Source organism: Notamacropus eugenii, chromosome 6 (assembly GCF_028372415.1).
Source record: "Notamacropus eugenii isolate mMacEug1 chromosome 6, mMacEug1.pri_v2, whole genome shotgun sequence".
Taxonomy (NCBI): Eukaryota; Metazoa; Chordata; class Mammalia; order Diprotodontia; family Macropodidae; genus Notamacropus; species Notamacropus eugenii.
In genome coordinates, this window is record NC_092877.1 from 325,079,399 (window position 1) to 325,367,756 (window position 288,358).

At 36.7% G+C, this 288,358-nt stretch overlaps 1 pseudogene; it reads left to right on the plus strand.

Moving 5' to 3' along the window:
- Window positions 1-45,421: 45,421 nt before the first annotated feature.
- On the plus strand, window positions 45,422-228,895 carry LOC140512394 (heterogeneous nuclear ribonucleoprotein A3 pseudogene; annotated as a pseudogene).
- Window positions 228,896-288,358: the final 59,463 nt, after the last annotated feature.

A 288,358-nucleotide genomic window follows, 5' to 3' on the forward strand; every position in this document is an offset into this window, starting at 1 on the left:
AAAGCAAAGCATTCCTATTTCAAGCACCTGTGACAACTATGATTCATGTGGGGGATCTGGGTCACAATCTGCAGCTGGGGAAGCCCCAGGAAAAGCTCATTCTTATTGTAAAAACATGTACTTAATTACAGCTCAGAGCTAGAAGAGTGGGTGAATGGCACAGCTGGAAGAAGAAGGGCAAATTAATTTGTTGATTTTTTGTTGTTGTTGTTTAAGATCTCTTACAGAGAAATATGCCCCCTCCTGTTTTAGCACTGGGTCAAAATGGGAGCCCTACTGAGCATTCTCAAGGATGGAATCAATGTGGAGCAAAGTGACTTACATTCAGCATTTCTTTGGGCCTGTGAACTGATGAAACTACTTTGGTTTAAAGTTTCTTGTCAGAAAGGAAGCAAAGCATCGCCAATCTTCAGGATGATTTCCTCCAATTTATCTCATCCTGTAATGTCACCCTTAAGGCTTTTGTGGTTCTTTGGTTGTGGATGGCCTGGTCTTGAGATTTAATTAGGATCCACTGGGCCTATACATTTTAGCCTCTTGAAATCATTTCTATTTCATCAGAGTCCTAGCAGAGTGTCCCAATCCCATCCACTCCAACAAGCACTAAAATTTACTGTACGCAAGGCACTGTGATATTCACTAGAGACAAAAAGGTAAAACTAACAGCAGTGGAGGACTAACTTTTGATTTTGTAGACTTTTGAAAAACGTGGGAAGACTTACATGAAATTGATACAGAGTGGATATTGTATGATTATAATGATTAATCCTGGCCCTGGGTGGAGGGTGATGAGAAAAGGCACCATTCTACTTTAAGTAGAGAGTGCATACTCTAGTAGACCCAATACCAATCTTAGCTGACTAGTTTAAGCAATTTTCTTTGCTCCAAAGAAAATTTCAATGTGGGTGAGAAGGGAGGGAGGTTTATTAAAAGATTACTATGCTATAAAAGGATAAACAGAATGTTTTAAATAAAATAAAGACAATGGCATTCATTCTGGTGGCAGAATGAATTACTGCAACTTTGTCAAGCTGAACAGCAAGCTAAAGTTTTGACATTCCCTATAACAAAAGGTGAGATAAGTTGCTAAGTTGCAGTGGAAGGTGACGTTCTGGGGGACAAGTATTTGGGGGCAGCAGAAGAGGGAAGTAGTTCTACTTTCAGTCTCACCCAGGATTTCAGAGGTGAAGATGGAATTCTATCACCAACGAATGGAAAAGGCTCAGCTTGGAGAAGAGGGACATTGTATATGCAGAGGTTTGAGTTGGGTTACTTCTAGGAGGACTGAGACATCTATAGTTTTGTCAGACTCAGTCCATTGGCTATGGTCTGAGGATGAGGTAGAGGAGAAAGAGGGAAAGAACTGAGGAACACTAGTTTTGACTAAAGAGGTCACTATAAAGTTTGATAACTTTCCTATTCAATTGTTATGGTGACTCCCTTACCAAAAACAGTGATTCCTAGTTCGTTACCATCTAGATCCACTTCAAGTTAATTTCTACTGTTCTTAAATTAAATGAGAAAATCCATATAAGAATCTGAATTCATAGCATCATGTATTGAACTCAGGCAATGCCCCAGAATCTCAAAGGAATTAATCAATTGTCAGGCCTGTTTTGGGGTATGAACCTCATTAAGAGTTGAACTCTTCTGCCCACTTGTTTGGGCAGTGATCTGAAGCCAGCTGTCCAGGAAAAACTAAAAATATACCCATTGGGGATCTCAGTGGTCCTTCAAGGAGTATATTTTTTTAACTGAAAAGTGAAAATAGCTGTAAAGCACCCATCCCTAAATTGTGTCATTCATTGGATCCAGAATTCTTATTTGGCTTGTAGAATGTGCTAGGGTGTATGATTAAATGCTTGAGATTTTCCCTAATGGTGACATAGTTTATATGCCCAAAGAAATCAATTATGCATCTTCTTTTTCTTATCTAAAAGGGAAAATATACTTGGAAAGGTTGGGACAGTTTTAGTTCCTTTTGGCAGAGCACAGTTGAGTGGATCCAAGGGTAGAGCTATGATTTTCAAGTCAGGAAGAGTTAAGTTCATGATCCTAACTGGCACATCTTTAACATCTTATATACATAAGCTTTTAATAAGCACCCCCTATATGCAGGCCATTGTGCTAAGTGTTGTGGATAAAACTGCAAACAAAAAGAAAGTCTCTTCCCTCAAGGGATTTATATTCTATTTGGGGAAGATAATACAGAAAAGTGTGCTGAGAAGTACAGCTAGGGTTCTGGAAGGGAAGGTATCCACATAGGGGTGTGGTGCAAAGTCCAGAGTAAGAAGTTAAGCCAGTAGAGGTAGGGAGAAGGGGTGACCTAGACACTTCCTGTTTCAGAAAAATCTCAGCAATAGGAGAAAGAGGTCTTAGGCTAGAGTGAAATTCTAGGAAGATGGGGTATGGTGGTCAAGTCTCAAGAGTTAGAAATAGATCTTCAGTTTCCTCATCTATAAAGGGGATGGGAATAATAACCCACAGGGTTATTAGATGACAAATAAAGTCCTTTGAAAGCCTTAAAGCATCATATAAATGCTAGGTATTATTATTATTATTATTATTATTATTGTTATATCTGGCTAGAAAGAGAGACTAAAAAAGAAATAATCAAAAAAAAACCAAGATAATACTATAACTAACATATGTCTAGAATAAAGCAGAATACATGTGCGCTTTATAGATTTACACCAGAACAGGAAATAGAAACCAAGATAAGACTAGAGAGAGAAGGCAAAAACAAGTATACAATTGTACATATATGGGCATATGTTAGGGTGAATAGAGCACTGGACTTGGAATCAGAAAGACTCACCTTCATGAGTTCAAATTTGTCCTCCGACACTTACTAGCTTTGTAACCCTGGGAAAATCACTTAACCATGTTAGCCTCAGTTTCCTCATCTGAAACAAAGGAGGTAAAGAAGGAAATGGCAAACCACTCCAGTATCCTTGCCAAGAAAATGCCAGGTGGGTTCATGAAGGGTCAGACATGACTGAAACTACTGAACAAGTATGTATGTATGTATGTAATGTATAGATGTATGCATAAGTACTTCTCTTCCCTAACCCACATTCCACTCCATCACTCTTTGTCTTTGGCTAAACCTAGAAGCAGAGAAAAGGAAAAAAAATCTGGAGGGACAAAGGCTAGGTATTTTGGATCTCCTCCAGAGCACTGTAAGTATCAAAAAATATGATGTGTGTGGCTACAGAAAGTACTATCTCCACTGACCATCCATTTCCATAAGCATTAGAGAATTCTGCTGGATTTTTTTTAAGTGAAAGGAACTGTTTCATTCATTGTAGACCCACTGCCTCTATCTGCCCCTCCCAATCCCCACAACACAATGCTACATAAAGATGTTGTAGGATTGTCTTTGTTTTTGTAAAATGCCAACCGATGCTCTTTGTTCTATCATGCTTTCACTGAAGCCCCAGTGCCATGATCTGGCAAAATATTTGCATGATTTGCTTTTTTCAGAGCTCTGTGGTTAAAGAAACATGTGTTATCACCATGTGGAGGTAATTCTAGTTTCTGAATGCCTGTGGCAGTGGTATTCAACCCCAGGCCAGAACTACCAAGCTGAAAAGACTTCAGATATGTTCCTTGTGACAGTCTGTTGTCTGACATCTAGCCTAAATAAATGCGAAAATACCAATCACTACAAATTTGGTCATTAGGACATGAATTATCTGACCACAGCAATTTACCAAGATGGGGACCACTATGTTCATCAGTGGAGAGGGTGCCCACGTTGATTCAAACACACAACCTTGCAGTGTCCAGATATTCAATGAAATGTGTGATGAACTTGGATGTCAAGTATAGAAGTGCTACTGTATCCTCACTTGCATCAATGTATTCTTAGGTGACAGACACGTTTGGCCTCAAATTTGACTTAATACTCAAAGAACAATTATTACATGCACACTATGTGCCAGGCACTGTACAAAGGAACAGATAAAAACAAAATCCTTGCCTTCAAGCAACTTACATTCTAATGAGAAGCAGGGAGATGGCATATAAATATCTAGGTACATGTGAGGCATACACAAAATTGAATGTAATTTCATAGAGAAAGGCACTAGAAACAGGTGAGGGAACTGGAGAAAGCATTCATCGTGAGTCATTACTATTCAGGGTGTCAAAGGAAAAAGGTTCAAGATTAATACTTTTGGAATAGAGAACTCACACTCCAATGCCTTTCAACCCCTTTGTATAATTTCTTTCCCAGAGTCACTTTGTTCTTCTTGCTGGCCTTTTAAAAAATGACAGAGTGAACCCTTTGAAAGGACTTTGAGTGTTTGGCCAGTTGCCACTTCTGCCACTAAATTATGCCCTGAAAAAGCTGGTGAACCATGCATTCAATTAGAAAATGTATTTAATCATCCCATCTTCCAAAAGATTACAGAGTAAACAACCAATTCCCAAAGAATAAGAAACTGTGCCAATTTTCCCTGTGAGAATACTCTGCCTTTCTCATTCTACACTCATATGTAGTAATGGGAGATGTAAAGAATAGTGATATTGTCATGGGTTTGTTATCCAGCATGCACAACCATGTTCAAGGAAGCAGAGAAACTCTTTTGTTTTATTGGAATGCTATCGCATTGACTATTACTTAAAACAAATTGACCACTTACTAGGGCTTAAAGGTGTTTATTTTTTTTATTCATTGATTTTTATGAAATAGTTTTTCAGGGTTGAGGATATATAGCTTCCACAACAACATCTACTACTAATAACCACTTTTATTTATATAGCAGCTTAGAGTTAAAGAGCGCATTCACAAATGTTTTTTCATTGAAAAAGTGCTGTCACCATTTCAGGTTGGTCTTTTACACATTCCTCTGCATTCTGTTGGGAGAAATCTACAGAATAAAAATTGTTAAACTAGTATGAAATCCTTTGGAATTGTCCATATGTTAAAACAAATTATAATGATTCATAACCATAATTCTTCTAAATCTATTTTATTTTAATAGGCTTAAAATAATTTCACTGTATAATTTCCGACACAATTGTTCTGCATGACAATGGTCATTTCCCATAATTGCACATTACTAAATTAGGAAAAAATGGAGGAATAAGAACAAGTGTGTGTGAAACTAGCAGATATTGATTACTAAAAATAGTTGAAGAACATACTGCTGAATGATTATATCTAACAAATATAGAATTATATTTTACAGAATTAGGAAGAAGATACCCTGACTGTCCTATATCTTCTGAGCAGCGTGTTAATTAGAAAATTACATCAGCAAATTAAAATAATATCTTTTCCAAGACAATGTTTTAATTGTCAAACCAAAAGTAAGTCATTCACAGATTTGGGTGTTTTCAGCAAATTTTTCTCAACCCTTCAAAGGAAAACTGAGAAGCGACGTGCTAGAATCAAAGGGCATTGGGTCAGCAGTAAAACATAATGGCTTTGATTTCTGTCTCTTTTATTTAGTGGCTGTCTAGCCTTAGGCTAACAACTTATCACTCTCAACCTTATTTGCTTTATCAATAAATATGTTTTGCTACCTGTATAACCTTAAAGAAGTTACTTGACCTCTCCAGGCCCCATGTTGTTTATCTATAAATTGAGGGGGTAAATTTGATGATATCTAAGATCCCTTCCAAATCTAAATTCATTAATATGAAAGGGAAAAAGAAATATTGCTTTAGACTTAATCAAGAAGGGAGAGCTTACCGTGAGCTCTAGATGGTACATTAAACTTGCCATATTTACTGTTTATTTGGCATTACTATTTCTTATTTGCTCTAATAGTTGACCTTAAGTGTGAACATTCCTAGTGAATATCTTTTCACCTCTTCAGGAATGCTAAAAATGACATTCTATGATACTTCTAATACCCTTGTCTCAAATAACCAACTGACATTGGAGGTAAAGACCTACATACAGAAGCTGCTGCATTTAACATTGACCTTCAGTATAAAATAAAAAGATCATTGAACAAATTAATCAAGGGACCATATCTGAGCTTTTTGAAATTGAAAGGATGTTTACAACCAGCAAGTACATGTTTATTAAGAACAAAGCATCCCCACCAAAACTTCACTTTTCAAAGTGTTCTTAGATTGTTAAATCAAGTGAATGCTGTGGATATAAAATAATAGAGAACCTGTACAAGATGTTCCAAAAGTATTAGTTCAATTTAAATCTTTAATAGCTTAAAATTGCACTAAGGCTTTTGGGAAACCCTGTATTTGAGTAAGACATTTGTTCTAAGGTTTTATGAATGCTTTCCATACATCATTTTATCTGATCCTCTCAATAACCATAGGGTATAAGTGTTGAAGGTATTTATCCCCATTTTACAGATAAAGAGACCAAGGCCAAGAGAAATTAAATAAATTAAGTAAAGATAATGTAACTAATAAGTATCTGTGATAACATCTAAACCTAAGGTTTCCTGACTTCAAACTGTACATGCTCTCAACTATTGCTCACTGGTTTTCTATATATCCACAGAGTATGTGGAAGGTTATCAGGGGGGAAACATCTTCTGAGGTGAGACAATAGTAGAAAGTAGCATCTGATTAGGGTCTTCAAGAAGCTGGGGAAATTAAGAGAAGAATGTGAGAGGAGAGAGAATTACAGGCATGAGAGATAGGTAATGCAAAGACATGGAGGCAGAAGATGGATTATTGCTTTCAAGAAACAGCAAAAGAGGAAAGTATGGCTGGATTACCACATGTATAGAGGGAAGCAAAGTGTAATAGTTCTGGAAAGGTAGAAGAGACCAAGCACTGAGGAGCTTTAAATGATAAACAGGTCTGTTTAGATTGAATCCCAGAGGAAATAGAATGAGTAAAAATTATAATAAGAGCAGACCTACACTTTAGGAAAATCACTCTGGCACTTGTATGATAGATGGACTGAAGTGAGGTGACATATGAGAGGGAGACAAAGTAGAAGACTGTAATAACGGTCTAGGTTCTGAACTAGGGAGGTGGCCACATGAGTGGAAGAAGGAGTATAGATAAGAGATGCTGGAAAGGGGGAAATAAATGCATATGGAAAGGGATTGGCTATTTGGAGGCACTTAGGTTGAAGAATCTAAGATGACACCAAGGGTGATTTTGTTGGTGCTGCTTATAAAAAAAAAATCTATAAAAAGATTATCCTTTTTCTTGATGTAGTTATACAATGACTCCAGCCTAGAATCAATTTTAATTCTATTTCTTTTGAAAAATTTGCTTCCTTGGGCTTAGATGGGAAGGACATCACATTTAGACCATGACTGATAAAGATTTCCCTTTCTCTCTCTTCTTTTCTCTTCCTTTCCTTTATCTTTTCCTCTCAACACCAATATTGTGAATTAGGGAACCAGGAAAAATGAGTGGTATCTTTGATAGTAAGAGGGAAAGATCCGAGGGAATGATAATGAGTTCTGTTGTAGACTTGTTAGGGTTGAGATGACAGTGAAGCATCCATTTCTAGATATTAAAAAGCATTTGGGGATGTAGGGCTGGAGCTGAAGAAAGAGGCTAGATGAAAAAGCAGAAATTCAGAAGAAAAATTGGAATATAAGGCCAGAGCTAGGCTACATTATCTTCATGCTAAACAAGTAGGAAGATGAGAGTATGGAGTAAGACCAGGCCATTGAGAAAGCATATCTACCAACATAGTACACTGATATCTTCAAGAATTAAATTTTCAGAGAGTGAGATTCATCAAACAGAAAAAATGAAACAACAAAATAACAGAAACACGTGTAAAGTAATAAAAAGAAAAACCTAGATGATTTGAACTAACAGATTCATAGGAAAGAGGGAAAATTTTAGACTCCCACAAGAATATCCACTATGAATGATCTAAAAAGAGGAAATATACATTAAATACAAAAGGGAAACTGGATTTAAGGACAGGGTAGAAAGAAAAAAGAAATAATGATTGCAGAGTAAATTAATATTTCTTGGACAAGAGTACCATGAATTAATGTTACTCAAATTAAGAGGATGGAAGGGATGAAGAAGCCAGGAATTTAGAAAGATTTTGAACTATATTCTTACCTTAAGTGGGAAAGGGTGGATAGGAAATAACAAAGAAAAATAACTAAAATTTCAAAGACTAAGGAAATAACATTAAGAACAGAGGAGAGGAGACTATGATAAATCTAGTGTTCCCAAATTTAAGTGTGTGAACCAAGTACTAATTTTAAAGGAAGAGACAAAGACAACTTTTAAAAAATCAAGAAAAAAAATCAAAACTGATATAGACTTTAAATTTAAGTTGATTCAACTATTTATGAAAAGCAAAAGAAAATTTCAAAATGGATAAGGCAAAAAAGGCAATAGTTTGGTGCACACAAAAATAATTTAAGAAACAAAAGCAGAAGAAAAGAGAAAATGAGAAGCTGGAGTACAATATACTATTTCAAACAACTCCAAAGGATTAAGAGAATAAATAATGATCTCGAACAAGGCAATGGGAATTGGCAAAAGTCAGTCAATTCAACTAAAACCAGTAGTGAAACTGTCAGTCAATGAGTCAGTCACCAAGCACCTATCACATGCCAAACGCCGTCTTAGTTGTTGAGGTGACAAATACAAGAAATGAAACAATCTCTACAAATACTCTACTATAAATCTACAAATTTACCACAAAACTACAAATCTCTACTATACAAAATAGTATATGGTGGGAAAACAAATCTTTGTAGTAAAAACAACTAAAAACAACCAAAATGAATGCAATGCTTTAAAGTTTTTTCTCATTTGAACCTGACTGTACCAATGAGGAAATTGAGTTTCTAGAAGTGACTTATCTAGGTTTTTACAATTAGTGTCTGAAGTTAGATTTAAACATTGGTCTATTTAATAGGAGCCCAGCACTTTTTCTACTATGTCACACCCATATATACATACACACACATTTATGTATGAATATATATGTTTGCTACAAGTTTATATAACTGATGAGCATTTCCCAATAGATAAGTGGCCAAAGTATATGAACAAGGATTGTGTCCAATAAAGCAAATTTGAGGATTTGCCTCATCCATGAAATGAACAAAACTGATAAAGGATTCAAATCGATCTGTGTTTTCATCAGTTTGGGAATTCCTTCCAATGATGCCTAAGCAACTTTTGTAACTCTCATCCATTTCTCCTTCAACGTTCGCCACAGGAATTCCACATCACACAGGTACCAGTGGAGAACTTGGCCTGCCCAGCTGATATTTCTTTGTTCTTGGCATGTAACCAGCCTGTCTTCTCTTCCTATCATACTCTTCCTTACTGACATTTTCCTCCTGTTTTTCTTTAGAGTTTCTTACTGGACTTATCCTATATCCTGTAAATGGTCACTACATGTATCTCCAGACTAAGTAGAATTCTAGATACTCTAAATTTCCTGGTTGACTAATTTGCTTTCAGTTTCTGCATGAAATAACAATAATCAGTGCTGATGTCATTTCTGTTGTCCATTTACCCTTTTGAAAAAATTTTCAGTTGCTTGTTTTAACAATTCAGGATTAAGACACATTGGTTTCATGCCATATAGTTTGTAAATGCTATTTTTTTCTTTTTTAAAAAAAATTATCCTAATATTAGGTCTAATGTTCACAGTCAGCTCAGGGATAATGTCCCAATAAATAACAAATCTTTCCCTGACTCCAAAAATATAACCTATTTCATTTTTATGGTGTTATTTGGTGCTTGCCATATGCATCTATCAATTCTTTTTTTTGAAAGAAAAATGACTATTATACACAACACTGTGTAGAGATGTGAGGCTTCTGTGTAACCTGCAAGCCTCGAACTTCTCCCATTTCTTCTTCTTGAACTGTGGCTCTTCGTGTATTTTCTCCCTTTTTCTCGCCCTTGCACTATCACTATATATTACAGTATATGTTGATTTTTTTGATGAGTCCTATTAAGCTCTTCATAAAATCTCTCTATTCCCTTGTCCTCAACAGCAACTGTTGGTACATAAATCACAATTATTTTCATAGTGGTATTTTTGCAAATGTAAATCTTTAGTGTTGTAATGAGGGCCAGTACGGTATGGTGGATAGAGAACTGGCCTTGAACCTAAGAAGACCTAGATTTAAGTGTGACACCTGATACACACTGGCTATGTGACCTTGGTCAAGTCAATTAAACTCAATTCTCTTGCCAACTTTCCAAGATTTATAATTGTAGTTCAGGTGAAACATATTGTTAGAGGGAATTCCTCAGCTAGGAATTCCTTGTTTCATTGACATCACTGGCCCAGTACCCATCCTTATCCCTAATGCTGCAATACTCAATAACAATGTCCCATGAAATATTGAGGGGGTGGCGTTATGTCTGGGTGGACAGTCAAGTTGATTCTTTCAACTTTTTTTTTGTCCTTCTAATAAGTTCTAGTGAGCCATCCTTCTACTAAGGAGCAAGTAACTACTTTCCTTTTCTTCCTTTTTTTCTTTCTCTTTCTTTCCTTCCTCCTCTTCTTTTTTCTTCTCTCTCCTCCTCCTCCTTCTCCTCACTAACTACTCTGACCCTCACTGCCTAAAATCCAAGTAGGTTGCATCTCACCCTTCCCTCAAAGTTCTCTAGTACTCTTAATAGAGGAAAAAATAAAACTTTAAATAGAGTTTATAAGTTAAAAATAAAACTCACATGCTGTTAACTTATTATTATTGGTTATTGTATCTATTATCTACCATTACCTTTGTATATTGCCATATGTGTGTTTGTCCTTCATTCTTGAAGAAGACCATGACATCAAGATGATGACATGACTTGCAGTTGACTTTGATTTGAGGAAGGGAGGTCTGATTGCCCTGTAGTACTTGGTGAATAGAGAGCTAGACTTGGAATTAGGAAGACCTGAGTTAAAACCCTGCATCAATTACTCACTAGCTGGGTAATGCTAAGCAAGTCATTTAATCTCTCTTAGCTTTGATTTTTCCTCATCTGTAAAATGGGAATAATAATCGTGCTTATCTCACAGGGTTGTTGTAATGATCATATAATAATATGTTTAAAGCTCTCTGAAAACCTTGAATCACTATATAAATGAATCTTTTTCTTCTTCCTCCTTCCCTTCTTCTCTTTCATCTTTTTCTCCTCCTCTTGCTTATTATTATTTTCTTTCAAATACCCAAGTGGTTAGTGTACTGTTCTGGGGAGTAGGGAATGGTTGGAGGTGAAAGGGAGATATAGAGAAAAATTGGGGGAAAAGGAATCACCTTTGCACCTTTGCACCAAAGGGACACCACTGAACTTGTTGGCTGAAATATCTATAGAAATAGAGAGATAGAGACAAATGAGAAGAGATGGAAATAGATATACATGTCAATATAAATTATTTATATATACATGTATGTACATATACATGTATATATGTATTGCATGTGTAAAAAAGAAAGAGAAAGGGGAGGAAGGGAAAGGGGGAAAAGAGAGGGATGGAGAGGGAGTGAGAGAGACAGAGCGACAGAGAAGATATTGTGATTCTGTGAACACAGAGATAAGTCATAAAGCCTTTGCTGGAATTCTGTGACTGTGTTCATCCTTCGTTTTCAAAGAAGACCATGACAACAGAGAAATAATGACATGACTTGCACTTGACTTTGTTTTGAGTGAGGGAGGGCTGTGCAAGGTCACCAGCCTCACTTTCTTGTCCTGAACCATCTGGATCCAGTGACCAGATATTCATCAGGATCACTGGAGAAGGCCCAGGAGTCAACAGGAGACCTTGGCCTGTTCAAGTAATCGCTCAGAGTGAGGTAACACCCATTCAGTGAATAGGCCTCTTTAAGAAGTAAAACCTTTATATGAGTTCACATTTAAACTGTGAGCTAAGTGGGAAAAATTTGCAATTTGGCTAGTAGGATAGAACTCTGGGCCTGGAGTTAGCTAGACTTGAGTTCAAATTTGACCTCAGACATGTACTAATTAAATGATCCTGGGCAAGTCACTTAATTTCTGTTTGCCTCAGTTTCCTCATCTGTAAAAGAAGAATATTGATAGCACTTATCTCATAGAGTTGTTGTGAGGATCAAATGAGATAATAATTTTAAAGCATTTAGCACAGTGCCCAGCACATAAGAAGTGCTATATAAAGGTTAATTATAATGACTTTTATTACTCAGCTATGATCAACAACTCAGTGAAATAGAATAGGCCCAGCTGTCATTTGCTTCTCTCTGTGTCCTCTTGGAATGTTTACAAGCCTTCACTGACTTTTGAATTTTAACATTTCACAGTAGGAGGTACTAAGAATTCAACTGCTTTTCAAAGTTATTTCAGGTCACTATTTCCAGCAGTAGATGGCAGTAGTAATTTCTCTTCATTTGGTAAAATTGGATGTATTTTTGTTCACTTTCACATCAACAAAAATTCTGCATTTATCCTCCTGTGAGTGACTGTTCACAGAATCAGAGATTTAAAGGGACCTCAGGGGATCATCTCTTCTATCCTCCTCTCCCTTATCTTGTGTTCTATTTATTTGCATTTATTTTATTTTTTTCCCTCTTCCTTAGCAAGGTGGTGTCCTGAGGACTTTGGCCTCAGTTCTTACCCTGTTTCTGAATATCACCCAGCCAACCTTACTATGTTTATAGATTACAGCAAGAAACAACAAAAGGACACAAGCCATTTCTAGCTTCTTAAACTAAACACACGTAGAAAGGCATGCCAGGGGGCACAGGATCAAGAAAGCCAAGGAGTACAGGAAATAACAACAGCATTTACTAACATGCTCAGCCAAGAACATAATTGTTAAAATAACCTTGAAAGGGGGTTAAATTACTGTATGCGGCAGTGGTGATTACCCTGATTTCAATTACTCTGGTTTAAAGAGAATGAAATAGAGGTCTAAATCTGTTAATTAACCAGTCTATCCACAGGTGATCTCAAAATGCCCCATGTGTAACTTCTGTTAAAGCAGAAACCCTGTACACCTAGAAATGGCAAGTCTGCGTATTAAACCCAATTATGCAGTTTACAAGACTATTAGAGTTCTTTTATTTTTCTACCAAGAAAATTATAGTGAAGGGAGAAAGGGAGGAGAGAAGGAGCAGAGGGAATACCATATATATTCATGAATAATGATCTAGAGACTCTGCCTTCCTTGAATTAGTTCATTTTGAGGAGAACAAAGGGGTTATCCTGCTGGGTAGATTTTCAGCAGGGATGCCTGGCTGCCTTATTTCTGATCTGCATTACTACATGGTTTCAATTAGCGGTGGCACTTACAAAACCAGGAACACCGACATTTTGGCAGGAAATATGATTCTGAAGAGGCGAAGGGTTCTTCAGATAGTCTCAGGAAAAGATGGAGAAATATGTGATATTTTAATTCTTGCTATGCCTTTATTCTCATGACATACCTTAGAGGAGATGTGTTTTTGTTTTCCATGAGGTTATGGATTTTTCTATTAGCAGGATGGCACACTAGAGTGATGGGCTTGGAGTCATAAACACCTGGTTTGTCACCTGACCTTGGATGTTCAATACCTGTGTGACTCTGGTCAATTCACTTAAACACTCTGACCCCCAGTTTCTTGATCACTAAAACTGGTGTTATAAAAGCTACTGCCTCGCAGGGTTTGTGTGAGTATTAGATGATATAATAAGTGGAAAAAAGTTTTGTAAATCCAAAACTCATATAAATACTGTAGCAATTATTATCACTTTTTTTTTTACCTTGTCTTCAATGGAGGTCAGGTAGAAGAAATAAATGATCCTGATACAAGTTATATCTTAAGTGTTCTTTTATATTTAATGTATGGGGTACTATAGCATAACTAGATAAAATGATTGCTTTTTATAATTGAACAAAAGTTCTAGAATGGAACTTCACTTTGTGAAAAAGCATCCTCAGTGCAACTACAGTAATAAACTGGTCTGTTTGTATTACAGTCTGTTCCCACATAATTTTGATTTCTTTTCCTAGGTCTCTATATTTTGAGAGTTTTTATTCTGCATAGCTCGGAAATTATGAGTGTTTATAACATCTAATTAAACTTAGTTCATACATTTCCATTTTAAATGTTTGAAAAAGTGGCCATTAGATTCTGACCTCTCTATGTGTTATTATCCATCTGATCTTTCCTTCCTTCCTTCCTTCCTTCCTTCCTTCCTTCCTTCCTTCCTTCCTTCCTTCCTTCCTTCCTTCTCTCTCTCTCTGTCTCTCTGTCTCTGTCTCTGTCTCTGTCTCTCTCTCTCTCTCTCTCTGCCTCTCTCTCTCTCTCTCTTTTTCTCTCTCTCTCCTTAATATATTTGGAAATTGGGGAATTTTCCCACATGATAGACACATGCACAAGTTCACCAAAGACTATGATTGTATTTTCAATATTTTTTTAAAGTAAATACAGTTCAACTTTTATACAACACTTAAAACTACTAAAGCTTAAACTGCACTAAGATTTTTGGGACACCCTGCACTTTTAAATGTGAAGAAAGATCACAGATTGAAGAGAAGTGAACATCCTTGATTGGAGGTCCCAAACAGGATGAATATTTGGTTTAGAGGGATTGATCTGGTATGATCAGGATGAAGAATGTCAGAATTTTTAATTAGGGAAATGGAGCCCTCATAAGTAATGGTGAGGTACACTATGCAGCTAGTCCTATGTGTGACTGAGGTAGAATGAAGGAATAGGTTTCTTGAAGAAAAGAACTCAAGGAGAATGAAGAATTGACAGCTAGAGAAATTTGCAAGAGCATCAAGAGAGCTGTTACAGTCTCTTAATATACGAGTAGGAGACAGAGAAGAGAAGAAGATGGGTGCCAGGTACTGAACTCCACCACGAAGGAGAAACAATGGCCTGGGAGCAGGTATGCAACAACTACCATGATTTGGATTGAAGAGAAAATGTTGATAATGTGAACTTCAGATGAAGAGTGTCTGCTGAGTGGTGGAGGTAAAGGAAAGTGCTGGAATAGTCATAGGAGGCTCTGAGAACCACTGTGTCGGATAATGGGCATCAACAAGAGAAACTGGAATATAATGGTGTTGTATGGAGTCAGGTCTCAGAGCTCAAGAATATGAACAATTAATTATAATATTAAATAAAACATATAAAATAATGAGGAAAGCAGGGCCTGTGTGAGGGTCTTTGAAGAGTCAGGACAGTTGAACACTAAAAGCCATAGGAGGTATGTTCCTATTTCAGGTCTTAATTCTTCCGGTTTCCTTCAAAGGAACTCTAACTACTTCTTTACAATTTTTCTAAGGAAAGAGTCACACATATTAATGTAAATGCAGAAGGTACCCATTGAATCAATTAATAAATGTGTAAACTAGGTAAAAATAAATCCTTCATCAGTTTTAGAGGCCTGACGTGATTTTATCATTGAATTAAATCAGATAGCAACACATAGGAAATATTTTGTGATTGGTGGAAGAGAATCAGTCATGCTCTGACTGGCTGAATCTAACAAGGCAAGTCAAATTAGAAGCTCACATTCAAGTTCTAGAAGCTTCCAGGCTCAGGAGTACCTTGAGGAGTCAGACCCTTCAGCCTGGCCTCAAGAGGTATTATTGGGGAGAGTCACTACTCACCCTCCTCAATGAATCATGTCATCAGAACTGGGCCAGTGAGAAAATAATTCAGCCAACCAGCATCAGAAAAACACTGAGGATATATTGAAGATAAAAAGTTGTAGAAATAAATCTCCTTAAGGAAGGGTCAATTTCAAGGAGCATGGCTCCCTTGCACCAGAAGAGTACCAAATATATTCTCAAGAAAAGTTCCAATACCCGGGCAGTGTGAGTCCTACACACATACCTCACAATATGAACCGTACTCTTGACTTCTGTCTGTCTATCCTTCCCATGGACCTATGACCTACGTGCCCTGGGCCATTGGGGAGGGCTTTTCCATTATTTCTTCTTGCTATATTGTGAGCACCTACAATAGGGTACCTCCATTCAGGATTCCTTTTCCAACTCCAACTATCAATGGCAGGTTGATTCTCTGGAGAACAGTTATTTCTCTCCTCATGTACCTAGGGGTAACACAGGTGTTAGGCATTCCAGTACTGTCTTTCATGAGCCTTCTTCTAATTCATCACCTCTGAAATCTAGCTCCCAGATGGGGTGAAGAATTTCTTTTTGGTTACAGCAACTCATGAAACCATCCTCTGGAATGTAAAGAGCCGATGATCTGACTCAGAGGAAGAACTACTGATATCACTGACACAGTACATCTTTTGAGGAAGTGAAAAGTTTCCCAGATTAAGAAAAAACTCCTTTATGAAAATATCATTAAACAGAGAGACATTTAGGAGGGGTTGTTCATTTGCTTATTTATTTTGCAGAATGAACTTCAATGACCTACCAGGTTTTTTGCCCCTCCCTCCCTCCAGAGATTATGCCTATGACTATTTAAACCCTACTTTCAGACCTGCTCACATCCCTAGCACTAGCTTAGGTGTGCCCTTTGGATTATAGGATCCTACCTGGAAGGGACCTTAGGACTTCATGTCAATAGCCTAGAACTATTAAGTTCACTATTAAATCTACCATACTATGGATTCCCACTCTATACTTGTACCCTTCAACTAAGCATCTTTTTTTTCTCCTTAAATCCCCATGCCTACATTTCTTCTAGACTGAGTTATTTAATAAAGACTAGCAACCATGTGGAAGTTTCAGAACATTTCTATGTTAGTTTGAAAAAAATAAAAAGAATCCATTAAAATATTCTTCCAAATTAATTATAAAATGCATGAGTATTCCTCTCCAAAAAAAATAGAGAATTACAAAGCACTATTTGCCCCAGGCTTAGGGTAGAGATGAGATTTCCCATGCAGCCAGCGTAAGAGAGTCAAAATCTACTGATATCCACCAGAAAATAGGCACAGAAACAAAAAGACAAACTGTTCTCTGTTAATCTGATGGTCCAGAAAAAGAGAGAGTTCTTAAGGCAGAGCCCTCAGAAAACTAACATCGTTAAGCCCTACCTAGGACTTCCAGTATAGGAAGTTCTCTATGCCTACTTGGACCTCTTGGCTGTAGGTAACATCAGATCTTCTGAATTTCAAGTTGTAGTTCAAATGAATGAGCTAGTAGGGCTTTTCCTTTACCTCTTTCAAAGGATTTGACACAGAAAACCACCCCCTTCATGCAGATTTTTGAGGGCTTTTAGGTGTCCTCTTTCCTAAGAATTTAAAAGGATTCTCATGAAGGAGGAAGAAATTGGTATACCTCCTCATTTCAAACAGTTAGAAAGTAACTTGGTGTTAGTTTCTAATAAGTGCCCGACTTGGAGTCAGGAAGACTCATTTTCCTGAGTTCAAATCTGACCTCAGATACTTACAAGCTGTGTGACCCTAGACAATTCACATGACCATGTTCATCTCAGTTTCTCATTTGTAAAAATGAGATGAAGAGGAAAATTAAAAAAAAAAACACTTTAGTATCTTTTCCAAGAAAACCCCAAATGGGGTCACAAAGAATCAGATACAACTGAAATCACTGGGCAACACATAATTATAGTATTGCCGAAGATATCCAAACAGGCTCGTGACACAATTTGAAGGTCAACAATTTCAATGAACATTTATTAATCACTTAATGCTTGCAGACCATAGTTTTTAGGCACCAGGTCATATACAAAAATAGAACTCATAAAGTAATAGAATGTTCATTCTACCATTGGATTCTTGCCTTACCTATAGTAATAAAAGTTGAGAAGTTAGAATACATCCAGTAAAGGTTCAACTGGATGGTGAATATAATGTGAATCACATCATTGAAGGATCATTGAAGAAATTTGGGTTATTTATCTTGGAGAAGACTTATGGCAGAAAAGAGAATATCTTCTAGTGTTTGAAGGGCTGTCATCTGGAGTAGAGGCTATATTTCTTCTGTTTGGCCGCAGAAGGTAGAATAACATATAGTTTTAGAATATGTTTCAGCTTAAAGTTAAGAAACCTTTCTAATAATTTAACCCATCTCCAAGTGGAATAGTCTAATTTGGCTGATGATACAACTCCAACCCATGGTGGTTTTCAAACAGCCAGGATAACAATGTATTAGAGACAATGTAGAGATGATTTCTGCTTACAAGATATGTAGAACACTCCTGAAGTGCCTTTTACCTCTGAGTTTCTATGGTTCTGTGTTCTGGGTCTTAAACATCAAGTAACCATGTTAGATTCCAGTTTTAATAACTTAACACCAGTCTTGTCCCCATCCCTACTCCCATACATGCCCATTCTTCAACCCTCAGCTTCCCTAAGATGAGTATTTTAGATTATCTTGTTCGCCTAGTCTTACAATGACCTTTAAGGACCTGCCCCTGATGCCCAGTTTTCATGACTAGATCTTCATTTTCCATGCTGTCTGTAATGAGTTTCCATTATCTTCATCCTCCTTCAGTCAGCTGGGCTACTGCCCACCCAAAGAATCACCCCGTTGCTTGCCTGTGCTCCAGACTTGGACTTTGATCTTGAATCTGCTTATTTTCCTGGTAATGACTTATTGTTTCTGGCTTGGCCCCTGTTTTTGTCCCAGCTTCTTTGATCCTAGTTTGTTTCCATGAGATTTAGCCCCATACCATTACTGCACCTGGCATATGACCTACAACTAAGTCTATATATTCAAACTTGCTGTGCCCCCACCCCCTGCACCTTGGGATATTGTTTGTCTACTTCCTGACATTCTGGCCCACAGCATCTCCTCTTCTCCTGGGGGATATCCACCTGGCTCTGAGAGTCCCTTGGGCCATATTCCTGAGATGGGCCAGATGGGACAGGACACTCACTATGTGCTGTCAGATTCCCTGTGATGTTGACTGCCTTCATGCTTGACTTGCCCCATCTTTTGCCTATTGCCAAACTCCCAAGAACTGTGCTGACTGCTTTCTAAAACATCTGCCTGCCACCTATGGTTGGATTGCCATGATGTCCATATGTGTAGATTTCTTTGTCTTTTCTGCTGGTGGTTCCTGCTCCAAGTGAGTAAACTCACCTATTCTCCAGTTGTGGGACATTCCTACCTGTCCTATCCTATTAGTGCTAAGACTGATATTGGTTCTGACAAGAGGCATACTGTTCTTTTAAATGGCAAATTCTCCTAATGCATTTTAAATCATTTGACTGATATGCAACTTTTCAGTTGTAACCGTAGCATATCCACTCTGTATAAGAGTTGGTGGTATTTGCGATCCCTTTACAGACTGGGAATTGAGAAGGTAATTGCTGTGCCATACCTTTGTTTCTCTGGGGCAGCTGGGTGGTACAGAGGAGAGAGTACCAGGCCTGAAGTCAGAAAGATTCATCTTTCTGATTTCAAATCAAGGCTCAGACACTTACTCACTCTGTGACCCTGGGCAAATCACTTCACTGTTTATTTCAATTCTCTCATCTGTAAAATGAGGAGAAGGAAATGGCAGACCACTCCAGTATTTGTGCCAAGAAAACCCCAAATGGAATCATGAAGAACTGGACACAACAAGTTTTGTTGCTATTAAGGTAAACCTGCTCTATGTCCGTAATTAAGGTAAGCTGCCATCAGGAAGAGTGTTACCTCGGTTATGTTTCTGAACAGGTATCCTCCAAATAGGATGGATAACAAACACAGAACTTAGTATTTTTTTTTCTTTTTTCTCAAGCAATTATGATTTTTTCTATAAACACACACAAACACACACACACGAAAGAACATTCTTTTCCTCAGCCAGTTGTGACTTTTCTATATGCATACATATGTATAAAATATGTTTTTCCAGAAATTATGACACACATATATACACAAATAAATGCGTGTGTACATATATACATATCTTATATACATATATCATCATTGGAAGGAAAGCATACCATTAAAGATCAAAATTCTACCAAAAATTTTGGGATACCTTGTATGTGTATATATGTATGTATATGTGAATATGTATAGGTATATATACATGCACACATGTGTATATATATGTATGTATATGTGCATATGTATAGGTATATATACATGCACACATGTGTATATATGCATATATACATACAACTATATATGTATGTAATCTATCTTAACTCATTGACGCCTAAATATACAGTGTAACATTTTTGCATGGTACAATTTAGATCAAGATTTAAAGAAATAGAAGCACTGAATATAGGGAAGTACCTCCTAGCTTATCTTAAACCATCAGAGGTAAACGGCAAAGTGAATTTGGACCTGGAGTCAGAAAGCCATGAGTTCAAATCTAACCCAGATGCTTCCTGTTTTTGACTATAGTCAGATCATTTAAGTTCGGTTTGCCTCAGTTTCCTCATCTGTAAAATTCGACTAATAATAGCACTTACCTCCAAAGTTCGTTTTGATGATAAAGTGATATAATTGTAAAGTGCTCTGCAAATCTTAATGTGCTGCATAAAAGCTAACTCTTCAGTCTGTTCCTTAATGCTTCTCCCAATCTTAAATAAAATAAACATTCCCCTTCAGTCCAGGGGAGCTGTCCACATCTCCAAGACCTCCAAGAAGCTCTCAGACTTGCCAGATGTGAAGGAGTCTGAGAGCACTAGTTCTGTTATGGGCTTTAATGATGACATGCTCAGATGCACAATTACTTCTAACTAATCTGCTCAGTCCCTCTTTTTGCATGAGACAAAATTGTCATTCTTTTTTAACAACCTGGTTTTAACAACCTTTAGATTGGCTAAAGCCCCTTGTCATTGTATTATGGGAATATAACATCAACATTTGCAAATGTAATAAAGTATATATAGTCCCAGACGGGTCAATAGACAAAGAATGTCTCTGATTATATCAGTGGTAAATTTGAAGAAGGAGATAAAACTGAGAACTACACTATCAGACATGGTTTTTTTGGTGGGGGGAGGTGATACTTAGGTGAGTCTGGAAAGAAGGTAAAGATTCTCAAAGGAAAAAAAAGTGTAGAAGAGTGCAATTATCCCTTCTACATTGGAACTTTCCCCATCATTGTATCAATATATTGTGGGTGGGCATAAGAAATTAAAAAGGAGTTTGAGGGAGTTTATCAGAAGCCATAAATGACACCTAAAGGCCAGCAGACACAGAAAAAGTTTAGAAACTCAGAAATGCATAAAATACCTGGATAGTATTGTATAATATCAACCTCAGTTTTAAAATTATATACTGTAAATACAAGATAAAATTTTTAAAAAAGAAAAAAAATCAGACTTCTTCACCAGCAAAAAGGGAGGGCCAAAAAGTTTACCCAGATTCTCCAGATCTGTGATATAGACCAGACTTAGTGATTTCTGTATGTGCAGAAGGAGAGATGTCATATTCTGGGAACCGTCTATAGTACAAGTTTTTGAAATATAGACTATACAAAAAGAGCACTGTGAAATAAGACTGGACGTGATGGAAGGATCATATTGTGCAGAGATGTAAACGATAAGAAGAGTTAGCATTTTATCACCAGGTGGTAGGAGACATTGAAGGTTTTAGACCAGGAGAGGGATATGATCATTTCCTACCCAGCTGCTCACCTTAATTTCATCATGATCTCTGTATACTCTGCTTCCTGAAAAATGGCAGCAAGCCTGAAATTTATCCCTCCTCCTTATTCCTACCCCTTGAGGCCCCTTGCTTGCTCTGATTAGAGAGAACAGACAGTGGATGTTGGAGACCTCTTCCAAGATTCTTTATTTAAAGGAGGTCAGATACTTCAAAATTTCCTGCCTGGCTACAAGACTTCTTCATGCTCCCACAACAAACTCTCCCTCCCTTCCTCTGCTCCCCCTCAAACTTCTCAGTTTCCTTTTTGTATTGTCAATCCTATTAGACTGTGAGATCCTTGATAACAGGAGAATGTCTTTTGCCTTTATTTTCTGAGCATTTAGCACAGTGCCTAGCACAGAGTAGACACTTGGTAAACGTTTATTGACTGACTGATCTGAGTCTCAGGATAATTGTTTTGTCAACTACATGAGGCATAAATAGAACAGCAGAGACCATGAAAGATTTTATTATAACAGTCCAGGTGAGACGTGATGAGGGCCCAAACAATGATATTAACCAGAAAGGTAAAAAGAAGGAGATGGATGAAGACATATTGAAGAGACAATGACAGGATTCAGATAAAGATGGGGGAGAGGGAAGAAGGAAAAGTCAAAGATGTGTGTGTAGGGAGAGAAGAAAAAAAGGGAAAAAAGAAATTTACATGAGAATTTTATTATATATTTTAAAAGAATAGCAATTTGTACATTATAGATTTGCAGTTCCATGTACAGTCATCTTTTTAGTCTACTATGTTATAGAAATGCTTGTTTTATTCCATAAATTAAAAATGAAAGAAAATGGGAAAAATTTCTCTGATCTTCCAAATTTAGGTGACTCTAAAGATAGAAATTCCTTTAAGAGAAATAAGGAATCTTAAAGGAGGAGTGCTTTCAGGTGGGAAATGTCGAGGTTAGTTGTAGTTGTATTGAGTTTGAAGGACTTTATGATAAAAAAAAAAAACAGAGCTTATGAGTCAGGGGTTCACAAGAGAGATTAGAGCTGAATATATAGGTTTAGAAGTCATCCTATAAAGGATAATGAAATTCATGGGAATCATTAGAATTATATAATTTAACATGGAATCTGTGGGTAGTATCTTATTCTAGATTTATTTGTGTAAAATATGGGCTATGGTGTAATTTTAAATATTTTATCATTTTATTAAGAAGTTGATATTATTATACCTTCTCCATATCCACCCACACCAATGTTACTATTTTTATTTGAAAATGAGTGTCTCTCATGAGAAAAAAAAAATCTGAAAATAAAGTAACAGTATAAATAAGTCCTTAAATTGAATAATGCTCTTGGGGAAACTCAGCAGAGAGTAAAACAAATCCATCATTTTACTTTGGGGAGCTGACATTTCATGTTTTCCTTAATGTGGGTACTTCTTCCATGTATAATACAGATTGCAATCCCTCTATGACTTGGTATACAGTCTTTGAGAATTGCTGTGGCCAAAATATTCATGACCATATGGTCAATTTGATAATTAGCCTCTCAAAACTTGGAACTTGGTTTTCTGATGGCAGACATAAAATCTGTCACTGGGTAAGCTTTTAGAGCTTGGCAGGACCTCCTAGAGGTTGGATTCTTTATGGTATTGCCTTAAAAATCCCAGGGTAACATCCATGCTGCAATGTGATGTCTGAGAAACAACTTATAGAGGAACCCAACCCAAGGTCCTCAATGATTTCTTAGAGCTCCGTTATATTGAAGCAAGTATAATAATAAGGTGTTCATTTAATGACGCTGCATCAATGAGAACAAGTTAAATTATGTTTCTCATATATGCATAAATTTTGTTACATATAAATTTGTTATATAAATTATTGTTATAAAATATGTTATATGTTATATATGTATGTGTGTGTGTGTGTGTATATATATATATATATATATATATATATATCTCCTACTTTGTGTAGATAATGGGAAGTAGGGTATAGTCTAAGAAAATATTTTGCCCAAATGGTTAAACTGAAAATATTTTCAATTCAGAAAATTTTTTTTTGCATTTTTATTATGAGTAAGGCACCATCCTGGGTGTCAGGATGCAAGAACTAATAATGAGGAAACAACAACAGAAAAGGAAGAAGAAACTCTGCCCTCATGGAGATCACTCTCTACTGGGGGATACCACAGTATCAATAAAAAAAGTGAAGATAATTTGAGAAGGAAAAGAACACTAGAAAAGAGAAAGCTTCACAGAGGAGGAAGTATGTCAGTAAGACTTGAAGGAAACTAGGGATTCTAAGAAATATGTGAAAAGAGAAAATATATTCCAGGCAAGGAGAGGAGCTGGTAGCTGGTACGAGGTCTTGGAGGGGGGAACATGCAATGGCATATTCAAAGAGTAGCAGGTAGGAACATTTAGAAGAAACGTTAGACTGGCTGGAACCATATCAACAAGACTTTAAATGTTAAGAAGGTGAAGTGTTTGTAAGCTATAAGTCTATCATAAAAGTAAAAGGGAGGAAATTATTTTTTTTTCAGTAGGCTCATGACAGGGTCAGACCTATGCTTTAAGATGGTTATTTGGAAAGGAAAAGTAGAAGAATTGGGGAGACAAATGAAGAGGCCCTTGAAACAGGCCATTTAAAAAGAAATGAAAGGCAGCACTGGGGTGCTTAAAGGGTTAAACCTTAGCATTCTGGAAACTTATTTTTATTCAGAACACTTGAACCCCACAGTGGCTAACTAGGGACTCACTGGCATTAAAAAATGTGAAAGCTGGTATATACTATTAGGAAATAAGTATTTAATATGCATCTAAATGTAATTATCTATCTATATTGGAGAATGGATCAAGGGGAGAAACGACAGAAAAGAGCTGGATTGAGATCTGATTTTAATGCAATCAGAGTACATTGGCTATAGGACTCAAGTTGATATGCACCTCAAAATCAATGGAAATTCTCTACAAATGCTTCTTTCTCTGCCGTGGAAAATATACACCCGAGACAAGGGTTCTTTGGTTATTATTTTTGCATCCCCAGTGCTTAGCACAATTTGTTATAGAAAATGGCCTTTGATCAATGATAGGGACTACATTTATGATTTCTTTAGTAAATGGAACTCTGGGGTAAGAGAACTCCCTCTACTAAGGTAGGCCAGCATTTTCTATAATTTATAATCTTAGAGAGTTGCCTAGAGAACCAATAGGTTAAATGATTTTCAGAGAACCATTACCTACTAGACAAGATTTGAATATCAATCTTCTTGGTTTTGAGACCAGCTTGCTGTCCACTCTTCCAGCCTGATGTATGTTAAATTAATCAAATTGATTTGAGTAAAAATCTGAGTATGATGGCCACAAATGAGTTTCTCTTGGATGCTTCCCTCGGAAATAGTCTTTCCTATAATATGAATTGGAAACAAATATGTTTGTATACTAATAAGATCAAGTTGCCTCTCTACATGTCATGAAGAGCAACCTGTAGGAAATATAATAAAAAAAATCTTTATGGCCATGGAAAGACTAGGATCTCATCGCCTCATCCAATTTCCCATTCTGAGCACATATAAGCTCCAGACTTCTAGAACTCCCTGACCACTTCCTGATCCACTATCTAGACAAAATCTTCTAATGATGAAAGTCTTACTTCCTCATAATGTAACCCATGTGATTTGTAGATATGCCTAATTGTTAGAAAATTGTGTTACTTAAAATATCAGCCTCCCTGTGACTTCCACAGGTTAATCCCAGTTTTATTTTTCAAGCTACATGGAAAGTCTATATAAACTCTTCAACACAACAGTCCTTCACATCAAGCATAATCCTAGAATATCTTTTCTTTTCCATCCCTGGTTCCTTCAGCTATGGCTTATATGACATTGTTCGCTGGCACTTTGCTACAATCTTGTTACCATTTCTTCAGTTCTATATTTACCAAACAACCTCATTTTATGTTGGTTTCTTAAGTAAGCATCTCTGCTGGAAAGAGAATACAGTGATCTGCCAACAAAAATACACTGTCTACTTGGAAGCTAAATTTCTTACTGTAAATTAATACCTTGGCATTCAAGTTTTAAAGAAATATATTAAGGAAACTCTGATGAAGATCTTTCTGTGCCTTACTTCAATGTAATATAGAAAGTCTTAGGGATACTGTGAAAAGTAACACTTGAAATTCAGGTCTTCATTTCTGGATAGGCAAGATGGCAGTTGGAGTTTGGGAGGAGTAAAAGAAAGAGTAGCTTAAAAAGAATTCTAGGACAGATTGAAATGATGAGAAATAATGAAAAGATCTGTCATTTTAACTTAAAAGTGACCCAGTTGGATTTTATAGTATTTGTTTTGTGCTGTTACACAAAATAGAAGCAACTGATATTGGAATAATGATGATATTAGACCAGGGTTCAGGACACCTAAGTGGTAGCCTTTGCTGTAAAGCATCTACATGGGAATGTAAAAAGACAACATAAGGCCAACATTCAAGGAATCTTAGGTTGCCCATTGATATAAGGAATGAGGCATCTTAACTTCTCATTCTGTTCCTTCATCTAAATGAATTTATTTTTAAAGGGTTACTCACCAAAAGATTATCTTATGTGAAATCTAGTTTAGTAAATGGAGGTTTTATTTCATACTGAAAACCATAAGTTTCTCCAGTTGTTCTGAAGACACTGGGGAAAATATTAAGATTCGCTCTAATTTTGTATGTCTCCGAAGGCTTATGAAAATGTTTGCTTAAATATAGGATAAATTGTGATGAATGAGAATAAGATTAGGATGTGATTTCTCAATTTTAGGGAAAGAACTGATACACCAACAAAGGTTACAAAGGTTTCTGACTCACTAGATAAGTCCTAGTGAGTTACTAGAAGCAAACTGGAGTTTGAGTGACTTGCCCAGGGTCATGTGATCTAATAAGGGTCATAGATAAGATTCAACCCCATTTCTTTCTGACTATAATATTGCTACTTCTAGGAAATATAGTATTGTGAAGAGGGAGAATGAAGGCATCACTTCTGTCTCTACCTGATTTAGCATGTTTTATAAACTCACATAGGTAGGTAGACAGATATAGACAGATGCAGACTGAAAGATAGATAAACAGATAAACATTTGTTAAGTATTTACTATTTGTCAGACATGCTAAGCTCAGGAATATGAACACTACAAATAGGAAGTTTCCATCCTTGAGAAGCTAACACTGTAATGGAGGAAAATAACACTGAGAAGAGAGTTGGAAAGCAGAGGGAGTTAGGAAAGGTTAGTTTTGGGGGCAAGATGGTAGGCTAGCATATGTTAATGTCCAGGGAGTGAGTCAATCTGGAAGTAAAGTTAGCATGGTCAGAGTACCTCCTGAAATGGTGGTGGGGGCTAGAGACACCAATGGAGAGAGCATCAAGAACATGCTCTTTCCATGCTGGGAAAGTGACAGGTCAGGAAGTGGGAAAATCCAGAGAGTGAGTTGAAGTGAAAGCCTCTAACATTTACCCAGTATTGAACACTACTGTTGCCTTTACCATTTTTGATGGTCCTCTATAGTCTTGCTAAAAGAGAATTGCTAAAGTTGTGGTTCCATTTTTGAGGCTCTCTCCCTATGCCTCATTTGTAAAATGGAAAACATTCTAGTCTCCAGTTGCAAAAAGAAAAAAAAAATCACAAAAGCAGAAGAACAAGAGAAATTAGGTATTTAGAAAGCAATGGGGTAGATATGAGACTAGAATTAAAGTCACTGAGTTATACAGCACCTAGCGAGACCGGAAAGATCCTTAAGTCACATGGTGTGATGTTTCCATTAATGACCATTTAATGACAAATGTTATGTCTCTGTTTGAACAATAGTCCAAACGTGGAAGTTGGACCCAGAATATGAAGGGAAATTGCCAGGCCTAGAGGCCTGAGGGCTACCCGAGTCTTCTTACCTCACCTCCCGAGGTCTTCGGTTGGCCAAACCGGATGCTCGTATGAGAGAAAGGACGTTCCAGAGTCGAACAAGGGTTGAGCTTTATTTCAGGGTCTAGTTACAAGTGCAGGGGAATTCTTCCTTAGGAGGGAGCGAAGAATCTCCCAAGGAGGCAAAGATCTTACAATAAGAGATTGGAAGTAGAAGTATAAGTGGGGAGAGAGGGGGAGAGGAGAGAGGAGAGAGGAAAAGCGGAGCCTAGTGTCCTGTCCGCTCCGCGCCCCTCCGCCCAAGAGAGCTTTCAGGCTTTCCTGATCCTACTTAAACTCTCCAGCAGCATAGTTTGCATCTGAATACCGTGCTGTTAGACAACAATAGTGTGCCCAGATCCGGGACAATCTCGAGGGCGGGGAGAGCTCTCTCCCATCATGTTTCTCACGGGAAGAGGCGGAAATACACGAGATAGCTCGGTTCACCTCGATTCCCAGACGTTTCCTGGGGGGTCTCGTGAGAACTCTAAGATTTAGAAGTTCCCACCTTTACCCACCCGAGACTGTCCACATAGAATTGAGCTTCCAACCCTAGCAGGAAATAAAATTAATCCTAGAAGGGTGAGACCCTCCATTTCATGTGGACTGTTGCCATCGGGATCAAAGATATGCTTCTGTGAGAAACCAGCAAGGCTTGGGGAGCTATATCAGTGTTTCTTCAGTTGCCTTGATCACTAATGTTCCATTATGTCTGAATAAACAGCATGTATAGAACACTTTAAAGTTTGCACACAAACCACATAACCATATGACTATGCAATTATCCTGATCTCCAACAGCATCAATTCTGGCTGATCAGATTTGCTTAATGCCTAAGCACCAGAGCACTAAAAGAATCATCGCAAAATAGTTCACCAACTTTTCACCTTTTCTTTCATGGCACCCTGTACTATCAAAGGAAAAAGAATTGTAGAAGTTACAGCTTTGTCACCAACATAAGGTCTTTCACCATTCTTGACCATAGTCAAATTATACTTAATACTGCTATCTTGTCTTGTCTTACCATTACATCAATGAGAGTGTGGAATTGGATTCTAATAGAAGATGATGAGTAGAGAACGGTGTTTTTAAACTTACTATGGCTATGTTGAAATCTAGGTCTAGCTATAGAACTTGGGCAACACCACTCACTGGTCCTTCAGAGATTAACTATCTTTAAAGGTCTGTTACATAGCAGGCTTGGTATCTATCTTGACAATCTACACACCTACTCCCTGGCCTCTATCTATATGTTGGGCAAGAGTGTTTTAGGGAAAGTGGGCTGTATTGGAAAAAAAGTCTCTAAAAATGAGTCAGAATTATGATCATTTGTCCCACAGTCATTTTTCTATTCCCACTGCCACTAATGTAATCTATGTTATCATAACCTCACACCTACATTACTGGATAAATGCCCTACATATTTACCAGATGCACCCAATGTATCTCATTGTATCTTCACGAATATAGGACTATAGAATCTCAAACACAGCAGGGAACTCAGAAGCCACCCAATTCGATCTATATCTGGATTCAAATCTCCTTTGTAATGACCCTACTAACTAGTCATTTGTTTTAGGGTTTTTTGTTTTTTTAGTATTATAGAATTTTATTTTTTTCCTTTAAACAATATTTTTTCCAATTCCATGTAAAAATAATTTTAATATTTAATATTGATTTTTTTTTTTTACAAAATTTTGAGTTCCATATTTTCTCCCTCCCTCCTTTTCTTCTTCCCTCCCTTCTTTCCTCCTTCTGAAGGTAAGCAATTTTATATAGGTTTTATATATATATATATATATATATATATATATACAGTCCTGTGAAACATTTCCATATTAGTAATGTTGTGAAAGAGGAAACAATAAAAGGAAAAAACTACAAAAATAATGTGAAAATCATATTTTTTTAATCTGCATTCAGACTCCATTGGTTCTTTTTCTGTATATAGATAGCATTTTTCCAACATGAGTCTTTTGGAATTGTCTTGGATCATTGTATTACTGAAAAAAGCTAAATCAATCATAGCTGATCATCACACAATGTTGCTGTGACTGTGTACAACGTTCTCCTGGTTCTGCTCACTTCAGTTTGCGTTAGTTTATATCAAGAATTTCCAAGGTTTTCGGAAATCTGCCTGCCTGCATTTCTTATAGCACAATATTCCATTACATTCATATAATCACAACTTATCCAGTCATTCCCCAATTGATAGGGATCCCTTCAATTTCCAATTCTTTTCCAAAATGGCTTTTATTTAAAGACTTCTAATAAAGGGAAATCTACTTTCTTTTGCAGTAGTCCTTTCTTAGTCTGAATAAGCCTAGGGCTATTTTTTTTCAATAACTACACACCAATGTTTAGAGTTCTGCTGCTTATTGCCAAGTAGAACAAGTTGAATCTTGCTTCTACACAAAAGTCCTTACAACAAAAGACAGCTGTTGTGCCCCAGCTAAGGCTTCTCTTCTCTGGTTTAAACAGTCCTGTTTCCTACAATCGATCTTCATCTGACATGCTCTCAAGGACCTTTGATATCCTCGCTACCCTCCTCTGAATGTCCACCATGTGATCAACATTCTTAATAAAATGTGGTTCCCAGAACTGAACATAATACCCCAACATGGTCTGACTAAAGATGGGTATCACAGGGATATCACATCTCTCACTCTAGACACAAAATACTTCAGTCTAATATAATCTCTGTCTTTTTTTTCTGGATATCATAATATCATTGACTCACAGGGAGGTTGCAGGCCAATAAAACCTTCTGATATTTTTCAGATAAATTCCTATATATCATGATCCACCCAACCCCATCTTACACTTATAGCTGATTTTTCAGATTCTAATGTAATATTTTTATTTAACCCCATATAATTTCATCATATTAAATATGAACTAATTGTTTTGAGCTCATTTTGTATACAGGCTCTTTTCTTTAACATATCAGCTATCTCTCTTTGCATTGTCTGAAAAGTTGGTATACATAGTTTCTCTTTATCCACTAACCAACAGAAATATTAAACAACATATAGACCCAGGACAGATTACTGAATGATTCTTTCCAAGCTGACATCTACTACTGTTTGGATTCTGCCATGTAACTTGTTCCAATTGTAACCCATTCTAACAGCACTATTTTGACTCTACATTTCATGGGAGCAGCATGGGAGAATTTATCAAATATTTTGCTCACATATAGGAAAACCATAACTATAGAATCACTCTGGTATACTAAGTATATATCCTTGTTTAATAAAAAAGAAGAAATGGGTTTAATCTGGCATGGATCATTTTGGTAAAGTTAGTCTTTGAAATAATCAGTTCATTTTTTAGATGTCACTGATCATCCCTTTAATAATAAATTCTAGAATATTTCTAGGTGTTGAAGAACAGTTTCCTGGCTTATAGTTTGCAGACAGCTCTTTTCCTTTTTCTTTTGAAAACTGAGACAATTAGTCTTTTTTTCAATCCTATGGTACCTCTCTCATTCTCCTTTATCTTTCAAAAAATCATTGGATATAAGACAGCAATGATGTCTTACAGTTCTTTCTGTCATATAGAAGGCAAGTTGTCTAGTCTGATTCTAAATCATCAAAGGCAGCCAGTTATTCTCTTCCTATCTTCCTAGTACTCTTGTGGTTCAGGTCCCTATTAGCCATTTTTTCTTCCATCCTTTTTAGTGCAAACCATTATTCTCCATGGCAGAGAAAACAGAAAAAAAAAAAAACAAAACAAAACAAAAAAAGATTGCAAAGCTCTTCATTGTTCTTATATTGCCTGATCCTCTAAGAGTAATAGGCCTATCTCTTCTTTGATCCTCCACTTTTCCCCAACAAAGCTAAATTACCTCCATTTTATATGCATTCATCACTAGCACTCAGATCTTTCTGAGCTTTAATATTTTTGTCATTATTTTTTAATTTATCCTCTGTTATCTATCATTATGTCAACTTTCTGTACAAACTTTTAAAAATTTAAGTTGATTGATGAGTTCATTGGTATGCATACTGGTATTTTTAGTCAATACCCTCTTATCTTCTTCTTTGGGCTTGTTTCACACCATCAGAATCTCCTTTTTCAGAGCTTACCATCTTTCCTGCTAGGCCAGGAGTCAGATTTGCCCAAATCTGGCTTAGCATGTAGATTTGCCCAAATCTGGCTTAGCATGTAGATTTGCCCCTTCAGCTGTACTTTGCTCACCCCTGTAGAATTCCACCTATCTTTCACTGGAATACTTTTAAATCTCCCTTCTATAACACTTTTTCTTTTCTTCTTTTGATCAAACTAAATTGTCCTACTACCTTCCACATCTCCATGATTTCTACATTAGCAACTCCTTTTTCTTTATTTTATATAAATATAACATTTTCTTCTTTGGTTCCTCCACCTACTGAAAGATGAAAACATCATTAAAGAGAGAAAATTATTTTCCACATGTAGACTTCTATTGGCTTAAATTCTAAAAGGTAAATTGACCCAAGGGCAATGAAAAGGTGTCAAGAATGAAATTGCAATGTCACAAATAAAAATGAATCTTACCAGGAATAAAACAGCAAATCAGTTAAGGAGACTAATGTGGATCCAAAAGCAAATGTTTAAAGGATTTAGAGTAGGTGGGCTGATGGTGGAGAAAAAGAGATTGTTAATAAATGATAAGTTCATGTGCTCTAATGGTATGCATACAGTATCAAGAGATCTAGAGGAAGATCTCCAACTTGGTTGGAACACCTATGGAAGATTTCCTAGAGGACATGGACAAGAGTCTAAAAGGATGAACAGAAGAAGATAGGTCATCTTCACCATGGCAAAGAGTGCCCACCTTAATGAAATCATGCCTCCATCACAAGTCAAAGAAGGGTTCAGAATAAGTGTACTGATCACTTCTGTAGTCTGCCATGTTCAGAACACAATGGTCATAAGATATTCATTTTTGGTGCCACACTTTAAAAATGATATTAACAAACTCTGGCCTATCTATAGCAAGTTAATGAAGGCTCTCTACCATGTTGTTCAAGGATCTCCATGTAACTAAAGATATTCAGGCTGGAAAAGAGAAGGGTTGGAGGAGGGAATGGTGGCAAGACATAAAATTTTTCATCAAGTATTTGAATATCTATCACATGGAAGAGGATTTCAACTAATTTTTTTCTTTGCCTGGGAACAATAACTCAAAGCAAAAGGGAAGGAGATTTTGGGTTGACTTAGGTAGAGATAACTTCCTGATAATGCCATCCAAAATAGAATGGCATAACCTATAAAATAATAGTTTTTCTATCAACAGGAATTGTCAATTGTCATCAGTTGACTGATGACTTACTTAGAATGTTTAAATAATATTCTTATTTAATTGAATAAGATAACAGTTAGACAAGATGACTACCAAACTTCCTTCTAAACGTGAAATTCTGAAATTCATGATTCTCAATGCACAGGTCACCCATTTTACCTTTTGATCTATGTAGTCTCTTTTCAAATACTGAACAATTATTGATGAATTTCGAGATTAGCAGTAGGAGAGGAGAGAATGATGGAGTATTAGCATATATGTTCACTTTTCCAACAGGATTAGAATACCCTTCACATTATGCAGAGATATCTACATGTATTTGAATGGGTCTAAAATTAACATCAGTATCATCCAAAGATGTATTCTAGCTTTTGATACCTGATTAAACTTGCAAGTAATATTCATATTATATCTGTCCATTCATTGAGTCCAGATTTATTTCGACAAGATAAAGGGCAAATGGAAGTTGACCCTAATGTAGAAAAAATCTATTACTTCTACCAGAAATGACATTTTATAGGAAGCAACACATGACCCACTGACCTACAGATAAGTGATATATAAGCACATAGATGGATGGATCTATCAACACGGCTGCTACGAAATAAGGACACTAACCCTGACTTAACCCTCATGAATGTAGTGTCGAAATTGACATTTAACTAAAATATACATTGCAGAAAGCATTATAGCATAAAAACAAGGCACTTTAGAATAATATAACTTTTTGCTGTTTTTAATGGTGAGATAATAGTGTATACTCAGATACCATATGGACAAAAATAAATTTGCATCCAGCAGGCCATTTTTAGTCTATGTAAGTGTTGAATGTAGTCAGCAAGGACGCAAGCATTTATTAAGCATCTACTTTATACGAGGCACTAGGCTAAACACTGGGAATACAAAGAATAGTCTCTGCTCTCAAGACACTCACAATCTAATGAGGGAGACAACTTGCAAATAGCTATATACAAATATGAGAATGACAAAATAAATCATAAATAATCTTATGGGGAAGGCACTAATACTAGAGGGATAGGGTAAGGCTAGGATTTTAGGTGAGACTTAAAAGAAGTCAGAGGATCCATGAGGCATGGATGAAGAAAGAGAGAGAACTGCTGGTTAGTGAAGACAGAGCCCGAGGATATGAATCATGCCACAAATATCGGGGAAGGGTGTCACTGGATCTGAGAATATATGGAAGGCAGGGAAGTGTTAAGATGACTGGAAAGGCAGGAAGGGGGAAATGTGATGAAGCAATTTAAAACACCATTCTTAGTGGCATACATACATATATACATGTTGATAGAAAGATACAAAGACATATTTTTATCTATCTGTATATCTATCTACATACCTGTATACACACATATATGTTGTTGTTCATTGATTTTCATGACCCAATTTGAGGTTTTCTTGGCAAAGACACTGGAGTGGTTTGCAATTTCCTTCTCCAGATCATTTTACAGATAAGGAAACTGAGGCAGCTAGGGTGAAGTTACTTGCCCAGGGTCACACAGCTAGTAAGTGTCTAAGGTCAGATTTGAACACAGGAAGATGAGTCTTTCTGACTCCATCAACTGTGCCACCTATCTGTATGTGTATATGGATACACATATACACACATGTGTAAATATATATAAAGTCTCTATATACATATATGATATTTTGCAAAAATGCACAAATATATAATATAATAGACAATACATAATATAATATGGGATACAAATGTATCCAATGCCACAGCATAGGATTAACAAAATTAATATGATTTTATACAGATACATGTGCTCTTATATACTTTTCCACTGTAAATACAAATATACATATACATGTATGTATGTGTGTACATATGTATAAATACATATACACATATGCATACATAAGCCTGGGTACTTCTTCCTTTGTTAACCAGGAAAATCAATAATTAATGAGGGCTGCTGCAAATTCCCTGGAACTGTTACTAAAAACAATATAGACAGTGATGTATTATATAAAACAGTTTTTTATATTTCATTTTGGACATATATTTATTTTTCTTACTGTCTAAATTTATTCTGAGTACACTATGCCTTTAAATTGCACATTCAGCTAGCTCACCTAACCAGGACCTGAAACCATCTTCCCTGACCTATCTTGCAGGGTTGTTATGAAGATCAAATGAGCTAAGTTAGAAGTGTTTTAGAACCAGTAAAGCACTCTATCAATGTCAGCTCTTGTTATTGATCTGACCTTGAGTTGGGCAGGGGTGTGTCTTCTTTGGTACTGAAAGCAAGCAGAAGGTTCTTAGAAGTGGTTGGTGTTCAGTGGTTTTTGAATATGGAGGAAACTAAAGCAAAACATTTTCACTCCCTTGAGAAATGACCAGAGAAGGCATAAAAAGAGATGCATGTGGCCACTAGTCAGACACAATGGAGTCTAGAGTCAGTGGTCCTAAAGTCCTGCCTCTGACGTTTATTGTCTGTGTGACCTTGGGCAATTTCTTTAACCTTTCTAGACCTCTGATGTTTCAGCTGGAAAATGAGGGAGCTGACTATATGGCCTCTGAGGTGCCAATTTTATATCTATGATCCCATACCGATTTCTTGCCTGGCTGATTCAGAGTTGTATATGACATTCTAAATTAAATTTCTAATCAATCGTTGATAAGTAAATCCATTTTTGTAACAATACCCCCCTTCAAAAAATTAATATTTTTGAGTTAGCTATTCTCAGCAATACAATGATCCAAGAAAACTCTGAAGGACTTCTAATGAAAAATACTATCCATCTTGACAGAAAGAACTGATTGTATCGCATACTTTTTTTTTTTACTTTCTTTATCTTCAAGTTTTTTTTGGTTTTTTTTTTGGTTTGTTTTCTTTCACAACATGAATATTATGGAAATATGTTGCATGACTACACATGTATAGCCTATATCAAATTGCTTTCTTTCTCAATGAAGCTGGCTGGGGAGGGAGGAAGGGAGAGAATTTGTAACTAAGAATTTTATAAATGAATGTTAAAAATTGTTTTTTACATGTAAATGGAGGAAATAAAATACTAAATAAAAGAAAAAAATGACATTTTACCCAAATAAGTGTTCTAGAATATATTTTTTCACAAAATATAATAATCAAAAGACAAAAATATAAATTCCTCAAAAGCAGTTTGTTATTTCTTTTTTAACTTTAACTCCAATGACTTATACATGTAGACTGTGGTCATTTGATAAATGTCTAATGAATGAAATCAAATGTGATTATAAAATAATCTCCTCCCTTTGCTCTGCTTAATTCTTCATAACACTTCAATTTTTCATATTTATGTTAAGTAGTGCTTCAAACTGCTAACAATTTTCAGACCTTAAAAACCGACCTGTAGTCAACTGTTGATAAAGTGGTCAACATATGTGACAGGCCCTCTACCAAGCAACAGGGATACAAAGAAAGGCAAAAGTATTCTCTACCCTCAAAGAGCTTACAATTTAATAGCAGTTTTGTTTAAACCATTCTTAATAATCGCGTAGGTCCAAATCCTGTCTGGATTAACTGTATAACAGAGGTCTGAAAACACAAGTTCAAATGAGAGAGCTATTAAGGTGACTTAGACTTGTTTTGCTCAGCTGTATAAACTTGGCCTCATGGAGTTCTACTGGAATAAGCCTCATTTGAAATGCCTCTATACCTCCAAAGAACACTCAGAAAGGATTTCTTTATGACCTTCATCTAATAGACAGTTTTATCATCTTTTCACATAACAAGATATTTTCTTGAAAACGTTTTCCATTGTGGAAGTCTTAGGGAAGAACACACTATACTTAGAGACGTTAAAAGGAAATAGAATTTAAAAATCCTATCATTAAACCATGTAATATTTTTAAGTGACTGGGTTTTTTGGGTTTTTTTTTTACTATAGATAAGTCTTACAGGTAATAAAAACTCATAGTTCAAGTTTTTAATCTGTCAGGTAGAATATGAACTATAGGTATTTTCTTTTTCTTACTTAGTGCTAACCTAAAACTATGTAGGAGTTTCCATAGTAAATAGAAATTATAAAATAAATGTGCTATCAGAGAGAGACAGAGACAGAGACAGAGACAGAGAGACAGAGAGTGAGAGCTGGATTTGGAATCAGAAGACTTGCGAAAAGGTCATAACAAAGGTAAGGAACCCAATATTTACTCCAGGTAGCACAGAAATGGCACAGACTACGATCCGCTATTGGCCTGTAGTGTGCGTATTTTCACTCCCTCATTGGCCCTCAAGTGCTTACTCCCAATTTCTATGCCATGGTGACCTTTTTATTTTTTTATTTTTTGGTGCTTACCTTCTCACTAATACCACAGACCGCCTACCCTAGGGGTTATGTGTGGGCTTGAAAACAGCAGGCCCTGCCATGGTGACAAGATCCTCTGCAAGATGACTCCAGACTCTTCTCCAGTTGCAATTATATTAGAAAAATAATGGGCTTTGTTCTTTTCTCCCATCAAATACACACATACACATACACACACACATGCATACACATGCACACATATACACACATATACACACACATACACACATACATAGATACGCATACACACAATATAACGTTTACTCTAGTCAACTTTTAGTTCTGGTATTTGCTAGTTGAGTAGGACAAGTCACTTAAAATCTCTTCTCATATAAAACAGAGTAGACCATTAAGAGAGCCATTAAGCTCTAAAACAGCAACTAAGGTGGGAGAGCTGGGACTTTGTCCAGGTGCCCAAATTTAGAGGAAGTTCCATTCCTTCAGCAGCATAGCAGTAACTTGGCTCCTGGCTAGCAAGGATTATTATGTGAAACAGGAAGAAACCCAATGGGGCCCTTTTCATCTCCCACCACTTCCCCCACCCACACCCCTCCAACCACCCAACCACAAAAGGCTACACTCTAGGGAAGTTCTTCCTTAGCCCAGGCTCCCTTCATCATCTTCTTGCCAGGCAGCAGGCTTCAGGCTGCCTCAGAGTCTCTGGGTCTCCCCTCACTGGGCAGTGTCCCACAGGCTTTCTCTTCTCCATTCCCCTCCTCCAACTTGATTTATTCTAAAATGTTACTTCAGTGAGGTGTTTTCAAGAAGCATGTCCAGGTTGTAAAAATTACTATTTACTAAGATCTCTTTCAACTCTAATTTTCCGTGATTTTGTGAAAAGTGTTACGAAGCACAAAAATATAATGTCTCTATCTTACCACAGTGTATCGGTAGGGAAAAACATTTCCTTCCTCCTCCCTATTCTCCAAAAAAAAAAAAAAAAGTATTTGCTTAAGTGACCCACTTCTCTCCTTTACATAAAGAAAAAAAAAAAATAAAACCTTCAAAGTCTTAATAGTCCTGAAAGTAACCTGATAAGGGTTGATACTGTTTATGCCGTTTGAGGGTGGGAAGTTTCATTGTACATTCATTTGAATTTGAGAGTTTGAAAAGCAGTTCTCTGAATTCAGACATCAAGATGTTAGTTCCTAGAAGTTTTCAGACTGATGTAATCTTATTTAGGCAAAACTCCCTCTCATCCAAAATGAAGATATCATCATACACACAGGCTTTCTCAAGTTCAGTCAAGCTGTCCGACAGCTTTGTCTTAACCCTAGGTATTAAGATCGCGTTTCACCAACTTAAGAGCATATACTTTATGTGCTGGCCTGATTGCTACAGTCCTGATGGGTGTATTGTGAGATCAATACCTGTATTAATGCTAATAAAACACTTAATGCCTTTTCCCCAATGTAGATGTGGCCCCTTAATCCTTCTTTATGCTTTTGGGGGTAATCATTTTTACAACATAAGATCACTTACACCAGTGAAGTGCATTTTAACACCTTTCCCTCTTATCCATATGAACAGATGAGCCTAATAGAATCCCAGCAGTGCAGTTAAACTTCTTTCCTAGGTTAATCTGGCTGAAAGAGAGTTTCCCAACTAAGCTTCCCAAAGGGAGGCATCTCCACTTTTAAAATATATAAATAACATTTTATAGAGTGATTGTTCATCTTCAAAATTGCAGTGACTGAGGAAAGAAAGTACCCATACAAGGAAAAGAAAAGGTTAGGATTTGTGGAGCTTTAAAAAAATTAAAAATAGGCATGCCTCTTTTCTCCCTTTCTTTTTCCTTCTTCTGCGTGTGTGTGTGTGGGGGGGGGCGAGGAGAGTGGGATAGGAGAAGAATGCGGTGGTCATGTAGTGGACAGCATCCTTAAAAATATATCCTTCTCAACAAAGAAGTTAGGCAGGTCTCTTTCTATTTGATCTTTAATCCCTTCTCTCCCCTCTAGAATGGCAAAGGAGCACTCCTCTCTTTCTAATAAATAGCCAGCAAAGCAAGGCATTCAAGGCTGGGTCCCTTTGATCAGGACAAAACTGTCAGCCCCTGCAGTTTTTTTTCTTTCCTCCCAGCCCTTGTTCCTGGCTAAAAGTGGAAGTAATACCCCCTGAAAGAAATACCCTAGGTGTCCTGCAAATCATCAATCTTTCCCTCCCCCCCCCCTTTTTTTTTTCCAGAGGCCCACCCTCCCAGCCTGAACAAATCCCCCTTTTCCTCCCTCCTCCCCATTCTCCAAAATCCCAGTTCCATTTGATACACAATTCAATGTGCCAGTCTGACCTACTGGGACCTTGCTGTCTGAGACTCTACCACTCAGTGCAGACAGGGGAGACCTCTGTTCTAACACTCAACAACAGGGCTCACTTTTTCCCTGAGTTTTGAAGAGGAAATTCTATAAATACATGTGTTTCCATGGGCAGCAGTTTGCTTTCGAGAGGTTCAGCATTGTTTTCCTTTGAATGTACCCTTTATCTGACCCCTCAAATTCCTCTCCCCCTTCTCCCCCCTCAGCCCCCAAATGGTTTGAGAGGTCCTTACGGAATCTCTGGGTTTTCATTTTGGTCTCAGACTGCTGGGTTTGGGAGACCCAGCAGCCTTTTCCCTGTAAACATTTGCAAATGCTGCTGTTTCCAGACAGGTCACTTAGCACATTTTAAAGCTGATGTTCTCCATCCCTTGTTTACTGCTGCGATTAGAAGCAATCTGGGTCCCTCTTATCTCGGTGTCAGGCGGTGATATATAGTTTGTAAATATTATGCAAAGGAAATCCTTCACAGAGGCAAACACTTACAGGAAGCTATATGCAGCAGGCTTCGGTGTTTGGAGTCACCATGCAGGGGACGGGGCGGGCGGTTTGACGGGGCTTTCGGGGGTGGGGAAAGCGATCGGAGGGCTCCGGATTTTGGACAGCGACATACCAACTAATTGAACCAAACGTCGCTGAAAGGCCTTGGCTATTTTTCCAGAAATTGTTCGAATGTTTATTAAAAAAAAAAAGAAAAGAAAGAACGAAGCAGAGGGGAGGGGCTGGGGGACCATCGCGAGTGAATGCAGCTCCTTGTGCTGGCTGCAAATGTCAAACTGCATCGGAAAGAAATACAGCATTGCAGTGCTGGGGTGCGGGGGCCCCTCGGAGAAGCGGCGGCCGCTAGGAAGTGGAAAATTCCTGCACAGGACGGGCTTCCATCTCTAATGGGAAGAAAGAGGGGGTTGTGTGAGGCTCGCAGTTCGGTGGAAAATACAGAAAACCCGGGGAGGATGAGAAAATGACCTCACTGAACTGCGAGAAGCGAAGCAAACCAAGAGATTGGCCAAGCAGACACATTCCTGTAGTACTGGTGCTCAAACAGCCCGAGCCGATCCTCGGTGTTATAGAGTGTAGGCAGCAGCCCCGTTTTCCAGGCAGTTTTGGGGGGAAGAGTGTAGGGAGGGGGAGCCCCTAGTGAGCATGGATCCCGCATCTTACAGGTGGCATGTTGACCAAAGGCTGGAGAAGGTCAGGTTTTCACACACACACACACACACACACACACACACACACACACACACACACACACACACACACACACACACACACACAAGCAAACAGAGGGGCACACCTTGTAGATTACTCTGCCCAGCACGCCCAACACGCACCAGTGTTTTCCTTTGCTCCAGGGAAGTCACTAGGTGGGCAGGTGGGTAAGGGAGGTGCCGGGTTCTGTAAAGACTTGATGGGGTTCCTTCCCAAGAGAGCTTGGACTGCATTGTATGGCGCTGCTGAAGGGGGCACCAGCGGGGCACATTTTGACATTTCGCCTGTGGCTTCCCTGAAGAGGCCTCCAATACGGCAGCTCCGAATGCCAGAATTACCATTTTATATCACCTAAACAAACTGGGGCCAATCAAAAGCCTCCATTTTGTTGTTCCTTCAGGCTCTGTTTGGAAAAAAGGGAGGAAAAACCCAATGGCAGCTAGGGAATATGCTCAAGGTCTTTATTTGTTAGGAGTTTTTTTTTTTTCTTTCACTAATATAATATAACATTACACCTATAACAATAGAAAAAAAATATTCGAGTATGTGTTAGGGGTGGAGTCGGACTTTTATTTACTGTTTACATCCAATGCAATTCATTTTACTAAAGTGTGGAATTGAATGTCTATTGAGCTATGTCCACAATTCTTTAGACGACTCGTAAGTTATTTTGCAGGGATCCTTGTGTTTACAATTGATTGTCCTCTCCCTCGCCCCAGACGTGTTTGGACAAATCCAAACATTAATCTGAATACCATAGGCATTGGAGTCCCAACCTCAAATCCAACTTAGCCGGAGATCTCAGAGTGGAAGGCTTAAGCAAGGTCTGCAGACTTTAAATAGCAACCAAACAAACTAGCTTAGAGTGGAAAAATAAATGAGCTACAAGTGACATTGAGATAGAGATGAATAGCTGTTTGAGACAAATGATAAAGTGAAGAGGCTGAATTTAGATTCAAAATATTAATTGTGTCAAGGTCCCTTCCAGCTTTCAGTTTCTGATCCTGTGATCTATGGCTTAAAGAAACACAGTTTTGTAAGTTCTGTGGAAGAGACAAAAGGAAAGAGGAAGGGAAGGAAGGAGGGAGGGAGGGAGGAAGGAAGGAAGGAGAGAGGGAAGGAAGGAAGGAAGGAAGGAGTGCCCTGCCCAACATACTGTGCTGCAACCCTTTTATCCTCAGATGAAGCCCAGAGGGGGAAATAAATGTAAATGATGGAATCATAGATTTAAAACTAGAAAGAAAAAGAAACTTTAGAGGCCATCTGTTTCAATCCACCCATCTTAAAGATGAGGAAACTGAGGCCCACAGTGTTGAAGTGACAAGGTCACCCTGGTAGCAAATTGTAGATCCAGAAAAGCAGACTGCATTCATGAAAGGGGAAGGGTGATGTATTAAATATGAGGACAAATTAAAAAGATTTATGGAAGAAGATAAAATACTTCAGCCACATATCCCTGTCCGTTTCATTTCTTCTTTTTCAAACATTGTTTGCTCAGGTGCCAGAGGAGGAGCATTTAAGGTGCTCAGATTCTTCTCCTGGCCCAACATGTGTCCCACTAACCTTGGTTCGTCCAATCTGGCATGCTGTATTCCTACGCTGCCAATTTCAGGGGTCATGTCGTATCAGATGATAAACATGAGTCTGGGATGTCATTAAAAAAGCAAGATGTTACTGGGTACATAAATAGTTCCTGTAGGACCTGTGAGGTCATGTTTCACTTTTCTTTCAGCTTTGTTGGGACCAAAGTAAAACACTATACTGAGTCCTGGAGAGCATTCAAAAAGCAAGAAGAATGGATTGAGAAACAAGACCTGTCAGAATTTTGATTAATTAGTTTGGAGAATGGAGAGATGGAGGGTGGATAGATTAACGATTTTCAAAGACACCAAAAGAGAATGATGACCAGAAGGAACAGAGAAATTGTCTAAGGGATTTAAAGTCTTTTCCAGACCTGATTCACAAAGTTTCACTGTAGCCATATGAAAATTTAGGAGCACAGAAATCTTTTGTTCCCTGAGGCCCTGAAAAGAATGAATCCTACCTGAGACTAACACAAAGTCGAAACATGGAACTTTGGGACAAACTCAGCCCTTCTCCCTTTCCTCTAAATGGCTGGGATCTGTACTGATTCAGGAATCTCTCTTTATTCTGCACCATCACACTGCACCTCTTCACCAATCCTGTCTCCTTTCCCCCTCTACCTTCCCAAATAGCTCACGTCATCACCATTTAGTTCCATTTTAGAATGGAAAGAATACTTGATTTGGAGTTGAGTGTATATATCTTTGTTCAAAAGATCAAGAACTAACTACCTTTATGAACTTTATTAAGTCATTTCCTTTCAGGGTCTAAGTCTTCCTCCTGAGAAAGTGGAACTAGATGACCAGAAAGTCTCTTCTGTTTCTAAATCTGTGACCCTGTGAACCTTCTGTTCCAAATTTTCCCATCATTCATCTACTGAGTTATCTGTTTTCTATAGTCTGAAATCACTACTCAAGAAGAACTTTTCATTCATTCTTTTATCAACAGACGTTTAAGTGCCTCCTGTGTGTCAGGAAGAGCTTATGGATTGGGTTGCAAAGACAAAAGAAAAATAGCCCCACCTTTGAAGACCTTACATTATATTGGAGCTAAACAAAATATACACAGATAATGCAAGATAAGTACAGAGAAATGAAACTAGTAATTTTATTGTTACAAGGTGCGTAAATTCCCTCTGCCAACACAGATTGGTTTCTTCTCTGTATCTTATAGTTTTATTGTTATTCAGTCAGTTCAGTCTTGTCTGACTCTTCTTGACTGCATTTGAGGTTTTCTTGGCAAAGACACTGGAATGGTTTGCCATTTCCTTCTCCAGCTCATTTTACAGATGAAGTGACTGAGGCAAACAAGGTTAAGTGACTTATTCAGGGTCACACAGCTTGTAAGTGTCTGAGACCACATTTGAATGTAGATATTCCTGACTCCACGCCCAGTGCTTCATTCACTGACCCATCTAACAGCTCTGTAGTGTAAAAGGGTTGCCTAGGACACTGAAAGGCTATATATAACTTGCCAAGGGTCTCACAGATGATATATGTCAGAGAAAATACTTTAATCCAGATCTTGCTAGCTTTGAGACAAGGTATCTACTGAACATACTATACTTCTTCCCACGCAAAAATAAATTTAAAAAGCTATTTGATGCATAATGGGGACCTGGCCAATGTGGCTCCATTTTGACTAGAGTATACATAGTATACTCCAGGCACCAGGAAAAGACTGGGGAACCCGATTTCTGAAGTAACTCTGCACTCTGATTCAGAACATGCTCTGGTCCTATTTCTGGTCCTCTTTTCATGTGGTGAAGAAATGGACTTTTTGATGGATACTGAGCCAAAACCAAGAATCATTCAAATGGTACTAAGTAGCCAATGTGTTTTCTCTCTCCTGCCTGGCTGTATTCTAGAAAGGAAGCATGAACCTCTATAGGCCCTTGAAGGGGAGAGAGACCTTAGGCCATTTTGTCCCCACCTTAGCAGCCACCATATAGTCTCTGACTTCATGACCATGTTGTTGTGTCTGTCTTTATGGGGTCTACTCTTCCTGTTCAGATAAAGGAGTATTGGAGATGACTATGCCCTTGGCATCTTCAAAACATAAGAATTAAAAGTTCCAGAAATTTAGAAGCTGGAGTCCATGCCAGGATTTTCAGGAGATCAAACACAGATGATATAGCTGCAGAGGGCCCTGAACATTAATTGACTTGATCCAGTCTAGGAAAAGCACATATATGGCCTCATCCTTCAATCCATTGGCTAAGCCAGATTTGGAAGTCAGTCAAACAAGTAGCATTTTATTAAGAACCTACTCTGTAGCAGCCAATGTGCTAAGTGCTGAGGATACAAAAAAAAAAAGACCATATTCTCAAGAAGCTCACAATCTAATGGGGGAAACTAGGTAAATACTCATGTTCAATAACCTACACATTGAATGAATTAGGAATAATCAGAGAGAAGGAACAAAAATTAAGGAGGATTGGGAAAATATTGGGTTTTTTGGACAAGATGGAATTTCAATTGAAATTTGAAGGTAGTAAAGGAATCTAGAAGACAGAGAAAAAAGGGAGAGAATTACAGTTGTGGGGGACAACCAATGAAAACATACAGAGTTAGGCAATAGTGTCTTGTTCAAGGCAGAGAAGGGAGGCAGGCCAATGTCACTGGATGAAAGTATATTAAAGTGAGTAAGATCACTGGAAAAGCAGGAAAGGGGTAGGTTGTATGGGGATTTGAAGGTCAAACAAAGGATTTTCTATTCGATTTTGGAGATGATAGGGAGTCGCTTATGTTTAATGAATGATGGGAAGGCCTTACATCATCAACCCTGTTCTTTAGGAAGATACATTTGATCACTGAGTTGAGGATGGATTGGAATGGGGAGACACTTGGGGCAGGGATATCAGTCAAAAGACCAAGTGGTTCAAAAAACCAAAAACAGAACAAAAGAAAAAGAAGAGAAAGAGTTCAGGAGTGAGAATTTGTGACCCTGCACCAAGCAGTGGTACTGCCAGAGAAGAGGGCAAGGGATTTTACAAGAGATGCTATGAAGGTAAAATCAAAAGGACTTGGCAAAAGATTGGATATGGGAGTGATGAGAGTTAGGGATAGAAGACAACATCTAGATTGTGAGTCTCAATGACTAGAAGGATGGTGGTATCCTAGACAGTAATAAGGAAGCTCAGAAGAGGAGAAGAATTAGAAGAAAAAACAATGAGTTCAGTTTGGGATAAGTTGAGCTTCAGATATTACCCAAATCCAGTTCAAGATTAACATGCAAAACTAGAAGTAAGAAGAAAGGTTAGTGTTGGATAAGTGGATCTGGTCATTATCAGCATAGAGATGATAACTGAACCCATGGGAGCTGACGAGATAACTAAGAAAAGAATCTAGGACCAAGCCTTGGGAGAATCCACAATGAGTGTGTCTGATGTGGATGTAGATCCAGCAAAAGAGAATGAGAAGGAGTCAGACTGGTAGGAAGAGAACCAGGAGAGAAAAGTATTTCGATAACCTAGAGCAAAGAAAAAATCAAGGAGAATAGGGTAGATAACATTGACAAATGCTGCAGAGAAGAGAATTAAGAAAAGACCAATAGATTTGTTGATCCAGAGGTTATTGGTACCTTTGTAGTTTGCATTTTGCCCCAGATACAAGAAGATATAAATGGGGTTTCTTGAGCAGGAATCACATGGTCACATGTATGCTTTAGCAATATTGATTTGGCCCTTTTATGAATGATGGTTGCGGTGGGTTACTTTTATTTGTCCTTCATTCTGGATGAGGATCACAACATCAGGGAGGTGATGCCATGGCATGTAAGTGAATTGGATTTAAGTGAGGGAGGTCTGTGCAAAGTCACCAGCCTTTCTCCTTCAGAACCATGTGGACTGAAAAGGGGAAGAACTGGACTCTGGGAGGCCAATTCAGAGGCTATTATTGTATTCCAATACTGTCTTCATTTACCCTTCTCCCAGTCCTCTATTCTAACTCACTCTCTACTTCCTTGTACATTGAAATACTTCCACCCAGTCCTAAAATATATTGGGTTCAGTGTGCATGTGTGTGTGTGTGTGTATACACACATGTATACGTACATATATAGGCATCAATGTATGCATGTATGTGTATGAATATATATGTATGTGTGTGCACATGCTGAGGGACAATCACTAGCCAGAGTGAATTATCTACCATTACCTAAAGAAAACCCCTCCTCATTATTTCTCTACCCCCCTTTTTAATCTGGAAAGACTCCCTATTGTGCTATTTGCATAACACTAAAGTCCTGTACAAGAAGAACAACTATATATGAACAATATTTACTTATATTTCTGGAGATTATTATATTGTGTGGTAGAAAGAGTATCAGGCTAGGAGTCAGAGAAACAGGATCCAGGCTCCACTCTTTATTACCTGCATGACACTGAGTAAGCCTATTAACCTCTCTGGGCCTTCACTTCTTTATCTATAAAATAAGGGATTTGAACTAAATAACCTCTAACGTTCTTTCCGGCTCTAAATCCTATCACACTTCAGAAAAAAAAATGTGACTATCCCTTATGAATACTATAACAGTAGGCTTCCTTTTGAAGAGGTTTGAAGACAATATAGTCATTTTGTAGTTCAATCAAGCTCATTAAAATCATTTTCTACTCCTATGCAGAAGAATTAATGAAGTAAAAATATTCAATATTTTAATGAATTAATATGTAATATCCTACATTATCATATTCCTGATTTCAGGTTTTTTCTTAGTTTTTATCCTTTCTATATTTTTATGCCTCTGAAAAATTTTCCCCAAGCCATTTCAAAGTTGTGAGTGACATGTTCCTACAAAAGATTCTTATAACAAGCTGGCTATATAAGAATATTTTTATGAAATTTGGCATCACTTGAGAATATAATGTTCATTACCTACAGAGGCAGAGAGAGGGAGACAGAGAGACAGGTAAAAAGAGAGACAGGTGAAAAGAGACAAAAAGAAGTGAAAGAGAGAGAGAGAACCAGAAAGAAGAAAGGGAAGGGGGAAAAAGAGAAGAGACAAATTTCTTTTAGGGAACCAGAGGAAGATGAATCCATCCACTAGTAATCACGCTGGAGTTATTGTCCTTGGAGTTATTGATATTGCCATGATGCAATAGAATGACTATGTACAAGAGGTTCAAAAAGTCCTACCAATTCTTTACTTCAATCTGACCCTCAGTAAACTTGCTATTCTAAATCCAGTCCCCCTCATAACAACTTTGTGTTTGACCCAAATTTAGTATTACTTTTGATAATGGGTACAAATGAGGACCAAGACAAACTCATTTTGGCAACCATTCCTACCTGCAAACCAAAGATGGTTTCTATACACAGAAAAGGACTAATTGGCCTTACGCAAAAAGCTACCAGGTCGTTTCTCCAGAAATGGAATGGAAGGTTGGTTTGGGTGTCCACAGGGCAGTTTTGTAAAAAGCCTTTGATGGAAGATTGGTATGGATATTTACATAGGACAGTTTGTCAAAGCCTTTGACTATTCTGTGATCTGTGATGAGCCTACAGAAGTTCCAAGAACCTCGGGGTATTTCATTGTGCTTTTCAAAATCTTGTGGCTTGGTGTTTTGGCTATTGCATCAAATAACATCTTGGCCCCAAGAAATGTCTTTAAGGGTAAGGCAGACATTGCCACCACAATGTGGCTTCTGTAAAATAAAATCAAGGGATCTGGGGACATTGTGGACATGGCCCCTTTTTATTGCTGAAAATGAGGCAGCTAGCTATCCACAGAAAGTGAATATATTTTCTTTTTGTAAAAACCCTATATTTAAGATGTTTCCCAGAATGTTTAGTTTGAATATCTCATGCAAACAAATTTTCTTTGGAGATTTATTCTCCTCTTTACTTCTGGTTGGAAGCACGATGACTGCCTAGTATAAAATATGTCTGCAGAAACTAGAAAGATATACCCTAAAAGCATTGTTCTCAGCTGACCCCGAATTAAGTACATACTGCCTCTCCAAAAATAAATATAATATACCCCATAGCCCTTCACTATTCCTCTGTTTCTTAAGGAAGCAAAATAGTTCTGATTTCATCTTGGCTACCCATTTATAGTGCTTTTCCACTAGAAATTAGAAGTTAGGAAAGTGTACACATGTACATTACATTGCCGAAAAATACACAATTACATGAAACCATGTTCAATTCATTAAGAATTCCAGAAATGCTGGTGCTTATTTATTTATATTAGGCAGGGAGGTACCCAAAAAGTCAATAAATACTATATTATTTTATGGTTGTTGTTTTTTTTTTTTACAAATATCATAATAAAATAAGCCCCTCCTTCAGTTACAAGTAACTTACAAGATGTGGGACCATCTTGCTTTGAGCATCTCCTGACATTATGTAAGATAGTTTATATTACAAATTTTATGACCTTCAAGTATTTGGGGTAATAGAAGCTTGTGATTCTTAGCCTCTGATGCTATAACAGCATATCATGTGTCCTTTCTACATTTGTGTGGTGATTATTCCAGTAATTTTCTCTCTCCTTTTACAATTTTTTTTTACCACTAATCAGGATGGCAGGAATTATTATAGAACCACAAATTTAGAGCTGACTGGTATTTTATTTAGATAACTATTAGTGTCTAAAGTGTGCTTAGGACCATTACTATACTACTGACTGCAGCAGCTACAGCAGGTTGCTCCACAACCAGCTGTCAGCATTGGCCAACTCCAATGACTTGATAAGACCAGTTGAAGAGCTGAAAATAGTGGTTGAGTAATCTCCCATTTTAGTCAACAAAGTTCAATTAAATATATTTTATACCTCCTTAACCAATGTCACCAAGGCTTCACAGGTTGAGGACAATAATTCCTAATAATCTGTGGTCTACCAGGTAGTAATTAAGCAGGTGGAAGAAGACTCTTAGGAGTACTGCCTTAAAATTGACAAAAGCAAAAATATGTCGAATTTTGTCTTTTTAATGTATTTTATGCAGACATGCTATAGAGGAGTGTGTGTGTGTGTGTGTGTGTGTGTGTGTGTGCGCGCGTGTGTGAGAGAGAGAGAGAAAAGAAGAAGAAGAAGGAGAAGAAGAAGAAGAAGAAGAAGAAAGAAGAAGGAGAAGAAGAAGAAGAAGAAGAAGAAGAAGAAGTTTATTTAGTATACAGTAGAGTGGGGTGGTCTTGGAGTTAGAAAGACTTGGGCTTTCCAACATGCCAGAGGGGTGTCAACCATGGGTAAGGCATTTAAACTTCAGCTTACCTAAAGCACAGAAGTTACAAAAAGCTGTTGATCCACGTCAGTGGAGGGAGCTGCCATTCCTTGGAGTACCCTATGAAGAGAATAATCAGATGACTGAAAAGAATACATAAGTCAAACATTTAGTAAGCACTTATTATTTTCCAAGCACTGTGCTAGTTCCTAACTCTTCAAGGAGGTTGTGTTGTATACAAGAAACAACATATCTGCCTACAGGCATTATATATGTATAATATATAAATGTATGTATGTATATATGCATACAATATGTAAATGCGTACAGACATCTGTGTACAAATGTACACATTCATATGTGTATATAAATGTATGTATGAAAAAAATCCGAAAAGTTTATGTGTACTTTCAAAATTTAATAGGTTATTTGTGCGTACATATATGCATAAGTATTTGCATACATGTGCATACATATATAAATGTACATGCACACAAATACATATGCATAGACACTCAGGTGTTGCATACATGGACACACGTACAGGCATGTATACGATGAAACAATACACTGTGCACCTGTGCATATGCACTTGCATGTACAAAATAAATTATATGAAAAGTGCACATATGGATACATCTACAATACACAAAGCATATAAGTGCATATACACTTACATGTAGAAACAAACATATGCATGTATACATATAAATGTACATGTTGGTGTTTTCCACTAGAAAACAAATCTTGATAAGTTCTCAATACATACATATATGTATACACATAAGCATATATGCATACACATGAATATAGGGGTCTTTATACACTCATTTACATGCATGCCATCTGGGATCTAGTCAATTTTTATACCCCTATTTATATATCAGAACATGGATATGGTGATATATGATAGAGAAATTGATTATATATACAAATACATTTTGAGGAGACTTGAATCTCCCAGTATCTATTTTTCTTTCAAGTCAATTATTCAAGCTCTTCACATTATATTAAGAATTCAGAAATAATTTTCAAAGTATCTTGATGCATTTGATAATGTCAAATTGTTGATACAGGTTATAAATTCAGACATGTGATGTCTTTTGCAAGTTTATCCCTAAGAATCATTCACTTTGATCATCTTCCTTCAGTCATGTACAAGCTGAAATATTCCCACCACTAGAACCACCCCCCCCTTCACACAGTGCCTGTTGAGTGTGTTGGATTCTACATTTTTCCTTAACAGAAAGCCTCTGTTAATCTAAATTTGATGAGACATTCAAACAGACCATTCACTTCCATGTTGGGGGGGACTCTTAAGAGAAGATTTTTAAATGTACCTCCTATTATAATTCATGATTGTCCAGTGCTTAATGTAATGTGTGTAATGCAGAAACTAAAGCTCACCAATGTGGTGGGACTGTTTCTGGGAGCTACTGGCAGGCATCTTATCTCTCCAGCTCTCCTCTCTCTCTCTCCCCTTTCCATATCCCCCACCCCCCATAAGCCCTACCACATAGCAGCTAATTGCAAGGATTAGGGCACACTAAGACACTCAAGCTACACTCCTGTGGGTTTGGGGAGAAACAACACGTTTGAACATTCCAGTGATGGTTTCCTTGGCAACTTCCATAACAACAGCTCAGTAAAACTATGAGTTTCTGTTTTCTTAACCCTTCAGGACATTAAGTGAATGAATACTTCCTTGAGAAAATATTTCAGTCAGCCAGATATGGTCAAACACACTTAAACTCAGCAGTGTAGGGCTTCTGTCCTGGTCTCTGCATGCACCATCCCTTCTTCCTGTTTAAAAAAAGAATCAAGTTAGAATTTGATCACTGAAGCCATCCACTTTAATAATAGTTAAGAGTCAACTTCACAAAAGAAGTGGATAGTATTTAGCATAGTTTAGGAGAAATTTAACCTGAAAAATAAAAAATTAAAAGTTCAAACCAGGAAAAAGATTGTTATTTCTATTTATAATCCCTTGGCAATTATACTTAGGGAAACTGAAAATCTAGATCTCAATGGGTCTAGATTAAAAAAAAAAAAACCTTGACATTTTAAAGGGAAAGACATAAATAAATCTTTAATCGTATATGTAAAAATAAAAGTAGGGTTTATAAAAGTTCACTGTGGCTACTCTGATGTATGTTTCAAAACTAGATGGATAGAGACAATCAAATACAATCTTTGCTATTTAGCTACTGAATGAAGAGAAAATGTGTATATAGGATACAGTCTGATACAACACCATTATTTAGATCTTACTTTACAATCCAACCTAAAAATAGCAATAATTCCATCAGATAAAACTTAGTAGGTACTATGATGAGGTTCCAATTATTGGCTATGTACTGAAAAATAATGACAAAAATAATTAAACTTTCATTTCCTAGTTTAGGGCATTAAAATAATTGATTAGTAAAAACTTCTAAAAATGCCTCAATTCAAAATCTTAACTGAAAAGATGATTTATGCATAAATTAATGTGATTTGTATTTAGATAATTCATGTTTATTTTAGCATAGCTGAGTATTTTCAATATATTCAGAATGTACATTTCTATATTGTAGAATCATTAAAAAATGAATTTGATTTCATATGGTCCAGTCCTTTATTTCTTCTAGGTCATAGCTCACATTCTTAATCCATAATTATTTAATCAGAACAATTCTATGCACATAAAACACATCAAGGTGCTTGTAAAATGCAGTGCTTGCTTTAAGGGAGTTTGAAAGTACCTAGCATCAAATAACAGGAGCTGAAAATGCTCAATTAATATACAATTGTTAGGGGAAGCCTGAAGATGGTGTTGGTAATTACAAGGTCATTCATATTTTCTTTAATGTAATAATGGCAATAGTCGATGTTGGCTTCCCACTGAGGAAAAAAATATTCAAAGAGATTTTTTTTAAAGGCAGATGCTGGGAAACCATGGTTGGAGGCAGTGTTTTGAAAGGCCTGAAGGCTACATGAACTAGCTCATCAGAGACTATAAAGCTCCTTAAACCTTTAACTGTGGATAGCCAAGCAGGCTCTGTTTCCATTTTATGTAGACTTCACCCCTGGACTTCATGTTTTAACACTTCAGTCCTGAGACTGTGACAGTGAGAATGTGTCCTTTGTTCAGACATGAAAGGACAGCAGGGAGGCCCTCACATAGTCCAATGGGACAGGCAGAACTCAGTGATTCATTCAGTACCAGCAAATCAAAAATATTTTCATTGGGGACCTAAACAGGCCTAAAGCCTATTCATAATGGTATCCAGAGGAAAAGGAAAACTGGTAAGGGGAGTAGATAGCTACAGTCTTCCATTTTACTTTTAAGTTACTGGTGAAATCAGGCAGTTAGTTTTACTTATGGTGCCCCAAGCAGGGGTTCTTAACACTTTGGAGTGGCATGTACCCCTTTAGCAGTCTGATAAAGCCTTTGATCCCTTTCTCAGAAGAATGTTTTTAAATGCACCAAATAAAACACATAATAAAAGGAAACCAATTATATTGAGACTCAGTTATTAAAATACTTTTAAAAAGAAATTCATAGGCTGCATGCTAAGAACCTCAGACCTAAAGAAACTTCATGGGTAATGCCCTTCTGACATCCTGATTCTTCAAAGGATATTTTCTCTACAAGTATAGAACTCTACCTTTTTATGCCTTTCTTCTCAGTGTGGTTATTATCTAAGCACATCTGTAAACCTTCCATAGATATCTACCCAATGTATTGTAGGTCTTTCTCTGAGTCTTTCAGTGTTAATGCAGCTTGCCCATCTGTTAACACTTGCTCTTGCTCCCTATTTGACCCATCCCCTTTTCTACTCCTATATCATACAGTGTAAAATAAATTTCTGAGTTGGAAGGGATCTCAATTGTCATATTCTACCTGACCCATAACTTAAAAAAAGTGATAACAGCTGGAATCCTACAATCTAATGTTCTACAGGAGAAGTCTTCTGAGATGGGATAAGGAGTTCTCAATAATGACATTCAGAAACCATAAAAAATAATTTTCATGAGTAGTAAAAGGAGGAATCTTCTAAAGAAGAAAGGGACAAATATGTATTATACATTAACTATGTACTAGAGAGTAGGCTAAGCATTTTATATTTTCTCAACTGATCCTGATATCAATTTTGGGAAACAGGTGCTATGGTCCTCATTTTACAGTTGAAGAAACTGAGGCAGATGGTGGTTAAGTGACTTGCCCAGGGTCTCATAGCTAGGAAGTGTCTCAGACCAGATTTAATTTCAAGTCATCCTAACTCTAGGCTTGACACTCTGTTCCACATGGCTGCCCCTATGAATATGTAGATAACTTATCCATGAACTTACATTGTCAAATGACACATTCAGAAGATGGAATAGGGGATAAAGAACAAACTACGAATAAGAAAGATGGTATGTCTTATGAGAGTATTATGAAAATTGTAAAGAAAAAAACACTTATGGAGGTGGACCCAAGATGGAGGAGAAAGGTAGTGACCCTCCTGAGCTCTCCTCAGACCCCCCTGAACACTTTTAAATAATTCTATAAAACAATTTCTGGAGTGGCAGAACCCTCAAAAGGACAGAGTGAAATAATTTGCCAGCCAATGGAAACTAAGAAGGTCAGCAAGTAAGGTCTGTCACTCCTGGGTGAGAGAGGAGCACAGTCCAGTGCAAGACATGCCAACACAGACTGGGCTCCAGGGTCAAGCAAATCAGGAGCAGACCTTGGGAGCTACTGAATCTGAAGCAGCTGCTGCCTCTGGAACTCTCAACCCACAGACTGTACTTAGGTCTGGGCCACAGTTCTGAGTGGCAGTCCCAGAGCAAGGAGGAGGACTAGCATATCAGAGCTTGTAGGCAACAGTAGAGTAGGGACCCTCTTTATGGTTCCAGGGCAGAAAAGAGTGCTTGTGGTCAGTCACAGACAAGAGCACAGGTCAAGAGAGTAGTAAATACCTCTCCTTAGATCATACCACCTTGGAAGAAGTAAAAACTTAAAGGTCCCTAGAAGTATCTCTGAGAACAGCTGTGCAAAACCCCTGAACCTTGGGATAGTATCCCCGCCACCCTGGAAACACAACACTACTTTAATAAATAGTTAAAAGTCACAAAATAGACTAGAAAGATGAACAAATAATAGCAAAAAAAAATGCTCTGACCATAGAAAATTACTGTGGTGACTAGGAAGATCAAAACATACACCCAAGAAATTAACAAAGTTAAGGCTATTACATCCAAAGCCTCCAAGAAAAATTTCAATTGGTCTCGGTCCATGGAAGAGTTCAAAAAGGATTTTGAAAATCAAGTAAAAGAGGTAGAAGAAAATTGGGAAGTGAAATGAGAGAGATGCAAGAAAATCATGAAAAAAGAGTCAACGGTCTGGTAAAGGATCCAGAGATACAGAAGAAAACAATATCTTAAAAAACAGACAAGGCCAAATGGTAAAAGAGGTACAAAAATCAATAAGGAGAAGAATGCCTTAAAAAGCAGATCTGGTCAAATGGAAAAGAGCATGATAATTCGCTGAAGAAAAAAAAAAACTCCTTAAAAGTGGAATTGGCCAAATGGAAAAGGAGATACAAAAGCTCAATAAAGAAAATAACTCTTTAAAAATTAGAATTGAGTGAGTGAAAGGTAATGAAAAATCAAGAAATAATAAAAAAAAAACCAAAAAAATAAAAAAATAGAAGACAATGTGAAATATCTCACTGGAAAAATAACTGACCTGGAAAAGAGATCCAAGAGAGATAATTTTAAAATTATTGAACTACATGAAAGCCACAATCAAAGAAAGAGGGAGGCAGAGAAAGAGGTGGAGGAGGAGGAGGAAAAAGAGGAGGAGGAGAGAGAGAGCATCTAGACATCATCTTTCAAGAAATTGTCAAGGAAAACTGCCCTGATTTTCTAGAACCAGAGGGAAAAGTAAAAATTGACAGAATCCACTGATCATTTCCTGAAAGAGATCTGAAAAGGAAAATTCCTAGTAATACTGTAGCAAATTCCAAAGTTTGCAGGTTAAGGAGAAAATATTGCAAGCATTCAGAAAGAAAAAAATTCAATATTATGGAAACACAATCAGGTTAACACAAGCTTTAGCAGCTTCTACATTAAGAGACCAGAGGACTTGGAATATGATATTTTAGAAGGCAAAGGAGCTTGGATTACAAGCAAGAATTACCCACCCAACAAAAGTGACTATAATCCTTCAGGAGAAAAATGGCTATTCAATGAAATGGAGGACTTTTGAGTATTCTTGAAAAAGATCAGAACTGAATGGAAAATTTGACTTTCAAATGCAAGACAAAAAAAAAGCATAGAAAGGTAAGCAGGAAAGAAATCATAAAGCTACTTCATAAGCTTAAACTGTTTTACATTACTATGATAACTGTAACTCATAAGAACTTATTATTAGGGGTGCTAGCAGGAGTATATATAGACAGAGGCCAAAGGTATGATTATGTATGAAGATATGATATCTTAAAAATAAATAAAATTAATAAGTGAGAGAAGAATGCACTTGGATAAAGGGAAAGAGAATGGTAGAATGGGGCAAATTATCTCACATAAAAGATGCAAGAAAAAATTTTTGCACTGATAAGAAAGTTGGGGGAAGTGAGAGGGGGAGTGACTTAACCTTATTCTCATCAGAATGGCTCAAAGAGGGGAAAACATACAGACTCTTTTGGGTATAGTCATCTATCTTATCCTACAGGAAAGTAGGAGGAGAAGAGAATAACAGAAGGGTGGGTGATAGAAGGGAGGGCAGATTGGGGGAGGTGGTAGAAGCAAAAACTTTTGAGTAGGAACAAGGTGAAAGGAGAGAGACAATAGAATAAACAGAGGACAAAATAAGATAGAGGAAAATACAGTTATCAGTCATAATTGTGAAAAAGTTATAGCAAGTTTCTCTGATAAAGGTTTTGTTTCTCAAACATAGAAAGCTGAGTCAAACTTATAAAAGTAAGACCCATTCCCCAATTGATAAATGATCAAAAGATATGAACAGTTTTCATATAAAGTAACCAAAGATATCAATAGTCATACAAAAATGCTTTAAATCACAATTGCTTGGAGAAATGGAAATTAAAACAATTCTGAGGTACTACTTCATACCTATTAGATTGGCTAATAAGACAGAAAAGACAAATGACAATTGTTGCAGTGTATGCAGGGAAAAATGAGACATTGATGCACTGTTGGGGAGTTGTGCCCTAATTCAGCAATTCTTTAGCACAATTTGGAACTTTGCCCAGAGAACTATAAAACCATGCATACCCTTTGATCTACAATACCATTAGTTAGTCTGTATCAAAAAAGAGATAAAAATAAAAAAGAAAAGAACCTAGATGTATAAAAATATTTACAGCAGCTCTTTTCTAGTGTCAAAGAATTAGAAATTAAGGGAATGCTCATTAATTGGGGAATGGCTGGACAAATTGCAAGATATGATTGTGATGGGATATTATGCTATAAGAAATAATGCTCTCAGAAAACATCAAATAACTTACAGAGGTTGATGCAAAGTGACATCTACCATGTACCTAGTATACGTGTGTGTGTGTGTGTGTGTGTGTTCTTCCTTCGATGCTGAAGAAGACCATGCCATCAGAGAAATGATGACATGACTTGCACATGATTTTGTTTTGAGTAAGGGAGGGCTGTGCAGGTTACCAGCCTCACTTATCCTCCAGAATCATCTGAATGCAGTGACCAGCTATTCATGAGGATGACCAGAGATGACTCAGGATGAGGCAATTGGGTTTAACTGAATTGCCCAAGGTCACACAGGTAGTGAGTGTCAAAGGTGAGATTTGAACTCAGGTCCTCTTGACTCCTGCACTGGTGCTTTATCCACTGCACCAACTAGCTGTTCAATGTACCTAGTAACAGCAATATTGTAAGATGATCAACTGTGAATGACTAAGCTATTCTCAGCAACATAAGAGAACTTTGAGGGACTTAATATGAAAAACGTTATCCATCCCCAGAGAAAGAACTGATGGTTTCTGAATACAGATTGAAGCATACTTTTGTAAACTTTATTTTTCTTGAGGTTTTTGTCTATGTTTTCTTTCACAACATGACTAATACGGAAATATGTTTTGCATGACTACTCATGTATATCCTATATCAAATTGCTTGCCTTCTCAGTGAGGGGGGTGAAGAGGGAGGAAAGGAGAAAATTTGGAACTCAAAATTCTATAAACAAATGTTAAAATTGTTTTACATGTACATAGGGAAAAATAAAATACTAAAAAAACTTATTACAGAGAAAGAAACATATAAAATTATAATGTTAATTATTAAGAACTTTGGTAAGGTCAATTTGAACTTTCATAAATATAGATTTGAGGGTAAAATTTTGGCCACATACAAGTAATAAATAAAAATAAAAGTTGGCATATTTAAAAAAACATAATAGTTATCTGAGGCTGGCAAGGAAAGCAAAAGAAAATAAGAAGGAATATTTTTCCCTTTAGGGAAAAAGGAAAATCAAGAAGGAATAGACAATCTTCCATAGTGGACAAGACAATAATAACTAAAACAGGGGGAAAGCACAAATGTTCCAACTTATTTTGCTTCTATGTTTTCTACCAAGAAGAATGCAGTTTGGACTAAAAAAAAAATATTGTCCAAAAGTGGTTAATAAGAATTGAAGACTGACCTAAGCAGGGAATGAATAGGAGAGCATCAGTCTGCCCTTGATGCATTTGGGTCAGTAGTGTGAGATAAATCACTTTCTTGCGTACTGAAAGAAATATTGGACAAAACTGACTAGCAACTGTTATCCTGGAGAACAGGAAAGGCATTGGAAAGTTGGAGACAATTTTCAGATAAGTAAAGAGAGTGGAGTCTACAAATTAGAGAGCAGCAAGCTTAGTTTCGATTGCTACCAAAATATTAGAATATGTTATTCAAAGGATGCTCACTGAACATTTGGAAAAGGAAGCAGTGATCACCAAGAATCAGAATAACTTCATCAAGAACAGATCATGACACACAAATGTCATTTCATGCTTTGAAAGAGTTCCTAGAGAATACTGTGGATATTATTTACCTAGATCTTAGCAAAAACATTTGACTAAGTATTTCATCACATGCTTTTAGGAAAAAGAAATGGAAATCTATAGACCAGATGAAAATGCAGTTAAGTAGATTTGAAACTGGTTGATTATCAGGGTTCAAAATGTAGCTATTAATATATTTCAGTGTCAAGTATGAGGGACATCTGCACTATACTACCCTTATGTCTGAGTGACTCTGTGCTATGGAGCATAAAAGTCAGTGCCGATAGATGGCATGCTTATCAGATTTGCCAATGACACATAACTGGAAGGGAGAACTAAAACATCAGGGTCTGAAGGAGACCTTGACAGGCTACAATGTTAGGCCAAAGGTGATAATATGAATTTTAGTATTAATATCCATGGAGTCTTATAGTTATTTTAAAATAAAACAGTTCATTTCTCAAATACAATACGGAGGAAATGTTACTAGAAGTTTGGAAATAATCTGGGTGTTTTACTGAAATTCAAATCCAATAAAATAAAATAAACACAAAAAATGAGAAAAAAATCCTTGTGATTTCATCTGTCAGCAGCTCTGGGTGAGGAACTTATTCTGCTTATTCAGATCCATACTTTCTCCAATATTTAGAATGTTAGAGTGTTTCTTGGGGGCACTGAGAGTTTAAGTTTTGTATCCTGAGTCACATAGCCAATGTATGCAAGAGATAAAACTTGACCCCAGACCGTGAGACCAGCTTTTTGTCCACCATGACATTCTGTCTCTCAGTGGTGTGATATGGTAGCCAAAAATATAATGCAAATTTAGCTTGCATTGCTAGAAGTTTGGGGACTAGTATAAGAGAGGGTACAACACTGATCTACTTTGCCTTGGCCAGTCAGAATACATTAAGAGTTCTGTGTTCAGTTCTGGGCATTCCATCTTAGGATGGACATCACTGGGGCAGAGAACACACTGAGAACAGAATTCAGGGTGTTGAAGGAACTTGAGATCATGCTATGTGAGAATTAGCTGAAAGAACTGGAGGTATTTCACATGAAGAAGAGAATGGATAAGGTAGCTCTCTTCAAATTGTTTGAGGGACTTTCATATGGAAGAGGGATTAGACTTGTTTTGCTTGGTCAAGTCAACAGACATTTATTAAGTGTTTACTGTGTGCAGGCACTGTACTGTATCACTCAATAGTGTGATATTACTGCCAAAAATATGTGAACTTATGATGCATTTGACTTTGAGAAAGCACAATTGGGGTAATATACTATAGCTGAAAAAAGAGGAATGCAGTCTTTATTAAAAAAAAAAAGAAAAGAAAAGAAAAAACTTCCTAATGATTAAAGCTATGCAAAAATAGTATGCGCTACCTTAATTGGCTTAGCCTCATTTGAGCTCCTCAAAGAAAAGTTAGATGATAAGAGAACTCAATGAAGTTATGGAGGATTTTTGTTTTTCTGGTATGAGTTGTGCAAAATGGATTCAGTTTTATTCCATCTCAGAAAATCCATGATGTCACTGATACAAATACTGAAGAGAATAGGAACAAAGACAGAGCCATTTGGTAGAATCCTAAAAAAAATCTTCCTCTAGGTTAACGCTGAGTGTATAGAAAATCATATGAAGTCCATTGGTATAAAAGTACAAAAATTACATTATATTAGAGGAAGATAACACTCTCTTAGGAAAGTGGTAGACAGGGAGGAGGATTTTGTCTGTGAAATCACAGGGATAGACTGATTTATTTATCCTTTCCAGGAATTTTTATATTAATTTGATTATTGTCCTCAAAGTAGACAGGGGTTGGGGGAAGGGAAGTTATGTGGGAATCACAGTATGAATACGATCAGGGATCAACATTGTTATGGCCATGTGTCAGGGATATTTATAGTAAGTGCTTACGCACCAGAAGCTCAGTATCCCAGGGTAGGCAGAATATGGAGTGTTGAGCTGGAGGTAGAAAATGGAGCATAGGAATAGGATGGTATGAGAATGTCTGGGCAGCAGCAGCATGGTGGGTATTTTCTCATTTAATGTCAAATTAACTTAAAAGGATTGAGAAAAGATCTGCAAGTTTCCATCTCATAGATAACATTTCATGAAAGTCTCAAAACCTCACTGAAAAAACTCCTTATTATTAACTCCTTATTTACCAATAAGCATTCTCCCAATTTACCAATCCACTATATGTATCAAAAGTATGTACAAATTTTTTCATGAATAATTGTTAGTGAATCCATGCTAGCTCCCAGTGACCACCACTTGCTTTTCCTAAGCACGGACAAAAAGTATTTGTTCAATAAATTTCCTCTCATATTTATATGACACTAATCTGTCTTTATTTTTGCTTTTCTCTCCCTGTGGAAAACTAGGGAAATTCCATTTTTTTTATAGGCAGTGTACTGATAAATAACCTCTCTCTCTTGGACTCTAGCTTTGTTTTTAGAGGTCTTTGGCCTACTCCTCCTGGTTTGCAGATCATTCTCTTTGATGATGGGAAAAGGAATACAGGAGTAACATAACGCTGTTTTTTCTCTGCCAATTGTTTATATAACATCACCTGCTCCAAGGGGAAGTGGGATTTTCCCTCTAATCCTTTTTGCTCTACTTCTAACCATAGCTCTTTCCTTTATATTTAGCATATTTTTATTTTTACAAGACTCTACCTATTATGAATTTAGCTTTCCTGATGTCAGCTCCTATAGCTTGATGTCATTTTTTTTTGCTTTGGTTCTCTTCTGTCATATCTCACTTCATCAATACCCTGTGCAATCACATTGGTTTCATTAAATGTATACCCTGACCCCATTTTCAATAATATGAAATTATAAGTCCATAAGATTTGTTAGAGATCTTTTTTATCTCTTTGAGGATATTTTAAAATCACATTTTTAGAGCAATTGAATTCTTTCAATTGTAGTTGTGGCTTCCTTCTTTACATTTATTCATCAATAATGGCTGTGACAAGACATGATCTGAAATGTTTTGAGAAAAATTAAACAAATCATCTGCTGCATTTGAATTGTGTATTACATTAAACGTTTGTGTCTACCTTATAATTTGACTCTGATTTTGGAATGTTTGGAGCTTATTATTATAATTATTAGCCAACATTTATATAGGGCTTTAAGGTTTGCAAGATGCTTTACAGGATTTATCCTGACAACAACCATGGAAAACAAGTACTATCATTATCCCCATTTTATATGTCAGAAAATGGAGGCAAAGATTAAGCATCTTGCCCAGGGTCTTTAAAATAGTAAAGTTTGAGGCAAGATTTGAATTCTAATCTTCCTGATTCCAACTCCAAAACTCTCTCTACTGTACAGCTTAGCTGTTTATAGATCACCATATTCCCAAAGGTCCACATTACCTTTGAGAAATTCACACCTTTCCCATTCTAGGGCTCTTACTTCTATCCTTTATAACCCAATACTCATAAGCCACACGAATAAATCCATGATGTTGATCCCCTCAGGCATGTACATATTTTGAAATCCAACATTGCTTTCTTTTACTTTTTCATGCAATAATTCTAGTTATTTTAATTTTTCTTACATTATGGGGCTTTAAGAATCATAAATTCAAAATGACAAATTTTATTGAAGGAGGTTCCTCCAGCTGTTTCCTCCTTAATCCAGTGTTCGTTTATAAACAGTAGCATTTTTTTTCCTGACTGCCATTACAACTTCTAGTTCATTGACTGAGTGATATCTGATGAAACCTATGTTAAGCAAACTAGAAAAGAAAACAAAGCAAAGATGCACAAGGAATGTGGTTCATTAGATTTTCAGTTCAGAAGACCCTTACCTGAAAATCCAAATCCAAACATCACAAGAGATTTACTGATGGGAATTTTCCTACTGCAATCTAACTTCTATCACGAAGCACCTGGAACTAGAATGTTTTAGCTCTCTAAATTTAACTCTAAACTTTATGAGTTCTGGATTCTGTAGTCATTTGTGCAGATCCATGGGATCATCAACACCATAATATTCCTCATATTTGACAAGGGAAGTGAGGGTTTACATCATCTATTTGACCTTCGAAAAGCTAACATTTCAATTTCAAAGGGACATTCTATACATAGGCTATGTAAATATCAAGCAATTTCATAGGGGAGAACACTAATGACTGGGATGATCAGAAAGAGTGATATCTGAGCTGGGAATTAAAAGGAGCTAGAGATTTCAAAATGTGGAGATGAGGAAAGAGAACATTCTAGGTATGAAATACAAAGGCATGGAGGTGAGAGAAAAAAATTGCCATGTATGGGGAAGACCAAGTAGGCTAGTTGGCTGGAATATAGTTTATGTGAAAAGGTCTGGAAAAATAGTTTGGAGCCATACTGTAAAAAGCCGAAAAAGGTGTTTGTCTTTTATCCTAGAGGCTTTAGAGTCAGCCATGGAACCTTCCTGAGCACTTTGATGACATTGCCAGAACTGTATTTTAGAAATAGTATGCATCTGCAGAGTAAACAAACAAAAAAACTAGATGATAAGAGAACAGTTGAAAAGACATTTCAAAATCCAGGGTAGGAGTGATGAAATTGAGGGATGCTGGTGGTCTTGTGAGTAGCAATGAAAGAATAGGTACATAAAATATGGAAGTAGAATTGTCAAGACTTAGTAAATAATTGTAGAAGATAATGGAAGATGGAAGAGTTGAAGATGGCTATTAGATTATGGAAATGGGTGATAGAACGATGGTGATACCCTCATTAGGCAAAGGGTAGTAATATGGAAGAACAGGTTTGGGAGGGGGGAGGAAAACAGGCCATGTAGATCTTGTCCATGATTCCATAAGGATCCAGAAATGTACAATGAATGGATTTGTCAAAGGTCCAAAGAATAATGCCAGAGAGAATTTTCAATAAGTCATTCAATACTGAAATTTAGAGTAGACTGACATTTGTTTAACTACCCTGGATATTTGTAGGAGAGCCTATCTGGAGTATGATTTTCACAGAATCACAAGATACCTAAGTTGGAAGGGAGTTCAGAGTTTTAAATCTAAAGCTCTTCTAAATCCAGTCAGTGCCTGAACAGGAAACATCTCTACAACAACCATCTTGTGCCTACTTGAAGATTTCTAATTAGGGGGACTACAGTAAGGCAGCTCATCCCCCCTTTCACCACTTCTGTTAATTTTCCCACACATTTAAATTAAATCTACTGCTTTGTAAATTTCCTTTGGTCCCAGTTCTGCCTTCTATACTCCAGCAAAACAAGTCTATCATTCTCCTCCATATAAGAACACAAAGCATTTGAAAATATCTGTCATGCCCCATAGCCACATCCTTTTTCTCTTCTTCAAGTAAACAATTCCAATTCCTTGAACTGATTTAAAAATATGTAGTGGCAGACATTTTATGTGTTCTCATCTAGATATAACCAAATATATCAATGTCATTCATCAATCAAAAAGTATTTATTAAGCACCTACTATGTGCCTGACATACAGAGAAAAGAAAGAACTCCAGATAGAATTTCATCAAGGCAAAGCAAAGAGACACTATCACTTCCCAGATATTATGTTTCTATTAATGAAACCTAAGTTCCTCTAGGTAGTTAGGTGGTGTGGTGGGTAGAGCACTGCACATCAAGTCAGGAAGACCTGAGTTTAAATCTTGCCTGAGTACCTTACTAACTATGTGAACCTGGGTTAAGTCATTTAAATTCTTTGTGTCTCACTTTCCTCACATGCAAAGTGCAGGTAGTTATAGTATCAACCACTAAGTGTTTCTGTGAGCATAAAATGAGATAATTTGTAAAAATATTTTGTAAAACCTTTTATAAATGCTCTCTATTGTCATTTTCTATAGCATATTATACTGCTGGCTTATACTGAATTTGGAGTAGCTAAAACACAAATGGTCCTTTTCAAATAAAATGCTATCTAGCCATGTTTGAACTTACCACTACTGTTTAGCTGATGATAAAAATACAATTTGGGGCTTTGCATTTATCCAAAATAAATTTATTCTTATTGGGTTTAGCTCATTATTCTATTCCAATGAAATTATATATATATGCATGTATATATATACGTATGTGGGAATATATGCATATATGTATGTGTATATATGTATGCATGTATATACATGTAGTGTATATATACATGTATGTGTGTATATGTATGTGAATATATACGCACACATGAGGAGAGAGGGTCATTGATTATCATCCTATATTTTACCTATCTACCCAATTTTATATAATTTGAAAATTTGATAGACTATCAATATCAGCATGGAAGTCATTGATAAAAGTGCTAAATAACACAGGTTTATGGTAAGATCTTTGAGTTCCCCCTTGGAGATCTCTATTCCATTAATGACTACACTTTGGTCCAATTATTCAATCAGCTTTGAATTCAACTAACTACTGTTATCTAACCCAGATCTCTTTAGTTTGTTCATATGGATAATTTGGAAATTTTTGTAAAATACCTTTTGGAAATCCAGATTTAATATGCTTTCTGATCCTCCTGTTTAATAACTCTATCCAAAAAAGGAAATGATGTCAGTTTTGCCTGACTTCTTCTTGATGAAGTCATGTTGGTCCTTTGTGATCACTGTTTCACTTTTTAAATGATTACAAACTATCCCTTTAAAGAGTATTTTAGAGTGCTTCGACTAATTCAAGTCAAGCTCACAGGTCTATTACCTGAAGACCACCTTCTTCTCTGTTTTGAAAATTGGAAAAGTATTTTTCTGCCTTCAGTCACATGATAATCTCATTTTCTCTCAGATGCTTCAAAGAATATTATTAGTAGCTCAGCAATCATATTTGCCAATTCTTCCTATGCTGTTGAAATGTAGTTCATTTAAATCTGAGGACAGATAAATGTGCACATATCATCTTTTCCTTTATCTTGTATTTAAGCTCCCCGTCAACAATTTTAGAGTCATTATTCTCCATCCAAAAATTATTGTCCTTAGTAAGGAAAAATAAAAAGGAAATTAAGAGTCCAGTCATTCTACATTTTATCTCATTATTGTTAATTTATACCAAACAGTAGGTAGTTCTTTCAATCTTCTTTTAAAAAAACTTCTTTTTAAAAACAGTAGAGGAGGGGTCATCTCTTTTGTCATGTGGTTCAATTTGTTGTGAGTTTTCACGTCTTACCATATATTTGATTATCATGCTACCCATTTGTATTTATGCTCAGTTCCTTGTCCTTCCTTCCTTATTCTAGCTAGTTTGGTCAATAATTCCATATGCATTCCTATCATTCTCTTTAGACATTGCCCTCTTTTCTTCCATGTTATCAACCAACCAACCAAAAAGCACACTACTTTATTAAGCCACTACTATTTTCCAAGTGTTGTGTTGAGTTTTAGGGATACAGAGACTAATAATAATAATAACCACTCCTGCCCACAAGGAGCTTACATTCCACATACACAACTATTTATAAATACATATACGGTGACCTTGGAAGGTGCTAGCAACTGGAGGAGAGAGGATGATTGAGAAAGTGACCTTTACGACCTTGACACCCCTACCATAGATTTTTCAGGCCATAGTACTCTATCTAGAATTTCTTTGAACTTTGAGGAAAAGCCGCTCTTCCAAAATCTACTGCGTGTCAGACTGTCCCAATCCCCTCACCCCCTCTACACTATCATTCCCCATTGCAAATTGTAGAGAAAATAGTCACTTCCTCACAAAGATCCCAGTATTTCTATTTCAGTTCTCCCTTGGTCAAATTATGATTCAAAACAACATTGTTCCTCATTATTTTCTCCAACTTTGCAGACTGAACTTATCATTGAGGCAAGGCAAGAATGTATAAGCTGCTCTGCTGTTAGCAGAAAAAAAACGAGCAAATGTTATCACTTGACTGGATAGCAGAAGACACAGATTACTAATATGTTATATTTCCATGCCTGGGTTGCTGTCTCCCCACTACCCTACTCTAACCCCAGAAGTTGTCATCATTTCTTTCTTTGGGATTCATGGTCTACAGTATATGCCCACAACAACAGAGTTTCATTTTCTCTTTCCATGGATCTTCTCTGAATGGTACACACCATTCTTACTCCAATTCATGATTTTTCTAACTTAATAATAATTAAGATATAATATAACAATAAAATATAATAATATAAATAATAATAAAGTAACATTTATATAACACTTTAGGATTTGCAAAACACTTTGCATGTGTTATCTTGTACATGCTATTTCTGTCCGCATTTTACAGAGAAGAAAACTGAGACAGATAGAAATTAAAGTGAATTGCCTAGGATCACACATCTAGTAAGTGTCTCAAGAAAGATTTGAACTTAAGTCTTCTTTATTCTATGTCCAGCACTCTACCTACTGTACTTCCTGCCACAACAATCTTATGAAGTAGGCATCATTATTATTCTATTTTACAGATAAGGGAATGGAAAGTAAAAGAGGTTCAATGATCTGCACAGAATGCCACAGGTAAGAAGTGTTTGAGGCATGATTCAAACTCAAATTGTTATGACTCCAAGAACTCTTCCATAATGCTAACCTGCTCCTCTCTAACATAAGTGTGTGTTTAAGGTTTGCAAAGTCCCATACTATATTACCAAATTTGATTCTTACAACAACCCAGGGAGCATCTCAAGAGCAAGGACTGCTTTTACCATTTTTAAAAAAATATCCCCAGTGCTTAGCACATTACCTGGCACATTGTAGGTACTAAAATACTTGTTGACTTGACTCAACTTTTGAATTACATATATACCCTTCCATTCCCCTATGGTTACCACCATCCCCCACATCAATCCCAGTAACAGCTCTGAGGTCAAATTTGCCTCCTTCTGTTAATATCAGCAGCTCATCTTGTTTATTACACATTTTTTAAATGTCTGTGTAGACATTTGAGACCCTAGGTTCTATTGCTTTCTCATGTGGTCTCTAGGGAATATTGGTCCTGATTCTTAATATGCTATACATTACTAGCCCCTGTGGTCCCAGACCTGAAGAATGTATGTGGACACTTTTGCTTCTTGGTCCTTGTTTCATTTGAAAACCTTAGTTCTATGAGTTTGCATGATGTTTTCATATAGAGTCAATTTCCATGGTTTGCTAGTCTTTAAATTGTACAAGGTTAGGAATCCAAGAGCATATTATCTATGAATTGCCACCTATCAATGTGGTCTCTACGTTCAAATTCTCAGTCACAAGTAACGACTATAATTTTGTTTCAACACAGTCCTTACCTTTATAAATACAAAGTACAAAAGAGAAGTTTCTAGCTTTCTAAGTGCCTTCTTCAGTTATCCTCCTTCTCTCTTAGTCTTCATTGAATTAAAAAATAAAAATAATAGCTCTTTCACAGACCAAGTTTTCTCCATGATAGTAATCTTGATGGTATTTTGTTTGATAAAAACACATCAAATCGACAAGGCGTATTTGATAAAACATGAACTTTGCTACAAGTGAGTATAACTATCTTAATTCCCAAAGATATTTTAATGGGAATGCAAATTCATTTATCTGAGCAAAATCACTCCCATTCTGTGTAATCATATTGGATCCTTAGAATTTAGAGGGAGGGACTTTGTAAATCACTCAATACTGCCTCTGCCTAAAATATGTTGTAACTCACAGGTGTCAGAGTCTTAGCCTACTGGTGGCAAGCAGCTTCTGGAATGCAAACCAGATTAAAATGTAACTGGAAAATAAAATATAATGCAACATGGGTAAAGTTAATTTGTGATCTTCTATGTTGATATGCAGCAGCAGGAATCCATTTCAATTTGAATTTGAAAACAGTGTTGGAAACCATACTGTTCTGTATTTTTAAAAATTAAATGCATGACAGTTTAAAGAAGTTTGAATTGATATAAAGAAAGTATATTTTGTATTTGGAGGGTGCTTTTTAAAATAGTGTTGCACCAACCTAAAAGACATTTAAAGTATTTGCTTTAAAGGACCAAACTATTCCTGATGTAAGTTGTGTCTCTACTTAGACTGGTTTTAAGAATGAGAGAATTATTGTAAATCAATAACTATGCTCTCCTGCAGTAGCCTTAAAAAAAAAACCTAAATTGGCCAATGAAAATTCAACAAAAAAGTTTTTTTCATTAAAAACTCCATTGCTGCATTTTGGTAAATGCATGTATATATCTATATCTATGCATGATGTGTGCAAGACATGTGTATTTAAGCATGAGTAATATGTTACATTCATATATTATTTTTGTTTTATAATTTTCTTTTTAATATAACCAACGATGGGTCAACAAGGTAATTGTTTATGTGGTCATGAATCTAAGTGATTATGTAGAGTCTTAAAACCTGGAGTTTGGGGGGAAAGCTATTATTATGCTTTCTCGCTTTTAAAAATAAGGAAAATTATGAACAAAAATATCTTGAAGCTCTACATCATTTTCATCATGTTCCCTGGTAAAGTGAGTAAGTGAGTGAGTGGAGAGGGGTAAAATTCCAGCATAAAGGACTCATTGCTTCCAGAAAGATTTGCTGACACATAGAAAATAATCATATGCAAAATGACTGCTGACATTTGGAAAAAATCATTACTGAAAGGAAACTGCCTGTAGAATTGAGGCATCCTTGACATAATTTAATTGTATTGATGCTTTTATTTAGTTGGACAAAATCAAGTGTTAATATTTATAAAAAGACAACCTTCTTAGCAACCATATCAATGGGAATGTGCCAGTGGAGAATTTAAAAAAAAAAAAAACAGAGCCAAAGCAGAAACAAGGAAATTGTTTTTTAAGAGGAAAAAATGAATAGTTGCAGCAAGTTTGCTCTATTTCATTTGTTATTCTTCTCTGTGTCCAAGTTGTAGCACTGTTTTGCTGTTTTAGGAATCTTCCTCATTCTAGGTTTGAGAACTCCCTCCAGCGACTTGTACTTTCAAATTTGTTGTCAGTTTCTTGGGACTAACTTGTACTGAACATGGAAGTTGAACTCAGGTCTCCCTGACTCCAAGCCCGGTGTACAAACCACTCTATCATTCTGCCTACTATTCAGTAAATAACAAAAAAAAATGTTCTGCTACCTAACTCACAAGGTTAGGGTGTGGCTTAATGAGAAGGACTCCGCTCTAGGAAAGTCAGATGTTTTTGTTGTCATGTCCCCAGTGCCCCAGCTAGAACTCTGTGTACACCATGTGCTTCATAAATGCATCATTGAAATGAATTAAGATGTTTACTATCATATATGTGTATTTCTGAGTCACAGCTGAAAATATCCAGATGTCAGCCTGAATGTTGGGGCTTTTTTTTTTAATGTGTGCACTGAAGTTTTGTTTTGTTTTTTTTTTTACAGTTCTGAGTAGAATTCTAGCATGTGTACTTTCAGTACAATTTGTAAGGGAGACAATAGACACATTCGAACTTAAGGAATATCAGAGACCTGAAGGTAAAGTATTTAAGTAACAGTGAATGGTAAAAGTCATCTTTACCCTCTTCTCTATCAAATTATCATGTACTGCCAAATTGGAAATAAAAATAACATTGTTGGACAAGAAAATAATAGCCTCACTAGAGGAATTGGGGAGGATCAAGAGCAGTGAATAATGAAGCTCAGGCTATTAACAAGGTTAATGGAAGACCAAGTTGAACTCCCACGGTGAGCATTAAAAACAAATACTTCTCAAGATAATATCCAATTTATCTCCAGACTGGCTCCTGTCTTCCCATTTAGACATTAAAAGTTGGCTTTCTATTGCCCCTTTCTCTTTTAACTCTAGGTTTTCTTTGTTCTCCTTTACCCTCTTCGTATTTTTAAGCCTTTTCTTTTTATGTCATGCTTTTATATTAGGAGCTCTCACAATCTATGCATTTATTTCCAGGATGTCTTCCTGCAGTTAGTGCTTTCTTGACATGGGCTCCATCATAATCCATCAACATCCCAGTTTCCTAGATGTCAAATGGTGTATATTCATATAGGTTGAAGTCTAAGAGTAAGAACATGCAAGTCTTTATGACACATCCTATCATGAGAATAATTTTTCAATGAGTTAGCTTCCTTATTCATGTTGTTATTTTATTTTAGAAACACCACTCTTTTTCAAAAGGGATATTATTAAGAGTAAATAATCACTGCAGGGATTGATAGGACCATTTAGAGGTTCTGTACGGTAAGATTTTCATCACAATTCCAGTTAATCTGAATTCCAATTATATTTGCCAAAGACCCATAATTTCCCCCACTTCAGACCTACAAATTCTAGCATTCTTAATAGAACACATATTCGTGACATGCCACTTTTCTTATTGCCAAGGCTATAAAGTACCAATCAAGTCCAATAAAATGCATGTTATGCTCCTCCCATTACTGAGTTTAAAAAAAATAGTTTTTCATGAATGCAATTCCTACATAATAGTTCTCAAGTTATCTTTTTAAAGAAATAATGGCTTTCTTAGGTCTAAAAAGATATTAAATATGCATACTCCAATAAATAGACTTTTCTTATACAATGGTAATGAGCTTCATGATAATTTTATCATCAACTTCAACTTTATATTTGTTCCTATTTCATAATTGTGTCAATTTGCCTTTCATGTTAATTTTAAAAATTCTCTTTTTGAGGTTATGCTGCTTTTTTATTGTTGTATTTCTGTTTTTATTGTTTGTTGTTTTGTTTTGTTTTTTGCCTTGGATCTTTATTTTTCAGCTACTCTACAAAGAACCATTAAATATGCTTAAATGTTTTTTGCTTTGTTAAAACTATTTGACAAAGTAATAAATAGTAGGGTGTCAGGTAGGTGTCTCTTCTACATGACAAACCATGTATGAGGTGATAAGGGCCTGGAAGCAAGGAAAGCAAAGCATCAGAGAGTTATTGCACAAAAAAGATGAACAGAACTTATTAATAAATCCAAAGTAGGGCATAAAAGAAGCAAAAGAGTTAATTTAGTAAAGCTCTTGGACAAATACAATCATTTTCTGTAGCTTCTTTTTCTCATTAAAAAAAGAGTGGTATTTGAAGTGTGGGAAGGAATAATGTTATTCTCTGACTTTCTTCACTAGATATGATATATAAAAAGTGCTATGCAGAGACCATCCAAAGCTCCCTATAAATCTCCTGGAAATATTTTTACAAAATATCTGCCCTCTGATACTGTATTGTACCCAAAACACTCAGATGCCAAGTCTCTAAACCATTTTTGCTTAGATATTTATTGAGATCAGATAGTTCTTCCACAGCCAGGGTCTCTGTGTGACATTTTTTACTGAGGTGTTCACCTTGCCCTATGACTCTTAGTTAGCTCTCAACATTGAAGGAGCAAGAAAAGAATTTTGATTTTTTTTTTTTTTGGTAAGATCCATGAGGGGAAGAAATTGATTAGCTGCCAGCAGATCCTGGAAGAGCTTAATACATGTTTGTTGAATTGAATTGAATGTGACTTTTAGACCTGGCAAGTTTGGCAAGCCTGGGGTGAATCAGGGAACATTGGCACAGCTATGCAAACTGTAGTCCTGCTGATTGGGAGTCACAGTCTTGTAGCAAACCTACTTCACATTGACAGGTTAACAGTGAAGCCAGAATTCCTTGGAACAAGATAGATTGTGCTCCCTCCGTGAGCAGTGACCCAAATGATTAAGCTGCCCCCCAAATGGACAGTTTAGATAAATGTTTCAGTTTTTCTCACCGAGGTGAGTGAACTCCATATCACTGTGTTGCCCACAGGGGAAGTTGGTTCCTAGTGTTTTAACTCCTCCAAGATGAGGGTCAAGGCAATCCAAATAATTGAGTGGTTTCTCCTGTGGCTAAAGATCCAAACTCTTTTGAGCATTTCCAAACATGACCATTAGGTCCCACTATGTCAAGTGTTCATGTTGAATTAAGGCAAAATGCAAATGGATGCCATTTAAACCAGTCATCTCTGTTTTTCAGGCATCCTGTTGAATTGCCCATTCACCATATTTCTTTCCACATTCACAACTGTGGTAAAAGCACATTGAAAATAAAGCATATAATTCAGACATTCGCAGTGTGTCTCTGAAAATGTGAGCAGGTCTACCGCATTTGAACTCTTTCAATGGTTGTCAATGGTGGCTGGTGAAAAATAAAGCACACCATTGTTCTTTTAGTGAAAATACTAAAGCAGTTGGTAGAAAGCAGCTCTACAGGGAGATTCCTTTTTTCCAAAATGTAGGACCAAGATCTTTTATAGAAATGAATTTGACAAGAGAAGAATCATCAATTTACCGTAGGAATTTTGTTGAACCAAAACAATAGATCTTTTCCATTTGGATGATGAGAGATAAAACACAAGTGATCAACATAAGTGATCCTCTTTTCCCTTTTAACTGATGAACTAGAATGTATAAAAGAAAAACAGCAAAATCTGTATTAAAGGCTCATAATTGTTGTGCAAAGCTTTGTTTTAAAAAGTTTTCTTAATTTTGTTAAATTAATATTTTTGTTAAAATGGAATTTGATGAATTTGGGATTTCCTTAGTTTGAGAAACTCCCAGTATGTGACCTAATTTCATCAACAGAGAGGAAATTCATAAAATTGAAACCACCTACAATTTAGTAGATAACTCCTAGGGAGTTGATGGATTCACAAGGAAATTGCGTGATTTGCCAAATGTTCCATAGCCACTAAATGTCAAAGGCAGGATATGAGCCCAAATCTTCATTCTAAACTCAGCTTGCTCTCTACTATATCCCACCTCTAGTTAAAATAGTAGTGAGGGGGGGGGTGGAGTGGGATTTTTAGGTACTGTATTTAGAAGTTGGCATTGTTCCTCTGTATTAAACATGTTTTTTTCTGTTTATTTTTCCTGCAATAGAAATGATCTATCCAAAAATGGAAGTATTAGGCCAGTCACCATATCCCTCATGTCATTTCTCCTACCTGTTATAACATGGGATCCCTTTGTGCTTCCAAGTCCATGATCAATCTAGAAATAGAATAAGACTCCAAGAAAATCTTTAAGAAATTATAAAAGATAACACTAACACTGACTGCCTTACAGGGATGTGTTGGGATAGACACATGAGTGTGCAGGAACTAGCTCTTCTTGGCTATTGAGAAATGACTGTTAAGTTTTCAGCATCTGCACTTACAACTTGAGAAATGGTAAATTTTTACAAATTTGGGCTTGACTTGGTGTCTTTTTGATAGACTAGACTTAAGAAAATGATGGGAGGAAATTATGCAGGAAGATAGGGCTAGATATTTCTATGTGAGAATAATTTCCATAGGAATGATAATTTACCACATGGGTATTGGTGAGATTACCAAGTAAGGTAATATTGAAGCAAATAGAGAACAGAGCTTTGAGGGACACAGTGAGAACTTCATGGATGACGTCTTCAAGGAAAAGCTGATGATTATATATTAGGTAAGTTTTATCAAGATTCTTTTTTTCCCTTTGGGTATGGGTTGGCCTTTATTTTCCCCTCCTTCTTTGTGATTCTGTAGTTTTGTGATATAGAAGACAGAGAGATAGAGACATAGACATAGGTATAGATTAGACATAATGATATACATATATTCATCTCATATTCACAACACAATTAGGATGGCAAGTTGGGTGAATAAACTGAAAAAGTGCACTCTCAACAAAGAAGGTACCATGTAGAAATGAAGATGATTTCTTTGACCTACCTCAAATTTCCTCATTGGATTTGCACAGTGATTGAAAGTTTGATCATTAGAGAATCCTTTCTGTAAGCTAAAGCTTGTGTCTCCAGGAAGTCCTTGTCAAATTACAAAGAACTCTAGGAAGAAATAATGGGAACAATACGTTAATCCATTACTAACCATCAACATCTCTCACTATAATTTCTGCAGATAACTTGATTTGGGAGTCAGAATACAGGCATAAATACCAATAATGATTTTTTAAAAATCCCTAAGCAATGTGAGAATCCTTGCTATGGCTTGGAGGTACTGTAGCTTGTTTCAATGAAGGGATTGTCTTCACTAATAAATATCATGTAATCAATGCATCTTTAGATTACTGAAGTATGAAAGAGATTAACTGAGGGTGTACAAAGAAACAATAGATAAGGCAGAACCAGGTAAGCTTTGCACATTTTTGAGAATCTGCCTTGCAGATTGCTGGTGTGAAGGGGGTTGGGATAGGGGATGATGTAGTTAAAGCACCAGTAATGGGCAGAGCAAACAGTTTTATCGGTGGCAATCACAACTAAAAGGAGAGAGATGATGATCAAGTCCGGAAACTGGAAAAGAAGAGGTTATGACTAAAAGAAAATTAGCCAGGACCTAGAGTAAGGAGGTGGTCAATGAGGTGGAAGACTATATTTTTTTCCTAACAAATACTAAAATGTGTTGCAAGAGGAAGTTTTGTTTCTTCAATCCTTCTGCTCCAGTTCACAGTAATCAATGTCGGCAAATCCTTCATAGAATTTGATCCAAACTCTCTTAAACATTCCCATCCAATGATTCCATGTTTTTAAGGCAAGGATTTATCTGATATTAATATTGATGCTGTTATTTTTGGTGTTATCACAGCCTTGCTTCACAAAGAAATTGAGGCACTTGCAAAGTCAAATAATGCATCCCAAAGGAGCCATATGAATAAATCTCAAAGTAAAGAATGAGGGACTTTTCAACTCACAATTTTCTGTTCCAGCCAATAGACCACAATTTCATTCATGAGTCAGAACACATGAAACAATGTGCTATTTATGTAACTTAATGCTTTTTATGAGATCACCTGCTCAGTCTGCAATGCAGCGAAAGTCCTCTGGAAAAATGAGAATAGTAGAAACACCTACCTCACAGGTTAATCTGGAGGTCAACTGATGAAATATCATGTATCTGTGTACGTATGTATGTGTGTGTGTGTGCATGTGTGTATATATATATATATATAATTGATGAAATATTATATCTACACATATCCATGCATATATACTAATATATATGTATACATACATGTACTCATATATACATGTGTGTATATATATATACACACATGCACACAGAAACATATATATATGCTTTGCAACCTTTAAATGCTGGCTATTTTTAGTTTAAAATGTTTCAGTGGGGTATAGCAAATAAAATATTTGCTGTGGAGTCAGAAAGTTCTGGGTTTAAAGCCTGGCTCAGATAAATACTAACTGTGTTACTCTGAGGCTCCCAGCCTCAGTTTTCCTTATCTATTAAACTAGGCAGTAATACCTCATACTCTGCAGTGCTGTGAAGATCAAATAAGATAATGAATAAAAAGTACCCTGCAGGTCTTAAAGCACAGTACATGCCAACTATTACATACTAATATTCAAATGGCCTAGACATTTAAAATTTTTTTCCTTAGATCTTCGAAAATATTTTAAATAGTTATTTGCTTTAAAATCTAAACAGCTTGTGTTTGTTCTTGAAATAATGGGTTACTGGGTATTTTCAGAAGGGACTTTTATCTAAAAACAAGGTGGATGAACTTTTCCTAAGGGAGCAAAGAAGAAACAAAAATCTGATTTTGGACTCAGTGTAAAACAAAGTCTGAAACTGGCAATTTGAAGGAAGACCTCTTGAGTTTGAACAAGTTCACATGCCCTCATGATTTTGCAAATGTATTAGTTGGAAATCTCCACTATGCTTGATGCTTTGAGCTATTTAAAGCTCACACACTGAACAATTTTGACAGATAAAATGTAATCAACATAGAAAAGTCATCCCACTCTCCATATAATAGCCTTGGAGTCTACAATGGGAATCTACACTCAGATCTGCCTTGGCTAAGGAGGGGTCCCATGTTCTTAACAGAATTACCTAGACATCCACAGATATAGGTAGTTTCCTGAGTGCTGGAGGTGACGATGATGCAAGGAAATTGATTGGTATAAATGATGAGAAGCTAATTGGTAAATCAGAACTGCTGTTCTTGGAAAGGAAAAGGGGAAGAGAATAGAGAAAAGGATGAAAAGCCTCAGATAATTACACAGTGTTTGAATGAGCAGCTACAAATCAAAGCCCAGAGCACTCCGAGTTCACCAACCATTAGGTTCAACAATGTGAGATAATTCAAAGCTTGCAAAGGTTTAAGGGTTTGAAGTCACAGCCCAATGATGTTAATGTTCTCCTTGCCAATCTGTCTCCTTCTTCACCCTTCATCTATTAAATCATTTGTTCTGCTTTACTGCTGGTGTTTCACATGATCTATTCCCTGCCACACTATTGTCTACATTTCAGGGTCTTTCATGTTGTTATTTTTTTTTTTTGCAGTTGTGCCCAACTTTTCCCAACCATAATTGGGGTTTTCTTGTTAGAGATACTGGAGTATTTGCCATTTCCTTCTCTTGCTCATTTTACAGATGAAGAAACTGAGGAAAACAGGGTTAAATGACTTACCTAGGGTCACATGGCTAGTGAGTGTCTGAGGCCAGATTTTAACTCAGGAAGATGAGTCTTCCTGACTCCAGGGCTGGCATTCTATCCACTATGACACTCAGCTGACCTAGATTTATGGTAAATGCTAGCAAAGTAACCTTCTGCATCAGAACACTTATCTAGGTTCTCTGTTTCCTATTCTTTCTTTGGGGACTCTCAAATATATTTGATCAGCATAGATTACCAAGTTCCTGAAATGGATTTCAACTCTTCCAAATTATAATAGACCTTGAGAGAAGGCATATGCATGGATGCACACACACACACACACACACACACACACACACATTTAGATACAGATTCTTGGCATCTATTTTTCACTACTTCAGGAATCAAGAATCATAGATTCACCACAAGAAAAAGGCCTCAGAGGTGAATGAGTGTATTCAAGTTTGGGGCCCATAGCACCAATGAGAAATTCACAGCACCTAAGGTGGCAGTGAATATCCTGCTGCAATTCTGAATTGCGAAATACAACAGACTCTGCACATGGAAGACAGAACCAAAACGTTTATTCAGATACCAGAGAACCAAATCCATCATAGTAACAAAAATCTATACACAACAACAATGCAGAGGATGACACCATCACCAAGCCTTCCCCCCTGCTAGGCTTCCCACAAACCAGGTCCATTAAATAAATCACAAGTAAGCCCCCTTAAACAAAATCACAAACAAGCTTTTTCACTCATGCTAGCCAGCAGCTTGCATCCTTCCTAGCTCTGTCTATTCTCATGATCAAATTTCCCCTTAGCTCTGCTCTAGCTCTACCTCTTCCTGTTCTACCCTTGATGATCTCCCCTTTCCTTGTCCATGTGACTTGACTCATGTGAATCAGGCTTCCAAGTAACCCAGGCAGGTCACATGGCCTATTAATGAATGGGAAAAATCTTTCTATTTGAATTGCCATTACAGGACCCTGGACAACAAACCTAATCTGTCATGTGCTAGCAATGGTTCTGTGGCAAAGTTTTGGGATGCATAATCCTAAATAAATGAAGCCTCTGAGTAGTAGATAGTGGACTGATTTTGGAGTGAAGACCTAGATTCAAGTTAGGTTGCTGGTACATGCTAGATATGTGACCATAGTAAAATTAATTAACTTTTTGGTATCCAAGGGAATATTCTTAATCAAGCAACCCATGAAAATTTATTAAGTTCGTACTGTCTGTTAAACTGAGATTACAAATATAAAGAATAAAAAAATGCCCATTCTCAAGGATTTTGCATTCTAATGGAATAAATAATATTAATATATGAGTACATACAGAATACACAAAAATGGAACACAAACACAGGGCAGTCACATACAAGGAAGTTAAGGAGGGAAGACACAGCAGGTGAACAAAACAAGAAAGGGTTCATCTAGAAGGCTGAACTTCAGTGGTAACGTGAAGAAAGAGAAGGCTATAATGAGGTAGAAGGGAAGAGAGAGTACATTCCAGTCATGAAGAACAGTCAGCACAAAAGCACAGAAATGAGAAATGGCATAACTGTAGAGGTCATCTGGTCTAGTTGTCCCATATTATCTTCACCATCTCATTTTAGAAAATGACTCTTGAAGCATGGAGCAGTTAAGGGCCTTGATCAAGGCAATTGAAGTAGTTAGTTACAAAGAGGAGATATGAAACCAAGTTCCTTGACCCCAACCCCAATACTCTTCTTTTGCATTGTACCATATTGCCTCATTTACATTATAATGAAAATGCAATGGGGGAGAGAGGTGGAAGAGCCAAGATGACTGAGTAGAAAGACAGACCTGTAGAAGCTCACCCACAAAGCCCATAAAATACCTGTAAAAAATGACTCCAGACAAATTTTAGAGTAGCAGAAGCCACAAAACAACAGACTGAAAGAGATTTCCAACTAAAGATAGACTGGAAGGCCAATAGGAAAGGTGTATCACACCTTGCATGGATCGCAGCCCAGTGTGGACCGCCTAGAGCAATAGGGACAGGACCTGAAATAGGCTCCAGGGAGCCACCAGCAGCAGCAGTTCCCACATTGTTCAACCCACAAACATCAAAGACAGCTTCAAAGATCAATGAGACAGCCAGAATGTGGTCTGACCTCGCCAGCAGCAGTCACTGCAGCAGCAGCATCTATTTTTGGAGTCCTCTGCCTAAAGCCCCAGGGGGAATTGAGAAGCCACTTTGAATCCCAGTCCTGATCCAGGCACTGGGATGAGGAGGAGCACTGGCAGTGGAGTTGGAGACAGTTGTGGAGAGGGAATTCTACTCACAAATTCTGGGCAGAAAAGTTCTTGATTGCTCTCAGACCAGTGCACAGTACAGGAGAGGAGTAAACACCTCTCCCTTGATTGTGTGACCTTGGCGGAACTGAGAACTTACAGGTGCCTGAAATATAGCCTGCTTTTGACAAAGGACACAAAAGTCAAGTAACTGCCTGGAGAATGCTCAAAAAAGGGAAAAAAGTAAGATTACTTACTTTTTTCGTGGTGACTAGTTATTTTCTTCCATCCTTTCAGATGAGGAAGAACAATGCATACAATCAGAGAAAGACCTAAAAGTCAAGGCTCCTGCATCCAAAACCTCCAAAATAAATATGTAATGGTCTCAGGCCATGAAAGAGCTCAAAAAGGATTTTGCAAACCAGGTAAGAGAGGTGGAGGAAAAATTGGAAAGAGAAATGAGAGCAATGCAAGAAAATTATGAAAAGTGAGTCAACAGCTTGCTAAAGGTGAACCAAAAAAAAAAAATGCTGAAGAAATTAACCCCTTTAAAAACAGACTAACTCAAATGGCAAAAGAGGTCCAAAAAGCCAAGGAGGAGAAGGATGCCTTAAAAGTCAGAATGAGCCAAATGGAAAAGAAGGTTCAAAAGCTCACTGAAGAAAATAGTTCTTTAAAAATTGGAATGGAGCAGATGGAAACTAATGACTTTATGAAAAACCAAGAAATTACAAAACAAAACCAAAAGAATGAAAAAAAAAAGAAGACAGCATGAATATCTCATTGGAAAAACAGCTGACCTGGAAAATAGATCCAGGAGAGATAATTTAAAAATTATGGGACTACCTGAATACCATTATCTAAAAAACAGCCTAGACATCCTCTTTCATGAAATTATCAAAGAAAACTGCCCCGATATTCTAAAACTAAAAGGCAAAATAAATATTGAAAGAATCCACCAATCACATCCTGAAAGAGATCCAAAAAGAGAAACTTCTAGAAATATTGTAGCCAAATTCCAGATTTCCCAGGTTAAGGAGAAAATATTGCAAGCAGCTAGAAAGAAACAATTCAAGTATTGTGGAAATACAATCAAGATAGCACAAGATCTAGCAGCTTCTAACATTAAGGAATGTAAAGGCTTAGAATATGATATTCCAGAAGTCAAAAGAACTAGGATTAAAACCAAGAATCAGCTACCCAGCAAAACTGAGTGTAATAATTCAGAGGAAAAAAATCGTCATTCAATGAAATAGAAGACTTTCAAGAGTTCTTGATAAAAAAACCAGAACTTAATAGAAAATTTGACTTTCAAACACAAGAATCAAGAGAAGCATGAAAGGGTAAAATGGAAAGAGAAATTATAAGGGACTTTCTAAAGTTGAACTGTTTACATTCCTACATGGAAAGATAATGTTTGTAACTCTTGAGACTTCTCTCAGTATTTGGGTTGTTGGAGGGATTATACAAATACACACACACACACACACACACACACACACACACACACATACACATATATATGTAGATGCATAGACAGAGAGCACAGGGCAAGCTGAATAAGAGGGGATCATATCTAAAAAAATAAAATTGAGGAGTGAGAAAGGAATATAATGGAAGGAGAAAAGGAGAAATGGAATGGGGCAAATTATCTCTCATACAAGAGCCAAGAAAACGTTTTCTTCAATGGCGTAGAAAAGGGAGGAGGTGAGGGGGAAAAAGTGAAGCTTACTCTCCTCATGTTTGGCTTAAGGAGGGAATAACATGCTCACTCAATTTAGTAAGAAAATCTCTCTTACACTACAGGAAAGTAGGAGAGAAAGGGACAAGTGGGGTGGGAGGATGACAGAAGGGAAGGAAAATGGGAGGAGGGAGAAATTAGAAGTAAACACTTACGGGGAGGGACAAAGTCAAAAGAGAGAATAGAATAAAGGGGGGACAGGGCAGAATGGAGGGAAATATAGTTAGTCTTACACAACATGACTGTTATGGAAGTCTTTTGCATATGTAGCCTATGTTGAATTGCTTGCCTTGTCAGTGGGGATGTGTGGGGAGGGAAGAAGGGAGAAAAGTTGGAACCCAAAGTTTTAGGAACAAATGTTGAGAATTGTTTTTGTATGCAACTGAAAAATAAGAAATACAGGTAATGGGGTATAGAAATCTATCTTGCCCTACAAGAAAAGAGAGAAGATGGGGATATGGGAAGGTGGTATATGATAGAAGGAAGGACATATTGAGGGAAAAGGTAATCAGAATGCAAGGAATTATGGGGTAGGTGGAGGGGAAAGAGGGGGCAAAAATTTGGAACTCAAAATTTTGTGGAAATGAATGTTGAAAACTAAAAATTAATAAATAAACATTTAAAAATAAGAAAGAAAATATAAAGTGTTTTTTAACATGAAGTGAAAAAGAATAATAAATCGATATCATTAATGTATATTGATAACAATCTAAATAAAATCCCAATAAAAAGTTAAAAAAATGTAATCCCTTCCTTTTACCCTTATTAATAAAAATGTGTCCTTTTTTACTTGAAGAGTTCCTTTTATTTTAAAAGTAAGTCTGAAATCTCAATAATTAATAAGAAAATTAGTTATTTCTCTCCTCTTTCACCCTTGCTAATACTGATTTCTAATAATAGTATAGTCAATTTTACTTTCCATAGGTCTGATCTGGTTCTTGTATAAATTAAATCTTTTATCAATAACAGCTCACATTTACATAAAGCTTTAATTTTTACAAAATGCAAAATGTAAACCACAATGTAAGGCAAGTAATGCCATTATTATTACCTGCTTTCTAAGCAGCTTGGCAGTAAAGCAGAGCGAGAGGCATGAGTTTAAGTCAGGAATATGAGGTTTAATCCTCATATTAATTTAAGTAGATACTTACTAGTTGTGTGACTACCTCTGTCTGCCTCAGCTACCTCAGCTGTAGAAGGGAGATAATAATTGCTCCAAACTCCCAGGGTGGTGGCAAGGAACAAATGAGATAACAATTGAAATGCATTGAGCACAGTGCCTGGCATTCTTCACCAGCTACACTACTTTTTGAGTTCTTTGAACTTCCATATCAGGCCTTCCTTTCTCAGGAAACTCATCATTGGGAATTCTCATTACGATGCATGATTGAATCTGCCTTGGACTCACACCTTATCAGTACATTCTACCCCTCTGAGAGAAATGTTTGACTGGAGGGCAAGGTCATGAGCTCTAGGGTCTCCATGTAAAGAAAGGACTCAATAAGACATTTCTCCCCATTTCCCAGCTATGACATTGCTTTTGGACTTTTTTGGACATCTCTATCATGCTCCACCCTTCATCTTTCCATGTTCCTTTTCACCTTCATTTTGTGGGATGCTTTCTTGTATTAGATTGTAAGCAGCTTGAGGGCAGGAACGATCTCTTTTTTTTGTTTTATTTATATCCTCAGCATTTAGCACAGTGCCTGTCAAAGAATAGGTCCTTAATATATATTTATTGACTAACTGGTTAAGGGCTTAATAAATGCTTTTTCTCTCCTCTCCTCTGTGAAAAGGAAGAAATTGTGACACAGAAAGGAAACTGATTTGCTTAAGGTCACAAGGCTATATCAGAGCTAGACTTGGATATCAAGTCTCCTGACTTGAGGTACAACAATTTTTCAAACTACTCTAAATCCATATTGCCTGGTATGCTGTGAGTTTCCTAGCTATGTGTGTCTATCATTTTTTTCTCTGAAATAAAATACTGAAATTGATACTCTAACTTGCTTGGTCAAACAGGTAACAGTGAGAGATGGTAAAAATCAGTGTAATTAAAAAAGTTACTAACCAAAACAAACCAAAAACCAAAAAATCCTCAGCAAGACTCTTAGCCAGCTGATTCATTTAAAATTCAGGTGCTATTAGTCAAAGAAATGGTACAGGGTGAGCCCTAAGGTGATTGAAGGTGGTAGAGTCATTTTAAGAATCATGGAACCTCAGATGCAGAGAATTGCTAAGGTGTGGCCCAGCCCTAAGAAACAGGGTGAACCTGATCATAGTGGTCTTCTACACTGGTCATTCTAGACTTGCAGAAGTATCTAGTACCAGAATTATGATCAGTTACTTCAATTTGTTCTGATGTTCTGAGCTGCTCTCCTTTTTCCTTATTCTGGCTATTTCATTTTATAATTAATGGATTTCTAGGCTCTTTTAGGTTAACCACAACAGTTTCCATGTTGATGCCTGCAGTGATTCTTGACCACCACTCTTCCTCGACCAATAGGTCAGGTGCTGATTCAGCTGGCCAGAGAAGAAGTGACTGAAGGTCAAACTCAATTTTAGAGACAAACCAAGCTCCAGGCAGTGAATATTTTGTCTGCAATTTAAGTATTACAGAGGGAACAAGGTGAGGAGATTCTTCCCTCAGAAGATTTGTTAAAGAAAACGAAGTTATTAGGTGCTTTGTCCGCAAAGAGTGGGTCATAAATATAATCACACCAGTTATGTAGATAGACTCATTTGTTCCTTTGGATTGCATGGAAAGTCTGGACTTTGATACTGGGAACTCCAGGTGTGGAAACTTCCTATATGGGTGCCAATAGTCAATCTGCCTGACATCTATCTAGCCTCAGTATCTAGTGCTCTTTTTCCATAGTCTACAATCCACCCAAGCTGGCCTTTTCTCAACTGCTCACCCAAAGGATTCCATGTCTGGTCTCTGTGCTGTGCTAGGTAACTCCTTCCTTTCCACTTCATTGCATCTTTCTCTTTTACTTGTGATACAGCTCAAGCACTACCTTCTACATGAAGGCTTTCTTGTTCCCCCACCTGCTAGTGCTCCCCCTCCCAAAGTCCTCTGTATTGAATTACCTTGTATTTGCTCACTTTTTATATATTCTCTTCATACTTTCATGTGTATATTTTATTTTATCCATTAGAATGTAAAGCTCTTTGAGAAGAGAGACTGTGATATTCCTTGTTTCTGTATCCCCAGCATCTAGGATGGTGCTTGAATTGAATGTCTCATTCTTTTCCAACCTTCACTCAAGACTTCCTCCACCAAGTCCTAAGTTGGGTCACTTTCTCTCCCTTCTCTCTCCACTTTGAATTTCATTTTCTCACTCCATGAGAATGTAGTCCCCCTTAGAGGAGACTGTCTTTCTTTCAACTTGTTTTTGCAATCCTGTGGCTTAGCACAGTCCTTGGCTCATTTTGTTGTTAGCATATTTTCAGTTACGCTGGACTCTTCATGACCCTGTTAAAAGATACTGTAGTGGTTTTCCAATTCCTTCTCCAGCTCATTTTACAGGTGAGAAAAGTGAAACAGAGTTAAGTGAGTTGCCCAGGGTCACATAGCTAGCAAGTATCTGAAGCAGAATTTGAACTCAGGAATAGGAGTCTATTGACTCCAGGCCTGGTGCTTTATCCACTGTACCACTTAACTGCCCCTGTTTGGATCATAGTAAATATTTAATTTACTAGTTGATCATGACTGTAGCTAGTTAGAGCTTAATAAGTGCACGTTGATTTCCCAATAAAGCAATAAAACAATAAAGCAATAAAAAGTTAAGTAGTGTGACTATGGACAGAGAGCTAGTGTGTATCAGCAGCACAATTTGAACACAGGTCTTCCTGACTCCAAGGTGGGTTCAAAATCCATTACCCTAGCTCCCTATTTCTTTAGGCTTATGCATCCTGAAATTTTGCTATAGGATGCAGCACCTTTGTTAATTAATACATGGCAGATTAGGATAACTATCCATGGTCCTGAGCTTTAAAAAGCCCTATATTTTAAGAGCTATACAGCCTCCAAATGAGGCAGCCATACAAGACAAAGAAATGTTTTAAATAAACATCCAATCAGCCTATAAATCTACCTAATGTTAGTTGCCATGATCATTTATCATAGCTGTTCCTCCTCTCCCCCCTAACATGGAATTTACAAGAACATAGGTGGTACTGCAGAGATTGGGTAGTGCAGTGAAAAAAATAGTGTATCAGTGGATTGGATTTTAATCTTGACTCTGTAACTTAGTACCTTTCATGCCTTGCACAGCGTACTTTACTTTTCTTGACTGTAGCTTCTTCAGCTTTAAAAAGAAGGTTTGGTATTAGATTATCTAATGGTCCCTTTCGGAGGCCAGACATAGGCCTAGAGTCAGGAAGATTTAACCTTAAATCCAACCTCAGATACTTACTAGCTTTGTGACCCTGAGCAAGTCACTTAACCTATGTCTGCTTCAGTTTTCTCAACTGTTAAAAAAAGGGATCATACCAACACCTACCTCCCAAGTTATTGTGAAGATAGAATGAGATAATATTTTTAAAGTGCTTAGCATAATGTCTGGCACATAGTAGGTATTTAATAAATGATTGTTTCTGTCTTTTCAGCGATAAACTCTGTTCCTTCCCATGCTTTAATTCCTGCTGTATGTTGTTGTTTTCTGATGTCCTTTCCCCTTCAACAAAGCTCAAGAATTTCTTATAAAGGTAATTTAATTGTAAAGCTGTGTTGAGATAGAGAAAGGGACAACATTATGATTTGTCTGAGAGATAGTGAGATGTGATAAGGGACCAAAAGTAGGAATCAGAAAGACCTGAGTTTGAATACTATTTGAGATGTTCATAATCTGAGTAATCCTGAGCAGATTACATAAGGTTATCTCCCTTATCTGATAAGTGGATGGTGATTGTGACACCAGCACCTTCTGAACAGAGTTGTTTTACAGATTGAGAAAGGAGGTTGGATAGTGGAAAGAGGATTGGTTGTGGATGTGGATTCAAATCCTGGTTGTGTGAAACTTTCCAACTATGTGATCCTGAGCCTCAATTTCCTTACCTGTAAAATCAGGAGTTTGGATATGATAGTCTCTAAAGTCCCTTCCATAGATCTATCACTGTCTCCTTAAAGATGACTTTAATTATGGCCTTAGAGGATTATACCATGGAATTATATTAGAGCTAAACCATTTGGGTGATACTTTGCAGAGCCCATTTCAAGATTTTCTCTGAAAATAGGGTTAAGGACTATACCCCAAAGACAAACAAACTGTGCCTACCTTTGATCCAACAATATCACTATTAGGTCTGTATCCCAGAGAAATCATATAAAAGTGGAAAAGACATATATGCACAAAAATATTTGTAGAAGCACTTTTATTGATGGTAAAGAATTGTAAATTGAAGGAATGCCCATTGATTGGGTAATGGCTGAACAAGTTGCGGTATATGAATGTAATACAACACCATTGTGCTATAAGAAATGACAAGCATGCACATTTCAGAAAAAAAAAAAGGTCTTGGAAGACTTACATGAACTGTTGCAAAGTGAAGTGAGTAGAACCAGGAGAACTTTGCACACAGTAATAGTAACGTCAGATGATCTACTATGATCAGTTTAGCTCTTCTCAGCTATACACCAATTCCAGACAATTCCAAAGGAGTCATGATGGAAAATCCTATCCACATCCAGGGAAAGATCTGATGGAGTTTGAATGCAGAATGAAGAATACTATTTTCATTTTCTTTATTTTTTCACGTCTTTTCTTCTTTTCACAAACTGTGTTTTTTCAGTTTCTTCTTTCACAACATGACTAATATGGAAATATGTTTTATCTGATTACACATATATAACACATATCAAATTCATTTCTTAAGAAGGGCAGAGGGAAGGGAGGAAGGAACTGTGGAACTAAAAATTTTTGAAAAAAAAGTTTTTTGATAGTTTTTTTTATATGATTTGTTTATTTTCAGATATTAACATCCAAGTCCACAAGAATTGAATTCAAAATTTTCTCCCCATCTCTCCCCACCCCCACTCTTCCCACCCTCATCCAAAGACAGCATGCACCCCATTGACCCCTTCTTCCATTCTGTCCTCCCTTTTTTTACCCACACTTCCTCCATCCCCCTTCCCCTCTATTTTCCTGTAGGGCAAAATAGATTTCAATACTCCATTGCCTATATAGCTTGATTTCCAGTAACATGCTAAAACAAATTTTAACACTCATTCTTAAATTTTTGAGTTCCATATTCTCTTCCTCCTTCCCTACCCACATTCATTCAGAAAGCAAGCAATTCAATATAGATCATACATGTGTAATGTTGTAAAAGACTAACCACATTTCCCTCTGTCCTATCCTGCCCTTCATTTATTCCATTCTCTCCCTTAACCCATCCTCCCACAGTAGTGTTTGCTTCTGATTATCATCTTCCTCATTTTGCTGTCCCTTCTATTCTCTTCCCTCTCCTATCCGCTTCCCCCTTGCCTTCCTGCAGGGTAAAATAGATTTTCATATTCAATTGAGAGTGTGTTATGCTCTCTTTAAACCAAATCCCATGAGAGTAAGGCTCAATTATTTCCTTTCACCTCCCCCCTCTTCCCCTCCATTGTAAAAACTTTTTCTTCCTTCTTTAATGTGACATAATTCTACCTCTCCCATACATATATATATAATATATATGTTTATACATATTATATGTATATATTATATATGTATATATATTATATGTCATATAATATATATACACATGCATACACATAGTATGTATATATATACACCTAGTATATATATATACATATATACATATATGCACATATATATACACATAGTATATATATACATACAGTATAGATGTGTGCATATACGTATATATGTACATATATATGTATGTATACATATACTCATGTACATATATAAACCTACACATATATAAAGTACACAAAACATACCTACCCATACACACACATATATATAAATGTGTGTACATATATCTATATCTATATCTATCTGTCTGTCTATCTCTCTCTCTCTCTCTCTCTCTCTCCCTCTCTCTCTCTCTCTCTCTCTCTCTCTCTCTCTATATATATATATATATATATATACATATATATTCCCTCTAGCTATCCTAATACTGAAAAAGGTTTCATGAGTTACAGATCCATGTAGGAATGTAAACAGTTCAACTTTAATGAGTTCTTAAGATTTCTCTTTCCTGTTTACCTTTTCACGTTTGTCTTGATTCTTGGGTTTGAAAGACAAATTTTCCATTCAATTCTGGTCTTTTCAGCAACAATTCTTGGAAGTCCTCTATTTCATTGAATAACCATTTCTCCCCCAAAAGGATCATACTCAGTTTTGCTGGGTAGGTGATTTTTGGTTTTAATCTTAGTTCCTTTGACTTCTGGAATATCATATTCCAAGTCCTTTGATCCCTCAGTGTAAAAACTGCTAAATCCTGTGTTATCCTGATTGTATTTCCACAATATTTGAATTGTTTCTTTCTGGCTGCTTCTAATATTTTCTCCTTTACCTGGAAACTCTGGAATTTGGCTATAATATTCTGAGGAGTTTTCATTTTGGGATCTCTTTTCAGGAGGAGATCAGTGAATTCTTTCCATTTCTATTTTACCTTCTAGTTCTAAAATATCAGGGCAGTTTTCCTTGATAATTTCTTGGATGATGATGTCTAGGCTCTTTTTTGATCATGGTTTTCAGGTAGACTGATAATTTTTAAATTATCTCTTCTGGATCTATTTTCCAGGGCAGTTGTTTTTCCAGTGGGATATTTCACATTGTCTTCTATTTTTTCATTCTTTTGGTTTTGTTTTGTAATTTCTTGGTTTCTCATAAAATCATTAGCTTCCATCTGCTCCATTCTAATTTTCAAAGAACTATTTCCTTCAGTGAGCTTTTGAACCTTCTTTTCTATTTGGTTAATTCTGTTTTTTAAAGCATTCTTCTCCTCATTGGCTTTTTGGACCTCTTTTCCCATTTGGGTTAGCCTATTTTTAAAGGTGTTATTTTCTTCAGTATTTTGGAGGGGGGGAAATCTCCTTTAGCAAGCTATTGACTTGCTTTTAATGATTTTCTTACATTGCTCTCATTTCTCTTCCCAATTTTTCCTCCACCTCTCTTACTTGATTTTCAAAATCCTTTTTGAGCTCTTCCATGGCCTGAGACCATTACATATTTTTTTTTGGAGGATTTCAATGGAGAAACCTTGCCTTTTATGTTTTCCTCTGATGGTGTGCTTTGTTATTTCTCATGAAAAAGGATGGAAGAAAATACCTGTTCACCAAAAAGGTAACCTTCTATACTCTTATTTTTCCCCTTTTTGGGGCATTTTCCCAGTCAGTTACTTGACTTTTGAGTCCTTTGTCAAGTGGAGGGTATACTCTAGAGACCTGTAAGTCCTCAGTTCCTCCAAGGTGGCACAATCAAGGGAGAGAGGTTTGCTTCTCTCCTGGCCTGTGCTCTGTTCTGTGAGTACCCACAAGCATTCTTATTTCCCCTGAATCTGTGAAAAGAATTCCCTCTCCACAGTTACCACTAGCTCCACCATGCCAGCCAGCATTCTTCCTCACCCCAGGACCACCACTTAGAACTGAAACCCAGATCAGCCACTTGATTCTCCCAAGGTCTTTAGGTTGAAAGCCTTTGGAGTCTAGAACACTCTGCTGAGTACCACTGGAGTGGTTCATTAGGGAGGAAGCAGTACAGACGGCCTCTGACTGGAAGTCTCTTAGAATCTCTTGGTTGAAAGAGAAGACAAATCCAGGCAATATGGCATCGTAACTGGAACAGCAGTCAGAGGAGCTGTGTCCAATGTTTGGCAAATAATTAAATCTTTACATTTCACATATTCAATTAAATTCATCTAAATTAAATGCATCATCTCAGTTTCCTCAGCTGCAAAATGAGGAATGAATTCCAAGAACACATCAGTCTAAGCCTATAATCCTATGGCATGGCATGAAAAATTCCAGACCAAATGGAACACAAGCACACAATCATGACATAACTATTTCAAGTTCTGATGAGTGATGCCCAGATTACCACTTCTTAGAAGAAAACAAAACAAAACAAAACTTGAAGACATCTAAAAAAGTTCCAATAATGAAGAAAACAAGATATTTTTGAATGACAAAAAAATGGACATATCATTACATGTATGTATCTAGACATGATGATAGTTAATAATACAGATGGATGTGTAGATAGAATTACATATATAGAGAAAAAATATATATATATGGGAGAGAGAGAGAGAGAGAGAGAGAAAGGGGGAGGAGAAAAAGGGAGGGAGGGGAAGAGATGGAGAGAGAGAGGTAAAGAGAGAGAGAGAGAGAAAGAGAGAGAGAGAGAGAGAGAGAGAGAGAGAGAGAGAGAGAGAGAGAGAGAGAGAGAGGCTAATCAAATGCCTCAGGAACTGTGGGAAGATTTGGGTTAAAATAAAATCCTGACTGACACACAAACTATGTGAGACAATGGCCATTTATACAATACTTTAAGGTTTGCAAAGCACTTTACATGTATTATCTTTTATGATCCTTGCAATAACCCTGTAAGGTACATGCAGTTGTTATCTCCATTTTACAGATGAGGAAACTAAGACTGGGAGAATTTAAGAGGCTTTCCCTGGTTCATACAACTAGGAATTATTTGAGACAGGATTCAAACTCAGACCATTATTTCTCCAAGTCCAGCACTCTATCCACTGCACTATAGCATGATGCAATTTATCTAAGCCCCCATTTCCTTCTCTATAAAATGGAATGAACAATGCCTAGAATACCTGTCTTAGAGAGATACTGTAATGCTCATAGTCAAGATAAAATGCTTTAAAATATATAACACATGTACATATATTTACAGCTTTGAATCGAAGCACATTTGTAACTCATTTCTGACATGTATTGCAAGCCTGCCAATTCAGTATTGCAATGACTCTTTTACAAAGTCCCACATTGACTCCTTTTATCTAGACATGTTTTGTGATACCTTTAGAAAAGAAATTGTGCTTTAAGTGGAAAATAGCAATATTTTCAGTCTTGTAACCCTTGCACCATGACAACGTCCCTGCATGAGGGATGTTGTACATCAACACTGTGTTGTCATTTGTTGGCTTGTGAGGGGCAGTGCATTGTGAATATTCACTATACAAGTTAGATCACCATTCTAAGACCATTAAATAGGAATGATTATAGAATATTAGAGCCAGAAGTCCAACCTCTTCATTATAAAGATGTGGGATCTGAGTACCAGAAATAAAGTGACTTGTCCAAAGTTATCATAACTAATAGCCATAGAAGGACTAAATTCAGGTCCTCAGACTCCCAAACACACTTTATATTATACTGTGTTGTCTTCCTGACAACTTTGGAGTCAGGAAGCCCTGGGATCAAATTCTACCTCAGACACAAGGCAAGTAACCTCTCTGTGCCTCAGTTTACTTCTCCTCCTTCTGACAATCATTGTTAGCATTTCTATAATTTTTAATTTTGATAATGTGCTCTATGTATATTAACTCATGATTCTCATAACAATCCTGTGAGGTAGGTACAATTACTATTTTGACTTTATAGGTGAAGAAACAGACTGAGAAAGGTAATGGAACTTGCCCAGGGTCACATAGTTAGGAAGTGTCTGAGGCAGAATTTGCACTCGGGGGTTAGTAACTGAGTTCAGTGCACTGAATCACCTAGCTGCCACAAAATGTGGGGGCTGGATTTAATGATCTCTCAGCTCCCTTCAAGCCCAGAATAGATTATCCAATGACCCTCTGTTTCTATGATTCCATGTTAATCAATCCTTTGGGTAAATGTTAAAAACTTCTTTTTAAGTTACCATTGTTATATAAGAAGGATAAGTTGCTACTCACTAATTAGTATAGAAGCTAGAATCAAACTATTACACTTATCCCTTCCTCATCCCAATTTTCCTCATTGTGGTTTCTACATATATCAGATCAGCGTAAGAAATTAAATGGGAACTTGCCGGGAGTTTTGAGGAAGCCACAGATGATATGCAAAGGCCAGCAGATGACATAGAAAATGTTTAGAAACTCAGAAATGCATAAAATATATGTATGGCATGGCATAAAATCAACTCAGATTTTATAATAAGGTATTATAGACACCCCATAAAAGAAAAAGAAAAAAAAATTCAGATTTCTCTGATATGAAAGGAGGGTCAAAAATTTTATTTATATTTTCTAGATCTTGGGGGCCCTATGCACCCAACCCCATGACATGGAAAGGATAATTGTATAACCCTGATGTAATGAAACACAGGGTAGATAGATAAGCACTGGTGGGAGGCCAGAGAAATCAGAAAAATTGATGCTTCCCAGAGAGACAAACCCAAGAGGCATATGTAAATGAGGTGCTGGTTCTAAGCAGCCAGGGAATGCCAAGAGGGCTTAAGGTGAAGTGAGTGTAAGGATCCCAACACGACGTGTGTAACTCTAGCTTAACATGCAGGCTTTGAAGGGATAACTCACCATATGTGGTCACTCTCCATATGCTTGCTGAAATTGACATACTGTCTCCCAGCCCCATTAATCTGCACACCCACCCTCATGATTTGAATGTTCTTCTTACGTATTTCTGACTTTACATTCTTCATTAATTTCAAAGTTTGCCTCCTCTGCAAAGTCTTTTCTGATCCCACCAGATGTTAGTGTTTTTCCCTCCTCAAATATTCTAAGAACGTTTTCCTTAATCCTTCTTTTGCTATCATCACTCTCTACCCTGCAATCTACTTTCTTTTATGGACGTAGCATGTGCCTAATAGAATGTAATCTCTTTCAGAGCAGAAGTTGTATAGCTTTTGCTTTTATGTTCATATCACCATGCACAGAGCTTTTTACTCAATAGTCAAAAAAGTGTTTGTTTTTGAACTGAATTCTTTGGGGAGTGGTAGCCTCAGCTTTGATTTCTCATGTTCTTCTTTTAAGGTGATGATGCCTGTCATTGGCCTGCTAATCCAGGGGACTATCTATCCATTGTTGAATTAGCAGCAAAACAAAAAAAAAAAACTCACACTTGAGCCCATGAACTCTCAAATGATCTCTGGGACTTCTCCAGTGGACTCCTGTCATCTCCAGAGACCTCGATGATCCTCTAGGCTTATAGTCCTGTCTTAGAGTCAGTTCTCCCAGAAATGAGAATGCATTTATAACACTAGAATTAACTTTTTTAGTCAATCTTTCTCATCTCCACTAGGGATTTATGTGATTGTCTTTCTTGTCCTAGGAATTCTAGGAGGATTAAGCCTGCAATTCTTCCATTTGGCCAAGAACTGCTTCTCCCTACTATCGCCATATAAACTGTTCCCATTGCTCTTTCTCCATGCTCTTTCATGTTCTAGTACTGGTAAATCTAGGTCATGTGGTTACGCCTCCTCAGAGGTCCTATTGATCTTTGAAAGAACCTCCCAGAATCACAGATTTCCTCTCCAGGGAACTGAGATTGAGGTGCTCTGTACTCCGACTGAGGTGCTCTGCAATGTCCATTTCTGAATATACTCTCAGGTCTGATTATGCCTGGCTGCCTTTGTCTCCATTGTGGCTCAGCTGTATGACTAACAAAATTTGATCATCTCCACATTTGATCACTCCCCTGCTCAAGAAGTTCAAATGACTCCTAATCACCCAACAGATTTTTTTTAAATCCTCTGACATTTAAAGACTCTTAACAGTTTGATTCAAGCAAAATTGTAGTTGTTATTCAGTAGCTTTAGTCATGTCTTACTCTTTGTGACTCCCATTTGGGGTTTTCTTGGTAGAGATATTAGAGTAGGTTTCCATTTTCTTCTCCAGCCCACTTTGCAGATGAGGAAACTGAAGCAAACAGTGATGTGACTTGCTTAAAATCACACCGCTAAGTAAGCATCTAAGGACAGATTTGAACTCTCTTCCTGATTCCAGGTCACCTAGCTGTCCTTCTAGCCAAATTGACTCCAGCTTATTATGAGTAACTTTCCTCCTTACACTACATTTCAGCCCAATTGCCCCTTACCTGCCATTCCTGGTGTATGGTGTCCCTTTGTTCATGCCTTTCCATAGCCTGGCCTATGCTTGCAGATCACCTCTTTATCTCCTCGGGCAGGATCCCTAAGCTCCTATGAGGCGCATCTCTAATGTCACCACTTTTCTAGGATGTGTCCAGGTCAGTTGCTAAACTTACAGAATTTCTGTATATTTACTGTTTATGTATTTTGAACTCACTTATATGGGTTCAAATTATTTTCCATGGAATAATAAGCTTCTTGAGTATATTGGATGTTTTATATCTTGTCTTTGTATCTCTAGCACCCAGTACAGTTCCAAGCATATTGTAAGCACTTACTAAGTGTTTACGGATTGATTAAAACCAGAATTCCTAAGTTGAAGTCATTTTGTTCCTGATAAGCGTCTGGAAATTAATGAAAGCATGACACCAGACACTCCCCTGGAAGGCTACCCTCTACTTCCTGGATACTAATGATTTTCCTCTGCCTCAAACACAGCAACTCTTGTCCTTCCAGCTTAAGAACTATGTGACTTTAGAGTAGAAGAGCCATGGTACAGAAGAAAAAGCACTAAACTCAAAGTATTTAAAAAGAGGAGTCAAGTTCTTGAGTCTCAAAGAGCTAAGGATTCTTTTTTCTCCTCTTTTTTTCTTTCTCCTTCCCATCCCCATCCCTTCTTCCAACCCTACTTCTGTGTCCTTGTTTATCATTCACCAGTTTCTGTACATTTCATATGTCCTTTTCTGAACTTGGCTGATCTAAAATATTATTACTTACAAGCAATGGTTTGTGAGATCAATGTAAATATTGTGGGCTAAATGCAATTTTGTGACCTAATGACATTTAATTATTATTTTTAAGATTAATGTAATAGCAATGACTCATACTACCCTCCCCATCCCTACCACCAGTGCCGCCTCCACTAATTCTTGGAAACAAAGAACAGAAAACTTTTTAAAAATGTATTACCTTGAATAAAAAGTCAATATAGTCCTAACAAAATATAGATTACTTTACATATAGGAAATTCCCCTGGCATTTGCCCTAAAAGGAAACTGAGGCTTCATTTTTGGATGAAAAGAAGTTTAAAATGAAAAATCAAAACCCAGTATCTAGTTATAGGAGAATATCACCCTTTATTCAGCCCCATGTACTGATGATCAGATTACAACATCAGGCGTCTTTTATTCACTGGAAAGAAACTAGACTTTCCATAATTTTCAAATGCATTTCATAATAGACTTCAAATGGCCTTGTCTAAAATTCAAAACTAGGTTTATTTTTTAACTTCTTTTTGTATACTTTAATGTCTTTCCCTAGTTCTTTATGTTTTCATTGGCTTAGGTAGTGTTCCACAGGGGAAGGCAAGTAGAAAAGGGAAACAGAGTACAAACAAAAACAGAAAAGGAAAAGCCCCAATAGGAATTTTTCTTCAATATTCATGGAGTATTCTGAAATGCTTTCCAGATTGAAGCTTCACTTCTCCACAGTTTTTAAGATTGTCTTATTCAAGTCCACATTTGTCTTTATTTTGGCTCTGGCCATGGATATTATGATGTCACCATTAATCTGTTTCAAGAATTCTCTGCAAAAATGATATTCAATATTAAAATAGAAGTTTGTTCGTAGAATTCTTAAATCATAAATTGTTCATTATATCAGAAAACAGAATTTGAAGTGAGAACAATCCTAAGATCAATAGGAATTCTGCCCCTGGTGCCAAAATCTGCTCACTGAATAAATAAATGATGATATATTTATTCTTCTGAGAAACAAAACACTTTCCTAAGAATAATTCTCATGATAATCCGAAATATTTGCATGCAAAGGAAAGGCAGTAACTTGAGGAAAAAGTAGACCAGAGGGAATGGCTTTACTTCTGGTGAAGCTGGTGAAGGGACATGAGGGTTGTCTTCAAGTATTTGAAAGGCTGTCATGTGGAAAATGGATTAGCTGTGTTTTTCTGGACCTCATAGGGCAAAACTAGAAGCTATGCCTGGGAAACATAAAAAGGCAGATTTCGGTTTGAAGTTAGTGTAGAAGGAGTATCTTCTCAATTTTTAGACCTATCTATAAATGAAATAGACAGCAACGAGATGTGATGAATTTCTCTTCAGCAAAAGTCTTCAATCAAAGACCAGAAAGCTGCTTTTCAGGAATATTTGCTATGACATTACCATTAACAAATCCAGTGAACCAAAATGTTTCTGACATCCCTTAAAGCTCAATGCTTAGAGTCTGTGATGCTGTGAATGTGGAGAAAAAAGGAAGGTATGATTAAAAAATAATTAAAGCATACTTATCTGCATATGAACCTATAGGATCAACCTGGTTGGGCATAACTAACAGGCCTCAAATCTGTTGGTGATTTAGGGAGATGTCTATTCTACGCATCTGAAGAGTATCCCTGGTGTAATGGGTGTATGGCAATAATTTGTTCCAATGGTTATGAAAGCAACTGAAGTTTTTACTGTGGAGCCTAGAGCTCAGTCAGGCATCATAGATGCCAAGATCATCCACTGCCATTGCCAGTCATTTTAACTTTTGTCTTTACTGGACTTCAATGACTCAGAAAGAAAGAGTATGGTTGATGACCTTGAAGAACTCTGTTTCACTTAAATCCATGATTCATGATGTCACTGGTCTTAGAAAATGAGAGATGAACAGCAATAACTTACAGAATACAATCCTACTCCTATATGTCATTGTTGTGTGAGGATGATCCTGAATTCTCAAAAGCTATGCCTAGAAAGTGCAGATCCTGACACATAACCAAGTTGGAAAGTCTTCAAGTACAGGTTGGATAAGACTGTTTGCTAGTCATCCATTGACTAACCTAATGAAATTTCAAGAAATTTATCACAGATTCGTGGGAGGTTGATGGCTTTTTGCCAAAACTAATCCTCAAAGAGTATCTACTAAATTTTAGAGGGATTGCAATCTGTGCTAGCGTAGAAAGTATTCACACCTATAAAACACCGTGGATTTTTGAGGTATTGTAGTATTTTATAAATACACACAAACACATTCATAAATACACACAAACATTTGTGTGCACCCCCAAATATGTGAACTTATGCATATTAGTATGACTTTTCTTCTTTCCCTGACCAATAAGAAGACAACAGCTGAGGAATAACTCCAAAGTTAGGCATACTTCCAGACCTACACGAAGAATATTTTCAGAGCTGAATTTGAAAAGAAAAAAATAAAATAAACAAACGTTGTAGTTAATTGAAAAATTACTTGTGAGAATCTGCAGATGACACTGAACTAGAATATATGCTATATCCAAGTAAGAGAGAAATTCACAAAATTAGGAGTGAGAGTTTCCCATGATTAGTTTGACAGTGATAATGAGAAAATGTTCTGGCCCATTTATGGCTTATACAAACTATGCTGATTGGGGTAGAATACATCTGGATTTGCTACAATTTAAGGGTATCTGCTGCCTCCTTATTTATTGTAGCCTAGGTTCAATTTGGGTCTACTATATCATGGGTTTTAGATTAAGTTTGCCTTCTGCTATCAACCCAGTATGTTTTACCCAGCAACACTTTGATTCAGTAATTACCACATCTGAGCTAGCAAATTTGAGTCTTTTTCTGATAGACCTCAGGGAAACCATCCTCCAACGCTGGAGACTCTTTGGCCACAGAATGTTGGAGCTAGGTATGTAGAACAAATCTAACAAGCAGGGAGAGTGTGGTTGAATAGATGACACCCTCTCCTCTCTTCCCTAGAAACTGGCTTTTTGGCCAGACCTAGAAATCACTCTTCATAGGAGGCTAGGTCTTGGGGTTGTTACAAGATTTGGTCTGGTTTGAAATTTTCCTTGATATTGAAGAGTCCAAGAAAGAGTAGGTTTGCCATGAAGATTAAGATAAACCAAATCATCAGCTGAGACAAGGGCTTTGAACAAACCATAATACCATCAGGATGGGCTAAAAAGTGCGTTTTTCTGATGAAATATTTTTGCAATTGGAAGAGTCATTTTTTCTACAACTTTTCTATCAACAGTCTGGAATAGGACATGTTTCTTGTTCAGTCATTTCAGTAGTGATCAACTCTTCATGACCCTATTTGTGATTTTCTTGCCAAAGATGTTGGAGTGATTTGCCATTTCTTTCTCCACCTCATTTTACAGATGAGGAAACTGAGGCAAAAAGAGGGTTAAGTTACTTGTCCAGGGTTACCCAGCTATTAATATCTGAGGCTGTATTTCAGCTCAGGTCTTCCTAACTCTAGATCTGCTTCTCTATTCACCATACTGCCTAGCAGCCCCTGGAATGAGACATTAACAGATAACTAAAGACTTTTATTGATGAGACCATATGCCATCATCCTTTAAAACTTTAAATCTTTTTGGCAATATTTGTTGTCTTTAGAGGATCATTATATTTAGAAGCTGAATGAAGGGTTTACTAAGTGAGAGGGTCTCTACTGGGGGATGGAAATGCAAAGACAAACATGAAGCAGTCCCTGCCCCCACAGTGCTCACATTTATCAGGAGGAAAGCAGGTAATCCACAGAAAAGTAAAGGTAAAAAATAGACCAAATAGATTAAGCAATAATGAGGGGAGGAGGTAATTAGTGACTCTAGAGAAAAAGAAATAGCTTTATGAGGATGTAGTCTTTGAGCTAAGGCTTAAAGAGAAATAGAGACTATAGGAAGCAAAATTTATGATTTTAAGAAACTTCTTTTATAAAATACCATTCCTAACAAATGCTTAGGCATTACAGGTCACTTTCCCCTTCTGATAAGAAGCTCCTTGAAGTTAGGAACTGTTTTCACTTCTGTTATTATATCCTAGCACCTGCAACAAGTGCCTGACGCATAAATATTTGTTGATTTTTTTGCTTGATTGAAATACTGCCATCAGTAATTATATGTGACAATTAGTCAGTGTTCCCCAGGATGCTATCAATCACCTCCAATAAGACCATCAGTACTATGAGAATTCTCTGATTCAGTTCAATTCTTTGTTCTCAATAATTATCCCAGGAACAATAATGTTGTACACTATTTGTGCAACCTGGGCCTCAGTTTGTTCATTTGTAAAATAAGGGAGATAGACTGGATGCTCTCTGATGTCTCGTTCAGATTTAGGTATACAATGTTATGTTTCTGCCATAAGCTACTTAATTAGCCCTAAAACGACTATGGCTGGGAAATTCTGGCAAATTTTAACAACCAGATCTCTATCACTTTCATAAGTCCAGAGAATAAAAAAAAGCCTTGATTTAGAGCCCTGACAAATTTGAATATAACAGTTTCCTAGAGTTACTGAAAATTTAACAATCTGCTCTCTCAAGCCTATTCAAGATGGTTCCTCTACCATTGGTTATGGCCTTCTCCTTATACCAAAAACAACAGGTCAGTAATTTTTTTTTCCTCCCTGGTTCATCTATCTGAAAGAGGTCTTTTAGAAGATGTATTATTTGAAATTCTGGAGTGCAGCTAGCTTGTGTACAACTTTTTCCTAGCAAAAAGCTTTAATTTCAGAAAGCTGAGATAAAATATTTCACAAACAATCTAAATTTAAGCACATGTGTATCAGTTACAGAAAAAAAAAAATACACCATACCCCTACCTCCACCCCCACCCCCATACCACCATTTGGATTCTGGATACATAGAGTATGCCAAGATACTGAAAATAAGAATGCCTTTCGATACTGTGTCATATTAAGCATAACAGCCATGCTTAATATGTCACAGTATCGAAAGGCATTCCTTTTAGTATATGTATGTATATATGCCAGGTTTGGAGACTTTACCTCCTGGGCTTCCAACTAAAATGTGAACATTTGGGGGGGGTTGTGTTTGTTTACTCTTGGCAAGGGCTCACTTCCTGTTTCTAAGAAAAAAAACGCTTTTCAAAGCTTCTTGGACATCAAATAGCTCTTGCAAAACAATATTTTGATGAGCTAAGTGTAAATGAATCAGAAACATACGGATTGAATTTCCATGGAGCTCCACATGGGCTTAAACATTAACTGAATGGAGGATATGGTGAGATATACTTGGAATTTATGGGACCAAAAAAGGGGGAAGATAAAAACGTGCTCACATATAACTGTTTTGACATGTCTGCTGCCCCCTTCCCCAACATGGAAGGTTGACTCCCCTTCTTTAGGAAATCTGTTTTGAAAGGTGGAAGTTATGCATTAGAACTGTTTAAACGGAGCCTGACAAAGCCCTTTAATGGAAAACAGCAATACTTTTACAAGTAGGCTTCAAAGAGAAGGAACACGCAGGGCCACCTGCCTGGTCATTTCTATCAATAGAATTATTTTTGTTCACTTTCCCATCTTCCTTCTCTTCTCCTAGAGGGCAAAGGGGAGCAGAAAGGGACAGGCTTTTATTTTTTGGAGAGGGAGGAGTGTTGCTGGTGCGTATATGGCTTATTAAGATGCTTGGTTCTTCCAAGTCATGTTGGCAATTTTCCATTTAGCTGACTCTGAAGCTTTATCCTCTATCTTAGATGTTATTTGGAAATTCCCCTGGGAATTTCCCAGCCAGTATTGAGTGATATGTTTATAATGGCTTGCAGCTAAATGATTTTACTCCTTGGAAAAAAACAACATTTAAGCAATTAATTCAGTTTATTTACCCCGGATAGAGACAGTCACATGGCATTGTTGACAGAGTATTGGAATTGGAGTCTGGGAGACCTGAGGATGGGTCCCACCTCTGCCACTTGATAGTAGTATGACCCTGGTCAAGTCATTTAACCTCCAGATGCCTGAGGCAACTCTCCAGAGCTTCTCTATCAAGGCACAAACAAATGATCTGCCATGAAATGGGATTTCTTATGTTCTGTGGAAACTACATCTTCTTCCTGCATCCATGCCTATTTCCCTTAAGTTTTAGAGCTGAAATATCAATCAGTCAACCAGCATTTGTTAAGTACCTACTAGGTTACAAGCACTTTGCTAAACTCTGGTATAAATACAACAAATGAAGCAATCTTTTGCCACCCACAAACAAGGAACATACATTTTTATGTGAGAGATAATAAAGATGTATTTAAATGTATTCAGACCAAGTAAAGTGAATAAATCAGAAGCATTTAAGAATAATGTACTATGAGAGGGAAGAATTGGAAAGGATCCAGAAATGAGAAAATAATATTTGAGCTGAGTATTAAAAGAAGAGAAAGCGGTGAAGGTGCCTGAACTTCCCTAGATCATCTAACAGTTAATAAATGGGGAAAGAGGATTACTTAATAATAATATGGAAAGGATATTCAGCAAGAATACTGCATTGATTTACTTGGGAGCAGCTCTACCCCTTGGCTCTTTCCACAACAACATTGGGTCATACATTCAGTTTCCCCTATTGTTTGTGGGCTGGAATTGGTGCTTAGGCTGCTAGGAAGCTATGTCAAAGGTTTCAGTCTTAGTCTTCCAGGACAATTAAGTCTTGACAATGGTTTCATAAACCTTTCAGGAGAAATTATCCTAGTTTATATGGGAGAAGGTAACATTCCTATGCCAAAAAGAACCTAGACCTCTGCCTGCACTGCAATCACAACCTATGTATTTCCGTCTTAGGCTGGCAAAGAGAAAATGCCTGACAGTACTTAACGACCTACATTCCCCTAAAAGCAAGAAAGTGGGCAAAGGGTTATGTCTAGACATGCCCTAGTTTCACTAGTGTTTATATGTCTCACATTATCAGTTCTTGGGGAGGACGTGGCTAATCTCTGTATTTGTGGTTGTTTAGTCATTTTTCAGTCATGTCTGACTCTTCATGACCCCATTTGGGGTTTTCTTGGCAAAGATGCTGGAGTGGTTTGCAATTTCCTTCTCTAGAACATTTTACATATGAAGGAACTGAGGAAAACAAGGCTAAGTAACTTGCCCAGGGTCGCACAGTTAGTGAATGTCTAAGCGCAGATTTGAACTCAGGAAGATGGGTCTTCCTGACTCCAGGACAGGTATTCTATCCATCATGCTACCTAGACTCTCTTTATTACTTAGTCCCTTGAACTTCGATTTTGATTTTCCCTGTGTCTTCTTGCCCTGAACTGCAACTCTAGAAAATGACCCTAATTTACCTACTTAATCACTCATTCAGTCAATCCACAAGCATTTATTAAGAATTTATTATATAGGGGTGGAGCCAAGATGGCAGAGTAACAGAGCATACTTTCTAGAGTTCTCCCACCAAGCCCAGTCAAATACCTGTAAAAAATTACCCTAAACAAATTCAGGAGCTGTAGAACTCACAGAATGATAGAGTGAAGCAAATATCCAGTGTAAGACAGCCTGGAAGGTGGCCAGGAAGCATTTATTGTGCCAAACTGGGAGCAGAGTGCAGTCCAGTGTTGGTCATGGGTGCACAGAGGGGACCTGAGCAGGCTTTGGGGAGACTGAATCTCTTACACCTGCTATGGTTTCCAGACTTCGTGAACCCAAAATGCTGAGGACAAATTGGAAGGGCAGTGGGAAAAGCCTGTGGGAGCAGTGTAGGAGAGTGGAATGGTCCAACCCCAGGGCAGCAGAAGGAGGAGTGGACTGAGGAACCCAAGGAAGCCTCAGCAACAGCAGTGGCAGCTGCAGCCACCACTTCTGGAGCTCTAGGCCCACAGAATGTGGGGGAATCTAGTGGCTAACAGTACACCACCCATCCCCACTAGAACCAGAGAAGTACCTTGACAAAGAAGTCAAAACTCAAGTAAATGTCTGGGGAAATGAGCAAATTCAGGAAAAAGAATCAGACTATAGAATCTTATTTTGGTCATAAGGAAGACCAAAGCATGCAAACAGAAGAAAACAAACCTCCTCCATTCCAAACCTCCAAGAAAAATATGGATTGGTCTCAGGCCATGGAAGAATTCAAAAAGGATTTTGAAAATTAAGAGAAGCAGTACAAAAATCGAGAAGAGAAGTGAGAGTGGTGCAAGAAAATCATGAAAAATGAATCAATTGCTTGCTACAGGAGACCCAAAAAAATGCTGAAGAAAATAACACTTAAAAAAATAGACTAACCCAAATGGGAAAAGAGATTCAAAAAGTCAAAGAGGAGAATAATGCCCTAAAAAGCCGAATTAGCCAGATGGAAAAGGAGATCCAAAAGCTCACTTAAGAAAACAATTCCCTAAAGATTGGGATGGAGCAGATGGAAGTTAATGACTTTATGACAAATCAAGAAATTATATAAAAAACAAAGGAATGAAAAAATAGCTGACAATGTGAAATATCTCATTGAAAAAACAACTGACCTGGAAAATAGATTCAGGAAATACAGTTTAAAAATTATGGTACCGCTTGAAAGTCCTGATGAAAAAAAGTCTAGATATCATCTTTCATGAGATTATCAAGGAAAACTGCCCAGGTATTCTAGAAACAGAGGGTAAAATAAATATTGAAAGAATCCACCAATCACATGAAAGAGATCCAAAAAGAAAAACTCCTAGGAATATTGTAGCGAAATCCCAGAGTTGCCAGGTCAAGGAGAACATATTGCAAGCAGCTAGAAAGAAACAGTTCAAGTATTGTGAAAATATAATCAGGATAACACAAGATTTAGCAGCTTCTACATTAAGGGATCAAAGGGCTAAGAATATAATATTCCAGAAGTCAAAGAAACTAGGATAAAAACCAAGAATCACTTACCCAGAAAAATTGAGTACAGTCCTTCAGGGGAAAAAATGGTCATTCAATGAAATAGAGAACTTTCAAGTCCTCTATTCTTGATAGACCAGATAGACCAGAGCTGAATAGAAAATTGAATTTTCAAACACAAGAATCAAAAGAAGCATAAAAAGGGAAACAGGAAAGAGAAATCATAAGAGACTTACTAAAGTTAAACTGTTTGCATTCCTACATGGAAAGATAACATTTGTAACTCTAGATTTTTCTCAGTATTTGGGTAGTTGGAGGGATTATATACGTATAGACAGAAGGCATAGGGTGAGTTGAATAGGAAGGGATGATATCTAAACAAATTGAGAGAGGAATATAATGGGAAGAGAAAGGGAGAAATGAAATGGGGCAAATTATCTCTCATAAAAGAGGCAAGAAAAAGCTTTTTCAATGGAGGGGAAAAGGGGGAGGTGAGAGGGAAAAGAGAAGCTTACTCTCATCACATTTGGCTTGAGGAGGGAACAACATGCACACTCAATTTGGTATTAAAGCCTATCTTATGCTACATGAAAGTAGGGGAGGTAGGAGAGAAGTGGGGTAGAAGGGAGGGCAAATGGGAGGAGGGGGGTAAATAGAAGTAAACATTTTTGGGGAAGGACAAGGTCAAAGGGGAGAATAGAATAAATGGGGAGAAGGATAAGATGGAGAGAAATATAGTTCATTTTTTACAACATGATTTTTATGGAAATCTTTTGCATAACTACACATGTATAACTTATATTGAATTGCTTGCCTTCTTAATGGGTATGTGTAGGGAGGAAGAAAGGGAGAGAAGCTGGAATTCAAAGTTTTAAAAACGATGTTAAAAATTGTTTTTACATACAACTGGGAAATAAGAAATACAAGTAATGGGGTATAGAAACCTTACAAGAAAATAGAGGAGATAGGGATAAGGGAAGGGAGGGGTGTGACAGAACGGAGAGTAGATTGGGGAAAAGGCTAATCAGAATGCACAGTAACGTAGAGTAGGGTGTAGGGAAGGGATGGGGAGAAAATATGGAATTCAAAATCTTGTGGAAATGAATCTTTTCCTAAAACTAAAAATAAATAAATTAAAAAAAAAGAATTTATTATGTATGTCAGGTATTTTGCAGTGTGCTGGGAATACAAGGGAAGGGAAGGTTGAGAATCAAATTTTATGTAGTCCCTACTGCCAGGCCTAGAGGCCTGTGTGGGCTACCCGAGTCTTCTTACTTCACCTCCGAGGTCTTCGGTTGGCCAAAACCGGATGCTCATATGAGAGAAAGGACGTTCCAGAGTCGAACAAGGGTTGAGCTTTATTTCAGGGTCTCGGTTACAAGTGCAGGGAGGTCTTCCTTAGGAGGAAGAGGGGGAGATTTCCTAAGGAGGCTAAGATCTTAAGGGATTGGAAGTAGAAGTACAAGCGGGGAGAGAGGGGGAGGGGAGAGAGGAAAGAAGAAAAGCGGAGCCTACTGTCCTCTTGGCTCCTCACGTGCTAAGAGAGCTTTCAGGCTTCCTCAATCCTACTTAACCTTCAGCCGCACAGTTTGCATCTGAATACCGTGCTGTTAGATAACAATAGTGTGCCCAGATCCGGGACAATCTCGAGGGTGGGGAGATCTCTCTCCCATCACGTTTCTCAGGGGAAGAGGTGGAATTACTCAAGATAGCTCGGTTCACCTCGATTCCCAGCCGTTTCCTGGGAGGGTCTCGTGAGAGCTCTAAGATTTAGAAGCTCCCACCTTTACCCGCCCGAGACTGTCCACACGGAATTGAGCTTCCAATCCCAACACCCTACTATGTGCCAGGCAGTATACTAGGTACTTTACAAATATCATCTCTTTTGATCCTCACAACCTTGTGTCCTATTATGTGCCCATTTTACAGGTTAGAGAACTGAAGCAGACAGAGGTTGTGATTTGCTTATGGCCACACAGCTGGTAAGTGTCTAATGTCAGATTTGAAACTCAGGACTTCCTGAGTCTAGGCCCCAAACACTGTCCACAGAGGACCCTTTGATTCACACAGTAACCCCATGAGGTAGATACTATTCTATCCCCATTTCAAGATGAAGAAACAAAGGTTAATTGACAACTAGGATTGAATTCTGATTTTCTTGACTCCATTCCCAGCACTCTACCCACTGTGCCACCTGGCTGCCAAGGAGCAGAAGAAAAACATAGTACCTGTCATCAAGGAGGTCACATACTAAGGAGACTTCTAAATATCCAGACACACGCAATATGCCTGAGAGTATACGGAGGTAGTTTTAAAGGGGAACATGTGAGTGCATGTTCTCTTCTGTTTGATCTGACTGTTTTCTGGATCCATATTACCTCCTCAGTCACTAGATGGTACCCATTATGATTTCGTGTTTTTATGTCATATTGCTACATCTACCACAATTTCACTGGTCTGGCCTAGGTCTGCACCATTGAGTACCACTGCCTACCCATCTACAATCTGCCAGTGACATTAGATATCCCTGTGGGTACAGAAAGCAGATAAAATTCTTAGCCTTTACTGTGCTCCATGTTTGAAAATTAGCCAGATTTTTGCCAAGGATACCAGAGTTCTCTTTCCAAACCACTAACAAAGATTTCTCCCTGACAGCCAGTTTTCCAGCAGAATTAGTCTTGTAAATTCAGGGGTATTTTGAAGGTGAGCATGTTGTGATAGCTTGTGCCCCTACTATATCACACTCAAGTAGATCTTGAAAGCAAATGACTGTTTTCACAGAACACAAATAACTAAAGTCTAGATTTGGTGATCGTACTGCCTAATGAATCGAAATCTCCCTTCTTCTGCATAAGGGGTCGAGGTTCAGTAATGGAGGAATGCATGCATCTTTTGCAGGAATTCAGTTATTGGCCCAGAGGCTTCCATCTCTCAGGCAGGGAAAGTTCACTCTCAGGTCCTGGGTCTCAGGTCTCTGACCTTTGCTCAAAAAAGGAAACACAAAGGCTGAAGGCAGTCAAGAACCTGAGGTTCAGGATCTCCCTTCTCAGACACCTGAGCAAACACATCCAGCTCACTATGTGCAGGAAAACAAATACGCCAATCTACTAAACAAGATTTGGGCATGGAAAATTTTACTTCCAATTCATCCTTGCATATATTAAGTATGCTTATAGCACTGAAGAAATTGGATTTTCCCTCCTCAGAAGGCTCAACAAAGCTTTCAAATACCTGCTCAAAGGAAATAAGAGTGTGATAGAGAGAGACAGGCAGAGAGAGAGAGAGAGAGAGAGAGAAAGAGAGAGAGAGAGAGAGAGAGAGAGAGAGAGAGAGAGAGAGAGAGAGAGAGCTACAGACAGACAGACAGACAGACAGAGACAGAGAGAGACAGAGACAGAGAGAGGCAGAAATAGGGAGACACAGAGAGACAGAAACACAGAGAGACAAAGGGGAGAAAGAGAGAGAAGGGGAAAAACAGGGCAAAGAGGAGAAAAATAAAGGGCTGAAAGAGGAGGAGGAAGAAGAAGAAGGAAAGAGAGATCATGCCTCAATCAGAGGTCTGAGAAGTTTCCTTCAACAATGTTACTCTTAAGGTCACTGCCCTTGAAAGACTGGATCACACCAAGTTTCAAGGTCCTCAACTGCCCCTACAGCCCTTTGTTGCACCAAGACCACAAGCGTTTTATCTCTTTCCCCTCCCCATCCCATTTCATCTTTTAGCCTTTTTCACTTGAAGAATCGTGGATTTAGACCTGGAAAGGACCTTAGAGGTCCCTGAGCCCAATACCCTCATTTTACAGATGAGGAAACTGAGACCCAGAGAGATTAAGTGACTTGTCTAGGATCACACCACTGTAAGTATCTGAGACAAAATTTGAACCAAGTTCTTCCTGACTTCAACGACAATGTTCTACCTATATAATAATGCATCATAATTGGTATAAAAATTAGTATTTTTTTTAGGTTAGACATTATGACAAGAGTTCTATTTTTTTGGTTTGTTATTGTTCAATGAAGCAAGGAACAATGAGAAAGACATATCGTTAATGCATGCAAAATAAATAAATTTATTTAAAATAAAATTAAAAAAAAAACTTTGTATCAAATGTTAATTTTGAGATCTTTATCAACCATGTACAGAGAAAGTGTGGCATAGTAAAAAACCAAACCCTAGGTTAGGAGTAGGAGGCCCTGGGGTCATGGCTTGTCTCTATCACTTATGTAACCTTGGGCAAATCACTGAACTCCTTCCTCTGTGCTTGTTTCCTCAGTATAAAATGAGGGAATTGGATCAGCTACTTAGCTTCTAGGTCCGCTTCTAGTTTTTGGCTTATAAGTCCCCATAAGAAGGTAATCAGAGAAAGTAAGGGCAGAGGGCTGGCAAAATGTTTGCCATCTTCTTAGAGGATCATTTCTTTTCTGCCTTTTCCCTTGGCTTGTTACTCACCAGTTCTTCCTTGAAGCTGGGGGTTTGGGTGCAAATTGCTCTTGTCCATATGCTATGTGAGATTTAGACTCCATCAGTGTTTTGCAGTGCCCTTCTAAGAGGTAAGACCAGTAGTGGTTAGAGAAAGCCTTTCCTATTTTCTGTAGAAGGTAGTTTCTCTAGTCTCACTGTTGGGATACAAGTTCTTTACTCTGGGTAAGACTGTCCTCCCCAAGGTCTCCCACATGAATTCTATAATGTAATCTCACTTGGTCCTTATAGTGAACCAATGATGTGCATGGCACAAAAATGATTATTAGTGTGTTTTAATAGAGGACAAAATAGGGTCTCTGAGAGATTAAATGACTTATAAAATATCATGTAAATAGTAAATGAAAGAGCAGATGTCTAGAACCCAAGTGTTCTGACACAGATCCAGTGAGTAGTCTTTCAATTATACTCTTTTACTGTTCTCTGGCCTTACAGAGAGAAGAAACCAAAGCCAGTCACAGAAATGGGGACAAAGATTCACTATATAAAGCACAATAAAATGCTAGCCATCATTATTGTTACCATTTGCTATTAAAGGTTTGCAGAGAACTTTACAAACACCTCTTTTTGTCCTCACAACTCTGGGAGGAAGGTATTATCATTTGCATTTTACAGATGAGGAAACTGAGGGAGACAGCATTGAAGTGATTTGCTCATGATTATCTAGCTAATAAGTGTCTGAGATAGGTTTAGGTAAGGACACCCATTTAGGAGTTAGGAGATTCAGATTCGAATTCTCCTTTAGATACTTATTAAATAAAAGATCTTTCACCCCAAGAAATCCAAAATAGTGTTTATTGAAAGACTTTTAGCTCACAGCCTTGAACTTTATTGTTGCATTGGCTTCTGTCAATGGTAAGAAAATTCTAGCAAATATAGCAGGGGTGGTCCCTTATTCCACAACGGAAGAAAAAACAAAACATATCACTAAGGATGTCATTCCTGCCGCAATTATAAAACCTCTCTATAAAACCTGAACAAATCTTTAATATACACAGAATGAGACACATATGATTTAATATAATGTAGCATAAAGATTTATTATATATGATTATATTTATGTATAGATCAGGTATAATGTCCTCCAACTAGCTCATACCTATCTGCAAAGAGGATTTGGGAGACTGTTTCCTTATGAACACTACCATTCCTCACCTAATGGCTTATGCATTTAACTGACAACTTTTTTTTTTTTTATCAGGGGATTAGACAAATAAATTAAGCTCTTGGAGGTCCAGTTTCCTTCATACATAATTAATGCTCGCTTTGCCTGTCTCTTATTGTGAGGAGTAACATGAATGTGAAAATACTTTGGACATTATAGGAGATATAAACTTTGTGACAGGAGTAGTTACCCATACTTAGAGAATATTTTAAGGTTTCCCAAGTGCCATATTCCTTATTTATCATTACATTCCCTTAGTTGGTGGTTTCTATTGAAATTTTAGTCATGATAAGAGCTAATATTAATGTAGAACTTTATGGTTTGCAAAGTGTTATATACACATTATCACCTTTGAAGTAGGCTGTGTTATTATTCCCATTTTACAGATGAGAAAACTGAGGCTTAAAGAAGATAAGTGACTTGTCCAGCATCACACATAAGTTTCTGAGGCAGAATTCAAATCTAAGTCTTGCCGATTTGAACATCAGCATGTTATGCAACATTTTGGAGAATTCTCTTATCGTAGGAAGTAGAGGGAAAGAATTTTTGTAAAGCGAATAAGGATTGAGAAGTGAACTCATTATGCTAACCTGGCCAAAGTCAAAATTTTTCATCTGAAGAGTTTAAAGTGTAGACTCTTGCATGCACATGAAGGAAAAGTAGATAATTTTCCCCTTCAAAATAACCAACAATTGGGAAGTTGCCTGTAGGAAGCATCAGCCTAAATGATGCACACTGGTATTCTACGTTGACTTAATTTGCCAGGGAACTCTATTTTTTGGAGGTGAGGTTTCATGATTCTAAGACCCTTATGAATTCCATATTACATTTTCCTTTCATAAGGGAAAACAGCTACAACATAGAAAAGTGAGTGAATATCTTATTTAAGCTTAATAGCAACAGAAAACAAGCCTGACTGTGACTTGGGGGGAGTTTTAATCGATTTTAAAAAATGAGGTGATCATGAGCTGTAATGCCAGAACTAAGAGCAAAGCTGTAATGGACTTTGGGACCTAGCTGAGGTCAAAGACGGGAATCATGGAAGTTATAATCCAGCTAGAAGGACAGCCAGAGAATAGTTTCTAGAATGCCAAGGTCAGATTGAAACAACTGAGTGGTAGTCAAAACCTGGGCCAAGAGGAAGCTGGGGTTGAAAATAACAGAGGAAGAGGCCAGGTATAAGATTTTGGAGTAAGTGTAAGAAGTTAAAATCTACGACATACAAATATGCCTTGTCATGACTTCCTTTAAATGGTGGATTGGTGCATGCCAGCCTCGCATCTCTTTTTCTTAAAGGAATGTGCCTGTTAGGAGCTGGGAACTAGGGCTTGAAAATGAATGACTCAAAGCCCAAAGACAAATAACATATTTGTTTCATTCATCTTCTATCCCTTCCATACTTGGCTGACCACAATATCAACTATGCCAGAAAAAAATTATTGCACATTGGAGTTGATGCTTCACAGGGGTTATCTTAATTGGAACCGTACCTACATGTTGTTTCTTACCCTTTTATCTGTCATAGAATTCTTGAGGTGTTGATACAACAATCTTTTGGAGAGCCTGCCAACTTCATGCGCTCTTCTCCTATCATGGAACGCAGAGGGAAGTGAGTGTATCTTTCCAGCAGCCAAAGGAAGTGTTGCATTTCAGGAAAATCAGAAGCAGATTTACAAAATCTGCTTCTTCTATTTTTAGCTTTTCTTTTAACTGACTAATTATCCCTTAGTGTCATAAGCAGTCAAAGGAATGTAGGGTTAACTGCATTTTGCACATGGTTCTCTATAATTTACACTTTCAAAAATGCCCGATGGAATTTTAGAAGTGAAGACCTTAATGTCAGGTCAGTGGTAGTAGACTACTAGTAAGATTTGCTGGGGGTGGAGTGAGAAAGACTTTTTGAATCCTCTTCAATTGAAACATACACACATTGTAGTCATAAATTCATAGAATGTTAGAGATCATTTAATCCAATTCTCTTATTTTTCAGATGAGAATTTGAGAGGTAATGTTACTTTTCAGAGTCTGACACAGGTAGTAGAAACATGGGTATTGGAGACACAAGTAGCAGCAAAGTTAGCAAGAAAAGAAAAAGTGTTTTGTTTTGTTTTGTTCTTAAAGACATAAAAGAGCTCAGTCTTGGCCATGGCATGAAGAACCCTGGTATCCTATCTGAACAAGGTCTATGAGAGCCATGGTAAGAAGTTCCAGTATTCACATAGCCCTGACTATTTAGTTCCCCCTAGGTTGTCATGCCAAGATTAAAGATGGAATTGATTAGTTGAGAAGCTTCAGACTCTAAACCTCAGCTCTAATACTGTGAATTTTGTCTAAACATGTCCCTAAAGATCTGAGGATTTCATTCATTTGTATATGAATTCAAGCAATATTCACTATGTGACTCCGTACCTTATTAATCTTTATATCCTATTTTAATTGAATATATTTTGCTTTGAATGTATGTAGTTTTTGTTCTAGTTTGGCATAGCGGTATATTGATGGGGATTCGAAACTCAACTTTGAATAGATTAATCTAGGTGTAGTTAAGGAAGATACTAAAAGTCTTTCATTCAGTCAGGAAATATTTATTTAGCATCTATATTGTTTAAGGTGCTGTGGTAGATGAGAACAGGCTTGAAATGGGGCCTCATCTCTTGCTTTCTGCTCTGCCATCCCATTAATTCCCTTTGTCTAAAATAGAAATTCTTAATCTGGACTCTTTGAACTTACGTGTGTATATGTGTCTTAATATGTGTATATTTGTGAATATTGTGCATATATAATTGTATTTCAAAAGAATTGTTTTCCTTTGTAATTCTATATATCTTATTTTATACATGTAGAGTCATTTGAAAATGAGTCATCATTCATACAATCTTATAATATATTCACTATTCGATATCCATAATTGTCCATTTCTAAAAAGAAGGGAGACTGGTTCATTTTCTCATCTCTTATTTATGGAAGAATAGTGCTCATTATAATTACACAGAACGTAGGTTTATTTTCTGTTGCTGCTTTTCTATTTATATTATTATAGTCATTACACATACTGTTTTCCTGGTTCTGATCACTTCATGCTGCATTGGCTCATACAAGGCTTCCTATGCTTCTCTATGGTCTCCAGATTCATTATTGTTTATATTAAAGTAATATTCCATCACATTCAGGTACCACAATTTGGTTACACATTTCACATCAATGAATGTCTGCTTAATTTTGCATTCTTAGTGTCTACAAAACTAGTGCTATAAATATTTCGGTGCCTTGTGGGGCCTCTCTCCCTCTCTCCCTCTCTGTGTCTCTCCCTCCCACTCTCTCCCCCAACACCCCATCTCTCTCTCTCTCTCTCATCCCTGGTCTTCAAAAATTTTTTGGAGAACAGAAAGGTTACCATGTGAACTGGAAAAGGGGAAATGTCCTGACTTTTTTTTTTTTTAAATGGGAAGTGGACTTTGCAAACTACACATCTGTGAATTTGACTTTGATTTCTGGCAAAATTCTACAATATATTTAAAAATGCTTAAGTAAACATGCAGAAAAGGATGTGGTAGTTACCAAGATACAGCAGGTCTTGATTAAGAACAAAATATGATAGGGTAACCTCAATTCATATGTAGATGATTCTTAAAGCAGGGTAACTGAAGATAAAATTTATCAAGATTTTAGCTTAGCATTTGGCAGGGTATCTCATGTTATTCTTTTGAAGAAATGATACTACAGTTAGGTGGTTTTTGACCCAGCTGAATGGCTGGATTTGATAACTATTTATTTGACATCAACTTAGAAGGAATTCTTCAGTTATAGGGATCCTTGCTCAACTCTGTGCTAACATTTTTGTCAATTATTTGAATAAAAGCCAAGATGGCATATTATCCAGTTTACAGATGAAGCAAAGCTATGAGGGACAGCTAGCAAAGTAGAAGACAATTGGAATTCAGAAAGATTCTGATTAGCTAGGATAGGATGATTAATCCAAAGCAATGAAATTTAATGGAGATAATTGTAATTCCCCATACTTGAGTTAAGTGAAACAACCTTAGAAATGCAAGACTGGAGGGACATTATTAGGTATTCAGTAGACTGTGAAGGCCTTTAAAAGGCAAGTTAAGGAATTTACATTCTAGCCTTGAAACAACAGGGAACTATTGAATATTTTTGAACAATAGTGAGGAAGATCTTTTGATTCCTGTGTGGAAGATGGATGAAAACTAGAAGCATAGAAATTAAAATACTACTGTAATAGTTCAGGTAAGAAGTAATGACAAAAAAACTAGACACAAATAGAAATAAGAGGAAGAACTAGGGAGGTGCTATGAAGGTAGAATCAACAAGACTTGGCAATTGATTGGATGGGGTAGGGTATGAGGGAAAATGAGCTAAGGATGAATCCAAGTTTATGAACCTGGGATTGAGGAATAGATAGTTTTGGGGGGAAGATATATTTTGTTTTGAATAAATTGAGTTTAAAATTGAAATTCCAGCAGAGGTAGATAAAATGCTTAGGGTGTCTAGCTAGAGTTCAGAAGAGAGTTATGAGGTAGAAGTATTTTTTTATAGATATGAATCAGATCTGTATGAGCTACAGGGTCATTGAAAGAGATGGCAGATAGAAAAAAAGTGAAAAAGGTCCAGAAGAGTGCCCTGTAAAATACCCCACAATAATGCAAAATAATAACATTTGTTTAGCATTTTAAATTTTTCTAAGTGCTTTATATATGTTATCTCTTAATCCTCAAAATAACCCTTTGAAGTAGGTGCTATTGATTATCCCTATTTTAGAGAGATAAAAAGTAAGACTAAGAAAGACTCAGTGTCTTACATAGGATCAGAAATTTGGAAAACATCTTAATGGAGGTCTTCTTGACTCTAAGCCCTTCTATGGACAGCTAGGTGGTGCAGGAGATAGAGAGCTGGGCCTGGACTCAGAAAGACTTTCATTCAGATTTGGCCTCAGACACTTAATAATAGCTGTGTGATTGACAGCCAGTCACTTAAACATTATTTACCTCAGTTTCCTCAACTGTAAAAATATAATATAAAAGATAGTAATAGCACCTTCTTCCAGGGAACCAAATGAGGTAATACTTGAAAAGTGCTTAGCATAATACCTGGCCCACAACCTGCACTTAAATGCTCTTCCCTTCCTTTTGAGATGCAAAAAAAGAGGGTGGAGAGAAACTGGAATCTCTGTGCAAGATGGTTTAAAAGTAAATAGCTTTTATCTATTGAAATTATATCTTCCCCCAACTATTTTTCAATTTTCCCTCCAGACTTCATGAGATATTAATTTTTTAAACACAAACCATTACCATTATGAGTGATGTTTATGTTGGCATAAATGCCTTCCATTGTGTGAAACTTTTATGAGCAAATTGCCATCGTGTGAATCTAATTTCCCTAACCAAGGTTCTCTTGTGAAATAGTGTGTTCAGCAAACATTTTTAAAAAATCAATGCCCTAAAGCTTAATTCTCTCATAACTTCCAAAAAGCAGATACTTAAGTCTGTTTTGGCCTATGATTTAATACAAAGGATATGACAACATAAGCCTTTTGTCAGTTACTTTTAAAAGAAGTATATTCTATCATGTGAAATTGTAAAGAACAACCATGAACTCAAGGAAGAGATAGCAGAAGACATCTCCCACTCTTTTGTAGAGGATGGAGCTCTACAGATGTGGAAGATTGCATACATTTTCAGAATTAATTGTTTTCACATCCTATTCTTTAAAAAAAGTCCTTTGTTATATGAAAAGGCTCTTTGGAAGGGGGAAGTAAAAGGATACAACAAGAAATATAGTTAATGTAAGAAAAAATCAATCAAGATTATTTTTTATAAAGAAATATCTTCTTTCATGCTTTTGACATGATCCACAAAACTCAGTACTAGAATCTCCAGTATCAGTTGTATTCCTTCTTTATTACCAGGTCCACTTTTATCTGAGGTGATAAGTGTCATTCTCCAGGCTGGGTCAGTGGTAGTTGCATCATGTGTTCAAATTGAGATTGGCCTCTAGAGGTCTCTTGCTTTAAGTAGCATGTCTTCTAGCCTAGCTACACAGATTTTGTATCACTTGATGGCTTACAAAACTTTCTTTATGGCAATTCTGTGAGGCAAATGCATGTAGTTTTAAACCCCTTTTTACAGAAGAAGAAAGTGAGAACGAAAGAAAAAGAGATAGACCAAGTATTTTCAGAGAAACAAGGAAGCCCAATTAGTGCCCATTAGGGAGCTAGGTGACTCAGGGGATAGACTGCTAAGTCTGAAATAAGGAAGAACTGAACACAATCTGGCCTCAGGAACTTACTAGTTATGTGATCCTGGGTTAGTAATTTAATTTAATTTTTGCCTTAATTCAATGAAGAAGGAAATGGCAAACCACTTCAAGCAAGAAACCCCATGGATATGCTATAGTCTATGGGGTCATGATGAGTTGGACACAACTGAACAACAAGACATTGAACATTCATGCCTTCCTCCTGCTTTTGCCCACCACGTTGCCTTCTTGTCAACAGATGAATCCTCTTTTTCCTTTAAGGTATTCAAATATAACTCATCCCTCAAGACTTAGGTTAAATCCAGTATCCTTCATGAAGACTGCTTCTGTGATCTCCCTTCTCTCTGGCTTCTTACGGTACTGACAGATCATAACATAAAATCAAGAAGTCCATTGTATCATGTCTAGTTTTGTTTTCTCTTGTTATGTGGCTGTCAGTCTGGCCTCCCTGAAGGGGGACTACTGTCTTCTGGACAGGCACCATGTCTCGCATTTCTTTTAGAGACCCCCTAATCCCCAGGCCCCACCATCTCAGTATTGAACACAATGGGTAGTAGACATTGTAACAGTAGATCCAGTGCTTGATATGGAGTCAGGAGATAGGTTCAAATCCTGCATCAGACATTTGCTGTTTGTGTGGTCATGAGTGAGTCACTTAATGTCCCAAAGTATCAGTTTCCACATCTGTGAAATTGAAGATAATATGTTTACTACTTACTTTCCATGCTTATTGTAAGGAAGCCACTTTGTAAACCTTTAAGTCATATGTAATTGACTTGTTAATTCTAAAATACATCCATTTATTTTTTAAACGTTGCCTCTCTTGAGTTATTTCCTTTGTAGACAAACTGTGCCCAAGTGCCTCGGGGCAACCCATTTTAAGATTATGAAATAATCAAGTACAGTTGAACTGCTGGATTCATTTATTTAAGATCTTATCAGGGTACAGGAGGTAAAAGAGTGGAGGAGCATCTCTTCTTGGATTCCATTGGAGAAGACTAAATTTATTTCACGTCTTAAGGTTTCAAGAAACTGGTAGCAAATGATCTTGATGTGTTTTTGTTATACAAGTCAAGGCCACTTTGTGTTTGCTTTTTACTCATTAAGAGTGATGGAAGCATCATTAGCTATGACATGAGGAGGATACTAAATTTGAAATGCTAATATTCTTTATACACAGAATTCTCCTGGGGAGAATGTACTCGAGTAAAAGATCAGCAAAAATCTATCAACAAACCCAAAATCCAAATAGAGTTTTGCATCTGGGTAGATGCATATGAATTATTTCTTTCTCTTTTATTGTGCAAGAAGCCAAAGTCTCTTTACAGAGAACTCAGAGTTCATAAGTTTTTCAATTATTATGTGCTTATTTTCAATTTAAATGAAATTTATTATTTTCAATTCAAATGAAATTTTTTAACTAATTTGTATCCAGTGTTAAACTGGTCCCAGAATAAGTATTTACAGAACAATGGCAAGTCACATTCTTCTATCTTCAAATATTGAAAAATCATGATTTATTTTGAGATTCAAATCCTAAATGTAATGCATCTGCCAAATGGAAACTTTTTATAAATCAGTGTAAGTGAGGGAAAAAATAATCTGACAGAAGCACACTGAATGGTCTCCAGGATTTTTTGAGGTTCAAAACAAATGAATAAACTCACCTCCATCATCCCAAGGAATTCAAGAACAGTAGAAAGGGAAAAAAGATGCCACTATCTTTAATGAACTCCATAAAAATAGAAGAAGAGGAGCATGCATAGTCATAGTCTTCAGAAGACCAGCTGTATAAAATACTACCCAGGGGACAGAATCACTTAAGAAGGGCTGTAGAAAATGGCTTCAGCCTTTGGCCTCAGGACTGATTTCACAATCCTGGACCTCTCTCCCTAGAATATTACTGAGGTTTTGCAAAAAGGAATAAAGATTGTTCCAGGAAGAAAGGGGGAGGGGAGCCAACATGTGAAACATGAATGTTCATAGGACTTTGCACACATACAAGCACTATTCTGTATATTTTATGACTGTCATTAGTATTTAAAGTAGATTGAAACATGTAATGGAACATGCCCTATCATGGACCATGCCAGGCAACAAACCATTCAATTCCAATAAGTGAGCCTACTTTAAAATCCATATTTACAAGAAGAGATTGGGAATTAGATTATTTAGTCTGTGTCCCAGCAGTAGCCTAGACATACCCTAATGGTGAGGGCTTACTGTTAGGTACTCTTTTTTGTCAAATTTTTTTTAAATATCTGAAGAATACCAAACATGCAAAGGAAAAAAGTTTTAGAAATCCTTTAAAATTGTCTTGAATTTTTCCTTTAAAATTTGTCTTAAACTCACTACCTTTATATTCGTCTCCATCTCTGTCACCCTGAGGGGGCCTTCATCTCTTCACAATAGATACCAGTTAGTCTCCTAACTGATTTCGAAGATGCTTTTGAAGCATAGTAGTTTTCCTAAACATAAGATTCACCACTCCCTGCTTTGTCAGATAAAGCACAGTAGCTCTAAATAGTCAAGTAAACCAAGTCTATAGTCCTTACTCTTGCATTCAAAGTCATTCACTGTCTGGGGCTACTTTCCCAAACCAATCTGCTGGTCCTTTACAACTAAATTTAATGTACCCCCTGCTCTGCTGGAAAGTTTCCGCAACATCTTCCCAATGAATTATTTATTTATTTTATATCTTACCTCATATGAAAATATATAATGAAAATGTTGTATTGCTTCTAAATACTTAAATTATGCTAAACACTAAAATAAAAAAAAGGAAAAGGGACAAGGCAAGGAAAGAAAGGAAACAAAATGGAAAAAGAGGAAGGGAGAAGGAAGAGACTAGGGAGAATGTTTAAGAAAAGAAAGATGTGGGTGGAACCAAGATGGTAGAGTAGATGGATGGACCTGTAGAAGCTCCCCTCCATAACCCATAAAATACCTACAAAAAATGACTCCAAACAAATATTAGAGCAGCAAAAGTCACAAAACAATAGAGTGAAAGATATTTCCAGCCTAAGACAGACTAGAAGGCTGACAGGAAAGGTTTATCACACCAGGCATGGAGCAGAGCACAACATAGCCTTGGTCACTACATTGCAGGGACAGGACCAGAACAGGCATCAGGGGACAGAATCCCCAGATGCAGCTGTGATTCTCAGATTGCTCAACCCACATATGCCAAAGACTGCTTCAAAAGTCAATGAAAAAGTTCTTTCACCTGCTTGAGAAGGGAACATGATCTGGCTCCACTGGCATCAGTAACTGCAGTGGCAAAGTCCATATTTGGAACCCTCAGCCTAAATCCCCTGGGGATAATGAGCAGATGATCTGAATCTCAGCCCTGAGTGGCTCTCCTGGGTAGAGGAAGATTTCAGGCATAGTAGAGCTGGAGACGGTTGTGGAGAGGGAATTGTACTCACAGATCCTGGGCAGAGCAGAGTGCTTCTGGTTCCTCACAGACAACAGCACAGGCCAGGAGAGGAATAAACTACTCTCTCTTGGTTGTGCCACCTTGGAGGAACTGAGAACTTACAGGTTCCCAGAGTATACCCTCCTCTTGACAAAGGACTCAAAAGTCAAGTAATTGGCTGAGAAAATGATGAAAAAAGGGAAAAAATAAAACTATAGAAGACTACTTTCCTAGTGAACAAGTATTTTCTTCCTTTCTTTTAGATGAGGAAGCATAATGCTTCCATCACAGGAAGACCTAAAAGTCAAGGCTTCTGCATCCAAAACCTCCAAAATAAATATGCAATGGTCTCAGGCCATGGAAGAGCTCAAAAAAGATTTTGAAAATCAAGTAAGTGAAGTGGAGGAAAAACTGAGGAGAGAAATGAGAACTTTGCAAGAAAATTATGAAAAGTGAGTCAACAGCTTGCTAAAGGAGACCCCAAAAAATTCTGAAGAAAATAGTATCTTTAAAAATAGGCTAACTCAACTGGCAGAAGAAGTCCAAAAAGTCAATGAGAAAAAGAATACTTTAAAAAGTAGAATTAGCCAAATGGAAAAGGAGGTTCAAAAGCTTACTGAAGAAAACAGTTCTTTAAAAATTAGAATGGAACAGATGGAAGCTAATGACTTGATGAGAAACCAAGAAATTACAAAACAAAACCAAAAGAATGAAAAAAATAGAAGACAATGTGAAATATCACACTGGAAAAACAACTGACCTGGAAAATATATCCAGGAGAGATAATTTAAAAATTATGGGAATACCGGAATGCCATGATCAAAAACATAGCCTAGACATCATCTTTCATGAAATAATCAAGGAAAACTGCCCTGATATTCTAGAACAAGAGGGTAAAATAAATATTGAAAGAATCCACTGATCACATCCTGAAAGAAATTCAAAAAGAGAAACTCTTAGGAATATTGTAGCCAAATTCCAGAGTTCTCAGGTCAAGGAGAAAATATTGCAAGCAGCTAGAAAGAAACACTTTGAGTATTATGGAAATACAATCATGGTAACACAAGATCTAGCAGTTTCTACATTAAGGATTGAAGGGCTTGGAATATGATATTCCAGAAGTCAAAGGAATTAGGATTAAAACCAAGAATCACCTACCCAGTAAAACTGAGTATAATACTCCAGGGGAATAAATGGTCATTCAATGAAATAGAGGACTTTCAAGCATTCAAAAGAAGCATGAAAAGGTAAGCAGGAAAGAGAAATCATAAGGGACTTACTGAAGTTGGACTGTTTACATTCCTATATGGAAAGATAATACTTGTAATTCTTGAAACTTTTCTAAGTATTTGGGTAGTTGGAGGGATTATACACATATGTATAGACAGGGAGCACAGGGTGAATTGAATAGGAAGGAATAGTATCTAAAAAATAAAATCAAGACATGAGAGAAGAATATATTGGGAGGAGAAAGGGAGAATGGAATGAGGCAGGTTATCTCTCATGAAAGAGGCAAGAAAAAGCCTTTTCAATGGAGGGAAAAAGGAGGGAGATGAAAGCGAAAAAGTGAAGTTTACTCTCATCACATTTGTCTTAAAGAGGGAATAACATGCACACTCAATTTGGTATGAAAATCTGTCTAACACTACAGGAATGTAGGGGAGAAGGGGAGAAGAGGGATGAGGGGATGATAGAAGGGAGGGCAAATGGGAGGAGGGAGTAATTAGAAGTAAACACTTTTAGGGAGGGATAAGGTAAAAAGAGAGAATAGAATAAATGGGGTGAAGGATAGGATGGAGGGAAATATAGTTAGTCTTACACAACATGACTATTATGGAAGTTTTTTTTTTACAAAACTACACATATATAGCCTATATTGAATTACTTACCTTCTCAGTGGGGATGAATGTAGAGGGAGGAAGGAAGAGAAGTCGGAATTCAAAGTTTTAGGAATAAAGGTTGAAAATTGTTTTACATGCAACCTGCAAACAAGAAATACAGGCAATAGAAATCTATCTTGGCCTACAAGAAGAGAAGAAAAGGGGATCAGGGAAGGGAGAGGTGTAATAGAAGGGAGGGCAGATTGTGGGAAGGGGTAATCAAATGCATGATGTTTTGGGATTTGGGGAGGGGAGAGGTGGGGAGAAAATTTGGAACTCATAACTTTGTGGAAATGAATGTTGAAAACTATAAATAAATAAACACATAAACACAAAAAAGAATAGAAAGATGCATGTAATGTAAGGGTTCTAGTTTATAGGCGGCATGCACAGGCATTCTATAACTGGTTCTGGTTGGCTAAGAATGTGATGAAGAAACAGAATTTTGATTATATGATCAAACAGCAGAATATTCAAAAGTACTGTCAAAACTCGAGGTCACTCTCTTTTATTCCAAGTTGGAATTTGAAGAAAGATATATGACATAACCTCTGGGTAAGAAGACATCTTAGCCCCTGCACATCCAAGACCGACATGTAGACCGTGAATATAGGCCTTTAACATTCATCTCTTCACATTTGTCCTTTCCCATTTTAGGTGAAAGAAGTTGGAAATGGTTATGACTTTGTGAACTTCTGAAGGTTGTGAGAGAAAGCCACTAGAATCTAGTCAGAATCCACTCTGGGTTCACCAAAAGAGTGAAAAACCCAAAGTGAAGCCTAGTTGAGCAAGTAGAAGAGATGCATACTCCTTTAGCCATTGACCATGATGAATTTGGAAGTTAACTGAGTGGGGCAAAAGCAATATAGAAACTGATCAGAGTATGATGCCACTCTCCCCAGGGACTGAGGTGCCCTAGGGGTAGTTGTGACCCCAAGTGCTGGGGAGAGGGCTTAGAGTTCTGGTCTTTCTGTATCTTTGATGTAAATATCCCTCTGTAAAAGCCAATTAATATTAATTGATTAAATGAAACTAGAGTGCTAAAAAGTAGAAGCTCTCACTGAGAGGAACAGAATGGAGTATTTAAAGCTAGATAATACAATAGAAGAGGCAACTCCAAACCCTCAGGGTACTTCTGGGACCCTGCGAGGGAGATATAGCCAGCTTTGGGGCTGGAAGAGTAAATCCAATGTCATCACATATGTTTATATTTATATCTTCCTTCCCCCCCCCCCTCTGTGTGTCTCTGAATCACTCTGTCTCTCTCTGTCTCTCTCTGTCTCTGTCTCTCTGTCTCTCTGTCTCTGTCTCTCTGTCTCTGTCTCTCTCTGTCTCTCTCTGTCTCTCTCTCTCTCTCTCTCTCTCTCTCTCTCTCTCTCTCTCTCTCTCTCTCTCTCTCTCTCTCCACCTCCCTCCACTTCTTCCACCCTTTCCTCTATCCTCCACCTCTCCCCCTCCTCTCTTCCTTTCTCCTCTTTCCTCTCTCCTCTCTCTTCTCTGGTTCAGTGGTTGACCAAGAAGTTTAATAATCAACTCTATAGGACTGTGAAAGTATAAGAGAGCTAGAAACAGACCTGGATCCTTGAGGATAACTTTCTTCTCCTTCTCCCAGGAGCTGTAAAAATCTATGTTGGTCAAAGAAGCATGGGACTTACACGTGCAGTATCCAGTGTACAAAAATGGAGACTTTCTACTTTCAGCCTTGAAAATGTAATGGCACGATCTAGCTACATGGTAGCTATGGAGATAGAAATACATGATCCAAGCAGTAATCATTCTAGAGGCTTAGATTCTTGAAGAGATGAGAGAGGATCTTGGAACCTGACTCCAGAATCTGGACTTCTAGCTAGAGAAGGTGAGGGGTAAGGAAGAAGTAAGTTTCCTGTGCAGTATCAGCCTCAGTGCATAGCTCTCTAGTAACCATAAACTCATGGATTATATGAATATAACCTTTTATAACAGAAGATAGGAGGTGTTTTCTGACAGTTCTGAAGCAGCACCAGCCTCTCTAGGAGAAGGGCTCCATCAAAAGTTGTGAAACAGTCAACGGACTAAAGTTACAATCTCTGCTGCTTTTAGTTATTCATATGCTGTGCTGATGGAATAAGGGTTGCATGATTAGCATTTCCTTTCAGTGGGAATCCACACTTTTAAGACTGTACCACAAAAATAGATACCTGTATGTATCTCAGGTATGTATCTCATACCTGTATGTATTTCATAGAAAGTGGCTTTACTAGGACAAAAAATAAATAGTATTTATTGTTTATGGACTACTATGAGTCCTTCATATATCATACATATTTTCTGTGATGTAGAATAGGGCAGCTAGGAGGTGCAGTGGACAGAGCACCAGTACAGGAGTCAGGAGGACCTGAGTTCAAATCTCACCTCAGACACTTGACACACACTAGCTGTGTGACCTTGGGCAAGTCACTTAACCTGCCTCATCCTGGGTCATCTCCAGTCACCCTGATGAATATCTGGTCACTGGATTCAGATGGCTCTGGAGGAGAAGTGAGGCTGGTGACCTGCACAGCCCTCCCTCACTCAAACCAAGTCAAGTGCAAGTCATGTCATCATTTCTCTGTTGGCATGGTCTTCTTCAGCACCAAAGAACACACACACACACACACACACACACACAGGGATGTATAATAAAGACAGTTCTTTTTTAACATATACATTCTTTTCATAAGTGTTTATATATATGCGATATAGTGACCCTTTTATCCACATCTGTGGAGACTTAGTCAAGAATTATAAGTACAGATTTTCCCAAAACACTGTGTGGGGGGAATGAGCTAAGGATCAAATTATTTTTTGGTCCTTCCCCAGATTGGATCCAGTATATATAAGCCAGAGCATGTGGTACAATACATGGGGTATATTTAGGCAAAGAGAAGCTTACTCAAAACATGAGCAAAGGCAGCTAGAGTTTAGTCTAAATCAAAAGTTTATCTAAACTTTAGACAATGGTCTGAATCATTTTGCTTCAACAAACTTTGCAATCCAGGGGAAAACTTTTTTTTCCTTCTTTAGAGGAGCATTTGTTAGATAAATGATGATGGTTGCGTGCAGGTGGTCATAGCACTGAAATATCCAAACTGGGAATGGTGGTAAAAAAATGGTAAAACAATTTATAATACACTTAAATAAGTCAATCAACTACCACTAGGATTTTAACACATCTTTTCTAGACTTTCACTTCTTCCTTCTATTTGGACTCCTCTTTCAAATCTCTTCCCATTCCTAACCATTCACCACACACATGACAAAGTGATTTTCCAAGACCAAAAGTCTGATCATGTCACCCCCTGTGCTGTTCTCAACCAACTCTTCCTTTTTTGGCACTTAAACCTTTTCTCAACTTGGGCCCCTTCCTTTCCTCTTAATATTTTTAACATGAAAATTATTCCTTTCCATATACTCTTGAAGTTAGCCATGTTGGACTAACAACATTCCAACTTTCACTTCTGTTTCTCTGTATTGACTATTTACCATGACAATAATATTCTCCCAATCTCTGACTCTTAGAATCCTTGACTCCTTTTAAGACTCCCTGTAATTGCCATCTCTTATAAAAGGTTTTTTTTCCAGATGTTCTAGAAGCTAATACCTCCTACTCTTGGGATACTTTCCATATTATTCCATATTTACAAAATATCTACACACATGCACACAATTTATTAGCTTAATTTCCAGTTTTCAAAAAAAATAAATAAAAAAAATTCATATAACCATCAGAAAAGTTGTGTTATGAGATTTTGAAGGGAGGCAGGTAGAGTTGGGTGAGAGTGGTGAGAGTCTAGGATTCATTACTGCCTTAAGCACCTACAGTAGTTGACAATCAAAGATTTAATGCTTCAAGGGACCTCAGAAGATATATGTGTATATATACACACATATATACATAAATGTGTATACCATACATGTCACAAACGCATGTACACATGTACATAAAGACATGCATATATTCTACCAAATTAAATTTTATATAAACACATATATTTCTCTATGTATGAATGTGTATATGTGAGTATGTAAATATACATGCATGTATGTATCCATATACACATCATGAAGTCCTGAACAAGGACCTTGGAGAATTGATTCATTTAAGTGCATTGTAAAGTGAATTGCTATTTTATTACTACCACTAATGATTTGGATAATTCAGCAGGACAATCACTTGCCCTACAGCCATTACTTTATATCTTTTATGACCCTCAAAAGAAAAAAAAAAGGTTTTTCCCTGAATTATAAAGTTTCTTGGAGGAGAGTGATTCAGACCATTGTCTACAATTTAGACAAACTTTTGTCTAATAACTTTATATATATATATATATATATATATATATATATATATATATATACATATATATGTATGTATATATGCACATAACATTCAACTGTGGGAAAATTCATATGTGTGTGTGCACATATACATATATATATATATATATATATACATATTCTCCTCCTACATTGGAATGTTAGCTCCTTGAAGGTAGATATAATTTTCTTTTTTATTTTTGTTTTGTATTCTTTTATATGCCTACCATGGTATTTGGCACATAGTAAGTGATTAATAAATGCATGTGGTATTGATTAATCACTAGAGTTTTTGAGTAAAGGAGCACCATGGTCAGATCAATAAAACTACATTAACTAAATGCTTCCTAATGCAGACATGTGTTATCAATACCATATTATACCATTATTACTACTACTATTATAATAATTTCTCAAAAACATTCTCCAAGGATATACGTTTGGGTGCTTTATCATGCCACCAAAGCGACCCTGGGTTCTCCTAGCTTAGGCCAGCAAAGTGTAAGTTGTGTCCAGTTCTACCAACCTGGTCAAGTGTCTGGTGTGAGCCCAGCAATGGAAACAAGTAAACAAACATTTTTATTAAATACCTACTAAATGCTAGGCACTAGGATGAACACTGAAGATACAAAGGAAGAGGAGTGGAGGTGAGGAAATAGTCCCTGCTCTCAAGGATCTCACAGTCTAATAGATGAGACAGTACGCAAACCATGTTTAAACAATATATGGTTTATATATCTCTAGTCTGAGAATCAACCAAGTGAAGCTTCACGTGGCTCATCATGAGATGACTGAAGGGTTATGAAATTTTAAGCCCAAGAAACTTTTGTAAACTAACTCCTAAGTGATAACTCTGCCATCATCTGCCTTTGTGAAAGAATCACTCTACAATTCAGCCATACGAGCCTACTAACTGGCAGCTTCACATGTCTACAACCTTTCCCTCCTGACCTGTCCCTTCTAGGATCCCCAGACTCCTTCAGGATTCAGTTCAGATAACACAGTTTGTAGGAGTTCTATCCTACCTTCACAGCTGCAACCCTCAACCCTTCCTCATCCCCAAGGTTACTTTCCATTTTTTATGTGGGAATTTTCCACACACATTTATCTATATGTTGATTTCTCCATGACAATGCAATTTCTTTGAGGGAGGGACTGTTTTTCCCCTTCTTTGCATCTCTAGCATTTAATGAAGTAACAAATATATAACTTATAAGGACTCCATCAATAGTTGTTCATTGATTATCAGTGCTTCTATAAGCACAACTCCCTGAAGCAACGGAAAATTGTGACATGAAAAAAAAACAAAAAACTAGATCTAAACACCAAAACTTCAATAATCTGCAGAATCATAACTAAGACAATATAAACTTGTTCTTGACTTGTGGTATCAACAAAATGCAAGGAGTACACTTCCTCTCCATAGCAATTAGCCCAAATAAATTGCTTATTCTTCATGTTCCTACATTAATCTCTTCCACACAATATAGTTATTTACTCATCTAGTCCTGGCCTGTTATCTCCAGGGTCTCCTCACCATGACACCAATCCCAGAATTCACCTTCATTCTCAATCTTTCCAGGCCCTATGTGCTTGACTGGCTGGGGGATGATCCATTTGCATTCCACCTGTGATATTCATTGCCTCCATCATACTGTCTTTTGAACCATGATTGTCCATCTTCATGTTGTTTGTGCTCTAAGTGAAAAAAAAAATCTAGTTTAATTTAGGATAATATAGTATAATATGGTTTGAATATACAGAGAAAGCAAAAAAAGGAAGGAAGGAAGGAAGGAAGGAAGGAAGGAAGGAAGGAAGGAAGGAAGGAAGGAAGGAAGGAGACAGAAAATTATTTGATTTAAAAAATATTAAATCATGCAGCTGCTTTTCTCTGTCCGTTGTGTACATAAATGCAACTTTACTTAATGGGCAAAGAGTACTGACTCTGGATTCAAAGAGTCTGGGTCCAAATCTTGCCAAATTCTTATTATTTAGACTGTATAAATCACTTAATCTCCTTGGGCATTGATTCCTAGCTTATAAAACAAGTGAGACTAAATTTCTTCTGAGGTCCTATGTAGCTCTTAAATCTATGATCATGGACCCAAGGCAGTAGTGAATTCTTGACCATGACCACCATCACCCATTCTAACTTACTCCTTTGCCCAAAAAATTTAACTCAGTTCTCTGCCATACAGATTTACCTGTATTTTTTTGGCAAAATGGAAATAAAGTTATTCAACTTTGTAGTGACAATAATATTGCAGGGAATTAGTATCATATAAGAAAATGATGCTTCTTATGCTGCATTCTATTCAAGTTGATCTTTTGGAATTGTATGCATACACTTAAGAAAAACTGTTATTTTGAAAATTCTTGACTATTGGATCATTTAAAACTAAGAGGAATATATGGATTTTCAGAGACCAAAAATGACCATCTACTAGTCAATCCCCTAGTGATGATCCTTTTCAAATTTTGTTAGGCTCACCCATGATAGCATAGTATGTCATTGACTCTGTACTTTCATCGAACCTGCCACAGCTTGCAGTAGGCTTGCTCAGCCTGCCAGATGTAAAAGTCATCACCACATTAAGATAAGTCATCGTCTTTGTGGTAGAAACTCATTTAAAATTACATTGAATTTGTTCCAATTTTCCATAGAGATTAAGTAGTTTCTATTAAGTAATCCACAAAGTACCTTTGAAAGTTCTGTGATATTCTGTTGTACTTTCAGTAAAGGTAGTAACAAGTAAACTCATGGGAAAAAATAGACATATACACTGCATAAACATGATTGTGTGACCCTTTCATTGCTTTCTTTCTGTTTAATCAAATATGCTAAAATTGTGCAATGACCCTTTGATTGTCAATATCAAATGAGGCATAAAGTGAGGAGATGTGGCCTCATGTAAGGTAATTGCCATTGTTCTGGAGATTATCTATAAGAGATTCCAAATTCTATACGAAGAGTGATATGCTACAGATTGTCTATGGTTGGAGAAACAAGACCAAGAAGAAACAGCAAGGTGTTTCAGTGTCCAGAGCACTGGATTGGAAGCCAGGAAGACAAGTTCAAACCTCAGATATTTACTATTTGACCCTGGGCAAGGCAAATAATTCTTTGTTCAACCTTGGTTTCCCCAACTGGAAAGTTTGGATTTTATGGCCTGTAAGGATCCTTCCAGTTCTAAAACTAGGAAGCTAGGAAAAGTACATTGTGGTTTCTTGGACAAAATCTATATTTACCTAAAAGTCTGACTTAATTTTACTTAATACATCAAATGGATGAAAAAAATGAGTATTGTCCAGATTATCAAAAAGAAATTAGATACACAACTGTAGCACTAATGGGATATTCACAGTGCCTACCATGGTCTTGAATATCCCAATGCAATTCTGAATCATGAAATACCACAGACTCTCTACATGGAAGGCAGAACCAAGACATTTATTCAGACACCAGAAAGCCAAATCCCCAGTGGAACGGAAGGATGGCCCTCCTGTAGCTCTCCCCCTAAAGCCCATAATATACCTGTAAAAATGACTTTAGACAAATTCTAGAGCAGCAGAAGCTACAAAACAACAGAGTGAAAGAGATTTCAAGCCCAAGGAAAGAAAAGGTCTATCAAACTGGGCTCAGAGTGGAACACAGCTCACGAAGCGCAGTCTAGTCTTGGCCATGCGACACAGCTCAGACAACACTGGAGCAGGCTTTATGGTGCAGAATTCTAGGAAGCAGCTGTGGTTCCCAGATTCCTCAACTCACAAATGTCAGAGACAGCTTCAAAGGTGAGTAAGAAAGCTCTTTCACCTGAGTAAGAAGGGAGCAGGGTCCAGCCCTAGCCCCAGCCACAGGCAGCTACAACATCCATTTTTGGAGCCCTTGGCCTAAAGACCTTGGGAAAATCAAGTGGCTTATCTGAATTTCATCCATGAGTAGTGGCCCTGGGGTGAGAAGGAGTGCTGATGTGGTGGACCTGGAGGTGGAGAGGGAAACCTACTCACAGATCCTGGGAAGAAAAGTTTGTGGTTGTTCCCAGACCAGGATTGAGCCACCTTAGAGGAACTGAACTGAAAACTTACAGGTCCCTAGAGTATACCCTCCACTTGACAAAAGACTCAAAAGTCAAGTAACTGACTGGGAAAATCCCCAAAAAAGGGAAAAAATAAGATTATAGAAGGTTACTTTCTTGCGAACATGTATTTTCCTCTATCCCTTCAGATGAGAAAGAACAAAGCACACCACTAGAGGAAGACATCAAAGTCAAGGCTTTTTCATCCAAAACCTCCAAAATAAATATGCAATGATCTCAGCCCATGGAAGAGCTCAAAAGAGATTCTGAAAATCAAATAAGAGAAGTGGAGGACAATTGGGAAGAGAAATGAGAGCAATGCAAGGAAATCATGAAAAGTGAGTCAACAGCTTGCTAAAGGAGACCCAAAAAATACTGAAGAAAATAATACCTTTAAAAATAGACTAGCCCAAATGGTACAAGTGGTCCAAGAAGCCAAAGAGAAGAAAAATGTTTTCAAAAGCAGAATTAGCCAAATGGAAAAGGAGATTCAAAATCTCACTGAAGAAAATAGCTCTTTATAAATTAGAAGAGCAATTGGAAGCTAATGACTTTATGGAAAACCAAGAAATTACCAAACAAAATCAAAAGAATGAAAAAATAGAAGACAATGTGTGAAATATCTCATTGGAAAAACAACTGACCTGGAAAATAGATCCAGGACAGACAATTTAAAAAATATGGGGCAACTTGAAAGCCATGATGAATAAAAGAGCCTACACATCATCTTTCATGAATTTATCAAGGAAAACTGTGCTGATATTCTAGAACCAGAGGGTAAAATAAATATTGAAAGAATCCAATGATCACCTCCTGAAAGAGATTTGAAAAGAACAACTCTGAGGAATATTGGAGACAGGTTTCAGAGTTCTCAGGTCAAGGAAAAAATATTGTAAGCAACCAGAAAGAACCAATTTTAGTACTGTGGAAATACAATCAGGATAACACAAGATCTAACAGCTTCTACATTAAGAAATCAAAGGGCTTGGAAGGAGAGGTATGTATGGGTTATCATCTATGTTACTGGAGGGAATTTTCACATCCACAGATCCATTTAGGTTTTGAAATATATATACTAATATTAATCAAACGTCATACTGTAGCACACATGCTATAATCACTTTTGAAATCATCCTTTAAAATGCAAAACAAATTGCTAATTAAAGGCAAAATGAAGTAGAGTTAGGAAATCAGGGTTCTAGGCTCAGCTTTGCCAGCAAATATTTGTATGACCTTGGATAAGCCTTGCCTTTTTCTATAATTCACTTTTCTCCTTTGTGAAATTAAGAGGGCAATGTAAATTACTTTAAAGTCTCTCCAATTCTAAAAGCATTCTGATTCAAATTCTTTCCTTTATCCTATGTGACATGTATTTGCACAGGGTTCCCACAACTAACCTGTCACACTTGGATTAGAAAATTTGAATTTGAATTCCCAGGTTAGCATTCCTTTTTCCACTTTGCATCCCAGTTTTGACAAATGAGATTCTTTTATTTTTTTAAAGAATGTAGGAATTATGCAAATGTAGCAGTTTGTCAGTTCTCTTTTAATAATATCTATGTCAAGATACACTCTCCGAGTCCTACCTAAATCCCACTTTGCCCCTTGAAACAACAAATAGCACAGCCCCCCCTTTTTCCTCCTCTCTCTGCAAAAAATCAATACTGATCATTTCAGTAGCTTTTATATCTATCTGTCTGTCTATCTATCTATCTTCAATACAAAATGTGAAAATGACAAGTTTGATTAAGAATTTAAAAAGAAATAGACAATAGGTTAGGCTGCCTTTTGGAAATCTTCCAGTTTCTTTAATGACCCCAAATTTCTCCTCAAAACAGAAATCTTTCTTCCAATATTAATATTCTTGTATTTATGGTGGCATGTTATAGGATGGGGAAGTTAGATGGTATTGTGAATAGAGTACCAGGCAAAGAATCAGAAAGACCTAAGTTAAAATCCAGTCTCAGACACTTGCTAACTATGTGACCTTGGTCAAGTTGCTTGACTCTGCTTGCCTCAGTTTCTTCATCTGTAAAATGAGTTGGAGAAGGAAATGTCAAACCACCCCAGTATCTTTGCCAAAAAAACCCTCTAAATAAGGACAAGAAAGATCAGACATGACTGAAATGATTCAACAGTTACAAATTGGTTGAATATCCTTTCGCTATTCAGTCAAAGCCTAAAGCAATTAGTATCCTGATTAAAGTTCTACAAGAATTCTATAGCTATAAATAATATTTTCTGCCTATGGATCATATGGAGCATAGATTTTGTCAATACCAGTGAAATGTATGTTAAATATTTGTTGAAAATTAATGACTGAGTACACATAATTCAGATTTTACTATACTCTTCTGTTTACTGATCCCACTCACAGAATAAACCTAAGGTCTCATTCAGTGGGGGTGGGATACATCTCCTTCTGTCCTTTCCCTTTATCTCTCTCTCTCTCTCTCTCTCTCTCTCTCTCTCTTTCTCTCTCTCTTTCCCCCCTTAATTACATAAACTATACCTCCTCTCCCCTTCCTGTGCCAATTCTTATACACCTAGAAAGTACCTTTGATGGACTTTCAAAATACCACATCAAGGCTGATGTAGGCTAACAAGACTAAGCTCTTCCTACCTCAAAGCTGGAAGGGGGAAAAGGAAACTCATTGACATAAATAACTAAGATGATCGATGAATAGCAAAAGTTAAACAACTAAGTACTAATGGAATTGGGCCAAGTCAAGTGTGCATTTGGGGCTGGTTTGTCAGTGATCAGTCTTTTCACACATACACAGTGCTTTGCTTATTTTATAGTGGTGCTTTTTTAAAAGTATGCTTGGGTAATTTATTTTCTCCAACTCTAAAGGAGTATGGGATTACATTAGAGCTGACACAATCTTCAAAGTATTGAGGGATCACTATTCATGGTATTTCATGGAGGGGAAGATAACAAAAGAATGAGAAGATGACGCATGACATTAATCCTATCAAAAAGGGACTAAAAGAGCATTAATAACTCCCAATCCATATACCTACTTGTTCATCTTTATAAAATCTTTATGAACCACTAATTCATTGTTGGTGGAGCTGCGAGCGCATCCAACCATTCTGGAGAGCAATTTGGAACTATGCCCAAAGGGCTACAAAAATGTGCATACCCTTTGACCCAGCAATATCGCTACTAGGACTATATCCCCAAGAGATCATAAAAATGGGAAAGGGTCCCACATATACAAAAATATTTATAGCAGCACTCTATGTAGTTGCCAAAAACTGGAAGTCAAGGGGATGTCCATCAATTGGGGAATGGCTGAATAAATTATGGTATATGAATGTAATGGAGTACTATTGTGCCATAAGAAATGATGAACAAGAAGACTTCAGAGAGGCCTGGAAGGACTTATATGACCTGATGCTGAGTGAAAGGAGCAGAACCAGGAGAACTTTATGCACAGCAACAACCACAGTGTGTGAGAGTTTTTTCTGGTAGACTTAGATTTTTGTAATAACACAAGAACTTCTTACCAAAAAAAAAAAAAAAAAAAAATCCCAGTGGAGGATCTCAAGGCAAAATGCCTGCCACACTCAGAGAGAGAAATATGGAAGTCACTCACATATTGTAGCAGATCATGTTTGTGTATGTGTATGTGTTTGTGTATCATGTTCTGATTTGTTATACGATTTCTTTCATTTATCTTAGTCTGACTACATAGCATGACTATAGTGAAAATATACTCAATAGGAAAGTATATGTAGAATCTATACAGAATTGTATGCAGTCGTGGGGAGGGAGGGGGGTAGTGGGGAATAGGTGGGGAGGGACAAAATCGCAATTGTATGGCAGTGATTGTTAAACATTACAAAATAAAAAAAATAAAATAAAATCTTTATGAAAGTGATCTAAATCTATATTAAGAGAATCATCAATAAGAATATTAGAACAAGTAAGCTTTCATAAAATATTTCTTACAGCAGACCATACAATATCATAGATGTAGAGCCATGAAAAGGAAAGAAAGGACAGTGGTTCATCCCTTGAATTTTTACACATGGGGACACTGAAGCCTAAAAAAGGGAGGTGACTTACCCAAAGTGACACATTCAATAAGTGGCAGATTCTGGATTTGAGCCCAGGACTTCTTTTTCAAGCCTCCACTCTTTTTACTGTACCATTTACAAATTTATAGTCATACAACTGATGGAAATTTGCAGAGAATATCTAGTTCAATTTTTCATGACAAAAAGGTAGCATTTTAATAAATAAAGCAAAACACAGTCTCAAAGCTCTCTACCAGTCTTTAAAACCATGTTAAGAGCAATATTTTAATATCTCTTACCTCTTCTTTCATGCAGGTTAATCTAAGTTTTTTTTCCTTCTCTTAAAATACACTGAGGTAGAGCCAAGATGGTGGCGAAGCAACCCATCTGCACTCTCCCAACATTTCTGTCCAAATAATTTAAAAATAATATCACAAATCAAATTTTGGCATGGCAGAGTCAACCAAAGGTCAAAGATGAACATTTTTTCCAGTCTAAGACAACTTAAGAGGTCAATAGGAGAGGACTGTGATATTGGGGTGGGGGCTCACCCAGAACATATGTGGCAAAGTGCAAGCCATGGGCCTTGGAGGCAGTCACTACTACAGTAGCAAAGCAAATTTGAGAACTCTCCACTCAAATGGTCATTCCACTGAATTAGTACAAAAATATGGTATAGGAATGTGGACAATGAATTGGACTTATAGTTTAACATGAGGAAAAGAATGGGCTGAGATAGATTTAGGTAATTCCATGGTGCTCTAACAATCCCAAGTTGCTTCCTAGCATAAAACCACATTTTTTTTTCAAAACCATGTTCTTTTGGTAATGTTAAAAGTTTTAAAATCTTCAAATATCACAGACTAACAAATCAAAGTTGTAGAGAACACAAAAGTGAATGGACAGAGTATAAGCAGGGTTATAGCACATTTCCCATAATGATGTATGTTCAAGAAGAAATATAAGATATATCAATGATGAAATATATGATCAAAAAGCATTGGGCTGGGCATGTAATGAGAGAAAGGAACTATAACTGATATCCACAACATCAAAAAAGATCCATGGAAAGACATCTAATATATTGAGTAGATTCTCTGTAGAGGGTCTTTGGAAGATAATGAAATCCATGGATTTCAGGGGAATGGGACTCTTTGTTAAGTCTAAAGTCCTTATCAGAGCTACTCAGGTTCTAAACTGTATTATGTCATAGTATGTCCCAAGATCAAGAAAAAAGGCTAATGTCCACAGTTGCCAAAGGGTATAAGAATCTTTGCTATATCATGTTATTAGGAGGTTTATTTTGATATTAGTATATTTTAACGGAGAAGGGTCATGTCTATTTCTTCACAAATCACCAGACAAATGGAAGAAAAGCATTAAATATATGGAGAGGCAGACTGAAGAATGATAGGTCACTCTGTCTACTGGACCATTCAGCCATTTGGGGATGGTTAACTACAATGGCCAAATTAGTCACTTAGAAAAAACTGATGAATGCTATGCAGTAGAACAATAGGTGGAAATGTCTGTGTATTTTTTTTCTTGAATAGACATATGATTGTGACTTAGTTGGTGTAATGAGGAATTTTCTCTACTAAAGATGATTCACACCATTTTTCCTTGAAGTTTATAGATGTAGACAGTCACCTGAATCACTGAAAAGTCAAATCACTTTCTTAAGATCACACAGAATGCCAATAACAAATTCAGTCTGTAAGGTGAATTTTTATGACCCTCAGGCCGGTTTTGTATTCCCTTCACCATCCTGCCTCTCACAGGTAGGGAAAGAAAGAAAAAGAAAAAGAGAGAGAGAGGGAAAGAGAGGGGAGAGAGAAAGAGAGAGAGAGAGAGAGAGAGACAAGATAGTAGATGGTAGAGATAATATAGATACCTAAAACAATATAGAGGTAAATATAGCTAGGTAGCTCAGTGGATAAAGTACCAGACCTGAAGTCAGAAAGACTCATCTTCGACTCGATTTCAGCCTTGGACAATTACTTGCTGTGTGATCCTGCACATGTCGCTTAACCCTATATGCCTTCATTTTCTCATCTGTAAAGTGATCTGAAGAAACAAATGGCAAACCATTATAGTATCTTTGCCAAGAAAACCCTAAATGGGGTCAAAAAGGGTCAGAACAACTGAGCAATAAACAATAGAGATGATATAGATTAGCAGGTATCGATATAGAGGCAATGGTAGAGCTGGAGATAAATGTAGCCAGGGGTGTGTACCCATTAGTGTAAGTTCATTTTTTTTAAAATTTTCAGTGTGGGAACATACATCTTAGAAATCTGAAAATGATACATGTCATAGGTTGCTTTTATTATTTTGTTGATTGTTCAGGCTTAAGAAAGTGATGGAGAAAATATTAATAATGCAGATTAAACTTGTGTTATGTGAACACTTTTTTTTCTTCTCTGGAAAGCCAGTTGTTAAACATTTATCAGAACTGATTGCATTGCCTTTGGGGAATTTTGGAATGCTTTTAATGACCTAAGTTTCTCAACAAAACAGACCCTTCTTTGTACCCACAATTCTCCTAGTGATGTTTTGTGACAATGAATGAGTCATGTAATAGGAATCTCTGAATAATTAAAGTTGATCATCTGAAGAACAATGGGGAAGAACATAGTGGGTGTGAGTAGGCTGCAGTATATTACTAATGATGAGCAGTACAGAGTTCATAAAGGATACCAACAGAGGTATAACTGATAAAGGAGGTGGGAACAGTAAGTAGTAGGAATGAAGGATACCAATGCAGAGTCTCCATATTTTCCGCTAAAATCCACACAAAGTCAAGGGATATAGAAGAAGGGCCATTACACAATGAGTGGACCCCAGGTAAAGAATTTACAGAGAGACACCAATCAGAATCCTACAGGATAAGAAGGTATAGATTGGCAAAGGATTGGGCCAGGATTAAACAGAACAGGTTCTACTTCACTTTAGGAACTACACAGGGCTTTTAGTGGCCTCAAACTTCTCCATAAAATAAGGACCCATCTTTTTAACACCAACATTCTTCCAATTATACTGAGGTACTAAAAATTATGGAATACCACAGTTCCTAAAGCCTTAAAATTGTGGATTGCTCAAAGGATTATAGACAGGCTATTATTGGTGAGTACAAGTAGACTACAACATAGTACTAGTGATAAATGTCACAGGAAAACATGTTTGAAGGGTATTATCAGAGGAACGTATGAATGGAAAAGGTGGTGGAGTAGTCATGGACCACAGATAAGTTATAACCATTGGACAAACCATATGGTTCATTAGAATCCACACAATGTCAAGATAACTAGAAAAAAGGATTCCAAAATGTTGAGATGAGTCCCTGTGGAGGTTATGAAGAAGGATATAGGCAAAAAATTCATAGAAGGAGAACCTTTGGATGGGCTAATATGAACTGCATCTTTGGAAGGAGAGCCCACATCAATGGAATTACTGCATCATAAAGTATTAAAAATAGCTATGATATGCCAAGAATGGCCTCAATATTGATGTGCATTTATATTATTTCAACATTGATAAAAGGGACTCCATCAAAATAATACCCAAGATATTCTTCTTTTCAACTAATTGAATTAAGAAATTCAACAAATTGTGGTTATATTCACCATTAAATTTCAGTGGCAAGCTATTTGGAAAAAATAAACTTTCAAAAAACGAACAACTTTTGTAAAGCATGATAAATGTGTATGATATTTTTGGAACCAATGTATGTGTTTCCTATTTTCCTAGGTTTAATTACTTTACGGCTTTTCTATGAACTTGCAAACAGCTCTGATCCTTTTTTGCAGGACCTCTATTTAGCACACACATTGTTCAGCTAAACTCCAGATCTTGTGCTTCAATGCCTCCTTACCTTGGCAGCTTCTGCTCCGCTCTGCCAAGAGAGTGAGCTTTTATTCTCCCTTTTTGGAAGCACTGAGCTATTTTCTCTTGTTTTGGTTTTAGAGATACAACAAGCTTTATGTCATATGACAAGCTAAGATGAAACCAAATGACTCTAGCAGGGAAGCCTAAGATCATAGCATATCCATTCTTTCCTGGAAAATTAAATTCATTTTGCCCTGACACAATTGAATTTCTCTCATGTTCTTGATTTGACTATTTCCTAGAGCACAATTTATCTGACTTCTTCAATTATGTTCAAATTAGTGGCTTGTTTGAAGCTAGCCATTCAGGTATATTCTCACCTTTAAGACCTATGGCTATATCTCAGATTTCAAGGAAAGTTACTTACTAATTTTAAAAAAAGGCACTGACTAATTAAATGCATGATAAGGGACTTTAAAAAAGTAAATAATTAGATGTGACAAGTAATTCTGTGGATTTTTCCAGTAGGTGGAAAAAAACTGACCATGTTTTTCTCTTTGACCAGAAACAGACTGTGTCCTAAAAATCATTTCTAATCTTATGTTTTTCTTCCAATGTATATTATTGCCATAGTGTCTGTATCCCTTTAGTTAAAATACTGTCAGTGAAACTATTTAAAAACAACCAAACTAAAAACACTTTGCCAGGATTTTAACTTAACCATAATTACTTTTCTTTGGACTGAAACTTGGCATCCTCCTTACTACAAGTCTGAAATATGTATTTTGTCTCTCATTAACTGAGTTACTTATTAATGGTGAAAATTCTTAGTTTTCTGGAATCCTCCAGTTAGAATTCCCCAGATTCCACCTGCTTCAAAATGTTTTTTTAACAAGTTCATATCTTGTTCACTCTCAGAAAAATGCAGTTACACAATTGGGTCAAAGGGTTTGCATCTCAGGACACTGAAAATAAATATTTATCCAGTTACTTGATAAACAGATTTAAGTTTCCTGAGTCAAAACAGGATCTGAGCCTAAGAAAGCTATCATGACCTAATGGACTAAATACAGACAAGACTAAACAGCTCAAGCCCTCCTAGCTCATCCCAATGATATTCCTGGCTTTGGCATGTCCATATTTCCTCAGAGGTACAAAAGGGAAAAATGATACCAACTTCCTTCCAAGGAATAATGAAAATAATTCGTGGTGGAAAAATTATACTTTCATTTCACCATAATGATATCTTGATTTTTTTATAATTCATTAAGATTGTGAATTTTCATCAAAACAGCATGACAAAGTAGTCAGGATAAATATCACTATCCCCCTTTTAAAGATGAGGATGCTAGAATTCACACAGACTTATCCACCTGTCCATGGTCACATAGTCAGGAAAGATTAGGACCAGGATTCAGAACCATTTGTTCCAATGCCAAATCCAATACTATTAGCACTATTCTAGACTATTAGTGTACTAATATTACCACTGTCCCCAGGCTTTCATGCTCCAAAGCCCTATAATGACATGAATTTATATTGCAAATGAGACTCAGATGGTCCTTTTGATAACAAAAGTCCCCAGTTTAGGGTCTAAGAGGGCCTGCTGTTACACCAAATTTAATGACATCCATGATCATGGCTAAAACTATGTTCTAGTTGGGTTTTCCACCTACACTCTCTAGAGAAAATGATTCCTCCCCCTCACCATGCCCCCCATCCCTACTCTACCCTGTCATCTACTTGAAAATTGTGGAGACCATCTAAGGAATTAATACAGAAGACTGGGGATGACCCAGGAATCAGAATCACCCTGACTCACAAACTTCTGAGCATGGGAAAAAGGGGTCCTTATGCTTGTATTTTTGGTTTTTTTCTTAAGGGAAAGCTAGTTTCTGGATCATGATGTCAAAACTCATCCCCCATTGGACTAACCTAGTGATGAGATGCCTGCATGAAGATGGCTATTTTTTAAAGCAAGAATTAAGTGTTAAAACAAGCAAAAACCTCTGCATTTATCTACCAGGCGACGAAACCAATTACAGGAAATGTAGACTATGTGAAAGAAAACTCATCACTGTAATTTATCAAACAGTTGATAGCTATTTGATTTAGGTCTACAGAAAGTTTTATGGAGACAATTTATCAATAAAGCAATTTGTTGTCTCTTGCTCAGCTCTCGGGCCTTGGGAGCATCTTCTGAAAAGTCTTTAGCAATTGGGATATATATGTGTGTGTGTGTGTGTGTGTGTGTGTGTGGGTATGTATGTGTTTATGTACATATATGTGCAAATATAATATGTATGTATACATATGTAAATATGTAAATATATATGTATATGTACATATATTTGTTTTTACTTCAAGAGATGGATGGATTTCCCAAAAAGGTAAACTCAAACGTTTGGTAGGGAAACCCAAGTAGTTTATGACACCAATCGTTTTTACCTAGAATAGAAAGCCTCTGTTTTCCGTGATACATCAACAAACATGACGTTTAAAAACATACAAAAAAGTTATTGAAAACTACCTGATCAGAATAGGAATGGAGTAATCATATTAGATGAGATTTGGAAGGCTTTTGTCCCACTTAAACATTTTCTAATGAAATAGTTTAATAAATATCATAACTAATTCTAATAGGTATTGTTTTCTATGCCTATCCGTTGTGTACTGTTGTAAATGATAAAAGATGTAGGCTAGATGATTATACAATTAGGCACATTGGAAGTGGCTGAATGTCTGAATTAAAGGACAGTCATTAACTTGTAAAGAGTTACCAATTAGATTGCCTTAGGCCTTTGTCTTTGGGCCCACACTGTCCAATATTTTTATCAGTGACTTATGCAATGACACACCAAGAATACTAAATGAATTTGAAGATGAAATATAATTTTGATTAATAGCCAATGTGTTATAAAGGAGAGCCAGGATTCAAAAAGTTGTCACCAGGTTAGAACAGTGGGTCAACTTTTATGATTGAACTCAATAGGCACAAATATAAAGTCTTTAAGTGTTGAAAGTGTTCAAAAAGTCAACTTCACAAATAGCTCATTTGAACAAAGATTTAGGAGTTTTAGTGGGCTGCAAGCTCAAAAAATCAACATTGGGACAAGATGTCCCAAAAAAAAGGAATGTATTTGCTTTGAGAGAGGGAAAATGTGCAGAAAAGGTGCAAAGAAACAGGTAAGGCCATACCTGGAATATTGTCTTCAGTTCTGGATGATGCATTTTGGCAAGGAGGCTAATGAGCTGGAGAACATTCAGACTAGGGCCACATAAATGGAGAATATCCATGAAATCATGACAAATACATCTTATAGGAAGGAAATGGGGGATGTTTTGACTAGAACAGGGAAGAACTGAGTGAATGGGGTATCTGTCATCATCTTTGGGACACATAAAAAAGAGAATTTATTGGTCCTGCTTTGTTGCAAAGGAAGTATTTAGAAACTCTGTATGGAAGTTGCAAAAAAAAAGTCCTAATTAAACATAAGAAAAAAAAATGCTCGCCAGCATAGAACCAGGCAAAAGAAGTGACTATCTTGGGCAGCAGGGGACTTTCCCTTACCAGAGGTCTGTGGGCAAAGACCTGAATGAACACTTGGTGAGGATGTTGGAGGGGACAGGAATGCATGGATTCAATTACAGAGCCCCCACCCAACTCTGAGCTTCAAGAATTCGATTATGTCATTATATATGTCATGAAATCTATTATGATCATATGTTGAGTTTGTGTTAAACTCTTCCCTGAAAGTTCTAGGGTTTAATTAATGATGGTTTATGGTCATACTTCCCTTAGATTTTAGCTGTCAGTGATATGATAGAGCCAACTCAGACCAGCACATGAGTCAATTGTTAAATTTTCAGTGTATTTATGCCTTGGAGATGAATGATCATTATAAATCAAGGCATCATTTATTGTCTTTTTAAATATATAATCTTTTAAAAAGTGATGGAGAGAACATCAAATAATTCTGATTAAACTTAAAAGTGTGTTGTGTGTAGAATTTTTCCCCCCAGAGAACTGGTTGCTGCATATTTACTAGCATACCCCTGGCTATAATGAGCCAGACTCAAGAGTATAAAAGTTTGACCATTTACCACAGTTTGTGTTTATTAAATGTACAACAAGGTATTTAGTAAATTATTGCCTTGTAGGTACTTGGCGATGGCAAAGCATCAGCTGAAGATGAGCTAATGATAAGCTAGATAAGTGTTCTTTAATTCATGATTTGCCATATTTCAGTGAGCATATGGAAATATAGTTCTGATGGTAGAAATGACTTTGTCTTGTATAGAGTGAAGGCCAAAGTATAAAATGGTCATAAAATAAGTGGTTTCTATTTGGAGGTTTCTATCAAAACAATGACATTTTATCACATTTTAGAACCTGATGATTTCTCCTTCCATCTCAAACCTACCAAGTATGTACCATTTTCAGAAATCATCTATGTCTTAGTCTTCTAAAGCCTATGCAGTTTGGTGGCACTTCTGTTGACCCCTGAAGCCCAGGGAATTGAGGCAGGGAGGGGTGGCAGCAATAGTGGCAGTGGTGGTGGCATCTAGACCCAGAGATAGTGGGTGGTTGAGCAGCTGTTACAAAACCCCTAAAGTCTGGAACAGTATGCACAACACCAACCCCACTGAAGGCAGAGTCCTATCATGAGAAAGAGTTAGAAAGTCAAGTACTTGACTGGGAAGATGAGTAAACATCATAAAAATACTGAGAGGGGGCAGAGCCAAGATGGTGGAGTAGTATACACATACACTAGCTCTTACTCCACAGCCCATAAAATACCTGTAAAGAAGAACTCTTAACAAATTCTAGAGCAGCAGAAGTCATAGAACAAAGGAGTGGAGGATATTTCTAGCCCAGAGTGACCTGAAAGACTGAAAGGTCTTTCCTTTCAGGAAAGGTCTGTTGCATGGGACTCAGAGCAGAACCCAGACCAGCCTTGGCCACAAGGCACCTAGAGTTGCAGAACCGCACAGGTTTCAGGGACAGAATCTCCAGCTGCAGCACAGATCCCTTAACCCACAGGTGCTAAAGGTCAGTGAGAGGGTTTTGGGCTGGCCAGGAAGGGAGCAGGGTGTTCCCATAACTCAGACCTCCTCAGGTGGCAGCAGCAGAGTCAGCAGCAGACAAGGCTCCCAAAGCAGGCAGCAGCCCACATCCATTGTTGAAGGTCTCATCATAAAGCCTCTAAGGGAACTGAGCCCTCTGTGGCAGCCCTGCCCCGACCTGAGCAGCTGATCTTAATGTCATACTGAATAGAGGCCCTGCCTAAAGCCCTTAAGGGATTGGAGCAGCTCATCTGAATCTCAGCCCCCAGTGCTGGCTTGGCAGAACTGGAGGCGAGGTGAGTGTGGAGAGGAAACTCAGAAGTTAAGTAACTGGCTGGGAAAATGCCCAAAAAGGAGGAAAAAAATAAGACTATAGAAGGTTACTTTCTTGGTGAACAGGTATTTAACCCCATCCTTTTAGATGAAGAAGAACAAGACGTAGTGTCAGAGGAAGTCAAGGCCCCTTCCTCCAAAGGGAAATTTAACTGGGCTCAGGCAATAGAAGAACTTGAAAAATGAGTTAGCAGCTTACTAAAGGAGAACCAAAAAAATGCTGAGGAAAATAATAGCTTTAAAAAGAGGCTAACTCAACCGGCAAAAGAGCTCCAAAAAGCCAATGAGGAGAAGGAGGCTGTAAAAAGTAGAATTAGCCAAATGGAAGAGAAGGTTCAAAAGCTCACTGAACAAAATGATTCTTTGAAAGAGAGAATTGAGTTCAGGGAAATGAATGACTATGAGATAAACCAAGCAGTTAAAAACCAAACCAAAAGTTTGAAAAAATAGAAGATAATGTGAAGCATCTCATTGGAAAAACAACTAACCTGGAAAGTAGATCCAGGAGAAACAATTTAAAAATTATGGGACTACCTGAAAACCATGACCAAAAGAAAAGCCTAGACATTATCTTCTATGAAATTATCAAGGAAAACTGCCCTGATATTCTGGAATCAGAGGGCAAAATAAATATTGAAAGAATCCACCTCTCACCTCCTGAAAGAGATTCAAACAGAGAAACTCTTAGGAATATTGTGGCCAAATTTCAGAGTTTCCAGATCAAGGAGAAAATACTACAAGCAGCTAGAAAAAAACAATTTGAGTGTTGTGGAAATACAATCAGGATAACACAGGATCTGGCAGCTTCAACATTAAGGAATCGAAGATCTTGGAATGGGATATTCCAGAGGTCAAAGGAACGGGGATTGAAACCAAGAATCACCTACCCAGCAAATTTGAGTATAATACTTCAAGGGAATAAATGGTCATTCAATGATATAGAAGATTTTGAATCATTCATATTGAGGAAAAGACCAGATCTGTACAGAAAATTTGGCTTTCCAATACAAGAATGAAAAAAGAAGCATGAAAAGGACTAAGGATAAGGATTCATTTGGGACATTTCTCAATTTTTGAAAATAATTTGTGAGTGTAGATACTGTTTCTTTTTAAGTTTAATAGAATTGTCCTGTGAATCTATCAGGACCAGAGATTCTTTTTTCTTTTGTAGTTCCTTTACAACTAAATTTATTTCCTAATTTGATATTGAATTATTTAAGATCTTTAAGTGGTCTTCTGACAGTTTGAGTATTATATATTTTTGAAGGAATTCCTCTATTTTTTTTTTGTGGTTTTAGTTTTGTCAGCATGTAACTGTATATAATGTCCTGATTGTTATTCTTTATTTCTTCTGGTGTTGCTATGGTTTTTCCTTGTTCATTTTCTATTTCATTGATTCATTTTTCTGATCTCCTTTTAAAAATTTAGATTAGGTAAGGGCTTATTAATTTTATTAGTATTTTCAAAAAGCTAGCTTTTAGTTGTACTTGTCATTTCTATGGAATTTTTATTCCTAATATGTCTATTTTACCTCTAAATTTTAATATCTCTTCTTTTGTGATTATTTATATTTGTTGGATTTCTATTCTTTTTTAACATACATATGCAGTTAGTTTATTTTATATTTTTCTATTTTGGTTAACGTTTATTTGTAAAAATATTTTTCTTCCAAGGACTGCTTTAGCTGCATCTCAGAAATTTTGGTATGTTTTTTCATCATGATCATTTTATTTTACATTGCTCTTGATTGTCTTTAGGATTTGTTCTTTGATTCACTAATTATTTAGGATTTCATCTTCAAGTCTTCATTTTGGTTTGTATTTTTTGTTTGTGGTTCCTGAACCAATGACTATTTTTATTATGTTATAGTCTATAAAGGATAGATGAGCTATTTCTGCCTTTTTATATTTGTTTTTAATACCTCTATGCCCTTGTTCATGATCAATTTTTGTAAAAGCTTTTTGTGATACCAGGAAGTATGCATGTGCTTTTACATTACCATTTAGAAGATACCAAAACTCTTTGACCTCTAAATTTCCCTAGCAATTTTTTCAGTTCCATAATTTTCTTTCTGATTATCTTTCTTTTAGACTTATCTAAAATTGATAGAGGGCTCCCATCACTATTGTGTTACTATCTATGTCTTCTTGTAGCTTGGATTTCCTTTACAAATTTCAATGCTAAGTTATTTGGAGTGAATAAACGTATTATTGAGAGTGAAAAAAGAATGTGCATATCCTTTGACCCAGAAATATTGCTTCTAGGACTGTATCCCCAAAAGATCATAAAAATGGGAAAGAGTCCCACTTGTACAAAAATATTTATAGCAGCCCTCTTTGTGGTGGCCCAAAACTGGAAATCAAGGGGATGCGCATCAATTGGGGAATGGATGAATAAATTATGGTATATGAATATAATGGAATACTATTGTGTTATAAGAAATGATGAACAGGAAGACTTCAGAGAGGCCTGGAAAGAATTATATAATCTGATGCTGAGTGAAAGGAGCAGAACCAGAACTTTGTGCACAGCAATGACCACAGTGTGTGAGAATTTTTTCTGGTAGACTTGGAACTTCATTGCAGTGCAAGGACTTAAAAAATTCCCAGTGATCTCTTAAGGCAAAATGACTTCCACATCCAGAGAAAGAACTATGGAATTCAATAGCAGAATGTAGCAGATCATTTCTTGTGTGAATTACATTTTATTTTGTTATATGATTTCTCCCATTCATTTTAGTGCTTCTTATACAGCATGACTATAGTGAAAATGTATTTAATAGGAATGTATGTGTAGAATCTATACAAAATTGTGTACTGTCTCAGGGAGGGATAGGGGAGGGAGAGAGGAGAAGGGGAAAAAATCTAAATTATATGGTAATGATTGTAGAACACTGAAAATAAATTAATTAATTTTAAAAAATAAATAAAAAGTACTCAGACTATAGAATCTTATTTTGGTGACAAAGAATTTCAAAACATGCAACCAGAGGAAGACAACAAAGTCAAAGCTCCTACATCAAAAGCCTCCAAGAAAACTATAGAATAGTCCCAGGCAATGGAAGACCTCAAAAAGGATTTTGAAAACCAAGTAAGAGAAGTAGAGGAAAATTGGAAAGAGAAATGAAAGCGATACCAGAAAATCATGAAAAATAAGTCAACAGCTTGCTAAGGAGACCCCCCAAAATACTGAAGAAAATAACACCTTCAAAGGTAGACTAACTCAAATTGCCAAAAAGGTCCAAAGCAAGCCAATGAGGAAAAGAAAGTGTTTCAACATTTATTTTACCCTCTGGTTCCAGAATATCAGGGCAGTTTCCCTTGATAATTTCATGAAAAAATGATGTCTAGGCTCTTTTTTTTATCATGGCTTTCACATAGTCCTATAATTTTTAAATTGTCTCTCCTGGATCTATTTTCCAGGTCAGTTGTTTTCCAATGAGATATTTCACATTGTCTTCTATTTTTTTCATTCTTTTGGTTTTGTTTTGTGATTTCTTGGTTTCTCATGAAGTCATTAATTTCCATACGCTCCATTCTAATTTTTAAAGAACTTATTTTCTTCAGTGAGCTTTTGAACTTCCTTTTCCATTTAACTAATTCTGCTTTTTAAAACATTCTTCCCCTCATTGACATTTTGGACCTCTTTTGTCATTTGAGTTAGTCTATTTTTAAATGTGATATTTTCTTCAGCATTTTTTGGGTCTCCTTTAGCAAGCTGTTGAATCACTCTTCATCATTTTCTTGCATTGCTCTCATTTCTCTTTCCAATTTTTCCTCCATCTCTTTTACTTGATTTTCAAAATCCTTTTTGAGTTCTTCCATGGTCTGAAACCATTGCATATTTATTTTGGAGGTTTTGGATGCAGAAGCCTTGACTTTTTTCTTCCTCTGATAGCATGTATTGCTCTTCCTCATCTGAAAAGATGGAAATAAATACTTGTTCACCAAGAAAATAACCCTTTATAGTCTTATTTTTTCCCTTTTTTGGATATTTCCCAGCCAGTTACTTGACTTTGAGTCCTTTGTCAATTGGAGGGTATACTCTAGGGATCTGCAAGTTCGCAGTTCCTCCAAGGTGGCACAATCAAGACAGAGGATTTTACTCCTCTCTTGGCCTGTGTTCTGATCTGGGAGCAACTGGAAGCTTTTCTGCCCACTATGTGTGAGTAGAATTCCTTCTCCATAGTCTCCACCACACCAGTCACCTTCCTCAACACAGAGCTGCCACTCAGGACTGAGATCCAGATCAACTGCTCAATTCCCTCAGGTTCTTTAAGCCAAAAGCTCCAAAAATGGATACTGCTGCTACAGTGGCTGCTGGTGCCCTGGGACTCAGACCTGACAGCATTCTCTTCTCACCCAGATGAAAGAGCTTTCTCATTGGCTTTTGAAGCTGCCTTTGGCATTTGTGCATTGACAAATCTGGTAACTGCAGCTGCTGCCTGTGATTCCATGCCATGCTGCGTGACCAAGACTGTGCTGTACTCAACTCTGAGCCCAGCGTGATAGACCTTTCCTTTCAACTTTCCAGGCTGTCTTGGCCTGAAAATCTCTTTCAATCTGTTGTTTTGTGGCTTCTGCTGCTCTGGAGTTCGTTTAGAGTCATTTTCACAGGTATTTTACTGGCTGTGGGGGGGACAGCTCCTGCAGGTCCATTCCTCTACTCTGCCATCTTGGCACTACCCTTCAGGAATAGAAAGTCTTACAAAACAGAATACACTAAATAGAAAAGGAGGTCCAAAAGGTCACTGAAGAGAATAATTCCTTAAAAATTAGAATGGAACAAATGGAAGCTACTGACTTTATAAAAAACAAAGAAATTATAAAACAGAACCAAAAAAATAAAAAAAAAAAACAGAAGATAATGTGAAATATGTCATGGAAAGGACCACTGACCTATAAAATAGATCCAGGAGGGATAATTTAAAAATTATTGGACTACCTGAAAGTCATGATACAAAAAAAAAAAAAGAACCTAGAATCATCTTTCAAGAAATCATTAAAGAAAACTGCCTTGATATTCTAGAGCCAGAGGGTAAAATAGAAATGGAAAGAATTCACTGATCGCTACTGGAAAGACGTCCCAAAAGAAAAACTTCTAGGAATACTGTAGCCAAATTCTAGAGTCCCCAGGTCAAGAAAAAAATATTGAAAGCAGCCAGAAAGAAACAATTTGCATATTGTGGAAATACAATCAAGATAACACAAGATCTAACATCTTTTACATTAAAGAATCAAAAGGCTTGGGATACGGTATTCCAGAGATCAGAGGAACTATGATCAAAACCAAGAATCACCTATCCAGTACAACCAAGTATAATACTTCGGGGGGGAAATTGAATATTTAATGAAATGGAGGATTTTCAAGCATTCTTAATGAAAAAACTAAAGTTGAATCGAAAATGTGACTTTCAAATACAAGAACCTCTCTTCGTTCTTTCTATGAAAAGGTAAACATGAAAGAGAAATCATAAGGGACTTATTAAAGTTGAACTGTTTACATTCCTACATGTAAAGATGATATTTGTAACTCCAGAGACATTTCTCAGTATTGGGTTAGTTGGAGGAGATAGATAGATAGACAGACAGACAGACAGACAGACAGACAAATCGATAGATAGATAGATAGATAGATAGATAGATAGATAGATAGATAGATAGATAGATAGACAGACAGATACATACATACATACATATGTAAATACATACATAGGTATGTAGATACATACATAGATGGCATGGCATGACCTGAATATGAAGAGATGATATCAAAAATTAAGGAGTGAAAAAGGAATATATTGGGAGGAGAAAGGGAGAGATAGAATTGGGGACATGATCTTACACAGAAGAGGGGAGAAAAAGTTTTGACAATGGAAGGGAAGAGGAGGGAAGTGAGAGGCAATGAGTGAACCTTACTCTCATCTGATTTGGCGTAAGGAGGGAATAACATACACACTCAATTGGGTATCTTACCCTACAGGAAAGTAAGGGGGAAGGGGACAAAGGGTGAGGGAGAATTGTAGAAGGGCAGTAGATTGTGTGAGGGGTATTCAAAAGCAAACCCTTTTGAAATGAACAGGGTCAAAGGAGAAAATAGAATAAGTGGGGATGGTGGGATAGGGTGGAGGGAAGTATAGTTAGTTTTTCACAACATGACTATTATGGAAATGTTTTGCATAACTATACATGTATAACCTGTGTTGAATTGCTTGCCTTCTCAATGAGGGTGGGTGGGGATGGAAGAAGGAAGACAATTTGAAACTCAGAGTTTTAAAAACAAATGTTAAAAAATGTTTTTCATGCAACTGGGAAATAAGATATACAGGTCATGGGGTGTAGAAATCTATCTCGCCCTATAAGAAAATAAGGGGGAAGGGCATGCAGGGATGGTAGAAGGCTGGCCATACTGGGGGAAGGGGTAATCAGAATGCATGTCATCTTGGGGTGGGAGAGAGGGGAGTGATGGGGAGAAAATTTGGAACTCAAAATGTTGTGGAAACGAATGTTGAAAAGTAAAATTAATTAATTAATTTCAAAAAAAGAAAGAAGGGATGGATACAAGAGAAGTTGCAGCAGAATCAGCAAGACTTGGCAACTTACTGGATATGGGGGAATGAATGAAAGTGAAGAGTTGAAGATGACTTCCAGTTTGGGAACTTGAGTAATAGAAAGAATGATAGAGCACTTGACAGAATGAGTTAATAAAATAAAAGTTAATAAAAAAAATAGAAATAAAAGTGCAGAGTACTTATAATAGGATTCTTACCTTCCTAGACCTAGATATGAAGTCTTTTGAGAACTGTTGAGAACTTGATTCCATTTCTCAGGACCTTGTATTGCCCAGCAACCCCCAGATCTTTTTCAAATGGCCTCTTTTGTGACTATGTACTCCCTGTTTTGTACCAGTGAAAGTATTTTTTGAACCCTAGTATACAACTTTATATTTATTGCTATCAAATTTAATCCTATTAGCTTTGTCACATAAGCTGACCTAGGTATTTTCTGGCAGCCAACTCTATCATCCAGTATCTTAGTTATTATTCCTACCTCTACTGACCTGAAAATGTGAGGACCCATGCCTTGATACAGGTTATTGTTTAAAACATTAAACAGCAAAGACCCTCATGGTCTTGTACTTGAGTTCTTCTGAGTTCTTTAGAGTTTCTCATCTCTCCTGGACTAATCGTTCACTGAAGAATTTTAGTCTTTGAGGTTCTTTTTATACTTTATAGCATCTATTTATACTTTGCAAAGCTTTCCTCTTTATTTACATCACAATTCTAAGATGTGCCAGTCACTTCTTAAACATATTCATTATTTTCATTCAATCAATGCATTCCTTTCTCTTGCTGAGGATTAGATTTGAAATATACTTTCCATTTGTTGGTTCTTCCAATATTTGAAGAATAAAATTATAATGTAGTCATGAAGACCTTATTACCTGCTCTGCTTCAGCAAAAATAGATTTCCAGCATATGTAAAACTTAGCAGCTAAAGTAGCACTAAAATTACTTAGTTTTCAGACTGGAATAAAAGCAAAGGTCTTAAGTCTTGCCCTTTAAAAATCAATTAGATTTTTTATGAAGAATCAAAATATTTTTTAAAAAGTGGTCTTTTTTTAAATCACTTTACCATTCCTTGCAATGAAATTGATCTGTTAATTATCAGAATAACATTTATTCAGTATCCATTTAAAAAGAAACTGATGAGGAGACATGATGGCAAAATCAAAGTAGGGACTTGTTTGAGCTCACCCCTCCAAAATCCCTCAAAATACCTCAAAAAATGACTCTAAACAAATTCTGGAGCAGCAGAAGCCACATGATGACAGAGTGAAACAGATTTCTAGCCCAAGACAATCTCGAAAGCCTACAGGGAGGATATATTGTACCAGGCTCAGAACCAAGTGTGGTCACACTGTACCAGCTCAGAACCAAGTGTGGTCACACTGTACCAGCACAGACAGGACAAGAGCAGGTCTCAGGGTGCTGAATCACTGCAATGGCTGCAGTTTCCACACTTCTCAACCCACAAACATCAAAGACAGCTTCTAAGGTCAATGAGAAAGCCCTTCCATCTGGGTGAGAGGGGAGCATTATCTGGCCCCAGTCCTAAGGCAACAACAGCCACTGTAGCAGTGGTGGCTACTTCTGCAACTCATGGCCTACAAATTGTAGTGGAATTATGTCGGTGATCTGTGCTGTAGTCCTGACTCTCTTGCTTATATCACTTTGGAGGAACTGTGAACTTACAGGTCTCTAGAGATATCTCTGAAAACAGCTGTACAAAACCTCTGAGACTTGGAGTAGTTCACCCTACACTTAACAAAGAACTCAAAATTCAAGTAATTGATTGAGAAAATGTCCAACAATGGGAAAAATAAGACTATAAAAGATTACTTTCTTGGTAAAAAGATATTTTCTTCCATCCTTTAAGAAGAGGAAGATCAAAACAGACAACTAGAGGAAGATCAAAGCATGTAACCACAGGAAGATAACAAGGTAAAGGCTCCTACATCCAAAGCCTGAAAAAAATATGAAATGGGTCTCAGGTCATGGAAGAGTTCAGAAAGGATTTTGAAAATAAAATAATAGAAGTAGAGGAAAAGTTGGGAAGAGAAATGAGAGTGATTCAAAAAAATCATGAAAAACGAGTCAAGAGCTTGCCTAAAGAGACCCCAAAAAATGCTGAAGAAAATAACACTCTTAAAAATAGAATAATCCAAATGGCAAAAGAGCTACAAAAAGCCAATGAGAAGAAGAATGCCTTAAAAAACAGAATTGGCCAAATGGAAAAGGAGGTCCAAAAGCTTACTAAAGAAAATAATATCTTAAAAAATAGAACAGAGCAAATGGAAGTTAATGAATTTATGAAGAATCAAGAAATCATAAAACAAAACCAAAGGAATGAAAAAATAGAAGAGAATGTGAAGTATCTCTTGGAAAAACAGCTCACCTAGAAAATAGATTCAGGAGAAAGAATTTTAAAATTATTGGTCTACTTGAAAACCATTATAAAAAAAAAGCCTAGATATCATCTTCCAAGAAATTTATCAAGGGAAACTGCCCTGATATTCTAGAACAAGAGGGTAAAATTGAAATGGAGAGAATTCATTGATGACCTCCTGAAAGAGGCCCCAAAAGAAAAACTTCTAGAAATATTGTAGCCAAATTCCAGAGTTCCCAGGTCAAGGAGAAAATATTACAAGCAGCCAGAAATAAACAATTCAGGTATTATTGAAATACAATCAGGATAACACAGGATTTAGCAGCATCTACACTAAGGGATCAAAGGGCTTGGAATATTTTATTTCATAGTTTAAATGTGGTAGGATTAAAACTAAGAATCACTTACCCAGCAAAACTAATTATAACACTTCAGGGGAAAAATGGAATTTCAATGAAATAGAGGACTTCCAAACATTCTTGCTGAAATGACCAGAGCTTAATAGAAAATTTGACTTTCAAATACAAGAATCAAGAGACACATGAAAAAGCAAATATGAAAGAGAAGCCATAAGGGACTCATTAAAGTTGAAATCTTTACATTCCTGTATGGAAAGATGACATTTGTAACTCATGAGATCTTTCTCAATATTAGGGTAGTTAGAGGAAATATATATGTGTGTGTGTCTACATATATATATATATACATATATATAAATGTATGTATATATATGTATATGTATGTATATATGTATGTGTGTAGTACCTATGGTTAGGTATATGTGTACATATATATGCCTGTGTGTATATGTGTGCACGTACATACATGGGGAGGGGCATACAGTGTGAGCTGAATATGAAGGGACAATACCTAAAAAATAAAGTTAACATTTGAGAGGAATGTAGTAGGAGAGAAAGGGAGAGGTATAATGTAGTAAATTACATTCACATAAAAGAGGCAAGAAAGAGCTTTTACAATGGAGGGGAAGGGGGGCAGGTGAAAGGGAGTAAGTGAGCCTTAGTCTCATCAGATTTGGCTTAAGGAAGGAATAGCATGCTCTCAATTGGGTATAGAAACCTATCTTACCCTGCAGGAAGGCAAGGAGAAAGGGGAGAGGAAATGGAGAATATTAGAAGCCACAGCAGATTGGGGGAAGGGGTAATCAAAAGCAAGCACAACTGTGGAGGGACAGGTCAAGGCAGAGAATGGAACAAATGAAGGGCAGGACAGGACAGAGGGAAAAGTGGTTAGTCTTTCACAACATAACTGTTATGGAAGTGTTTTGCATGGCTACACATGTTTTACTTATACTGAATTACTTGCTTTCTCAGGGAGGATGGGTGGTGAGGGAGGAAGGGGGAGAATGTGGAACTCAAAGTTTTAAAAATGAATGTTAAAAATTGTTTTTGCATGCAACTGGGAAATAAGTTGTATAGACAAAGAGGTTTAGAAATCCATCTTACCCTACAGAAAAACAGAGGGGAGTGGAATGGGAGAGGGGGGGTGGTGATAGATGGTTGGACAGACTTGAGAAAGGGATGGATAGCGTGCAAACTGTCCTGGGGTGGAGGTGGGGAGAGATAGGGAGAAAATTTGGAATTCAAAATCTTGTAAGTGAATGTTGTAAACTGAAAATAAATAAATTATGTATTTTAAAAATAAAAATGAACCAATGCCAGAACAAAATTGAACCAAGATATGACCTCTATCATAATAAATTAGAAGATCATATAACTTATATTAGGAAATCATAATAGCTGTGCCCATGAATTACTTATTCATGCACTTATTCAACAAAAAAAATAAGTGATTAAACCACCAATGAGAAGCATTAATATAGTGATTTAAGGTTTGTAAAGCTGTTAGGACACATTAACTCAATTGATCCTTACCTCCTGAGATAGGTGCTATTATTATCCCCATTTTACAGATAAGGAAACTGAAAGAGAGGCTAAATATCTGAGGTAAGATTTCAAATATCTTCAAGTTCCATATTCTATCCAATGAACCACCCAATTGCTGATTTATAATATGCAACGCACAGTACTAGACAATGGATTATATACAGAGATGTAGAAGGCATTGTCCTTATAAAAAACAATAAGTATTTTTCAATCACCTGATATCTTCAAACACTGTACTGGGACTGGGGATAAAAAAGCAAATTAGAAAATAGTACTACAACTTAATGAGTTTGTGTTATATAGGAGGAGAAACTGTTTCATCAAGGGATTCTTTACCCACAGGTCACCAGATAGTTACTCAAAGTTCTTAATATGCCTGGTACATAGTAAGTTTTTAAATAATGTTTGGCTTTTAACTGACTAAATTTTTTTGTGGGGCATAATCCTTTCCAAACAATAGTTCATGACATACTAACAGTGGATTACTTTCACTAGTCATTCAAAGAACATTTTTTCAAATCAAAGGAATTGCATGATATTTGGTAATGATAAAATTAACAATAGCATTTCCTCAAAAAACCTTGATCTTATGCCCCCCACAAAGACATCCTCTGTGGACACACAAGGGGTTCCTATGTAGGGAATGTGTACATGGGGAACACATGTGACCTTTACATCTCTGTGGAGAGGTGTATACATAAGGAAAAAGTGTGTGACCAGGGCACACTCACTCAGGTGCAATTCATCTATCTGATTTTCCAAAACTTCTGATGTCTTCTGGGTGTGTCATACAGATTTCTGTGAGGACTGCTCCCTACCTGGTCTTGTTTCTAGTGGTCCTTGCCAAAAGCCATGTCTCAAATGGTCACTGCTAGGTTTCACATCTCTACTACAATTGCTTTTCAGCTCTCTAGATTGTCTGCAGGGTGTGATCTAATACCTTGTCATGAAATCAGGAGGAATGCAGAAAAAGACTAACACTCTCATCAGGCTTCCCACTCTCTCCCAGTCAATGATGATTCAGTTCTTCCTACTGCAAATGCTAATAATGAAGAGTAAGAGACACCTAAGTTCAGAACATATTTGCTCTTTGAATTCTTTGTGCTACTTTTTCTCTACTTTATTTCCTGAAGTTCTTAATTTAACTGTCATCTAATATTAGTGGAAAATCATTTTAATGTTGATCATATGCTCTGGGAACAAGTATGCAGGAGTCTACTGTCTGGAAATTGACAAAGTTGATTGTGAAATTCTGGTATAGAAACTGTTTCTAATTTATAGATACATGCACGTGAGCTCACACACGTGTGCACACACACATGTCCTTATATGATTTTGATCTGGACCTATAATTCCTGTATGTAGGAACTTGAATTCCGCATCTGAAAATGCCCTCTACTGAAGGAGATTATAGTTATAAATAATATGGAATTTTCAATCTTTTAGAAGTGTATGGTTCACTGAGAGATTAAGTCATTTGCTTATGGTCACATTGCTTGCCAAAGGGATGGTTTGAATGCAGATCATCTTGTCTCCAAGGCCAGTCCTCCATTCATTATTCCACCACATCTCTTCTCTAACCTATATGTTACTCACTTTTTAAAGTAGTGTATTCTATCTCTTTCAAGAGAGTTTTGGAGATTTAACAACAATCACAAAGCAACTTGTTTCTGCTGGAGAAAAATTAAAATCCCCTGATTTCCTCTTTATTTCATTTATTCCTGGATTTTCTTTTCTCTCTTGCAGCTTGGCTTCCATCTTAAAAGCTGTGAAATTTACATCCTGTTGAGTGAAGCTATCAAAACAAATTTCCTGTTAGTCCCATGCTAAACTGTTTACTATTCGTAGTCATCAATCTGCAAGGAAGGAGAAGACAAACTTGGAAGCAATAATTAATCAAAACGTTTAGAGTTTAATCAAAAAGTTTAGAGTTGTGTGAAGCCTTTCATCCCCAAGGATTTTAATGTACTCTGACAGAATTGCTTAAGTGAAATTCTGTTAAAGTTTTATACAGAGGGGAGAAGTTCAGCAAAGCAATGTGAGATAGTGAAAAGAGATTTGGATGAGAATTTAGGAAACTAAGATTTCAGGACAGGCTCTCCCAATAACTAGCTTTGTGACTTTGGAGAAATCACTTGATCCTTCTGGTCTACAGTTCCATATCAATAAACTGAAAAGATAGAACTGAGTGAACTCTCAGGTTCAGGTTCTCTCAAACTCTCAAGTTCTATGCTTCTGAGAGAAATATCTAGCAGGGTCTTCAAGCCCAATTTGGAACCATTCATGAAAGCTGGTGTTAAATTTTCAGTGTGGAGTATTTACACATCAAAATTGCAAATGTTACAAATTGGAGCTTGATTTACTATTTCAATGATTGCTTAGACTTAAAAATGATGGTGAAAATGTTAATAATACAGAATAAACTCAAAAGTTTCTGTGTGTAATATTTTTTTTTTCTAAAAAGCCGGTTGCTAAATATTTACCATCATGTCCCTGGAAACAGTTCTACTTTAGGTGGTTAATATTAACAAATAAAAGACTAACTCAAAGAACTAGAACTGTATTGGAGAAAAGAAGGAGGTGAAACAGACCCTTTGTGGAATCAAAAATAAGTAAATAAATAAATATAGCCTTGGCAAAGAAAGCTCCTATCAAAAGGAAGTAAGGGATTTTGAAGAGGTCAGGAATTCTATTCTGTACTTCACTGAGATGCTGTAAGGATCAACTAAGACAACATCTGTACAGCACCTAGCACAGTACCTGGCACATAGTAGGTAATTAATAACTGCATATTCCCATCCTCTTCTGCTATCTTTCCTTCTATGATTGTGAACACCCTTTTTTCTTCTCATTTTGTTGTGATTTCACCTTATTGATTTACTCTCTTATTTATTTGACTGTCTTTTTTTTAAATCAAGTTCATTAAAATTTTGTCTTTTCTAAGTAAATTTTGTTAGTCTTTTTCAAAAACCACTATATCATTAGGTTAGTTTATCATTTATATAAACTTTTTGGTTTCTAATTTATCAGCAGTTATATTCTTTTTTTACTGAAAAGGAATCAGGATTCCCCTTAATGGTGGGAATATTCAAGAATTTTGAATTCATTTTGGGTGAAATTCTGCTGCTCAAACAAAAGGAGGCATGAATTGGGGAGTCACTAGTGGGGAGTCTGGCTTTCATAGAAGATTGTTAAAGAGTGTGACATACAAGAGATTGCACAGAATATTCATAACTTCCATCTCTTCCCTGAAATGCTGATGTCTGTGGGATAACAGAGATTTTTGCTAGTGCCTAAAGTCTAGAAAACCCTTCCACATTTTTTTTGGAACTTTAATATCTTGGACTTTTTTGTGTTGCTGTTGTTGGAAATTTCAAATTTTCCTTTCACCACCATAGTTCCAAACCCTCTACCACCATTTTCTCCCCTACTAACCACTTCTATGTACTTTTTTTCTTAGTTGAAAGATCAGCCTTTATTGACTTGGCTTGCTTAAAGAAGCACTTTAAAGATTATCCTAATCTGAAATCTTGAGATTAAGGTGAAAGGGAAACTTATTCATTTTCTTATTTCTTTGTTCTTTTCACATTTAAAAAATTTATTTAGTATTTAATCTTTCCCAGTAACATATAAAAAAACCAATGTGGAACTTTCATTTCTAAAATTTTGAGTTCCAAATTCTCTTCCTGCTTTCCTCTCTATCCTATTCCCACTGAGAAGGTAATAGAAGTTATAGATGTGTAGTCATACAGCACATATCCATAATAATCAAGTTGTGAAAAAATATATAGAGGAAAAAAAACACTCAAGAAAACTAAAGTGAAAAGAAAAGGTATGCTTTGATCTGTATTCAGACACTATCCATCCTTTCTCTGGGGACGGATAGCACTTATCATCATAAATTCATCAGTTATCTTGGATCATAACATTGCTGAGAAGAGCTAATTATCTTACAATATTGCTGTTACTTTTTACACAGTACTTTTCACTTTTCATCAGCCCATGCAAGTCTTTTCAGGTTTTTCTGAAAGCATCTTCTTCATCATTTTCTTATAGTACAATAGTATTCCATCATAATCACATACCACAACTTGTTCAGCCATTCCCCCAATAGATGAGCATCCCCTCAGTTTCTAATTCTTTGCCTCCAGAAAAGAGGTTCTATAAATGTTATTGTACGTATAAGTCCTTTTCCTTATATCTCTTTTGGGATGCATATCTACTAGCGGTATTGCTAGGTCAAAGGGAATGCATGGTTTTATAGTTTTTCAGTGTAGTTTCAAATTGTTCTACAGAATGGCTAAACCAGTTCATAGCTCTACCAATAGTCCATAAATGTCACATTTTTCCCAACATCCCCTCCAACACTTCTCATTTACCTTTTCTGTCCTATTAGTCAATGAAATAGATATGAGGTACTACCTCAAAATAGTTTTAATTTGCATTTATCCAATCAATAGGGAGTTGGAGTATATTTTCATATGGCTATTGAGCCCTCTGATTACTTCATCTAAAGACTGATTATATATTTTGATCATTTATCAATTGGGAATGGCTCTTATTTTTATAAATTTGACTCGGTTCTCTGTAAGATTGAGAAATGTTACCCTGAAGGATTATAGTCAGTTTTGCTGGGGAGGTAGTTCTTGGTTGTAATTCTAGCTCCTTTGGCCTCTGGCATATCATATTCCAAGCCCTCTAATACCTTAATGTATAAGGTGCTAAATGTTGTGTTATCCTGATTGTGTTTCCATAATATTGAATTGTTTCTTTCTGGCTACTTGCAGTATTTTCTCTTTGACCACAAAATTCTGAAATTTGGCTATAATATTCTTGAGAGTTTTTATTTCAGGATCTCTTTAAGAAGGTGATAGGAATATTCTTTTGATTTCAATTTTACCTTCTGCTTTTAGAATATCAGGGTAATTTTCCTTGATAATTTCTTGAAAATGATGTCTATGTCCTTTTTTATCATGGGTTTCTGGCAGTCCAATAATTTTTATATTGTCTCTCCTGGATCTATTTTCCAAGTCAGTTCTTTTTTCTAATGAGATATTTCACATTGTGTTACCCTCCTCCCATCTTTTGGTTTTGTTTTGTTGTTTCTTGATTTCTCACAAAGTGATTAGCTTCCGTTTTCTTCATTCTAATTTTTAAGGAATTTTTTTTCTTCAGTGAGCCTTTAAAGGCTCTCCATGTGCTCAATTCTGCTTTTAAAGTTATTCTTATCCTCATTTGACTATTTGGATCTCTTTTACCATTTGCCCTAGTCTGCTTTTTAAGATGTTATTTTCTTCAATATTTTTATGTCACCTTTACCAAGCTATTAACTTTTTTTCATGATTTTCTTGCATTATTCTAATTTCTCTTCCCATTTTTTCCTCTATCTCTCTTACTTGATTTCCAAAATCCTTTTTGAGCTTTTCCATAACCTAAGACCAATTCATATTTTTCTTGGAGGTTTTGGATGTAGGAGCTTTGACTGTTGTCTTCTTCTGAGTGCATGTTTTGAACATCCTTGTCACCATAGCAACTTACTATAGTCAGAGTCTCTGAACTTTTGTAAAGTAGTTAAAGCATACATAAATGTATTTTGCCCTTTCTTCTATTCTATGTTTGCCTCTGTCTTTATCTCTGTCTCTCTGTTTCTAAGGCTCTGTTTCTATCTCTCTGTCTTTGTCTCTGTGTCTTCCTGTCTGTCTCTGTCACTGTCTCTGTTTCTTTTTGTGTCTTTCTGTCTGTCTCTCTCTCTCTCATGTCTTTCTGTCCTTTTCTCTCTAATATGATATATTTGTAATAGGGTAGATAACTAGATTCAGAATCTAGAAGACCCGGGTTCAGATCTTACCTCTGAGATGAACTGACTCTGTGACATTGGTCAAATCATTTAAACTGTCTTCATCCCAGGCAAATATTTACTACTATGCGGAATAGTTATCGATTCACATTGATAGAAGGATTTTCCTTAATGAGTTCTCTAAGTCAATGAAATCACAAATCCTATATGTCTTTATCCATAATATCTATATAATTTGTACACATACATAGACATGTACATATGTGTCCATATCATTGTGTCTATATGCTAAGTATATACATATATATATATATATATATTTCTGCATAAATATGTACATATATCTTCATATTCAAGTTGGACTAAATTTTTTTTGCCCACTGAACTTGGTAAAGAATGAATCCTTCTATGAGAGGTATTTGTTCTAGAATCTACTTTTGTTTTGCTCTCTCCCAACATCGATAAGAGAGAAAAAAGCACTAACTCAGGGGAAAGGGCAATGCTACTTAATTAATCACTTCAAGTCACATTCCTCTAGGACCTACTTTCCATATGTTAACCTGACTCATCATTGCTATTTATTTATAAATTTCAACAGAATCTCCTGCTCCCTCCCCAAAAAATAGCTAGGTAAATATAAAAGGCCACAAAAACATGTATGTCTTTGGTACTGAACCAGTTCATTTTAATAAGCAGGTATAGCTCAAGAAGAGTATGAGTGGACAGTCAGGATTAGAACTTGTCACAAATATGCCAATCGCTATTTCAAAATTAATTGGCACCTTATGCCAATGTAAAAAAAAGAGGAATTATCAGTTTTATATGCTCCAGATCATCTATGCCATTGATTTTGTAATTAATGATGAGTGAGCTTATTTGGAGATGAAGGACAGCAAAGAACAGGGTATCATGAACAGAATAAAAATATTACAGTAAGCTAACCAATTTGATACACTAGATAAATGCATGCCAGATAACAGTACAAAATATCATGCTTCAGTAATGGTCAAAGAGTCAGAGACTTGATGGCAATTCTCATCTGTGTTAATCATTTTACAAGTAAAAAGTCATTCTTTCTACAAATACAGTTTGTGAGAAAAGCAGCTTTGCATGTATCATGATTTGTATTTGGCCTTTTTTGATGTATTCAAATTTCTAAAATAGCTTTAAAGACCCAGTTGGGATTCAATAATTTCTTATTCTGATGAGCTAGGAAAATTCACATACAAAAAAGGGAGAAAAACAGATTTTTAAAGATTATAAAAAAGTATGACTATCTACATGATTCTCTCTCCTTCTTTCCCTCTTTCCCTTCCTTCTTTTCTAACTCCTACTATCCCTTTTTCCTTCCTTCCTCTTTCCTTCCTTTCCTCCTTCCTCCCTTTTTTCTTTCCTTCCTTACTTCTTTTCTGCTTTACTTACTTTCTCCCTTCCCTCCTTTCTTTCTGTCTCCTTTGTTCCATTAAAGATTTGTCCTTTGTGAGAAAAAAAATATTAGTTACTTCTTAGAGAAGAAAATATCAATCTTATAAGTCATAGGATCAGTGGAAAATTGAACTTAATCCTGCTGTGAGATTTTGGGAAGTTCAGAGTTAACTACATATTAGATCATACATTTATAACCAAACCCGGTTAGTTGTTTTTATTTTAAAGATTAGTTTTTGGCCCTAGATCAACTTTCAAGTTTTGTTTTGTTTTCAAATCCTCACTTGACTTAAAAAATCCCCTGACAGCACAGGAAAAATTAAAGTACATCCACATGACATGAACATAATCAAAGAATCGTTACTTGGCATACTTATCAATTCATTTTCCTAATCAGTGGAATACTTACATTGAAATATCTAATGAGGGGAAAAAAGCAATGAAATATTCCAAACCTTTTTATTTTGTTTTCCTTCTTTGTTTTTCTGTGGAAAATTAGAACAAAACCACAAATCAATGAATGTTAATAAGGATCTATCTTGTGAGCCTGAAATAATAAACCTATACCTGAAGCAGGTACTCTAGAGGATAGGAAAGAAATATGAAATGGACAAAAAGTCCTTTGACATAAGACCAAATTATTTACTTTGTTCCCAGAATTTTGGTTTACCCTTATTCTTACAATCTTTTTCCATGTTGAATATTCATAGAAACACACCATGAGAACTTTTAGAACTTTCTTTTAATTTTTGGCACTGATATAAATAATCAGATATAAATCATCACAAAGTGAATGATTCCTTGGGAAGCCCAGCAGAACCTCATCCAATATATCATTCACAAATGCACAATGGTTTCAAATTTTGCCAGTTTTATGTGCCAACTTGTCATCTTGTTAAGGGGCTCACTTTTCTAGAGTAGAGTGGAGACAGAGGAATTCTATCATTCCTTCTAACTTTAAAGCCTGTGAAATCTCTGGTGTCCATCTTGTAGAAGACATGAATGCCAAGAAGCTTACAGTCTAATTGAGGATATGAGAGTTCCATATGGCAAATCACTAGAGACAGCACAAGAAAGAATATAGTGAATTGTGAATATAATCCATTTATACATAGATTGAGATATTTCATTATCTTCTGTTATATTTCCTCTCCTCTCCAACAACTGCATACATAAAAGTAGTGATTAAAGCTAATTAAGCAAGTGATTGTCTAGTGTTCTGCTACTCAAAACAGAAGATTTATAATTAGGAAACCTGAGTTTGAATCCTACTACAATAACTTACTGGCAATGTTATTATAAGCAAGTGATTTAAATTTTCAGAGTTTAACTTCACTCATTTGTTAAATTGGTGAAATAATGGTTTTCCTACCACAGGCAAAGATTGTTGAGATGAAAGTGTTTTTCAATTCCTAAATTGCCATAAAATCTGAGTTTTTCTTGGTACAATTTTTTAGCTGGAAGAATCTGTGTTTTCATCAAGGAACTCTTGATGAGTAACGCTCTCTCTTATGACTGATTGGCACCTTCTCAGCATCCTATAATCTTAGAAAGTTGCCTGGGCAAGGGCAGAGCCAAGATGGTGGAATAAAAGCAGTGAGTTGAGCTCTCCCCCAAACCCTCCAAATATCTATAAAAAAATGAATCTAAACAAATTCTAGAGCTACAGAACTCACAAAATGACAGTCAAAAAATTTCTAGGCCAAGACAACCTGGAAAGTAGACAGGAAAGGAATAGCATACCAGGCAGGGAGTGGACTGCAGTCCAGTATGGGTCACACAGGCCAAAGTAGGCCTCAGGGGACTGAATCACTGGTAGCTGTGACAGTCTTCAGACTCCTCAACCCACAGATACCAAAAAGGGCAGTAGGAAAACTCTGTATGACATGAATGAAGGAGAAGCACATGTGCTGGCCAGGGTTCAGCCTCAGGCCTAGGGAAGTGTGTGTGTGTGTGGGGGAAGTGGCAGCAAAGGTGGCAGTGGTAGCAACTATTGCTGCTTCCAGAGCTCTAGACTCACAGATAGTGGGGGATTGAGCAGCTGATACAAAACCTCTGAAGCCTGGCACAGTACACACAATCCCAATCCCACTGGAAGCAAAGTCTTATGACAAAGAATTAGAAAATCAAGTATTTCTTTGGGAACATGAGTAAACATCATAAAAATACTCAGACTACAGAATCGTACTTTGGTGACAAAGAAGATCAAAACATACAACCAGAAAACAACATCAAAATCAAAATGCCTAAATCAAAAGCCTTCAAGACAAATATGAATTGATCTCAGACCATGGAAGAGTTCAAAAAGGATTTTGAAAATCAAGTAAGAGAAGTACAGCAAAATCTGAGAAGAGAAACGTGCAGGAAACTTGTGAAAAACGAGTCAGCAGCTTGCTAAAGGAGACCCAAAAAATTCTGAAGAAAATAACACCTTAAAAAAGATTAACCCAAATGGCAAAAGAAGTAAAAAGGCCAATGAGGACAAGAATGCCTTAAAAAGCAGAATGTGCCAAATGGAAAAAGAGGTTCAAAAATTCACTGAAAAAATAATTTCTTAAAAGTTACAGTGGAACAAATGGAAGCTACTGACTTTATGAGAAACTGAGAAATTATAAAACAGAACCAAAAGAATGAAAAAGTAGAAGACAATGTGAAATATATCATTGGAAAGACCACTGACCTGGAAAAATAGATCCAGGAGAGATCATTTAAAAATTATTAGACTACCTGAAAGCCATGATCAAAAGAACCTAGACATCACCTTCCAAGAAATTATCAAGGAAAACTGCCCTGATATTCTAGAACCATGGGCTAAAATAGAAATGGAAAGAATTTACCAATCACCTCTGGAAAGAGATACTAAAAGGAAAACTCCTAGGAATATTGTAGCAAAAATTCCAGTGTTCCCAGGTAAAGGAGAAAAAATTGCAAGCATCCAGAAAGAAACAGTTTGAGCATTGTGGAAATAAAATCAGGATAACAGAAAATCTAGCACCTTCTACATTAAGAGATCAAAAGGCTTGGAATACAATACTCTGGAAAACAGAAGAGATAGAATTAAAACCAGGAAATACCTACCCAGCAAAACTAAGTATAATCCTTCAGGGGAACAAGTGGTCTTTCAATGAAATAGAGTACTTTCAAGCATTCTTGATGAAAAGACCAGAGCTGAATAGAAAATCTGACTTTCAAATACAAGAATTAAGAGAAGCATGAAAAGGTAAACACAAAAGAGAAATCATAAGAGACTTATTAAAGTTGAACTGTTTGCCTTCCTACATGGAAAGATGATATTTGTAACTCATGAGACCTTCCTCAGCATTAGGTTAGTTGGAGGAGATAGATAGACAGACAGGCAGGCAGACAGGTAAGCAGACAGACAGACAGATATGTAGATAGATAGAGGAGGTATATATGGGGTGCTCAAGGAAGACTGGCATCTCTGGTGAAAGGGCTTGATGAGTTCTTTTCAGGGCTGTTCACCTACCTTTGGTGTCCACCTGTCACCCAACTCTCACCAATTGCTCCAAGAATCTATAGTATACATAATGGCCAAACCCTGTAAATCATCTTGTTAAACAGGCTAAACTAGGTTAAGGGTAGCCAACAGGTTTTATTTTTTTTTTATTTCTTAAAAATTTTCTTATTTATTTTAAGTTTTCAACATTCATTTCCACAAAATTTTGAGTTCCAAATTTTCTCCCCTTCTCTCACCTTCCCCCACCCCAAAACCCCAAGCATTCTAATAACCACCAACAACAATCTGCTCTCCCTTCTAACATCCCTCCCTTCCCTTATCCCCATCTTCTCTTTTGTCCTGTAGGGCAAGATAAATTTCTCTACCCCATTACTTGTATTTCTTGTTTCCTACTTGTATGCAAGAACAATACTCAAGTTGTTCCTCAAACTTTGAGTTGCAACTTCACTTTCTTCCTCCCTCCCCACCCATCCCCATTGGGAAGGCAAGCAATTCAATATGGGCTATATATGTGTAGTTTTGCAAATGACTGCCATAATAGTCATGTTATGTAAGACCAACTATATTTCCCACCATTCTATCCTGCCCCCCATTTCTTATATTCTCTCTTTTGACCTTGTCCCTCCCCAAGAGTGTTGACTTCTAATGGCTCCCTCCTCCCATTGCCCACCCTTCCATAATCCCCCCACCCTGCTTATCCCGTTCTCCTCGACTTTCCTGTAAGAGAGGTTTTCATACCAAAGTGAGTGTGCATTGTATTCCTTCCTTGAGTAAAATGTGATGAGAGTAAGCTTCATGTTTTCCCATTCACCTCCCCCCTTTTTTACTTCATTGAAAAGTCTTTTTCTTGCCTCTTTTAGGAGAGATAATTTGCCCCATTCCATTTCTCCCTTTCTCCTCCCAATATATTCCTCTCTCACTCCTTAATTTCATTTTTTCAGATATGATCCCTTCCTAATCAACTCACCCTTTGCTCTCTGTCCCTGTCTCTCTCTCTTTCTATACGTGTGTGTATGTGTGTGTGTTTGTGTGTGTGTGTTTCTAGAATTACAAATATTGTCTTTCCATGTAGGAATGTAAAAAATTCAACTTTAGCAAGTCCCTTATGATTTCTCTTTCCTGTTTGCCTTTTCATGCTTCTCCTGATTCTTGTGTTTGAAAGTCAAATTTTCTTTTCAGCTCTGGTCTTTTCATCAAGAATTCGTGAAAGTCCCCAATTTCGTTGAGAGACAATTTTCCCCCTGAAGTATTATACTTCGTTTTGCTGCCTAGATGATTCTTGGTTTTAGTCCTACTTCCTTCAACTTCTGGAATATGATATTCCAAGCCCTTTGATCCCTTAATGTAGAAGCTGTTAGATCTTGTGTTATCCTGATTGTATTTCCACAGTACTCAAAATGTTTCTTTCTAGTTCCTTGCAATACTTTCTCCTTGATCTGGCAACTCTGGAATTTAGCTACAGTGTTCCTAAGAGTTTCTCTTTTTGAATCTCTTTCAGGAGATGATTGGTGGATTCTTTCAATATTTATTTTTTCCCTCAGGTTCTAGGATATCAGGGCAGTTTCCTTTGATAATTTCATGAAATATGATGTCTAGGCTCTTTTTTTTGGCCATGGCTTTCAGGTAGTCCCATAATTTTTAAATTGTTTCTCCTGGATCTATTTTCCAGTTCAGTTGTTTTTCCAATGAGGTATTTCTCATTATCTTCCATTTTTTCATTCTTTTGGTTTTGTTTTGTGATTTCTTGGTTTCTCATAAAGTCATTAGCCTCCATCTGTTCCATTCTAATTTTTGAGTAACTACTTTCTTCATATACTCTGGGGATCTGTAAGATCTCAGTTCCTCCAAGGTGGAACAGTCAAGCATGTACATTGGTCTGGGAGCAATCAGAAACTTTTGTGCCCAGAATCTGTGAGTGATAGACTTTCCTCTCCACAGCCACCTGGCCTCCAGTTTCACCAAGCCAGCACTAGGGGATGAGATTCAGATAAGCTGCTCAATTCCCCCAGGGTCTGTAGGTGGGGGCAGGGCTGCCATTCAGTGTGAGATAAAGATCAGCTGCTCAAATCCCCCAGGAGCATTAGGTGGAATCAGGGCCACCTCACAGGACTGAGGAAAGAATCAGCTGCTCAGTTCCCCCAGGGGTTTTATGATCCAACAATGGATGTGGGCTGCAGTAGGAGCTGCTGCAGCCTGATGCCACCACTGCCTGAGGCTAGAGCTATGAGAAGACCTTGCTCCCTTCTCAACCTGCTGAAAAAGACCCTCTTACTGACCTTTGGCGCCTGTGAGTTGAGGGATCTTCAAACCACTGCTACTGTGGCTGGGAATTCTGCTCCTGAGGCCCACTCAGGTCCTCCTCCTGGTGCTTTGCTGTCCAGCCAAGGCTGGCCTAGACTCTGTTCCATGTCTGGTGTGACAGACCTTTCCCCTCAGCTTTTCAGATCACCCTGGCCTGAATTCTCCTCCACTCCATTGTTCTGTGGCTTGTGTTGCTCTAGAATTTGTTGGGAGTCTTTCTTCCCAGGTATTTTATTGGCTGTGGGGGAAGAGCTAGTGTGTGTGCATCTTTCTACTCCATCATCTTGGCTCCGCCTAACCAACAGGTTTTAAACCCCTTGGTGATTTAGGGTAATGTTTACCCCAAGCATGTGCAAACCTCTACCAGTGGAATGGGTGGACAAGAACAATTTCTTCCAGTAGCCACGAAGATGGCTGAAGCAAGCTCTGTGAAGCACTTAGAGCTTGGTCGGACATACAAAATGTGAAGATCATCCACTGCATCCTGGGTCATCAACAGTCATCCTAACTTTTGTCTTGTCACTGGAATTTGATGACTCGGAGCGCGAGTGAGACTGATGACTTGGTGCAGCTTTGCCTCACTTAAATCCAAAACATACACAAGTCAAGACATCCCTTATTCATGTTGTTGTTGGTCTTCAAAAATGAAAGACAACAACAACAACAGATAGAGAGATAGACAGACAGACAGACAGACAGATGATAGTAGGTATGAATGTATACACCAGGGACTCTGCTAAGTGCCAGTGATACAAATATAATGAGAAGGCCCTAAATCTCAAAGAATTTATATTACAATAAAAGAAGACAAAATATGAAAGGGAGATAAAAACCTTAGTAAAAGGGCTACCGAGGCAAGGTAGCTGACATGAAAATAAAACAGTAACTAAAGTGAGGGGATCTGGAGTGAAGTGAGCCACTTGGTTAGCGGTACTTGAGCTTGCAATTTCAGCAAAGGACTCACAAGTTAGCAGAATAGACTTAAGTATGGAGCCATCCTAAGGTGGACAAGCTAGCTGGTCAGGAGGTGGAGTAGCCTAGAGAGTGAGCGATACTAAGACTAAAATGAAATAATAATAATAATTCTTATAATTACTATTACTAATAAGGAATATTGATAACAACTAGAACTTTGATACCATTGGTTATAAGGAACTCTCAGGTGAAGAAATTTCTTCTACCCATTCATATGAGCACCTTCTCTGCAATTGAGCCTCAGAGACTTGCCTGGATCCCTGAGATATTAAGTACCTTGCCAAGGGTCATAGAGCCCATAATGTCAGCAGTGGGAATAGAACTCAGGTCCTGTCCAGCTCGAAGGCCTGCTCCCTACCTTTTCATCCTCCACTCCAAACTGTCTCTCATTATTGTTAGTGTTGCTACTAATGTTACTGCTGTGGTTTTAATTCTCATCATCATCCTCATTATGATTACTCTTAATCATTATTTCTATTACTTTTCAAATCTTTCTAACTCTGAAGCAAACCATCCTTGTGTGTCTTAAGCATTTAGTAAATGTTTGTAGGACTGAATTAATTTTAATTCAATGATGTTTGTTCCAGTACTCTGTGTCTTGGAATCCTCATAGGAATTTCTATTCCTTTTCACCACTGTCTGATAGATCCAGAGGGCCCAGTAATCTACATGAAACCATTCTTTAGGTGGATTATCTGCTCTTAAACCTGTTTCCCTGGAGCACTGTACCTGCCTGTCATCAACTCAACCAAAATTTCACATGGCAGCTCTCTTGCAAGAGGATATACCTTCTTTGAGATACCTCTCAGATTGGATTCTGTTGGCTTTCAGGTACACCTGGCTTCTAAATGATGTGAATAATTTTCTTCCTTCCCCTTGGAGAAAGAGATGCTACCAAATGGCCTGAAGTGCCATCAGTTTGAAGACAGGTACCAATAAAAATATTTCAAAATGCACAAGACCAAAGGTTCTGGAATAAGGAGGATGGAGGAGTTAAATTGCCTTAGGCTTTGTATTAGGCTGAATATTGATGGAATAAATCCAGAAAGGAATTAAATCCAAATGTTTCCTGGTTTCTTAAGTACTAATAACTTCATACTTCCTCCACTTCATCTTGGCTCCAGTTTTCATTTTAAAATGAGTCATCCTTTAAAACATTGAACATATTTATGGCATGTTTCCATTTCCTAACACATGTTCCAGACTGATATGTGACAGTAGGTACTAAACAGGGAGGAAGATAATGGAAGACAAATTTTAGTTTTAGATACAACATAGAAATTTAAAATCAGAAAGGAAATAAGTTTATATCCTGACAACCACTGAAGGAAATTCTACTCTCTGACTTGAAAGGACATGATAATTAAGTCTAAAATAATCATGTTTAATACATGTTCACATTTTTACACTGGAAAATGATTAGAATAGTAGTGTTTCAGACATATAAAATCTCATAAAGCAACCCATTACACTTGGTATACTTTATGTGTAAAATCTACCCAGACAAAACAACCTCAATTAAATAGAGGTAAAGTTTTCATGTAAGATGAGTGGAGAGGCCCATGTTATTATTTAATAACACTGTAGTCTTGTCATCTTTCTTTCTATGAAAAATAGCTTCTACTATCTATTAGTCAATCAATCAACAAGCTTCACATAAGAACCCATCAATCAATCATTATTGATTTCTGGAAATACAGGCATAAACCAGGTTTTTAATCAGGCCTAGAGCATTTTCATGAAACCCTCCTAATAGATGGAAAGAATGCTTATGTGACATTGTGTACCTACATTGAGGGCAGTTGCTATAAGAATTTTTAAGAAGAGATGCACTTTTCCTTCTTTGAGAGAAACACATTTATTGAATTGAAAAGAGAGTTCCCTATATTAGCTATAGAGTCTCAACTACAATGTATCTATCCATCTACAGACTGACTGATGAGAATTGATTTGGTCTCTAGGATAACTCAGTTTCCCAAGAGCATTCCATTATTTGTGAAAGTTAAGATATGTCTTTTCAGACTAACAGAAGCTTTCAAATTCTACCTGGATGGTAGTCTAGTGTTTCAGCCGTACCACTTCCCGAAAGGTCTTTGACTATAAGAAAAGGAAATTAATGTGCTTTTAAGATGACAACAACAGCAACAAATTACCCCAAGACGTGTTTCATAGAGGAGAATGATTATATTCTGAACACATTTTATTCACTGCACTAGAGAACCATATAAATGGATCTTCCCTCTCAAATTCAAATGTTATAGTAGAACTGTTAACTCATTTAAACAGGCTTTATTTCCCTGGGATAAGTCTGCCAAACAGTAAAATTTAAATGGGGATAATGGAAAGAAAAAAAAATCTTCGTTTTGCTCGTTTTTGTGCTTTAAATATCGCCAAATGCTACGAATGCTGCAAAATCTGTTTGGGGCAGAGTCACAAGAACAGTAGAATACTGATTGGATATGCTAATCACATTCTCTCTTTAAGAATTGTGTTTTTTTTCCTCTTCAGGGAGAAAACATCATTCTTTACATCGGGATGCTCCTCCTCAACCTCTCCAATGCTGAGAGATACTGCTTGTTTATTTCTTTACCCCTCATGCGGAGAACACACCTCCTTCTGTTCTTACCTTTGTCTTTTGAAAACACAAGGTACTTTTCTTTCAAGGGGTTCTTGGCCTATTTAGACTCTTGCCAAAAGTCAAATCCTAATCTGAGTCAGGTGACAAGAGTAGACAACCTGCCTTCATCTTTTCAGATTATAAATCATAAATCCCTACCATCCCATTGTTCAGTCACTTCTCTGGGATTTCAAGGGTTCCATTGGCCAAAGTGACTGTTTAGCATATTTTGAATATACAGATGCAAAGTGAGAGAAAGTATGAAGGAAGAAAAATGGTGCTGTGGAAACCAGGCTAGGTGTAGAGTCTAAGGAACTGGGTTTAAATTTCAGCTCTGCTGCTTGATTTCTATGGCATATTATTAAACCTCCCTGGTCTTCCTTATCTATAAAATAAGGGCTTCAAATTAGATGACCTGCAAAATCTATTTGGGGCATAAATATATGATCTTATGACTATAAATAAGAAATGCATTGATTTCTGGCCAGAGGAGGAATGTACTATATCATTTTACTGAACAAACTAGCAATCATTTTGGTTTAAAGAATGTAATATAATCATGTTCTTCTGCTACAAAGTTCAAATGTGGATGGGTGGGCATATATACATATATGTACATACACATACATATATGTGCATGTGTATGTGTACATATAGTATGTCTGCATACAAGTTGCAATAAGCATATCTACTGTGTATTTATCCATTTTATTAATAATCGTGTAAAATAGCATATGATTAAGTATGCTCAATAGAGCATTCCACTGAAGATACAGGGCTGCACTTGAGAACCTAGAAGGTGCCCTCTAGGCCACAGGTTCTCTACCCCTGGGTCAGACCCTAATGGTTCAGCTGACAAGGAGATCTGCAGTAAAGTATTCTGAGAATCTATGCTTGGCCCTGTGCTGCTTAACATGTTTATCAATATCCTAAATAAAAGCTTAGTGATTATACTTCTCACATTTGCATATGACTTCCTTTCACACTCTCTCCTGTTGTCGTGCTCTTTGCACACCATGCCCTGGGTCTGAAATCCAGGACCATTTCCTCGCAGCTATTAAAGGAGGCAGTGAATGAGGTGACTTGTGGTGTTTCTTCTACCTTTCAAAGCCGGTTCTTCTATAAGAATAGAACTTATGCATGGCTGGCCAAGATCACCTCCATGCCACCATGAGGCAACAGGGGAGGATTTTGCAAGATAGATACATTGCAGACTATGGCAATTTTATTCCTTAGTTGCACGGTGTACTGGCAAAAGCCCTGAACTAGGTGTCAAAAGATCCAGATTCTCTTTCAGACTCTTCAAACAGATAGCTTTACACTTAAGTCTCCTTTGATGGATCTTCATTCACTTGATGCCTCTTTTAAAAAAGAAACTGAGAGGCCCTTCTGGGAAAAGAAATCAACCTTTATTAAGATAAATGAAGGTGGGGTCTACAGTCCACCCACTATGGTCTGAGACCTTGAGATATTGAATTCCAAATTATTTATAGGTCTCTTGTTTCACGTGGGGTACAACAAAGTGCTCTAGAGGCTGATCCACGCAAGATAACATTTTGCAGATCGCTGTGTCTTAACTTTGTGATGTCCTAAGTTTGTACATACTGTGATGCTTCCATTAATCTTTGGTGTCTCAACTTCCCCTTTACAAGACTTTCTTACTTTATCATTTTAATATGCAGATGATTTCACTGGTATGATTTTTCTGGACACATACTTAAGATACACACTTTATAATGACATACTGATACTTCTCAGGTTAACTAACACAGTTATCTCCCAGGAAGGACAATACTTTGGTTACACAAAGGTTGGTTGTTTTGTTTTTTTTAACTTGGCATTATATTTTTAACTATAAATTACACGGTTATTTCTTATTCCAACTATCATAGCTGATAAAAGATTAGCAAGGCAATAGAGGAAAGCACTCAAGGCATTGCTTATTGATCTTTTTTCCTTTGATTTGTAAGATTCTTTTTGTTTCCCTAGATTTTTCACTTGCTGATGTTTTCAGCCTCCATGGATTTGGTTATTATCTCTATGTAGACATTTCCTAGATCCCTGTATCCAGTTCCAGTCTCTCTCCTGAGTTGTGTTCTGGATCACCAACTGCATTTTGGACATTTAATTGGTCATTCCATAGGCATTTTAACCTCAACATGTTAAAAAAATTTCACCCCAAGTCTTTCACTCTTCCAGATTCCCTTCTCACTGTCAAAGGTATCACCCTCCTCTTCATCCGCCAGGTTTGCAATCATTGTATCATTCTCAATTCCTCATTCTCATTCACTTCACATATCCAGCTCATTGCCCAGTCTTACTTCTATCTTGAAAACATTGCAGTGAGGCTTCCCCTTCTCTAGATTCACATAGCTACAACCTTAGTTCAAGTTCTTATATAGTCTTTTTCCTGGGCTATTGCAATAGCCTTCTAACTGCCCACCTTGCCTAATGTCTCTCCCTCGGTTAATCTATTCTCTACTGCCAAAGGGATTTTTCTAGAGTCTAAATGTGATCGTGACACTCCTTTGCTTAATGAGCTCCCTGTTACATTATGGATCAAAATGAAAACTACTTCATATGATAATGCTCTTTATAACCTCAACCCTTTCAACTTTTTCAACCTTTTTATACCTTCTCTCTTCAACACACTACATTCCAGCATAGCAGGTTCGTTTGGAGTTACTCAAACACAACTGTCCTTCCAGTTCTCTGGAATGTACTATATACTCATCTCCATCTCTTTCTTTCCCTGGTTTTCTCCAAATATCTCAGATCTCACTTGCAGGAAACCTTTCCTCATACCCCCAAATGCTAATGCCTTCTCCTCTCAGACTACCTTTAAACTGCTAAGTATACACATTTTACGATGACTACTTATACTTTTAAGGTTAACTAACACAGTTATCTCCCTGGGATGACAGCATACTTTTGTTACACACAGGTTTGGTTTTTTTGGTTTGTTTTGTTTTGTTGTTGTTGTTTGTTTAGCCTGAAATTACTTTTTTAACTATAAATCACACCGTTCTTTCTTATTCTAGATAATAGCTAAGAAAAGGTCAGCATGTATGTATGTAACTTGGTACTCATACATTATCTTTCCCTTAAGAATGTGTGCTTCTTGAATTCAAGGACTATATGTTTGATTTTCTTCAAAACCCCAGGATTTAGTACAGAGTAAGCATATAATAAATGCTTGTTAACATGACTCTTGTACAAATCATTTATCCCTTCAGAGGCACCTACAAAATAGTGTGAAAATGGTTTCAGAGAGTTCCTGTGTGTTAAATTAGATAATACAATTAAAGCACTATAGGACCCATAAAGATCTATAGAAATTGATATCCTTCTGTTCTATTTTGATGTCTTTTTCTATGCTACTCCTTGAACTCATTTAATTTCATGGCCAATAACAGAATTAACGTCTTATTTCTGTCACTATTTGACATCAACAAAAGTCAAAATCTCTCACCTACAGCAAGTTCAAGGGAGTCTCCTTAAGCCAGGGTTGCCAGTTCATATGGCAGAAATAAAGAATGAATGGATCATAACCTTAGTGTTGGAAGACAAAGCAGGGGCTATCTTATACAATCCATTCATTTTACAGATGAAAGCCAAGACCTAGGGAGTTTACATGATCTGTCCAAGGTTATCTGGGGGTGTTAGTGAGGGATTTGAGCCCAGGTCCTTCTGCTCCAGGGCCAGGTGACTGTAAACACTAACGTGCTGTCTGAAAAGGATTCCCTCTGAAAGGCAGTATTTAATAAGACTCTTCAGAAGGAGAGGGTGTGGCAGATTTGTTGAATCTACTTCACATTTGCCTTTCCTCTTCCTAAGAGGGATGGTCCAGATGGTTTGTAATAATGTGCAATAGGTGCAGTCTTGGTAGGGGGTAGTGATGATTGTAAAAAACATTAATAAAACCTAGAAGTAAACAAAGACATGAAAATTATTGATGAATCAGGAAGGACAAGATTCTATTATCCAAAATGAAAGGCTTCAGAAAATCTGTTTTGAAAGTCTCTTGTATTGTCTCAAAGGAATAGTAGAATTCCATCATGTAACACAAAGGTTCCACTGCTTTTCCAGTTTCGTGTTCCCAGATAGTGTTTGTGTATTGCAGTTGGCGCAATGGAGAGAGTGCCAGGTTCAGAGTCACTTGACATACTCTCTGTTGTGCCACCAACTGCAATATAGAAACACTAGAGTGTTCAAATCTGGACCAGATACTTACTAGCTGCATGATCCTGGACAGGTCATTTAACCCTGTTTGCCTCAAGTTTCCTCATTTGTAAAATGATCTGGATAAGGAAATGACAAAACACTCCAGCATCTTTGTCAAGGAAACCCCAAATGGAGTCATAAAGAGTCAGGCATGACTGAAAAAAATGTCTCAACAGCAATATAGCTTACTAATAGTTCTCAAGAGCTGATAAGCACTATTTAATATTCAATTACATTTCCATTGACCCTACACACTCTTTTTGTAATTTCTTCCCATCATTCATCTTTTTATAAAAATATTCCCAGATGTGTGTAACATACACAGATAGTGAAGGATGTTGGTCTATATCTCTAAGAAATGTACATAAAGTTATTGACTCTTGATAACAGATTCTCAAGATGCCACTTTTATATCTAGGGTGCAAAGTTAAAGGTTTATATCCAGGGTTTGAGTGAGATCCACAATGAAATATGTATAGAATTACACAGAACTTCTGAAATGGAAGGCATTTCAGTGGAACACTAACTCTCATGACTAAATAGGGCTGCCACTACAACATGCTGGACAGGTGGTCAACTAGTCTTAGTGTGAAGACTTTCGGATGTGCAAGAATCTTCCTCCCCTGCCCCAAGAATCCCATCTCGCTTTAGTATAACTCTAATTGTTAGGAATTTTTCCCTAATATCAAGCCAATTTTGTTTCTAATCCATTTTAAGAACATAGGATCATAGATACAAAATTGGAAGGGACCTCAGATATCATCTTCATTTTAGAGAGGGCTGCTAAGTAGTGGTGTGTATAGAGCACTGAGTCTGGAGTCAGAAAGAGTCCTATTTCTGAGTTCAAATCTGGTCTTAGATACTCACTAGCTGTGTGACCCTGGGCAAGTCACTTAACTCTATTTGCCCAAGTTTCCTCATCTCAGCCCTCCTTCACTCGAAACAAAGTCAAGTGCAAGTCATGTCATTATTTCTCTGATGGCATGGTCTTCTTTGGCAATGAAGGATAAAAACACTCACATTTTAGAAATAAGGAAACAAGTCTAGAGAGGTCATGCAAGTAGTCAGTGGGAGTCCAACCCTTACATTCATTTTCAGTTTCATTTCCATCATACCATTCAGCCATTCTCTTTACCACTTAAATTCTGTGCTCCTGGCTTTGTTCGCTAGGGCTAAATTGAAAAAAATCAAATCTCTTTTTTTATCTGACAGTCCTTCAGAATCTAAGCCCTTAATAACCTACCTACACATACACACACACACACACACGCACACATGCACACACACACACACACACACACACACACACACACACTTTTCCATTCCTCTCACACTTCACTCCCTGCCATGTACTCCTTCATTGTGTAACACTGACCTACTGTTGTATGAACAAGACACTTCATCTCTCAACTCCAAGCACTGACTCTGTCTATCCCCCATGGCCGGAGAGTTCTCCCTCCTCACCTCTACCTACTATCTTTCCTGGCTTCCTTTAATTCCCAACTAAATTCCCCCCTTTCACAGGAAGGCTTTTCCTATTCTCTCCTGATTCTAGCGTCTTCTCTTTCTTGTTTCCGATTTATCATGTATGTAGCTTGTTTGAATGTGTTTGTTTGGAAACAGTGACCTTCAATGCAGCCTAATATCTCATTAACTTTTTTTCCTCTTTCATAGTGTGGACACATATTGAGTTTGCAGGACATCATAACTTCCCTTTTATTCTGACAAATGGCTCCTAAGGCGCATCTCCATTTTCTATTTATGAAATTGATTAATAGAATCCAACGTAATACCTATTGAATTTCATTTAATAAAATTTAGTCAATGTTTGAGCTGCTCAAGATCTTTTGGGATCCCAGTACTGTCATCCAATATATTAGCAGTCCCTGTCATGTCACTCAGTCACCGAAAGCTGGATCTCAGCACAAAGAGGCAGAGATAAAGGTCAAATTATGATTGAAAGTGTTCTTTTCTAGTAAATTCAATGAATGTTATTCTACTTGCAAAACACCAATCAGTAATTGTATGTGCCTACATATGCAGGTATAAATATATAAATACATTTTGCTACATGCTCTTCATGGAACTATAAAATATTGAAGGGTGTTCTAAAATATATAACCTGTAAGATTACAGAAAAGAGTGATATGGGAGGCTCCAGTGAAAAGTTGGAGAAAGTGATTATTTTGCTTGAGTCTTATAGTGTCATTACAAATTCGCACACGATAGAATTTTATTATCAAATAATTCTTCATTCAGGTTCATGTGAGGGGACTGTGTTAACCAAAATTTCAAGAGCCCCTCTACCAGAAGTGTCTTTCCTTGAATGTGAATAAAGATTGAACTTTTTTATTTTAAATTCCCTTAAGCGACAGATTTGTAAGAGCCAGATGCTAGTGTTGGGTAGATGTGGTACAAATACAGAATAAACTATACTGTGTAATAATATCAAGTATATTTGAGGAATTCTGCAAAGGTTAACCCACTTAAAATATCTTCTATATTCTTCTATCCAATGTTGCCTGTCATTTCCATCATTAAAGAACTTTTCTTTTTGGGTCAAGAAATTTCTAGGATGAGAGGTCTTTGTTCTAGTAAGGATAAGTCATTGACATCATTGTGTGAATTAGTTTATCATTGATTAGTAATTTGGTAAACACAGAAGGAAATTTAGAGAATGGGGCAGAGATATGACAGGCATATTTTGATGGAGGAAGAAGGTACTGGGAGAGATATGTATAAAGGTAAGGAGTATTGACCTAGATAAGGGAACTTAAGCTATAGATTTGGCCTTGTGGCACTGAACAAACATTCTTGCGTGTATGTATGTGCATTATGCACATAATTGCTGTGCAAGTATATGTACCAAATATAAATGCAATGGTTAGTATACATATGTACCCACATATAGATTAGTATGCACGTTAGCATAACACATACCTAGATTCATAGGCATGTGTATATTTATAGGTGCACATATATATTATACAAAAATGTTAGATAGATAGATATGTTAATCAATAAGTATTTATTAAGCATCTCCTATATGCCAGGCACTCTGCTAAATACTGCAGATGTAAAAAGACAAAAGACAGTTCTACCCCCAAAGAGATCACAGTATAATTCAAACATTTAGGTCCAAGATAACAAATATACAACTGCATTGTATACAGTATAGATAGGAGATAATTGACAGAGAGAAGGTTCTAGAATTTAATGGAGATTGGAAAGGTCTCCTGTAGCAATTGGGATTTTAGTTGGTTCATAAATAAAGCCAGGGAAGCCAATAGGAGGACATGTGTAAGATAACATTGTAAGTATGAGTATGTGTGCATGTATAATGGGTAGGGGGACATTGAAGAGAGTTGTGTGTGCTTTTGCCTAAAATAATATTTTATGGAGAACCACACAAGGTAAACACTAACATGGAGGTCAGAAACAGCAATACAAGGACACTCTCAAAGTCTTTCTGAAGAATTTTAGAATTGATATGAGACATGGAAGGCACTGGCACAGGACCACCCAACATGGTGTGCCCACGTCAAAGAAAGTGTTGTACTCTATAAGCAAAGCAGAATTGCAGTAACTCGAAAGAAATGTGAGATGCACAAATTGTGAGACATTTCCACTCTAAATGTTCATATGGATTATTCGATAGATCCTTCTGAGTTTGCATTGGTTACAGTCAGATACACTGTACTTTGACTGCAATATAATGATGTAATTTTGGTCTTCTTTGAGAATGGACAACAACCAATGTGTGGGGGGGGGGAGGGGGAAGGCTGTAATAAGACTTTGGCACATACCAAGTTGGAGACACTCATGTGGGAGATGCTAGGGATCTGCCTCTGTGAGACAGGAGACCTGATGCATGTGTGGACATTTTATTTGTCCTGTAATAATGGGACTTAAAGATCATCCTCCGGCCCATTAATAGACCTCAGGTAGAGTCCATTAAGGGAAGCTTGATCAGATGAGGCTTCTTTTGCAGGAAGGCCCACATCTTTTCTTAATTAGTGAAGCACTGGGTCATGAGGGTTGTGATGCCCTCCAGCCCTGAAAAATGTATACATACACTCTGGGGTGAGTTTTTGCTTTGGGGGCTTGCTCTTTGGAAGAAGATTTGTGTGTCAGATGGGACTCTGGGTAGCTGTTAAGGAGGCCCACAGCTTTAAAAACACTATTGGTGGAAGGTCTAGTCAATGGCATTACCAAGAGATTCCTCAGCCCTTAAGGGTAGTAGGGAACCCTGGGGGAGAGGTAAAATATAAACTACAGGGTCTTCAGGTAGGGTGGAATCAGAATAATGACAGTTTGTATACATGTATATTTATACACCCATACACATATCAAATACACATGCACATATAGATGTTTCTGAACATACATCATTAGATATAGATATGGATATGAATTGATATAGGTATAGATATAGAACGAGCTATAGAAATGGATATAGAGATGTGAATACAGATGAGATAGATATAGATATATAAATTAGATATACATATAGGTATAATTATACATACAGGTTTAGGTTTATGTATATAGCATTTTCAATCAATAAGCAAACATTTACTAAGGGCCAGACATTATGCTTGACACTGGAGATGCAAATACAAAAGTGATATAATTGCTACCTTCCAGGAGCTTATATTCTCTTGAAAAAAAATCAGTGTATTCATAGACAAGTTCATATGACTTGCATATATAAAAATAGTGCTTGGGAAGAGGAGACTAAAAATTGGAAATATCTGAAGTCTTCTTGAATCAAGTGGCATTGAAAATATTTAAGGGTCAACAGAGGCAAAAGTTTAGAGGAACAGCATTCCAATGATGGAGAAAATCCTGTGGAAAAGACCAAAAATTGTGGGAAGTGGGCATCATATTTAGGAAAAATCAAGGAAGCCAGTTTATCTAGTATTGGAGGCACATATGGAGAAAGAAATATACCATCAGCCTAAAATGACAAGTTAGAGTAAGATTAGGAAGGGCCTTACAAGTCTGATTTTATCCTGAAGGCCTTGGAGAGCATTGAAGCCTCTTGAGCAGGGAAATGATATTCTGAAATCAGTGTGTAAAAGTTCTAAATTTATCAACTTTTTGAGAAAAGGATAGACTAAAGAGGAGAGGGATTGCATAAATTGAAACCATTTTGGAAACTATTAAACTAGTCTCAACAAAAGGTGGTTGAGGCCTATACTAGGAGGATTGTGGTTTGAGTATGGAGTATGGTACAAATTTGAAAAAAATGTTAAACAGGTGAACTAGAAGAGAATAGCTATGGGAAGTAACAGTTAAGGATGACTTCTAGGTTGTAAACCTGGGTACCTGGAAGAATGATGTTCCCCAATAGGAAACTGGGAAGATAAAAGAAGGGTTTAGGGGAAAGGATAATGGTTTTCACATCAAAGTTACTGAATTTGAGATGCCTATGTGATTTCAGGGGAAGTCCAGCAGGCATTTGGAGGAGAACAAGAAATTAAGTTCAGGAGAAGAGATATGGGATGGGTGTGTAGATCTGGGGATTCATTGACATAGAGAAGATAATTGAATTCAGAAGCTAATGAAGTTGCCAAGAGTGAGTGTGTAGAGAGAGAGATAGATGGCTCAGGACAGAGGTCTGGGATATGTTCAGGCTTAGGAGATGTATATGAGTGACAATTTTCCAAAGGAAGCTGAGAAGGATTGGTCAATAAGTATGAAGAAAACCATGAAAAGAATTTTATGAAAAAAAATCAGGGAGAGGTTATTTAGAAATAAAGCATGGTCCACAGTGTAAAAATGCTACAGAGAATCAAGAAGCATAAGAATTTTAAAAATGGTCATTGAATATAAAGAGATAACTGGTCATCTTGGAAAGAGCAGTTTCAGTAGAGTGATATGGATGAAAGTCAGATTTTTCAAGGTATTAAAAAATGAATGAGACATGAAAAAGTGGAGGCAATGAGTGTGGACAACTTTTTTCCATGAGTTTCATTGTGAAAGAGAAGGAATATCAAATGAGAGCCTGAAGGGATTGCTGGGTCAAGAGAGGGTTGTTTGTTTTAGGCTTAGGGATATCTAGGCAGGCTTGAAGGCAGTTGAAAAGGAACCAATGGATAAAGGTATCTTGAATGTTAAGCAGAGGAATTAATTTAAGGGGGAAGATAACAGAGAAAATGAAATTAGTTGAAGGGCACATGAAGAGAAATTAGTGGAGGCAAGAGAAAATTCCACATCTTCCTTGGATACTGGAGCAAAGGAGGAGAGAATGTTGAATAAAGTTAAGGTTATTTGAAGGACAGAATTGCAGATGATCATGATAAATAGCTCTAGATGGATAAACTAAATACGAAGAGTGATAATTTTTTGTTTGGGAGAATTTAATTTTACACTGGAATGTCGAGTAATTTGTCATATTCAATCATTCTACTTAGCAAAAGAAATGGTTTGAAATCTAGATTTTAAATTCATTTAGGGAGCTAAAAATAATGTAGCAAGTTGCCAAAATAATGGGTGTCTTGTAAATAGTAAAAAATATGGCAATATATAATATTATGCAAAATGAAAGTTGAAAGAATGCTAAGAATGAATTAGAAGGAGCAAGAGTCTTTTAAGCTTCTAATACCTAACTGCTGTGTGACTCTGGGCAAGTCTCTTGGACTTATCAACTAAATAGTAAGTAGGCTTCAATCTGCATCAATGGAAAGACTTCCCATACTAGGAGTTCCCACCAATGAAATATTTCCTCTTTCCATAGCTCTGTGGGGGATGCATAGAGGGAAGAGATGGACAGAGAAAGAGAGAGAGCTTGGAAAATGACCCAACAACAGTAACAAAAACAAAGAAAAAGTACACATGAGGTTACATTTCTCTTATCTCCAGACAACTTCCATACTCATTATAGATGTTAATTATATTCCTCTGAATTCCTTCCACTAGACTATATCTCCCTTGTAATGAGGTGTCCCAAATGAAGTACAGTACACCAGGTGCTCCCTCACCAGAGTATGATAAAGAGGGATTATTACATCCTCACTTCAAGAGGTGCTATCCCTGAAATATAAAGATCCCAAATCACATTGGTTATTTTTATTGAAATATCAAATTGCAGACTTATATCTTTCCCTTAGCCTTCACTGGCATAAGTTTCAGCCGTCATTGAATGTATGTGTTTCTGATTATTTTCCCCTAGGTATATTAACATACATTGAAAATAATTTCACGATTTCTTATCCTTATTTTAAGAGTAAAACATCTAGCACATCCCAAAAAGAGAAATACTAGTCCAGTGAAAGTTACATCTTATTTGTCAGACACTTGGGAAGAAGGATTCCATATAAGTAGATGTTCCAGGTAGGTGGTTCTTAATGCTTGCAGAAACAAAGCCTTTTAAATATTATTGTAATTAATTAAATTATTATTATTAATTTATATAATATATTATTTTACATATATAGTCCATATAATATTATAATTATGTTATCCCATAATATAATTGCTATTACAATTAATTATTATATAAATAGTAATCTAATTAATTAAATTAAAAATAAATTTAAATCTTTCTAAAGTATATTCTATATTTATATGTAAAGTCAAAATTTTAGATGGCCTAAAGGACAGGGGAAGCAAGAGGGTATAAATAAGATTGCCAACAATGATTAATATACAAGAAGTGGTATATCATTCAAAATAGGTATGACCAAATTAGGCAGTTGGTCAATAGTTTTTTATCAAGGGCTTAAAATGTGCCAGGCATTGTGCTACACTGGGCACACAAAAAAGAAGCAAAAAACAATCCATTCTCTCAAGGAACTCGTAACCTGACACGGAAGACAACCAGCAAACAAATATGTACAAGCAAGTTAAATACGGGCTAAGAAATCATTAAAAAGAGGTATCAGAGACCTCAAAATACCCTCGAGAATTCAGCAAATACAGTTTGCTGGAACAGAAACACTTCTGTTGACAAAAGGGTTACCCACAATCATGCAAATACAAAATTAATCCATAAATTATAATAAAATAATTAAAAATAAATAATTAAAAATAAAAAAATAATAAAAATTATATTTTAAGTCAGTATCATAATAACAAAAACAGTATATTCATGTTATAAGGAATGAATAGCTTGTAAAATATGGAGACATATTGGAAGATGTCAAAAATCAAATGAGAACAGAACAAGGTATATATCATCCCTGCCATCCTATCTTCTACTATGATTGTTTTTAAGATGGTTTTAGGAGGTCGAGCCAAGATTGTCAAAGAGAGGTCTCAATGCAATTGGGCTCTTCTAACTTTAAAATAATTCCTCAAATCAAACTTTGAAGTGGCAGAGTCAACAAAATATGAGACAGAGAGAGACAGAGACAGAGACAGAGACAGAGACAGAGATTTTTCCAGTCCAAGACAACTTAAGGGATTGATAGGAAAGATCTTTGACACTAAGGTGGGAGCTGGCCCAAACTACATATGGCACAGCACTAGTGGTGGGCCTTGGAGGCAGCAGCCATAGAGGCAGTAACAGTAGCTTCAGGAGTTCCTAGTCCAGAAATAGTAAAGCAGTTGGACAACTGGTCAGAAGGACATTAAAGGGGGCCCTTTGCTAGCACTGGGTACAACTGGCACTTATTTACAAATCTATTGCCCATATGCAATTCATCATCATAGCTCCAAGGCAGACAGGAACACTAGTGCTTGCAGCTGTAGAAGAGCAAAGAGCCTTCCTGGTTAAAGACCAGTGACCATAACTACCCCTGGATTACACTACCTTGGAAGCACTGGAATATTTGCAAAGAATTAACTCTGAAAATAGCAGCACAAAAAAGTTGTGAGTTTTTAGACCAAGTGAACAAAGCCTAACTATAACATAAAACTGAAAGTGAAAAAAATGAGTGAACAAAAAGAAACAAAAAATATTGACCATAAAAAGCTAATACTGTGTCAGGGAAGACCAAGCAGTAAATTCAGATGAAAATAATGTGAGAAAAGAAAGCTACATGTAAAGCCTCAAAGGAAATACTAATTGGACACAAGCTCAGCAAGAATTTTTGAAATAGTTAAAAAGTGATATGAGTGGTACAGGAAAAAATGGGGAAAGAAATGAGAGTGATACAAAAAAAAATGATAAAAAGAATTAGCAGCTGGGTAAAAGAAATACAAAATATATACAGAAGAAAACGATATCTTAAAACAAACAGAATTGATCTAATGGTAAAGGAGGCATAAAAATTCAAAGAAAAGAATTCTTTAAAAAGCAGAATTGGCCAAATAGAAAATGAGGTACAAAAAGCACAATGAGGAAAATAATTTCTCAAAAATTGGAATTGGGTAAGTGGAAGTTGGTGCTTCCAGGAGACCTAAAGAAAAAATAAAACAAAGTTAACAAATGAAAAAAAGAAGAAAGTGTGAAAAATCTGATCGAAAGAATAGCTGACATGGGAAACAAAATCAAGGAGAGATAATGTGATAATTGACTACTCAAAAGGTGATATCATATTTCAAGAAATTATCAAGGAAAACTTCCCTGATATTTTAAATTCTGGAGGTAAAATAGAAATTGAAAGAATCTATCAAATCTATCAGTCACCTTGTGAAATAGATCCCCAAATCAAAACCCTCAGGGATATCATAGCAAAATACAGGTTAAAGAGAAAATACTGCAAATGCAGCCCAAAAGAAATTCAAATATCATGGAGCCACAGGATAACATGAGTCAAAATAACACAAAAATTTGACTATATGCCAAATATAAAATGGTAAGATGATATATCTTTCATCCATTGCCAATAACCAGATGCCCTAGATGCCAGCCTTCCTAGGTCATGCTCAAATTTAGATTCAGTGTCATTGCTATGAGATATTAATATGTGTGGGTCTTTGCTGAGGGCTCATCTCAAACTTGTCTCCTCAAGTACAATACAGCTGCTGTACTTGGAGAACAATTGTGCTTACTCATTAAGTGACACCCAAGAATAGGACAGATCTCATTCAGCGTTCAGACATAATAAAAGTAATAAGATCAGTAGTAAGAATTGATATTTCTACTGTGATTTTAAGTTTTTGAAGCATTTTTCAGATTTTATCACAATATGTGATTTAGGTATTATTATGTCTTTTTCACAGATGAGAAAATTGAGGGTCAGAGACTTTAAATGATTTGACATTGGTAATATAGCTATAAAATGCTTAAAGCAAGCTTCTAGTCCAAATGTTTTTCATTTCAAGTCTATCACTGTCTACGAAAAGAGTCTGCCTCTTATTTAAGAAAACTGAGAACATTCCCAGGATTTATAAGACTAGATCAAACATTGGCACATTTATGAAACATAGAATTTTAATTTGTGAATTGTCTAATTGACATCCAGGTGAATGTCAACTTGAAGTATTTGACTATCAAAAAGCACGCAATTTTAACAATATCTTATTTCAACAAAAATGAAATGATAAGCATTGAAAGGAAAAGGAAATATATAACACAAACTACACTAGTTAAGTGTTTAGAATAGATGAAAAAAATGAATGGAAAAGCAAGTAGATGAAAGAAGGATTGAATGAATGAAAATCATTTATTAAGAATTCACTATGTGTCAAATTCTAATAGAAAGATAGTAAACATATATGGAAAGGGTGTCCAGAGAAGGGTGTTTTGGTACTTGAAGTTCACTTTATTTGATAGGTTGGTGGGGTTTTGTATGTAATATCTTGGGGTTTTTTGGTCCAGATTTGTTATTTTATTGATCTAGGGTATGCCCAGTGAAGAAATTCCTTCTGCCAATTCAGCTCTCTACCGACTCTGTAACTTAAGGCTTTATAGAATTGCCTGAGGCAGTGGAAAAATTAAGTATTTCACTTATTTTTCCAGGATCTCTCAGTCAATATATCAGAACGATGGTTTATTGGATTTAAATCAAATGTTTCTGTTTCCATTTTTCATGCTGAACTCTATCACAACTAACAAGCAATTTTTATGCCTGGGAGAAGTGGAATATAACATACACATGTTATATTGTGGGAGGTAAGGGAGAAGACCTTAGAACCTCATGAAAGTGACAAAGTCATCTGAGATCCAGTTATCAGAGGTTGGGGAAAACGTAGATTCTTACCTCTTCTCAAAGAACTGCTGTGGTGAATGGGATAGTGGATCAATTAAGGAGGTATAAAAGGATTGCTTTGCTGCAGTGACGACTCAGGTGAGTTTGCCTAACAAATTTGGAATGGACCTAGTCAGATGGCTTTGAAATTTTCTCCAGTTTTGTTTGAGAAAACTAAGGTTAAGTGACTTCTCCAGTGTCATGTAGCTAGGCAGTAGATGAGGTGCAATTTGAACTCAAGGTTTCCTGATTCCAGGCCCATCTCTCTAACCACTGTACTACCAAACTGCCTCCTGATCAAAGGAGTGACAAAGGATATGAGATGGGAAGCAATAGTTTGGGAAATTAGGGTGATACAAAAAAAATATAACGATGATTGAGAAAAAAATAATATAACGGTAGCATGACAAATGATACAGTGTGCTGTATGGAGTGAAGGATTGGGCTTAAAGTCAGAAGTTAGGAGTTCAAGTCTTATCTTTGATGCATGCTTATTGTGTGACATTGCCCAAGTCATTTAACCTCTTAATGTCTTCCAAGACTGAAAATTTTAAAGAAAGCATCTCCATTAGTATGTCTTCTCTCTGATAAATCATAGCTCTAGATTAACATTGTGCCTGGTCAACAGTTGGCACTTAATAAATATCTATTGACTGTTTTTTTTTAAATAACTGAAAGCATGGGCTCAACTTCATTAAGTCCACAAATGTAACTGAAATTTCTTAATAATTCCATCTCTTTATTCCAATTTTAACCTTAGTCACAAATCACCATGCCTATATTCTTCAGTGAATATCACCACTTAAATATTAAAAGCAAACCTTATGAAGACATGCAGTCCCTGCTCAAAAGTGGCATTGCCAACACCCTCAAACATAAATCAAAACGTGTTTAAAGCACATACAGCACATCATACTTTGCCTTATGGCAGGTGTTTGTTTTTGTGGAGGGGAGTGTATTTTTAGCATGATGTGCTAATATAGACTAATTGTATGTTCACTGATCGTGACAAGTGTGTGAAAGGCTTTCTGCTGCCCTTGTTATTGGGCCAAACCACGTCTGCTACGTAGTGTTCGTGCAGAGACAACTATAATCTGAGAACAGATGGGTCAACTGAGAAGAAGAGAGGAAGGAGACTCTAGAAAAATGGCATTGTGCAGAGGAAAGGGATAAAAGGGGGAATGAATCCACTGCAGCCTGACAGAAAAACTGGAAGACACCAAAGAATTTCAGTGTTGAAGATCATTCTTCTTGCATTCACAAATTGTCTACACACCAAATGAGTACGTGAAAATAGCAGAGGAAAACACCGTCCCATGATCTCAGCATGAGAACATACCAAAAAGCTTGAGATTTTACTATAATCACCTAAAACTCATTAGAATCTGAATAATAAAAAGCTAAGCACTTCACATAAACAAAATAATAATTTAATCCTAACAGTAATAATAACTGATGTGTTCATGGTGTTTTAAAGTTTTAAAAGCACTTTATATTTATTGTCTATGAGTCTCATAGCAATCCATACTACTACAGGTACATACTACCACAGCATGAACCCATCTGTAATAGACACAAAGTAACTTGCCTATAGTCACACAAAGAGTAAGTTTCAGAAGGTGGATTTGAACCCAAGTCACCCCAATTCGACACCTTTCCTCTGTATCCACTATGGTATACTTCTCAACTTATAACAATGTGACATGAGGGAGCCAAGATGGTGGAGTACCCAGCCAAACTTTCCTAACACTCCCCTCCAAACAATTTAAAAATAACCCACAAAACCAATTATGTGGCAGCTTAGCCAACAAGAGGTTGAGGTGAGACATTCTTCCAACTCAAGACAATTAGGAAATCAGAGGTAGAGTTCTGTGATGCCAGGATGGAGGCCAACCCAGAATGCACAAAGCAGCAACACTAATGTTGGTCCTTGGTGACAGTCTTACCAGGTGCAGCAGAAGCTTCTAGAGCTCTTAACCTAGCAATAGTAAGAGAGTTGGATGAATGGTCAGAAAGAGATTACAGAGGAAGCTGAACTAGCATGGGGTACAAGACACTGATGCATTGCCCATGCAATTTTGGTTCCAGGTCACAGTCTGAGGGAGGAGAAGAGCACTACAACCTAGGGTCACAGCAGAGCAGAGGACCTAGTCATATTTCCAAGGCCCAGAAAAGAGCTTGCACTTGCAGGTGCAGGGGAGTAGGGGCTCATCTTGGGTAAAGACCAGAGTACAGACCAGGAGAGCATTGATCATACTGCTCCTCAGATTATATTACCTTGGAAAATCTGATAACTTCTAAACCCCTAGAATCAGCTCAGAAAGCAGAAGTAGATAAAAAGTGAAATGTTTGGACCACCCCCACCCTCATCTCAGGAACAGAACCCAACTTTAACATAATATGCCAAGTCAAAAAATGTCTGAAAAAATAAGCAAAAAACAAAAAAGGAACTTGAAAATTAAAAAACAAGCCTTACTATGGTGGGGAAGATAAAGACATGAACTCAGAAGACAACAATGTAAAACTAGCTGCAAAAAAAGTCTCAAAGAAAGACACAAATTGGACACAAGCCCAAGAAGAATTTCTGAAATTGCTAAAGAAAAAAATAAGAGCAGTTGAGGAAAAAATGAGAAGAGAAATTAGACACAAGAAAATTATGAAAACAATATCAACAACTTGGTTTAAAAAGAAAGAAAATGTGAAGACTAATAGAAACTGGCCAAATAGAAAAGGAAATACAAAATTCACAAATTAATAGAAGACTTCAAAAAGCAGAATTGACCAAATGGAAAAGGAGGTACAAAAGCTCACTCAGAAAAAATAATTCCTTAAAACTTAGAATTAGCAAGTGGAAGCTAATGATTCCACGAGATATCAAGAAACAATGAAACAAAATTAAAATATGTATATATGTGTATATATATATATATATATAGTAAAATAACTAGCCAGTAAAATAACTGCCCTGGAAAATAGGTTAAGGAGAGATCATTTAAGAATTATGGGACTAGCTTAAAGTCAAAACATATCTTATTTCAAGAAGTTATCAAGGAAAACTGCCTCAATATGTTAGATCTAAAGGATAAAATAGCAATTGAAATAATACACCAACCACTTCCTGAAATAGATCCACAAGCAAAAATTCCAAGTAATATTATAGTCAAATTCCAGAGTTCTCAGACCAAGGAGAAAATATTTCAAGCAGCAAGAAGTAAAATATTCAGATAGAGTCACAGTTGGATTTATCAGCTTCTACATTAAAGGATCAGAAGATTTGGAGTATGATTTTCTGGAAGGCAAAGGATCTGGGACTGAAAGAAAAAATCACCTATTTAGCAAAACTAAGTATGATCATTCAAAGGAACAAAGGGATATTTAAAGAAATAGAGGACTTTCAAGTATTCCTGATGACCAGAGCTGAATAGAAAATTTAGCATTCAAACAGAAGACTCAAGAGAAGCATGAAAAGGTAAAAATGAAAGAGAACTCATAAGGGACTCAATAAAGTTAAACAGTTTATATTCCTATATGGGAAAATGACATATGCAATGCCTAAAAACTTTATCATTTTTAAGCAGTTAAAAGGCATCTACATCGATAGAGGGGGATAAGTGTGAACTGATAATGTTGGGATGATCTAAAAAGAAATGAAGGTTTGAGAAAGAGAAGGGAGAAGGTAGAAGAAGAATAGAGAACATTAACTCTCATAAGACTTATGCAAGGAAGAGCTTTTACAGTGAGGAGGAAAATATGGGGTACAGCATGCAATGTCATCACTCTCATGTCATTCTCATCATAATTGGTTCAGAGTGAAGAATGTGTGTGCATGCATGTGTATACACACACACACACACACACACACACACACACACACACTAACTGGGTACAAGAATCTATTTTTCCAAATAGGGAAATAAGAATGGAAGGGGATATGAGTGATCATTTATAAGAACTTAAAATCTCATTAATTCAGAAAAGCAGAAATATTAAATGCACTCTTTTCAGACCTCAATGCAACAAAAATTACATTCACTAAAGGGCCTTGGAAGCACAGATTTAAAAATTCTTTAGAAACTAAATATCGAACCATAAAGAATGAGTGAGTCAGAGAATACATCATAGAAGCAATCAATAATTTCATTAAAGAAAATGACAAGAATGAGACAAACACCTCAAAATTTGTGGGTTGCATCCAAAGCAGTACTTAGGGAAAATTTTATATTTCTAAATGCTTATATCAATATAAGAATGAAAGCAGATCAATGGATTGGGAATTGATTTTAAAAAATAATTTAAAATTTTTCAATTGAACACAAAAATATGAATCCTGAAAATCACAGGAGAAATTAATAAAACTGAAAGTTGAAAAAAATCATCTACCTAACTAATAATAAAACTAGTTTGTTTTATAAAAAAAATGATAAAATAGATGCATCTTTGATTATTTTGATTTAAAGAAAGACAGAAAAACAAAACAAAACCAACAGTATGATGAAAAAGGTGAATGCACCCCCAATGAAGACAAAATTAAATAAATTATTAGGAGCTAACTTGTCCAATCATATGCCAATAAAGATGTTCATATAAGTGAAATGGATAAATGGTTACAAAAATATAAGTTGTCTAGATTAACAGAAAAAGAGAGTACTTAAATAACTTTAGCTTAGAAAAAATGAATAAGTAATAAATTATCTCCCTGAGACAAAAATCCCCAGGTCCAGATGGATTCACAAGTGAATTCTACCATCTATTTAAACAAGAATTAATTCCAGTACTATAATAATTATGTGGAAATAAATGTTAAGGAGTCCTACCAAATGCCTCCTATTACACAAATTGGTTTTTATACCTAAACCAGGGAATGCAAAAACATAAAGAAAACTGTAGGCCAATTTCCCTAATGAATTTTAGTGCAAAAATTTTAAACATATTGGCAAGAAGATTACAGTAATATATAACAAAGATTAAACACTTTATCCATGTGGGATTTATACCAGGAATGCAGGACTGGTTTAGTATTAAGAAAATATCAGCATAATTGAGTATATCAATAACAAAAAAAATAAAAATCATGTCATTTCAATAGATTCAGAAAAAAATTTTATTCTATTTTATTTTATTTTCTCAATTACATTTAAGGAAATTTTTTAATGTTTTTTAAAATTTTAACTCCAGATTTTCTCTTTTCCATCTCTACTCCCCATCACTGAGAAAGTAAGCTATTTGAACATAGATTATACATGTGTACCCATACATAATATTTCCATAATAGCTATGTGGCCAAAAAAAAAAAAAAAACACACAGACCAAAACAATTCAACCAAAGCTAGAAAGAAAGCAGATATGTGGGAAACAACCTATACAGCAAGTGTCTCTGATAAAGACCTCATTTCTCAAATATATAGAGGACTAACTCAAATTTATGAGAAGTCAAACCATTCCCCAATTGATAAATGGTCAAAGTATATGAACAGGCAGTTTTCACGTGAAGTAATCAAAGCTATCTGTAGGCACGTGAGGAAGTACTCTAAATCACTTTGATCAGAGAATTGCAAAGTAAAACAAGTCTGATATACCACCTCCTACCAATTAGATTTGCTAACATGACAAAAAAAAGAAAATGATAAATTTTGGAGAAGATGTGGGAAAATTGGAACACTAACGCACTCTTGGTGGAGTTGAGATCTGATGCAGCCTTTCTGGAGAGCAATTTAGAACTATTCTCAAAGGGCTATAAAACTGTTCATGTTCTTTGATCCAGCAATGCCACTACTGGGTCCATATGCCAAAGAGATCATAAAAAAGAGAAAAGAACATCCAGATGTAAAATATTTATAGCAGCCCTGTATGTACTGGTAAAATATTGGAAATTGAGGAGAGGCCCATCATTTGGGGAATGGTTGAATAAAGTATGGTAAATGAATATAATAGAATACTATTGTGCTATAAGAAATGATGGGCAAGCGAATTTCAGAAGAAAAACAGGAAAGACTTGTAAAAACTGATGGAAAGTGAAATGAGCAAAACCAAGAAAACACTGTATCAGCAACACTGTTTGATGATCAACTATAAATGACTCAGTTCTTCTAAGCAACATAATTATCCAAGACAAATACAAATGACTCTGGAAGGAGAATATAAGGAACTAATGGACCCTAAATCCAGAGCAAGGCATATTTTTTTCACTTACTTTATTCTTTCTCATGTTTTTTTCTTCTTTTTATCTATTTGTTCTGAATAGCGAAATATGTATTACATGATATCATGTGTATAAACTATTTCAAACTGCCTACCATTTTCAGAAGAGGGGAGGGAGTGAGAAAAATTTGGAATACAAAATCTTGTCAAAATGAATGTGGAAAATTTTCTTGATATGTAATTGTGGAAAAAAATAAAATGCTACTTCAAGCAAAAAAAAAAAAGATGGAAGAAAAAAAGACTAAGCAGCATAGAAATAAATGGAGCTTTCCTCAAAATGGTAAGTGGTATTTATACAAAACCATCATTTAGCATTATCTGTAATGAGAATAAATGAGGAGCCTTCTCAGAAAGATCAGCAGTGAAGCAAAGATATGCATTATCACTACTGTTAGTCAATATCATACTAAAAAGCCAGCTATAGCGGTGATATAATAATAGTAATTGCAATTTTATCAATTTTACTTATTCAGTGGCATACCAGTCAAACTACCAAAAGAAATATTTTACAAAGCTGGAAACAAGCAAAACAAAATTCATCTGGAAGAACAAAAAGTCAAAAATATAAACAAATCAATTTTAAAAAATGAAGGAAGGTAGGCTAGCAATGCCAGATTTCAAACTAAAGGGCAAAGTGGTAATCTTGAAAACAATCTGGTACTAGCTAAGAAACAGAGTGGCTGAGAGTGGAATATATTAGATATACAATACACAGTATTAAATGATTAAAGTAATATAAGGTTTAATAAACTCAAAGACCCAAGCTTTGGGGACAAGAGTTCATTATTTGACAAAAACTTCTGGGAAAACTAGAAAGCAGTGTAACAGAAACTATGTATAGACCAACATTCTGCACCAAATACTAAGATAAAGTCAACACGGGAACATGATTTAGAGATAAAAGGTGATATTATAAGCAAATTAGGGAAACATGGTACATTTTACCTGTTAAATATATGAATAATGGAAGAAAGAGAGAGAATCACAAGAAGTAAAATGACTAACTTTGGTTATATACAATTTAAAATATTTTACACAAACAAGACTAATGAAGTCAAAATGAAAGGAGGAAACTTGGGAGTGGGGGGAAGTTACAGTAAGTTTCTCTGATGAAGGTCTCATTTATCTATTAAATAGGGGTCTGAGCTATTTTTTCATCAATAATACAAATAAGTAAATTCTCCAGTTGACAAATGGTCAAAGGATATGAACAGGCAGTTTTCAGAAGAAATCCAATCTATCTATAGACATATGAAAAATGCTCTAAATCACTATTATTTTTAGTTTATACATATGCAATACTGTTAAGCATATTCCCATATTAGTCATGTTGTGAAAGAGGAAATAGAACACAGGGAAAAACCATTACAAAAAAAAAAAAAAAGAAAGTAGTATGCTTCAATCTGTACTTCTTTCCCTGGATGTGGATACCATTTTCCATCGTGAGTCTTTTGAAATTCTCTTGGATCATTGTATTACTGAAAAGAGTTGTCACCCAAAGTTCATCATGATGCAATGTTGCTGTTATTGTTGTGTAATGTTCTCCTGATTCTCCTCATTTCATTCAATATCAGTTCATGTAGGTCTTTCCAGGTTTTTTTCTGAAATCTTGTTCGCTCTTTGTGCATAGTTCCAAATTGCTCTCCAAAAGGGTTGAATCAGTTCACGACTCCACAAACAATGCAAGAGTATCCCAATCTAAATCACTATTAATTAGAGAACTACAAATTAAAAAAGCTCTAAGGTACCTCTACATACCCATCCAATTGATAAAAAAAAAAAAGAAGTGACAAATGCTAGAGAGCATATGGAAAAATGGGGACACTAACGCACTGCTGTTGGAGTTGTAAACTGGTCCAGCTACTCTTAAGAACAACTTGGAGATATGTCCAAATGTTATGAAATTATGCATATGCTTTGACCTAGCAATATCACTACTATATCTGTATCCCGAAGAAAACAAAGGAAAAGGATCTATACGTATGAAAAAATAATTTAAGCAATTCTTTTTCTATTGACAAAGAATTTACAATTGAGGAAATCACTATCAATTGGGGAATGGATGAACAAGTTGTGGTATATTATTTTGATGGAATACTACTGTGATATGAGAAATGATGAGCAAGGATTTTTTCAGAAAACCCTGGACTTATATAACCTGTTGAAAAGCAAAATTAACGGAACCATAATAACAAAGTGTATAAAACAGCACATAGTAACGGTGATATTGTAATGATGATTGACTTGGAAAGACTTTGAAATTGATTTTGAAATTGACTTTGAAAGCTATTCTGCTCAAGACAATGATAACAAGACAGTTTTGAAGGACTCATTATGAAAAATGTTATCCATCTCCAGAAGGAGAATTGAATCTTTTATTTTCACTTTTTAAAAATTTTTCTTGCCTTTTTGTGGCATGGCTTATATGGAAATATGTTTTTCATGATTTCATATACATAAATAATATACTGCTTGCTTTCTCAGCATGTGAGAAATTCAAGAGAGGGAGAGAATTTTAAACTCATTTTTTAAATGGAATAAAAGTAAATATTTTTTAGAAAAAAACAAAAGTGATATAACTATTAAAATTATATTTTCCTCTGATAAAATTGCAAGATAAAAAAGTTTCCATTATATATTGTTGCCAAATTATAATCACATTATTTTCCCCAGATAGAGCTAATATAACACATTTCACTACTATATCATTCTGTCAATTGTTCAAAATGTTGTGGGCTTTATCCAATCACTAAAAAGACTTTTTTTGACTCTCCAAAATTAGACACAAATTAGCTCCCTTTATCACAATTCATAGTCCTCATGATAGTTTACTGAATTTTAAAGGATAACAAGAGGTTAGCCAAAAGTTGTATTTTGTTTACCTTTCCCATGTGAACTATTAATGTTCTTCACTTGGGACTGCTCTTTTTCCCAGAATGTTTAGTTTTAGGATTGCTCTATATTGCTATCGTGTATAATTATGCCAATTGGATCCCTGAAAACTGGAGTCTAAAAATTTCTGTTCAAATGGAAAAAAAATCAGCCTCTGGTTCAATTCCAGGCCTATCTTCTGAACTCTGTGATCATCATGCTTTCCTCCCAATTATATTTGTTCTCTCCCTTTAGGAAATACAAGCCCATGCCACCAGCCACCAGCAAACACCTTCAAGCTGTGGCTATCTTATACAATTAGGGAATTTTTAATAATGATCATTCTGACTACCATGACTTTTGTTAGTCTGGTTCCCATTTCACAATGGATGCAGAGGAGATTGCATGCTCTCCTTCCGCCTGACTCCAAGGTGTGGACCAAAGGTGACATAGTCCTGCATGACCATGTCAACTCGTTGAACTGCTTAGGGAAATTATTTCTTTGTTTGCTAAATCATTTATATTAGACATCACACCTTCCTGTTTCTCCACATTCATTTCAATATTTTAGTCTTTATTTTCTTCAGGGGTTTTTACTGATTCTTGAAGATAGATCCTCTAAGGTTAAATTCAATTTATCAACATTTATTAAATGTCTACTGTATGCAAGCATGGGCCATTATTGCTCATTTGCCTTCTCTACACTTTGCTATCCCCTACCTCCTTTTCTGTTTTATCTCTGCCTGCCACTAACTTGACCTATAACTTTGGATTCTGAGAGTCAGCTGCCTCATCCATCTGTCTGTGATAATATGCATATTATCTACCTCATATTTGGGGGAAGAAGGATGTGGTTTCAAGTCTTTCTTCAGGATTTGAGTATGAGTGACTCAATAATCATACAAAATACAATTAAATACAAAAAATACAAAATACAATTAAATACAAAAAGTGCAATAATCATACAAAATACAATTAAAATAGGTCATCAAGCAATCTAGGAATTTTAGGGCCTTAGCAGTATTATGAACACCAATTATCACCAATCTGAAAGAATATGGTTGATAGATTCTCAGATACTTCCTCTGGGTGGGTGATGTAAAGTATTTGCATACTCCCTCCAATATTCCAAATGGCAACCTATACCCACCTTATCAGCCTATGCAGCTCTCATTAATATCCTCCCACAGATTTTTTCGTAAGACTTTACCCAATATGGAGAGAGCCTCCCTTTAAATACTTTACATTGTGTGAATATTCAAGCTATATGCAACTTGTCCATCCTTTTTTCTACAGAACCAAGCATCCAGTCTTTCCAAGAAATAACTCTTGATGATATGTTTTGAACTTTACATTAATCATTTTTGTTAATATGCCATAGCTTTATGGCCTTTAGGTAATTGGTGATTTTGGTTCTTTGGTGATTTTTGTTGTTCCCTGATTCACCTGATGTCATATGGCATCACAAGAAGAATATTATTATTAATAAACTTGTTTTTTTTTTTTCAGAGAAAATTTGAGGGTCATTGAAAGGACTCTCCAGTATGCACAATCCAAGTTAGTCCACTACCTCATCCCTATTCAATCTTTAGATTATCATACTGTCCATGCACAGTGTGCCTTCAAGATTTCTTTACTCTTGGACTAGGTTGGTTGATGTCCATTTGTTTCTTCTTGTTTGGATTATTGAACTAAACTGTATTTTAAGGTAATGAATCTCGCTTATAACATTCTAGGACTGGATGCAGTCTAAACAACATTCCCCACAACTAGGAACATCCGGAGAACCTCACAGTATCTCCTCAATTTGATTTTGTTCTAGATGGATTTTAACATCAAGAGCCACTTCAAACAGGATGTGTATGAACAATTTTAACTTCATGTCACTGGTTCTTTACATCTTTATATTCTCTCATAATTTTTCACTGTACTTTATCAGGATGAAAATAACCTTGTAACCTTGTAAAAATCCATTTGAATTATAAAATGATCACTTGCTTTAATATACCTGTATTATGAATATGGGGCTTTGAGTTTATCTGCAATATAATATCCCCTGAGGACTTAAAGGTTTGAATTTTGAAAGAGAGAACACTTACTTAATAGAATTTGGGCAAAGTTCTTGATTTATTTCTTTGAATAGTTAGCATCGTTTCAACATTTGACAATGGAAACATAATCAATTTTTCCATTTATTCATTCATTTATTTAGCCAACAAAATTAACTACCTACTGTGTGTAATGCACTATATTAAGCCAACAGGAAGAATCAAATTAAATTTTGAATTGGAATATCCTTCAGGGTATCTTTATTGAATTCATTTATTATCTCCTCACAGTGCCTGGCTGAAAGTTCAGCAAACAGGAAACATTCCCAGCCCATAAATCTCAGGGATACACCCCAATACACCTGGGAAACTGATCGGAAAATGACAGAAAATAAAAACAACTCATGCTGGGTGTAACTTGGTTCTATTTTTGAGAACTAGACTCAGAGGACTTTCACTGAGGAAAAATTCCTTTTGTTATGTGGAGAATAGTAAAAGCAAAGGGAGAGGCTGGCCAATTAAAAAAAAAAAGAAAAGTTAAAAATCAGGGTCTGACATGGAACTTGATGAAATAGCTGAGAAAATACTCAAGCATGAGTCTATAGAGTCCAGAAATAAGCACATGGAAATAAATTGATTCCTCTTTCCTAGACCCCATAGTTTCTGCCAGTTCTGGTTTATGCACCTGCTCTACACTCATAGAGCCACCTCCTTAGTTCAGGTCCTCATCACCTCTCACATTAACTATTACAGTATTATTCTAATTGCTGTCCCTGACTTAAAGCTCTCACCACTCCAACCAATTGTCAACTCAACATCGAAAGTAATTTTCCTAAAGGGTAGATCTGCCCATGTCACTGACTGTACCCCACCAACAAACACACAGAAATACACACTTCACTCAATAAAATTGAATCGCTATTACTTCTAGGACCAAATGTAAACTCCTTTGTATCATACTTAAAGTTCTTCATACTTTAACCTCGTCCTCAGTTTTCCATTTTAGTAACCTATTATTCCCCCCAATACATTCTCCAGTCAGGCTTTACTGTGCTAGTGATGATTTCCTTACTTTACCCATATGCCTTTGCACTTACTATACCTGTGCTTAGAATGTATTCCCTTTGTAGTTTAGTTTACTTAGAATCAAGGCTCAGCTCAAAAGCTACCTTCTACAGAAGACTTCTCTTGAATCCCTCCACCTCCAACTTTCCTTTTCTGTTAAAATTAACTTCCATACACTTGAATGTGTCATATGTATGTGTGTATACCTATGTGTATATTCATATGTATGTGTATGTGTATATATACACATACACATGTACAAATATACACACAAACACATGCACACATGTTTATAAATATGAGCTATGTGTATATATGGATGTATATTTTAATATATAAATATATAATTTGTATATATATTCATTTTAATATATTAAATGTATTATATACACATATAATAGAAATTAAGGATTCAGACTGTGGATATGGATGTGTGTATGGATATGTGTAACATATCTCCTCCATTAGAGTGTAAGACAGGACTTTGTAGAGCAAAGGTTGTTTTTGTTTTTCTTTTGTATCCTCAACATTTAGCACAGTGCCTGACACATATTAAATACTTAAGAAATGCGTGTTGATTGACTAATAAATTAGCTTGAATATTTACAGAGGAAAACTATATGGTAACACAAAAAGCAAAGCAGGGCTCAATATTATTTCATGTTTTGTAAATCCCTATAAGACAGGTCTCCTCTATGAAATAACTGGAGAACTGAACTTCTTTTGCAGATAATTTAGACCAAAGGGAAAAAAAGTTCTATGCAAACAAACTTTTCAATTAATTAATCTTTTTTCAAGGATAGACAAAAGCAAAGATCTATCAATTTATAAACTCTAAAACATATTGGAATAAAATGATTAAGAAATAAATTGGTTAAAAAGAACTATTTAGCAGAAACCATTTACCTGGGCTTGAATTCTACCTCTGATACTTATTACCTTTGTGATCTTTGACAATTTGATCTATGTCCTTGAGTCTCATTTTCCTCAAATGTAAAATGAAGTGTTAGAACCATTTTGCTTCTGAGATCTCTTTCAGATATGGAACTATGATCCTATGATATCAAGATAATAAAAAGAAGAAAAGATAAAACAATAGAAAAGTCTTATTAGTTTCATTTTGCAGTTTCAATTTTATTAAAATTTCATGCAGAATTATGCATAAATATATTAATCCTTTCAATTCTATCAGTCAGACTTTATGGTCTTTTTTGACAGTATCATAAATGTAAATGCCTTTTAAAAATGTATACTTAGATTTTCCTTTACCCTAATTCCCAAAATTTTTATTTTCTACACATTCCATTTTGTCCCTTCCTTCCTTCTCTCTTTCTGTTTCTCCTTTTCTCTCCATATACATACATATATGCCTATATCTATCTATCTATCTATCTATCTATCTATCTATCTATCTATCTATCTATCTATCTATCATCTATCTATCTATCTATCTATCTATCTATCTATCTATCTATCTATCTATCTATCTATCTGTGTATGTGTGTGTGTGTCCATCTCTTATTTTTTGGTTGCCATGGAGTCAAATAAAATGTGAAAGTATTTTACACATGGAAATCAAGTCTCTTGGAAAATGGACTGAAGTAACATGAGATCACACCATAGTTAATCAAATTAAAGTGATTTGCCATTCTAAGTTTTTTAAGTGGTCAAGTCCAAAAGCATAAAGAGGAAATATGGACTAGTGAATAGAAAGCTAGCTTTGACACATACTGTCTGTGTGACCCCAGTGTCCCAAACAACTCTTTGAGATTCAGTTTCAGAGCAGGCAGCAATCTTCACTGGCAGAGGAAGAGCCTCAAAGGGATTTCCCTCCACTCACGAAATTCTAGGCCTGGTCCCAACCATAGAGGGAGAAAAAGAAACTAATCCAAAAAATTGAAACAATCACCTCATGTAGAAAGATTTCAGAAACCATTGTTGTCTCAATTTATAATTAGACAAGGGAACCCTGAAGCTGAAACATTATAAGCATCACATTTCCTCAAATAGCTGATTTCCATCCTACAAGGCTTTTCCCATTTGATCACCATTTTCTCCCTGACTGTTTTCTATGAGGGAACCTTGGTGTCATATACAAATAAGCAACACTGTATGTGATACTTCCCCTCCAGCCAAAACATGTCAGTCATTTCACATAATTAATTTCCTAATGATCCTGAAACATTTGCTTTTTTTACCTGAACAATCTCATTCCGACACCAGGCAATTTCCTGGAGCATTTTAAATGTGCAATGCATCTGTAAACCAAGCAAATGACACTGGAGACAGGGTAGAGAGGCGAAACTTAGGATCAAACATTTTGCCAGTGAAGTGTAAGTTATTTCCTTTGATGGTAGCAAAGTGATATATTGCATGTCATGGCTAAGCTGTAAAAATACCATGACCTTTCATCAGTCTCAATTATTAGAAATAATAGCTTCAGGCTGAGGCTAGTTGGGAATTCCTGAAGACATTTAACACTGGAAATATTATAGAATCTATTTAATGCAAAGTACTGGACCAAACTAGACTGGGATAGGTTGGCTTAGTTGTGATTTTTTTCTTTTTATTTCTCTTTCCTTGGCACACACTGGAGATGGTGTCTACTTATTATGTCTTTCTTTGGGTCATTTAACCCTGCTGAAGAGGTAAAGCAGCATTCTCGCCAGGATGCATGTATTTTAGTGGAGGGGATGCATCATTTTGATGTCATTATCAGCCACGTATGCAAAGGAGAAAGGGAAAGGTTCAAAATCCAAATGAGTTCTAATGTTTTGTAACATACTAAGAACCCCATTTGAACTATTAAATGAGAATGGTCAGGAGGAAACTGTTGACCACCCTTGACTAAAAAAGGAATCCAAGATGAATTGAGAATTGTGAGGAGCCTGTGGCTTCCCATTTAGGGCAAGTTTCAAGAGGAGAGAGCAATGACTAATTTTAGAGAAAAATGTTTCCTCCACTGAAAGCTCTGTCAAGACTACTTCAGGGAAATAGTCCTTACTCAAAATAGATGATGAGAGTCTCAGGGATATCAGATCAAAGATTCATTCATTGGGAAGGAAGTTAGGTCCCTTCCAACTCAAGGATTCATTGATTTTGCAATGCCATGCCCACAAAAGTTAATGGCCTTCCATGGATTTTAAATACCTAGGAGAAAAGTGTCAAAGTCATTGTTTTAATGAATGTGTGCACACATCTAAATGGATGTACTTGCCCTTATCAGTTTCCAAAGATTAATGCCCTTCTCTTGAAGATCTAGAGAAAATGATACTGAGCTTTTAGAAAAGATTGATGGAAAGTTTCTTGTCCAATTATTAGAATACTGAGTATCTTAAACATTCAGATGATTGGGATGGGGACCTACGTGTTCATGGAAATCAGCAATTTTACACCAATAAGGAAATTCACAATACTAATAATGCAGGTCATCACCTTCTGTGAAACTTGTAGTGGTGGAATTGTCTAGGACAGAGTTGTAAAATTAAAAATGAAATGGATCTCTGCTGGTTGCATGTTGACTTAGAAAACTGCAAATTAACATTAGCTGTATTGTATTATATTTTTATTTATTTTGTAACACATACCCCAATTACATTTTAGTCTAGTTCAGACTGCTGTCTGAGGGCCCCCTTTGGCCTGTAGGCTGGTAATTTGACACCTTTGTTCCAGGGCACTGAGGGGTTAAGTTACTTGTCCACCACATAACCAGCAATCATCAGGGGTGGTGTTTAGACTCAGTTTTTTAGTAGTTCCAAGATCAGCCATCAATCTACTATAACATGTTGTTTCTCCATGCAAATAATGTTGCATCTAAATGCTTAATCGGGGGGAGAGGGGGAGGAAGGAGAGAACATTTTGATGAGATAACAGTCAATGACCCATTCAGATGGGGATCACCACTCTATTTCTAAATTAGATGGTTCCAGTTAGGGGAAATTTGCCAAGAGATGAACTTTTCCGCTGCCCCATTGCACTTCCTTTCATCAAGACTGCATGAAACTAGCAAGCCTGCTCACCGTTCATTAAAACGTGGAAAAGATATCAGTCATAGAGAGCATTCATCAGAACACACCTCCCATCAATCAATCAACACAAACTTATTAAGCACCTACTAAGTGTCATGTATTGTGCAAGACACTAAATTCAAAAGATTGTCCCTGACCTCAAAAGACTTTCATTGGGGGTAGTAGATGGGAAAGGGAAGGTTAGAGTGTACAACATGCTCATAAATAAATAAATGACAATCAAAATAAGTATCAAGAGATTTGGTGGAAGGGAGAGTGAACACCAACATCTATGGAAATCAAGACAGGCCTCTTGAAGAAAGTGGCATTTGAGCTTAGTCTCAAAAGGAACTAGGCGAATCAAGATGGGAAGCATCCTAGACACATAAGACAGTCAGTATCAAGACAAAGGCAGAGGGAATGTCATGTTAAAAAAACAACAGGTTGGTCTGATTGGAGCATGGAATGCTTGAAGGAAGTAGCATGTAATCAGCCTGGAAAGATAACGAGTTCAATTGTTAAAAACTTTAAGTGCCCCCAAAAGGAGTCTGCATTTTATCCAAAAGGTAATGAGGATCCCCTCAAACTTCTTGAGGAAGAGAGTTACATGATCAGAGCTGTATTTCACAATCAGTTTGGTAGCCAGTGTAGAAGATGGATTGGGGAAAGGAGAGATTGTAGGAAAAAAGATCAAATGGTAGACTTGATAAGGAAGAATGAGAAATGATCAGACTGGACAGCCCAATGTTCAAAGAAAAAAAGAAAATTTAAGGACACAAGCTACTTAATGATAGGATTCTTTATTAATAAAAACTTCTGGAGAGACTGAAAAATAGTTTAGCCAAAAAAACAGAAGTTTAGATGAGTACACCATAGACTACAATAAGTCCTAAACAGATATACAACCTAAACGTAAAAGGGTTACATCATTTAAAAATGAAGAAAATTGAAAGAGTTACATTAGACAACTTTGGCTAGAGAGAATTTTTAAATAAAGGATAGAGGAAATAATAAAAGATATAATAGATAGTTTCAATGACTTGAAATTGAAATCAAAGAATGGAATGAATAACATTAATTATATAAAAAAAGAAATTCCCAACTGGAATAAAATACATCAAACGTCTCTGACAAAAAAATGTGATATCCAAGTTATATGGGTATTTAACACAAATATTTTAGACTAAAATCAATTCTTCAGCAGATTAATGATCAAAGGATGTGAACAACTGACTTTCAAAAGAACAAAATATGATATTTAATACAGATACAAAATACTTTTGATGAGGAGAACACTAACACCAGGGGTGCGGATGTGGGGCAAGATCTAGGTAAATTTTCTTAATTTTTTAAATTAACTTGTTTTCAGTTTTCAACAATCACTTCCATAAGTCTTAAATTTTCTGCCTCTCCCTCACATCTCCCTCCCTGAGGTGGCATGCAATCCTATATAGATTCTATACATACATTCTTATTAAACACATTTTCACATTAGTCATGTTGCATAGAAGAATTAAAATGAATGGGAGAAACCATAAGAGAAACCAAACCAAAACAAAACATAACACAAGAGAAAATAGTCTGATTCATTCTGCATTCCAGTTCCATAGTTCTTTCTCCAGATATGGATGGTATTTTGTCTCAAGTCCTTTGGGAATGTTTCAGGTCCTTGCATTGCTGTGAAGTGCTAAGTCTATCAGAAAACGTCCTCACACAGTGTGGCTGTTACTGTGTATAATGTTCTCCTGGTTCTGCTCATTTCACTCAGCATCAGTTCATATAAGTCTTTCCAGGCTTTTCTGAAATCCTCCTGTTCATCATTTCTTATAACACAAGAGTATTCCATTACTTTCATATATCACAACTTGTTCAGTCATTTCCCAGTTGATGAGCATCCCTTTGATTTCCAGTTTTTGGCCACCACAAAGAGAGAGCTGCTATAAATATTTTTGTACCTGTGGGACCTTTTCCCTTTTTTTGAACTCTTTGGGACACAGGCTTAGAAGTATATTTGTGGGTCAAAGGGTATGCACATTTTTGTAGCCCTTTGGGCATAGTTCTGAATTGCTCTCCAGAATGATTGGATCAGCTCACAGCTCGATCCAACAATGAGTTAGTGTTCCAATGCTCCCACATCTTCTCCAACATTTATCATCTTCCTGTTTTGTCATGTTAGCCAATCTGATAGGTGTGATGTGGTACCTCAGATTGGTTTTGATTTGCATCTCTCTAATCAATAGTGATTTAGAGCATTTTTTCACATCACCATAGATAGCTTTGATTTCTTCCTCTGAAAGCTGCTTGTTCATATCCTTTGATCATTTATCAATTGGGGAATAGGCTTTCTTTATGACATAATTATTGAGCTTAGTTTTGAAGAAATTGAGGGATTCTAAAATTTGGAGGTGAGAAGGGAGGGATAGATTTTAAAAGGTTTTGAAGGTAAACTTGAGGACTTTGTGCTTTATCTTAGAGATAAATGGAAGCTACCTGAAGCATTTGAACAAATGGGTGACATGTTCAGAGTTGTGCTTTAGGGAACAATAATTTGAGAATTATAAAATGCAAAGTTTGGAGAGGACAGAGGCTTGAGTCAAAGAGACCCATTAGGAACTTTTTACAATGATACAGGAAAGGGATGTTGAGTGCCTGAACTACAGTGGTGACTATGGGGATGGATAGAAAAGGTTCTGTGTAAATTTTGTTGTCGAACTAGAATTTAAAAGATCTGGCAACTTGATTATGTAAATGAGAGAAAGGGAAGAAAGGAGATTGATTCTGAAATTGTCAAGATAGTTGACCAAAAGGATGGTGATGAACTGAAAGATTCACAGGCATACTTTTTGATCATGCAAAGAACTAGAAGGAAAGAAGCTAGTCATTGACTGGGAAATAGCTAAAACTAGTTTACACGAATGTAATGGAATTGTGTTTAGCTACAAGAAATTATGAATAGGAGTAATTCAGAGAAACATGGGAAGACTTACATGCCAGTACAAAATGAATGAAAAAAGATACAGAAAACAATACATGTAGCAACTACAACAATGTAAAGGAAAGTAACAATAAAACAGAGGTAAGCACTGTGCCATTGTTATGTATAAATTTGGTTCCAAAGGACAGATTAGGAAATATGTCCCTTTTCTTTCATTTGTGTGATTGTAGATTATGGACCTGGCATTCTGCTTACATGGTCAAATATGGGGAAAGTGTTGTATAGTTTTGCTTAACTATTTCTTTCCTTGTTACAAGGTAAGGTGAACTAGGTAGAGGATAGGAAAGGAGTATATTGAGAAATTAGTGATATAGAAAAAACAGTAAAAGTCACAATAGACTAGAATAAAACAAAATGAGCCCTATAGGCAAAACAACAGAAAATAATTTAATTAAAAAATTACAAAGGTGACAATTATAACCTTAAGGATGAATGAAGTAAGTTCCAATGAATGATCTGTTGATGATGAAGAACATTTATATAGTGCTTACTATGTGCTAGGCACTTTGCAATTATTATCTCATTTAATTCTTACAACAACCCTGGCAGATGGGTGCTATTATCCCCGTTGCATAGACAAGGAAATTGAAGCAGATAGAACTCAAGTTATTTGCCCAGGGTCATACAGCTAGTTAGTGTCTGTGGCTAGATTTGAATTCTGGTCTTCCTGACTCCAGTCCCATTGATACACCTCACTGCCTCTATATGTGTATTACAATATTATTTCTTTTACATTGGAGTTGAGGGTTGAGGATTTTTAGGGGGAATTATGGTGCCATACAAAGAAAAGACATCGATAACGTAAAAGAGCCTTTAATAAATGGTGTCAGCATTGTCCAAATTTTTTTTTTAAATCAAATAAGCCTCCTATATCTATCTGCTCCCCTCCTGAGGTAGCTCAGTATATGCCAAACAAATATCAATAATATGAATGTCTTTGGGTCCCCATGTCCTGGAGTCATTAAGGGTGACACAAATTTCACCTGACGAATTACCATAACATACTAGAAGAAGTGATCAGAAAAAGTTTCCTGTCACAAATGGCACTTGAATAGAGATTTCAGGGAAGCTTATTGGTGTTCTAGTAGGCAGAGGTGAAACAGGACTAAATTTCAAGTATAGGAGAGAGTCTGTGCAAAATCATGGGGACAAGAGATAAAATATGATATATAAGAAAGAATTATCTGTCCAGTTTGATAAAATAATGTCCAGTAAGCCTGGGAATATGGTCTGGAGCCAGATTTTGAAGGGTTTTAAAGCCAAATAGAAGGTTATATTTTGTTGTGGAGACACTGGGGAAAAGGTACTTTTTCTGATGATTCAAATTCTCCTTGGAGGAAGAGTTCAGATTGCAGAAGCCTGGGTGATGATTTGGTTCTCACTGTATAGCTTAGCTGGTTTTGTAATACTACCTTCTATTTTTGCATTCTATTTCCCTAGCCCAATGAAACCAATTCAATAAGTATTTCAGAAATGCCTATCTTCTCTCAGAATTTGCAAACCACTATGACAGCAGCAGGGGGATAACATACTGTATGTAAGGTGAATTTTAGTGTAAGTATGGTGGATTTTAGTGTGTGTAAAGTGAATTTTTCTTATTATTTCTCAGAATTCAGTTTCCCAGGATCCATAGCCATAACAATCTTTGGTTCCCAGGTACTAGATATGAGTTCCCACAGTTATGGTTCAAAACATCTCCACCATGTTTGTGAATAGTTCTATAATGGTAAATAACAAACATCCACTGTGGCTATGCAGTGAGATACAGGGATGAGGTGATGTAAACTTGTGAGGCTACTGTTGGCAATATGCCTTCTTTGTCTGTTGGCCTATAAAATAGATGGTCACTAGACAGTGAATGGGGAACCCTTAGCATTGAATGTACCAATGCTGTGTGTACCTCAATTGGCCCCCATTGAGGCTTGAGGGGAAACTTGGGGTTGAATGCATAAGCTGGAATGCTGTGTGTGCTTTGATCGGCCCCCATCAAGGCTTGGGAGGAATCTGTGCTTGTCTCAACTGGCCCCCACTGAGGCTTGGGAATTTAGGGGAAGCACAAGTTGTGCCTGTCTCAATTGACCCCCGTCGAGACGTAGGAATAGTTTCCCCCCTTCTCACCGACCCCTGTGAGAAACGTGATTAGGGAATGCCATAGGGGTTTATACTCTCACTATCAGTAACCTTTTCTGAGAGAACTAGACTAGAATAAAGTGAGATTATTAATCCCTTTTTAGTGTCTTTCCTGTCTGACCTGTGCTAGCAGCCCTTAAGTGTACTGTGTTTTATCTGTCTTACATATGCTAAAACAATAATGTAGGCTCTACCCTCAGGAAGCTTACATTAATTCTACTGATAGAAGGAGGAACTATATGATACACATAAAAAAAGAATACATATCATCACATATTAACAATAAACTATTAATAACTGTCATTGGATTCAGGAGATAACTTAGTTCAACTCTCCTGGGATAATTACCAGCTATGTGATCATAGATAAGTAGTTTAATTTCCACAAGTCAGGAGTTTCCTCATCTTGAAAATGGGAAGGATAATATCAACATCTCCCTACATTACAGGGTTTTTATGAGAGTAAAAAGAGAAAATCCATATAAATTGAAGATGTGTCATGGAACTGTGAGCTATTAACAAGGTAGAACGTGATAGAAGCAAAGGAGAGAACAGGGCAAGCGCTTTAACAGTGTTATTTCTATCAGTTGGGGTGGGGAGAATCAAGAGTGGCATCCAATTTGAGCCTTTGAAAGGTAAGTATATTATTCAGAAAGAAAGATATTCCAAGGACAGAAACAGAGACAGAAAATACCATGTACCAAGAGAAGTTATTCAGAGGAAACCATGTCAGCTCAAGGGGAAAACAACGCCATTGAAGACTTTTATTTTGTGCACATAGGAGACAGTAGTAATTTGCTAATTGAAATTGAATCCTAATCTATGCCAAAGATACTTTAAATTTGGGAAATATCACATAATTTGACTGTCACACTACTTTTCTTTTTCTTTCCTTCTTTCCTTTCTTTGTTCTTTCTTTCTTTGTAAAAAGAGTGGATCTCCCTATGTTGCGTAGGCTGGAAGCACAATGTCCTCATAAGAATGACTTCACTACTGATTGATGCACAAGCTTTGTTCTGCTTTATTTTTGGTCTGTGTTGTTTCAAACTTACTTAGATAGCCTAGAAATCCCCCACTCTTTCAGCTTTAACTCTGGTGCAACTCAGAATTCCCAAACTCAAGTGACCCACCAGCCTCATCTTTCCCTATTGCAGAGGCTACAGTGTGTGCGCATCACCATGCCCAAATTCCTGCTAAGTTTTCTGAAGAAGCCTCTATGTGTTGTTTCACCTAACGATTATTCCTTCAATTGTCTTTGCACGCCCAGTGGCTGACACAGAGTAGGTGCCTAATCAATAGTTGGTGATGATGGTTTCTGAATTCAAGATGTGATTCTGAGAGAGCAAAGAGAATTTACACCCAAGAACATAGACATCTAAAGAATATAAATTATTGGTTTTTATAAAAGCTGATTTTGATATTAAGATAGGATATTAAGATACATATACCTGCATATGGTATCAGGTAGGCAATTTGTACTGCTTCATTCATTTTGGAATAAGCCTCTTAAGAATATGTGATTTACAGTTTGAAAATAATGACATCATCTAGTGGCCTCTTGTGTGATGTGTTTTTTAAAACTCAAGGATAAACTCAACTTGAAAAGGGATATTTGTTTGTTGGTTCCCAAAACTATTTGGACATGTTTCTGTAGATAAGATCTTTTGTAATCTGTCCTCTGCCCTTATTTACAACTGAGGTTTTTGCTCTAGGAGATAAAGTGTATTGTACAGCACTTTCCCCGACCTGGAGAGATCCATGATAGGGAAGCCAGTTATGAAAAAAATTTTCAGATTCTTTCTCATGGCTTCATTTCAGGCAAATTATATTTCCAGAATATGCTACCAATCCATATTTTCTTGACCTGGTAATGAAATCTTTCCTTGACAGCTGACAGAATCCCTCCCTTAAGAATTTCCTCCCTGGGAACTCACTGAAGGGGAATTTCTGAGCATAAGTACCCTTTCTCATATGCATCCCAACAAAGCCCATTCAGACACACATATCTTCCGAAGATACTCTCTGTTGGTCACCAAATACTGGGCAGCCTATTTGTAGAAGCGATGGTGACTGAACCAGTACAATTAAAAGAGTCAGCTAAAGGGATGGATTGTCTGATTATTGAGTCCATGTCAGCACCATATTGTCCCAGTGCCACATTATTATAAGTAGTGGGCTGTCTGTTAAGAAGATGGTTTTATGTTATAAAGGTCCCATCTAGCTTGGTGTTACCATAATCTAAAATCTATAAGTAACTGGTCATGATTAGGGTCAGAAGAGGACTTTGGGTAGTATGAGCTGATGTCTATGAAGTAGGAATAGCATTTATACAAAATCTAATGCATAGAGCTAATTTTATTAATCATAAGATTTGGGGATTATAGCTATGTAACAAAAGGGACCTTAATGGTCATCTAGCCTAATTCTTTCATTTTGCACATTGAGAAACTGAGGCTCAGAGAAATAAGTATCTTGTCCAAAATCACAGAAGTTAAAGCAGGATTTTAACCCAGGATCCCTGACCCTAAATCTAGCCATCTTTCCACAGAACAATTCAACAGTGGATATTATTATTTGGTAGGAAAATCAAAAAAAATATGAAAACATAAATATAAAATATAAAAATAGTGCCAGGGTTACCAAGCTCCATGCTGCACACAGGTTACTTTAAATGTTCAAGGGAAAAACAATGATGCTTCGTTGGACTGCATTCAAAATCTTAGCTTGAGGTAGAGTTCACATTTCATCATTAGATTAATCTACATTCCTTTCAATGATGTTCTCAAATGTCTGAAATATGTTTTATTTACTTGAACTTTTGGCTATTCCAGTAACTTCTCAAACTTTCCTGCTTGTGATGTCATATCTTTGAGAAGTTGGATTTGGGGCTGTTGCTGTGATAAAAAAGCAAGTACCATATAAAAATTAATGTGGAGCAGGAAGTGAAGGTTGCATCCAATCTGGTTCCAAGGTTTGAAAAGTTGTACAGTGCCAAATGGATGCACACATACCACTAGAAAATAATTTTGAAAAAATTAGAAAATAATTTTGATTATTTAAAAATGAAATTAAAATGTTAGTTTTTTTATTCTTATTTATGTGTAACATCATTTACTAACTGTTTGGTTTAACTCATAATCATTCATTTCCTTGAACTCAATTCTCTCCTTCAATGAATTATTTTGTTCAGTGAACTTGTGAACCTTCTCCTCCATTTGGCTAATTCTGCTTTTTAAAACCTCCTTCTCCTCATTGGCTTTTTGGACCTCTTTTTCCAATTGAGTTATCTTCTTTTTAAAGCTGTTATTTTCCTCAACATTTTCTTGGTTCTCCTTTAGTAAGCTACTAACTTGTTTTTTAAGGTCTTCTATTGCCTAAGCCCAGTTTAAGTTCCCTTTGGAGGCCCTGGAGGCAGAGGCCTTGACTTCCTCTGACAGTATGTCTTGTTCTTCCTCATCCAAAAGGATGGGGGGAGACACCTGTTCCCCAATCAAGTAACCTTTTATAGTCTTATTTTTTTTCCCTTTTTTGGGCATTTTCCCAGCAAGTTACTTGACTTCTGAGTTTCCTCTCCACCACCACCTTGCCTCCAGTTCCAACAAGCCAGCACTGGGGGCTGAGATTCAGGTGAGCTGCTCCAAACCCTCAGGGGCTTTAGGTGGGGGCAGGGCTGCTATTCAAAGTGAGATTAAGATCGGGTGCTAAGGCGGGGGCAGGGCCATAACATAAGGCTCAGCTCCCTCAGGGGGTTTAAGATGAGACCTTCAACAACGGATGCTAGCTACTGTCTGCTTTGGGAACACCAACTGCTGCTGCCTCTTCGGCTGTCTCCTGAGGAGGCCTGAGTTATGGGTACACCCTGCCCCCTTCTAGGCTAGCCAAAAAGACCCTTTTACTGACCTTTGGCACCTGTGGGTTGAGGGATCTGTGCTGCAGCTGAAGATTCTGTCCCTAAAGTCTGCTCTAATCTGCTCCTCCCAGTGCCTCGTGGCCAAGGCTGGGCTGGGCTCTGCTCCACATCTGATGCAACAGACCTTTCCCTTTGGTCTTTCAGGTCACTCTGGGCTAGAAATCTCCTCCATCCATTGTTCTGTGACTTCTGCTGCTTTAGAATTTGTTAAGAGTTCTTCTTTACAGGTATTTTATGGGCTATGGGGTAAAAGCTACTGTATGTGCATCTTTCTACTCTGCCATCTTGGCTCCACCTGTATAATATCGTTCAAGATGGCTACTAAATCATTAGGAGAGAAATACTTATTAACAACTAGGTGGCACAGTAGATAGAACATTGGGCCTAAGGTCAGGAAGACTTATTTTCCTGAGTTCAAATATGGCCTCAGACACTTAATAGCTGTGGGACCCTGGGCAAGTCACTTGGCCCTCTTTACCTCAGATCCTTATATGTAAAATGGGCTGCAGAAGGAAATGTCAAACCATTCCAGTATCTTTGCCAAAAAAGAAACCCAAATGGAGGTGTGAAGAGTCAGATATGATTGAAAACGATTGAACAACAAAATACTTATTAAGTTGTTTGGACCTGACTACCTAATAAATACAATGGCTTTTTTCTTTTAGTAGAAAGAAGGGAGAATAGAGATACCATGAAAAAATTTACTAAGACACTTAGGACACCATGAGCTGAGAAAATTTGGGAACCTCTGAAATTGTACTAAGACCTGAATTCAAGTCACCATACTCAAAACCCTTTCTTTTTCTGAATCCATTTTCCAAAAATTAGAGGGTTAAGCTAGATAGAGGACCTCTGAAGTCTAGTTCTAATAGTTTATAACTCTGATTTCGATATACTCAATATAGGGACCATGCATAGGTGCCACTCAAGTCTCAATTTCACCTTTCAAAGCTGCCATGTAGTCCTCAGTGGAACTTCCAATCCAATAAACATTTTTGACTTTTTTCATTAATTTATTTATTTTCAGTTTTCAACAATCACTTCTATAAGATTTACATTTTCTCCCCTCTCAACCCCTTTTTTCCTTCCCCCTCCCCAAGAAAGCATACAATCTTATGTGGGTTTTACAAGACATTCTTATTAAACACATATTCATATTAGTCATGTTGCATAGAAGAATTAAAACAAATGGGAGAAACTATGAGAAAAACCAAAACAAAGAAAACATAGCACAAGAGAAAAATGCACTGCTTTATTCTGCATTCAGATTCCATAGTTCTTTCTCCAGATATGGATGGCATTTTTCATTGAGTCCTCTGGGAATGCTTTAGGTCCTTGCATTGCTGTGAAGGACTAAATCTATTAGAAACAGTCCTTGCACGATGTGACTGCTACCATGTATAATGTTGCTCCTTTCACCCAGCATCAGTTCATATAAATCTTTCCAAGTTTTTCTGAAGTCCACTTGTCATTTCCTGTAGCGCAATAGTATTCCATTATATTCATGTACTACAGTTTGTTCAGCCATTCCCTAATTGATGGGCATTTCCTAGATTTCCAGTTCTTGGCCTTCACAAAAAGAACTGCTATAAATATTTTTGTACATGTGCATCCTTTTTCCATTTTTATGATCTCTTGGGATAACACCCTAGAAGCAATATTTCTGGGTCAAAGGGTATGCACATTTTTGTAGCCCTTTGGGCATAGTTCCAAATTGATCTCCAGCTCCCAGCTTCACCAAAAATGAATTAGTGTTCCAACTCTCCCACATCTTCTCCATCATTTATCATCTTCCTGTTTTGTCATGTTAACTAATCTTATACGTATAATATGGTATCTCAGAGTCCTTTTCATTTGCATCTCTCTAATCAATAGTGATTCAGAACATTTTTTCATATGACTATAGATAACTTTAATTTCTTCCTCTGAAAACTGCCTGTTCATACTTTTTGACTATTTATCAATTGGAGAATGACTTGTAGTCTTGTAAATTTGACTCAGTTCTCTATATATTTTAGAAATATTATAGATACTAGTAGTAAAAATTCTTTCCCAGTTTTCTGACTCCCTCCTAATCTTGGTTGCATTAGGGCTGTCTGTGCAAAAACTTTTTAACTTCATGTAATGAAAATTATCCATTTTGCATTTCATAATGTTTTCTCTCTTGTTTGCTCATAAATTTCTCCATTCTCCATAAATTTGACAAATAAACCATCCCTTGTTCCCCTAATTTGTTTATAGTATCGGCCTTCATATCTAGACTGTGTACCCATTTGGAATTTATTCTGGTGTACCATGTCAGGCATTGGTCTATGCCCAGTTTCTGCCACACTATTATCCATCTTTTCCAACAGTTTTTGTCAAACAGTGAGTTCTTATCCCAGAAGCTAGGGTCCTTGGGTTTATCAAACAGGAGACTGCTATAATCATTGACTATTGTGTCATGTGTATCTAATCTATTCCACTGATCCACCCCTCTATTTCTTAACCAATAGCAAGTGGTTTTGATGATTGCTGTTTTATAATACAATTTGAGATCTGGTATGACTAGGTCCTTCCCTAGCACTTCTTTTCATTAATTCACTTGATATTCTGGAACTTTTGTTCTTCTAGATGAATTTTGACATATTTTCTAGCTCTAGAAAATAATTTTCTGGTAGTTTGATTGATATGGCACTGAATAAGTAAATTAATTTAGGTAGAATTGTCATTTTATTATATTATCTTGGAGTACCCAATAGCAAATGACATTTTTTTTCTAATTACTTAGATTTGACTTTATTTGTGCAAAAAGTGTTTTGTAATTGTGTTCATATAGTCTCTGAGTTTGTTTTGGCAGGTAGACTCCCAAATATTTTATAGTGTTTACAGTAATTTTAAATGGGATTTCTCTATCTCTTGCTGTTGGGCTTTGTTAGTAATACACAGAAATGCAGATGATTTACATGGGTTCATTTTGTATCCTGAAACTTTGCCAAAGTTGCTTATTATTTCAATTTTACTGAATTCAATTATATTAATACTCTAGAATTCTCTAAGTATACCATCATATCATGTACAATGAGTGATAACCTAGGTTTTTTTCTTTGCCTATTCTAAGTCCTTCAATTACTTTTTCTTCTCTTATTGCTACAACTAACATTTTGAGTATCATATTGAATAACAGTGGTGATAATGGATATCTTTTTTCACCCCTGTTCTTATTGGAAATTCATCTAGTTTATTGCTATTATATATACATATATAATATATATATATATATATATATATTATATATATATATATATATATATTATATATATATATATAAATTCCTCCTGTTGGTTTTAGGTAGATAGTACTTATCATTTTAAGGAAGGCTCCATTTATTCCTATGCTCTCCAGTGTTTTCAATAGAACTAGATGTTGTAATTTTGTCAAAAGCTTTTTCTGCATCGATTGCGAAAATCATTTGGTTTCTGTTCATTTTCTTGTTGTTATGATCAAAAATGCTGATAGTTTTCCCAATATTGAATCAGCCCTGCATTCCTGGTATAAATTCCACCTGATCATCATGCATTCTTGTGATAAGTTCTTGTAATTTTTTTGCTAATATCTTGTTTAAATTTTTTCATCTATATTCATCAGGGAAATTGGTCTATAGTTTTCTTTCTTTTTGCTCTTCCTAATTTTATGTATCAGAACCATGTTTGTATCATAAAAAGAATTTGGTAGGATTACTTCTTTGCCAACTTTCCCAAATCATCTATTTAGTTTTGAAATTAACTGTTTTATAAATGCTTGATAGAATTCACTTGTAAATCCATCTGACTCTGGAGATTTTTTCCAATAAATATTTTTTAAGCATCTGCTATGAACAGGAACCATGCTAGACATTAGAAATAAAGATAAATTAAACAATCCTTGCCTTCAAAAGGTTTGCATTCAACTCAGGATGTGGAAATGGCACACAGACATAAGAAACTGGGAAAAGCTTCTTAAAACTGGTAGCCCATGAGCTAAACCTTAAAGCAAGTTAAGTAATTTAAAAGACAGAGGTTCTGATACTTGAAAGATATCTTCATTAATTTATTCAAGCCACTCTGTCACCTACTATCTTAAAGTCTCACTATCCTAGGAATTTATAACATAGCACCATCATATAAAAAGAAGCATATTATAATGGAGTCTTTATGGAGCTTTCAATCCTAAGATAACCAAGTTAACTCTATCTAGTTAGTACAGTTCATCTTCTAATACAGAATATTATATCAATGCTTGTGTATACTTAGGAAGTCATTCTTGTAGGGGATAAAGACACACATTCTACTTCTACTGAAAGATTTTTTTTTGCCTTTGAAATGCATAATCAAAGATAATTACCTTAAGCTACAATTTTAATATTTTGAAAGGCATCTTTTCAAATGGAACATGGGTTCTAATCCAGTCTCCCTGTATGTCTTTAAATATTCTCTCAGAAGAATGAAAAACAAAACTGGAAAGCATTTGACATTTATTACCCTAAATGCCCAATGATGTCTAACTCCCTTCCTAGCCTCAAAGTTCTATGATTCTAACATCCTATGATTTTAAGCTACTTTTTGATTGTGAGGTAAAAATATCCTATTGGATAGTAGAAATACAGAGCTGAATGCTATTGTGGAAATTTGCTTCAAAGGTAGCAATTTACCCCCAAATTCACTGATTAAGAAATGAGATTTAAATATGAAAATTCTGCATCTTGGACAAACCAAGTGGGATCTACAGTCAAAAGACATGGATATAAATTTCAAAGGTACTTTCTGGTTCTGGGAGCCAAAATGGTAGAGTTATTGGTAATTGCTATCATCCTCCCTTCATTGAGCTTGATAAGCCCAGAGAATATCTCCCTGGGGAAAACCCCTGGAACAGTGGGAGCAGCTGAAGGGGCAAACAGACTTTTAGCACATGAGGCTGGGAGTATCGCTAAGGAGGGTCCTTCTTACTGTGCTGGAAGGGGACCAGTGCAGGATCAAATCTGTCCCAGACAGCACCATCTCAACAAACTGGAGAAGATCCTGAGCCCCAGGAGAGAGAGAAGCCAGCAACTGCCAACACCAGGACCCTAGGTGTGCCTCAGGACCCCAGGGGAATCAGGAAGATACTAGTGCAGAAAGGATCACCAAGCACTGAGCTTGCCTATGATCTAACTCAGCAGAGGAAGTGGCCAGATCACACCTCCCCCACAATTCACAAACTAGCTCCATGGTAAATGCAGGGAAACCAAAAAAAAACCTCACCTGGCTTCTGCTTTCTAACACCAGCCAACTCCACACACAAGTAAGCTACAGCATTTTAGCTTACAGCTCAAAGAATCAGAGGCCACAACACACAAAGCCTCAAGTTTTAGGCACAAAAACTATGGGGCAGAGGCTCCTGTGCCCCAGACATGGAGATCTACTTTAAAAACCAGAAAAAGTGTTATTATCATGAGTAAAGCCAAGCAGAAAAGAAAAGAATACAGAATCTTTCTATAGGGACAAAGACCAAAACATCAATACCAAAGAGGTCAGCATTGAGACCGTACTCCCATCTGAAACTTCAGAAGGGAAGATGAACTGGTCTAAAGCACAAAGAACATTCTTGGAAGAACTCAAGAAGGATTTTAAAACCCAAATTAGAGAAATGGAAGAAAAACTGACCAATGACTTTAAAAATATGAAAAAAGAAATCACAGAAAAGTTTAAAAGGACATTTGGACAAATGGAAATGAAAGTACAAAACCTAACTGGTGAAACTAACTCCTTAAAAGGAACAATTGGACAGATGGAAAAGGAGATGCAAAAGTTAACTGGAGAGAACAATTTGATGAAAATTAGAATCAGGCAAACAGAAGCTAATGAATTTATGAGACATCAGGAATCAAGCAGAATTTAAAGAATAAAAAGGTAGAAAAAATACCTAATTAGAAAAACAACTGACCTGAAAAATAGATCCAGGAGAGAAAATCTAAGGATTATTGGTCTACCAGAAAGCCATGATAAATAAAGAGCCTGGACAATATCATCCAAGAAATCATCAAGGAAAATTGCCCAGAAGTCCTAGATCCAGAGGGGAAAATAGTCATTAAAAGAATCTACCATTCATCTCCTGAAAGGGATCCCGAACTAAAAATGCCAAGGAATATTATTGCCAAATTCCAGAACTATCAAGTGAAGGAGAAAATACTGCAGGCAGCCAAAAAGAAACAATTTAAATATCAAAGAGCCACAATCAGGATCACTTAGGACATTGCAGCTTCTACGTTAAAAGACTGAAGAAATTGGAATACAATATTCCATAAGGCAAAGGAGCTGGAACTACAACTAAGGATTAATTACCCAGAAAAGTTGAGCATAATATTTCAAGCAAGGAGATGGACATTAAATGAAATAAGAGATTTCTAGACCTTCCTGATGAAAAGGACAGAACTCAATAGAAAATTTGATCTTCAAATGCAGGTCTCAAGAAAGACATAAAAGGGTAAACAGGGGGGAAAAAAACTTGTTACTCAATATGAGCAAACTGTTTACATCCCTATACGGGAAGATGATACTCGTTAATCTTGAGAACTGTATATTTATTATGAAATGTAAAAGGCGTATACATAGATAGAGGGAAGAGTAGGTATGAATTAAATGATGTGATAAAAGATGTGATTTAAGGGTGTGAAGGGACTGTAATGGGAGATGTGAAAAGGAGGAGACAGAAAAAAATAAATTCCATCACAGAAAGAGTCACAAAAATATATTACAGTAGAAGGAAAGAGGAGAGGGAGATGAGCATTGTTTGAGAGGTATTCTCCTCTGATTGAATTCAAGAAGGGTACAACAAATTCAGTTAAGTATATAAATACAACTAGCTCTAAAGGAGGGGAAGGGGAAAAGAAAAAGGAGGGGAGGCTAAAAAGGAGGGAAGAAGTAGTAACAGAAAGGTGCTGAAAGAAGGGAGGGAAGACTGAGGGAGACAGTGGACAAAAATAAAACTCTATTGTGGAGAGAAATGGAGAAGGGAGAACTAAAAGCATAAACAAAGGGAAAGGGGATGGAAAGAAAGACACAGATAGTAACCATAGCTTCAAAGGATGAACTCTGCCATAAAAATGAGATGGATAACAGAATGGATTAAAAACTATAATCCAACAATATATTGTTTACAAGAAACACATTTGAAATAGGGGCATACACACAGGGTAAAGGTAAAAGTCTGGAGCAGAATATATTGTGCTTCAGTTGATGTAAAAAAAGCAGGGGTAGCAATCCTAATCTCAGACAAAGTAAAAGGAGAAATAGATCTAATCAAAAGAGATAAGGAAGGAAACTGTATCTCCCTAAAAGGCACCATAGAAAATGAATCAATTTCATTACTAAACATATATGCTTCAAGTAGTACAGCATTCAGATTCTTAAAGGAAAAGTTAAAGGAGTTACAGGAAGAAATAGACAGCAAAACTATACTAGTGGGGGACCTCAGCCTCCTCCTCTCTGAACTTCACAAATCTAACCTCAAAATAAACAAGAAAGAAGTGAAGGAGGTGAATAAAACTCTAAATAAGGTAGATATGATAGATCTCTGGAGAAAATTGAATGGGGATAGAAAGGAGTATACCTTTTTCTCAGTAGTACAATGGCACATATGCAAAAACTGACCATGTTACTAGACGATAAAAACCTCACAATCCAGTGCAGAAAGGCATAATGCAATAAAATTTATATGCAATCAAAAGTCATGGAAATAGAAACCAAAAACTAATTGGAAACTAAACAATCTAATCCTAAAGAATGAGTGGGTTAAACAACAAATTATAGAAACAATCAACAACTTCATTCAAGAGAATGACAATAACGAGACAACCTACCAAATCTTATGGGATACTGCAAAAGCAGTTCTTAGGGAAAGTTTTATATCTTTGAATGCCTATATGAGTTAAATAGAGAAAGAGATCAATGAGTTGGACATGCATCTGAAAAAGCTCGAAAAACCACAGATTGAAAATCCCCCAGTAAATATCAAATTAGAAATACTGAAAACCAAAGGAGAGATTAATAAAACTGAAATTAAGAAAACTATTGAACTAATAAATAAAACTAAGAGTTGGTTTTATGAAAAAAATTAATAAATTTGATAAACCTTTGGTCAATTTGATTAAATTTCAAAGGTTCTGATAATTCAGTTTTTGAGTTCTGAATCTTTTCAACCTTTCCATTTTTGGTTAGGTTGGTCCTTTGACAACAATCTATAATTGTGACCTTATTGAAAGCCTTATGTCTTAAAAGAGCCTTCCAGAATTGATATTCCAGAGGTATAGCTTTCAAAGCCTTGAGTTGCCTTCACATCATAAAAGATGCAAGAGTGAATACTTGTTGAAGTGTTTATAAAGGGAAAGTCACAAAGAGGGAGGACAAAAGTACTTTCAGGAATCATTGATGAGAAAGCATTAGTATTTTAGCAGTCTTGAGAGACTAGAATGACAACAACAGCAACCACAAACACAGCAAGCTCCAATGAAAAAGTCAATAAATATGAGAAAGTGTACATTTTCATGAAAACAAGAATTAAGGCCCATAATCTGACAAATGATTTTTTTCTTATATGTTAATATAATCATCAGAGAGTTTATGAGATTTAGAAGAAAAAATGCCACTATTGATCATCCCCTTCAGCTTGCTGCCCACACCTGGGTCACGTGTATCATATGCACCCACCATACAGTCATAATCATATAAATGCAAATTACAATTGCTATGCTGTGCTTTCCTGAGGTTTTGTGACTTTTTTTAGCCTATGATTCTCCATCTTTTGTGATGATCAGGGTTTTGTGACTTACAGATATTATTACCCTAATGCTTACTTGATTTATTCAGTTATAAGTTATTGATTTATTTATAATTTATTCAGTTATAATTTCTTGGAACACTGAAATTTCCAGGTCATTTCACCATCTCTATGGTGCAGTGGGATACATGCCTGAAAGCAAGACAGGCAGGTGGATGGATAGATGGATGGATGGATGGATAGATAGATAAATAGACAGACAGACAGACACAGACAAATAGACAGACAGAAAGATGAATTGATGTAGTCTTCTAGGACAGAGGTTTCAAGTTAACAGAGAAGTGAAGAAGCACCAGTCTCAACAGTCACAGATGGTTTAGACTGAGTTATACAAATCATATACTTCATATTCTTTCCTTGTGGATAGAATTGTTCATGTCACATTGGCTTTTAGCGGTCCAGTCACACACTCAATTCAAAATCACAAATAAAAATCATCTTCAAAAATAAATCACACCAAAAATAGGGGGAAATTAGTTTTGTCTAATCAGTTCAGTACAGTAAGCATTTAATAAGCTCGTACTGTGTATCAGGCACAGGTTGAAGTCTAGGGACACAAAGACAAAAATGAAAACTATCCTCAAGGAACTTACATTTTGCTGAAATGCAAGCAACTGTACAAAATAGGCTTTTTATTTAACATCAAGTGATATTTTTATCTTTGAATAATTTTTATCCATTTCCTTACTTTTTAAAAAAAGTGATATATGTTGTCACATATGGAAAGCTTGTTGCTTCTATTTTTGGTAACACTTTATCATGGTGACCATAGTCAAGTCATTTTACTTCTCTGATCCATAGTTGCCACTTCTGTAAATTGAGGAGATTGGATGAGATGACTTTAAGGTTCCTTCTGCTCCTAAATCCATGATCTATAATCTGATGATTTCACAGTGTCCCAAAAGTCTTGTCGCATTGACTTTTAGCAACCCAGCAGTCTTACACAACTAAAGCTTAAGATCCTTAAAATGACACAAAAACTTTTGAAACACTAAATAAGCCTATTTTGTAGATGTATCCTATGTCAACCTGACTTACGAAAAATCAAGATTAATTTTAAGAGCATATGCCTCTAGAGAGGCAAATGATAGGGTAGCTAGGGAGTCAATCATGAAGTCAAAAAGACTGTATTCAAGTCATGACTCTCATTTGTGACCATTGTATCTTGTGAGCAAGAGCAAGTCATTATCTTCTCAGTGGTCCAGGAAAATCTCTAAAACTAAGAATGAAAGAATTTTCCATGCAAGAGTATCCCAAAGCTATACATTCATAAGTCTCTTTAGAAAAAATTACATAATTTCTCCTCTATTGTATTTTAAAATGATTCAGTTTTTTTTTATAATTTTTTTATTTTTTTAATGTTTAACAATCACTGCCGTACAATTGCGATTTTATCCCTCCCCAGCCCCCCCACTACCTCCCTCCCTCCCCACGACTGCATACAATTCTGTATAGATTCTACATATACTTTCCTATTGAGTATATTTTCACTATAGTCATGCTATGTAGTCAGACTAAGATAAATGAAAGAATCCGTATAACAAATCAGAACATGATACACAAACAGATACACATACACAAACATGATCTGCTACATTATGTGAGTGACTTCCATATTTCTCTCTCTGAGTGTGGAAGGCATTTTGCCTTGAGGTCCACCATTGGGATTTTTTTTTTTTTCAGAAGTTCTTGTGTTATTACAAAAATCTAAGTCTACCAGAAAAAACTCTCACACACTGTGGTCGTTGCTGTGCATAAAGTTCTCCTGGTTCTGCTCCTTTCACTCAGCATCAGGTCATATAAGTCCTTCCAGGCCTCTCTGAAGTCTTCTTGTTCATCATTTCTTATGGCACAATAGTACTCCATTACATTCATATACCATAATTTATTCAGCCATTCCCCAATTGATGGACATCCCCTTGACGTCCAGTTTTTGGCAACTACATAGAGTGCTGCTATAAATATTTTTGTACATGTGGGACCCTTTCCCATTTTTATGATCTCTTGGGGATATAGTCCTAGTAGCGATATTGCTGGGTCAAAGGGTATACACATTTTTGTAGCCCTTTGGGCATAGTTCCAAATTGCTCTCCAGAATAGTTGGATGCGCTCACAGCTCCACCAACAATGAATTAGTGTTCCAATTCTCCCACATCCTCTCCAGCATTTATCATTTTCTTGTTCTGTCATGTTTGCCAATCTTATAGGTGTGATGTGGTACCTCAGAGTTGTTTTGATTTGCATCTCTCTAACCAATAGTGATTTAGAGCATTTTTTCATATGATTATAGATATCTTTAATTTCTTCCTCTGAAAATTGCCTGTTCATATCCTTTGACCATTTATCAATTGGGGAATGACTTGTATGATTATACATTTGGGTCAGTTCTCTATATATTCTAGAAATGAGGCCTTTATCCCCGAGCTTAGCTGTAAAAATTTTTTCCCAATTTACTACATCCCTCCGGATTTTGGTTGCATTGGGTTTGGTTGTGCAAAAACTTCTCAGTTTAATGTACTCAAAGTTATCCATTTTGCATTTCATAATTCATTCTCTCTCTCCTTTAGTAAAGAATTCTTCCCTTCTCCATAGATCTGATAAATACACTATTCCTTGCTTCTCCAGTTTATTCATGGTATCAATCTTTATACCTAAATCATGTACCCATTTGGACTTTATTCTTGTGTACGGTGTCAGGTATGGGTCTATGCCTAATTTCCGCCACACTGTTATCCAGTTTTCCCAGCAATTTTTGTCAAACAATGAGTTCTTATCCCAGAAGCTGGGGTCCTTGGGTTTATCAAACAGAAGATTGCTATATTCCTTGCCTACTGCATCTTGAGTGCCAAGTCTATTCCACTTGTCTACCTCTCTGTTTCTTAGCCAATACCAAGTGGTTTTGATAATTGCTGCTTTATAGTACAGTTTAAGGTCTGGTAGCGCTAGGCCACCTTCCCAAGCATTTCTTTTCATTAGTCCCTTTGATATTCTGGACCTTTTGTTTTTCCAAATGAATTTTGATATTATTTTATCCAGCTCTAGAAAGTAATTGTCTGATAGTTTAATTGGTATGGCACTAAATAAGTATATTAATTTGGGTAGAATTGTCATTTTTATTATATTAGCACGGCCTACCCATGAGCAACTAATGTTTTTCCACTTACTTAAATCTGACTTTATTTGTGCAAAAAGTGTCTTGTAATTGTGTTCATATAGTCCCTGGGTTTGTTTTGGCAGGTAGACTCCTAAGTATTTTATACTGTCTACCCTAACTTTAAATGGGATTTCTCTTTCTATCTCTTGCTGTTGAACTTTGTTGCTAATATATAGGAATGCAGAGGATTTGTGTGGGTTTATTTTGTACCCTGCAACTTTGCCAAAGTTGTTTATTAATTCAAGTAATTTTTTACTTGAATCTCTGGGATTCTCTAGGTAAATCATCATATCATCTGCAAAGAGTGATAACTTAGTTTCTTCTTTGGCTATTCTAATTCCTTGAATATCTTTATCTTGTCTAATTGCTACAGCTAACATTTCTAGTACCATATTGAATAATAGTGGTGATAATGGACAACCTTGTTTCACCCCTGATCTTATTGGGAATGCATCTAGCTTATCCCCATTGCATATAATGCTTGCTGAAGGTTTTAGATAGATACTGCTTATTATTTTATGGAAAGTTCCCTTTATTCCTACGTTCTCCAATGTTTTTAGTAGGAATGGATGTTGTATTTTGTCAAAAGCTTTTTCTGCATGTATTGAGATAATCATGTGGTTTTTGTTAGCTTTGTTGTTGAAGTGATCGATAATGCTAATAGTTTTCCTAATATTGAACCAGCCCTGTAGTCCTGGTATGAATCCTACCTGATCATAATGTATTAATCTCGTGATAAGATGCTGTATTCGTTTTGCTAAAATCTTATTTAAAATTTTTGCATCTATATTCATTAGGGAAATTGGTCTATAATTTTCTTTCTCTGTTTTGTCTCTTCCTGGTTTGGGTATCAAAACCATATTTGTATCATAGAAAGAATTTGGGAGGACTCCTTCTTCCCCAATTTTCAAGAATAGTGTATGTAGTATTGGAATTAACTGTTCTTTAAATGTTTGATAGAATTCACTTGTGAATCCATCTGGCCCTGGAGATTTTTTCCTAGGGAGTTCATTGATGGCTTGTTCAATTTCTTTTTCTGAGATGGGGTTGTTTAAGTATTCAACTTCCTCTTCTGTTAATCTGGGCAATTTGTATTTTTTAAAATATTCATCCATCTCGTTTAGATTGTCGAATTTGTGGGCATAAAGTGGGGCAAAGTGGTTTCTAATTATTGTTTTAATTTCCTCCTCATTGGAGGTGAGTTCACCCCTTTCATTTTTAATGTTAGTAATTTGGTTTTCTTCTTTCTTTTTTTTGATCAGATTAACCAATGGTTTATCAATTTTATTAGTTTTTTCATAAAACCAACTATTGGTTTTATTTATTAATTCAATAGTTTTCTTAATTTCAATTTTATTAATCTCTCCTTTGGTTTTCAGTATTTCTAATTTGGTATTTACTTGGGGATTTTCAATTTGTTCTTTTTCTAGCTTTTTCAACTGCAAGCCTAAGTCATTGATCTCCTCTTTCTCTATTTTATTTATGTAAGCATTCAGAGATATAAAACTTCCCCTAATAACTGCTTTTGCAGTGTCCCATAAGTTTTGGTACGTTGTCTCACTATTGTCATTCTCTTGAATGAAGTTGTTGATTGTTTCTATGATTTCTTCTTTAACCCAATCCTTCTTTAGAATTAGATTATTTAGTTTCCAATTGATTTTTGGTTTCTCTTTCCATGGCCTTTTATTACATGTAATTTTTAATGCATTATGATCTGAAAAGGATGCATTGCTTATCTCTACCTTTCTGCACTGGATTGTGAGATTTTTATGTCCTAGTACATGGTCAATTTTTGTAAATGTTCCATGTACCGCTGAGAAAAAGGTATATTCCTTTCTATTCCCATTTAATTTTCTCCAAAGATCTATCATATCTACCTTATCCAGAGTTTTATTTACTTCCTTAACCTCTTTCTTGTTTATTTTAAGGTTGGATTTATCGAGTTCAGAGAGGGGGAGGTTGAGGTCCCCCACTAGTATAGTTTTGCTATCAATTTCTTCCTTCAACTCCCCCAACCTCTCCTCTAAGAATCTGGATGCTATACCACTTGGAGCATACATGTTTAGTAATGATATTGCTTCATTGTCTATGGTGCCTTTTAGTAGGATATAGTTTCCATCCTTATCCCTTTTGATTAGATCTATTTCTGCTTTTGCTTTGTCTGAGATTAGGATTGCTACTCCTGCCTTTCTTACATGAGCTGAAGCACAATATATTCTGCTCCATCCTTTGACCTTTATCCTATGTGTATCCCCCCGTTTCAAATGTGTTTCTTGTAAGCAGCATATTGTTGGATTATGGCTTTTAATCCATTCTGCTATCCGTCTCCGTTTTATGGGAGAGTTCATCCCATTCACATTCACAGTTATGATTACAATCTGTGTATTTCCCTCCACCCTCTTTCCCACCATTTGTGCTTTTAACTCTCCCGTCTCCCTTCCCCTCCTCAATAGTATTCGCTTTTCTCCCCCTCCTCCTGCAGCCTTCCCCTCCTTCTTTTATCCCCCCTCCCTTTTAGTCCCCTTTACTCTTATTGCTTCTTTCCTCCCTTTTAGCCACCCTCCCCTTTCTTCCCCCTTCCCCTCCTACTACCTATAGAGCTAGTTAGGATTATCTGCTTAAGGTTATTGTTCCCTCCTTTGAACAAATCAGATGAGAGTACCTCTCAAACAATGCTCATCTCCCTCCCCTCCTTCCCTCTACTATAGTTTTGTACTTCTTCCTGTGATATAATTTGCCATTTTCTGCTTCCCCCTTTCCACACTTCTTATTACATTCCCTTCTCATACTTAAATCATATTTTTGCCATGACATCATTTACTTTATGCCCGTTCCCTCTACATATATCCCTTTTATCATAATAGCTGCACAGTTCTCAAGATTAACAGGTATCATCTTCCCTTACAGGGAGGTAAACAGATTGCCCTAATTGAGTTGCAAGTTTTTGTTTTTGTTTTTTCCCCTCTGTTTACCTTTTTATGATTCTCTGGAGACCTGCATTTGAAGATCAAATTGTCTATTGAGTTCTGGTGTTTTGGTCAGGAAGCTCTGGAAATCCCTTATTTCGTTGAATGACTTTCTCCTTGCCTGAAATGTTATGCTGAACTTTGCTGGGTAGTTGATCCTCGGTTGGAGTCCCAACTCCTTTGCCTTACGGAATATTGGGTTCCAATTCTTTCGATCTTTTAATGTAGAAGCTGCAAGGTCCTGTGTGATCCTGACTGTGTGACCTTGATATTTAAATTGTTTCTTTCTGGCTTCTTGTAGTATTTTCTCCTTCACTTGATAGCTCTGGAATTTGGCAACTATATTTCTTGGGGTTTTGAGTTTGGGATCCCTTTCCGGTGGGGAACGGTGGATTCTTTCAATGACTATTTTGCCCTCTGAGTCTAGTACTTCTGGGCAGTTTTCCTTGATGATTTCCTGGAAGATATTGTCCAGACTCTTTTCTTCATCATGGGTTTCTGGCAGGCCAATAATTCTTAGATTTTCTCTCCTGGATCTATTTTCCAGGTCAGTTGTTTTTCCAATTAAATATTTTAGATTTTCTTCTATCTTTTCATTCTTTAGATTTTGTTTGACTGATTCTTGTTGCCTCATTGAGTCATTAGTTTCTACTTGCCCAATTCTAATCTTGATCGTATTGTTTTCTTCAGTTAGCTTTCGCATCTCCTTTTCCATCTGGCCAATTTTTCCCTTTAAGGAGCTATTTTCTCCATTTAATTTTTGTACTTCTTTTTCCATTCGACCAATTTTCCCAGTTAGGTTTTGGGTTTCCTTTTCCATCTGATCAATTTTCCCTATTAGGTTTTGAGTTTCCTTTTCCATTTGATTAACTCTTCCTTTTAGGGAATTATTCTCTCCAGTTAATTTTTGAACTTCCTTTTCCATTTCTTCAATTTTCTTTTTCAGATTGATGTTCTCATCAGTGAATTCTTTTTTTATGGTTTTAAAATCATTGGCCAGTTTTTCTTTTATATCCTTCTTCAGACGTTCCAGGTAATCTAGTTGTGCTTGCGAGAAATTCATAGTCCCATCTGAGGTTTCAGATGGAAGTACAGTCTCAGCTCTGACCTCTTTGGTGTTTGTGTTTTGGTCCTTATCCCCATAGAAAGATTGTATGGTTTTTTCACTTTTCGTCTGCTTTTTCTGATTCATGATGTTGGCTGAGTGTTGTAGCTTCTGGTTCTTTCAGTCAGAAGATACAGATCTTTTAAGTTGAGTTGATGTTTGTCTAGGTTAAAAGCAGGCTTTTTTTGTTGTTGTTGTTGTTGTTGTTGTTGTTTCCCAGATCAACCCTGGGGTTAGCTTGATAGGTGTGTGGGAGGTGTGGTCTGGTCTCAGGATATCTCCTCAGCTGGCCTGAGGCAAAGGCAAGGTCCGGGGGGATGGTGATCCCAGCTTCCCTATTGTCTTCCCTTTTCCCCTGGAGGGCTGGGGCACGCCTAGAGGCTAATGCGTGTTCCCGCCCCTCCTGGGGCTCGTCTCCCGGCTCTGAGGCTTGCTTGGGTCTCAGTGCGAATTTTTCTCTGCCCTGGGTCGTCTGTCCCTCCAGATCGCCTCCACCACGGTAGGAAGAATCCCCCTTTGCCACCTCTCCAGCTTCTGGTGTTATGAGACCACCCGCTCCCTCCTGCTGCTCCCACTGATCCAGGATCAATCTGGGGAAGAATTTTATGGTTCCCTCACGGTCATCGGGGGGGAGGGGAGAGCACTTACTGATCACTCCGGCATCCCAGCTTCTGGATGTTCAAGTAGTGACCCACTGAAGTCCCGTATTTAGGCTGAAGATTTCAAAGGCTGTTGCGCTGATATCGTTGGCTCGGCCTGGCTTATCTCCTGCTCCGCTGGTCTCGCCCGCCACTCTCGGGCCCCTCGGGTCCCCTCCGCCCTGCCGCGCCGACCGCGCTGCGCTGTGCGCCGGGGTCTTACCCCCGCGGAACAGATCCCTCCCGTGGACCTTCCAGTCCAGCCTGGGCTCCGAATCTGTCAAAGTCCGTCTCCCACTGGATTCTACACCTCCAAAGTCTGTTCAGACTCTCCCCCCAGATATATCCAGAGGAGTTTTTCCAGGAGCTTAGGTGAGTCGTTGCTTTCACTCCGCCATCTTGGCTCCGCCCCCCAAAAATGATTCAGTTTTTATATAAAATTTCATTATTATATCACTTGTTTAAAGGGAGGTCCAACTACACTTTTTTTTCTTTCAGTGATGTTGAAAAAAGTCAGTGAATCTTCAGTGGGCATATTCCCAAAGAGCATACTCATTGGTGCAAATGCCCAAGGTTTTAGACATTTTTCATTCCCAGCCTATACTCCTCTCTTTGGACTGTCAGGTCACCACTTTGCTTTATTGAAGTCTCTGCTTTATTGAAATCAGAAAATTTGGTGCTATAAAATAATTCTCTGAAGATACTTTCTAGATACTACCAAGAAGCAACAATAAGGGATCATGCTGAGGTTAAACTGTAATCTTGACCTTAAAGAATAAAGACCATTTGAAAAGAGTCTCTTAGGAAAGACAGATTAAAAACATTTTTTCTTTGTCAAGAAAGTAATGAAATAAACCAAACACACTTGGCTTTTTGTTCCAAGAGACATTTATTCTGAACTCTGGAGAAGAGACGATTTGGAGAAAGGAAGATGGGGACCCCAAATGCATAGGTTTTTGACATCCTTCCTAAAACCTAATTCCTTTTCTTGTCTGTCATTTTTCACTCCCTTGTTGCACTTTTTTTTCTTGTATTGTCCTTTGGTCTTTCTCTTTCCTTATCTCCAATGGACACTTCATCCTATTGCATGACACAGCATTCAAAAAAATAGAACTATCATTGTGAGAATCTAACTTTTAATAAAATTAAGCCATCCTCACCTCTTCTTCTTAGTCCCACATTGAAGCCAAGTTGGAGGTGGACAGTCTGATCTCAAAATGGAGGTAAAACCCCCATCCTGTCTCCAGCCGCCATTGCTGCAGCAGGGTGCAGGAAGGTCATGATTCAAAGGAATCAGAGCAGTTGAGAAAACTGTTTATTGGTGGCTTGAACTTTGAAACTACAGATGATAGTTTAAGAGAATACTTTGAAAAATGGTACACTCTCACAGATTGTGTGGTAATGAAAGATCCCTAAACAAAACGTTCCAGAGGCTTTGTCTTTGTGACTTATTCTTGCGTAGAAGAGACAGATGCAGCAATGTGTGTTCAGCCATATAAGGTTGATCAGCATGTAGTGGAACCAAAGAGAGCTGTTTCTAGAGAGGACTCTGTAAAACTTGGTGCACATCTAACCATGAAGAAAAATTTTGTTGGTGGTATTAAGGAAGATACAGAAGAATATAATTTAAGAGACTAATTTAAAGAGTATGGCAAGATCAAAACTATAGAAGTTATGGAAGATCGACAGAGTGGAAAGAAGAGAGGATTTGCTTTTGTAACTTTTGATGATCATGATACAGTTGACAAAATTGTTGTTCAGAAGTATCATACTATTAATGGGCATAACTGTGAAATGAAAAAGGCCCTTTCAAAACAAGAGATGCAGTCTGCTGGCTCACAAAGAGGTCATGGAGGTGGCGCAGGCAATTTTATGGGTCAAGGAAGAAACTTTGGCTGTGGAGGAAACTTTGATGGAAGAAGTGGTTATGGTGGTGGTAATGGTGGCAGCAGAGGCAGTTATGGAGGTGGAGATGGTGGATATAATGGATTTGGTGGTGATGGTGGCAACGAAGGAGGTGGTCCCGGCTACAGTAGTAGAGGAGGTTATGGTGGTGGTGTAGACATGGATATGGAAACCAAGGTGGTGGATATGGTGGTAGTGGAGGGGGAATATAATGGTTACAATGAAGGAGGAAATTTTGATGTTGGTAACTATGGTGGCAGTGGGAACTATAAGGATTTTGGAAATTATAGTGAGCAAGAGCAATCAAATTATGGACCTATGAAAGGAGGGCTACAGTTCTCAGTAGGAGAGTAAGGAGTTGTCAGGAAAGCTACAGTTTACTTTAGACAGTTGTCCCAAATGCATTAGAGGAACTGTAAAAATCTGCCACAAAAGGAATGATGGAATCATAGTCAGAAAATTTACTTCAGCTTACACAGGAAACCCTTTCTGTTCAGGACTGTCAAAGCCACAGTTAGCAAAAAGTACAGCTATTGATTGATGTAATGTAGTGTCAATTAGATGTACATTCCTGAGGTCTTTTCTTTTTCTTTTCATTACATAAGGTATATTACCCTGTAAATTGTGGTAGTGGTACCAGGAATAAAAAATTAAGGAATTTTTAACTTTTCAATATTTGTGTAGTTCAGTTCTTCCACATTTTAGTAAAAAAAACTTTAATGAAACACAGTTTTGAAGGTGTTTCCTTGTTAGTTAACAAGTATAGAAGATCATTGTTAATTACTATTTTGTATGAATTTTGCTAAAGCTAATCGCAAAAAAACACCTGCTAACGTGCAGTCTAAGGGGAATCTGTTCTCCCCAAACCAAACCATAATGCCCATTGATATGAATGGGAGTAGACAAGTGGATAGAATAGGTTATTTGCATGTTTGCGATGTGTGTTTTAGATAATAACTAGGATTAGGTATTTAAATTAGTATATTTGTGAATTAATAACATCAAGCTTTACTTTTCAAATGAAAATTTCAAATTACCTTTTGGGTTGTGCATATATATATTTAATTGTACTTCTCGATGATTTAGTGTATTAGCTCTGCCAAGTCCTAGTTGTGTTTATTTTTTTATTTTTTTAAATTTATTTATTTATTTAACTTTTAACATTCATTTTCACAGAATTTTGGGTTCCAAATATTCTCCCTCCTTGTCCCCTCCCCCCACGCCAAAACGCCGAGCATTCCAATTGCCCCCATCACCAATCTGCTCTCTCCTCTATCGTCCCTCTCTGCCCTTGTCTCCATCCTCTCCTCTGTCCTGTAGGGCCAAATAACTTTCTGTACTCCTTTACCTGTATTTCTTATTTCCTAGCAGCAAGAACAGTACTTGACAGTTGTTCCTAAAATTTTGAGTTCCAACTTCTTTTCCTCCCTCCCTCCCCACCTCCTCCCTTTGGAAGGCAAGCAATTCAATATAGGCCAAATCTGTGTAGTTTTGCAAATGACTTCCATAATAGTCGTGTTGTATAAGACTAACTATATTTCCCTCCATCCTATCCTGCCCCCAATTACTTCTATTCTCTCTTTTGATCCTGTCCCTCCCCATGAGTGTCGACCTCAAATTGCTCCCTCCTCCCCATGCCCTCTCTTCCATCATCCCCCCCACCCTGTTTATCTCCTTATCCCCCACTTTCCTGTATTGTAAGATAGGTTTTCATACCAAAATGAGTGTGCATTTTATTCCTTCCTTTAGTGGAATGTGATGAGAGTAAACTTCATGTTTTTATCTCACCTCCCCTCTTTTTCCCTAAACTAAAAAAGTCTTTTACTTGCCTCTTTTATGAGAGATAATTTGCCCCATTCCATTTCTCCCTTTCTCCTCCCATATATTTCTCTCTCCCTGCTTGATTTCATTTTTTTTAAGATATGATTCCTCCCTCTTCCATTAACTCTGTGCACTCTGTCTCTACGTGTGTGTGCATGTGCATGTGTGTGTGTAATCACACCCAGTACCCAGATACTGAATAGTTTCAAGAGTTACAAATATTGTCTTTCCATGTAGGAATTTAAACAGTTCAACTTTAGCAAGTCCCTTATGACTTCTCTTTGCTGTTTACCTTTTCATGCTTCTCTTCATTCTTGTGTTTGAAAGTCAGATTTTCTTTTCAGCTCTGGTCTTTTCATCAAGAATGCTTGAAAGTCCCCAATTCCATTGAAAGACCATTTTTTACCCTGAAGTATTATAGTCAGTTTTGCAGGATAGGTGATTCTTGGTTTTAGTCCTAGTTCCTTTGACTTCTGGAATATCCTATTCCACGCCCTTCGATCCCTTAATGTAGAAGCTGCTAGATCTTGTGTTATGCTGATTGTATTTCTACAATAATTGAATTTTTTCTTTCTAGCTGCTTGCAATATTTTCTCCTTGACCAGGGAACTCTGGAATTTGGCCACAATGTTCCTAGGAGTTTCTCTTTTTGGATCTCTTTCAGGCGGTGTTCTGCAGATTCCTTGAATACTTATTTTGCCCTCTGGTTCTAGAATCTCAGGGCAGTTTTCCTTGATAATTTCATGAAAGATGATGTCTAGGCTCTTTTTTTGATCATGGCTTTCAGGTAGTCACATAATTTTTAAATTGTCTCTCCTGGATCTATTTTCCAGGTCAGTTGTTTTTCCAATGAGATATTTCACAATATCTTCCATTTTTTCATTCTTTTGGTTTTGTTTTGTAATTTCTTGGTTTCTCATAAAGTCATTAGCCTCCATCTGTTCCATTCTAATTTTGAAAGAACTATTTTTCTTCAGTGAGCTTTTGAATCTCCTTTTCCATTTGGCTAATTCTGCTTTTGAAAGCATTCTTCTCCTCATTGGTTTTTTGAACCTCTTTTGCCAATTGAGTTAGCCTATTTTTCAGGGTGTTATTTTCTTCAGCATTTTTTGGGGTCTCCTTTAGCAGGGTGCTGACCTGCTGTTCATGTTTTGCTTGCATGTCTCTCATTGCTCTTCCCAGTTTTTCCTCCACCTCTCTAACTTTATTTCCAAAATTTTTTGAGCTCTTTTTGAGCTCTTCCATGGTCTGAGCCCATTGAGTGGGCTGGGATACAGAAGCCTTGACTTCTGTGTCTTTCCCTGATGGTGAGCATTGTTCTTCCTCATCAGAAAGGAAGGGAGGGAATGCCTGTTCACCAAGAAAGTAACCCTCTATAGTCTTCATTTTTTTTCCCTTTTCTGGGCATTTTCCCAGCCAGTGACTTGACTTCTAAATATCCTCTTCACACCCACTTCGCCTCCAGATCCACCCAGCCAGAACTTGGGGTCTGAGATTCAAATGCTACTCCCCAGCTTCAGGGCTTTTGGAGGGGGCAGGGATGCTAGTCAGTGTGAGATTAAGTTCAGCTGCTCAGGTGGGGGCAGGGCCACCTCCCAGGCTCTGTTCCCTCATGGGGTTTATGCAGAAACCTTCAGCAATGGATCCAGGCTCCTGCCTTCTTGGGGAGCCCCAGTCTGCTCCCACCTCCGCTGCTGCCTCCTGAGGGGCCTGAATTGTGGGGGCACCCCACTCCCCTCTTGACCCACCAAAGAGACTGTCTTACTGACCCTTGTCACTTGTGGGTGGAGGGACCCTCGTGGCTGTTGGAGATTCTGTCCCTGAAGCCTGCTCGGATCTGCTCCCTACTCAGATCTGCTCCTCTCAGCCAGGCAGCCAACGCAGGGCTGGGCTCTGCTCCACGTCCACAGCATGAAGAATCTTTTGCGAGAGGTTTTCAGGCTCTCTGGAACAGAAATCTCATCTGCTCCACTGTTCTGTGCCTTCTGCTGCTCCAGAATTTATTGGCAGTTCTTTTTTACAGATATTTTATGGGCTGTGGGTTCAGAGCTAGCGTATGTGTGTGTTTCTACTCCACCATCTTGGCTCTGCCTCCCCCTAGTTGTGTTTATTAAAAAGGTTAAAAATAATCCATGTCTAGAGTTAGCTTGGCCACCTTTGAAACTGATGCCATAATATGACGTTGATGTAGGAGATATCTATATTCTCCTTATGAAGTGTTCTGGATGACAGAGATGTGGGAGTTGAGCAGTAATTTTTTTTTCCTTTCCCTTCCTTTTGCAAATTTTTTTTTAATGAATTTAAAGACAGAGTCAACCAGTAAGTCTGCTGTATCCAAGCAAATAGTTGGATACCTGGGGTTTTTTGTTTGGTTTTTATTTTGTGTTAATTGGTTTAGGGGGAAAGAGACTCAAAGACCTTCAAATATTTACCTTGGTTTAATGTCTTTTTAATTTATACAAGCTGTCAGAGCAAGAGAATAAAAAGCATGCATTGTGAAACAAAAAATAAAAATTAAAAATCAAATTTTTTTTAAAAATTAATAACATGAAGTAATATAGGTATTTACATATTTTTTAAAGTTTCTGTTGGCTAAGATACTTTTAGAAGATGCTACTTTCACTTTTTCCCCAAAATACACTGTACACACAGTCCATCACCTCTCTCCCTCTCTGGCAGTGAATAGCATATTTCATCACAAGACCTTTAAAATTGGGGTTTATCATTATGTTGAGCAGAGTTCCTATGTTTTTCCAAGTTGTTTGCCTTTACACTATTGTCATTATTGTATAACTCATTGTTCTGGTTTGACTACCTCATTTCATATCACTTCATACAAATCTTCCCAGATTTTTCTGAAAACACTGATTCTCTTTATCATTTCTTACAGCACAGCAATATTCTATCTTATGAATTTATCAACTTTAACAAAGTTTTATTTTTATTTAGAAAATGTCTACTTGAAGAATGAATTTTGGAAAAAACTTTTAATATGGAAAATGACCTACAAGACTCCTATTACCCCATGAGTCCCTTATCACCCAGTGGGAAAAACTGAGGTTTAAAAGTAACAGTTTTTTTTGTTTTGCCAATGAGTATTGACATAAAAATCCTAAATAAAATATTATCCAGGATATTTCAGCAATATATCACAAAGATCATATACTATGAATAAGTAGTATTTATACAGGAATGAAGGGTTGGTTCAATATAAGTAAAAGAATTGGTATAATTGATTACATCAATAATAAAACCAGTAAAAATCATAATTATATCAATATATGTAGGAAAAAAAAAAACTTCTGACAAAATACAACACTCATTCCTATGAAAAAGCACTTGAAACCAAAGGTATAAATGGATTTTTCCTTAAAATGATAAGAAGCTAGAACTCTTCCCAGTAAGATCAGGAGTGGAACAAGAAAGTCCATTCTCACCAATATCATCAAAATTGTGTAGAAATGCTAGCAATAGCAATGATAGAAGAAAAAGAACTTTAAATAATCAGAATGAGCAACGAGGAATTTTTTTGTGGATGATATGATAGTATACTTAGAAAACCCTAGAGATTCAACTAAGAAATTAGTTGAAACAATAAATAGTTTAGTGTAGCAGGATACAAAATAAACCCACATAAATCACCAATATTTCTATATAACATCAAAGTCATTTAAGAAGATATAGCAAGACATATTTCATTAAAAATAACTATAGACAATATAATTCGAAGTATACCTGTCAAGACAAACTAAGAATTACATGAACATATTTATAAAATAATTTTTATTCACATAAAGTTTGATTTAAGTCATTGAAGAAATATTATTCATAGGTGGGCTAACCAATATAATCAAAAAGACAAGTCTCCCTAAACTACTCTACTTATTTAGTGCCATCCCAGTTAAACTATCAGATTATTTTACTGGGCTAGAAAATAATGCTAAAATTCTTTGGAAAAACAATTATCAAGGATATCAAAAGAATTAATAAAAAATGTAAAGGGAAGTGGCATAGAAGTATTATGTCTTAACTGTATTATAAGGTGGTAGTTATCAGAAATATCTTCTACTATTAAGGAATAGAATGGTGGAGCAGTGGAATAGAAAGATATACAATACACAGTAGTAAATGATTATAATAACTGTGTGTTTGATAAATATAAAGATCTGAGCTTTTGAGATAAGAACTCACTATGGTAAAAATTTCTGGGGAAAATGGAAAATAATCTGTCAGAAACTACCTATAGACCAATATCTTAAACCATTTTCCAAGATAAGGTCAAAATGGACCCATGACCTAGACATAAATGGAGATATCATAAGTAAATAAGAAGAGCATGGAACATATTACCTATCAGATTTATGGATAGGAGAGTAATTTATAGTAAACAAGACACAGAATACATTGCAGGATATAAAATGGATAATTCTGATTACATTTAAAGACTTTTGTATAAATGAAACAATGTAACCAAGATTAGAAAGAAAGTAGAAAATTGGAGGGGGGGGAGGGAAATTAGACAGTTTCTCAGATAATGGTCTTTTATCTCAAATATATGAAGAGCTGAGTCAAATTTATAAGAATATAAGTCATTCCTCAATTGATAAGAGGTCAAAAGATATGAACAGACAATTTTTGGAAGAAGAAATCAAAGTTATATATCGACATAAAAATGCTCTAAATAATTATTGGTTAGAGAAATACAAATCGAAACAACTTTGAGAAATCATTTCATATCTATCAGATAGGTTAAAATGATAGAAAAGGAAAATGACAAATGTTGAAGGGCATGTGGAAATACTGGGACACTAATACACTATTGGTAGAATTGAGAGCTAATCTAACCATTTTTGAAGAGCAATTTGGAATTATGCCCAAAGAATTGTGAAACTGTGTATATCCTTTACCTATTAGGTCTATTTCCCAAGATGATCAGGGGAAACGGAAAAGAGCCTATATGTCCTAAAATATTTATAGCATCTCTCTTAGTGGTGGCAAAGAACTGGAAATCTAGGGGATATCCATCAACTGGAGAATGGTGGAATAAGTTGTGGTATATGATTATAATAGAATACTATTCTGCTGTCAGAAATGAGACACAGATCGATTTTAGGGGAAAAAAAACATGGAAAACTTGTATGAAATAATACAAATGACATGACCAGAACTTAGAGAATATTATACACAGTAACAGCAATATTGCTCAAAGAATAACTATGAATGAGGAAGCTATTCTGAGGAATATGAACATTCAAATCAACTGCAAAGAACTTATGAAAGAAAATGATATACACTTCCAGACAAAGAACACACACACACAATATATCATATGGTTCCACATACATATCTATATATCTATGTCAAATATTCGTCTTCTGTAATGAGGGGTTAGGAGGGACTGAAGGAGACAACTTGGAACTTGAAATGTAAGAAAAAACTACATAAAATAAGCATAAAATAAAAAATAAAGTTTTTTTGTCACCAGGTTGTTGTTTTCATTTTCCTGTTACCCCCATGATTAGACCTTCCCTAGGTTCTAGAAGTACGGCTCTGTCACCACTATACTAAAAAAACAAACAAAAAACCTTCAAAGGCTTCCCATTGTCTATAAAACACAAACTCCTTATTCTGACATTTAATATCTTACATAATTTAGTACTTAGCCATGTTTCTACTTTGATTTTATACTATTACCCTTTCCATGTGTTATATTCCAGTCCAACTGCATTATCTGTTCTCTTATCTTGATCTTGTATCTCCCATTCCCACATATTTGCACAAACTATTCCCCCAATTGGAATACTTTCCTCCTTATCTCTACCTCAAACTCATTTCTATCCTTCTATCCTTCAAAATCAGGTGCAACCTCTTTCCATCAATCCCTTCACTAATTGTCCCTATTCTTACTGCCATTGTCCTCTATTTTCCTTGTATTATACTTATTTGAACAAATATTGTCTTCCTCTCACCCTGATTGAAACATGAGCTACTTGGGGGCAGGAACATTTTCTTTATGTCACTGGTACCTAGTGAATATAAGACACATCATAAAGATATGTTGACTTGAATCAAAATGAATTCATTTGATAAGTGAGCAACTGAGAGTTTTTCAATAATTTAATAGTGTTATTTAACTTACACATTAATAAGATCAAATTGTGAGCTCATTGAAGGATGGGAATGTTGAAATACTAGAGGTGGAAGACTGATGGTAGAGAAACCAGACAGAAATTTATTTCAATAGCACATTTGTCCTGAAATAGTGAGTTCTTTAATGTAGCATGGTACAGAAGGAGTGTTAGATGGTGTAAAAGAGACCTAACTGTGTGTTCCATCTTTGACATTTATCATGTGACCTTGGAAGTTGCTTAATCTTTCTTAGCCTCTTCATCTGTAAAATAGTGATAATAATGCCTGTTGAACAAACCTCATTAGGGCTGTGAATATCAAAGGAGATCCCATCTGTAATATGCTATTGGCACATATTATCCATTGGAACAGTATATAAATATCAGCCATTATTAACCAAATATTCACATCTTAACGACAATAAATTATATAAGAATATAAAAGAGAAACTCAAATTACCTAGTAATACTAGATAAGGAATATACCTTATGCTGAACTCTAGAAATGTGTAAACTATAAAGCTAAAATAGCTCATTAGTTATAATAATGACTAGTTATTCTTCACATATGAAAATAATGTAATTGATCCATAGTCAGGTGGCTTGTCCCAGTAAATATAGTAGATTTCCAATGATCCATCCTGCTTTTATCCAAGCCCTCTCATCACCTGTATCATAGATTAATCAAACAATTTAACTTTCGAGACTGGATAGGGAAAGAGAATGAAACAGAATAATACTAACTAGCCTTCGCTGAGACTGAATCAATGACCTTCGCCTAAATTAGCTCTCCATGCTAACCTGCTACAAGCAGTCACTTGGCTCACACAGAATGCACTTGGCAAGAATAAAACTTGGACTCCATAAAAGATTTATTTATTGGGGTCAATGTCACAGATGAGTTAGAGAAACTGGACATTTTTTAATCAATCTTCTCCTGCTCAAAATAGTTTAAAAGCTAAATTTAGAAGCATAGTAAATTCACTTATTTTAAAAAATGCATTCACACATGCTAGTTCCTAATAATTTTCCAAAACACATGTGTTGTTAGGATTTCAAGATTAACATTTGGTATGCAAGGTTCATTACTGGGCCATAGTGATTTTTTGAATTTTTCAAAAAGCAGCAAATGTTCTTTACCAGAATTAGAAGTTAGGATAGTATCACAAGATAAGGTTTTCTATTACTAATTCCTTTTGGCATCAATGATTAAAAAGGATGTTAGCTTATGTTATGGTTAACCACAAAAGTGAGGTTTTTTTAATATTCTGAACGGGGCTGTGATTCCATAAGAACCAATATTCAGAGACCTGAAAGGGAGCTTAGATGTCATCAAGTCCAACGTTCCATTTTACAGATGGGGAAACAGAGACCTGGAGTTGCTAACTGACTTGGTTGACAGCCTTTCCAATACTTAAAAAGCAGATATTAAATCTAATCTCATCAACGCTAAATAAAAAACAAAAACAAACCAAAAAAAACCCCCAAAACTAGAGTTTCTTCAGATGATCCTTCTATGTCATGACCAGGGTATCTTTTATCATCTTAGTCACTCACTTATGTATGATTTCCAACTTCTCAATGTCTTCCTGAGGGGTTGAGTGTCTTCCTTAGCTTAAGCAATAAGCTATAGGACCCCAGTTTCTTGACTCTTGGTCCAATGTCATGCAGAAATAGAATGACATTTCATGGATGGTATGGCTCTGAAGTATGCTCATGAAGATAAGCCACAGAGAAAATAATCAAACTGTAGATAAGCTGCTAGTTATTTCTGTTTGGCTTTAAACATTATACGATTCATGTAATAATTTTCACTTTGGCCCAGATTCAATCAAACTTATACTCCCTTTGCCCCACTCTAATATCACAGGGATACAACCACGAATCATGATGCCTGACTGGAAAAAACTGGCCCAGAGTTCCATTTGTGCTATACATATTTGAGAAGTGGCGATCAATGAGTGCTGATTCTATCATACTGTTGAAATGGGAGAGGACATAAAGCTCATGTCTAAATTCTGTTTTTGCACACTCATTTTCATAGTCAAGGCTGCATTTTGTATTTTCCTGTTATAAGATGTCAGTTAAAATGACATGTTTTTTTTAAAGTCTACAACACTAGTGATAATCAAAGAGACCAGAAACAATGAATGTAACTTCTATCTTGGCTAAACAAAACAAGCAAACAAACATAAAACTTAGAACACATATGACAATATGAATTGGGATTCAGGATCAATTCAAGAAGAGCGTTTTTCTGTAGAGGCTACAGGATATTGACTATAGTATAGGATTCCTAATTGTTAGTTGAAGTAGCCTAAAAAGCTGAGAGTAAGAGTTATAGAGTGCTAGAGTTCTGAAAGAACATTGCTTCAATTCTCCATTCTAAGTCTCCATCCTATAGACAATGACACAAAAACTCAAATATGGGAAGCTGTTTATCTAATCCAATGGGTTTACTGGAAAATGCTGCATGTTATATTTGTGTTTTAAAATTGAAGAAGAGAGGTCATCAGTAGACTTTCATTCAATGGCAACATTTTTTTTCTAGTTCTTTTTCTCAGAACATAGGAAGAATGAAAATAAGTAGACCTAATGAGATCCTATTCAGTTGTGACATAAATATAGTGGGAAAAGTATTAACTTCCCCTTGAGGGTAAAAGAGACCTTGAGGGTAAAACATAGCAATAATTATCTGTGAAACTTTACACCTATCACTGTATTTCTCTCTTGGCATCAGTTTCTCCATTTATAAAATCAAGGAGTTGAGTTGGATGAGCTCTATAGTCTTTTTCAATTCTATATAAATTTGCTTTCTCACTTGTCTGACATAAACTGATATAACAAATAAATACAGAAAAATGCAAATATCAGTGGGAAAACCAATACATAACTCTTAAAACCATAAATAGCATATCAATTATTCGTTAAATTACAGGACCATTGGGGCGATGAATAAGTGGCTGTGAAAAGTTTTGGTATGTTTGAATGAAGAAGTTTATATTATGAAAGATAAAGTTTGTTAGGACAAATTTAATTTGAATTTGAAGATTAAGAATTTCTTTTTCCATTCCTGATGCCTTTCTCACATTCTTTCCTTTTCTGGTTCTTTCATAACTAGAACCAGAAAGGCTGAAAATTCATGAGAAAGACAACTTTTACAATATTTCCAGCTCAACGAGAAGCAGGAAGTATAGGCAATCCCATGAGAAAGTTCGTTTTTATCTCCTTTCAGCTTACTTTTTCAAACCCATGGGACTAAGAGAGTGCAGATTAATATTTTCTCCCAAACCTTTAAAGTTTGTTCATCATATCAACTAACAGTGTCCAGGGTCATTTGCAATGACCCATAATTTTGGTTGATTTTTGTTTTTGTTAATGTCATAGCAAAGCTTTGGTCACAGACTAATGGGAAACATTTGAAAAATATTCTGACCAAATTTCTAGACATTTCATTTTGGAAAATTGCAAATGAAGTTGGTAATGCTGTTCAATATTCATTCAACTTGAGCTACCCAAGTTCTTTTCAGGACACAAACAGAGGGATTTAGAATGCTAAAGAATACTTTGTAGCATGAATATACTATACCCTATTAATGTTGAATCAAATTATTTATCATCACTGGAAGGCCTTGAAAATCCATAGCAAGACCATTCTGACTATAACTTTCAGAGGACTTTAGTAGCTGCAATCAATGAATTCATACTCTGATATAACTGTAAGAATTTTGTGACATCATTGTAGCCAGGGAAATGCAACATGCTATCTAAAGGCTACTGGCAAGAAAGGGAGGGAGAGAAGTAGGCAATTAGACCAATTAGAGTAAACCTTCCATAATTTTATCCCAGAGTAAGACTCTTACAGACAGGATAGCTGAGCTCAGAGTCTGTTTGTATTAAGCTTGTGAGGAGACTGCTAACTGCCAGTAAAAAACAGCTGAGTGAGATAGTGTCACATTAAAAAACAATTCAGGAAGCTTATTATGAATTAAGCTTTGTTCAGGATCTCCCAGAGCCTGAGCCCCCTGGGCAATGAGGAGGCAGACAAATGGGGAGTTTGCCAAATTAGTTCACCACTAGAGTTAGTCATGAATTCTACCAATGAGATGTGCCAATAATAAAAATGTAGGACTGGGGTTCTTAATTTTACCAAGGCAAGAAAGGCAAAGGAATTCTTGAAATGATTTGTAGAGAAAAAGTAATAAATGGTTTTCCAGGACTACATTTCTACAAAGTGCAGATTTGGCCTTTATCCTATTAGAATAACTTAACAGGAGAATGAAAGGTTGCTTCTAACCTTTCTCACTTTCTCTATCCATTCCAAGATGGTTCTCCTGCTTCGCATTCCATATACCAGGAAATCAGGCATCTCACTATCTGCCTTGCTGACACATGAGTAGCCAACCCTCCCTTTCTACCTCTTCTTCTGGGAATAAAGATCAAGTCAATACTAAATATCGCTATTGCAAAGGGCATGATAATCTGCTGTCCTATGACTCCACCCACAAATGTATTTTCTTCCCTGACAGAATATAAAGTTCTTGACTGATATAGACTAGTAGGTATCACACACACACACACACACGAACAACAATAAGCAATAGGGGGCAAGAAGAAAGACAACACCAAAACCCATTGCCTCAGATAGCTATTCATATGTGCACAGATGATGACCAGTAAATCATTAGGTCAAGAGATTCTAACAAAAGGGGACAAAATCAATCTATTGTAGATTAATAAGACTTAATAGAAGGGTAATCATGACAGCAATATGGTTATGGAAAGGTATCTAAACTTTTTCTAATCTAAGATAGAGTAAAGTGGTGATAGAGTAGAACTGTAGTATTAAGAAGACAAATCGTTGGGAAATCCAAGAACCATGGACTATGTACCATGGTGACAACTTGTATAAGTCTCAATGGAGAAAAAACTGGAATCATATTGCCACTTGAATATAAGAGACCTCTGAGATGGGTAGAGGAAATAGGTAAAGAGTATAGAAAACAAATGACAAATCTGTTGTGAAGGCTTTATCAAGCAATGGTTGGGGAATGTCAATTTTCTATAGATCTACTGGAGGAGAGTAAAGCAGAGTAGACAAATATATTCTTGACTTGTCTTAATGATAACTTCATTCTTCAAAAGACAGAGGAATCAAGATGAGGATATGTTATTTAAAACCTGATTTTTTGCCAAGAAAAAAATAATTGGTTGCTAAAGGAAAAAATGATGGTAACTTTTGGGGAAGTGACTATTCAATATTAGAAGTTATGATAGAGAAGAGGAAAGCTGGCATTGTCTAATGCACATCCCAGATGTTTAAGAGTAGATTTAAGAGTAGTAGACCTCAGAAATAATATCAAGGTCTAAATTCTATGGGAAATCTGGTCAAAGAAAGATGGAAAACTGTCAAGAACAAATTCTGAAGACTTGCAGAAGTGATTTACTGAAGGAAGGGGGTAAGTTGTCCGAAGAGACCAATGCAAATATAATTGATCAACTCAGAATTTTTAAAAGATATGGATATCAGATTTAAATGAGACAGGAAGCATAATATATACAATATGTACAATTATATATGCATAATATATACAATATACCATGTGCATGTATAATATATACATATATACATAGCATGTATAATATAATATATAATATATACAATTCGCATTATAGATACATATATATACAATGCAATATTGTAAAATATATATTATATGCATAAATATATACAGAAAAGTAGAAATCCTGTAAGAACTGTGTCAGAAGTTCTAAAACTCATTATGTATTGTTGATAATGATTACTAAGGAAAATTTAAAAAAATTTTTATATTTGTGTTATGACCAGGAGGAAGAGAAAAGAAAACAAAAGCTTCATGTTCTTTGTATGGATGGCTAGAAATGTGGACTAGATAATAGTAAACTTTGGTGGAAGGTTTCAGTGGGTTGGAGTCATGTAGGAGAGATGTCTCTAGTGGAGTGCTCCAAAGATCTAATGTCTTCATTCAAATAATTGTGAGATAACAATTTAACAATTTTCAGATAATAGAAAATTGTATGGAATGACTAACAATTAAATATTAATCAAAAGTCAAATAGATCTCAATAGGCTATGCCATTGAGCTAAATCTAGCACTACCTAACACTGCCTTTCTCTTTTGAAATGAAGTAGGAATAAAAATCCACAATTGTTTAAATTTAATTTATTATTGTTTAAATTTAAATATGTTTTAAAAAAGACAGTGAAGACAAAGCTAGACATAAATTCATCTCTTAAAAAAAACTCATTCTACCAAGGAGATCTTCCAATTTTTAACGGATTTAATGAATTACAAACTTGGTATACTTTCACAGTAGTATCATTGCAAAACAGCAACCAAACTAATAGGAATAGGATATTAAGCTATGCTAAACACTGCATACATCCAGAATGAAGGTGATGACTGTTCCAGTGTGTCAGGTGCTGATCCAACCATGCCTGAAATATCATGTTCAGTTCTAAGTAGCACATTTTAGGAAGGACATTGATGAGCTAGAGCAAGTGTGCAGGAAATGATGGGGAAGAGTCTTAGCTAGTAAAGAAATTTCCAATTATTCCTTAGAAAATCATTTGAAGGATCAGAGGTTTTTTAGCCTAAATAACAGAAGACTTAGAAGGGACCTAGTTGATGTGTTCAGGTTTTTAAAGGACTGTCGTGTAAAAAAAGGTTTCAATTTCACAGTATATAGGAATGGGAAGGAAACTTACACACCTTTTTGTCCAGCCATAGCTCACCAAGGATTCCCTCCCCAACATCCCTGAAAGGTCGCCATTTAGACTTTAGGCTCTACTTCAAGACTTCTAGGACTGAAGAACCCATGACTTCCTGAGGATGCCTACTCGAGTTTTGGACAGCTTTAATTATTAAAAAATGTATTTCTTACATTGAGGCAAAATTTGAATTTTTAAAAAGTGTTCAATATCAGGTATGCTATTTTGGGGGAAAAGATTTTTTTTTAATTTTTAAAACATAAAAAACGTGCTGTGTTCCTTTTTAATAGAATATATAGGGTTAGTACACCTACTGATTGGTTTCCATTCCTCAACAAAATAGATTTTAATAAATGATAAAAGGTTCTACAAGACTTATTTTGGGGGTTTCTGTTTCCTTTTGTTTAGCATGTCTTCCTATGTCATCCCGGCTGAAAGCACAATGGACATTGTAGCATTTATTCTGTTTCCAAGCTGAATTGATTTTACCCTTCCTTAGGCAACTTATTTACACACACACACATGCACACAAACACACATGAACACAGGAGCACACACATACTCATACATACACCCCCAGAAGATTCCCCATATAGGTTCAAAGCTTAATGAAGACACACAGCTGTCTTTAGCCCTACAGTAATCCTAGGCATTCTGTGCTACCTTGCCCAGCTACCAGACTTGTTCTCTTGTCTCCGAGGACAATTCTCGAAATAATGGAGAAAAGAGACAGAGTGCCATTACAGGTAAGGAAAAATCTTTCTTCTTAAGCTATCCTGAAGAGAAATAAGCTATTGCACTCAGCAGAGGTTATCCAACAGAGGCTGGACAAGTCTGTCTGGGATAGATTTTTAAAATTTTTAATTCATGGAATAAAACAAGAATTTTCATAACATAGTACAATAAAAAAAGATGATTGTACATGCAACTGCAAATCGACTATGCATAATTTGTTATTCCTTTCAAATATGCAACAAAATTATCATGTAAATTTCTTTTTTTCCTTCCCTCCTCACCTCTCCCAGAGATGGCAATCCTTAAACATAAATAGGTACATATGTGTGTATAGATATATATGCATACATGTGTGTGTATATTTATGCACATGCATGTATATGTGTGTATGTTTATGCATATGCATGTGTATTTGTGTATATACATATTGTGTATATGTATATATATGTGTGTGTGTGTGTGAGCATGTACATTTATAAAATTGTTCTATATGTACTTCTATTCACCACTTCTTTGTTTGGATGTAGGTAGTTCCTTTTCTTTTTTTTTTATTAATTTATTTAACTTTTAACATTCATTTTCATAAAATTTGGGGTTCCAAATTTTCTCCCCATTTGTCCCCTCCCCCCACCCCAAAACACTGAGCATTCTAATTGCCCCTATCACCAATCTGTCCTCTCTTCTATCATTCCTCGCTTCCCTTGTCCCCATCTTCTCTTTTGTCCTGTAGGGCCAGATAACTTTCTATACCCCTTTACCTGTATTTCTTATTTCCTAGTAGCAAGAACAGTACTCAACAGTTGTTCCTAATACTTTGAGTTCCAACTTCTCTTCATTCCTCCCTCCCTCTCCACCCATTCCCTTTGGAAGGCAAGCAATTCAATATAGGCCATATCTGTGTAGTTTTGCAAATGACTTCCATAATAGTCGTGTTGTGTAAGACTATATTTCCCTCCATCCTATCCTGCCCTCCATTGCTTCTATTCTCTCTTTTGATCCTGTCCCTCCCCAAGAGTGGGACTTCAAATTGCTTCCTCTTCCCATTGCCCTCCCTTCCATCATCCCCCCCCACCCTGCTTATCCCCTTATCCCCCACTTTCCTGTATTGTAAGATAGGTTTTCATACCAAAATGAGTGTGCATTTTATTCCTTCCTTTAGTCAAATGTGATGAGAGTAAACTTCATGTTTTTCTCTCACCTCCCTTCTTTTCTCCTCCACTAAAAAGTCTTTTGCTTGCCTCTTTTATGAGAGATAATTTGCCCCATTCCATTTCTCTCTTTCTCCTCCCAATGTATTTCTCTCTCACTGCTTGATTTCATTTTTTTAAGATATGATCCTATCCTATTCAATTCACTCTGTGCTCTCTGTCTCTGTGTGTGTGTGTGCATGTGTGTGTGTATAATCTCTCCCACTACTCAGATACTGAAAAGTTTCAAGAGTTACAAATATTTTCTTTCCATGTAGGAATGTAAACAGTTCAACTTTAGCAAGTCCCTTATGACTTCTCTTTGCTGTTTACCTTTTCATGCTTCTCTTCATTCTTGTGTTTGAAAGTCAGATTTTCTTTTCAGCTCTGGTCTTTTCATCAAGAATGCTTGAAAGTCCCCAATTCCATTGAAAGACCATTTTTTTCCCTGAAGTATTATACTCAGTTTTGCTGGTTAGGTGATTCTTGGTTTTAGTCCTAGTTCCTTTGGCTTCTGGAATATCCTATTCCACGCCCTTTGATCCCTTAATGTAGAAGCTGCTAGATCTTGTGTTATCCTGATTGTATTTCCACAATACTTGAATTTTTTCTTTCTAGCTGCTTGCAATATTTTCTCCTTGACCAGGGAACTCTGGAATTTGGCCACAATGTTCCTAGGAGTTTCTCTTTTTGGATCTCTTTCAGGAGGGGATCAGTGGATTTTTTTCAATATTTATTTTGCCCCTGCTTATGGAATTTGAGGGCAGCTTTCCTTGATAATTTCATGAAAGATGATGTCTAGGCTCTTTTTTTGATCATGGCTTTCAGGTAGTCCCATAATTTTTAAATTGTCTCTCCTGTATCTGTTTTCCAGGTCAGTTGTTTTCCCAATGAGATATTTCACATGATCTTCTATTTTTTCATTCTTTTGGTTTTGTTTTGTGATTTCTTGGTTTCTCACAAAGTCATTAGCCTCCATCTGTTCCATTCTAATTTTGAAAGAATTATTTTCTTCAGTGAGCTTTTGAACCTCCTTTTCCATTTGGCTAACTCTGCTTTTGAAAGCATTCTTCTCCTCATTGGTTTTTTGAACCTTTTTTGCCAATTGAGTTAGCCTATTTTTCAAGGTGTTACTTTCTTCAGCATTTTCCTTTAGCAAGGTGTTGACCTGCTTTTCATGCTTTTCTTTCATCTCTCTCATTTCTCTTCCCAGTTTTTCTTCCACCTCTCTAACTTGATTTTCAAAACCCTTTTTGAGCTCTTCCATTGCCTGAGCCCATGGTATATTTATTTTGGATGTGTGGGATACAGAAGCCTTGACTTCTGGGTCTTTCCCTGATGGTAAGCTTTGTTCTTCCTCATCAGAAAGGAAGGGAGGAAATCTGTTCACCAAGAAAGTAACCTTCTATAGTCTTATTTTTTTTCCCTTTTCTGGGCATTTTCCCAGCCAGTGACTTGACTTCTGAGTTTTCTCTCCACACCCACCTCACCTCCAGATCTGCCCAGCCAGGGCGTGGAGTCTGACATTCAAATGCTGCTTCCCAGCCTCAGGGCTTTGGGTGGGGGCAGGGCTGCTATTCAGTGTGAGATTAAGTTCAGGTGCTCAGGTGGGGGCAGGGCCACCACACAGGACTCAGTTCCCTCAGGGGGTTTATGTGGAGACCTTCAACAATGGATCCCAGCTCCTGCCTGCTCTGGGAGCCCCTGTCCACAGCTGTCCCCGCTGCTGCCTCCCGAGGGGGCCCGAGCTACGGGGACACCCCACTCCCCTGTTGGCCACCCAAAAACACTCACCGACCCTTGTCACCTGTGGGTGGAGGGACCCATGTGGCCGCTGGAGATTTTGTCCCTGAAGCCTGCTGGGATCCGCTCCTCTTGGTGCCACGCAGCCAAGGCAGGGCTGGACTCCACTCCGGGTCCAGTGCGCAACGGACCTTTCACGTCAGGTTTTCAGGTCTCTCTGGAACAGAAATCTCCTCTGCTCTCTTGTTCTATGGCTTCTGCTGCTCCAGAATTTGTTGGGAGTTCTTCTTTACAGATATTTTATGGGCTGTGGGTTTGGAGCTAGCGTATGTGTGTCTATCTACTTCGCCATCTTGGCTCCTCCCTGGTAGTTCCTTTTCTCATACGTTCTTTATAGGTTATTTTTGTTTTGCTTTGTCTGGGATGTTTAAAAAAGGTCTCTAGTCCAGTTACATGACAGAACTCTGTTTCAGTGATTCTTTAATTCTCTTACTAGAAAGCAATTATGCTTTGTACTTTAAGTTGTTCCAGTCACAGTTCTTTGTAAACAGCTTATGGTTGATCATTTCCATTGGAAATTACAAATGGAATGGTTTTTGATCTTCTGCCCCTGAGCATGTAGATAGCACAAGATAAGCACATTTCTGCTGCATTGGACCTCTGTACATTCATGTAAATTTGTTGGTTCTCGTAGCTCTGCCCTGGCCCTCTCCCAGAAAGAGGGTAATTGAATGGAATGGGAATTTTTAAAAGGAAAAGTAATGAACCACTATCACTTTTCATATATACTGAAACTCCAGGAGATATATCTCCAAAGACATATTTGAGCTACAAGGCAAAGGATATTTATATGTAGATATAGATATATAGGTATACAATAGGTATTGTATAAAATGATGGGCATAATTCACTGTGAGACATAGAGTCATAGATCTCTTCCCCTATCATATGTTCCTCCAGAGCATTTACTATCTTTTGTCTTTCTTTGCATCCCTCGCATTTACATAGTGCCAGCACTTTGTAAGCACTTAATAAATGTTACTAACTCATTTACAAGAATTAGAAGGACATCTAGTTTGACACTCATTTCACAAATGAGGAAACTGAAGTACAGGGAGATATAATAATAGTAACAGCTTTTTATATAGTGTCTACTATGATTCAAGTGTTTTACACATATTATCTCATTTGATCATCACAAAAACACTGGGAGGTAGGGGTATTGATCATCCACATTTTACAGTTGAGGAGACTGAGATAAACAGAGATAAAAAGACTTGCCTAGGATCATACAGTAAGTGTCTTAGGCTGGATTTTAACAGATCTTCCTGATTTCAGGCCCAATGATCAATACAGGTGACATCCTATGACTTTGCTGTCTCTATGGGTTGTCCAAGATCACACAAGTCTTAAGTAAGAGTGAAACTCTATTCTTATTCTAGAAGCAGAGTTTCTTCCATGGTGCCTTAATTCCTTTCTATAGAAGTAAATGCTGCTGCTGCTTGTCCTTCATTCTTGAAGAGGACCATGATATCAACAAGGGAGGTGATTCCATGACATGCAAGAGAACTGGATTTAAGTGAGGGAGGGCTGTGCAAAGTCACCAGCCTCACTTTCTGCTTGGGAGCCATCTGGATCCAGTGGGTAGCTATAGATCAGAACAACTGCCCAGAACAACTGGGGACTTTGACCTTTTCAAGCTAAGGTCTTTAAGAGGTCTCAGTCTGAATGAGGCAGCACCCATTCAGTGATTAAGGCTCAATAATTAAGGCTCTCTCACTTAAATCTAAATTCACTTTGATGTTATGGCATCACCTCCCTTATTGATTTCATGGTGTTCTTTAGGAACAAAGGACAAACATCTACCTCTGTGAGTAGAGAAGGGGCTGCCCAGTAGGGATCAAACTTCCAGTTGAGCAACTCTTCTTTTCTTTTCTCTTCCTTTCTTCCTTCCCTTCTTCCCTCCTTCCCTCCTTCCTTCCCTCCTTCTTTCCTTCCACATAGGGGACTCAGAGTGAATGTAAATTTTAATCTCTAAATTTTTTGTCCTTGTTTTTGTTTCCTCTTAAAGACCAGTCTTAACCCCAAATTACTCTGGTCTCACACCAAGCCTTGCTTGGTCATTCTCTGTTTGGGCCCAGACTGGTTCAGAATGAATGTAAATAACAATTGTTCTATTTTTAAAGAGGCCATATTTTGTCTCATTTTTTATTAAGCTTTTTCAAGTTTTTTCATAGAAGTAATAATAATGATGGTAACCAGCATTTATATATCACGTTAAGGTTTTCAAAGCTCTGTACATACATTATCTCATTTGATTGTCATAACCAGCCTGAAGAGTAAGACATTATAGATCATAGACATTATAAATGGGAAACTGAGGCTAAGAAATGTGTCCAGGGTCATGCATCAAAGTGTGTGAGGCCAAATTGAACCTATTTCCTCCTGATTCATAGTCCAGTGCTCTCACCCACTGCCCCACCTAGCTACCTGGGTGTGTTTATCTACACAAATACTGTTTTAATGACTACATCAGGAAATCAAATGATGGAAATTTAAGAGAAATGTTGTCTAGACAGTTTTGTTGGGTAAATATTAATGGGCACTGTCATGTGGGTAAACCAGTGTTAATGATAAAATATTCCTTGTTTAGTCTGCAGTATGTTCTGCCAAGTAGAGTAAGAATGGAATTTTGAAAGCCAGGGTAAAATTGCTACGAAAGCAATCTGATTTTTTTTTTCAAATAACGTGGTTCTCTAGGTATTTGTATAATATATTGAAACAAATAAATTTTGGGAAAATTTATCAATCTGAATACTTAATTCAGGCTTGGTGCATGAAATTACCTGCTTTGAAAATCCTAATGTAGCAATCCTCCAAATGAATGTCCTGATGAATCTATCTGAGCACAGTAAGGGAGATTTTTCAGAAAACATGGTCTGTTTCAGTAAAAAAAAATAAGCTACCAGCCACAATGATTTCACCTGTTCTATATTGATACTTCATACTAGAGGTGTAGAACCTATATACTCTACTTTATGTTTTAGTCCATTCCTTTTTTTTAAGCTCCTGGCTGTAGGCAAATATTATGCATCATATTTCAAAGTATTTTCTAATTATACTAATCTTTCAGACTTTCTTTCTTCTTTAAGAAGTGCTCCTGGTAAAATCAGATCATAATATTCTAGGGTTAGAGGAAAAAAACAAAACATGCACATCGTTCTGAATATTCTTACAACCAGTTGTTGCACTCAATAATACTAAGAAACTTAGTTTCATAACCCCCATGGGACATGAAACCCATCAAGTTCAAGGCTATGACTTTCTCTTTGCAGAAAGACAAGGAACATGACATTCATGGCATCACAAATTGTTAAATATTCCATAAAACGTTCACTCTAAATGCCCGCTCAATTATTATAAGAACATAAAAATGTACCTGCACTAATTCCTCTGCTGTGCCTCATGATGGCACAGAGGTGACCATCCTCAAAGGCTTCCAGCCCTGCCTGAGTGCTGGCACATCCTAGCAAGCAGGATAGTCTTCAAGCATAGGACTGGCATTGGACTTTGCGTCTATCAATGGTGAACTAGCCTAGCTAAGCTTAGGGGCTCCTCACCAGATGGTAAGCCCCTGGCAATGAATATTGTTGGCCCTAGTAATGCAATAAGTGGACTATTAATATGAATAACTGACATTTTGATGACAATTTAGTGTTTTCAAATCTCTTTATAAACATTAGTATGATTGAGCCTCAAAATTCAGTTCAATTCAATTGAGTAAGTATTATTAAGTACCTACTATTCAGTAAACTCTAGCCTAGGACCTGGAGATACAGAGGAAAAAAAATAGCTTTTCCCGAGGTGGTTTCTTTGTCTCAAGTCTCATCTTTCTCCTGTCCCTTACATACCGGCCAATGCCATTTTCCTAAAGTGTAGGTTTGCCCATGCGAGATTGTTGCTAAATAAACTCCAGTGGCACCCTATCCACTTTAGGATTAAAGATAAACTCTGTTGTTTAACACTTAAAACCCTTCACCCCCTGGCCCTAACTGTCTACTCTTATTACTTATTATTCTCCCTTATATCTTTACAATCCGACCAAATGCCTATTGGTTGCTCTGCCCAGACATGATATTCATCTGCTTTTTCAGTCCTGAGTCTCCATATCCCTGCACCTGGAATATATTCCTTTATCTCTGTTTCTTAGAACTGATAATTTCCCCCAAGGCTCAGTTACAGTACCACCTATGTAAAGCCTTTCCCAACTCCCCCAACCCACTACATATGCTTTCCTTCCCCCAAAAAAATATTACTTTGAATTCATGTTATATGCATTTTCTATATTACTTATACACACTATCTCCTCCAATAAAGCCTAATTTCCTGAAGGGCAGAGACTGCTTTGTTTTAGGCACCCAGGGGTCTATTAGATAAAACTCTGCTTACATTCAGCATAGATTTGAGTTTCTATCCACCCTCAGTCTCTTCTTTGCTGTGTGAACCTGTGCAAATCATTTAAATTATCCCAGCCTCAGTCTTCTCATCTGTAAAATGGGCATAATAGTAACCTTAATCTTCTAGAGATGTTGTAGTGATCAAATGAGGTAGCATATGTATACCATATTACAAATCACATGATGTTATGTAAATATTAATTTATCATCATTATTTTGTGGTGTCTCCAACATTTAGCAAGATAGTAGGTTTATGAAAAATCCTTACTGATCTATTGGAGCACATGTACATTTACAATGAGTAAACACAAAATAGATACAAGTTAACTTCCAGGAAAGAGCACTAACTACTCAGGGGATAAGAAAAGATCTCACAAAGGAGATAGTGCTTGAGCTGAGAGTCTTAAAGAAAGCTAAGTATTCCAAGAAGTGAAAGAAAGAAAATATATCCTTATCCTTCCAGGAATCCAGGACAACCTGTGCAAAAATATGTCAGTAGGATATGGAATGTAAGGCATGGGGAAGCTAAGAACACTAACCTGGCTGAAATATAGTCTATGGAAGAGTAATAGGAACTCATTCCAGAAAGAAAGATTCAAGCCAGCTTTAGAAGTCAAACTGAAGAGTTTTTAGTTTATCCTGGAATTGATAGGGAACCACCATATTTCTGGAGCAGGGGAGTGTGATGAGCAGCCCTGAGTTTTGGGTACATATTATGGGTCTTTTCCTCATTTAACAGATGTTGAAATCGATGAGCAGAGAAGTCAAATGACTTGACAGTAGTCACACAAGCTAGTAATTATCCAAGAGTGTCGAACCCTGTTCTTCCTAACCATAAATCTAACACTCTATTCACCCCTCTAATATCTAGGGTCCTGAAGGGAAAAAATGTGTCAGGAGATACAAGAAAGAATGTATGTCCTTGTTGCAAGTAAAACTCAACCTGTCCCAAACTGACTTCATCATCTTCCCCTTTAAAACTGTTCTTTTTCCAGCCATCTAGGTATGAAGCTCTGATTCAAGCAATCAACAAGGCTTGAAACCTTGGAATCATCTTTTTAGTTTTCTTTCTTCATGACTCCCTCCCATCCAATTTATTAAGCCCTAACAAATTTACCTCTTACATTCATCCTTTTCTTTCCACCGCACATTGTTACAACTCTGGTTCAGACCCCCATCACTTCTTCCCTGGACTATAGGCTCCAAATTTGTCTTCTGATCTCAATAATCTTCCCTATATAGTACATCTTTTTCATAACTACCAAAAATTACTAATGTACAAGAGTCTGTCACTCCTCATCTCAAAAAATTTCAGAAGCTGGCCATTGTCTCCAGGATAAAATGTACACTCTTTAGGTTAGCATTTAAGAACATTGATAATCTGGCTTTGGTCCTCCTATTCCTCTTCAATTCACATTAGGCACTCTAAGTTCTAACCAAACTAAATTACTAGGTTTTCCTCAAGCTAAATGTGTTATTACTACCTCTATACATTTGGACAGAATTCCTCCTATCCCTAGAAGACACCACTGCCTTTCAGAATCCTTCTTTTTCTTCAAGGCTTAGCTCAGTTGCTAAGTCATCCAGGAATTCTCACTTGAGTTTCCCACTCATTCCCAAATGTAACTCTTCTTTCATCTGTCATGTTTTTCTAGAACATTTTAAAAATTTGTTTCTGGCTCTTCCTTTGCACCAGTCATACTCTAATATTATTTATACATCATAGAATATCATCTTTCTGAAGGCAGATATAAATGGAAAGGAAAAGGAGAGAAAGGCAAAGAGGCCGTTGACATGGTAAGATGCCTGTTATCATCATGGGATAATAATATTATTTTGCATAGTGAATCGTGATATAGTCATTATTTTACATAGTGCTTCTTTACATAATATACATTGCATATTGAACTGACCATTTTTTCTTTGAGAAATCAACCAGATTTCCCAAAACTGTAGGCTTTTATTATTTTTATTGTATCCTCTGGCATTGCATGAATGGAAGTGACATGGGGATGTGAGGTATCTATTAAATCACCTCCTGAGTTAAATATCCTTACTAGACATAGAATTAGAAGGACAAATGATTTTTTAAAAAGTTTCTACTATACTCTAGGTAACACGGTAAACCATCTGGTATGCTTGGTTCTCTTAAAGTCCCTACTATGCACTAGGTAGTGTGATAGGCCTTCTGGAATGCTTGGTTCTCTTAAAGTATGTTTAATGTTCTATTGGAAAAGATGGAACTTAAAACACTGTACCCTTGGCATGTTCTCCCACCACCATTTTTAGATTAAAAATTCAAATATAAAAACATCAATCCAAAAACATTTTCTGTGTTAATCATTCCCAGATTTCTTTCACTGACAAGCAGACATTTCAACTGCTATCTTATCAATCCCAACAAAGAAACCACATGTCCTCTTGGAGGTTGTCAGGTTTGAGTTATGTAGGGAAAGGGAGGGAAAAGCTGTTCCATAGAGATGTCTCCATGTTTCCCATGTTTTCACTTTCTTTTTGTATTCCTCTGTCCTTTCTTCCTAATTCTGTTTTGAATTGCCATTTCTGATAAAATTCATAGTTCCTTCTATTTTCATTTCCTGCCAAGTATTTCTTTCTCTTCTTCTTCCCAGCCCCTTGCTTAAGACTCCAGAAAAATCCAGAGAGATGAGAATGCAACAAGGTTAAATAACTTCCCCGAGACAAAGTAAGCAAATTCCCATGAATCGAAGTCAGCAGGCAGAGCTTCAAGTCATATTAGCTTACTGCTTCTCCTTTGCTAATCTTCAGGGTACATTTTGATTTGCCCTAAAAATCACTGCTTAGTATTCAGTTTTTCCTTCAGCACTGTCAGAATAAGGCATGGAGATCTGCCTTTATATAAGACATTTCTATGAGTCATTAGGATGGTGACATGGAAGATGTGATCAGCAAATATGTAGAAGCTAAAAACAAAACAAAATAACCTAGAAGTAATCAATAACATTCTAGTTTATAGAATCTAGGTCCAAGGAATTCTTCTTGGCAAGCACTGATTTCAAGAAAATGGAATTAAAATATAAAGTTATACATTTAAGCTTTTTTTTAAATGTGGAAGTGTCAGAAGGGGAGATGTGACTAGTAAGCAGTTCATATGGGAAAAAAATCTAATTTATAATAAAAGACAAATTTCAAGCTTCACCATCTTGCTACTTTGTGGACATTCCCCTCCAGTTCTAGAAGCATAATCAAATTAGTAACATCATCGGTATTACTCTTCTCTTGCTCCACTCACTCCTCTTGTGATTTTCTAAATCCTTACCCACCATATAGGTATGACCTCACCTTCTTCTCCTCTTCTCCTTGAAGTCCTTTGTATTTGTATACACAGGGCTTAGCACAGTGCTTGACTCTAACAAAAGTCTTTACTAAATCAACTTCAGAGTAACCAACTGCCCTCACTTTCTCTTCCAGAATTATCAAAGTCCAGTGGCAAGGCAAAAGTCAGGATGACTGGTGATGGCATGGGATGCAGTAGATGACATTGGCATCTTGGATGCTTTACCAAGCTCTAAACATTCCTCCTGCTTCGGCTGTCTTCATGGTCTTTGGAATAAGTTGTTCTCATCCACTTATTCTAATGAGGGAAGGTTTTTCTTGTAGATATTCCCATAATTCACTGACAGGTTTAAGACCCATCGATTACCCTCAGCCTGGTTTATCCTACCTGCCTACTGGTAGTTTGTCTCTGGTCAGTCCACTTGGGATGTCAGTACTCTAGACAATTCTTTATGTTTGATTATCACCAGCGTTGCCATTGAGTGCTAGGCTCATAAAAGTGGGAAGGCTAGATCCCTGGACCATACCTGTCTCAACTTGGGCTGACTCAGAATGGGACTTTTCCTCTTAACCAATGTCTTTTCTTCTCTGACATCCTTCTCCCTCCTTCCTGACCCTCCTTTCTCTGGATCAGGAGCAGAAAACGAATTAACTCTAGTTTCCTATGGCTATAATGGCAATGAAATATTGGCTTACTTAATCAAGGTCCAAAATAGAAAAGTCCCAGGTTCCCAAGATTCTGCCTTTGGAGAGAGTTATGGAGTGATTAATAGGAACAAATATCAGTCATGCATCACCTTTTGCTGACACCTAGCCACCAAACTGGCAAAGGAAACTTGTAGCTGATCACTCTCTGTAAAGTCAAAACAACGGAAGCACCTCTCCCTACACCCAGACTGCAATTAAAGACATATACTCCACCCAGTACAGATCAATCTCTTATCTAGAGAAATCAGGCTTACCAAAAATACTACTGAATGGTAAAAACCAACTTAAAGGGAACAGGAAACTTCCAATTTAAGTCTCCATCTTTTCTAAGTGTGAGAAAGGACAGGAAAGTGAAAGGACTGGAGAGACCCACCCCTTAGCTTTCTGGATTCTCATGTGGGCAGGGGAGAAGTAATAATTAATATCATTTATAATCATATTTATATAGTGCTTACTGTACACCAGGAACTGTGCTGAGTGCTTTGCAATTATTATCCCATTTAATTCTTTGAATCCAGGGAGGTAGATTTTACAGTTGAGAAAACTGAGGCAAACAGAGAATAAGTGATTTGTCTAGGGTCACACAGCAAGTAAGTGTCTGAGGCAGTGGCACTTATTTTCTAATCTGGTTGTTGACTTCCCAAACTCTAGTTGATGAGGGTGAGCCTGATAATACTTAACCCATTTATAAGGTCTCCATTTCAGTCACTTCCTCCATGTTTTCCTCCCCTCCTAATCAATCTCCTTCAGAATTTTTTGACAATCTTCTTCAAGATTCCTGATGGGTTATATAATCTCATTCTGCCATTTTAGACAGTGGGAGGACTCCATCAAGACCTTAAATTACATTTACCAGGGATCTATGTCATTAGTCCCTAAAATATGCTCCATCACTACAGTTTCCCTCAAAGTTATAAGGTTGCTACAAACTATTTCTTGTAAGAAAGGTATTGGACTGCTTTGACAGAAGTAAGTTTTCATCCAAGAGTTCCCTACATCAAGGAAATCACCACCTCAGTCCCTATCCCTATTTTAGGGTATCCAGAAGAAAGGAGGTGCTATTCCTGGCCTGCTCTACATTGGTGTCTTCATTTCAGGATGCCACATTTTAAGTAAAACATTGACAAACTAGAGAGGATGCATACAATGGTGACCAGGAATGATGAAGGAACTCAAACCCATGTCACACAAAGGACAATTAAATGACTATAGGAGAAAAGATACAATCACTACCTAAAAAAATTTGGAGGGTTGAATCTGGAATAGGGATTGCATTTGTACCATGTACTTTCTTAAGAAGAGAGGATGGAAGTTTCAGGGAATTGAAATTTCACCTCAACAAAAGTCAAAATTGATGACTGAAAGCTTCTCCCCAAGCAGTATAAAAAAACAAAGTCAAAAGCATATTCCTACCTTTATATTTCTGTTGAGGGCACCATCATTTTTCCAATTGCATAAGTGCACAGCTTTGGAGTTGTCCAAGACTCTTCACTCTCCCTCATGTTATCAGTTGCCAAGTCTTGTTGATTCTACTTCCCACCATCTCTAAAATATGTTCTCTTTCCTGCACTCATACAACCATCACTCGAGTTCAGACTTTAATTGACCCTTCCCCAGGTTAATGAAATGCTTCTTAATTTGTCTTTTCACCTCAGGTTCTCTTCTCTTGGATCTTTTCTCCAAACAGTTGCCTACTAGATATTCCCAAAGCACAGGTCAAACCACATCCTTCCACTGCTCAAAAAACCTTCTGTAATTCCTTATTCTCTGTTGCCTCTAGGATAATATATGGCTTCCTTTGTTTAGCATTCAAAGTCCTGCATGACTGGTTGTAATCATTCTTTCCAGACTTATTTCATGACTCCCATCACGTGTTCTACATTCCAGTCAAATTGACTTCCTTGTTCCTTGCTATTTATTATTCCTTCTCTTTTCTCTGTTCCTCTATTCAAACTATCCCTCATTCCTAGAATATGTTCCCTCTTCATTTCTGCCTTCTCCAGTTCCTATCTCCCCTGAAGGCATATCCAAAGTATCATTCCCTCAAAGGCCGTTCTTGATAACATCAGCTGTTACTACTCCCCTTCCAAAAATTACTTTGAATTCATTTTAAGCAGCAAGGCTGAATGACCCTATAGGAGCCATCCCAGGAACACTTACCCAGAGCTCCCCTGGAAACCTCCAGGGACTTCGAAGACAAAATGAGTCATTATTGGGCCTTGGGATAGCACTCTTACTGGTTAATCCCACCCATGTGATGATCAAGTGTTGAAAAGCCTTTTTAGCCCTCTAAAAAATAACATGAAAGGCCCTAATTGGTCTGTTGACCATTAAATCCTACCCAACCTGAGATAGCCAAAAAAAAAAAAAAAAGATTGATTTCCCACACCTAATAAAAGAAGAAACTTCTAGTTGATAGTTCTCTTTGGTGTTGAAGATTTCCAAGTGACCAGGAATAGAGAAGGACCTTCTCTATGTTGACATAATGGCAGCAGAGGCTACCCACACAGAGTGTGGACTCAGCTAATTTAGCTTATACTGGGGCTTCTATGTTCCTTTGACTTTTGTCCGTTTCTTCCTTTTTTATCAACCTTGCAAATATCAAACGGTTATGGAAGGCCTATGAAAGCTGTCAAGGAGCAGCTGTTTCTCCTAGCATAACTGTGGTTGCTGCAGATGAAACAAGAGTGGGCTGGTGCTAAAGATCCTGCTGGGCATTTGATTGGACTGAGCTCAGCGGAGTTGAAATGTCAAGTAGCTAATTAGGCATCTTGCAAGAACTGTTTATATCTCAACATAGCTTGGATTGTCCTACTAGTAATAAGTTAATCATTCTGTCATGCACTCTATGTTTATTTTATGCTTAGGAAACCCTTTTTCTTTGTAGGAGTGAAACTTTAGCAGCCCTGATTCTTATTTTTACATTGGGAGCCTTTTATCTTCTCTCTTTCTTAAGAGAAATTCTAGATTAGGGCAAAAGGTGACTATCTATAATTAGCAACTTTCTTTGGGAAGCTGAGGTGAGGTTGATGAGCCAAGGAATGTGAAAATTAGGCCTCCTTCCCCTACTGAGAAGTCAGGTTCCCCATCAATGAAACTAGTGTAGTACTGTGTGGCTAGGTACAGATGTGTCTCGAGTCTCTGGGAGTCCTGGCAATGGTTGCATTTACTCTTTATGCTAGTTTTATACTTACTCTTTTTGTGGGATATACATGTAGTAGAATGTAAGATTTTAAGGACAGGGGCAGTTTCACTTTGAGTTTGTACTCATGATATCTAAGAGTACCTGGAATGGGACAGCTTCTCGAATGGATAAGTTGAACTGTACAAAACTGGTATTTCCACACCTAAAATAAGGTACAATCCTGAACATCACACCGTAGGAAATATATAATGGAAAGAGAAGCTTTAGAGAAGACATGTTAGTTCATAATGCTTAGAGTCTAGGGAATAGTTTTCAAAAGTTGAATATATCAAATCATAGGGGCAGCTAGGTGGTACAGTGGATAGAGCACCAGTGCAGGAGTCAAGAGGACCTGAGTTCAAATCTCATCTCAGATACTTGACACTCACTAGCTGTGTGACCTTGGGCAAGTCACTTAACCCCAATTGCCTCATCCTGGGTCATCTCCAGTCATCCTGAGAAACAACAGGTCACTGGATTCAGATGGCTCTGGAGGAGAAGTGAGGCTGGTGACCTGCACATCCCTCCCTCACTCAAAACAAAGTCAAGTGTAAGTCATGTCATTATTTCTCTGATGGCATGGTCTTCTTTGGCAACAAAGGATAAACACACACATATCATATCATAAAGAACACAAATGGGGTGAAGGTTATGGTCACGAAATTCTAAAATACTAGATAAAAGGGACATTACTTGAAGCTTAAAATAAAAACAATGGTCTCTTTTACACAGAGAGTAGTAATCACTCTGGCCTGAGGCCAAATATAGAAAGGCATAGAATAGCTTCTGTGACTAGTGACAAGAGGTATAAAGTAGAAGATGGTATCAAAGATGTAGAGATACTATCATTGGAGTATATCTGTGCTTATGTGTGTGTATGTGTGTACGGGTGTGTATGTGTGTATGTGTGTATGTATGTGTATGTGTGTGTATGTGTGTGTGTATGTTTGTGTGTATGTGTGTACTGTGTACATGTGTATGTGCGTATGGGTGTGTGTATATGTGTGTATGTGCGTGTATATGTGTGTATGTGTGTGAGAGTGTGTGCATGTATGTATACATGTGTGTGCAAGTGTGTGTATGCATGTATACGTGTATGTGTGTGCATATGTGTGTATGTGTGTATGCATGTATGTGTGTGTATGTGTATATGTGTGTATGTATGTATATATGTGTGTATGTGTGTGAGTGTATGTATGTGTGTGCAAGTGTGTGTGTATGTATATGTGTATATGGGTGTGTATATGTGTATGTGTGTGAGTATGTGTATGTGTGTATGCGTGTATGGGTGTGTATGGGTGTGAGTGTGTGTATGTGTGTGTGTGAGTGTGTGTGTCTGTGTATGTCTGTATGTCTCTGTGTGTATATGTGTATGTGTGTCCATATGTGTATGTGTGTGCCTGTGCGTGTGTGCATGTATGTACATGTGCATATGTGTGTGCATGCGTGTATGTACGTGTGTGTGTGTGTGTATTTCACAGGAGATAGATCCCTAAACCTTTGAAACTGACTTCATGAGTAATAGCCATTCCCTGGACTTCCTGCATGTCAAAATCGTGCCTCTCTAGCTCTTGGGTCCTGGAACGTCACCAGGTGCCTGTGACCTCCTAGCCCTGGAACAGCCCTCTGCTCATGATTTGCTCAAGCTGAAACATTCCTCCTTAAAACGTGTCTCCTTTTTTTCAGTGATGAGACTTGATCTTGTGAAGGGATCCAGGCCTGTCCACCTTCATCCTCTCCCCACCCCCACCCATGACTTTTTCCCAACTTCCTGCTTCCTGAACTCCAGAAGTGCCCCTGGGCCAGGGGCATCTCCTTTCTGTGTCACACTTGTCAGCTTTCTTGTATGTTGTCTTTGTTGTCTTCTCCCATGGGACTGGCAGATGCTTGTTGTCTTTCTTTTGGGTAATTTTGTTTCCACGATTTAGCACAGTAACTGGTGCATAGTAAGTACTTAATAAACTCATATTTTCTCCCTTCCTTCCCCACCCTTCCTTCTTCCCTCCCTCCCTCTTTTCTTTCCTTCCTTCCTTCCAGCATCTAGATGGCACAGAGGACAGAGCACTGGAATCTCTTGAAGTCTCCTATACTCAGGAAGACTTGAAATCTAATACAGTCTGAGACACACTAACTGCATAAACCCAAACAAGTCAATAAATTTTTCTCCGCCTTCATTTCTTCAGCTGTCAAATGGAAATAATAGCACCTGCTTCACAGGTTTATTGTGTTGATCATATAAGATCATATTCGTACAACACAGTACAATGTCTGGCATGTAGTAGGTGCTTATCAAATGCTTGTTTCCTTCCTTTCTTTCCTCCACAGCTCCCTGGTATCACTGTTGGAATTTAAATAATAAACTGAGTGGATAATGAGTCTTTCCAGTACATATGTTTTATGGGTATTGTATCTAATTCAATGATCTTTCTCTACCAGTAGTCTCTAAATTTTTTTTGATTGCACACCCTGCTGAGTATGCTGGGAGTGGGCATACTTGAAGGCAATAATTTTTCCAGTGGCATCTGAGCAGCTCTTTGGTTTCGGATTAAGTGAAAACAGCTCTTAGGGGCTGATGCCTGCTCAGAATGGGGAAGGTTAGGAGCTTACACAATTGGGAAAGAAGGTGGTGTAAGGGACTGTAATGAGTAATGGTAGATATGACTGTGTTGGATGCAAGCCCAATAACTATTGAAGGGTTTGGGGGGGGTGGGGGTGGGAAGTGGAATACTATCCACCTTTCCACCCTATGATTAATTGGTCCTGCATTCTTTTGGGTTATGGAAGAAAAAACTCTATACTATGCACTTTTGAAGAAAAAAATATGTCAGACACAAATTTACTAATCAAATAATTTCAGTATTTCTCCTTAGAGAAAGAAAAAGAAATACAAAGGGCGTTGCTTTTGAAAATCTCTCTAACAAGCCATTTCCACTCTCAATTTATAGTATATGCATACCAAAGACAAAATTCCACAAGAAGATAAAATTGAGTTGTAAAGTTCAGGTTACTAGGTTAGACTCATCACCCGGAAAGATGGTGATTTAACTTTTTGGTGTACCCTAGAGAATGATTTCTCCCAAACCAGTCAAGACCTCTTTTATCCACTCCCTTCAAGGATTCTCCTTCTTACCTGGTCAAGGGTAAACTTAAGAGATTCTTCTCCTCATTGAACTCATTAAAGGGTATCTTAGACTGATCATCACTCATCATCTGATCATCATCAATATTGATCATGTATTTTCAGGACGGATTCCTTGATGGGTCAATCAAATCTTTCCCTTTAGAACAGGTTTTAGTTTAGTTTGATTTTTTTTAATATTTTGTATTTTTTACATTTTCATTTTACATTTGTATTTACACTTTGGTTATATATTTTACATTCTGTATTTGGAAGTTTGGTTAAACCTATGGACCCCTTCTCAAAATAATATTGTAAATGTATAAAATAAAATATATCAGATTACAGAATAAACCAATTCTATTGAAATACACTTACCAAAATATATTCTATATAGTATACATATATACATGTTAATATATATACATACATATGGTAAGTTCATCGACCCCAGATTAAGAACCTCTGCTTGAAACAGCTTTGTCTATTGATAAGAATGAGGACAGAGGACTTCAGGACAGGAAACTTTTTCCTTGGCATCAAGTATTCTATTCAAGGGAAAGCTGATTAGACCTTTTCATTTGAGTGAGATCATGACTTTAGGCTGACACTGAGAAAATCGTATTGATTAGTATTTATAAAAGAGGGAGAAAGGGAAGGTCATAGTATATTTTTCCTGAGTTAAACCATGTTCCTCCATGGAATCCCACCACTTACCCACACCCTTGGTGTCCTCACCTCCATGTTCGAGACCATTACTATAGATGACCCATTAGGTCCTTTTTCTCCCTGTAATTGAACTGCACAGGAGTATAATGCTTAGGCAATTTGGCTCCATGTTCCCTATGAAATTCTCAGCTGGGCGCCTGGCCTCTGGAGGACCAGGGAGGGAAAGTTAGAAAGCACTGAGGGAGTATCAGGGACAGGAAACACCATGAGCACTTACCCTTCACTCATCCTCCAAAAGCTTCTCTTTAGTGCCAGAAAAGTGTTTTTAAAAGTTATTATTAGTTAACCTCATTGATACTCTGCTTGAAGTCTGTCATCTGGTTTTGCCACTGGCTTTGCATCCTTACTGCCTTTGAAGTGAGAGGCAATTTTGGAAATACAGATCAATGTAATGTATCTCTCCTTCAAGCTTGGCCTGTATGACAGCTTGGACAGCATTCAGGTGTTTTGGTTTTGATTTTTATTATTTTTCCATTTTTAATATCTTTTCTACTTTGGCATATCATGTCTATGTTGATGCTGGAAGGATGGTAAAAATCTCAGACATTTATTTGAAATGGGATAGCTAAAATTTGGCATCTGAACAATTTCTTATGACTAAGTCTTTCCTGCTTTGAAGTTCCATAACTGAAACTCACTACATCACTGAGAGGTTCAGATGTAAAATTACCTGTAGTTTTACCTCACCTTGCTGTGATCTGGACCATGGTCCTTCCTCAATCCCAACGTATATACATACAATCAACAAAAATTGTGTCCCACAACTTCAAGCCCATTGTACAGCCCATAACAATGTATTCTGATACCCTGGAATTCAACTGAAAACTTCTGGATACATTATCTGGATCTGAATTTCTAGAATCACCAACAAGTATAAGAGCACATAGGAAGGGGGAATGGAAAAATTACCAAAGAAATTTTTCTTTAGCAGTTTCACTTAAGGAGGACACAGTCATTTATTGAACTGTGTCAATGTTTAACCACTAGGATTTGCTGAGGATCTCAAGTTGGTGTTTGTGAACTTGGATGGGAAAAATATAATATCTTTGATTTCACTAAACCATAGCTGAAATTTAGCATTCCCCTGAAATATGATTTTAAAAAATTTTCTGAAAATATTTCACCAGGATACCAATGTGGTCTATGAAACAAAAATGTTAAGAACCCCTTATTTAGAGACTTGTTGTTTGGTTATGCTATCTCTAGTGGCATACTCACAATATTTCAGGTCAGGCTATGAGATCTGGTTTTGTCTCAGGCTATCTGCAGTTATGCTGAAGGACCCTCTGGCTCTGAGTAGCCTATGTCTAGAAAATAAGCTGACAGTTCTCTTCTTAGATGTCTTAGTATTTAGGAATATCTTAAAGAACAGATAAATACAAAATCCCATACGGGGAAAGAAGGGGCTGTATGACTGGTGCATCCTTGGTGCCATTAGCTTTTCATCAAGTAGACAGTTCCTGCTAAGTCCATATCCTTCTCATCTGACCACTATGTCCAGAGGGTCTGATACTGAAGTCACCTTGGATGCAGGGCTGTTGGCCAAGGATACCAGACAGTTTAATGACAACCTTTAGAGCAAACATTATGGTTGTTGGACACCTAGTCTAAGTTCCTAGATTCCTCAGCATTCAGCCAACTGGCTGAACCCCAGAAGGTGCTAGCAGACAGATTGTTAAAATTAATCCTAGCTGATGGTGAGAATGATGGATTGGAACCCAGTTTTCCAACCATTTCCATTATATGGTACCCTGATAAGTCTATTCCAACTCTATGGTTGTAATGACAATGAAAATTAATGGTAGCTGGCCTCAGAAAGGTAAAGTTTGACCACAGTCAATGTCTGTTTCAAATGAATATAAAAACATGAAAAATGAAAAGCTATCTCAAAAAATAAATCTTTCCAGTTCTCCAACAGGAAAAGAAAAAGTGAGGGAGAGGAAAATACATGTGGGACAAAAGTTATCACTAAATGAATGTAGAATTTTAGATTTAAGCTTTAAAAGGATGGGTTCACTTCTAAAAATGCTGTTACAATTTAGATAAAGTCACCTGATCCAAGAAGGAAGGACTGTGCTTTTTCTGAGTTCTGAATTCATTGGTCCAAAGTCTTCAATTTAACCATGCATTTCTCATTCTTTATTCATTAAAAATAAATCTCTAACTCAAAATATCTAAACTTAACATTAAATACTAGGTCTATACTTTAGAAGGGACTTCTGTTTTTAAAAAATTATTTTAAAAATTATCATACCTAGGTTACAATTTGGTAGGTCATTCTTTTCTCTTCATTCACCTATCTTAAATGGTGCTAGCATTGCTCTGAGCTTCAAAGCACAAGACAATGCTTGTCCCTGAGAATGACCCACAAAATGTGGAATGCTGGACATGCAGATTCAATTAGGAATATTTCTAGAGCATGGGCCTTCATTCTCTCCATTCTTGCCTGATCCCCCAGCCACTGATTATTCAAACTTGAAGGTCCAGTTTCTGTTTTATTTTCTCTCTAGATTGCTCATATCAAATACTCTAAATCATCCCCAAGATTTCTGTCTGGATATTCATGACTGGCAGAGCTTCCAGAAATACCTCATCTTCACTCGATGAGAGAGTTCCTTTGGAAATGTCTCCAAATCATGCATCCATTGCTCCATTCATTTCAAGTCACAAAAGAACAAATGTCTACCTGTCAATATTCAAATTTCAGTTAGCTCTCAAAGTGCTTTCTCTAGAAACGATTATATAACAAGGGTCAGTTCCATGAAATATACACAAAATTTTCTGCTTCTGTCTTTCCATGTAGATCAAAATCTGCTTTGAGCCCTGTGGTAGCTCAATCTTAAAAATGTCTTGATGTCTTGGTGTAACGTAGTGAACCCTAGTTGGTTTCTCAGTCCTCCCCCTCTCCCTATGATAGCAGCAAGAGGACAGAATGCCTGTGTTAATTAAATGAAAAAGACAGCTTTCAGAGCACTCTCTTTTTTCATCTTTCTTGAGTAGCAAGTAGTACTCTGTCACTAACCTCTCTATAAAGAGGAATCATGGCAAACGGGTAGTGCTCTTTTCCAACTCTCTATGACTGTTCCCGCACAAAGCATGGAGTCAGTAAGGTGAGCTTATACCTGAGCCCTGACTGCTCTTCCTAGTATGTACCTTTTCCAGAGTAGGTGACTAAATATTATTTTCCAGGAGGATTTGGCTGAGCTTACAGAATATTTCATGAGTTAGAGAGTTGTGGGGGTTTTATGTCCAGTAAATAAAACTTACTGATAATGGAAGCTTCTGAATTAGTGAGAACAAGAAGAGCCCAAATCTCTGGCTTATCTTGTCAGAAAACATGGATTTTATAGGGACAAAGCAACAGGGAAGAGTCAAGGTGAAATAAAATTAATCCATCGGTAAAACTTTCTTAAATGTCTACTATATGTCAGGCACTGCACTAAGCAGTGGGGATACAAAAAGAGGCAAAAAATGGTGTCTGAACTCAAGAATCTTACAGTCTAATGCAGGAAACAACATGTAAAGAAATATATAAAGTAAGCTATAAAGAAGATAAATAGGAAATAAGTAACAGAGGGAAGACCATGGAATGAAGAGGTTTGCGAAAGGCTTTCTGTAGGAAGTAAGGAAGTAAAGAGAAGGAAGTCAGTAGTTGGACATGAGAAGGGAAAGTTTTCTAGGCATGGGGGACAGCCAGATAAAATGCCTAATTAGCAATCTTGCAAACTGCTTTGTGTTCTGAGGTTTATGTATTAGCCTTACAGAATGTCACAGTAACTACAAGCTATTACTGAACCCTGTTGTAAAAATCCTCCTCTCAGTGCATACTTAGAATTTCTGAGGTTCAGAACTCTTTCTCCTACACCTCCTGATCTAGCCATAGTTGGTGGAGTTCACTTAGCTTCAGGTAATAGCTGACTTTTCTGATAATTTGATTAAAATAGCAATTTCTTTAAAACAGTTGGTACATATGTATATATTTACATATATGTATGTTTCACAGGCATATCGAATGTACATGTGCAAATATATTAACATATTCACATTTTTATATATAGTTATTGAAAACAAAGATACTCATGAACTGAGGTAACCATAGCCAACATGTGCGTTATAAGTATGATTTAATGTACTCTGTTTGGCTGACTTTCAAAATCCCTGCTAGAATTTTATTCTATTTTACTCTATTTTTATTATTAAGGTAGCAATATGAGATGATAGACAGATAGGCATTTTTATACACACACACACACACACACCAATTTGATTTGCTGATATTTAAAATGAAAAATTTTGAGGAAAAAATGAGAAAATGTAGATAAAGGCTATGTGTTATTACTTTCTCACTAGAGACTCATAGTCTAGCTAGAAACAAAAGCCAACAAAAGGGAATAGCTGAATTATCTCAAGATTTGTAAAGTGCCTTATGTACATAACTCATTTAATTTTCACAGCAACCCTATGAGCTAAATACTACAAACATTATTTTCCTTATTTTACAGATGAGAAAATTGAGGCTTAGAGGTTAAATGATTTGCCCTGGGTCATACACACCTAGTAAGTGTCTGAAGAAGAATTAGAACTCATCTTCCTGACTCTGGATTCCACTCTCTACCCAACATTTCCCACTGTCTTCCTAAATAACAGATCAGAAATTATCTTTGCTTTCCCCTTTGTTGCTTACTATTACATGAGAATCACCAGCACTTTAATAGCCTGAGGGAATGTAAGGGAAAAATACTCCTTCTATCTAATTGTGTGCATCTAATACGGACAGGCTCACAAAATCACAGCTATCGTCACAAATCAAAGTGTATGACGACGAGGAAGGATTGTTCACCATTCATCAGTCTTTTTAGTCACACCTACGTATTAGAGATGTCATTTTCAAGTAATGGACGGGTATAGCATAGAATTCAATACTCTGATAAAACCACAAATTAAGCAGAGATGAGTACCATAGTAACTCAGTGGTAAGAAGAGTTTGCTTATCTCCCTGCTTTTGAAAGATTTACCTCCACTCATCCTGTCAAGGAAAGAAGTTGGATTTGCTTTACGGGAATTCCAATTTCTCCATTTAGGTGATTTATTTTGCTACAACACCATTTCCCAGACCTACTGAATGCTGGAAACAGTTTTGGTTTAAACTAACATGTCTTCCTTCAGAGCAAAAGATCCTCTTTGCCATCATTCTTGTGGAGCTACTGTTTATAGACGGTTAGATACAATGATCTTTGTGAAAATGAGAGTGAACCAAAGGGTGGAAAAGAGATAAACTGCCCCAAACCATTAAAGAAAAACCCCACTCTGAGTAGTGCTACACATTCTATTGCTGGCTCTGTATAATATTCCCTAGAACATAAACACCATGAGGTCAGAGAATGTGGCTTTCACACAGTGTCCAACACGATGCAACATTTTCAATTCCACTCAATTTTACATGTGTATGTTTATTTTTTCTCTAATATTATTTGATATCTTTTAGCTGTCATTTTCATTTTCAAATATGTGCACTGCTACCCAAAAAACCATCCTCATGCCTAGGACAAAAAATGAAAGTTGAGATGATTAGATACATAGCCTCTTAACAATAATTATTATTATAATCTAGCATATATGTGGCACTTAAGTTTATAAAGGACTTTCCATGTGTCATTTCATTTGATCCTCACAATAACACTGTGAGGTGGGTGCTACTATCCTTATTTTACAGATGAATTCAGGGTCAGTCATCCAGCCACACAGCAAGTATCAGAGAGAGCACTTGAACTCATAGCTTCCTGAATTGATACACTCTGTGGCTAACTAGGTGTTTGATCTTAGTTACTTTTTGGTTTTCCTTCTCTCCTTGGCTGGAAGGTGAACAGGATGACTTAGATAATCCCTAGGACCTGTTCCATTTCTAATAATCTATAATGCTGTGATGTTGTAGATGGAATTCATGACACAGGTGAACTGTATCAGATTTTCCCTGACTCTCCCATAAACATCTTGGGATACTGTGCTTGGTGAATTATTTTCACTGTTCTCCTGTGCTCTCACAGACAAATGTGCCCAGGGAGGCCAGCATGTTCTGTCCAGGTCATCCTGTCATGGATGAGTGAATCTTCAATCCCCGATTCAGACTTAATGGATGACATTTTCTGAAATAGGCAACCCTTTGTGAGTAGACGTTGTGAAGGAGAATTGTCCAAAACTATTACCCAATGTAAAGCATTCAGGAAACCCTCAGTGAAGGGTTTCATGAGCTCATCTGGGTGCAAGTCAAAGAAAGGAGCTTTAAGGCAAGACAGATCCAAAACAAAAGCTATGCTTTGGACCATGGGCTATGAGAACACCAATGTTGGTGACTTCACTCTCAAATATACCCTGTTTCTATAGCACCTGGAAAATATTTGTTTTGAATATGAATGAATAGCCAAAAAGTAACTTATTATGGATTTTAGAGTACAGTAGGTTATAAGTACACATCTATGCATACAAGACAATATTTTGATCCTTAGTAGAGGGACCCCATCCACTGACATCCTTTTTAGACACTCTCTAAATAGCCTTAATATAATGTCTTCATAACCAATTTGGTTGGGTTCAAATAGCCTAACTGTTATCTAACAATTCATCATCTGGTGGCCAGTCTTCTGGTAATGATCTTGTTTATAGCTAAGTTGGTTGTCAGGACAGCTGGAAACTCTGACTTCCTTCAAGACTCAGCTCAAACACTACCTACTGCCAAAGGCCTTTCCTGGTCTTCTCAGATGCTGGTACCTTCCCCTCTAAGATTACCTTGTTTGTTTTCTGTATGTATCTTATGTATAACCATGCATACATTGTCTCCCCCTTCTCCATCAGAAGTAAGTTCCTTGAAGGCAAGAACAATTTCTTTTTTTTTTCTTTATATCCTCCATGTCCAACACAGTGCATAGCACATAGTAAACACTGAATATTTTTTTTTCTAACTGTTCAGTTTGGTGAGATTTGTCACCTGGCACATAGTAGGTGCTTAATAAATGCTTATTCCTTCCCTCTTTTTCATTCTTTATTATCTACTTTTACAAAATTCAAGAAAACAATGTCACCTTTACATGACAGTTATTGGGAAACAATTTGGTGTGTTTTTATTGGATCAGTGATTTCACTGGCATAGGAAACTCCCTGTGAGAAAACTCCCTCTACCAACAATGATCAATTGTTACTGTTTCATTTATAGAATTCAATAATTGCCTGGACACTGAGAGATTAACTGACTTTCCCAGAACAATACAACAAGTATGAGTAAGAGGTAGATTTAAATATATGATCTTGTGGGCTCTGAGTCTATCTATCTATTAAATTAAAGGTGTCAAACGTTTGGCTCATGGGCCAAACTGAGGAATCAGATTAAATGTAATTGAGAAGTACTTTACAAAATAAACAAAATACAATAAAGCAGATATATTAATTTGTGGTTTTCTAAGGCAATATGAAGCCTATTGGGATCTTTATGTATCATTTAGTGAACCCCTTGTATGTGAGTTTGGTACCACTGCACTACTCATCATGTTTTTGCATATAGATACTTATAATAATGATGAAAATAACTCTGCTCCATACAAGCTTTATAATTTATAAAATTCCTTATGATATGTTCAAAAATCATATGAACAGAAAGCTAGAATTGAAAGGGATCTTAGAAGTTATCCGGTCTTATATCCTTATTTTATAAATGATACCCAAAGAAAATAGATCACTTGTCCAAAAATTATATAAGTAAGCGGCAGAGTCCAAGGTTCGACCTGTGGCCCATTGTTTACAGAACTAGTACACTTTCCAAATCATTCCCATGAAGCCATCAGACAATCAATCAATTGATCTCTCAACAAGCACTTATGAAGTGTTTACTATGTGCCAACTATTATTTCAAGTGTGGGGGATATGTATCTGCAAAGAAAGGCAAAAGCATATCTCCCAATCCCAAGAAGCTCACTTTCTCACTAAAGGTTAACATACATAAAACTAAGTAGGTACAGGACATATATCTTGTAAATGGCAGGTACTCTCAGAGGTAAAGCACTAGTGGTGAAGGGGGAATGGGAAAACCTCCTTACAAAAGGTGGAATTGTAATTGAATGATGAAGGAAACCAGGGAGGACAGAAGGCTGAAGGACAGAGGGAAAGCATCCTAGGTGTAAACGACAACCAAGGAAAAGACAATCAAGAGAAAGAGTTTCATGTGCAAGAGTGAATTTCACTGGACCATAGAATCTGTAGAGGGGGAAAAGAGTAAGAATATTGAAAAGATAGAAAGGACCGGTTAAATATGGGTGTTAAAAAACAGAGAATTTTTAGGTTTGATCCTAGAGGCAATAAGGAACCACGAATCTATTGAGTAGAGTGGGTGACCTGGTTGAATCTGCAAAGGTGATCGGTCACCTTGGAATCTGAGTGGAGGATAGGCTGAAGTGGGAAGAAACTTGAGGCAGGAAATCAAGAAGATTTTTACAGTTATTTAAGGTAGGAATGTGCTGGAACCAGCTTGATTTTGTGTTTTAGTGATTGTCTAGACTCAAGAAAATGATGAAAAAAAGGCTAATAATAGAGATTAAGCTAAAAAGGGTGCCTAGCACATTTTTTTATTTCAAAGAATTGGCTGTTAAAAGCTTATTCAGTGTCATATTACTTGCTGTCTCTATGGGTGGGGGAGTGGCTGGAAGAAAGGAGAAGATTTGGAACTTAAAATAAAATAAAAAGAATGTGAAAATAAATAAATTAAAAAGCATAACAATACATGTTTACCCTGAATCTAAGTGACAGGATTGAAAAGTGATCCCTGAATCTTACAAGATATCTTTGGATTTAAGGGCTAAATTTCTTTTTTTTAAGTCCATGCCTTAAATCCAAATCACTCTGGCTCTCATTGATTTGGCTAATAATAGGTTCCTGTGCAAGCTTCATTTGGTCATTGTTTGGCCTCTGATGGCTCAAAGTGACTATAAATAGCAATTGTTTCTGTTTTGACCAGAAATTCTTAGGGTCTAACTCTCCAAGATTAATTTTTTAACTAGGTAAAACAGACCATTCTTTGCCTCATTTTTTAACCTAGCCTTAATCACTGAATAGGTGTTACCTCAGATAAATTTAGACTTTGGAAAAATCTTAGCTTAAAAAGGCAAAGATCTTCACTGCATCTGGGGCCATCTCCAGTCATCTTGATCTGTATCTTGCCACTGGACCCAGATGGTTCTGGAGGAGAGAGTAAAGCTGGTGACTTTGCATAGCTCTACCTCACAAATCCAGTTCACTTACTAGTTGTGATATCACCTTCTAGAAGTCATGGTCCTCTTCAAGAACAATGCCATATATCTGCAGTACCAAGATCTACTCCCCAACACATAACTTGTCAAAGGACAGGGACCATTTTTAAAAGAATCAGAAATACAAATGACCACATACACACACACACACAACACTCCAAAACTAATAGTAAGAAATATGCAAATCAAAACAACTTTGAAGTTTCATCTGAAAATGTAAATAGTGGAAGATCTATAGAAGAACAACTCATTGATGAACTATTGTAGAACTATGAACTGGTGCCAATATTCCAGATATTCACTTGGAATTTTCTAATTAAAGTAATTTAAATTAACCATAACCATCGAAATCTAGGGAATCCACTATTGAACACATATCTCCAAGGCAGTCAAAGACAGTAGAGTCCAATGAACAAAATACCCATAGCAACATTATGTGGTAACAAAGAACTGTGGGAAAATGGGTGACCATTAATTGAGGAATAGCTAAAAATAACTTTGGTATATTCATGTAATGGAATATTGGTATTCATTAAGAAAGGACCAACATGAAAAATTCAGAGATATACAGGGAAGATCTCTATGAAATGATGCAGAATAAAATAAAACAGAATCAAACAAAAATATATATAATAACTTGAAATAATATAAATGGAAAAAATCACTAACAGACACTTAAAACTTTGAGTAACTGGAAAAAAACAACAAAAAATGAAATCCCCGAGACAGAGAAATGGAGGATTATTATGGCAGAAAGCCATAAATATTGTAGACATGATCATTTTCTTTATCATAAAGGAAGGTTCAGTGGAAGATAGGAGTGGGATGACTGTGAAATACACAGAAGGCATTAATAAAGCATATTTTAAAACAAAAAAAATTAAATTTAGCAAACCACATTTTGATTTTTATAAATATAGGGAAGAATTGTAACAACATAGACTACTAGATCTGGATTTAAGAAAGCCTAGAGTCAAATTCGACCTCTGGTACTTACAAGATATGACCCTGAGCTATTCATTTAACTTGATCTGAACTTCAGGACTATTATCTGAGACTATAGTTTAAAGATGAATTTGTGATTTGTCTCCTTTACAAGAATCTTTACACCAGGAGTCCCTGATTAATGTATGGTCTAAATGATTTGTGATTGGGAAGTGGGAAGAGGAATAATGTTTGCAATTTGACAAAAATGAATATGTTTCAGCGTTTTGATTTTATAATTTCATATTAAAAATATTTTCTAATTTGTTGGAACCCACCTGAGTAAATTATTTTTGTATATTTGGAACCCTGTCATAAAACTCCACCTAATACTTAGCATTTTATTTTCTTTTACTTCTTATGCTATAGTTGCTGCTACCACAGAATTCTGTTTTTCATGATGAATAATGGAAATGAATGATCATTAATCTTTATGGAAAACCATTGGTCTTTGTGGGTCTATCTATAGTAGATCCTGTGCTACTTAAGGGGTAACACAGAACAAGGGGTAACATAACTTGTCTACATTGCTATAACTGCTTTTGAGTCTGAAATAACTAGAATCTTAAACTTGGCATATTGAAAATGAAGGATGTTTCCATTGCATGACATAGTGGATAGAGTACTGAATTTGGAGTAAGGAAGATGAGGACCCAAATCCTGAGTATTTATTGACTCTAGACAACCTCTCTAAATGGGGCATAGAAGGAAATTCAGTAACTAACTTACCAGGTTATGGTGAGACTTCAAAGAGAAGAGATAGATAAATAACTAGATAGATAAATGGATTAGATAGATGGCTAAGTGGATGAAATAGATTAGAAGGATAGATAGAAACAGACACAAATACATATGTATACATATATATTCATTTGCATGTATTAATGCAGATAGTATATAATACATGGGCTCATGAAGAGTTGGATACAACTGAACAACAAAAATAATATATACATATGCATATTTATAGATATTTATTATATATAATATTTATATATTCAGTTTATCTTAAAAGTCTTAGTGTAATTATAAGCTATAAGAGCTTAAAACTAGACTAACATTTTTTGGGACACCCTGTATATTATACATTATATATATGTATATATACCATATGTATGCACACATACATATATACATACAAATATATGAAAATGTATATATATATATATATATATATATATATATATACACACAAACTTTAAAACTCCTTATAAACATCATTCATTACTGTTACTACTAGTACTAATTGATTCAGTCACTTGACTTATGGAATAGCAGATTTCCATGACCTTAAACATTAAATAAAATTAAATGATCATAAAAATCAATTCAATTCAGCAAACAATTATTAAGTACTTAATATGTGTACGAGACACTGTGTTGTGTTCCCGATAATCTAATCAGAATCATACCTCTGTTCTTAGTGTATTAATTGATGCTCAATCCTTTGTTGTTAGATGGATCTTTCCAATCTAATTAAGTATAGTGGAGGGAGACAATATCACTTAATTGGTGTTCAATGTGATATATTTCTATCCTAGTGGTTATTTATTAGTTTGGTTAAGTCATTTCAACTTTCTAGACCTGAGTTTCCAAATATTTGAAAGTAATAGATTGACCTAGAGCGTGATGAGGGGGGAACTGCTGGATTTCAAGGTAAAGGACGAAGGTTCAAAATAGCTCTGCCACTTATTCCCTGTGAACTTGGACAAGTCCCTTAACATCTTTGGGCCTCAGTCTTCTCTGAACTCTAGTGGGCTCAAATTCCCTTCTAATACTACCTGTGTGACTTTGGGAAAGAAACCTTTTGCTGTCAATATAAATTCTGCAAAAAGTCAACAAATGTTGATATGCCAAGTACTGTGTTAAGTGCATAAGCATAAAGAAAGTGCCTGTCCTCAAGGAGCTTAAATTCTGACAGGGGAAGTTAACAGACAAAGGGAAACTGGGGTGGGGGGGGGAATAAGATGGAAAAAGAGAGGTAAAGATATCTGTCTGAGGGCACAGAAGAGAAAATTCAGTCAGAGTTCAGACTAGAGGACCTCTTTGGACCAGTCTAGCTCAACATCTAAGATTCCATTATTACCCAAACAATCAGCCTACAAGGCAGAGTGATGTAAGTTCAATGGTAAAAAAAGAATTTATTTCCCTGGGGATATGTAAGTTTGGATATGCACTAGGGTATGATTTACAGTTGGCATCATTTAGCAAAGTTTCTAATCTTCTTTTAATTTTTTCCAGATTTATATTTCCTAAGATTTCCTAAAAGCTTCAGATAATTTTCCCCCTACTCACCTATATACACTAAGTATAGTCAGAACCCCCCAACCTAATGCAGTCTTTCATTCAGAGATTTCCTATGAAAACAGAACTTGAAATGAGGACTTAATTCTAGGGAATACATCCCAAACCACACGGCCTCCTACTTCATTCAAATTAAATTTCAAATAACTGCAAGATGTTAAAAACAAACAGATTTCTTTTATTATTGTTATTATTTTTAAAATTTGCAAGGATTAGATGAAGGGAAGGACACATTCCTAGAACCATTCTGCACAGGACATAGTGCATTCAGCATAGGACCAACAGCTGTCTGGATCTGAAGTCAGTGTGACATCAGATTGGGCCAACTTCCCATGTTATCTCAGGGAGAAGGTGGGGTTTCTTAATACTTACAAGTTGAGGAGAGGTGAGATAGGGGACAAGCCCTGATCCTATTCTCAACAATGAACCTTTCCAAGAAACTTCTGGCTTCTAAACCTGGAATCAACTTCCCTAGAGCTGAAGTGGGAAAGCTGCAACAAGCCTCCAAGACTTAAACCTTTCGGGATCAGTGTTGACTTTTCCTAAAGAGAGCAAAATGGTACATTTTCAGATCTTTGAAGACAACACAGCCAATAGAAAAGACAACTTCTGATTTACCCAATCACTTCCTAAACTTCCTTGGGATATGGTTATCTTTCAGAATTAAAGAATATTTTTCTCTGTTATTAGATGTCCATGACATGGACATCTGATGACATCCATGTCTATCAAAAGATATTGGCTTCCATAGTCTTCCTCAATCTGTCTCACTCCAGGAAAGGGATACCCTTGCTGCCATTCTCTCTGGACTTTGGCTGTGTGTAATGAATCCAATAGTAACCCCCACTATCGATGCAAATTCTGAATGGAAAACATTTCACTCTTTTTCCATTGTACATCATAAACTAACACAATAAATTTTATTTTGAATATATTTTAAGACATTCATAAAGAACAGGGGTAGGAAGAATGTTCATTATATACTAAACAGAGCCATCAGAAAAAAGTTAAAGAAAAAAATAGATTTAAAGGGGAAATACCAACTAGTCTACATCATTTTAAGGGTTTTTTTTTTTTAATGCTATGTCTAAAACCATTTATTCTTCAAGTAGATGAAATCTTATTAAGTAAGGGGATGATGACTGGCTTTCCTGACTAGACTCTGAACAAGTAGGAATGAGATTAATTTGCTATAGAAGGACTTTGAGCTAGGTATAAAGAAAGAGTATATGTTATACAATGCTGGAATGATCCAATTTTTCCCTAGAAGATTTGTAATCTTTATTCATAGGCCAAGGGTATTGACTAGACGACCTTTTCAATGCCTTCTCATGTCTATGATGTAATCAGTTGGGGAGTTTTGTAATCTCTGAGGAAATGTGACTGAATACCATCACACTGTTCATGAGGACATACAGGGATGTGATGATCCTACATGTAGCATGCTCTTAGACTTCAATGCTTCAGGGTTCTAGTCACAGTTACAACTTCTTTATGCTTTACTAAATAGTCTCATTAGACTTGTTGTGACTTTTAAAGAAATTTTTCACCCAATATTAAATTTTCTGCTGAACATCTGCTTTTACAGATTATATGTATCAATGTTTGCGTTACTAATGCCCACATTGATGTTGATATGCATGGAGCCATTTTCCAGATGCTTTTAAAGCAACTTCCCCTGAGTTATCATTGGGAAAAAGTACACCAAGACCAAGAATAATCCATGAGCACATGACAAAATATTCATCACCATTAACTGAGTCATTTTTAGCCGCGTCTAAGTAACAAGCCACGTATCAACACTGAGTACTAGGGATGCTCTGGGTATGTAGAAGTGGGTGGAAATTAGCAAGTAGATGGAAACAAAGCCAGACTATAACCCAATGACTACGAGGATCGAATGAAATACTGTTTGTGAAGTACTTAGGACAGTGCCTGGAATATAGTGGACACATAATAATGCTTGCTTCCCTCTTTCTTTCCTTTCCATAAAAATGGAGACAATATTTGTATTATGAGAAAACCACAAGGAAAAGTTTTATAAATCTGAAACAGTATATAAACGTGATACAAAGATATTGATGCCTTTGAGGCCAATGCCTCACTTCCTATGTCTACGACCTGCACTCAGATGTATGATTGACCTAAATAACTTATCCACAGACATAAAAGTAATATCAGAAGCACCATATAAGCCTGGGTTTTCCTCACCCCAAGTTCACTGTGCTTTCCATTGTACCATACTACCTCTCAAATGGAGCTCTTCAGAAGAGAGGAACTCTGCATCAGGTGACTAAAAAGTGATGGCTTAGGAAAATTTGCTGACTTGTGGACGAAGATTTAAAAGCTCACCTAGAGAACTCTCCCACTGTAGGAAGAAAGAGAGCTGGTTAATAATAATTGTGTTTTCAGGTTCATAAATAGGCACAACTTGGGGCACTTTCCTATTTTGTGCCTGAAATTCAACGTTTGTCAGTTTCCTGAAATAAGCGAGTGATAACCAGCCTTGCACTTCATTGAATTCTTTATTCTCATGATGCAGGCGAGCATGAAATATGCTCCAGGATTTCAGCCCAAGAGGTTCTCTATAGACAGCATTTCTTTCATTCTTGCCTGAGAGAATTCTTACTTTAAAACCATCCACAAATCTTGCCTTATAGTGTCTGCAGAGAGGAGAGGTCATAAGGAGAAGGTGTTAGTGTCAGAAGAGTTTCAAATCACAAAAGAAAAAGGTGATAGAATTTTGTTATGGTGCCTGAAGTGGAACAAAAAAGAAGCTGCAGGGTAGAATCTAATAATCCCTGATTTTGGATCCTCTCTCTACTGAGATGTGCAAATTGGAGGAAAGCCCTCGGTTAAATACTGACTACTAAAAAATAACTGACCTTCCTGAGAGCTTGGAGAGAGTCTGAAGAGGTTTGGTTTGGTTTTTCTTTTCTTTTCTTTTCTTTTTCCTATTCAGCTCAAGGGAGAACATGAAAGTGATAATTCTCTAGTCTCAAAATACCTGGTGATGGCAGTTTTAGTATGAGTAAAAGACTCTTGGGTGCACATAGGTCATGTCACTCATTGACTTAGATGATTCTGAGAGTGGGGTCAAGTAGAAACTGAGTATCTGTTGTATAAATATAGTAACACCTCTGCCTCTTAGAATACTTGGTTTCTTTCAAGGCTCAACTGAAGGCTGGACATAGCAAGGAAAATCTTCCTTGGTTTCCCCTAGTTGTTAATTTTTTCTCCCTTTTCAAATTACCTGTATTTATTTACCTGTTTACATGCGGTAATATTTCCTTCATGCCTTTCCCAGTAGGGGCAGACAAAGGATGTTTATAGCTTTTTTTTGTGGCCTATCCCAAGAGACTAGCATAGGGGTTTGCACAGGAAATTTGGATTAGGTTTGATTAGAATGGACTAGAGCTTTATAGTAGGCCCTGAGTGAGTTGGGAATTTAAATAAAATAAGATCCTTACCCTCATGGAGTTTACAGATTAGTAGGGAGATAAGACACATATATAGATAATTATCATACAGAATTACATGGCCTGATAATTTCAAATACAAACTATGGCATGTGAATTAAAAAGCCTTTCAAGTAAATTCAAGGTATATATCCATCTATCCACCATTCTACCAGAGACTAAGTCTCAAATATGCACAGTGGTGGCAGAAGAAATTATATGAGCCTACATCAAGTATGATTCATCCTAAGTGAATGGATTGGGTTCTTATCATCACTATTGAGTAATAATGTGCTTCATTAAGGAATTACTATGAATTCCAAAAATTTGTCTAGATCCTTTCTCTAAGAGATGATGAGGATACTGATGATTAAAAGCAGAAAGATGAAAGAGACAGGGAGTCAGAGAAGCAGTGAGAGAGAGAAAGAGAGGTGGGGGAGAGAAGCAGAGACAGAGAGAGAAGAGAGTTTAAGCTTTAATTATACATCAAGAACAGTGAGAGAGAGAGAGAAGAGAGAGAGAGAGAGAGAGAGAGAGAGAGAGAGAGAGAGAGAGAGAATCTATATAGACATACATGAAATTCTTCACCTCTTACTGAGGGTGCCTGGGAAGAAAGAGCATATGTTTCATACTTTGGGGGTGATCTCTGTGACAAGTTCAATTTGATTGTGAGGCGAGGGACCCATGTTATTTATCTGTGCGTACTTCCTGGCTGGTCTCTTGGTGGAGGGGGGTGCAATTAGGTATCAGGTTAGATAAGTGAGTATACGGTAACTTGTTAAACCCACCAGAAAGGTTCCTTCCAAGTCAAGAGCGAGCCTAGAAAAAAAAGAACAGACTAAGGAATCTAATCCAAAGAACCTAGAGAAGTGAATCCTAAATCTGTTTTACGAATATTCTAAAGGGAAACTGCCATTTTCATCTAGATTCATGAAGGAAATGAACATAGTTGTCTGCTACTCCCAGGTAAGGGAAGACCAAAGGTTGGGCCAAGGCCAAGGCTTAGAACTTTAAAATAGAATGTCTCAGGAAGATCAGGGTCACATAGCCTGAGAGTAAGTAGATTATTTTTATAGCATAGAGATCTAACATGTGATTTCATTGGTACAGAGAACTCCTAGATGAGGAAATACTCTTTACCAGTGTAGATTGGCACTGTCCAGGGTCATATGACAAGAAATATATGTGTCAGAGGGGGTATTTGAGCACAGTAATTCCTGGCTCCAAGGTCAACTACTTACTATGTCTTACTGCCTTTTCTATTCTATGCACTCCAAATTATCTTACTCTGGTACATTATTTCTGAAACTGCTTATTCCTTTCTACCTTAGAAATACTAAAAGCATGTTTGTATAGTCTTAAATATACAGAAAAAAGTGACAAAAGAAAGAGGAAAACGAGTACTAGGAAAATACATCAGGAGGTAGTGACCGTAGCAGAAGAGGTACAGATTATTAGGGTTCAGGTAAAGCAGATCTCTGAACATCAGGTCCCAGATCAGGAAGGTTCCAGAGATGGGGAATTGAGAGCCAATTCAAGGATCAGAGAACTTTAATAAAGAAAAATGAGGTAAAGGAACCCTGGAGCTAAAAGTACAATGCTAGAAATGATTGAGTACAAGAGTTGGTACCCCTGGGAGATGATTATTGATAAATCAAGTCTAAGTTCCAGGACTGGAGCCTAGGACACCTTTTACAAGCTCAAGCACCCTCAGACTTCCTCCATAAACCCTATATTGCCTGTCCTAAACCTGGACTCTGTTATTTACCCCTTGAGGAGAAAACAAAAGGTAGAACATGTTTGCCTCACTTCTCCAGTTCCCAGGAAAGGAACACATGAAGATTAGCTGACTTTTTCCAAAAAGCCTTGGAAGTAGAATACAAAATACTGAATAAATTGTGTAAGAGCCCTTCCTACTGCTACTTACTTGAATGATCAATGAAAAAAAGCCAAAAAGATAGAGTTCTGGGATTATCAGGCAGGTCAGAGAGCTAAATTACCAATGCAGGTGAAAATTTTTAATCCTATGCTATCCACCAGCATATAAAAACTGCCCATTTCCTTCAGGACTTGACAGGACTGTAAGGGAAATTATTAGGACAAGTAAAGGAAGGCGTGTCGAGTAAATGACAATAACACCTGTCTTTGCAGCTGGTCGGCAGACCAGTCTTTAATGTTCTGTCTGCTGGGAAATAAGGGACGTCTCATATTACCCAGAGGCCTCAGCCTGAGATGGAGTTTGCAGAAAGGAATTCTACAAGATGTGAGGCCAAAAACAATGGAGAACAGTACAGAATGAAAAACATTTGATCACAGAGCAGCCCAAAGCTCACCCCGTTTAAAGAAATTAACCCCAAACCAAAGACACAGCCTGATTAACCACTAGCCAGTGCACCCCAATGCCCCTCCTTCTTTACTTCTAAATGCTTCTTCCAAATGATGATAATGTGTTGAAATAAGAATGGCAAGAGAAAACCCTGCAGCCAGCTAGCTGTGTGTGTGTGTGTCTGCGTGTGTGTCTGTGTGTAAGTGTGTCTGCGCGTGTCTGTGTGTGTGTCGGTGTGTGTCTGTGTGTAAGTGTGTGTCTGTGAGTGCCTGTGTGTAGTGTCTGTTTATAGCTAGTGCAAATGCTTCACTAAAAAAATAGAGTTTCTTAAGATTTATTTTTCTCTGACCTCTGTCCATATTGTTTTTTCATTAAAGGTGGAATTTGGAGGAAAGTTACCAATGTAACTCTGATCCCGTCCTGGAGAAGGCCTTGCTGACTTGCAAAATATCTGTGGCTCCAGCAGAAGAGGCTGCCCAGCAGTACCAAAGGTGAAGACTCTCAAATTTACATTCATAGACCCTGTTAAAAAAAATTAATGACCCCCATAACTAAGTGCACAGTATGTCTAGAGAGACGGCCTTGGCCCTATTGGACATGGCTAAATCAAAGAGGCTGGAATAAGCAGCACAAGTGAAGCTGACCAAGAGAAAGAGGTTTATAAAAGAAGGAGAATAAATCACATAAATGTTTGTAAGAGGCCAAGCAAAAGGCATTGAGGTTACTGGAAGGGAGCAAGAGACAGAAAAAGATAGAAGCTCCCTGTGCTCAAAGGATAAAAGAACTAGAAGTCCCTACAGGATGGATGATAAGTACTGGGCTTATATGGAGACAAAGTAGGTCCCCCAATGGGTCTTCTTCACATGTTCACCCTACCTGAAATTTCTTTCATAGAAGACAAAGCCTCTATTTCTTTTCTTTCTTTCATTCACATTTTTTTGGAGGCAATCAGGGTTAAATGACTTGCCCAAGGTCATAAAGCTAGTAAGTGTCAAGTGTCTAAACTCAGGTCCTCCTAACTCCAGGGTTGGTGCTCTACCCACTCTGTGACTGAGCTGCCTCAAAGTCTTTATTTCTACAACTAGAGACAAGGCTTAAAACCCAAACTTTTTTGACAGGAATGAATTAGATTCATTCATTCACTTGTATTAGCTTAAATTCATTACCAAAAAGACGTTGATGTGTGTGTGTGTGTGTGTGTGTGTGTGTGTGTGTGTGTGTGTGTTTTGAAGGGAGGATGAAAGGTACATAGAGGCTACGTAGAGATGAATAATGGAGAGAGAGTCAGTGTTTTAAAAAGGAAAATAGTTTTTAAAAAGGTTAGAGACGAGTCACTTTTAAGCAGACAGAAGAATAAAGGATAAGCCTAGAAATCAGCAAGACAAATTGCCAATTAGTCAATTACTACTGCTGCTGCTGCTTCTGTCTTTTTCTCTCTGTCTCTCTGTCTCTGTCTCTGTGTCTGTCTCTCTGTCTCTCTCCCTCTCCCTCTTCCTCTCCCTCCCTTCCTCCCTCCCTTCTTCCCTCCCTCCCTCTTTCTCTCTCTCTCTCTCTCTCTCTCTCTCTCTCTCTCTCTCTCTCTCTCTCTCTCTCTCTCTCTCTCTCTCTCTCTCCCCTCTCTCTTTCTTTCTCTCTCTCTGTCTCTCAGAACTATATTCCAGTACTACTAGGAGGTTCAATGAAGCTTGTTTCCCTCTATGCCCTCAATCTTCTCCTTCCTTTCCCCCCAAATTTATAGGATTTCAAGTCCTAGCCAGAGAGTACTCAATTTTCTGACTCTCCCTGTTTCTTTGCCTCCTAGAATTCTGCCTTCATCCATCTCAGGCAGTGTTTAGCACAATGTTTTACATGTGGTAAGTGCTTAATAATTTTTTTCATTTTTTTTGTTAGGTCCTATGAGTTTCTGTATCTTCACTATTTAGAAACCTCCCAAATCTTAACCCAGCCTTAATATATCTCCTGAACTCTAGTCAGTTGTCTGCTAAATATCTCTCACTAGCTATCCCATAAGCACAAGGAACTGAATCTGTCCAAATTAAACTTTTATTTTCCTTCCATAAATCTACCCCTCTTCCAAACATCTCTGTTTCTGTTAAGGATTCTGCTATTCTCCCGGTCACCCAAGTTCACAACCTAAGCATCCTCCTTTACTCTTCTCTTTTGCCTCCACCCCTCCAGATTCAATCAGTCATCAAATGTTGTTTTTCTAATATTGCTCTCCTCTGTCCATTTGCTTCATTTACATAGCCACTGTTCTAATTCATAACCTCAATACTTCTCATCTGGACTATATAATAATAGATCTGTAAGTGGTTTCTAGCTTCAAAATCTTTCCAGTCTCCAACCCATCCACCACATAGCTATTAAAATAACCTTCCTAAGGCATGTCTTGCCATATTCCCCATTACCTCTAGCATACGATAAAAGCTCTATCATAGAGTTTAAGAATCACTGCTTTCACTTACCTTTCCAATATCATTTCATATTATGTTTTGGCCTACAAAATGACAGAACTAGAAATATAGTCATCTCACCCTCCTACCAAGAAGGAGAAAATTTATTTAACCCCTGAGCTGTGGTCTGGCATAGAATGATCCTTCCTGAAAGAGGAAAGGTGATGATATTGACTACCTCATAACCAGGGAAGCTGACAAATCTTTCACCCTCAGTCCTCCTGACCACCCCAATTGATGCAGGTTCTAAACCTTAGCCAGGAAACACCCCCCCCTCCCAATTAGGCAACAAATCAGCATCCTTGCTGGATTCAATTCACCTTACTGTAGAACTGTTGCTGTCTACTGTGTACAGAGAATTGGAACAGTCCCCTGGGCCCCATGCTTTATGTGGCAATGTATAGATCAGGTACATTTTTTTTGCCCCAAGAGGCCTGTGGTTCGTCTACATATTATCAGACCACTAAAAAAAAATCCACTTATAAAAGCAAAGAATATGGAAATTCTCTTTTCCTTACAGATTCAAAACATGCACGTGTACATGAACACACACACACAATGTTGCCTACTATACAATAGAAAGATCACTATGTTTGTGGTTTGTGGATCTGCTTCAAGTACCATCTGATACTTATTGTGGGACATTGGGTGGGTCATTTAATACTTTTAAGCCAAGGTTCTTCATTTACAAAATGAGATTGATAGATAAAATGACCTCTGAAATCTTTTCTAAGCCTATACTTATGATAAAATATCTCTTTTTCTCTTTGATCCTTTAAGGCCTCCAGGTTAATTTTAATTGGATATCACCTTCATAAAATTGTAGTGAGAGGAAGAACCTCTCAGGAAGGTCCTATGTCCTTGCTGCCAGCACCATCAAGAACAGGAAGGATGTTAGGTCTCCCATGGATCCCACTGCTCAGAATCATATGGGAAAAGAAATCCTCATGGAAAATTTTCAAACACTAAATTATAATTCACTTGGAGCCTCACTATTGTGCAAGACAGCAATGTTAATTCCCATTTTCACTCAGGGATAATTTTGCCCAGTACTAACTCACTCTGGGAAAGGCTTCATGCATTTTCCACATATCAACCTACCCATATTCTTCAACATTCCTTCCAGCTGGAAAATTAGAAGTCACGTTTCAGTCAGAATGCAATTTGTTCATTGGAAAGCTCTGAATCAGTGAAAGGCTTGAGGTCATTGAGAACTGGAGAAAAAGGCCAGAATCATGTAGCCGAAGAGAGACTCTTCCAGGGAAAGTTTTCAGGTCATTGAGCAGACTGAAATTAATTCCCAGATTGAATCTCCAAGCTATCCACTAGTGCATTTCAATACTCCACTTGACATTATCATCATATTATTTTTCTAATTCTACCAATGTTTGCTTCCTGGAAATATTATCTGAATTTGTGAAACAATGTGCTTTGAAATTTAAAACATTGATTATTGAATACCCAAAGGGTGCATTTTAATGCAGCTTTTTTAAGTGATAATCAAAAGACGCCATCTTGGTTTTAATTATCACCATAATATCTTTTATTTTCATAGGCCCCTAATGCCAGAATTTTTATTCTAACAAAAATCAGGTTACAAATACCCAAATACTTTCTTCTGTAGCTTTCTTTCTCTGTGGTTGTACCTTTGACAAATACTTGTCTTGAGGACAACAGTTACCATACTCAGAGGTGACTTTTTGAGAAGTTAAGCTAAAATGAGCAGAGCTGCCTTATAACTAAAAACAGGCAATATTCCTTTCCCTAACAATTCCTTTCAAGTTTTACAATTTTTAATTCTTTCAAATATTAATCAAATAATTTGTAATAATTTGATTATTTAATTTTAATTTTTTTAATTTGATTATTTAATTTTAAATAATCAAACTAAACAAAGGTTGTAGAGTTGCATTATTTTTTTTTTTCAAAATCTGATTTTAGCCTTGTAAGGTCCACTTAAAATGAAGCATTAGGGATACAGAGATATGATGGTCATTTTTTTCCAAGGTTAATTTCAAATGAGTTATTATCTGAGCTTAACTTCTTTATGTTTCATATGAATGAATATTCATGATCTACACCAGTGCGAGGGAGTACTCATACTGATGAAATCACACTTTTGTTGAAGCCAAATCAAATGAATATTCATGATCAGGCATGATTCCATGAATCAAAATTTGGATGAAGAAATTTTTAGTTTTTAAAAATTAAACAAACATTGCCCTGTGATGTACATTTAACCATAAAACTAGCATAAAGGCACTGAAATCATTTCAAAGCACATACACTCACTTCATGAAAATTAATATTGTTCCATTTTGCAAAGTTAGAAATTATAAAAGTTATATTTTTGAGGAAATCCTTATAATTAAAGATTTAGAGCTGGAAGGGACCTCATGGGTTATCAAATCCAAGCCTACAGATGAGGAAAGTGAGGCATCAAAATGCTAAGTGACATACTTAGAAACACAAAATTCGTATCAGATAGGGTTTCCAATCAGGTCAACATGACTCCCATGTCCAATGATTTCTTCATTACATCACACTGCCTCTTTGTTGCAGAAGTATTTTCCTAAACACATTCTCTTATTCTTTGAAGTTCATTTAACTTCAGAATTTATCGGCTCTAATCTCATATGCACTAAAAAAAGGAGGCCCTAAATTCATGAAAGGAACTTAAGTATATGCTATAGTATGTTTTTTCCTCATGTTAATCCGTGTTTTCAGGAGCTCCATTGAATGTGGACCAATAGCTCAACTCCCGCAATTTTAAAGAAAAAAAATGACCTTTCAAAAACCTTACTCTAGTCTCCACCGTAGCTTGTCTAGGTGGGTCAATCAATGCCCCCAACTAGTAGTGAGTCTGAAGGAGGATTGTAGGGTATTGGCTATTACTGGGAGAAATGTAAATTAATTTCTCTCAGTTTAAAGCAAAGATTTCATAGAGGCTGAATCTCTGAAAATGTCGTAGCTTTACATGAAGAGTTGTCACTTTACATAAAATTTGGATTCTGACGGTTAGAATATACATTTCAAAAAGTGATGGATCTTCCTTTGTGTGAAAACAGCAGAACAGAAGTATGGATTCACAATTTTAGAAGCAGTGGAAACTAATAATGCTCTGTTTCTTATGAACTGGTAAAGTGACAAAGAAAGATCATTATCAAAGTGAAAAGGAACTTCCTTAGGTGTGATATCAACACTATAAGCTCCCAAACACTAAACAAAATAACTTAGACAAAGTTCTGCCCACAGAGGTGTATAACAGTAAAATAATTTACTAGTCTGTTATGTATGTGTATGTATATGAATATATGTACACGTATAGTGTATATAAATGTATATATGTATATACACATGTGTGTATATATGTACATATACTTGTGTATGTGTATACATACATATGCATACTCATACATACATATGAAGTGAAAGGGGAGAGAAGGCAGAGGGAAGTGAAGTGGGAAAGGAAAAAATTTTTAAATAGACAAGGTAAAAGATAAAGAGAAGGGTAAGTTTTGTTCAATTTCAAGGAAAATTTTTGTTTTTACTTCGTTTTTTTTTTATCCAGTGCAGCAACTTTCAACAGAATATGCTGACATGTTCTGAGAGAGATAGCAAAAGTTGCTTTTTTTTAAATCAAATTTAAAGATTCCCCCTGTTCCAGTAGATATTAAGTTCCTTGAGGGCAGAGACATTTTTTGGAAACCTTTTTGTTTTCTGCTCTTATCATAGGTCTTATACATAATAGATTTTTAAGACATTGAGTTATTGTCAAATTGAATTGAACATATTCAATGAGAAGTGTGATTTTTGCCTAAAGGCTTTACTAGCAATGTTATTTTTCATATTACATGTGTTGGCAAAATTTTAAAACCAAAGACATCTATAAGGTTAAGGGTGATGATAGATAACTCAAGAAGGATGGCTTTTATAGAACATATCATCTATGCTCTTTGATACCTATCTAGTATCAAACAGACTCACAGAAAACAAAGAAATTGACAGATAATTTATTTGTGAAACCAAATGTTCTGATCTTCAGCTCATTCAACAAAGTGTTCTCTTGATTTCTCTTTTTGTTGGTTTGCAAACATTTTTTGACTTGCTCTGGCTCAGACTCCACTGCAACTCATCCTCTATCCTCAGAGTGACAGTGTCATCATGGTTCCTGACACTCCTAGCATGATCGAAGGTGGGCTTTAAGCACATGCTTTCCCAGGGGAGGGAGATTTACTTGTTCTCAGTCATCATTTCACTCCCCTGAACACAATGCACAATGATTTCAGTACAAAGTCATTGATGTGACCTATGACCAAAAATATTTCTTGTCATGGCAAAAAAAAAAAAGAAAAAAGAAAAATGAAGGTTTTCTCTAAAGCTCACTGCATCATTGAAACTGTCATTCCCTACAGCTACAAAGTGTAGGAGACACCCTGCAAAGACATTTCCATATGCTTAAAGATCTGGAATATATGCTAAAGGAATCCCATCTTGTAGAACTGTAGAATAGAATAGTGAGATGACAGACTCCTTAATGGGAAAATTTCTTTCTTCTAATGCTAGAGTCATTAAATGAAAGAGACTCTAAATTCATGGAAGTCACATAAGACAAAGGATGAGCTGTTTGAAAGACCATCTTTCACATTTCAAGGACTAGGCTGCTGATACAAAAAAATGCACATAGAACATACATACAAAGTTGACAGGTACCTTAGAGATAATGTAATCTTTTTTGTAATACAGATAAGAAAATTGAGCTACATCGTGATTATGAAACCTGTCCAACATCATGCAGACAAGTTTATGTTAAAGTTCAGTACTTGAACCATGATCTCCTGGTCCCCAAGTTATTGGGTTCTTTGTTTTTTCCCCACCATGTTATGATTCTTTAACTTTCTATTGGTATATATTTCTAAGAGGATGAGAATCTTTTTTCTATGAAAAGTAATAACATTAATGTCCTACTTAGGGTAATCAGCACCAGTAGGATGTTCAACATGAGATACAAGATTATGGATGGCTGCATTCCATTAGAGAGGGATCACTTGGCTTACCCATATCTTCATCCATTGCCCAAATCATTTCTTCCTTGTCCACAAAGGATGCTAGCTATGCTGCTGGCA